This window comes from Chelonoidis abingdonii, chromosome 8, assembly GCF_003597395.2.
Source record: "Chelonoidis abingdonii isolate Lonesome George chromosome 8, CheloAbing_2.0, whole genome shotgun sequence".
NCBI classification, from domain to species: Eukaryota; Metazoa; Chordata; order Testudines; family Testudinidae; genus Chelonoidis; species Chelonoidis abingdonii.
In genome coordinates, this window is record NC_133776.1 from 39,126,148 (window position 1) to 39,414,505 (window position 288,358).

The 288,358-nt window shown below is 41.0% G+C and overlaps 1 protein-coding gene across 1 annotated transcript; it reads left to right on the plus strand.

The window, feature by feature from the left end:
- The first annotated feature begins 89,503 nt into the window (after positions 1-89,503).
- EPHA4 (EPH receptor A4) lies at positions 89,504-220,675 on the plus strand. Its single transcript, XM_032803614.2, has 17 exons — positions 89,504-89,614; positions 92,161-92,228; positions 96,703-97,366; positions 142,183-142,338; positions 157,889-158,227; positions 192,479-192,603; positions 193,701-193,860; positions 195,131-195,242; positions 202,323-202,381; positions 204,349-204,462; positions 204,677-204,862; positions 209,180-209,241; positions 209,750-209,959; positions 212,523-212,672; positions 215,469-215,662; positions 218,119-218,274; positions 218,557-220,675. The coding sequence occupies exons 1-17, from the start codon at positions 89,524-89,526 to the stop codon at positions 218,669-218,671; spliced, it is 2,961 nt and encodes a 986-aa protein (XP_032659505.1). The 5' UTR covers positions 89,504-89,523; the 3' UTR covers positions 218,672-220,675.
- The last annotated feature ends 67,683 nt before the right edge of the window (positions 220,676-288,358 follow it).

Below are 288,358 nucleotides of genomic sequence, written 5' to 3' on the forward strand. Positions count from 1 at the left end.
TGGAATTCACTCCTGGTGGAAATTGCCTCTGCATGAATCTGGCTGTGTTCAGATTACATTATAAGATGCACCTCCTCCTCCAAGCTTCCCATTAAATGTGAATATAGGAATCCTGGATGTTTAGCTCAGGATTCTGTCCTCCAAAGCTACGGGGATGGACGGTCTTTTCTCCTCTTATTTGAGAATGCTAATAGAGATGCATTGAAATCACATGCTCAGGCATCATGATGGGTGTCTCGTAAAAGCGTGAAGAACTAATAGTATAATAAACTGGCATTCCTGGTGATAATTGGAGATAGTGTGGTCACTGCCTAGCACTCAATAGACCTGAGTGCTGTTCCCACTTGTCACTGACCTGCTGTGTGACTGCACTGTGCCTCTGTTCCCCCTCTTACCTTTTGTCTGTCTTGTTAGTTTAGATTTTAAGCTAATTGTGTCAGGGGCTGCCTCTTACTATGTGTTTATGCAGCACATAGCACAATGGGGCCCAAACTCAGCTGGGTCCTTACTCCTGCAATACAACTAGTAAGCTTGAATAAAAATCTTCTCATAGAGTCCTGGCCCCTGATTGCCCTTTATTTATACCAGTTTTGCATCACTGACTTCAATGGAGAGACTCCTGATTTACACTAGTACAGGTGAGATCAGAATTAGGTCACAGAGTTGAATGAGTTTGCAGGCTGAACTATCCTTTTCCTTTAAAAACTGGTGCCTCCAGGGTCAAGGTTGAGGCACATTGTCTTGGTGGGAAGATTGCATTGCCACTGTTTGTGATGTGCTGTCTTTGTGGTTCTGCAGAAGATTTCAGTCTCCAGGGTTGTGAGTCCGACAGATTGCACGAACACTCCATTTGCTAATAAAATAAAAAGATAAGGGGAAAGCCTGTAGCTAGTTAATTTTTGTTCTTCACCCTTTGAATGTTTCCCATTTTTTAAAAAAACCAGTCAATGATTATCAGAGCCAATTTAAAGGGTAATAAGTTGGACTTAACATCCTTTAGATCACTTTGCAATCTCCCACCTCTTGAGAAATGATATTTAAATGCATAATATGCTCCCTGCTCTTCTTCCTCTGGGATTTGAATAGAGATTTGGGGAAAATGCACGACCACCTAATGTTTCAGCAATAACTTCAGATTAGAGGAGGAAGAGAGAAGGGGGGTGGGGAGACCAGGACCTTGTGATTGCTGATTCAGCATTGCAGTCATCCAGAACCAGCTAATACACAATTAGGGCTCCATTCTACCCATATTTAAGCTATGCATATCACAGATTCTCACACAATTAGAATGAAAAAGTAGAGCTCTGGGACTCTCTTCCCTGCATTATGCAGTCATTTTATTCTCCCTTCTGTAATTAAGTGCACAACTTAAATACGTTGCCAAGTACTCAGAACAACTTTTACTTGTAGAGCCAGTACTGCCTGAGAAGATCACACAGACTCTCTGAGGTCAAATTTAGGACATCACAGGAGGTGGCATGGTGGAGTGGCATGTTTGGATGGGCACACAAGTGCTAAGCCTTCTCCAAAGTGGAGCTGTGAGAAACTTGGAGGCAACGGGTTGGTTCCTGTGGATTTTTTTTTTAATAGGAATGAACTGTTGCCAAAACTCTGGAGTCCAGCAGTCCTGAACCTCAGGGAAGTTTGGAGTCAGAACCAGTCTTTGCAATTCAGTTTTAGCTCTAATTTTGAAGAGTAGTAACAGCTACTTTTACTTATATTGTTTGATTTCATATGCTCTGGACAGATCAACCTCTGGTGTAAATCTCCATTGAAGTTGGGCCTTTTTCTGATTATCATTTTGACACTGTGATGGGTGATGGTGGTGTCTCTGTTGCTCGCAGGAAGTAACTGATATATTACTGCCTCCAAAGAGAAGGGGCAGGCTAGCATGCTTTTTCTATCCATGGGAGCTCATGCCTTCCCTGGAACCAGCTAACTCATTCCTGCCAGAAACTGTCCCTGGGATTTATGCTTCTGAAGAACAACTTGTTTGCCTTGAGCCAACCGGCATATATTTTCCAAAGCTTTCCTTGAGAAGGATACACCAATTCACCTACAACATCGTCATCCTTTGTATTTGTTACTCACATAATAAAATACCTAGTGTGTTTCTCAGGAACAAAGTGTAATCATGTTTAGTGAAGTGTAGCTTGATCTGAGTGAGTTTGCCATGTGGGTTAGTTTCTTTAATTGGTTGTCATTTCAAGGCAGTTCTTATTTAACTTGGGGGCAGGGGCGGGGGGACGGGATAGCGGGGGAGAGGGAGAGAATCCAAACGACTAGATTGCTCGGTTTCTTGCCTCCTCCAGGCTGCAAGCACACTTCCTGTTACTCCTAGGAATTATCATAGGCTAGAGCCAAAAGATTTTTGTGGGAGCCCCTTATTGAAACGTTGGCTCATCGCTGCAATTTTTTTGTCTGGGTTTGATATAACAAAGTGAATGAAAATGCAAAGGGCCAGATTATGGCTTTTAAGCCACCACTGTCCTAAGAGGAGCAGACAGATTCAGATGTACTTTGAGAGTGAACATTTAGCTCCATCCATTGGGATAGAACAGAATGCTGCATGGCACAGCACCAGCCATTTGCAGAGGAGAAAGTAGGCCTGGCTGGTGCATGTGAGGCTGCTGGCTTTGTGTACCATTCAGTGCAAGAAGGAAATGCAGTACAGGAATGCTGGGAAATGTGAAGAAGTGGGTGCTGAGGAGGAGAAGGATGTGAGCTGGTGCAGGGGAGAAATGTGGAAAGTATGTTTTTGTGTTATGTAAGGATGTGGGATATAGCTGCAGAGGCCAAAGTTTCCCTCTGTTGTGGAAGGCAGGGCTCTGGACTGCATGGAGCAGCAGACTGCCCTCAGCACCAGCTCTGGTTGTGTTAGTAAATGTTTAAGTAAAATCAATGTAGTTGTTAAATACAAGCTGTTTGTGCCTTAATGGAAAGGGCAACACAGAAGGTGAAAACTGAGAAAGTTGAGTTGTCTGAAGAAAGTTGTGAGAGGAGAAACATCATGGCTCTAGTTGCTGCCAAATGGTTGGATTTTTCTATATGCCTATACTTGCATATGGTCACTGTCTGGACAGAGTGTGACCTATATGCCTTCAGGCAGCCAAAGGCAAAACAAAATTAAAATTCCCACTTCCTTCACTCTCTGCCTGGCTGTTCCCTAAACTCTGTGTGTGTGTGTGTGGTTTGTGTGTCTGTGTAAGGCTTTGAAACTTTCACATCTCTTGGAAACACTTGTAAAGTGAAAAATCCTCACACTGACTGTGACGAAACAGAGACTAAGTATTTGTGACAATGACCAAACTGTCTACCACTCAGAGTGGGGTTTTGCAGACACAGTTGTCTGCTTTTCGCACAGTTGCATCTTTTTGATGCAATTGGTCAAACTTTGGCTGCCAGCAATCCAGCCATCGTCCCTCCTGCTTTGTCTGTCTTAGGCTATGTCTACACAGCGCACCTTATAACCGTAGTTGTGCTGTTGTAAAGTGCATTGTGTGGCCACTCTTTATTGCTGAGAGAGAGCTCTCCCAATGACAAAATAAAACTACCCACAATGAGGGGCAGTAGCTTTGTCGACAGGAGAACAACTCCCACCAACAAAGCACTGTCCACACCGGTGTTTTTCGTCTTTAAAACTTTTGACGTTCAAGGATGTGTTTTTCACACCTCTGAGCAACAAAAGTTTTAACGATGAAAGTGCCAGTGCAGACATGGCCTTAGATGATAAGTCTGAAGTGACCTGTGCAGATGAAGATGAGAGAGAGAGGGAATTTGTAGATGTTATATAGATCGTCGTGGAATAAAGATTATTAGCAAGCCATCCATAGAGTGGTCTGTTGGCTGGGCATTCCTCTTCCTCAGAGCTATCTGAAACTAATCAGATTCCATTAGCCTTCCAAAGTGGATCAATAAAATACGTCCTTTTCCCTGCTGAGAGAGATGTGTTCTCACTTCATTATGCAGGCAGTCGGTCCATAAAATCACCTCTAGCTTTCTCATAAAAATAAGGGGCCAAATCGTCTAAGTTGTCATATTGCCTTTGCAATCAATATCGCTTTTTAAGCCAGAGGTCCAGGGCCAGCGCTTCCATTCAGGCGAACTAGGTGGTCGCCTCGGGCACCAGGATTTGGGAGGGAGGCATTTGCCGCTCTCGGCAGCAATTTGGCAGCTGGGGGTCCTTCCGTGCTCTGGGTCGTCGGTGACAATTCTGCGGCGGGTCCTTCACTCACTCCGGGATCCACCGCCAAAGTGCCCCAAAGACCGGGAGCGCGGAAGGACCCCCCACAGCAGAATTGCCACCAACGACCGGGAGTGCGGAAGGACCCCCGCCTAGGGCGCCAAAAAACCCTGGTGCCGCTCCTGCAGATGACTGTCCCAAGATCTTGTGTGCTCTCCGATATGTGTGCTGCATCAGTAACCTCCTCACAGGCAATGAAATTTCCTCAAAATAACCTAAACGATCCATTTGAGCATGTCAGAGGCTCCACTGTGGTGAAGCATTTAGTGAGCTTAGATATGGATTGTGGGACACCTCCACACAATCCCGTTCTAACCCTATACATTAAATCTCAACACGGGACCCCATTTTGGTGTGCAAGAAATTCTTCTGCAAAAAGGAGTTTATTTCCCTCCATGTTCTCACAGCCTTGCCCATCAATTCCTAACGTTTTCATATTGTTTTCAAGAGTTTTTGTATGTAACCTGTCTATACTCCTATAACTTGCTGTACACTTACTAAATGTTGGGTTGTGCTTTTCATTGGTGGTAATGGTAGTTCTTTTTAAAGTCCTACAATACAGAGTAATCTGAAAGGAAATAAATAAGGCTAAATCCTGCTTTGAGTTACAGTGGTGTAAATCCAGAGTAGCTCCATTGAATGGGGTCAATGCAGGTTTACACTGGCATATCTGAAAGCTGAATCTGGCCCACAAAAGCACAGACCGCACATCTAAAAGGTAAACTGAGTTACTCTTTACTTCTTTACAGCAGCGTAAAGCTAGACAGTCTGAAGATAGTGAGAGTTTAATGCCTGATTTTCTCTATTACCTCCAGGCATGTGCACCAGGTGTGTCAGTGGCTGGGAGCTGAAAAGAAATACCAAGCAATGCTTTCTTTATAAGGGACAGCCACATGTCAGAGCAAACGCAAGGAGATCATCAGCCTGAAAGTGCAATGTTCTTTTTAACTAATGTAGGCAGGTGTAGTGAAGGTGTGAAATTGGAAAAGTCACAAACGTCTTCTACCTTATTCTTTCCAGACAGATTTCTTGTGCTTACTTAAAGGCTGAAAGTCCCAAGTGGAAACGTTAGCACCTTTATTACTTTTTTTCTAATGAGATTTTCAGATGTGTGGTGAAGCCACATTCCATATCACAGATGTGGTACCTGCCCCAGTCAGCATGGCTTGCTGAAGAGGCAGTGACTCTAGCTGTTCTGTATTCAGCCTCTTTTAACGTACTTAAAACTTAGTTTTGAGACAGTCCATTCCCAGAATTCAAGGGGCTAACTTGAGACTGGGCAAAAGTCCATTAAAGTCAATGGAGCTCTCTCTCCATTTGCAGTAGGACTGACTTTTGCTCAAAATCTTATTTTAGAGAAGATTTAAGACCAGACTGTGATACCCTTACACATGTAAGGAAACCCATTAAAGCAGATGGTACTACTCCCATGAGTAAGTGCTTGCCAACATAATGAAGGATGGCATGAGAGAACCTTAGAGGTTTTCAGAGTCTCTGTCAGCTAATCCCCAGGCCTTTCTGGAAAGCACAGCTTTCACTCACAGCTTTGCATATGCTTCCTTTAGTGCCATATGTGAATTTTTTAAACTGGAATTTAATATATAACTGAGTCATGCAACAACAACTAGGGCCCAGTTCTGCAAGGTAAGGGGAAGTAAATGGGAGCTGGGGATGCTCAGTACTTTTCAGGAAGACACTCAGCCCTATGCAGGATCAGGCCTTTAAATTATATGTGAGTCCAAGGAGGACGTGTGTTAGATTAGCAAGTGGACTTCCCCCACAGCTACCTGAGGATACCATATCCAGAAGATCTCCTAGGATATGAAGTCTAACTTGACAGACTGCTGCCTACTAAAAGTGTCTCTCATTCATTATATACAATGGGATTTAATCTGCTTGTCTTGCTCAAAAGCAGATTTTGCACAGTAAAATATCAATGGAGAGAGAGTGCTCTACACTTTGGTTCCTTGTGCCTTGCTAAGCTGTTACCTGGTGTACATCTATCTCAGTCTCTACCCCCGGAAAGACACTGCAATATTTGAAACCATGCAAAGGAGCCTTTTGGTTCTTACTTCATCCTGTTTGTCTGGATCCCCTGTTCCCTAGTCCTACTCTTTCTCTCTTCTGTTGCCTGCTGCCTAAAGCTGAAGAAATCAAATTCTAGGGGGAGCATTTTGGTGCATTCTCTCTACTTCAAAGATCAGAATTCAGACACACACACACACACAGATTTACAACAGAGTTTAAATTTACAACCTCCCCATGCAAAGAGGATACCTTCCTCTCTGTGAGTCAAGTGCTTCCCCACTCAGTATATAAAGCACACCAAGCTCCAAATCTAGCACCCAGAATCATCTGGAGTAGCTAGGCTGGGGCTGGAGAGATTCAAAGCACTATGGCTTCATTAGCCCTTTGCACCCTTCAACTGGAGGATACTGGGAGCAGATTCTCTGTCCCAATCCTCCCAGCTTGCCCCTGCCTGTTCTATCACCCCCCTGAGAACTGCACTCTGTTGCACAAGGGGTATGCTTAACCCTTCATGGCCTTCCTAAATTCTGCTCTTTTTGCTCAGCAGAACCATAACAGTTTCACTAGCGAGGGATGCTATGTGATGGTGGAGCCTCTTTTGTCTCTGAGAGTCAGTGTCTGTTGCCAGTCATTGGTCTTTAACATTAAACTCTGTCTCTGTGCCTTCAAATGGCTTTAAACCTGGGACCATTTCTCTGTGTGTGTTTGTGCAGCACCTAGCACAATGGGATCTGGGTCTATGACTAGAGCTCCTAAGGTTTATAGTAACACAAATAATTATTTAATCACTGTTGCTCACTCACTGACTTCAGTGGGGCTATTTCCACGAATAAAGATTGCTCATGTAAGTAGCGAGTTGCAGGACTGGCTCAGTGATACAGATGTACCTATAAAAAGAGACTTCTGCTGTGCTATACAATCTAGAAATGCTATAGTCCGGTGAACATTAGATTCTTATTTGAATAGTCACCTGACTATGAAGAGTCACCCTAGGCTGGATCAGTAGTATTGGATAGGTTTCAGAGTAGCAGCCGTGTTAGTCTGTATCCGCAAAAAGAACAGGAGTACTTGTGGCACCTTAGACACTAACAAATTTATCTGAGCATAAGCTTTTGTGGGCTACAGACCACTTCACTGGATGCACAGTGTGGAACATACTCTATGCATCTGATGAAGTGGGCTGTAGCCCACGAAAGCTTATACTCAAATTTGTTAGTTTCTAAGATGCCACAAGTACTCCTGTTAGTATTGGATAGGATTTCCTCTCTGAGCTCCAGACCCTTTTTCTTTTTAATGGTAGGCAGACTTAATGAACTGATTAATGTGCCTCTTTACTGGACTAAGTGTCAGAGCAGTGCAGTTTTTCATAGCATTCCTGTAGTGGTTGAGTAAATTGAGCACTGAGTAGAGTCCATCTGGTGGAAATAAATGTTGCAATTTTTTTAACTTGGAAATTTTCAGATTTGTTTTTCCCAACCAAAACCCAACCTTTTTCAGTGTTCAGGTTTTTTCCTTATTCTCTCTTTTCTTTCCATTTTTCAGTAAAAAAATGAACGAAAAGGAAAAGGAGAGAAAGGAAAAACTGCCCCACAAAACAAACAAACAAAAAACACCCTGAAAACCCAAAAATATGAGTTTAATTTTTTTCACTGAAGCTATTTTGGGAAAAATCATTTTGAAAAGTGATCATTTTTCAACAAATACGTTTAGAATAAAACATTTTTGACCAGCTCTAGAGTATGGTGAGTCAGGTAGTGTCAGTTTAATTCCCTGTAGTTCATATATGTGATTAGTTGACAACAACCATGATGTCTGTCTGCAGCAGCCGCCATAGTTTGTCATGTATTGAGCTGGCCTCCAGTATATCATGATCTGTGGAATTGAAATCAGAGGGTCTATGTTCCCTGGAGGCACAGTTATTCAGGAGACAGCAGGGAAATGGAATGCGAGGAAGTTAAGTTGGATTGAAGCAATTCTGCCACATGGACAAGGCAGTGCACAGGATTTAATAAAGTTCTACTTGTTCAGCTTAAACTGCATTCAGCATCACTTTTTGTGAATGAAACATCTCACCACTGGTGGCATATGTTCACACCTCTGAGTGTGCTTCCCAGTACAGGTAGATAGAAACATGCTAACTCGGACCAAGCTAGCATGCTAAAAGTAGTCTGACTGTGACTCGGGCTAACCACCAGAGTACAAACCCACCCAACTCCCTGGTGGGTGGCTGGAGCTGCAGCCCATGCTGCCACAGGACACTGCTAATTTTATTGCTCTAGCTCGAGGACAGTTTGTGAGTTTCTGTTTACCCCTGCTGGGACACGTTCCCAGCTGCATTTAGATATACTCTAAAAGGCAAGCATGTTCTCTATTCCTCCCCCCACTTTAAGAAAACACTCGAGCCTGATCATCTAATCACAGGACACTGTTAGAGCCTTCTACATACATACCACTCCACTGAGCACTACTAGGTTGCATCAGGCTCAACCGCAGAGGGGAATAAACCTCTAATTGGCTACCACTTGTGACAAAGTGGATTTAGCATAGGGGAGAAGACTGCAGAAAGCCCATATAAATGTCATGAACAGGGCAATTTATTATTTAGCAACATAAAACACATAACTGTAGCAAAACACTGTTTGACAACAAGTTCTATCTTTCAAAGGACTGCTTTCTGTCTCAGCATCTCAGTTTTTACCAGGTCCTGACAACCTCCCACCACAGAACGCAACCTAGAGCCACTGTCACCTTAATCTCCTCTGAGAGGAAAAGAAAGGAAAAACTCTCACTTTCATGAGAAAGATAGTTTCTTTTTTTTAGAAAAATAGTCCATGGCTGAAAGAAGTATAGATAATTTCCATTTGTCTCCAGGCTTTTGTGAGCAGATATTGAATAGAAAATGGCTCACATAATTGTATTTTTGGGAACACATTTTCAGTAAAAAAGTATACATTTTTTTGCTTGCAACAACCTGCTTCTTTCTGTTTTAAAATATGGATTATCAGCAAGTGTCACCCTGAAGAATTGGACCTGCTAGAGTAGTTTGTTACATTTTCGCGGGGGTGGGGGGGCGTGAAAGGCTTTTGTACTATTAAGCAGCAGCAGTGAAGCTACCGCTCTCAACCTCATTATTCAAACCTCTCTTTAGTTCAATTATACACCTCTACAGCTAAGGAAGATAGATGAAGGTCATTTGGGAGCTGTAAACCACAGTGCATTGAATGCAGAACTGTGTTCTTAAACTGATTTACACCTTGTTCTACAGCATAGGGCTTCTATTGAAATGCAGGGGCAGTGATTGAAAAGCCTTCTTCCTGTTCTTTAGTCTCAGATCCAGTCCCTATAATTATTACCTTGATTAAATGGTGAGAGACAATGAATGCTTCTTTCATTATCTGGGTGGTGACAAAAACCCAAAACAAAATGTAGGGACTATCAGTACTTGGCCAGGAAGCACACTGGGGATGTACAAAGATGTTTACATCTGCAATAAGATAATTCTTGGTTGTGTGTATTGGTCCAGTGAGGAAGAAAATGTGTAATTGAAAGAAGCAATTTGCCTTTCCAGAAGAGACAAAGAACTGCCATCTTGTAGTGATTTACCTGCCACAATGGAGAATGTAATGTATACGGAAGAAAGTTAATTGAACAATGCAAATGCACATTTTTAAAAAAAGACACCTCACAGGCCATTGACAGATGATTACATATTTTAGTCATATGAAACAGAACTTTTTAAAGATTCATTTCTGCAATGTTAAAATATATAGGACAAGACTCTCCTGTGCAATTAATCGGTGGGTGCAAAAACCCTGCCATTCAGACATCTAAGCACCTGAGTGAACGCCCAAAAGGGAGGTTGAGTTGGGATCCCTTTAAAAATTGGTCCTAGAGTCTCTCAACATTATTCTAATGTTGATAATTTATGCAAGACAACACTGTGCTATATTTATTAGGGCTCAAACCTGCAAAGTACTAAGCACCTCCATTGAAGTCCATGAGAGCAGACTCTGGCTCAATGAAAGTGAAAGGTGCTTAGCACTGTTCAGGAGGTGCTCAGCAACTTTCAGAGTTGCAGTTAGGTTGTATTCCAGCCTTGCCTTGGGAAAGCATTTGTCAGGCTAAGCTAAATAGTAAATTTAACATAAAGGTAATGAAAACAAAGTGCTTTGAATTCTCTTCCGAAATGTGAGTTGTTACAGAAGCCAGTGACTCTATCAACACATTTTTATTTAGAAATAAATTCCAAGGGTAATCATGATTTTCTCCTTTCAAAAAGAAAACGGGAGTTAGTTTGTGCTAGAGAGAACCTCATGTACTTTTGAGAGGGAAAATAGAGTACTTTAGCAGACTATGTTTGAATATGTAAATCAGACCCTGAGTAGTTGGCTTCCCTCCCCTCACTTTTAAATTCATGTTCTCTCAGCAGGAATATCTTTTTGATATATGCTATTTCAGAACTTGTTGAAGTCAAGAGAATTTTTTTTAAACTTCTTACCTATTAAAAACAATAGTAGAGGGTTATTTTTAACATTTATATTCTGTGAAAACATTTTTCCCTTGTAACATTTAAGGTTTGCATAGAGAATTCATGTTTAATAGTTGAATGTTTTATAGTTAACCTTATGAAAACAGCATGGTCCAAATAATGCCCTCAGTTGTATGGATTGGTCTCCCTTTGACTTCAGGGTCCTACTGCCATACAGGATTGTATTTCAATTTTAGATGTACACATAAAGTTCCCATTGACTTCAATATCACGTTACTGGAAAACCCCCAGTTGCATCCATGAATGTGCTTATATGATTTCAATTAACTTCAATTTCCCAGTTCCATTCCCATTCCCAAACTCTATCCTTGGCACTCACATGTGGTTCTTATTGATTTCAACATCTCATTCCCATAAAGGACCAAATTCTCTCCATGGATGTGCCCATCTCATTCCCCTGAACTTCAGCGTCCTATTGCTGAATTCTGCTGCTGAATGCACCTGCTGCTCACATTCACAGCACATGGCTTAAATAGCTACAATTATGAATTAAACAAATCCTGCTCCCACTGAAGTCAAAGGCAGATTTCAGGAGGGGATCAGGTCGTTGAGTTTTAGTCTCTGAAGAAGGACTCCAATACAAACATGAATAAAAATAGATAGTAAAACATACTAAGAAAAGAGTTTCGTGAGTACCAAATTTGGCTATATGTTAAATGATAAAAGAAATTTCACAAAGGTCCAAACCCTGCTTACCTTACTCAAGCAGAGAATCCCACTTATGTCAATAAAGCTGATCATACAAGACAAGTAGGATTTGGCACTGGCTCACCTACTGTTTCACTAGGGTGACCATATTTTCCAGAGGGAAAATGGGACAGTGCGTGAGGCTGACCCAAGTCCTCCTCTCCCCTGGCTGAGGCCACATCTACACTACGGGATAATATCGAATTAGCTAAAATCGGTTTTATAAAACTGATATTATAAATTCGATTTCATGCGGGCCAACTAGCACAGTAATTCGATCGTTTGTGCGTGCTAAAGTCGACCGGCTAACGTCGATTTACTGAAGTGTTCATTTTGTGGGTAGCTCTTCCGTAGCTATCCATAGTTCCACAGTCTCCGCCCCCACCCTTGGAATTCTGGTTGATCAATTATTGTCGCGGGTGGTTCGGGCAAATTCGTCAGTCATCCTCTCCGGGACAAGCTGCAAGCCTTTCGTGCCGTTTTTCCCTGGATTGCTCTGGCAGACGCATAGCACCAACCATAGGAGCCCGCTTCAGCTTTTTTTTTTTCCGGCACGATTGTAAACGGATGCCGCGGACTAAGAGAGGAACACACTCCAGTCTACACAGCAGCTATTCACTTGCTTTTGCATGATACAGAGATGGTACCAGTCATTCTATAACCGTCTACGGCCAGAAGTAAACTGGCAATGAAATGACGGTTCTCTCTCCACTTGTATGTCCGCTGCATCATGAGTGCCCCTGGCTGAAATCGGCCTGGGGCGCACACGCAAAAGCAAAATTCTGGAATTGACTCCCCGAGTCAATCCTCCCTTATGGTTTCTAAAAATAGAGTCAGTCCTGCCTAGAAAAGGGCAAGTGTATTAAGGACCAGTGTAAATTCAAGAGCACAGCTGCTCGTGTCAGTATTCACAAGGGTGCCCCTGCACACCCCGTTGCTTCCCTTCCAACCCCTGGGCCTACCCGTGGCAGTGTTCTGCCCATCTGTTGTGCAGATAATAAAGAAGCAGAGTGTGATTGTGAAATGAGGGGGAGGCAGCCGCCCGGCGCGATGAATAAGTCAGGCAGAGGACATGAAGCGGTGTGGGGGAGAGGAGCACAGCATGCTGCTGCTATACAGTCCCAGCAGTACAAGGATCTTTTCTTTACACAGGAAAAGGGAGGGGCTTGATGAAGCTCAGCCCCAGTTGCTATGAGGAAGCCGGTTACCAGCCGTCTGTACATCTAATGGGAATAACTGGGAGTCAGCCCATTTACCCTGGCGCCCCCGCCAGCCTCACTAAGGCCAGCCAGGAGCAACTCACGGGCTGATGGCGATGATGGATTATCAGTCATTTGTACGTCTACCACCGGGAGGGGATGAGAGCGATACTGCTCTCCCACTGCTGCAGCATCGCGTCTACCAGCAGCAGTCAGTAAGAAAGGGTGACATTGAAAGAAAGTCAGATATGATTTCTTTCCGCCTTTTCTGTCACGTGGTGAGGGGGGAGGGGGAAGAGGGAAGAAACTGAGGAGCTATTCCCTGAACCATCCCAGAGAACGCTGTGTTTGAACCTACAGACATTGGAGCTCAGCCAAATGCAAATACTTTTCAGAGACTGGCTTGTGGACTTGTGGGATAGCTGGAGTCCTCAGTAACCGCCTCACAGTCCATGAGCGTCATTGGAGTCCTGCTCCGGTTACGCTTGTCCAGCAGCACACGCGCTGTGTATCCTGGGGAGATGTTTTTTTCAAAACACTATTGGCATTCGTGTTCTGAACGGAGCTCTGATACAACAAGATTTGTCTCCCATTACAGCGATCACAATCAGTATCCTCCCGTACGGTTCCACGCGGAGCCTCTTTTTGGATTGAAGACTGCATCGCCCACCCGTGCTGACTCAAGAGCCAGCTGGCAAACACGAAATGTAATTCAAAAGTTCGCGGGCTTTTCCTGTTCTAAACCTGCTGACTGCATCCGAGTTAGATTGCGTCCAGAGCGGTCAGTGGTGCACTGTGGGACCGCCGGTAGCCAAATAAACGTCGATTTCCGTCCACACTAACCGTAATCCGATATGTTAATATCGAATTTAGCGCTACTCCTCTCGTCGAGGAGGAGTACAGAAATTGATTTAAAGAGCCCTTTATATCGATATAAAGGGCGTTGTAGTGTGGATAGGTACAGCGTTAAATCGATTTAACGCTCTTTAAATCGATTTAAACGCGTAGTGTAGACCAGGCCTGAGACTGGCTTGAGCCACTTGTCTGAGCAGCCCCCTATGCCATGTTGGGGTTGCTGGAACCGTGCCTGCTGGTCACTGAAACCCTGCCCCCGAGGCTGGGCTGACTGGAACCCTGCCTGCCACCCACATGAGCCCTGCCTCTCCCCACCAGGGGCTGGCATCTGGCATCTGCCCCCTCTGGCATGTTCCTTGGCACTGCACCCCACTTTTTTGACAAAAGTGGGCATTTGTCCCATTTGCTTTTGCCCACTGATCAAGTTGGCAAGAGGAAATGGGACAAATGCCCACTTTTGCCAAAAAAAAGTTGGGACAGCCAGGACAGGGCTTAACAAAGGGATTGTCCCAGCCAAAACGGGGTATATGGTCACCCTACTCTTTTCTATTTAATGATTATTTTGTATTTTATTTGTTGTAATAATGAGGTGTAGCATTACATAAATGATATATTTTAAAAATTCTGTCTTTGGAGGGTTCCCATTGATTTCAATCTTCTGTGGCCATGAAGATCCCAATTCTGTTTTAGATGCACACATAGCTCCTGTTAGTGATTTTTAATAACCTACCATGGGACTCTTAAAGTAAAACTCCTTTAGTATTATTCTGAAGCTTGACATTTAAAAAAAATCAAAAGTGCAGTTTGGATAATGATTCCATCAAACAAAACCAGTGCTTTAATTTCTTGTCACAGCAGCAACTTCCAAACAACTCAGCTGTGCGTCATGGCTGACTCACTTCTTCTCTTGCTGGAGTGGCATGTTGCAATACTGCCCTCTAAGGAGCAGCATAGTTGCTCTGTCTTGGAAGCAGAGCAAGGACCTGAATCGTCCCTGAGGTGAGGTGAGCTAAGGTGTTAGCTCTTTTTTTTCCCTGCAGCCATTGGTTTTCCCCTTGTGTGCTGATTCAACTACCAAGGGAAGTAACCCTCTGGTGACAGTTTTCCACCCCACATACTAACTCATGTACTGCCCACATATGGAATAGTGGATACCTTGCATCTCCTGGACCACTGTGTCATTGCATTTATGTGGCTCATGTCTGAGCCCATTAGGAGGAGTTGTCTCTCGCACAGAAAAACCTACATGAATCCCTGTACACCGCTCCACATATCTCAAGAAGGCTGATGCTATATCCATTCCTTAAATAACAGATGGAAAAGGATAAGTAGTTATTCGCATTTGTACTATTAAAAATACTGGTCATTTTTATTGGCCAGGTAAAATGATGGGAAACCTCCACTCTCAGTGAGTAGAAACTCAAGGTGGGACTTCCATGACTTGGTGGGTATTCAGATCAACCGAGCCTTTTGTGACTCATCACCTGCTTGTGTTTCTCAGCATAAACCCCAACAGTAGTGTCCTCAAAAGAGGTAACTACCAGGCATGCTATTGCAGCATGCTGGGAAGGAAGGTATATAGGGCTAGATAGTAGTTTTGTACCACAACCCGTAGGGGAGAAGTGTGGAGGCACATTCCCTTGGTCGCAGCTCTTAGAGGCACTGTACTTGAGTCAACATAATACTTCTTCCAATCATGCATAGTGCATCTCCTGAGGGGTGCATCTGATGCACTGGCCCAGCCTCACAGAGGCTGAACTTATGCTCCTTCCTTTGCTTTACCCCTTCCTTCTGTTCTGTTAGAATCCCTGGTCTTTATTAAGGAGTGAAATCTCACCTTGTTCCTCCGCTAGGATGCATAGCGGGGAGAATAAGTATTCTGTTCTTCCACTAAGATAGAGCAAGCACTGTCATGCCAAAATAGGGCATAAACTACTGGTTAGCTGATAGCACACAAATAGAGGATATGACAATACTAGCTCATCCTCAGAGACAAATGAAATGCCAGTATCATACAAGTCTAGTGATGCCTGGACAAAATATTAAAGAGTTCCAGCTTAGAGCCCTATGTAATGAGCTCTCTCATCACTGCAAGGGATTCAATGCCATTTGATTACCTTATATTAAAGCATTCTAAAATGCTCCAGGAAGTTCAGCAGAGTAGATCACACCATTAGCTGAGAAGTCCTGATCTATGAATTTGAATGGAAGGCATTAAGCACAGTGTTTATGACCTTTGTAACAAGCATGCAACTGCCACTGATGTGGGATATACTGAATTTAAAAAAATGGAATGGGAAGCAATAATTTTTAAGAAAGGTTACATCTATTTGAAGGTTTTTCATCTGATCTTTGAACATTGGTATAGAACTAATGAACTCCACTTAATGGTCACCTAATGGTCACAGCTGCTCAGAGGGAATTCTATAACGCAAAGATAAGCTTGGACTGAGGCACATATGATTATAACAATATAATCGTTCATCTCTACTCTTTGTAAAGCAATTTACAACTATAAACAACTATAAACAACTATATTTTACATATAGCTCAAAAGCACTGGCCTTTGGGGTGGAGCAAAGAGGTAAATACACACCATTTTCGGAGGAGCAGAAATTATTGGCCCAGAACATTAATGTAAATTTAATTTCTAATCAAAAGTACCATGAGATGTTTAATTTTATGCAAAGCCTAAAGGATTCTTCCTGGTTTCTAGAGGTCTCATCTAAAAGATCCACATTCAATAAACTGCATGATACTCAATTTATTTTCCTTGGAAAGATGAAATGCTGAACTGACCCTGTCAAAACGTGACACCTGCCTAACTAATGCTAACCTGAAGTTTAGTTAATTAAACTCCCCTTCACTTCACATATATGTGTCTCCTTGCACCCTGTCTCCTTCCAGAAAGGACCTATTAGGACAGAAATGCTTGGCTGTTTCCTATCTCAACTACTTTTGCTATACCATGGATTTATACTGTTTCTGATACCTTTTTCTATCTATCGGTTTGCCATTGTCATACTTGGGACAGTTTGTCTGAGGTCTAGTCTGCTGCACTACAGAGTTAGGTCGATACAAGGCAGCTTACATTGACCTATTTAAGTGTCCACATAAAATTTTTACTCCCACCGACATAACTGCCCTTAACTCCACCTCCACGAGAGGCATAGAGTCAATGTTGATGTAGTCAGGTCACCATAGTGTCAGTGTAGACACTATATGACTGGCTTTCAGAAGCCATCCGGCAGCTCCCCACACTGACAGTACAGTTGGTGTAAGCGCTCCTGTTGAGGAGTTGCACCGCTGACACAAGGAGCATAGTGCGGACATGTAAAAACTGTTTCATTCCTGTGGCTGCTCAATACTGATGTAACTTAGGTCGACATAATTTTGTAGCGTAGACATGCCCTAAGAATGAAATGATCCTGCAATAATGTAGTTATTGTCTATGACAAAATGGGCCACTCTACCTTGAATTGTCCCTTGTAATATGTACTAAGTATAATGTATTGTCCTTTATAACTAAAACTGTACAACAACCCCATCATATTATTGCTATGGGAATGTTATTGCTGGTATTGCTATTAGTTAGCTTAAAATTATGTAGTTCTTGTTGTTGTAAAAAATGTACTAAAATTAATACCTTTCATGTCTATGCTAATCAGGCATTGTCATTACATCCAATCAAAACCCCTAAGGTTAAAACATCTGGTGTAGAATCTGAAATCCCTGGCTTAATGCAAATAGAGACTTGAAAAGATCTGTTGTAGTAGAAGTACAAAAGGGGGGAGTGTGGAAGTAGAAAAACTAACTTTTGCTAACAGAGACTGTTATGCATTAAGATCCCCTACAAATCCCTGTCAGTTTTTTTCTACTTCCACAACAGAAAACATGAAACAATGGGTGTTACCATACACACTATAACGAGAGAAATCAGTTCAGGTGAGCTATTACCAGCAGGAGAGGGGGAAAAAAAACTTTTTGTAGTGGTAATCAAAATGGCCCATTTCCAGCAGTTGACAAGAAGGTGTGAGGAACCCTAGAGGGGGGAATAAACATGGGGAAATAGTTTTACTTTGTGTAATGACCCATCCACTCCCAGTCTTTATTCAAGCCTAATTTAATGGTGTCCAATTTGCAAATTAATTCCAATTCAGCAGTCTCTCGTTGCAGTCTGTTTTTGAAGTTTTAGTTGTTGTAATATTGCGACTTTTAGGTCTGTAATCGAGTGACCAGGGACATTGAAGTGTTCTCCAACTAGTTTTTGAATGTTATAATTCTTGACCTCTGATTTGTGTCCGTTTATTCTTTTACGTAGAGACAGTCTGTTTTGGCCAATGTATATGACAGAGGGACATTGCTGGCACATGATGGCATATATAACATTGGTAGATGTGCAGGTGAACGAGACTCTGATAGTGTGTCTGATGTGATTAGGTCCTATGATGGTATCTCCTGAATAGATATGTGGATGGAGTTGGCAACAGGCTTTGTTGTAAAGATAGGTTTCTGGGTTAGTGATTTTGTTGTGTGGTGTGTGGTTGCTGGTGAGTGTTTGCTGCAGGTTTGGGGGCTGTCTGTAAAGAAGGACTGGCCTGTCTCCCAAGATCTATGAGAGTGATGGATCATCCTTCAGGATAGGTTGTATATCCTTGATGATGCACTGGAGAGGTTTTAGTTGGGGACTGAAGGTGACGGCTAGTGGCGTTCTGTTACTTTCTTTGTTGGGGCTGTCCTGTAGTAGGTGACTTCTGGGTACTCTTCTAGCTCTGTCAATCTGTTTCTTCACTTCAGCAGGTGGGTATTGTAGTTGTAAGAATGCTTGATAGAGATCTTGGTGTTTGTCTCTGTCTGAGGGGTTGGAGTTTGAGGATCTAGGCCCTGGTATTTTAGCTCAAGCAGCAGAGGATCATGCTTTTAGATCCAAGGTGCCAGACTCTGTCTTCTCAGATGACCAGACCATAGGTATCATTACACTAATAAAAAAAAAGGGGGGAGCGTGGGAAGGGGGATGAAGTGTTAACATCACTGTCTGATTCACTTTATGTAAGACACAGGGAATAAATCCTCGCTGGACTAGATGTGGATCTCCATGCCACATAAAATTCTCTGACTAGCTTTCTCAGTTTTCACGAGCTGGAACAAGAGGCACCTTTGCAGTACTGTTCTAAAATGAGTTCTGATTCCTATAACATTCCTCTGAGTTATTCACTAATCCCAGAATTACTTTTTTCATCTGCAGCTGTCTGTCACTCTGTGATCTATTCCTCTTTGACAGCCCCATCACCGCCTTCTACTGTCTTGGGGTCTCTTCTTTTGCTGCCATCAAACTCAAGGTAATTCATTTACATGTCTCACAAGAGATCTGTCTGAGCACTGAATAATCTGTATCTTCTGAATTTCATTAGCAAGCATTATTACTTTAGCTAGTGGTTAATATAACCTAAAAGTGTTTTTTTTTTAAAGATGGAAATAAAATGAGTTTGTGTTTTATAGTCCATCTCTGATCAGCCTTTAGCTGTTTTTCAGAGGGGAAAAAATATTACTCATCCCCGTACTGAGATACTGCAGACTCCTTGAACCCAAGATTTACTATTGTTCATATAACATTCAGTTACGCTAAATTTTAGTAGGAAAGGCTTATGAAGTTATAGTTACCTATTACATAAAACTACTGTGGTTGCCAGTGAATCCTGTCATAAACACCTCCTTTGTAACAGGAACTTAATTTTAACAGGACACTGAATGGCAGCTACTGGCAAGGATAGAGCAATAACACTTTCTTTTCTTGCAGTGCTACGTGCTTTCAAGAGCCTTTAAGATCAAATAGAGCTTTTAGGAATGGCATTATTATTTTTTGCTTCTCTCACTGAACAGAACACAGAGAGTTATAGACTTCAAAGTGTCATTGTTCAACCTGGCTCTGCAGTCATCCAGCACTGAACTGCAGTTTTCAAACAGGGAAGAGGGAATTGCATGCTTTCCTGATTACCATTTACTGGGGTAATTAATTAATCAAGTATAAAGGTGTTACAGTGATTGACTCCAAAACAGTCAGAGCAGCCTCATTAAGGAAATGGATTTAAACAACCCGAGAGAGAAATTTTAAAATATTTTTTTCTAAAGGTAGCAGCTCCACAAGGAGGGAAGGATTTTAAACAGTCAAGTCAGTGGCTGAGATTTTCAGAATGAATACATAGTGGGCCTCCAGGTAGTTTGGAATATCTCTGCCCAGACACACAAACTTCAATTCAACATACCACCTAACCACATGCTTAATTTAGAGCAGATGAATGGTCTCATTGAACCCTGGTATAAAACTATACATGTGGTTAGGTGCTTTGCTGAATTAGAGTCAATAACTGGACTAGTGAGGGACAATAGACTTGGTCCTGAGACCTGTTGGGCATCAGCAAGTTCCATGGAGTTGTAAGTGCTCATCATCTCTCAGCATGAAACCCATTGTAAGTAGTTCCCTGGTGTCTCCATGGTTATTGTAGAGGGAAATTCATGCCCTCATCCCTGAGTATTTGAACACCCCTCTCCTTTTTTTGGAGTCTACTGCTTGATTTAGTGCTGCAACTTACTAATAAACCAACAATTTACTATGGACAAACTGTACCTTCCCCATAACTGCGCTTATATGTAACTTCTAACATGCAACATTTTAAGTAGTGATCATTGCACTTCAGTGTTTAAACAAGAAATGTTAAGAAATGTAGACTCAGCTGGGGAGGGATGAGTAAAGGCTTACAAAATCTAAGATTTAGGAATGGATTTAGACTGTGAATTTTGTATCCAGACTTAGAGTTTTCCCAAAGTTTGAGGAAGTTTGGATCTGGGTTAACTGTTTGGATCCATCTCTATGTCTGTTGATAGAAATGATTCCATAAAATAAACAAATAAATAAATATATGAAAATAGTTTGCTGCTGTTTGTATTACCATAGTGCCTAGGAGCCTGTAAGTGTACTCCACTGCACTGTAAACAATACAATAGATATCTAATTGTAGTTACAAGCACACAAAAATAAAAGAACACATAAATGTCTTAGGGAAGAGCATATTAGCAACCAAAAATGTTCAGCCTGACCCAAAGAAATACACTTCATCTGTGTTACACAATCATCTTAACCATCTTTTGCCTCTTATTCTATTCTTCTCTCCCCCTCCCTGGCTGCCCCCCAAAAGCCTCCTGAGTCCCTTATTCTTGATAGTGGCAGTTTGCTATATATTTAACCACCCTTTATGTACAAACAGTCCCACCATCAGGTATATTGCTTTCAGTGCTCTCTCTTCTTTAATGTTTACACATGACTTTTTGTTCATGAAATAGCTATCTCAAAATTGATTTGCAGCAATGCATTTTCCTTTACTAGATTTTTAGATAGCTCTTTGTAATACCTCGATAAACTTGAATCTTTAGCTTGACCTCTGCTGCTCCTTTTCAATCCCTGCAAAATAACCCCTAGTAGACAAGTACAAAGCATATCTCTACAGTTGTTATAATGCATGCTTTTTATAAAGGTATGTGGAAGAGGACGGTTTTAAGCGTGCACAGTTTCCTTCTTGCTCTGAACAGAATATACATATACTGGGTCAGATCCTGAGCTACTGTAAATCAGCACGGATCCATTGAAGTCAATGGAGCTACACTGATCTATGTCAGCTGAGGATCTGGGCTATTATAGTTCTTGAGGTTTGACTTTACTGGTAATTCAAATAATAAGGACCAAACCTAAATACAAGTTTAACTTCTCTCCCCAAGCTTGGCTCTTCCTAAGGTTTTTCCTCAGAACCTTACAGTATTTACACTGTATCTTCACGCGGGGTCAAGCATACCTAGTGTCAGAGTGATTCAAAAGATGATCCTTGCATCCTTATGTAGGGTTCTAGTGTCTGCCACTCTGTGACAGAGGGTTTATTCCATCACTTCCATACTGTGTTTACTTTACTCATGTGAGCCATCTCACTACTACATAGCAGCAGGCATTTATTTGGAGTAGGTAGTTCTCAGGATAGGTGGCTAAGGCCTGGTCTACACTGGGGGAGGAGGGAGGATCGATCTAAGTTATGCAACATCAGCTACATCAATAACGTAGCAGAAGTTAACGTATTAGACCTACTCACCGCGGTGTCTTCACTGCGGTGAATCGACTGCTGCTGCTGTCCCGTCAATTCTGCCTGCGCCTCTCGTGGCAGTGGAGTACAAGAGTCGCTCAGGGGTCGATTTGTCACGTCTAAACTAGACGCGATAAAACAACCCCATTGTATTGATCGCTGCCCCCCAATCTGGCAGGTAGTGTAGAAATACCCTTAGAAGGTTGTGAGATTTTGAGATTTTTTTCTCTTGCAGCAACAAAGATCAAGAAAGGAAATAAGTCAGTCCTTTTCACATGGTATACAGTTTAATTGTAGATTATAGACATTCTTTTTATTATTTCCATAAAATGTAATGCTATAATAACTGCATCCAACATCTTTTTCTCATAGAAAATGTAAACTCAGCTGTTGTCCTTCATCAGCCTTGTATTCAGTATATCAGTCAAGTAAAGTATTAAGGCAGTGATTGCCAAAGGTGCCTAAAGAATTTAATTCCATTGAATTCCAGTAGGATTTGGGTGCCTAGCTCCTTTAGGCCTCTGGAAATCCTAGGCAAAATAAACATATGGGCAATATAATTTCTAACAACTTAAGCAACTTACTCTATATTACTCTATACTGGAGCCCAATGTTCATGGGTAATAGAAAGTATTGTATGTTAAAGCATATTAGAAAACTATATACACTCAGACATTAAAACCTGAGAGAATATAGAGGTCAGAAGTTTGCAGAGAATCAATCCTTATTTCAAGATATTTATATTTCAAAATTAAAATGAAAAAAACATGGAAAGACTAAAGTTAACTTCAGAAAATGTGTAGAGAAAGCCTGATATCATCATTCAGAAGAATATTTCCAGGAAAAAAGGTTTTGATACAGAAAAAATAATTGAATGTGCAGTGGTGGAAAAATCCCATCACTGTTATCCTGCCAGTACCAGGCCATGTAATAAAATGGGAGCCTACAGTGATCTTTCATTCTACAAAGCCCACTATGTTTTTTTTCTTGACATAGCAATTACTATTTAATCTGTTTAGGACAGATGGTAATGGAGCCTAGTTGTAAAATATCCCTTTGAATTTTCTCTTTTATTTTGTTTTGAATTTATTTCCTTGATTTTTATCACATTTATGTGCACATCAGAGTAATTATTCATTGTTAAAACCAATCCACAATCAATGTCTCTTGTTTTTGCATCTTGTTTATCCTGCTCATTGACTTCAATGGGAGCTCGACTTGCCCCTTTTGTCTCTGTCACAAAGAGGTGGATCATCCTTGACCTTTGTATGAGTGCACAGTGGGAAGGGCACATGGAACTGACCCCTGCCTCCCCTGATTTAAAAAAAAAAAAGCTTGGGGGGAGGGGCATTTGTGGTCCCTCCTCCTGGGGAAACCAAGCCAAATAGGGTTGATAGGGGAAGGGAGAAGGTGAATCATTTGGCTAGATGGTTGAGCTGTGGCATCTCGCTGTAAACTGTTTGTGGAGCAGCATGGTTGCACCAAGGACTGCTAACAGGGGAGAGTGAGAAGGGGTTGAGGGTATGTCTACAGTGCTGACTTGGGCTCTCAAGGCTCGAGCTAATGGGCTGTTTGTGGTGTAGAATTTCAGGCTTGGGCTGGACTCTGGGCTCTAGGACCTTGTGAGGCAGGAGAGTGAACGTCTACCCTGCAAGTAAATGGCCCGTTAGCTCGAGGCCATTAGCCTGAATCAGCTGGCATGGCCCAGTAAAGGTGTCTAATTGCAGTGTAGACCTACCTTGAGATACAGGCTACAGCTGAGCTACTGCATTTCTGTCCCTCCCACAGTGCAAGATTGTGCCTACATGACATAATGTAGACTGATTTTTAGTGATGAAAACCATGTCTTTCAGTCAGTGAAGGTTTTGGATGGAAGAGTGAGTGTAAATGAAGTGGGGCATGTTCACTTCTTTGAGGTGCAGCACACAAGGTGCAGCCCAGAAGGAGGGAGCAAAGCCACATTTGTGTCCTGCTGATTATGGACCATTTCAGCTTCTGACATAAATTAGAGCAGCCTCCAGGATTGCCTAAGTTATTGAAGCCTTTCTGCAGCTGCCTGAGGCCTGCAGTGCAAGCAAGAAAGACCAAAGCCGCATGAGCTAAAAGGATATATCTTAAATTGGACTTGCAGAGTGGCCAGCGTAGGTCTACCCATGACTATCCAAATCAGTACCTGCCCTTGGGGAATTCTCCATCTTCTAGAAGGCTGTTTATGGTCTCTGTTCATTACAGAAGAAAGTTACAGAAGCCAGAGCAAGTGTCAGAAACCTCACCTATATCTGCTTTAGTTAACAACCGGTAACAAAATTGGATGTTCTTCTGGAAGACATGCTTTAGCCAAACACAAGTTATTGGGCTCATGCAGGAGTGACTAGATGTGAAATTCTGTGTAATATATTATATAGGAAACCAGATTAGATGATATAATGATCCCTCTGGACTTAAACATCTCTGGCTCTGTGAATCTGTTTGAACACTAGTACTAGTATGGAGGGATTTTCTGCATATCTGGGTGTTTACCTAAATCATTCCCTGCCTCTTCAACTTGCATGGGAAATTTGGGTTCCCCACCCTTTCCTGTAATATTACTACTTGTTACATTTCCCCTTCCCCGAGTTAAGATTTAGGCTTCGCTCCCCTTTGAGCTGCAGTCCTGTTTGGATGAAGAGGAAACTTAACGCAGTATTAAGCAAAGATAGAAAACTCATTTCTCTATCTCTAACTTGACTCAGGCTATAAGTTATCCTGGAATAAACAGGAGATTAATCTGCTATAGTTAACAATAACATTCAGCTTTTCTTATCCATCTCCCTCTGGAAGTTTTGATCACAGGAAGAATCAGTCATAGTTGGCTCTTTCTGATGAACTTGACATTTGGCAAAGTTCTGGGCCAAATTGTGATGGCTCTTGCTTGGCTGCAGAAACGAGAGGAGAGGGTGAGTGCAAGAAACCTCATGCTGTCTACAGCAGAACAAGGGCTGTTGAGAATCGTATTCCCTGTGCTCTGGAGCATGTGGCTGGTGTGATTCTGCTTCCCACCACAGTGGGGTGCAAACTAGATAGAAGGAGGCAATGTGACCCGCATCCAGCACACCCTGGGTACCAATGTGCTCCATCCCAACCACAGCATGCATTTGCACAATATAACTCTGATAACTTTCATCAACAGAAACATGAGAAACAAATATTCCTTTTTCCCATGTAGGCAAATTGCTGTCCAGAAAACCAGGAGCTAAATGTCGTATTTAACTTCTAATCTTCCCCTTGAACCACAGTGGAAGGGGCATGCCATTAAGCTGCTTTCTGGCACTCTGCTCCTTCCATATGGAATGCCCTATTTTTGCTGATCCATAAGGCCACTGCCCTCTCCTCCTCCAAATCCCTCCTCAAGAAACACACAGACTGAGATGCCTACGAAAAATCCATCAACTCACCATGTTTATTCCACAAAAACTCTCCAATGGCTGAGGACCCATGCAGTAGCCTATGCAATTGCCTGTGTTGTTGCTTCCCTCATTCTCCTTTCCCACTCTGATACTCCTGTTTGTTAGGATCGTTTAATTGCAAATTAGATGGTAAGCTGTGTGGGGCAGGGAACATGTCTACCTCTGGGTATGTACAGAGAATAGCACAATGGGGCCCTGATCGTGACTGGAGCTTTTGGATACTGTCGTACCAGTATGGAGGGATTTATTTGTGTTAAATAAACATAAATAAATAAATAATAGCTATAGAAGTAGGAGGGATCATTTTCATCCTAGGTTTGTGGCCAGGAATCTGGTCTGAGCAGGTCAGATGCATCTGCTGTGTACCTTTCCTTACAATTTATGGCGTCTAACAAACTCTATTCGTTTTGTGTGGATAAAGGCAAGTTCCTAACGCGCTGTCATTTCCTCTTCCCTGCCTCTTCTGTAGCAGCTCTGCTATCATGATTCCTCACGCCCATGACTCTCCATAGCATCTAATGGAGACCTGCCAGCCTCTCCACCCCTATGTCTCAAGGAGCCTGAGCCCTTGTAGGGGAGCACATAGCAGAGATGGCGCTTCCCATCCACACAAGGACCCACATACTCAGGATTAACTCATGTTACAAAGCATATTTGTGGGACTATATCTAATTCTCTCAGTTAGTGCATGTAAAGCACCAGGGGCTTCTTCCGACTGAAGGGTGATTTTAAGTCTAAGATGATATTATTTATAATGATTTGATTATGAAGATTGCAGGCTGTGAATCCTAAAAGCTTTATAAGCTCCTTGTAATCTGTCTTCCTTTTTTTTTCATCAATTCTCACCTCAAAATTCAACCCCACCGATATATCATTTTCATTCCGAGTTATAGCCACTCTGCCAAGTTCTACTTTTTCCCAATATTGATTTTATTCTTGTCTAAAACCTCTCTCTGTCATTCTATAATAGAATGAAAATGGGCTAAATCAAGCACTTTACCCAATCAATGATTCTTCATACTTAACCAAGAATATCTATGCCAGAAATAACATTCCACAGTTTGGAAGAGATAAGGATGAAAGGGTCCATTTAATATATTAATCATTGTTCTTTCATTTTTCTTAGGGCAGGATAAGTTCCACTGTTTATTCTCTTGACTTGTTATGGGAACCTTTGAAGCTTTATTATTCTGAGCCCACTTTACAATAGCAATGACCTTACGGAAAACATTCAGGGCCTGATTTTTCCAAATTTCCCTTGCAGAAATGCACACACAGTTGTGGGTCTAATGTGTATATGCCATTACCGTAACTGTATGTGTAATGGATGCCTAATTTCAGCACCCAATGGCTGTTGGATGGCTTTTTTGGTGCTCACACACCGGGTTAGAATGTGCAATAAGATAACTGCATGCTGAAATTAAGCTCACAATTGTGTGAGTACTGATTGGAAAATCCATCTGTAACAGGGTATGTTCCCATCTAGGTCTCGAGACCTCTGGACCGTTAGCTAAACATCTTGAAATTACTTTGCCACTCTTGTTAAGTGTATGGATCTAAAAAAAAAAAAGCGAATGTTCTTGATATTGAATTGGACATTGTGAAATGCAGAGACAGTGACGCCGCTATCATTCATGATTGATTCATCTTATATGTAAGGATAATGCAAAACAGGCTGCCACAAGAGCTTATAGCAAAGATAGATCACATGTGACATCAGTTTCTGCTGAAGCTAGAGGAGGTGAAAAAGAAATAAATAAACAAGAGAATGGGCTTCACATCTGCTGTCACTGGCAGAAGAAGGATCAAGTAGGTGGTTTACTTGTTATCATTTTAGAAAAAAGTATACACAAGTGAAAACTATCACCATAAAGTACTTTGCTCTCTAGATCCTGTCACACATGCTCATACACTTCTATAGCTATTAGATGAATAAACAAATGTAATCTCCATGCTTTTAAATTAGGGATATTCATGGCCAGTTTCTGCCACTGCTACTCATGGGGTGGAGCATCTTACTCCATGAGTAGTTCCATTAGTTTCAGTGAGGTTACTTGCAAAGAAATGGTACTACTTAGGTGTGAGTAAGGTTGGGAGAAATTACTGTGAAAGGAGTAAAATTTATAGTGATAAGTACATATAAGGACATTACACCATCATAAGAAAATCTTACTTGAAGTGATTAATTGTAAATACTCTTATGGTAGGAAAAAACAAAGCAAGAAATTATTTAAAAATAGCATGTGGAATGTGATACAGTAGGGGAAAGAAGTGACACCAAGCCTAAAATAATTTAGCCATTTAAGAATCAACAAAGGCCAAATAATGTACTTCTAAGCCACTTGTGTGAAGGATGAGTGAGCAGCTTGACCAGTGGTAATATATGATGATGCTTACACAATACAGTAATGACTATTATGGCAGGCCAGTGTAGCAGGGTGGTCCCCTGCCCTGATGGGTTAAAAACAGCCCCGGGAGGGGGCTGTGGCTGGAGAAAGCAGCTTTAGGCTGGGCTGATTGGGGGAAGTGGCTGCAGCTGGGGCCATGCCTCAAATAGACTCAGCTGGTCCTCTAAAGAGGCTGGGAGGCAGTAGCTCAGGAGTCTCTCTCTAGCTATAGAGGAAGATGGGCCTGGCTGCAGGGAGCTGGACACAGGGTACCTGAGTGAAGCAGAGCTGGGGAAAGGCAAAGGAGCCGGGGAGCTCCAGCCTGGAAAGCCCCAGGCTGTGGCCTAGCATTGGGCTAACAGGTACTGGGGGTTGTAGAGGGCAGCCCGGGGTAGGCCAAGGCAGCAGGTCCAAACCCAACCTTGCCAGTGATGAGTAGGCTGATACTTCAGTCTGCCCCAGGGCATGGGGCTAGACAATGACTGGCAGTACCCATATACTGGGGCAAGGTGGGGATAGAGGGTGGGGGTTCCCTGGGGAGGGGAGACCCTGAGAGAAAGGGGTTACTGCCAGGGGGCAGCACCCCTGTAAAAGGGCACCAGGCCCAGGGAGGGACACAGGGGCCAGAGAACAGGCAGATCACTGGCCTGCAGAGGGTGCTCCAGAGCTGAATCAAGCTAGTTCCCGGAAGACACCAGTAGGAGGCACTGCAGGGGTGAGTCTGCTCATCTACAGCCAGATTTTCATAAGGACTGAGTCCCCCACAGTCTGGCTCTGAGCTCTTTGGAAAATCTGTCCCTGCATTAAAATACCTAGATTCCTTTACAGACCATAAGGAGCACTTTAGTACATCCCTGGTATGTATGTACAAATATCATCTGCCAGATCTGGTCATGTACCAGCTACACAAATGGTTGGAACAATATTTTACTTATAGAAATATTAATTTGATAAGTATCACCTTGCTGTTAAACACTGGTCAAGGTCTCTTTAAAAGTCATTGAGTCTTACCTAACTTACCTTACCTAATAAGCCCTTGGATGCTTGAAATGGGAATTTAAATCTGTTTCATTAAGTTTGTTGTAAGCTCAGCATGTGTTTGTAGATGATATTCTTTCACGATTGATATAAACATGGATGTCTTTGTTTTTGAAAAATCTATCAGAAGCCTCGCATATAAATACATCCTTTAAATTTTTAACACAGATACGTTAGACTATCAGCAAGCCCAGTCTGGCCCAAGTTCCGCAACAACCTAGGCTGGCTGGGACTGAAAAGATAGATTGGTACTTGGTTTGTTTTGTTCCGAGAGGTCAGAGAGAATAAGGTGGGCATGGTACTCAGGTCTCTGGGGGAATGGGTCAAAAACAGATGGTGGGAACATAGGGCACAGTGTGAGTATAACATGAAGAGTGCACACCTACGGAGATGATGGGTGGGAGGAACTCTTTCCAGGCAAGCATTTCCCTTGTAGAATTGAGAAAGCCCTGCCTTTCCAAGGCACTGCCTCCCATCCCCCAACAGGTTCCATCTATTAGTCAGGCCAGCATGCACCTGTAGGTTACTAAGGGTTAACACAGGCCTGGGTTTTAGTTGTGTGGTGTGAGGGAAGGTTGATTGTACTTAGAAGAGGGTAATAAAAAAAATGCATACACTTAATGCATAGCTAGAGGGCTAAAGATGCCTAGAGAATGTTAATGTTTTATGTGGAGAGATAAAGTGGGTAAATAAAGTCATAACAAGCAGAAAACTCTCAGTTTACTGATAACACTGTGAGTAAATGGTATTGTTTATGGGTCTGTGCTTTACTGTTTTAAGATGACACTGCCATACATTTTCATTTAAGCCATGCCTCCAAAAGATTAAAACCATTTAGGGCAAAGCCAGCAAGCCAGCCTCCCTTACATTTTCATTCAGGAGTAAAACACACTCCTCACTTGGATTCCCAGTAATTTGGGGCTTAACTGAGATTTAGTTTGACAGTAAAAGAGAGAGAACCTATCGTATGGTGTCATGATTCAGTATATAGCCCAGAAGATAAATGACTCGTTTCAAAAGTTGATGAAAATGTATTAGTTTATTTACTGGTATATGATCTGTTATATTTTTCAACCAATCTTACATTATAAATAACATCCATTAGTTTAGAGCAGCTGTCTGTCTGTAGAGTTTAAGAAATTAGGGTATATTCGCACTTCACAAAATGTTTTATATTTTTCTTCTGGTTACTAGTACATTGTTGATTTTATCTTTAAGCATCATTGGATATTAGGGTGGTGAGTCCTGTAGAAACCCCTAAAATGGATACATTGATTAGTTAACAACATGGTACTTACCAAACCTACCCATTCAAATGATTCACCATATGGCAGTTATGGGCCACATCCTAGCCCCACAGTGCAGAAAGCCACCTGAAGCTCTGTGGACTGATCTGGTTTCATGACCAAGGAGCACAGCTGGAATTCAGAAGGTCAGCTCCATAGCAGCTGGATACTGCCTTCCTTCCAGCTGATCTGCCTCTGCCTATTTGGGAATAACATCAGAAAGGCCATACATGCATTGAGAGATTCCTTAGAGTGGGTTTCTGTGACTGACAGATGGTATACAATGCTTCATACCACAGACTACCTTTAGTGGTTGTTTAAGACTTGTCTTTGCCCCTTCTTTTCTCAGTGTGGTAGAGGTCAGGGCTCTGAAGAGGTCACACTTTACCCTAATGAGTTCCTCGGATTCCTCTTTTGTTAAATATCCTTGTAGACAGAGCAGAGGAATGTTTGATGTCATTCTCCTCTCGCTAAATCAACCTATGATACATGCACCTGTTTTCCAGAAGCAGCCCCCACCCTCCATAACACACAAGGTTGCATCTTCTGATCCATTATACTTTAATTTGCTCTTGCTTTCTCCAATCCAAGAACATTTCCAGAAATACAGCCCCAAGTGAACCATCTTAATTCTTCAGTGTTTTTACCAGGCTTAACTTTTCACCTGATTTTCTTTTTTGTACCAACCATTTCAGGCTTTGATTCATTGAGCCCAAAACTTTACAACATACCTTGAAATGGACAACAAAGGATCTTAGTGAATTATCTAGCTTTTCTTGGTTGCAGGTGTCCGCAGGAATTTTACATATTTTTCTAGTGACAGTGGTTCTAGATCAGGGGTGGGGAAACTTTTTGGCCATATCAGGGTTCCAAAACTGTATGGAGGGCTAGGTAGGGAAAGCTGTGCCTTCTCAAACAGAAAATTTAAAAAAATCCTCTTGGCCTTTACAAAGTGTGTGTATGTGTGATTTTTTTCCCCTTAAAATTTGTTGTGAGGTTTATCTAAGTTTTTATTGAGAACAATATCAAACCTGTTCCTGAAAAGGTGTACATGTTTTGATAAATGAAAACCCAGGTTTTGGTAAAGTGATTAAAAATTAGTTTTCAGTAAACAATGATAGATTTTTTTTTTTTTACTGGAAGAATTAAAGTTATCACACACACACACACAGACAAATGGTTCAATGTCAAACCCTGAGAAATCATAGCACTGAAACTTTTCACACATTTTTTTAGTTATTTTTTGTTTTCATTTTTCATCCTGCTTTAGCATTTGCTCTCTAGGATGTATTTTATAGCACTATGTGAACTGTAAATGTGCACATAGCTAATCTATCCAAAAAACACTTTCTAATGTTACTCTGTCCTTCTTTCCCCCCGTCCATTTGTTTTTCTCCCATTTTTGCAATTTTAACTTTAAAAATGGGGCAGGGATGCTCTCTTACTGCATGTCTGTACAATACCTAATGCAATGGGGCCCTGACCTGATCAAAGTCTTCTAAGGCATTACTGAAATATAAATATGTAATAATAAGCAGTTCTCTTTGTGCACTTCACATCCTCTTATCTATGACCCTTATATAAGATTGGTAGGAGGTAGAATAGGAACTATGTAACAAAAAATACATTTATTTAAAAGAAAACATCGGCACATTTCCTCTTATTGTATTGGGTTATATGATGTCACTTACTCTCATATCATGCCTGGTGGGACATAATTGCATTTAATACAATGCACCCCTGGCACTGCACCAAAAAAGCGAACAAAACTTCCTATGTATGGTGTGTCCATTACACAAAGAAAAATGTATTTTCAATGATTGCTGGCTTGCTTACTAATTTAAGGCATATAATAGCCTTGGATTGTATGTTCTGTGTAGACTTTGTGCTTTCTTGAATAACGGCTCAATGCAGAGGGAAGACAGTTCAAGATTAATCTTTCCAACTGCAGCAGCTAATGTCTCTGAGGCTCACTGTAGTGATTTCAGGGTGATTAGTCATTCAGGAACACAATCAAGTACAGGAGAGTTTTTTCAACAAGGTTACAATACCCAAATAAAATCAGCATCGAGAACTGGTATCTCTATGGGCTCTGTGTCAGTCATCCAAATGGGACCTATCTACTTTTTTCATTAAAAGCAGTGATTTACTGTCTTGCGTCTAATAACTACTTTCCTCCCAGCACCATCCTCTTTTCATCTGGTTGAGAACAGAAGAGGCTTGAGCATCTGAAAGTGGTTCTGAGATTCTCTGGCTACTGGGAAGACTATCCTGATTTTGCTCCAGAATATAGAGGATTTAAAACATATTTCCATATCATTGTGCAGTCTTATAATCTGTGTCAAGCTTTTCTGCAAATTTAAAATGTGCCTTTCTGATTAAAGATTCACTCAGATTTTAAAATGTTATTTCTGACTGGACAGCTAGTAAAGTGATCAACTGTTATTTACCTAGAACATAACAATAGGCCTTTTTTTACATTGAGTAGTTTTTGCCTATTTTTAATTAATTGATATATCTGTAAAAGTTGCGGGGGGGGGGGGGAAGAGGAATGAAGGGCAAATATCACTTAAAATCAAAAGCGGATGCAAATGTACCATGGATTTGAATTTGTTCATTAGTTACCTCAGGCCACCTGGTGTAAATTGGCATAGCAACATTGTCTTCAACTGAAGAATGTTGATTTACACCGGCTGAGGGACTGGCCATAATTGTTGAACATCTTCTCCCCCCTCAAAAATCTTATTTCATTTTTAATGGTATTGATTGCAAAGTGATCAGAACTGAAACATAATTAAGCTGGGAGAAATCACCAAGAGGCTAGATTTCAGTGTTGTACATTTAAGAAAATGAAGAAATGCTGACATTCTGACATTTGCAAGGTTAAAAGATAATTTCACAGTAGGCCCCAAAAATGTACTACACTTTTCCTACAGGATGCATCTAAGGTCTGTGTGGTGGGGTCCCCCTGGGGTGCCACCTGGAACTGTGAGCCCTCTGACTCACCAGCCTGGGCTCCCTCTCAGCACTGTGCTGCTGTGACAAGCTACAGACTGCTCCTGGTCCTACACTTCCACTGGCATTCACACAGGCAGGGACACACCCAGCTGCGGTTACATGCAGGCTGACCGGCCCCTACATGAACCAACAATAGACAGGCTACAGCTAAAATAACCCCCAGACCCTCAGCCTAGGACCCCAGATCTGTACAATCCTGCCCTGATCAAAATCCTGACCAGTATGCATTTATTACCCAGTTCACCTCCCCTAAATGTGGAGAGGAATATGCATAATAAGCATGTGTTAAACCAAGCTGAGATTTTCCCCAGACGCTTCAGTCAAAGACACACTGGTTTAGATTAAAACAAGTTTATTAACTACAAAAAGATAGATTATAAATGACAGCAAAAAGATCAAAGCAGATTACCTAGCAAATAAACAAAACCATAAACTAAGATGGAAATCCTAGATTGCTAATTCATATCCAATCTCTCTTACCCTGGCTAATGATACAAGCAGTTCACAAGGTTTCCATAGGCGGGCTAGAAATCCTTTTAGCCTCGGACCAGCACTTCCCGCAGTCCAGTCTTTGTTCCTCAAGTGTTTCTAAGAGTTCTCTTGTATGGAAAGTAAGGCCCTTGGTGATGTCACAATTACACCCCACTTTATATAGCTTTAACAAAAGGTGGGAACCGTTTGTTCCAAAATCAGTTCCCAGCCCAGTTTGTGGAAAAATACAGGTACCCAAAATGGAGATCAGTGTTACGTGGTCTGGTCATATGCCCTTGCATACCCTGCTGAGTCATAGTGACCATTACTTACAAGCTGTCTGGACTGTTCTCAGGAAGGCTCATCAGATTGGGGACAAGCTTCTCATAAGGCCCATTGTTTTTCCTAATGGCCCATTACCTTTTCCTTCACAACCAGCTATCTAGCCTGGAGGCATCTTGCCTAGTGGGTGTCGCCCAGGTGTAACTACATTTGAAATTCAGATACATAGTCAATATTAACTTCAGATACAAAAATGATACATGCATACAAATAGGATAATCACATTCAGCAAATCATTACTTTTCCAATGACACCTTACATGACCCATCCTGTACAAAATGCCTCATAATTATGCCATTATCATATCATAATATTACTAGGATGACTATGGGGTATAGTGTCACAGCCTGATCCTGGTGCTCACCAGCTCAAACTTCGATTAAAATCAATCAGTATTGCAAATGCATAATATCCCTCAAGAGCACATCCTTAAAAGTGACCTGCAATATCCTGGAGGGATGAAACCTGCCCTTCCCCGGCTTCTGTTTATGATGTATAAAGAAGTCTTGAAAGGATGAAGCATGGGGAGCTCATTATTAAGCATTTTTTCTTTTTTTCCCCCCATGCTTGTTCCTTTCCCTTAGAAGTTCAGGAATTGCCTACTCATGTCTCCATTGAGTCTAAATGGATAACTGGAGAACTAGTAACATTACAAAATTGTATCTAACAAGGAATGTAAATCTGAGCAATTGAGAGAGGTGGAGGGTTTTCATTTAATGCTTTTAATTCAAGGGCCTGAAAAACAAAGATCTCATTTGTAACGATTCAAATCACCCACTCTGCACCTTTCAGCTGAAGGCTGAAAAGCACTCGTGGTTCTTTGCACCTTCCAGGAGACCTCCAGCTAAACCAAAGACAAGACAATGTATTCTATGATTAAAAAAACAGGCATACTTAAACCTTTTGGGCCTTCTTTGTACATCGTAAAATAAGCACAATAGAACGCTTTCCTTTTTTAATATTTCCCTTTCTTGATCACATTTAATGGACAAGAAATCAGTAAACAGTAAATCAACCTTGGTGTGTTAGGATTTACTAAACTGAAATTTTGTGGATGTTTTTAGATCATAAAGTTCTGTCCAAGTATTCAGTAAATAAATGCTATAATAAATGTAGTACGTACAGTAATGGCTTGTCAAGAACAGATGAACTGAGCTGTAGACTGTAATAGGCTACTTTTCATAACATCTGAACATAGTTACCAGATATCATTATGAATTTCTTAACAGATTAACATTACAGGAGCAGTGAGATTTGTCACTGTCCTAACTCAAAGCCATCATGTTTTTACCTCAAGGATGGGGAGGGGGGGCATGTTAGCTATATGAATGGCTTTCTAAATTCTCGGGTAGGTTCTGCTGTCATATTTAGTTGCTGCTGTTAATTCCGATCAATGTTTCTGTTGATGTAAAGTAATCTTGCCATTGGAAGAGGTCTAATTTAGATGCAGCATAATTTAATTTGCTCTGTTTGGACATGCTGTGTAATCTGGTGCTGAAAAACAAATCTCAGAACAGCTTTTCTTGTCTAGACTGACAATTGCACACGTTGTTTTGCTTTTTGGGACACAGTGTTTCTATCTATCAGGCAGATTTATGTTCTTTATATTCAGGTGCTATTTCAGATTAGGTTTTATGTGATAATCACTTGGGCAGATAAAGTAGCGTTTTCTTGTTTAGCTAATACTAAATAACTTTCATTGTAAGCAGTCAGGAATATTATAAACTTGTAGCTTCAAGACATATAATTCATAAATAAACACTAATTGCTTTATTCTGGAAATATATACATTACCTCTGAAGATAGTTATACATTTTTAGACTTTGCATTTGCTCTCATATACATTTAATTATTGCATTACCATCATACTCAAAAGCCATAGCTGTCAGCTCCAACTGATAAAGTACACTGACGTGAATAAAACAGAATTGCAGTTCCATATGTTAATATGGTTCCACAGCTATTTAAATAGTCTAAAAATATGCAGAAAATAAAACATGGCTACAGATAAAATACTGAAGTATGAGCTAATTTGTTTTACTTGCAGATGTTTTGTAGGATTATTGGGAATTTAAGATCCGTTCACTCTAAATTATGGAGCTAGAGGTTCACTGGGTGTAAATCAATTACTTCAGTGGAGCTATGTTGCTTTACACCAGCTGAGGATCTGGTCCATTGCCCATAGTTCACAAAATGATCATTTCTGAGTTGGCCTTCTGCCCAGGCTGAATTTCTCCATGGCTGTGTTTGGAGGGGTAGAGGTGGTGGGGTAGAAATAGTCATTCTGCCTTTAAAAGACAAGGTGATATGTAAAAATGAAAAAAAAGACAAAACAAGGAGGTGGTTTTGGTTTCAGATTGAATCCAAACTAGACAAATACCCTGCTGGACACAACCCCGGATTTTCCTTTCATCTGCATGCAAAAAAACTCCCCAAATGCTTACCTTGACATAAGTGTGAGGATAACACTGAAGTGAACAGCAATATATAAAGTGCACAACACCATGAAGCATGCCATACTTCATCATTCTATGACTTCCCATACCTTTTCTGCAGCTTTTTGGACTGAGCCAAATATCACAAGTTGATGTATGATTCAATAAGGGCTGCTGTCACCACTTCTGTGATGTGTATAACAAAATATACAATGATGCCTTAAAGCTTACTATCTGCATTAAATAACTAAGATTTGCATTTAGCTAAGCTCAGCATTGGCTGGATCCAGCACCCATTCAAATCAATGCAAAGTCTTCCACTGACTTCAGTGGGTATTGGATCAGGCCCGCTATGCAATATTTTCTCTCTTTCCTATAGTAAATGCAAGATAACACCACACATACTGAACTAGCCACATCTATTACCTTAAGCAAGTAAGAGAAGTCTACTAAAAGAAACTACAAGAAAAGGAGAGGGGTTTGTTTCACATAAGGCAATATGAGATAAATTAAATGGCACATATCAAGTTACATTAAAAATTGATTAAAAAAACCAAGAATAGTCACCCAATTAAAGAAGAGCTGAAGAGGTAGATCAAGTCCAAGCAGATAAAAAGCCTCATGCATTAAGGACCTGATTCTATAAAACACTTAAGCATGTACTTAACTTTTAAGCATGTGAGCAGTCCCACTGAAATCACTGAAGCCCCTCAAGCTTAGTTGTACATGTCCTTCAGTATCTTGCTGAACTGGTGCCAAAGTTATCAAGTTCATTCAGTACTTGACTAGTAGAAAACATCCCCCCAGTTAATTCACAGAACTTATTATATAGGTTTATCTGTGACAATGCAATAGTTTGATCTGGATCACAGTCTGGTCCAAATATTTTTGACTCTTTCATACTTTATGGTGCCCATATTCAAAATAGTGCATAGGAGATAGGCACGGAACATACACATCCTAGTTTAAGGCTGCTAGCATGAGCCCTAAGCATCACTTAAGTTCTGTTGAACCCTGATTTTGAAGGCATAGGTGGCACAGAGAGACAGATGTGTGTTTGTGTCTGCCCAAGAGAGGTAATGACTGGAGAACCAGAAACCTGAAAGTGGGGGTCCTTGCTGGACCATGGAGAAGGAATACAGGCATAGTTGCCCTGAACTGTGATAGTTATCAGTGCAAACTAGAGCAACCTGCTAACCCACCCTGTGCAATCTTCTCTGTCCTGAGCTCCTTGGCAACAGCTTAGGATGTGGGTCAGACTGAAGAAAGATGTCCCCAGTCATTGAGATCTACAATTTACATTAAGTGACCTTTATAAGAGAACAAAAAGCTTTTACTGAGCGAGCGAGTGAGTGAAATGTCTCATGTATATTAAGAGGATGGTACTAATAGGTGTCCTTATGCACAATATCAACAGTATCAAGCAATGTCAAGTAAATAAACCAGCTCTGGTTATCAAGAAAATCAGAGTTTTAAGAGTTACGTGTACTTGAATTAAATTACGCTAAGAAGTTAGTAACATACTAAAATGATCTTTAAAGGTTTTGGGTTTACTAGCAAGGGCTTAAGTTTCCCCCATTCCTCCTCATCAGTGAGAGTCACTGGGCGATCAATATTGGAATTGAATTAATCAGTTTTTAAAGCCGTGTCAGGTGGTATCCACAACTGAATTATTTATGCTATTGGGTGACAGGTATATGCATCCAATAATAATAATTTAGCACAATATTAGTAATATGAAATATAAAGGGCTTGATTTGGAAAAGTTGTTTCCAAATTAGTGCATAGGATTTTGTGCCCAGAAATAATTGCCGGCACATCTCACAGCACTTAGATCTCTATCTCCCTGCTACTCTGTGGGGTAATTCTTCTCACAAATTGGGTAATATGATGTCTTGGCAATTTTGTGGGCTTCTTTTATAGTTCTCTCACAACTACTTGTGGGTGCAAAAATGAAGGGGCAAAACAGAGACTGCGTTGAGGTGCTTAAAAATAAGGGCCAAAATACAGATAGCCTGCACAAAGATATGGATGACATAATAACCATGGACAAATGGACTAGTTGTCTCTCATGCTCATCTTAGTCACATTGTATGCTTGGAAACTTCAGAGGAAGCATTCATTGGTAAGATATGCAGGATTTTGTGTAATGCCTACATGAGATATATAAAGGGGAAAATATATAAGTTCATAATTATGAAAATATTTCCCCCCCAAAAATAGAATGAGTATGGACAAAGAGAATTCAGTCAGACCTCCCTGAAATTATGCTGATTTACACCAACTGAGGATCTGCCCATAAATCTTTATTTTTGGGGACTATCTCACTGAGGCACCCTTGTTCTTTAGGGTCATATCCATATGCCCATCTCTTCCGAGTAGAAACAGACTTTATTTTGGAGAACAAATATCAAGACGAAGAAAGAAAATCTGTTCTTAAAAGCTTGTTTTCCTGTGATTACATCTTTTTGCTTATTGTTGTACCTTTCCAAAGTTCTGGTTTTCATGCCAGTATAAATCATGCCCAGAGTCATCTGACCCGGTAAATAGGATAATTGATTAACATAATTAGGATGAAACATACCAAAGTCTGTTTGAATTATTAGGGAGTAGAGTGCACGACATCACTCGGTGATACTAGCAACTCATCTATGGAAAGAAATAGTATATCAGATCTCAGGTGAGGTTAGGTGATGTAGTACATCCCAGTTTAAAGTTCAGTGCTTCAGATTGTCTTACTAGAAGCCAATTTATTTAATTTTGTTTAGTTTTACAAAGAAATTACAGTAAGTGGAGATCACCTTGTTGTGACTTGTATTATGATTTTTTTATTATCCTCTTGTAACAAAGAGACACATTTAAGAAATATGTAGTATTCTCCTTAGAAGGCTTACTAATGATTTTGTGCAATCTTTTTACATCTCAATTAAGGAGACGGCATTCAGGAAGTAAAGACAACGAAAGAGCTTTAAATGTAATAAAATATTTTGGTTATTATACAGTTATTATGAAAAATGCAAACATTCATCTAGAAATGTATGAAAATACAACTTGCCGAAATAAAACCTCCATGTTTAGTGGGTGATCTGACATCTTAAATAGCTGCTAAAGTGTACACAAATTTAATACCTGTACGAATATAGAAAGTGAGTACTCCTACCCTTTAATAAAGATCAAAATGTAGGGCTTGATTATATTTTTCAGCCCCCTTTTAGTAAGGGGCAACTCATAGCTGAGCTGCCCCATGAGTAGCCCCGGGAGAGAATTAATATTTATAGAGTAAAATCAGAGGGATTTTTCTCATTGTTGGGTCACAGGGTCATCAATGACAATTAGCAAAGATGGTCAGGGATGCAACCCCATGCTCTGGATGTCCCTAAAGCTCCAACAGCCAGACACTGGAACTAGACAATAAGGGATGGATCTTTTGAAATTGGCCTGTCCTATTCATTCCACTGAAGCATCTGACACTGGCCACTGACAGAAGACAGGATAGTGGGCTAGATGGACCATTGGTCTGACCCAGTATAGCCGTTCTTTTATTCTTATGCCATTGATGTCAATGGAGCCAGGATTTAACCCACAGAATCTCAATTCCTTGCTCTTGCTTTAAGTGGAGAAATATTTTGTTGTTGATGTATACCAGTAGCAGATTAGTTCTCCCTCTGCTTTAATTTAACTCCATTGGTCTTGCAGTCTACTCTGTGTCATAAAGGCAGATCCACAATCTTTCCCTTACTTAAACCTTGTTTATGATGTGAGCACATAGTGCAGCCCTTGGCATATCCACTCCTGATACAATAAATGTACAAAGAAATACGCCTAGGCAAATATGTGCAGATCTCAGTATCTATTACTTGATATGGTCTATAGTACACAGCAAGATGTGCTAGCCTAATACTAACATATCACCCAGATGATTGTTTGGGGTTGAGTGTCATTGAACACCAGGGTGTGCCTCTTCAATGTATGATGAAGGAATTTAGCCATGTGACTGGTTACTGTTAATGGAAGTTGCACAGCAGAAGCCCCACTCACTACCCTGAAGATTTTCTCTCATAAATATTCCCAGGTTATCACAAAAGCAAACAAAGTGAGCATCAATCAGAGCCCTAACTGTGCTGAATAACATCATGCTGCTCCATTATGAGAGCTGGCAGTATGTAATATCACTTAGAATTTATTCATTGCTTATCTGATCTAGTGGTTATGCACTGGACAATGTTACACAACACATGGAGATATTGGCAAGGATCCTGTCTCCCACAGCCCATCCCCTGTACAGTGCTCTGGGAGTGTAATTCCCCCAATGAAGGCACCGTGAAAGGATACTGTAGAGGTCTTGCACAGAATGTGTCTCAACCTTGGTAGAGGGGCATGCTAGGAGATAGAGTTAGGGGTAGAAAGTGCTTGTTGGGGTTGAGTTAGGCAGGCCACAGCACACAGCATTGCTGAGATTCTGGGTAGTGCTGCTGCCCATAGACATTCATGAATGGACAGAGTTGTTCTGGGGCCACACTGGTGCCCATAACAGCCAGTATCAGCAGGACCGGTGCCAGGGTTTCTGGCGCCCTAGGCACCGGGCCATTTCGCCGCCCCGCACGCGGGTCTCATGGCTCCGGTGGAGCTGCTGCAGGCATGCCTGCAGCAGGTCCACCGGAGCCGCGGGACCAGCGCACCGTCCGCAGAAATGCCTGCAGCAGGTCCACCGGAGCCGCGAGACCAGCGGACTATCCGCAGAAATGCCTGCGGCAGGTCCACCGGAGCTGCGGGACCAATAGACCCTCCGCAGGTACGACTGCGGCAGCTCCACCGGAGCCACCTGCCCCCCCCCCCGGCAAAATGCCGCCCCTCTGCCCCATAATGCTGGCGCCCTAGGTGACTGCCTAAGTTGCCTAAATGAAAGCCCCGGCCCTGAGTATCAGAAAGGTGTAAAGATGGCTTAAAGCTACTGTAGCCCCACTTACACCTCCAACAGGTGCAGCATACAATTACTCTTCTTAGCTCAAAACAGAATAAATTTCATGTCCTGCCCTGCCAGCATGAAATCCTTCATGCACCCTTTGTGGTCATCTCTTTGGAATTCCCTGCAGCCACTTTTGAACTTGGGCATTTCAATCCATACCTGGACACCTGAATAAAGGTGGTCTTGTCTTTAGAAATGCTGATCAGCAGCAGCTCCCATTGGCACTGACAGAATTATTAGGGTGCTCTTCTTTCCTGAAACACAGACCACTTTTAGGTGGATGCCCAAATATGAATTTCGTAGCCTAACTTGAGACACCTATGTTTGAATATGTTGGCTAAATCTTTTAGGGCTGCAGATAGGCTATCAGAAATATTGACCTCATATCTGGATGCTATCATGGGATAGTGCAACATTTGACGGTTTGTCCCTGTGGAAACTGCAGGCGGCTCTGTGTGCCCAGCGGGGCAGCCCCCAGCCTGAGTGTCCCCTGCTCAGAGCCTGCCCAACTCAGCCACAAGGTGCAGGTGCTGCTCCCCCGCAGTGTGAACCGCAGCAGCCCCAAGGTGCCAAGGCCGGGTCTAGGCTTTTGCTGCCTGAAGCCCCAAAAAAAAAAAAAAGGCCGGAATGCCTGCCCTGAAAATGTGCCCCCCCAAGCAGGTGTTTGGTTTGCTAGTGCCTAGAGCTGGCTCTGCTTCCTCCCAGAGCTTGAACCCTCTATCCCTCCTTAGCCACAACCTCCTGCCCAATGCTCAGCCTGGAGCCTCCTCCCACACTCCAAACCCCTTGGCCTCAGTCCAGAGCCCGCACGCCCTCCTGAACCCCACTCCCCTGCCCCAATACAGTGAAAGTGAGTGAGAGTGAGGGAGAGCAAGTGATGATTGGGGTGGGGGGGAATGTAGTGAACAGGGCAGGGCCTTGGAGAAGGGGCAAGGTAGATCCTGGGTTGCACTTAAATTCAAAAAGTGATCTTGTGCGTAAAAAGGTTGGAAACCACCGCTATACACAGACTCTCATTATTCAGAGGTGCCAAAGTCATTTGTGCATATTTGCACATCTTAGCAAGCTTTTCAATAGCCTTCAGATATAACCTATGTATTCATTGGATTGCCACTTCTGAGACGTGCACAGTTGCTATTCATTATAAACATTCAAAGTGCTATATTATAAATTATAGTCACAGCTCTTGCAGGACTAAACAAATTTTTGCATCAGTCTGAAGAATTTAATAAACTTAAACCTCTTTAGATTGGCTGATACAGTTGAAATAAAGTAGAATGTGGAATGATCATTAGTACCCACCATTAAGTGAAGACTTCTTCAGACATTTCGGACTTAGGGCTTGTCTTCACTATAGGGGTAAGTCAGTCTAAGTTTCATACTCCAGCTAAGTGAATAACATAGTTGGAGTCAATGTAGCTTACGTTGACTTCCCATGGTGTCTTCACTGCATCAATGGGAGATGCTCTCCAGTTGACTTCCCATACTCTTCTCAGAGAGCTGGATTACCGGGCTCAACCAGAGAGCACTCTGCTGTTAATTTAGTGGGTCTTCACTAGACCTGCTAAATTGATTCCTGCTGCAATCGACTGCAGCAGTGTCAATCTCCCTGTAGTGAAGAGCAGCCCTTAGAGACAAACTGACAGCTGGGATAAGCAGTCTCAACTCCAATGATTGCGATGGAATTGTGCCCGCTTACATCGGAAGTGAATTTGGCCATTATCAAATTTTCTTTTCATTTGGCTCTGTAATGAAGGAAATCATTGTGATCTGGGCATTCCACTCCTGGCACAGAGTTCAATTAGAATCTATACGTATATTTATTTGAACTTGTGGGATCAAGTATTGAATATGGTTAATCTATTATGAGACATACATTCAGTCACATGGTAAAGAGATTATAATGAAATTATATACACCCTCTATTAGAATTCCACTGCTAACTGAACAACACTCATTTTATTATTATACATCCCAAAGTGCTTTTGGCACAGTTCTGACGCACTCAAATAACAGACGTAATCCAAATTTATTGCCAAAGATAGATCCCCCTAGGAATGGCAAACTGTCCACTCAGTTCCTGTACTGTCAGATTCCATATTTTGCCAGCTATCCAAATGACTTTGGGCAGGTTTCCAGGAAAATATATTAGATACATATAATAAAACACTATTTGACCTGTACCTTTGTTTAAAAAAACAGAGAGACACACACACCAAACTTTTAAAGAAGGATTATAGAAGAAAGGCTCTAGAATTTGTGCCTTAAGAATTTGATGGATCATTGAATTGCCTTCACAAAGTAATCACATTTATATACTAGGCATAAACATACAGTAAGATTCTGGAGAAAATAGTTTGGGAGAATGAAATACCAACTCCTACACCTTTTCATTTATTTCCATTCTCCCCCACTCCTGTTTGATTTAATATTGGAAGACAGGTAAATAGATCCTCCATAATGAGAGAATTGGCTGATATGGTTTTTCCATCAATTAAAAAATGTACAGCATCTGGATCAGCCTCCATGCAAGAGACCTAATATAAATTGATTCAGAGAGTCTAATTCATACAAGATATGATTTCAATTCATTATCTGATTTCTGAAATGTAGGGCCTGAAGATTTTTTTCATTATCTAGGCACATGCAGGTCTTGGAAATCAAAAGGTGTACTGTTGCTTGCAAAGGATTTAAAATGTTCTGTGCATGATTCTGCTGGACACCCTGTGCCCCCCACACTCCAGTTCAATGGAAGTTTGATTGGGACCACTGTGTGAAATGTCTCCTTAACTTTTCATAAAGGAGAAGACATCTAATTGCATGGGTTTTCCCTAGGCTAGGTCACTATATTAATCGGGCCTTATTCATACAATTAGTCCCCTTAAGGTCAATAAGACTACTCTGTGAATAAGACAAATGGGATTTAGTTGCGTTAGCTGGATTCAATGCTCATTTAAGTCAGCAGAAAGACTGCCATGGGCTTCAGTGGGCATTGGATCAGACCTTATATCAGTATCCCTTAAGACTATCTATTCTGTTATCCTTACCCCCATTGGCATCTATAAAGATCTTGCCTGAGCAAAGATTGCAAAATTGCACTTTACCACTAGAAGGCATATACTGTTAAACTACTGCTCCTTTGCTTTGTGACAGAGTGATCTATAATATGGTTGAAATTACTGGAGCTGGAAAAGTCAAATGAACTTGACTGAACAAAGTGGTTTCTGGGATTTTTTTGCTTATTCTGAATTCACTAAGGAAATTTGACAGCTAAAGGATTTTAAATCACAGTACTTTTAATGGAAACTCTTTCTAAAAAGAATAATAGAACGGGTACATAACTAATCAAACATATTGGTGCTCACAGGGGAGATTACATTGGTTCATTTGTCTTTTTGTTGGTTCATTTGTCTATATTTTAGATTTTTTTTTTCATTTTCTTTAAACCTTTTCTCTAAGTTTCAATGGGACAAAGTCATTGTGAAATGATTCTGGAATAGATTACATTGTGCTATTTTGATTGTATTTCTGTAAAACCATTAAAGTGAAATATATTTTTAGAGGTTTTAAGTTTATATGGAAAATTAATAAGTATTTAAAAGAAGATAGCAAAAGATTTTTAACAATACTAATGTTCCTGGATTCCATCGTTGCAATAGATCTATGTATTAGTATGTGCCCCTATGCTCCTCATGGAGTTAGCATACTGATGTGACTAAGAAATACTCTTGCAGCTTTCTATAGTTTTCATATTATACTCTATTTACGTAAGATTTTTAAAAAATCAAGTCTTATAAAAGTTAATTAGGTCTTTAAAAATGTGAAGTGTAATCAAAGAGTTTTGCTTCATGTCTAGGTTTCAGTGCTAGACTATTGGCATCATATTGCATGATTAAGAGTCACTCTCATAATTTAGCTATTAGGCAATCATTAGGCTGATTACTACATATTGACTGCTGTACTTAGCTCTCTGATAATGCTACAGGAGGAAAAATTGTACCTGCAGAAATTTACCGACAACAGCTTTGCCTAACAGTTCTCAAAGCTGTTTTGCTTTTTAATATGTTTTGCCTTTCAAAGTAAATTCTCACCTTAGCATTTACAAATGTAAAATCCCTGTCAGGTTGTTACAGCAGATTGCAACATTGTAGCTGGATTTAATGCACAAAAGCCAAATATTCCTTGTGCATCCCCAACCCCCCAAATTCCATTCAGGTCATTTTTTCATATGGGAAGATAATTGGAATGAAATTCAGTTATTATATAAAGGAAAGAGGAAAGATAGTTTTGTGGTTTAAGGCACTATCCTGGGACTTGGGAGACTTGAATTTAATTCCTGTCTCTCCTATGGACTACTTAGGCAAGTCGCTTATCTCTCTGTACCTCAGTTACTTGTCTGTAAAATAGGGAGTCTAATACCGACTTTCTTGTTTACTTAAATCCTACCACAAAGAGCTTATACTCTATCTCTAGCCACAGTTTTGTACACTGCCAAGCACAGTGGGGCCTCAATCTCAGTTGGATCGTTGAGGCACTACTGTCACACAAATGATAGTATGAAGGAGGACCTTCTCAGTGATCCATACTAAATTCTCAAGAAAAACTGGATGATCATGGGCTCCTGAACACTGGGCAGGTCCCTGTTTTGTGGGCTCCCTGTTAGCTTTATAAAACCCCCAGCATTTTGTAAATCCCTCAAGACTTGTCATCTGGCCAGCTGAGACAATGAAACTGAATACAGGCTAGCTGAGTGCATGTGTGTCTGCCTCAAGCATTACCACTCTACATGCCCTGCACCCTCTCCCACAAGGTTTCTCAGTGAGCTACCCCTCTGCTTGGGTCCTCAAGCCAGCCCTCACCTGCATATGAAGTCAAATACACTGGGGGATGGTGAAAGAGACAGAGGGGAGTTTCTTCTTCATCTCTTCCTTATGCCCAAGCCTTCCCCTGAACCCTCTCTAATGACCACAGAAACTTCCCCAGCCTGCCCAATCCCACAATGACCCAGTCCTGGTTTGTCATTGTGAAAATCTGGTCACCCGAGTAAAGTAACAGCTGTGATGTTACACCCCATGTTCTTCATGGAAATATGCTTATGATATAGATATAGCATAACTGAGATATTTTATTCAAGATGGGTCCTGTAAGGTATCATTGGAAAGGTTATAATTTACTGAATGTGATTATCCAATTTGTATGTGTGTATCATTTCTGTATCTAAAGTTAGGAATATTGACTATGTAACAATTACAACTGTTATACTTGGAGATGCCACCAGACAGTAAGCAAACAGCCATTAGGAAAAAGGCAATGAGCCTTCAAAGATGTGGATCCCTCCTTTTCCGGAAGTTCGTTCTTGTGGACATTGCAAATAAATTTGGTTTCATGGTTGCTTTGATACTGCAAGGTCAGGTGATAATGTCACCTGGTAAAAATGCCACCCTGGACACTACTAGTACTTTTCCACTGGAAACAAAGGCTTTCTGCCTTACTTAAATTCTATTTAAGGCTGGGGAGTAAGAAAACCAGGACTCTTCTCCATTGCCTTCCTGTCCAAGAAGAGAGACTGCTGAAAATATCTGAAAAGACAAAGGAAGTGAGCTGTGGGAAAGTCAAGGGCTGAGTCCAGACTGAGACAGAGGAGTCTAGTCTGTAAAGAGAAATACCTGAACTCTAAGCTACAGAAACGCTGCAAATTGCCTAAAGGGTGAGAACATTTAGGGTGAGAAATTACTTCTTGAAACAAGTCTCTTTAAGATCTTAAGCTTAGCATGCATGTTTTGTTTTATGTGCTTAGTAATCTGCCTTGTTATGTTTGCTGTCCCTTATAATCACTTAAAATCTGCCTTTTATAGTTAATAAACTTGTTTTTGTTTGTTATTAAACTCAATTTGTGCAATTTCTAACTGAGGGTGGGGGAAGAAGTGCATATCTTCCTCTGCATTGAGGGAGGGGGTGAATTTATGAGCTTACATTGTATAGATTTCTCTACAGGGCAAGACAATATTATTTTGGGTGTATTTTCCAGAGGAAAGCTGCATTTGAGTGCTGAGCAATTTCCTAGCTGAGTTTTCTCAGAGAGAGCTGTTTGCAGACTGTGATATTCTACAGCTGGTGCATCCCTAGCTGTGTGTGTGCTGCCAGAGGCCAATGAGCCTAATTCACCAAACAGGGAGAGTGAGCCCAGCTTAGTGGAGCAGACAGGCTCATGAAAGGGGGGTCCAACCCATCACAAAGGCAATCAAAGGCATGACTCTATGACCTTTTTGCACCCCAAACTCCCACTGGAGTGAGTTTGGGGTTGTAGCAGGATAAGCACCCACTCTGACTCTGGAGGGGTTGGAAAACCCCTTCAGAGGGCTGGGGCTGGGCAAGATAAAACCCTGGCTAATTGGGGGAAGTAGCCATGCCCCAAACTAAGTAACTGGGCCTTATAAGGAGGCCAGGGAAGTCAGAAATAAGTTTCTCTCTCTGATTAGAGAGAGAAACAGGCCTGGCTGCTGGGGAACTCACCCAGAGGACCTAGAGTGAGACAGAGCTGGGAAAAGGCCTTAGGAGCTGGGAAGCCCCAGGCCAGCAACTGCCCAGGCTGCAGGACCTTGTCCTAGGTATTGGGCTTGCAGAGGGGCAGCCTGAGAGTGGGTAAAGGCAGCTAGTCCAGGCCCCTTTGCCTATGATGAGTGGCTGATACTGCAGTCTTCTCCAGTGAATGAGGGCTAGATGGAGACTGGGCAGTAGCCAAAACTGAGGTGAAGGGATAGTGGGTTGGGGGTTCCCCAGGGAGGGGAGACCCAAATTGGTGGGGTACTGCCAGGGAGCAGCACCCTAGTTAAGGGGACACTGGGGTCCTGGGAGAGACACAGGCCAGAATGAGGTAAGGTGGATCACCAGCCTGCAGAGGGTGCTCTGGAGCTGGAATGAGCTAATTCCTGGAAGTCACCAGCAGGAGATGCTGCAGGGGTGAGTCTGCAGCTCTACAGGGCTGTACTAGGAAGGGAGGATCGGACCTAGATTGCCATTACTGTGAAATATTATACTGAATTGGAAAGGAACTCCTTTGGTTTCATAGCCAGTGAAATTCCTTCTCCCCCATGTAAAGTACTGGAGTAATTAGGCCTCTCGAGGTGAAGTGTTCTGAAGTGTCGGACATGGCCTTTTTCTCCACTTCTGTGAGGTGCTGGAGCTCTTAGATCTTTGTCATTGCTGAGCTATTAGTTCTTCCCCAGTCTGCTCCCAGCACTACCCTCTGTGCAAGCTTGTGTCAGGCCATAGTGAAGCTCATCCCACTGGTAAGCATAGAGTGCATTTGCCCTCCGCTGAATCTCTGCACAACTTAATTTGCTTGACTAGCAGTCTCTGTGTGAATCCATAATTAATAGCCAGATTTAATTTCTCACATATGAAAATGTGGCTGCAATGTGTAATCAGCCATAAATGCTTGGAAACTTAGTCACTTTCTGAAGCATTTAAAATGATATTCATATCTCCTGAAATCTTCTTCTGTGTGTATTTTATATAATACATACAGGTGCCCACAAAAAACACCTTATGTAAAAAAAAGACGTGACTGTTGGTGGGATATAACATCATCTAATGTATTATCCTATCACCAAGTAATATCAAATTATTTTTCGTGTCAAGATAATTGACTGCTCTTGATTGAAGATTCTGTTATCAGTAGAAGAATATGCTTTTGTTTTATAATTTCCCAAACCTGCTATAAATCCAGCTGCTCACCTCTTCTCTCTGTAAAGAACTGACATCTGCCAGCTGTAGCTTCCCACACAAACACAGAACCCTTTGAATAGTTCCTCACAAAAGTCATGTGTATGAAAGACATTCCAGGTCAAAAAAATAATATCATTTAAGTGATACCATTTCAGCCAGCAAGTTAAAATGAAGCATAGGAGAACTGATTTGGATAAAATAACAACCTGCTCAAATCTTCCTGCAAAATACAAACTAATCTTGAACTGCTAAAGTTTGAAAAAGTTCTGTTAACTTTTAGGACATAGCTTTAATTGTTGGAATTCTGAGCGAGTGGTGATCCTTGTTGCTAGCACCGAACACATGTATTTGCACTGAGCTCTTGCTGAGAATAGCCAAGGGATTGCTAGCTGTTCACTCCCAGCACTGTAGTATGTGGGGAGACCTGCTTCAGGACTGATATCAAGGTTAGGGGTGCCAACTATTGGGTACTGTTGAGTCTGAATCCTAGTGTGGCTCATTTTAAAGGTTTTTAACTTGCATATATCTCCTCCTCCATATATCAGCAAACAGGGATGGGCTCCAGAACTGATATCTATCCCCTTCAATACCAGTAAATTCAGAGAAGGGAGAGGGACAGATGCATATGCATGTTTCTACCTCTTTCCTTTGTCTTGTGCAATCTGGATTAGTGGCAGCCCTCATTGTGCTGCTTTCATAGCAGGAGCTGAGTTCACATGGGTGGATTCTCTACTAGCTGCAGGGGGAGCTGCTGGGACAGAATTCCCATGCAAATAGATGCAGCCTAACGTTTTAGAATCAGTTCACTCTTACCTTTGTACTCCCTGCTTTGGACTGGGAGTAGCACTAGAAGTGTGAAAATTATTCCAGAGAATGTTGTTCTTGTGGCAGTGATGTGGCCTGGCAGATCCAGAAAACAGTAGGAGGGGGGGAAAAAGTGTAGGTAGCTTTGGACAAGATTATGAACTGAAGTTTTTGTGGGGCTGAAGTCTTTCCACCAACTTCAATGGGCTTTGAATCAGACTCCTGTCCCAGACATCTGACTCTTCTGATGTTCACTCATCACTGATTAAAATGTATATTTCTTTTAATTTTCAGTTTTCCAGGTGCCAACTGCTCTATAGCAGTGCATAAACAAGTCTCCTTTAGATCAGAAATGCTATGCTTCTTCCAGCCTGTTACTCATAGACTTTAAGGTCAGAAGGAGCTGTTATGATCATCTAGTCTGACCTCCTGCACAACGCAGGCCACAGAATCCTACCCATCCACTTCAATAACAAACCTCTAACCTATGTCTGAGTTGTTGAAGTCCTCAAATTGTGGTCTGAAGACCTCAAGCTGCAGAGAATCCTCCAGCAAGTAACCCGTGCCCCACGCTGCAGAGGAAGGCGAAAAACCTCCAGGGCCTCTGCTAATCTTCCCTGGGGGAAAATTCCTTCCTGACCCCAAATATGGTGATCAGCTAAACCCTGAGCATGTGGGCAAGACTCACCAGCCAGCACCCAGGAAAGAGCTATGGATTTTCTGTGTAGCTGACTCATAAGAGTCTTACAATGATTAAACCCTTTTGTCTTGTCACTTAAGGAGGAGTAAACATCAATTAGGATTTTTTTCCCTGGTAATTAATCACTGAGCGCCTTCCATTCCCTACTCCCTATATTTGCTTTACTTTGTCTGCCCTATTTCTTACTAATGGTACCAGGCAGCTGTACTATGTGGACTTCGCTGCTTTAGTAACAGAACTCTACGCTTGAATCAATCATAGCTTTACAAATTAGAACAATCCACACTGCACACGTTTGAAATATGAAAGAGAAGGATCCTAATTTTTTATAATGCAGCTTTGCATGCGTTATACAGCGTGCATAATGTCCTTTAAATTAAGAAATTAGTTACATTTCCTTGATGGCTCACTTTCTTATTAGGTCACATTTGGCATAAGTCTTCTAGGCTATTTTTGATTAATCATATAATATCTTGAAAATGGGCCATCCTCATTTATCACTAATTTCTCAACCCTGTCTTTTCTTTCTTTAATGGCATATGCCAAGCTACTGATATAAAAGAGAGTGTGTGTGTGAGGGGGGTACAAACAGAACTCTGCTGTACAACTGAAACGGGTAATTAAGCTCTGCTAAGCACATTGATACAGCCCAGCTGGCACAATTAAAGAAATAGCTGATCAGTTCCAGTTATTGATTCTGCTAACATGTTTGTTCACAGTTGCTTCTTGTCTAATTAGTTTTCCTGCTTACTTAGTCTGAAAGCATACCTTTCCAGTCACATTTGTTTTCAGGCATCAGATAGCAGTGCTCCAGTTAGGCTGCTAGCTTCTTCATTTATTTGAATGCAATAGTGCTTATCCTCATATGTTCTTTAACCAAAAAATGGGACTGATATCTCTGGGCCTTTACTGAATTTTTCATAGATATTTGAGAATTCTACATTTATGCTCATTTCTTTATATTGTGGAAATTTACCAGTCTGAAAGGGTCAGAATTAGTGGTTGATTTGGAGACACCTGTGTACCTCTTAAATGTGGATATAGCTGCTGACTATATAAGAATGACTATTTAGGACACTGAACCTGTGTTGTGATCTGTCCAGGGGGGACTGCTGTGTCAGGAATTTTATCACAAAACATGTTTTCACTGATTCATCAAAACTGAAACTTTTTGCAGAAATGTATTGGTTTTGATTAACTTCCTGTTGGGAAGGTTTCTAGGTCCAGGATGGAATATTTGGCCAGAGAGACAGACCCCCAGAACAGCCAATAGCCTGGTTCAGATTCAGGGCCAGATCCAGAACAGAGACTTGCACTTGGGTCTCTGACATCCAGGTGAATGGCTGTCTTGGAGTAGGTCTCTCTTGTGTTTTTTTTTTTTTACACTCTCTCTCGTATATTAATTTTCATTCAAATGGGGAATGAAAACAAATGCTGAAACCTCCAAATTTTACATAAGCAGAATTCTTATTTTCTGACCAGCCCTACAGCTCTGTTCTGCTTATTCTAGTCATGCTGTGTGCTGTTAAACAGCTACCACATTTCACTCCAGGAGTGAATGCATTTCCATGGTGCGTAGGTAATGATTGTGTATGGAGATATGTAACAACAAACAGATCATTGCAATCTGCATTATTTTTATTTTAGGTTATTTAAAAACAACAAACAAGAAAATATACTAACGTCTCCATGACAGAATTCACAATGGATTATGTAGTGGAGATACTGAATATTGGTGAGATAGATACTTACAATGTATGTGTCTGCACTCATGAATGATAACATTAAACACAGAAAAGCTAAAGGATTTCATACATACTAGTACTCTTACAGATGTGTGGTTTAGAAAATAAACCCTGAACTGTTCTATCAATTAAAATACTGTAGGAAGAATGATTTTGTTACTAAAGAGCATTCTTCATGCACCAAAAGTGTTTTGAGAAATGCATTATGTGAACTGATAGAATAAAAAATATTATGTTAAAATCATACTGTGCTTTGGAATCCCTTGCAATAAAAGCTGCTACATAAATACAGGTTGCTATTAACTATATGCAGTACAGTAAGTGGATACGTGTAATGAGCATTACAATACCCTCTATCTCCGTTAATATCTCTTTGGTTCTTGATTTCCCTACCTCTACTGTGTGTGTATGGGGGGGAGGAAATAACCAAAAATTGAACTGTTAGCTGATGAAAGCAATTGTCTGTGCTTCAGTCATCCAAAATACCTGCCACTGCAGCACCATGCAGCCAAGTAGCACCTCTTACTGCCACACTTTTTGAAAGTGAGAAAACCTGTGATAGTGCCAAGCACCGTCACTTGCCTGCTGTCCATACAACCTGCTTTTCTGCCCCTGAATATCTGTGAAGAAACAAGCTTGTTTCATAATTATATCCACAGAAGTTAGAATGAAAGAACTTGCAGCAGGTGTGCTGGGCAGAAGTACTGAGCATTTCACTCCTGCCCATTCCCATATCACTAAAGCAACCTCCTGCCCAGTTGGAGAGAAGGGTGTTAGGCACCATTAGCACAAAGGATAGATAAATAAAACAGAAAATATCATGCCACTATATAAATCCATGGTGTGCCCAGAACTTGAATACTATGTGCAGTTCTGGTCATCCCATCTCACAAAAAATATATTAGAATTGTAAAGGGTACAGAGAAGGGCAACAAAAATTAGGGGTATTGACAATTTCCATGCAAGGAAAGATGAAAAAGACTGCAACTGTTCAGCTTAGAAAAGAGATGAGTGGGGGCAGGGGTATGATAAAGGTCTATAACATCATGAATGGTATAGAGAAAGCAAATAGGGAAGTGTTGTTCACCCCTTCACATAATACAAGAACTACAGGCCATCCAATGAAATTAAGAGGCAGCAGGTTTAAAACAAACAAAAGGAAGTCACACATCACACAGTCAACCTGTGAGACTTGTCACCAGAGGATGTTAGGAAGGCCAAAATTTATAACAGGGTTCAAAAACGAATTAGATAAGTTCATGGACAACAGGTCCATCAGTGAGCCAAGTTGTTCAGAGATGTAACCCCATGCTCTAGGTGTCCCTAAATCTCCAGTAGAAGCTGGGACTGGATGAGATGAATCACTAAAAATTGCCCTGTTCTGTTCATTCCCTCTAAAGCATCTGGCACTGACCACTGTCAGAAGACAGAATACTGGGCTAGATGGACTGTAGATCTGACCGACTGTAGGCCATTCTTATGTTCTTAGGTTAAAGGTGAAGAATCTGTTAGGGATTCAAAGTCAGAGGGCACAAATAGGAGCAGTGGCTGTGGTTCAGGCTCAGAGCATGGTGTGAAAAAAGATTAGGGCATATGTACTTTATGAAAGAGGATTAGTGGATCTCTCCCTATGTGCAAAAATTGTGCATCCGCATGCCCTGTCCCTCCCATCTGGAGTCTTCTGGCTAGATGGCAACTATTACTTGTGTACAACATATGTACAGAGCCAATAATCCAACTGGAGAATGTGACCTTGGGGAGGTCAACTAGGTTATATGGGAATAGCCAAGAGCATAATTTATCTCTAAAATGTACATAAGAATTAAAAGTCATGTATATTGTTTTCTCCTCACTGCATTCCTTATGTCTTCTCATGCTTATGCCTTTACTCTCTTCATTACACAGTAATGATGCTGAACGTTGGTGAGATAGCTTGCCCCAATTTTATGCACTCATTTTTGAATAATTAATGTGGATTCTGATTACAGAGACTACTTTCTTCAGGTACAAGATGAGTTAGCCAATTGAAGGGGGGGATGATCTCAAGGTTAAGACACTAGACTGGTACTCAAGAGACATGGGTTCAGTTCCTGGCTTTGCCTCAAACTGCCTGTGTCCCCTTCAGTAAGTAACTTAGGCCATGTCTACACTAGCAGTTAGGTCAGCAAAACTTATGTCACTCAGGAGTGAAAAAACACTCCTGAGTGACATAAGTTTTGCTGGCATAAGCGCTTGTATGCACAGCATTATGTTGGCGGGAGATGCTCTCTCGCTGACATAGCTACTGCCAATTGTTGAGCTGGTTTTATTACATCACCGGGAAAGCTCTCTCCCGTCGGCATAATGCAGCTCTATGAGTGCTCTTACAGCAGCACAACTCAATCGGTACAGCTGGGTGACTGTAAGCCTGTATGTGTAGACATGGCCTTTATCTCACTGCACCTCAGTTCCCCAGCTGTGAAGTGGTGATAGCGGCACTTCGCCATACGAGCGGGGAGTTGAGAGGATAAGTGCATTAAAGATTGGGAGGGGCTCAGCTATTAAAATGAGGTTGGCTGTAGTAGTGCCTAGTTTGATCAAGATGGGTGTTTGGAGCCCCCTGACCTATCTTTTGTTGAGAACTCACCTTATTGTGGCGAAGCTTTCTCATTTTCCTACCGTAAAATGATGTAAATTGGTAGAATCCAGCATTTATATAAAGCTGCTTGCATTTGTCTTTAAAACACTGAAGTCACACCACTCCCTATTCAAAAACCACGGGCTCCATTGTCACATCACTAGACCAGAAAAAGACAATTATACTTGGTAAAAATGTATCTTCCCTCCTCATTTCCTGGAAACAAAAGCTTCAAGTCATGGTGGTGAAAAAGCTTCCCAGTGGTGCTAATAAGGAAGAAGAAATGACACATGGTACCAAATCATCATCTTTGTCAAAGTGGGAAGGACTAAAGCTCCAAAATATGGCAGCAGATGCTTCTGTGAAATAGAAAGTGTGTCTTTGTGGCCCCACAAAACAGTTTACCAATAAAGCTCTCTTCGGTTGTTAGAGTTGGATTCAATAGCAATGACAGCTGTCAAGGAGCTTGGGGAGTCTCTGCAATGCCTTCAACATTTTAATCACTCCAGCAAAGGCCCAGAATAAATGTTTGTGTTTTGAACACAGCTATTGCCATCCAATATTGAAAAGGAATGGGTTATTGTAGTTTAGCTACGAATTAAAAATGAGAAGGAGCCTTTGATCGTTGTGATACGGTTCTCGTTTCTGTAAGTAGAAAGGACAAGTCCACTTGCTTTTTAATTTGGAATGGTTAATTGGTGATTTGCATAGTCCCTACTCCCATAAAGCTCTCAAACCACAGATGATGAACCATTCCGCCCCCACCACCCGAAGATCAACTGCCAGATTTTAATATTCCATTAACTTTCCAGATTTACTGTAACATTGCATCTTGAGACACTTTGATTCAAACCGCAGGAAATTAATTTTCACTTTTATTACACTACCAATAACTTTCTTAAAAATAAAACTTTTAAAACTATTGATGACATAAGTATAAAACTGTAAAAATGACATGAAGAATTATGAATTTTATTTCCTCAGGAGAAGGAAGAGAGGGGGTAATTATAGCTTTCGCACCATTGTGTTCAACCTGGAATTAAAATGCTTTTCTAAGACATGAAACTCTCATAGCACAAGAAATTATCATGATGTAATTCTTTGCAGTTGAAAGGTATTAACTTTTAACCCCTTTCTTTGCAGCTGGAATGTTTTGAGTGAATATTTCTGTGAAGGGCTCTGTGAGAGGGCAAACCACATGTAAATCCAACATCACAAAGACCAAATCTCTCTGTCGTCTAAAATTAACAGAAATCTTTGGGGGGGGGGGTGGCTTGTTAGTCAGTTAATTTTTGTATCACATTTTAGCTAATTCAGTTTTGTGGTGGTCTGATATTGTGATAACAGCTTGAAGTTATATAGTTGTTTGCACTGTTTTTGTAGCCATGTTGGTCCAAGGATGTGAGAGAGACAAGGTAGTATCATTTATTGACCAACTCCTGTTGGTGGAAGGGAACAAGCTTTTGAGCTTCAAACTGCTCTTCTTCAGGTCCTATGAAGAATTATGAATTTTATTGCCACAGGAGAAAGAAGAGGCGTAGTTAGTTATATAGGAATTCTTCCAACCTATGAAGGCATGTTTTTAACCTATGTTTTTCCTTGTGAAAATTAAAGATTTAAATTAACAAATTTATTTGAGCATAAGCTTTCGTGGGCTACAGCCCACTTCTTCAGATGCATGGCAAGTAGTGGGCTGTAGCCCACGAAAGCTTATGCTCAAATAAATTTGTTAGTCTCTAAGGTGCCACAAGTACTCCTGTTCTTTTTGTGGGTACTGTGGCAAATTGCCGGTACTGTTCTGCTGGGTCTCGCGCTTTCTCTTCTCTGGGGTAGGTTCAGGGCGCTATTGCTTGCCTCTGAACCAGTTCTTAATCACTCCCCTAGTGTCCTTGGAGGAGGGGAGTGGAGAGAGAGGGACCTGGGCCCGCCCTCTACTCCAGGTCCCAACCCAGGGGCCCTGGGGTTGTGGTGAACCACTTGACTAGCGGTTTCTTCCCCTGGGTTACTTCCCTCTCATACCCGTCAGCTTGTGAAGGGCTTCTCGCCTCTCTTCTATACAAGCCTGGTGCCCCTTACCTAGGGTTTCTGTTGGGCTTCCCAATCCACCGCAGCACTCCTCCAAACCTTCTATTTCTCTCTGGACAAACTCTTCTCTTCTGCAATCTGCACTCTGCTCCAATCCAACCTTTCTCCTTCAACTACCACCCCCTGTCTGACTGAAGCAGGGGTTTATATCCCATGACTGGAGTCAGGTGCTCTAACTGGAGTCAGGTGCTCTAATTGGAGTCAGGTGCTCTAATTGGCCACAGCTGTTCTAGTTAATCTAAAGCAAACCTTCCTCCCTTGGAAGGGAATAAGGCCCCCTGTTAACACTCTTATGCTGCCCTCTGGCCATGCTGTATCACAATACAGACTAACACGGCTGCTACTCTGAAACCTGTCAAGATTTAAATTGTTTGCTCATGCTCTCTCTTCCCCCTAGTGCACAGACACATAAAATGAGACAGTGTTAAGTAAAGGTAAACTCAAATTATATACAAGATGTTCCTAAAAACAACATTATTAAAGTATTTTAGTAACAAATTCCTGTAAATACTATAAAGTCTGGAAAGTTAGTTATGTTTCCCAGCCATCACCATTCTGCTGCTAATATTCTCAGCCACCTACTTAGGTACAAGAGACCCCCACTATTCACAACACCTTTCAACTTTAAGGATTACATCATCATTTCTTCCTCAGCTGGAGCCCAGGGAAGGCTTCAATGGTATGAAAATTCTAATGCTAGAAATACAATTCTTCACTTTTACCCAACTGAGTTCAGGAATTGCTATGGCATATTTTGTTATATGATTGTATCATCCACACCCAGTCTCCTAACCAGTACTGGGTACTGATGCTACATAATAACACTCGGTGGAGGCAGATTAACGGAGGTTCTGTAGGCTGTAGGCCCCATACTGGAAGAGATCCCTGGATCTGGCAGCAGACACCTGATCACAGCTGGCCAGCCACCTGCTTCCAGTGCAACATGTAGGATTCAGGCAGAGAGGAGAGAGGAGAAGGAAATGTACTGGATGCATCTTAGCCCTTCCGGTTGGCATTTAGATACTATATTGACAGGCATCTTACAAATATCTAAGATAGTCAGCTCACGTCAGTTGACTTGGCACCTGCCTGGAAGGAAAGACAGAAGGCAGGCAGCAGATGGCGCTCATGTACTGCCTGGGGCATAGGGAGACTGCCTAGTCTGTACAGTTCTGGTAAGTGTCCCCCAGGAATATGGAGTTCAGGGCTGGGTATCTCTATACTACAAACAGATTGATGAATTGGAGGCAGTTCAGAGAAATGCAAAGAAAATTATCAGGGACTGGAAATGTTTTATCTTGTGAGAAGCTAAAAGTAGGCATACGTGGTGATTAAATGGAGGGGGATAAAATCCACAACTAATAGCAGGATACTAATATGAAGGCAGGAGAGCGTATAGGATGGAATAGAGGGGAGGAACTAGAGTTACAGGGATGAAAAACAAAAATGGAGGCTTAGTATCAGGGAATGCTTTTTGACCCTGAGATCAATGAGACTGTAGTGGGCAGCAGTCTCCAAAGGGACGTGGTAGGAGTCAGGCTCTTTGGACCATTGAAAACTAGACAGGCAAAAGCACTCTAAAACATACTGTAGGGAATAATTCTGCATGGGCAGGGGGCTAAACTAGATGACCTAACAGATGTTTTGCGTCTTTGATTCTGTGCTATGCATATGTAGATTTTCCCACACCCATCATCTGGATAGGGGAAGAAGGACCTTCTTATGGGTACTTTGGCATCTGTTGCAAAAGCAGGTGAGGTATCTAACTCCTATTAAGCAGATGAATGATACAATTACAAGGGGATTTCGAGCTCACTGGATTGAAGTGAATGTGGTATCCCAATCACAGTAGGAAGTTGGATGGAAAATAGATGTGGGTTGTGAAAGGGTCAGATCTCTGTCCAGCATGTGGAAAGTAGGATGGAGGATGTTAGTGTTTTGGGCACTTCTGAGGAGGGATGGGTTGGTCTCTGTGAAGGGGAAAAAAGGGGAGGCCTCTCTGGCCTTTTGTTGGAGGACGGACAAGTATATAAAACTAAAATAAAGGCTGGTAATTAACTGAATCTCCTGACATTTCTATGGGATTTAAAAAACTAAAACATTCTATTAATGGTTAATTGCTATTTGTCTTAACTTTATCTTAAAGTTTTTGCCTGGAAATTTCTTAACTTTTTCATATAGCAACATGTGGGGGGGTTTTGTGTGTGTTTGTTTCATGCATGCATCATTCAAATATCACTGAGCAGATTCTTCTTGTAAATTTTTGTGGCACCTGTATTGGATCAGAGATGCTCCTGAGAGTTACAAGCTCTGCCAGCTGTGTGGGCAGAGCTTTCAACAACTGAATCTTGTCCCTCTCTACGCAAGAAAGGTTTAGTCCCACACACAGGGACCCACAACAAAGTGAGAAATGGGTCATTATCTCTCCCCCTAACCCACCCCTGAAAAATAAGTCTGTGTTCACACTGGATACAAACTCCACTCTTATAACTAGATGAGGCCATCCATACCTGAAACCTCAAAGAAATCATAAGCTCCACATGCCTAGGCAGCAGAGCTTGTAAATCTTGAGAGGCTTGTGTGTTAGCAGAGTCTACAACTTCAGTGAAGCTTCAAATGTACTTTTAAGGGCAGATGAATATGGATTTACAAGATGCACTGCCAAAGTATATAGCATAAGTACAGCATGTGATGCCTCTCCAAAGTTATAAGCTTCCCTCTGGCATTGCTTGTTGAACTTACCAGTACTGTAAGGCTCACACACACCTCATGGAAGATGAACATAGTTGAGTGAGCTTGTAACCTTTGTAAGCCTCACAATTTCTGTCAATGATGACCAAGTAATCACAGTGAGAGCCGCATTTCAGGTCTCTCATAACACACATGGTTTCTGGTGATTACGTCTTCACTTGCATGGGGTTCATGGTATTAGCAGAAGGCTATAAGCACATTAGAGTTGTCATTTTAGGTGGTATCAGTTTAAATCCCACCTGTAAACCAGTTAGCTATTAAGTGCCTCTACAGTAAGAGAATGGCTGCATTGGAAATGCTGTAAATGGACAGATCAACAGATAAAGGACTGTAGAAGTAGGTCTATGCTTTATCATACGCAGAGCAACATGTTATTTTAAATCATCTGCTAGAAGTTCAAGTCCGCACCAGGGGACCTGACATGGTTTTCGATATGAAGGAGTTTATCTTGAATAATTACATTTGGAAAGTAAACTCAAAAATGACTTTGCCAATGAACATCAAATTTCCTCCACCCCACCATAAATACACACATTTCCTGTAGAATGAGAAAATTCGACCCCTGCCCAAAAAGTGGTTTCTGAAGTGATAAGGATTTAATATGGAAGCTAGAATGGAAACTGTCATTCATCCTCACATGATTCCATAACAATGGCATTTTATGTGTGAGGGAGATGAGGAGTAGCAGATCATGCTCGCCTACTGTTCTTTTTCTTATGTACTCTCTGGCTGTCCTTTATATGCTTTACATCAATCCTCTTAACGCAACCAATGAAAATGCTTTACATGGTTTTATTTTATGACAAAGAAACCTCTCCTGGATTTTAAATGAATTTTAGCCTCTTTTCTATTGCATATGCTACTTAACTGCTCCTGCCCTTTCTCTAATAACTAAAGAAGCACGTTGTCTTTCAACTGACTCCCCTTGAAATATGGTAATAAAATTTAGGCCACATCACAGCATCGGTCCCTTAACTCATGTAAATTTGGCTTCTCTGCTCTGATTAAAGGCTTAGGCACATACTTCTGGTTAAGTCTCATTGACTTCAGATGTTAACAATAAGCATGGGCTTAAGGACTTTGCTGACTCACTATCTTAAAGTCCATTATACAATACTGTATTCTTAAGAAAATGTAGCCCCCTCAGCTCCAAAAATAGGCTTGTAGGGAGATCTGTGATATTAGATTATTAATATAATATATAACACTGATATAATGCAAGAGGTCAGGTGTTCTCCACAAATCTGAAACTCTCCTTTTCCTTCATGTGAAGGTGTCAGTCCCTGCTGCAATTCTCTTGTCAGGGCGCTTTTGATGCAGAAATTTCCAAAGTCATTTACATAGTTCAGAGAATATATTACATAACAAGGCAGTCAAGCTAAATTACAGACAACTCTTTCCAGTCAGGCTGCTGGAGTTCTGTGTTGATCTGCACAGCTCTTGCTGCCCCCTCCCCACACACTCAGATGTTGTCATGGAAACCATTTTTTGTCATGCACACTAGAGGGTCCCACATGTCTCCTTTTTTTCCAGTGTAATCTGCTGTCACTGCAGTAATAGCAGTAGCTGGTGGGGTTTTTTCAAATATACTCCTCTCAGTACCACATATCACTTTCAGCTACCTAGGTGAATGCTTGACATTACCAGCATGGTGTGCTACTATTCATTTAAACAAGGAGACAAAAAACAGATGCACCGTGCTCAAAAAAATTGCTCAAATTACTTTATGCTCTGCAGGGTTGCATGGTATACATCCACCAACATTTCACCTTTTCTCTTTTAAGAGATGTAGGATGAACATCTTTCAAATGAAAAGGCAGCCTATTGGGGTGGTGAGGAGATGACAAGAAATAAGATCAAAGACATAAATAGAACAAAATATGCATAAGAGATCTCATCTGAGATCAAAGATGTGAGTGTAATTACCATGAATAAGAAGTGCAGTGCTCACCCAGAACAGAATGTTTTGTGCATGGAGAATTCTACAAAAATGAAAACTGTTCTGTGAGAAATTGAGCACTCTACAATGTGAGAAAGAGACATTTATTCTGTGGCGAGTGGAAAAAATCATGTTGAGTCCACTATAAATGTGGTATTGCTAATAACACGCGGACCCAACGCAAGGCAAAAGTCATCAGAGCAGCTCAAAAAAAAATAAAAAATCAGAAATTTTTGTTAAAAGACCTGATCTGGGGAAAAACGTAATCTTGAGAAATGCTTAGTTCACACAGTCTCTCTTTTTAGGGGTATATGCAGTACTCAAAATAAGGGGGCAGTAGAAAGAATTGCATTGATTACAATGACATAATGTAATGCATATAAGAATTATGTAGAAAATGAGAGGGTTCTTTTTATTTAATCTATTCACTTAGGAGTTGACTCTATTTGTGATTTTTTTTTAAGGTCATTATGTCCTATGCCCGTTGCCTTTATGAGACTTTTTAAAATGAACTGAAAGAAGTTGCTTAGAGGATCTGACCAGCAAATGATACAACAGTAACTGACCTGAAAATTCAGAAGTGCTGAGTCTCCCCATACAAAGAGGGTGAAGAAAGATTTTGGTCAGTTATACCAGAGTATTTCTGGACATAAGTAAAGATATTTCAATTTCCATTTGCTACTGAATACAGAATTTACTCTCTGAAACAAAGTATTCTTTCTCCCAGATAAAGATGGGCCTGCAACTGAATACCTCAGACTTGGGGAAAATTGGAATCTGAACCCAGCTACAGAACTAGTTTTGCTGGCACCTATCTCTGTCAGTGATCTGAATCAAAACCTCATATATAAAGGTCCTTGGGCTTTTGGGAGTTTGAAGTCTGATTCTAGACTGAAATTTTATGTCTCAAGCCCAGAAAAAGCCACGTAGGAATATATGAAAAGCCTTCTGTCGGTGCTTACTCTGCATGCACGCACTTTCTAAAGATGCCACTGTATTCAGAACTGTATTTAGCATGTCAATGAATGTTCTTTCAAACAGTAGCTTACAGTATCTTTGCAGAGACATTTGCTTTTGCACCTATAACACACGTGCAGTCCAGAAAAGGTATCTCCACTCATTTTATTCCTGTAGTTCATTAGTTTTCTGGCAGGTGTGGGGGAGCTTGTTTTTCGAGCCAAGGAACATGAATGTATTTGTTGTGTTAGAGCCTCAAATCTATCTAACTCAGCGGTTCTCAACTTATTTATCACTGTGGCCGCATATGCAGCTTTCTGTGTGTTATGTGGGCTGCATCCACACAATATATACTACCTCTATGGCCCTGAGGATGTCACGTAGGCTGCAGCTATGTGCTGATTGGGCCACAGGTTGAGAACCACTGGTCTAGCTATAACCTGTAAAACTAATGTGTGTGTGTGTGTGTGCATGTGGCTAGGGTGGATGCTAATTGTTTCCATGCATGAAAATATTTTATCTGAAAATATGTTGTCTCCATAACCTTTTATGGAGCTGCTCAAAATCACGTGACCACACCTATGTGCAATTCTGTGTCTAGAATAGCATGGAGTTTCATTCTGCAGCTGCTGCATGTAAGCAGATTTGATTGACTTCCTTGGTGATTACATTGACTGCAGATGTTTGTATGTAGCAGCAGAATGAGGGCCAGAGGGTTGGGTTTTTTTATGGCATGGAATTTAAGAATTCAATGGTTCATGAGAGTGCACGAAATTAGACTGGCCCAGTTTCATATGACACAAGAGTCAACATTTTTGTTATTTTTCACTGTTAAACAGAGTGGACCAGATTCTATCCTCAGTCATATCCAGGCAACCTCACTAGTATCAATGGAATTGCATGAATGCAACTGAAAGAATAAATTGTCCCATTTTATTAGTGATGTTATTTAGTTCATAATACTTGAAAAAAGGCTTTGTCAAATCCTTTAGGACAAAAATGGCCTATCTCATTAATACAATCATGTGGTGCTGTTCTGGTCAGGACTGAAGCACATTGACAGAGAGGAATAGGAAAATGGGTCCTGCTATTTCCAATACAGCCCCTTGTTCTGTTGAGAATTCTTACTAGACTTCATACTACAGATCTGTCAATGAGAAATAATCTCACTTAAAAATCAATGACAGCTTTTTAGCCTGAGGGACTTGGCAGTGTCCATGTAAATACACATTTGAAACGTTTCCAATATATTTATTTTAGTGGCAAACCATATAACTCTCTATCCCTTTTTATTCTATAAAATGGGTTCCATTTGGACTTGGTCATGAATATTTTTCATGCGTGTGCATTATATTTAGTCATTTTCATTACAGATAGTGTTACGGACCACAGTTCAGGAAACACAAGCCTTATTTTAGGAATGTGAGTATTCCCAGTGAAATCAGGGGGGCTGATTCTGCTGAATCAGAACCATACCCATGACTTCCATTAACAACATGCTCCTGTTTTGGTGAGTATGAGATATTGGACATAATCCCTGATCTCTATGAACAGAGCACCACGAGAGATGCCACCTTTGCACTCAACTGACTCTGAGCCAGTTGAGAAACAGTCAAGCTCCCTCATATAAATTAAAGCAGGTTGAGAGTTGCTTTAATTTATGCCAGCTACCAACAGCCCAAGAGGAGAATGTGGCAGTTGGGAGTCACTGGGGAAAAAAGAATCCACAAGCTATATACCCTCTTCCTAGGCTATGTCTCCTGTTTGTGGGCCAGCCCTCAACATGGGCAGCCACGAAGTGGTAGTGTAGGAGCATTTATACCAGCTCAAGGTCAGAAGAATGGTCCTCCCCAGTGCAGGTTAATCTGGTTTTAGGGCCATTTTATAAGGACAGAGGTGTGCAAAACAGCCACAGCACAGTCGAAGAACTGGGCCACTAAATGTACTTCACTGGCAAAGGGGCTATAAACTCTGACGCTATTGAAAATAGCAATGTGGATAGTCCCATCCTCTTCCTCTCTGGACCAAGGGACCACCTTTCTGTGCTTGCTCACAACAGCCATCACCATAATTCAAACGAGAGAATCCCAGGAGGGCCAGGTCTGCTACTATAGAAAATGGGATTTATGCCTTCAGTGGAGGGAGTCCTGGACCTGTAAAATGGACTTCGCTGATTAAAATGGGAAGACAAATAAAATTCTCCCTCTACAGCTATCTGGGCCTGCTTCCCATTTACACAAAAGCCCCTTATCTCCCTTTGGCAATGTAAAGTGGATACAAATGTAAAGGGGCCTTTGTGCAAATGAGAATCAGGCCCAGGGGTGTGCATCCCAAGGAACATTTGGATGACATGAGGGGCAATGCACATCTTCTAAAGAGGTTGAGAGCATACTAAAAATAAAATGCTGCTTGTAAAAAAAAGGCTTATGTTTTTCTTCCCTCTGTAAAAGGAAATATGGGGAAAAAACCAAACCCATGTGTATTTGAAAGCTGCCTAAGGACAGCTTTCATTTTATTTTGACCCACTTATATGAAATGCTTCTACTGGAATTCCTCAGTTCTTTCAAAGACTGATCAATCCTGCTAATCTTCACTCAGTGGACAGATCTAGTCCCAGAGCCATTGATATACATCTCACATCCCCAGTCACTCTGTTATGAGAACGAAACAAAGAAATAGATGAGCAGCACTAGAAATGAATGCTTACATGGAATTTCCTTCTAAACAGTGTTTTCTAAAACAGTTTTTAAGGGGAAAAAAAAAGAAAAAACTGTGAGCCAGGTCCTCTACTGCTGTAAATTTGCCTATAGCTCTACTTGACGCATGAGAAAATAAGACGCAAACACAAAGAAATGGCTTTAAACTGCAAACTTTATTAATAAAGAGTTGACAGGGAAATGGGAGGTGAAATGAGCTTTTTCCACTTCTGTCACAACAGACTACCAGGCAATTCACTGGCTCCAGTGTGAGACAGATTGAGTTAAACAGCTTCAGTGATATAGGCAAACCTCATCCTAACCCCACGTGTCCTCAGCCAGACGTTCAGTTCAGTCCACATTTCATTCTAAGCACTCTCCTCTCACATGGGAGCTAAGTGTGTTGACAAGGTGTCTGCCTGAGACTTAAGCCACCCTCTGCTTTGAAACCACCAGAGGTTGACATTACTAACCTTTTGGATCCCATGCTCAGGTTTACCTCAGGAGGTGACTCCCATACTTGGCCCACTCACACTGGTCACGGCTCATAAATTGTGACAAAGTTTAAACCTATCTCATATCCTACCTAATCATCGGACCACCACTAGTGGTATTGCCAAGCATTCAAAAACCATGAGTCAGCCCCCCAACACACACACACCGAAATCCTGATTTTGCTTTAAAAATCATGATTATTTTTTCTAAAAAAGTGTGTTCTTTGTATTTGCCTTCTGAGCCTTTATAATGCTCTTGTTTACAAGCTTTTCTTCACAACTATGAGGGTTATAAACGTCTTTTTTTTAAAAGCTCTGATTCTCCTGTAATCCTATAACTCGAGGAGCTGGAGCTTTAAGGAAAACAGTAATTATAGGGCTTGCAATAGAAACATGAGACTTGAAAGCATTGCACCAGACACTCTGCTAGTCTAGACTAGGGGGGGAATTCCTTCTACTCCCAAAAAGATAATCTGGCCAGGTGTAATGCATACACCTTCTGGGTGTGGTGTTCTGTCCCATCTAGTGGCACTGAGACCACTTAGGAAGAGAGATAAAGTGAGTCTGTTCTACAGCCTTTATAAACAGCTAGTTGGCTTTTAGCTCATGCAGTAGAGGCTTATGCATTTAGCTCAAGAGGGCCTAGGTTTGATCCTGCCTGCTGATGACTGGGGTCTGTCAGTGTTACACAGCACACCTGGGGACCTGCTAAAGCAACTGCAGTTCACGTGGGTGGGTAGGCAGGAGCAGAGTGCCACACTGCAGAAGTTCTTTATGCCCCCTGAGTTGGGGAAGGAAAGGGAAGCCAATCATGAACCCTGCCTCACCTAAATCAGCCATTCAGGGACAGATGGTATAGCGTAACCCCTACCAAAATCCTCACATAGGACTAGAAGGGACCCTATGGGTCAATGACTCTAGTTTCCTGCTATCGCAGGCAACCCTGTCATATAATCCTGTTCATAACAGAAAGCAGGAGGGAACAGAATGAAGGGGGAACATCGGCTCCTTCGCCACTTCCCAAGACCTAAGCTTGGCTATTCACCATCAGTCCAGTCAAGCTTCCAGTCTGGGCTGACAGCAGTGAGGCATTGATTTGAATAGGGCTGTGCCTATTTACACCAGATGAGGCTCTGTCCCAATGTTTTCAGCATTACGGGGCCTGTAAACACATGAGACCTGTCCTTTGCACCCTGTGCTGGCTTTCCACAAAGTAGCAAATGAAGTTTAAGATTTCAGACCTTACCGGCCCGGTGCTCAATATCTAAAAGATCACGTAAAGCCATGGCATGAAGACCATGGCTGACTGGAACCAAAACCAGCATTTGCCAGTTTTTGAAAACTGATTTGTTTTGTTGTTCTTTTGTTGAAACAACAATTTTTCCATGAATTGTTTTGAAAAGAAATGCATTTCTTTCCAAACATTTTGCTGAAAATTTTCATCACTTTCCAAAGAGCTGTGATATACCTATGTACAGCTATGTCTGTACACACACACATCTCTTTAGAGAGAGAGGTGCAGTTTGCAATCCTCTGAATTCTTTATTATTATAGGTGATGGCGTTTTGGCTTTTATTGTTGATTTACTAATATGAACTTTAATTTGAGTAACTTTTGTTGCTCAGGAAAGGTACCAGATAGCCCTGGAAACTGAAATCCTCTTTGTATTCATAATACTGGCACAGCACGGGCAGTGAAGGTGTCAGTTTCAGCATGCCAGAAACCTCCTCTCAAAGGACTACCTTTATGGATGTAAGGGTGGTTCAAGCTTTGTGCCCGTTCAATCCTCTGGGCTGTGAATGCCAAGAAGAGTGTAAATTATGATGCTTTTTCTGGTGGCCAGTAAGAACTGGGCTGAGACCAACAACTGAATTTAAATGGCCAGCTGAGCATCTGACAGATGGTATAATGCTCTCAGTCATTAATAATCTGCCTATATTACTGGTGACCTAAAGGTGAAAGCCTGTGGATCCCATTATCACTCCCCTTGGCTAAATTCTCTTCATATAAGAAAGATATTTAAACTGTGGATAATAGGGGCAAAAGGTATTTTTGGCACAAAATCCCCCAATCCATGTGTCATCTTTGGTGGCCATGTTGTCAGAGGAACATACCAGAAAATATCTGAGCAAATGAGGAGCCCAAGAAAGGCATTTTCCACCTTGATTTTACCCACTCCTAAGACCCATGTGGAAGCCAATCTGCAGGCCAACATGTGTCTGCAGGTGGTGTGGTCTGGGGTGGGACTGGGCCCAAGCAGGATTGATCCACATATTTTCATATATACATTTTGTAACCTGACAAAAGCAACTATCTTTCCAAAATGTAGGTTCTATGTGCTGTTGATAAATGTGTCCAGGTTGGAGATGGGGTCTCTGGCTAAATGCAATATGGTGAAATACAATATGAATAGGCAGTGAACTTGCTTTAGCAGCAAAAATTTGGGAATCATTTAAGCAGAATGTAGTCCAATGAGCCCAGGGCCGGTATAAGGATATTTTGTGCCATAGGCGAAACTTCCACCTTGTGCCCCTCCTCTCCATCCCCTCCCCCGGAGCATCGCTTATTAAAAACTTTCAAAAATGAATACTGCATAATGTGACATTGATCATTAGAATTAATACAAGGGGGTCAGAGGAGATGATCACAACTGTCCCTTCTGGCCCAGGGAAACCTAGGAGTAAGGAGGAGGCTGAGAATGCCCCCCGTTCACAGGGTCTCTAAATGTTCCCAGGTTCTGAGTACTTCGCCCTGCGGGGGAGTGGGGGGAACCCAGGGGCAAGGAGGGCAGAGCCAGGCTCTCCAAGGGAGCAGGTGAGGATCTCCCTGGGGATCAGGGCCGGCTCCCTGCATTGCACAGTGCCACCAGGGGAGTGGGGTCAGTGTTTGAAACAGCATCTGCGCCAGCCCTTTCCCCTCCGTCGCACTGCAGGGTTTAGTTTCACTTTCCCTCGCCCCAGGAGGCAGCTGCCCCTGACCCCAGGCGCAGCACGTTGGAGGGTGAAGCTCACCTGAGCTCAGGACCTCATCCTCGCTCTCCCAACAGCTCCATCCCTTGGCCACGCTGGTCGCTGCACCCGGCCGACTGTCTGCTCCTTGCTCCGCCTCAGGGTCCCGCTGACCGTCCTGTGCAGTCCCCCTCATTGCAGGGGCAGGTTTGTTATGAAGGTCTCACTCCCCACCCTGCCCCGCTCAGCTGACTCCTGTGACGCTGGACACTGCTTTTTGGAGCCCCAAAGTCTTGGTGCCCTAGGCGGCCACCTAGTTCGCCTAGTGGTTACACCTGCCCTAAATGAGCCTGATTCACCACTTTAGTGTATCTTGTGCAGTCTTTGACATTTGTGCGAAGAAGACAGGATAGAATAGCACTGAAACAAAATGGGAGCATTTTCACTCATTTTACACAAACGTAAGTAGTGACACAAGGTTTTACCCCAGAAGTGATCTCAGTGAGGTCAGTGAGATCACTTGTGGCGCAAAGCATGAGAAATCTTGGCCAAGATGTTTGTCATTAAGATGTTACTGATAGAAAGATGCGTTCTTTTGTCCTGGATCCTATATATTATTTTATACCTTTCTTCTTCTGTACTATTCGTGTTACTGCCATGTGTAGGAGCTCCAGTTATGGACCAAGATCCCATTGTGCTATCCACTGTACAAACGCAGAACAAAAAGATGGTCCCTGCCCCAAAGAGCTTGAACTCTTTCTTCTTCTTCTTCTCTCAAGAGAAGGCTACACCCCCTTCCTTTTGAATCCTCTTGGTCTCCAGCTTTTATCTAAGGGCCCTTATTAATGATGTGGCTGCATCTTACTCAGTCCTCTCTGGCTTCCTTGATTTACTAATAAAAATATGTAAAAGGTACCATTGCCTATAGAAACATTTAAACAAACCTTAACAACACACATAGTGTAGAATTATTCACCAAAGTGGGGATGTGAAATTGCCCCAACTCACCCAGCGCCATTACACTACAATGTAACGTGAGTGGAAAGTAGTGAGGTTGTGATGCATGTGAAAGCAAAGGAGACAGCAAGCAGGGTGAATTGATTTAGATACTTAAGTCATTTGTGTCTCAGTCTTGTTTCCCCTTAGGTGAAACTATGTCAAAAATGTTGAGGGTGGCCAAGGATTGAGAATGCATGAGCCCTGTAGCTGGTTTGAGGTGGACATAAACAGGAAAGCAAAATGTTCAAGGGGGGAACATATTTCCCTCAGTCCCTCTCAGAGCAGTTGTGCCCATCCACTTACTCGCTCTGTCTCTAAATCTATCTCAAGTGAAGGCTTTTCTCCTGTTGTTTTTTTTTTTTAAATATTGTTCTGAAATGATGTTGCTGATGTCATCTGATGAAAGTTCAACCAGGGAATTTGTCTGGGATGCTCCATGTATTCATTTGCACTTTTTACAACTTTCATGAAGGAGAAAAAAAATGCACATGCCATTAATAATAATAAAATAATATCAGATTTGCTCTTTGTATATCTTTCACTCATATGTAGAATCAAGTCTAAGGCCCTGATCCTCAACGATATTTAAGTGCCCAACTCCTATTGAAATCAGTGGAAGCTGGGAACCCAAAAACCTTTGAGGAGCTGGACCAAGGATAAAATACAACCTTTAGGAGTTGTGTGTGTTGTGATTGGAAGAAGTGAATCCTCTTAACCATATTTAAAATGTCCAGTCATTTCCACTTCTTTACCAAGCCCACCCATAGATCTGTGTGACTGTGATACATCTAACATGCTAAATATTGTGAATGCTAAGCTGGCACAGACTCATGCGAAAGATCCATCAGAACAAGAAGAATGTGTACACTTCAGTTTAAAAAAGAAAAAGAGCAGGCTAGGTTCTTGAGTCTGTGTTGTCCGCAATAGATGCATGTTGAGTCACAGATATTTCAGGTCACACAGAATGGCTGAGTTATAAAATGAACTGATAATTTTCATGGACATTTGGAGGCTCTTTGTTTTTTCCTAGCTGGGAAGGCTTAGCCTATTGCCTTTGTGCCGAGTCTGCTGGGACCTTGCATGCCAGAGATGATAATTTATTTTTGTTAAGGAAGGAACTTTATGGAAGTGTGACAGATGCAGCAACAGCAACCACTGTGAGAATTTTCCCATAACCTAAAAAATGTATTTCCTCAAGGAAAAAAATTTAGTTCATAAATTAGGTGGGCAAAATCTAAGTCACTGAGCTGATAGAATAGCGAAGTTTCAACTTTATTTTAACAACTACAAGTAACCTTTCGAAGGTATGAATTATGACAAGGGCAAGTTGGATCCTGAAGTTGAGATCTCATTCCACATATGCACACAAATACCTTAGCATATATAATGGAGCCAACTTATTTTGTTATATATAAAGCAGCTAAACTAACTAGCATTATTGAAATGGATATATACATGACTTCTTTTAAAGCTGCTCACACAATGGAATTGAATGCTGTGACTTTCTTTTTGGATTACATTTTTAGGCCTTACTGAACCATATTTGTTGCACCTAATGAAATTCCTAAGGGAGCAGAGGAACAAAGAGGTTAAAGTGCCCAAAGCCATACTTTCAGGCCTTAATTGGACACTAGCAGTTCAACCATAAGCACCCGTCCAAAAGAATGGTGGAGCTCTCTGTGGGCTCCAAACAATGGGGATGTGTGGGTTGACACCATCTGCAGCCTAGGGTTGGTGGAACAAAAAGATGTTTGAAGAGAAGAGAATTTCTCAGAGATATGATAGAATGGGAATGATCTGAAATAATCAATCATTATGGTGACATAAATCACAACACACAACAGCCCTCAGCCAGGAGATGTCAAACACCGCCCGCAGCGTGTCAATCTCTCTGGCATCAGCACTTTTGTGCCTTCTGCCACTGCTCTTTTGTGGGCCATCAATTTTGTTGGGCGATGAGACCCAAGAATGTCACTGTCTCCCTTGCTCACTAATGCAAGCTTTATGATTGCGCACCCTAACATGCACTTGAGGTGCATTCATCTTTTGACACAGATGAACAATCGATTTTGAGCCGGGTGCCGAATCTGCCAGATGTTGCTTGATCTCATAATTATGTTAGCGCTATTGCGCCAGAGTAACTGCATCCAAACAATACAGCCTGATCAGTAGCACAAAAGAGACCATGAAACTCTCATGTGGTCATCTGCTCCAAGCCTGACATTTTTGCCTAAAGCTTTTAGATCTGAAACTTAATTTCCTCTCCTTGATTCCAAGCAAAATGCTCTTTGCACAAAATTAAAATAATAATAATCATTTGGGAAACAGTAAAATAAATGGTTTAAACACATACAAATGTTAATGAGAGGCAGACAAGGTTTAGCAGTAGTATTTTGTTCCTTGAGCTGTTGTACATTTGTAGTAAATAATAATAATTAATTATACTTGTTAGGGTAGGTTAGAATGACATTCCAGTTTAGACACTAAAAAGATTGCTCTGAAATTCACTCAGATCCTCCTTCTGTTACAAGACACAGCTTTTTTAAATGGAACAAGTCTAATTCTCCTCTCATGTGCACTGTTTTTACACTGGTATATCTCTCTTGCCTTCAATGGAGTTGCTCCATCTTTATCCACTAGAGTATGTGGTAGGAGACTCAGGCCATGACACTGAGCAAATTCTACCAAGAAAGAGTTCAGAGAAGTAAAATGGCTGTGGCAGTCATCTAATGGGGCACACTCATCTGAGTTAGAAAGATGTCTTATCATTATAGATTGTCTATAGACAGTCTGACTGACAGGGCTCCCATTCCTAGTATTAAAATAACTCTATGCAAATTACTGCAGCTAAATTATTCTTTATCTTGTCAAACTGAGCTGTAATTTACTAAGCTAAAGCTGAAATAGAGCAAGGACATTTTAGTTCCATTTCTTCTGTCCTCGCACACCCAAAACTGCCATTGGCCTATCCTATTTTTGTTTTCACCGCCTTTACAGTTCAATATAGCTTCATTAGCTTTGGTGGATTTGCTCCTGATTTACCCTGGTGTAAATTAAAGCAGGGTCAGACCACTGCATTCAATGAAGTCACTATTATATGCTCCTGAAGTTGCTACTGGTTTCAGTGTAAGTTGGGGTTCACAAGGACATTTTGTTTTCCAGAGCATCCAGATTTTCACCTCCTTTTTAGCTGGAGGTTATAAGCAATAGTGAAATTACAGGATTTTCCTTTCCTCCTGATTTTGAAGTATAATATGTCTAGAAATAGACCCATGGAAAATTGTAGCACAGTAAGAGAGCTATAAAGCTAAAAGGGAAAAAAAATAATCCCTACACAATAGAACTCTCAAACTGTATGTCCTTGTGATATTCTCTGTTCTTGTATTTTCTATTTAAATATGAACATAGACAACAATATCTAATTTAGAATAAACTTGATTTCCCCAGTACAATTTTTTTGTGCTATAATCCTTGCAGAACAGTGGGCAATTATTATTTTCTAAAGTTTCAGCTAATCACTGTTTGCATAATTGGCTTCTGAGCCTCAATAAATGTCATTTTACAAACTATAATTAGACTGCAATGGAACAAAACTTTGAGAAGAATCTTAAACCTTTTAGCAGACTTAAACTATTTTCAAAGTACACTAAGGACTAGATTCCAATCACAGCAGCAATGGAAGGAAAAAAAGTAACTCCACTGAAGTCAAAGGTGTTACATCAGTGTAAAGCCAGGACAAATGAAATCAGAATCAGGTCCTTTCTTCCTTTCTTCCAGTCAGCTTTGGCATACAGAATTTTCCATTTAGTGAGTCAAAAAGGACTATGAAGGGAGCTTTCAGAAACAATAGAATAAAGTTTTATTATTTAATTTATGAGAAACTGATAGGTATTTTTACATAACCCTGAATATGCAGCAAGTTCTTAAAGGTACATTGAAACAAAATGGGACAAATTCATCTCTGGTGTCAGAGTAGCAACCGTGTTAGTCTGTATCTGCAAAAAGAACAGGAGTACACGTGGCACCTTAGAGACTAACAACACATTTATTTGAGCATAAGCTTTCGTGGGCTACAGCCCACTTCATCGGATGCATGCAGAGGAAACACTCATTGTTTCATGTTCTCTGTGTGTGTGTGTGTGTGTGTGTATATATATATCTTCCTACTGTATTTTTCACTGCATGCATCCGATGAAGTGGGCTGTAGCCCATGAAAGCTTATGCTCAAATAAATGTGTTAGTCTCTAAGGTGCCACAAGTTCTCCTGTTTTTTCATCTCTGGTGTTGTGCTACTAAAGCCAAAGAAGTAACAAGGATTCGTTTGGTCCATTTTTTACCACTTGCTTTTCCCCCCGTAGTGTCAGATTTTCTTTGGGGTACGTGGGTAGTGTTTTGTTTTAATAGTAAAAAAGAAACTTTTTTTTCTTTTGGCCAGAATTTTGAAAAATAAAAGCCTACATTTAGTAAAGCTCCTAAATCCTTATTTAGTTGCCTAAATAACAACTTAAAAGCCAAATATTAATCACCCAATTCTTTTAAAATCTTGGTCTTTGTGCATGGAGTAGCTACACAATCAGGGCCAATATATGTAAACAACTCATTGCGCTTAGGGCCTGAGCTAGGAAAAAGCATTCTCCTGGACATGGAAACTCCATGAGCTTGCTTAGTACTGCTGAAATAGTTCATAGGTGGAACTTCAGGATTACCAGCCACAACATCTTCATTCCAATTATTACACTATCCTGTTGCTTGTCCCCTTCCTTGCAAAAGGAGATTGTGAACTTGGTAATCAAGAGAATCCTCAGCACATCCCCCAATGTCCTAGTGAAGGGGCTGATTTAGTCTGCAGGGGAGGAATTCTGAAGGCAGCTCAGGGCCTAAACTGTTACATCCTCCAACTGCTAGGCCTATTTCAAAGTCCAGTTAAGAAGAATGACAGGTTGGTCCATTAAGCCAAAGGTGTTTTCTGAGCTCCCCTAACAAAAAAGGCTAGAAAGGTCTCATTGTGGAGGTTAAGCTACTCTTCCATTTATCAGGTAATATATTATTTTAGATGACACTATAATAAGCAGTTTGGGACCTGCCTGTCTCTTCTAGGTATAAATGAATCCTTAGAACTGTAGCCATTTTTGTGGCCTCATTGAGGTTAGTGAGAGGACAGATCCAGAATAGGGACCTGCAGAGGATATACATGACTTCTCCTCACCTATCTGCGCTAAGATGCTCTGCAACTCCATATTATACTGTTTTTCTAGAGCAGCTGGGCCTCCAGATAAGGACACCCATCTCCTCAATAAGTCGGTCTATTCTGTAGTCAGTGTCCATGACATTCTGCAGCCAGCAAAGCTCAGAAGGCTGTGGGAAGTTTGATATGGTAAGACCTATGCGGTCTGATCTGGAAACATCAACAGGAATGCACTTGCTCAACACCCCTCAAGATCAGGCCCAAAAGGATACAGAACAGCTACAGTATTTGAGAGTTTGGTACGTGGCTTGCTTTAACCCTATGACTTAATTAGCCCTCCTTGTCCCCAGTCAACTCCAGTATGGAGGCTGAGAATCAGGGGATCTACTCAGAAGTTCTTTAACCCCAGCCCTTTCCAAGCACTCCTGCTGTTTCCATACCTGTTTTCTGTGTACTCCCACAGAAGGGTTCTGCACCTCACAGGAGATGGACTCTGCAAAAATATAGCTCCCTAACTGTGTATAGTGGAACTACGCTGGCTCAGACCTTGTCTACACATTTAGCTAAATCAGCACAAGCGCTTGTGCGGATGTTCTTATTTCAGATTAAAATAGTAGCTTCTTTCAGTTTAATTTAAACCTACTGTTAATCAATTTAATATAATCCAAAATAAACCTGGTTTAAACTGGAATAAGCATCACAACACAGCCTTTTGCACTGGTTTAACTAAATAGTTGAAAATTAATATAGAAACTAAATGCAACTCTGCATGTAGACTACTCTTCTGTGCCAAAAGTACCTCTGTGGCCGTGGGTTACAGCTAGATTTGCCCTGATCAAGGAAATTTAGAGAGACCCTAAACGTATATTTTAAAGGGATCTCTCTTTACATTTTATTCTGGAATGCAGTTTTTATTACTGATACTAGATTTCGTTCCTAGTCCCAAACCAAAAACATTTTTGAAATTTCACACATTACTTGTTTTCACAAAGAGTTTCTTTCCATGGATTATTTTTAAGCAGCACAATATATTTGTTCCTAGGAGCATATCCTTCTATGCTTCATCACAAGAGGATGGCGGATATGTAGACTAAAAGCTGTCACAGCGGCAACATAATGAATTAGTTTGGACCATACAGTCTTCCTCAAATCAGAATACTTTGTATGAGTAGCCACATATGACATTAAAAAAGTATTGCTGATAGCATATTCTTGCAAGACCCCTACAATATTTCACTTTTAACATTCCTTAATATAAAAATATTGCATTAATTTCCCTTTATCACGCAGCCAGGGATCTGAGCTGATGTACAACATACTGGGCCTTCATGATTTTGCAATAACTCGATTACTTTTCCATATCTTTAAATGAAACAAGAGTTTTCAAACCAAAAGGCAACAGCCGATTAACTAATTAAAAATGTATCCATCTGCTGGTTTGGTGCCTGATTTGTTATTCAAAACATGCAGATCTAAGTAGGTTGTTTTATTTATGAAGACCTTATGACACTGAGAGATTTGCAGTTGTAAACATGTAAAAATAAAAGTAGGTGCAGATGGATAGATACACATAGATCTTTCTGGGGTTCTAAATAACTGGTAGGAAAAATTTAGAAAATGGGCTCCACAGAGGAGGACCTCTCTATTTATGTTAGTTTCCAATCATTTAATATTCATAGTCAAAATAACAAAGCAGCCAGCTAATATGTTGCAGGGTGACGTTAGCCTAAAAACCAATAGAGTTTGTTTAAAAGATGCAACAATTATGTATAGTAGTTCCATGTTGATGATGGACATTTAAGAAGATTCTGCATAGCTGGTTTTTAAAACAATATTTACCTGGAAAGTGTCTTTCAAATTAACGACAATCAAAAGAGAACATAATCAACACTTAAAATATCGTAGAATTGTAACACACATTGGAAACATGAGTAACTTTTGTTTACAGTAAATATTTTGAACTTCATCAATGTTTTGTGCTGATCCACCTGATTAAATTTAGCACTAGTTTGCCCAAGGACATGTAAACACTACTGAGCACTAGTGCATTCATTAATTGTGCCGAAAATATGTTTGCATTATTAATGTAAAGTGAAGTTCACCCATCATTATATGGACTGAGGAAAAGTCCCCAGTGCACAGAAACCAGCATAGTCCCTCTGCGTGAGACAGGCAGCTGCACAGCCAGAGCATGGTCTTCTCACACTGGTTTTACTCTGGTGTAACTCCAGTGATTTGAATTATTTAGCAATATATGTGAGGTAATAATCAGGTCCTGCACACACTGGGGGAATTCCACAAATACTGCTCATGGCAGAAGTTGACTTTTCACCAGTTCTTTAGACCAGCCCAGAAGTGTGTGTTCAGGAATTGGAGAAAGACATGGTCAGTAGCAGCTGTGGAGGGTTTTAGGGTTGCTTGCACTTTGCCTGTAAGTGAGGGGGTGACCTCTATCCCCCAACCTACATACAAGTTTCCTACCTAAAGCATGTTTATTCAAACTGTGTGTGTTTCTGTGTGTGTGTATACCTAAAGCAGATAATTTCATCCACAATTTATTTTTAAAAAATCCATTGTAAAATATCCTGATTACAGTGGGACTCTTATATTGAAGCCGTGTCTACCACCAAATGATATTTACGCAGCATGGAAAATCACTTTAAAAGCATTGAAATGATTTTTTTCTACTTCACCATATATATGAATTCACTAAATCCATGTTCATTTTAAGCATGTTGCTTCGTACAGTGGCTCTCAATCTTTCCAAACTATTGTACCCCTTTCAGGAGTCTGATTTGTCTTGTGTACCCCCAAGTTTCACCTCACTTAAAAACTACTTGCAAACTCAGAGATAAAAATACAAAAGTGTCACAGCACACTATTACTGAAAAATTACTTTCTCATTGTTGCCATATAATTATAAAATAAATCAATTGGATATAAATATTGTACTTACATTTCAATATAAACAAGTCATTGTCTGTATGAAGTTTTAGTTTGTACTGACTTTACTAATGCTTTTTATGTAGCTTGTAAAACTAGGCAAATATCTAGATTAGTTGTTTTACCCCCTGGAAGATCTCTGCGTACCCCCAAGGGTACATGTACCCCTGGCTGAGAACCACTGCCTTCCTATACATGAGATTTGCATTGCTGCAGATCTCTTTCCATGGCAGAACAAGCATGTTGGATGCATGGTATCAATAAAATACATAAACACACTTTTTTTTATGTGTAATTTAGCTGATGAAAAGGATTGGTCTGAGCTGATTTTTGGTGTTATGCTATCCCAGCAAATTCCCTGGTGACCACAGAGAAACTTCCATTATGTTTGCGGAGAAAACTTTCTACATGTGACTTGAAATGCTGTCTTCCTGAGTCTGCAAATAGCCTGAAAAATATCTCTGAGGCATGAGTTGTTATCTCTGAACCCTAATGGTAACAAATGTTACCTGCTGTTTTACTGCAGATCATTTTTGCAAAAGCATCTAGGTATTTTAGGATTAAGGATGGATTTTAAATTGGGCCGCCCTATTCCCCTCCGCCCCCTAATTTGTTCTGTAGATGTATTTGGAAGCAAGTATCATAATAATTTGGGAAAGAAAAACATGCAAGTCTTTATATGCTTGCACTTTCCATGATATTTGCCAAGAGGAAACATTCACTGATGGTTACAGAGTAACCACTTTCATTAGTAAAATGGCTAATAAAATTACCACTTCACCCTTAATCCATGATGATATTCCCTAAATTTTGCAAACTGTTGCTTCCAATTCTCTTACTATTGGTGCCTCTGCAAACTTTTGGAATGGTAGACAGCTGATCTTGACAGGTCATGGCAAATATAATCATTCACAGTGTCCTTTCTTCAAAATGGACCTATTGGTGGACAACATGTTTCACAAGAAGTCTACAATGGAAACATTTGCTGGTTTAGTAACGTTGGTTAAGGGTATGGTTTTTGGTGACATTTTCATGCCAGCAAAACCTCTAGTGTATATGCAGTTGTTTTTGAAAAAAGTGCTTTTGCCGGTATAGCTTATTTCACTGGACAAACCATTGTACCATTTTTTGCCAGTAGAAGCTGCGATTACATAATCAGTTTGCCAGTATTGCTATACTGAATAAAGCCATACCAGCAAACCTTTGCTAGTGTAACCCTGGACTTAAAGTAGAGTCCTCCAGGAAAGGTGCTGAATGAGTTGTTGCTCTTTTTATCCTTACATAGTCCTGTACAATTTTAAAGAGAACAGTGTTTTGTTATATGACTCCCATTAAAATGAGGAGAGAGAATTGCTGTTAAAGGGAAACTCAAACCTGACAGAGGAATAGGATTTTTCATGCAATGGCCACAAATAAAGACAAAATATTTGATGCAATAAATAGATGAAATGAGAGAAGCCAGTTTGTACCTCATAAATTAGAGGAATTGTTCAAAAGCAGTTTTTGCACATGGAATGCTGTCAAGATCACTGAGAGTGAGGGGGTGAGCTGATAAAGTACTGGCCCGAGGATATCTTTAACTTATGCACAGAACAGTTCTAAGATTGATTTAAAACACAGAGGAAAAAATGAATGCAACTTATTTGCAATAAAAGGCCAGTTTCTTCAATTGTCCTTCCTGGAGATCCGCAGGTGGAAGGTCTACACACAGTTCTCACACTTAGTTACCAGGTCTGCCCTAAGTAAGGTTTCCTCAGTATTTGCAGTATGCTTTGCTATAGAGAACATTCCAAATATTAAGGTAAAATACGCGTGTACACACACACACTCTCTCTCCCTCCATCCAGTGGTCACACTTAAAAACATGCCAATTTCCTTTTTGATAACTAACTTGGTATCTGCAATATTTCCTACAACAAGGATAGGGAAATAAAGAGACTATTGCAGATTCTGAGGTAAGTTTATCTAAGGCAAAATTAGTATGTTTTTAAGAGCAACCACTATATATAGCAACTTCCAATATAAGATCTCAAAGTGCTTTACAAATGTTGCTGAATTAAGCCTTACTTCTATGAAGAAAGTATCCCTTGTTTAGAGATGAGGGGAAACTGAGGCATGTTTAGTTTAAGGCCAAAAGTTTTACATGGGTGAGTAAAGTTAAACCCCTTAATTCATACAGAGGGATCTAAATGGGTGGGCTGATTTTCAAAGGTGTTGAGCTCCCTGCTGTCTTGAAGATTAGCACCTCTGAAAATCAGGCTATTTACTTACAGATTTTGGTAACAAACTCAACTGCCAAGTTTCAAAGTTTTAGCCTTAGGCCAAACTTTCAAAAGTGATTAGTGATTTTTGATGTCTCAATTCTCAGATGCTTAACTTGTGACATTGTTAGAGGTCTGATTTTCAGAAGGCATGCGTTCTAGTATTTCTGAAAATCAGGACCATTTAAGGCATCTAAAGTTGGATGTCAGAACAATGAGAGACCCAAAATCACTAGTCACTTTTGAAGATCGCAATGTAAGTGACTTGTCTAAGGTACCACAGGAAGTTTTTGGCAGATCCTTAGCTTCCAAAATGCAGTTCCAGGCTCTAACTACTAAAGCATCTTTGCCTTGCCCTCTGAATACAAATCCCTCTTACATATCTGGAAAATTTTCAGGGATCCTTTCTCCTTTCTAGGAGGCAAATACTAATGTTATATACTTAGCCTAAAGGGAAGGTTAGGACCATTTTTTCCACAGTTATACAAAAATCCACATCATATATAAGTAAGGAGTATTTAATCTTTTATTCTAACTACACTACAGAAATATTTGGTTTTCATCCACGTTTGCAAATATTTCATTCATGCTTGTGGGATAGTCTGTCTCAGATAGAATGGTTTAATCTGCATTCATTAGGATTTACACTCCTTTAGGAATGACAGAAATCTTCAGTGCTCTGTAGGGAGCCTGTCTGGGGTGTGGTTTGATTTTTTCTGTCATTGCATAAATGATCTCCATGAAGATTTCTATCTCAAAATACACGGACTAAACACAAATTAGAGCTCTGCAGCTCACAAATTTGTCACTCTTTTCCTTATGTTTTACCAAAAAGATGACTCATAGAAAGGCTATTTCACTGCATTGTCTATCAGTAGAGGTTTATATGGAATATCTGCTGGTTTAGTAATAATAGTGCTTTATTAATAATAATGCAAGGAAAAAATTAAATCTCAATCTGAAAACAAATCTGAAAACTGGATATCTCAGTAATATTAATTGCAAATGTACTTTTTTCCAGATGGATGATCCAATTCTGCCCCTCCCCACCCCCCATTTGGGTTTAATAAATAATCAAATTGCTCTTGGAGTAAGATGTAGCTTTGCCTGAGGAAGAGGGGCAGGGTCTGACCCAAAGTTCTTAAAAGATTTACATAATCTTATTCTTGAAAGGGGAAGATGAACAGTCAGACTAAACCCTGTATTTCTTATGGCACAATGTGAGCTTCTGATTTTCAAAAGAAAAATCGTTCACATGCAGTTTGCAACTCTGTTGTTTTTACCCTTCAGTCTGAATTTAATTGACAAGTCTAAATGTGCTGGAAACAGACTTTGTATGATTTTGCACAGACTATTTCACTTACATTTGTTTTTTGTTAATTGTGTGCACTCTTTTCCAAACACTCCAAGGAATTCTCATTCAGAGCTTGATTGTGTAATCGTTACCCATCTAGGTGAGCCCTTACTCACATGAGCATTTTATTTATGCCAATAGGACTGCTCACGTGAATAAGAGCTTGCCAAAGTGAGTAAGTGCTGCACAACTGAGTCAGAATAACTCTGTTTCATGAAGGCTGCTTATACTCCCAAATGATAATAAATTAGAAAGATGCAATGTCAATGAAAGAAATGGCTATAGATTGACACTATGAAGCCAATGACATTCCAAAAGCATTTTGTAATAATTGAGGTCTCATTAACTTCAACTTTAAATAACCTTTAAATCAAATGTCTCTACAAACATTTCTCATTGGGTTGCCAAGCATCTGTGCCAGCACCATGAACAACCTCCAGGGTTATAAAGATATTTGCACAGGTTTATTGGTCACACTTCTACATCAAAAAGCTGCAGATTGCCTTTTGCCTGTCCGTATTAACAAGGCTGATTACAATAATGGACTGTGCTTACAGACATCTAGCAGAAATGGGCTCTTATATTTATTATTTTTGATGGTTATTATATGAAAAGCTATAATACCAGACTTGACATTCTGGTATATAATTCTTTTCTCTGAGAGATCTGTATCTCTTTTCACTTTTCCCCTAACCCTTTTCTCTTATCAGAATCTATCAGTGTGTGTTTCTATATATATAAATATAAATTTATAAATATATATAAAAAGATAAAAAGAATAAAGTGCATCATAAATATTGCTGTCTTCATAAATATTTTTAAGTGACCCAATTTTCTTTCTAGGACCTGACAGTGGTATATTATAAATGTCACTCTAACACTGAGATTAGAAGAGTATTGTAAATAGCAGGGTAGCAACTAGTGCTTCTATTGTTATTGTTAAAATCTTGTTACATTTCATTTATGGTTCTTATCTATTTACGCACTGATCTAGAGACTAGTGCTGATCAGAAAAGAAAGCAAAACTATTATCTATCCTCAGTTTGTCACATGTGCCTAGTTATAACAAGCATAATATCAGATTTTCTGCAAGCTGTATGAAGGCTATCGCTAATAAAAATAATAAAAGCAACTTGAAATGCCTAAGTCTGACTCCATGCTATGATTTTTAGCTGTGTGGATTCTAAAATGAGCTAATGGCCTGATCCTGTTCCCATAGAGGTTAATGGCAAAACTCCTGTTCACCTCAGTAAGGTTCAGTCCCCTAGCTTGCCTTTTGCAGAACTAAACTATTATCCACATGTAGATGTTCACTTCGTACAACTTTATATAATGAGAAGTAAAATCTTACTCATAACAAATAAAGAAGGCAACAGTTATTCTCACATTACTAGTAATAAATTTCCTCAAGTAATTTATCAGCATATATATGAATACTCACAAGTCAGTTAAGAATCTGTAAATCCAAGGGAAAGCTTAGGCACATCTGAAGACTTGTACTGGGAAGGAAACTATAGCAATTCTCTGGTGACTAGCCTGGTAAAGGTCCATCTTTTGTGCATTATTCCTTTTGACAACTAGACTATGAGTGCTAAACTTCCTAGTGTGATTTTACACTCCATTCCAAATAGCTGTGTAGGGCTTAAGGTGTGTGGGAGTTCAGTAAATGGGCTTGCATTTTTGTGGGAAAGGACTTTTCAGGTGATTTTTTCCTCCAGATTGTGGAACTGCATACTAAAGGAAGAGCTTGTGTTTCCTTTTTTCCTTTTTCCATCTAAACGTTGTGCTGGGCCTCAAGAGGTCCCTGAACACACAAACCACCTACTGAGGCTGTCACTTGACTGACAGCAAAAAGCTTCTTGGGAGATGGACGGACATGAGTAGGTGGACATGGAAAAATAAAGGACTGAAAAGATTAAATAAAAAAGACCAGAATGCTAGTACTAAATCACAGTTCTTTTCTGGTCTCTACTGCATTCATGGTTATTGTAATTGTTAGATACATTTGTGTCATGTAAAATAACTCAACAAATATGAATTAGTTTTAGTGTCAAGTTAATGTCAAATGTTTAACAAGAAATACACTAACTGCAAAAATATATTTAAGACCAACCTTATATGGAAATGCCCAAATATCTTAATAATATAGATTATATATAATATTTTGGACTATTGTAATAAGTTAGAAAAAAGTAATATAAAAGTATAAATAAAAAAGTATTCAATAAAAAGGGTAATATAAAAGTAATGGGTAAAATATATTTAACTGAGTCTTTCAAAAACCTAAATCATCCTGAAATGTGTTCTTTGTGTATGTGTGTGTACATCACTGTTTGTTGATTTTTAGACTTATAAACTGTTCTAAATAATTCAGTCCTGGTCAACCTCTATGAAATAGACATGACCAAACATTTAACACAACACCCTAATTATTACAACATGTCCTTCAAGTAAAAGTGGTTTCAAAAGTTTTGAATATAGAGCAAACCTGGCTATGCTTTGCTGAGCTGCATTAAATTGCCTATCTAAATTATGTAAACTTGATTATGGTGCAAACATGATTAGTCCCCATCAAAGTTGAATCACTTCTGATAGTGGGTCACAATAATATTACTAGGCAGGTTGACAACAGAGCAGATTGCTCTGTTAATAGGCAGTTTAAAAAAAAAAGTAACAGATCCCAATTTCTGTAACAAAAAGTTAAGGGCTAAATTCTGAGATTTTCCTTGTAATCTGGAGTTAATTTGGTTTAATATAACTAAGAGCAGAATTTGGTCTAAATCTCAATTACACATGTTAGAACTAAGATGAATGTAGAGTTGTTATAAAAGATACAAAGCAAGGAAATTGTGATTATCTTGGCAGAGATTTTTAAGAAAGTTTATTTAGGACCAAAATATTAGATGGTAGTGGGAAGTATGGTGGAGTTTTGGTAAAATTGTGCATTTTTAGTGCATTCCATTTACTGTCCCTTTTTGCATTATCTGTGGTGATTTTATGTTGAAACGCTTTATTCTAATAAATGTAAATGATCCTAATACAATAAAATAATTTTTAGAATGATTTAAAAATATTGTGTAGCTCAGATTGATTTCTCTGACATTACTACAAAAGTCTGTGTTTTGTTACTAAAAAGGGAGGCGTTTTTCCTGACTGTTTCATTGCTCCCATAAAGTTTCCATTGACCTAGAGTGGATCTGTTGGATGTCTCTGAGGTATGAAAATAGAAATAGTCAGACTGCTTTAATTAATCATTGGCTTAATTTTTGTATAAATAGCCAAAAAAGAGATAAGCTCCGCCTTTCCCCCCACATTAGGCCAAGAAACCTTGTAGATAATTAAGCTCTGGAAGTACAACATTTTAAAAGCTGCATTTGCTTTGCAAGGACTATTTTCAAAGTTCCATTATCTGAACAGCCACTTAAAGGATTTATTTTCTACTGCAAGAATGAAGTATACTAGCTATACGAGTTATCTTTAGGATACTGTTAGTGGTGCATGTCAAAGAAATGTTTGGTGGGAAACCCTCCCCCTCATATCCTGACCCTAGCAACCTCATTACAAAAACAACATTAACACACTTAAATATATATATATTTAATAGGCCAGATTCTTCATTTCACATGCAGCAAAACTTTCATTAACCCCCAATATCAGCAATACCTTGATGCATATATATATATATATATTAGCCATTTAAAAATGTTGACAAAAGTTATGGTAACTGGATCCTAAGAAACAAAAACAAAACATAACAACAACTTAGTCTCTGTCTTTGGATGCATAAAGTTATATTACAATATTGCTTACAATGTTATTTTTTGAGAAAATTAGCTCTGTTTAATCATAAAACAGTTGATTCTTATTATATTTCTGTCTTGTGTTTACAAAATAATCATAGTCACACTTCAAAATTGACAGCTGTAGTTTTGTGAAGAATTTTGTATCTATAGGCCTCTTTTGAATAAACTAGAGTTAATACTCACAGCAATAGTTCATTTTACATCACTCAAAAAATCTTTTAAAAGGTCTGGATTTGAGCTATCAAGCCAAGGCATCTGACTGAAGATATTAAGGCCCTGATCCTGCATGCTTATTCCAACAAATCTCTTGCCGAGGAAATCAAATTCTGAGCCAATTTTGAATTTTATCTGTGCCCAAAATTCCTATTAAATTAAAAAGAAGTTTTGAAGATCAAAGTGATCAGGACTAGAGCTGAAATCCTCGTTACTCAGAAGTCAGTGGGAATTTTGCCATTTCTTGTCTTTGGTTCTGCCCATTAGACTTAAATATTACAGCTTATGTGGGGCCCAATCCTGCCAAGATGTAATGCTATGCACAGTGATGATTGTGCTAAGTAGTCTCACTGAAAACTTGAGATGTAGGATCATCTATTGCTGCTATGCTGTATTAGCAGAGAGGACTATAATAGGCCAGGTTCTTCATTCCACATGCAGCAAAACTCTCATTAACCCCCAATATCAGTAATATCTTGATGCATAGGGTGAGTTAAGAATGGACTTCCAATCCTTATCAAACCTAAACTAAACCTTAAAAGTTTAATTGTTTCTTTAGGGTGCAATTCTGCAAAGAAACTGAGTATTCCAAAACCATTTGCTTTCCACACAACGAAAGGGTGGTTGGTATCCAGCAGCTGCAGGGCCTTAATTAGCCAGTGTTTGCAATGCATTTTAAAGAAGAAAAGCAATATATATACACCAATCATTATTATTTATCATTATTATATTTATTATTTATCATACAATCAGTTATTAAATACAGGTTTATACATATAAGAATTTAGTAACATTTTGCAAGCTATCACGTTGGAATAAGTTAGTCTGAGGTTTTTCTTACATTCTCTTTTAAAAGGAAGGAAATATTCCCTCTGTAAAGCAGAAGTTCAGACTGTTTTAAAATATATATACTTTTAAAGAGCATTGTTTACCATAGTGACACTAGCTAATAAACCAAATGCTGAGGGATCTTTAAAAGCATGGGCTCAATGTAAATGTGCATTTAGAGATTTTAAAAAAAACTCTCCTGGATGAGAGTTTTCAAAGCAGTGCAGGGATTCAGCCACAGATCTCTCATTAAAATTAAAATCCCCTGCACTGCTTTGAAAATGTCAACACATTCTATTTTTACTCATTGACAGAGGCTCTGAATCTCTGCTTTAAAAAATAAATAAATAAAAGTGGGTATATATGTGTGTGTATCTGTGAATCTCTTTAACCAAATGGTCCATAATGTTCAGAGAATGAACAAAAACTTGATTTTTTCCCTACAGACCATAATACCTTCAAAAGAGCAATTACATTTGCCCTTCCAGTGAGTGTTTACAGATTCCTAGTTCAGCAGAGTATTTGTCTGAGGCAGGGGCTATTTTTTCTTTTTAAACTCACTGCATGTAACTGAGAAGGACACACTGATTTGAGGCAGCTGCAATGGGAAAGGTTTTAATATTCAGAGTGCATATTCCAAAGGAGTGGGAAAAAGTCATATTACTACAGTTTCATTGCCCTTTTTTTTTTTTTAAAAGTCCCACAGGCTGCTGTCCATGTGCATTAAAAAATGATTGGGTTTACATCTTTTCAGAAAACTGAGGGCCTCCTCCTCAGGGAACATTCCTATTGGTGTGCAGAATCGAGCCTTGCCTTCATAAATGACACATGGTAATTGCTTTACATTTGTTTATTACATGTGTTTCACCGGAATCATTTGAAGGGGGAGAATAGCAGGTGGTGATGGCATAGCGTTGGTTGGAAAATACCTGCCATTTGGTGCAATCTAGCACATTCTGACGTGTGTGGGGGATGCTAGAGGGGGGAGAGAAGCTTCAGACATACCTTTGCTGAGCAAAGGAATAAAATTAATCTGTGGCAGGGTCCAGGGATGATTTAACAGCGCCCAGAGATCGGAATGAATTTCCCCAGCAGCAGAGAAAAGCACCATCCACCCCTCATCCCCTTTCAGTTAGAACACTGTGTGTTTGTTCATACGGATGCAGACTCCGGTACACGTTTGGACTGGCGCCCTTTTAAAATTCCAGTGAAGGCAACCCCCTTTGTTATTTATTTTTAATTGCAAGAGGAGAAAACATCATCTGAAAACTGTATATTTCAGCTACATTTCTTTGTAAATGTTAAATGCTAAGATTTTATCCCCCCCCCCAACTTTTTGTTACCATCCTCTTCTCCACCTAGGAAAAAATGAGCCGAAATAGTCCAACCCCACTTTTCCAGCTTGCAGAGGCTGCAACTGGCGAGTTGTTAGCTTCTGGCAATAATGAAGGATAAGGAAATAATAAGGGCTAATCATAATTAATAACCCCGACAGTCTCGTCACCAGATCAGCAGTAGCAGACACTAAAGCCTCTCTCGCGTTCAGAGCTATCCCACATTTTGTTATTACAACACTTGGGGGTGGGGGTGAAATCAGCTAATTTTATATATTGTGGGTTTTTCAACATACTTATATACAGAAGTGATGGTTCTTTTCCCTCGATAAAATCACCCCTTCCACATTAAATCTTTTCCAGCATTAAAAATGTGCAGGGAACGAGTGAATGTGCTGCAAGTATTACGCAACCGTTCATTTCTAAGCACCAGACAATTATTTAGATACAAACACCTTTAAAAAGAATCCTCATCCTTTGACTTGTCACGTTGACGTCTTTGTCTGGGTTCCCCAGCTATCCCTCAATCCACGAGGTGGTGCTGTTGGTTTATGATGACCAACTCCGCCGGTGAATGAGACCAGCGCTTTTCTGTGAAGCCAGCCCTAAGCTTGCAGGCTGAGGTGAGGAAATCCTGACCCCAGTCCATGCACTAAGAGGAAAGGGCAAGAAACTGCAAACTTTTTCCTCGTCTTGATTAGGCAAGGATGCTCCAGGATAATATACATTAAAGGGCATGTCCTCTCCTGCCAACTATCAGCTTAAAATGAATGTGTGTGTGTATGACACTATTTACAAATATCAGAGGAAAAAGCATACCCTGCCCTGGCTTCTGAGGCATGACACTATTTTTTTGCAATGTGCATTATCAATATGGTTGGAGCTCACTGATCATCCTCCCCCAAGCAAAAGAAATCGGTTTGGGTGTTGCAGATACTGAAGACTATGCGAGAAGAATCGCGGCGGGTGGATAGCATACGCTGCACCAGTCTCTTCGATTTTTCTATTTGAGTATCCTCCAAGGAAATCGCTGGAAACAAGATAAGTAGCGCGACTTTGAGGAGTTGTTAGCTTCAGGGACTTCTCATTTCTCAATGCTCTACTGTTAATGACAACCTACACACTTCCTCCCCCATTTCTCATATGTATTTCGTCACACTTTGAATCCCTTTTCTTTTCGCTGGCTTTGAGTCAGAACGTGCAAACCAAATCTGTGTGTGCTGACATTTTTGCTGGATTAATGGGGACAGATCAAATATGTTACCTGTCACCAGATGCTCAAGAAAGTAGTGGGGTTTTTATTTTTGTTCGTTTGTTTTGCTTCCCGTCTTGGGAGCAAATTACTTGTGTGCGTACTGAGAGTTGGGGACTGGGGGAAATCGCATGAAATTAACAGCTAACCTCTACAAAAAAAAATTCGATATATTCCCTTTGCACATCACTTCCCCTACCAAACATTTATTAAACACCATGAAGTCCAGAATAATACAGATCGGTCAGAAACAAGTTCAGCTCCTTTCGCGCTCAGGAGTTTTGCTCTTGGGTTGAAAGAGTTTTTTCCTTTTAAAAAACAACCACAAAAAACAAACTACCAAAAACTCAGCCCATTAATTTTAGGGTAAATTTACTAATCGCAGCCTTCCTAACTCTTGTCCGGCCATCGCTTGTTAGCTCTTAAGCTCAAGAGAGGCAGGGGCTTAGCAGCATCGCAGCCACCTCCCCATTTGCCAAACCGCAGACAAGAGCCTTCAACCACATTATGAGAAGGATAGTGCTGCCTGGAGGGTGGCACACACCCCGCGCCAGCCGATTGCCCCGTGCGGCGTAGCCCAACCAGGGAAGCAACTGGGGGCGGGGCTAAGAGGGAGGTGGGGCGGGTTTGGGCAGCAGGGTGGGGTTTGAGCTGCCATGAGCTACTCCGAATGGCGAATGGGGTTGATGGACGGGCAGACGTCAGCCGCCCGCCCCCGCCCCCTTGGCAATGTCTACAGCTTGCTGCCCTCCCCATTGAAGCATTTATTCCACTGGGATAGAGGCGGCTGGAGCGGCACTGGCACGGGCGAGCCATGGCTGGGATTGTCTATTTCACCCTCTTCTCGCTCCTCTGGGGGATCTGCGGCGCTGTCACCGGCTCTCGGGTGTATCCGGCCAATGAAGGTAGGTGGACAGGGGGGCAGCCGGGCTCTTGGCTGGGGCTCGGGGCTCATGTGTGCCTGGGGCAAGTTGCGGCTTTGAGCAGAGTTCATCAGCAGGGAAGAGGGGGGGCGAGGCGCTGGCACCCGGGGGCATTGCGGGCTGGGCACCCGCCCGCGGGGGGAGAGCTAGTAGGTGCAGAGTCCCTGATGCAGCGGGAGCTGCTGGGGTTGTGAGCTGGCTGCAGACGGGATTTGGTTCCCAGCAGGCTCGCTCGGCGCCTCCTCCGGAGACTTTTGTCCCAGCACTGGGCCAGTAAAGTTTTAGCCTGAAGCGGGCTGCTGCGGCGCGGGGCCTCCTGCGGCCAGATTGCCGCAGACTTGACATCTGCGCAGCCCCTTGCGTGTGGACTGGCTCCGCATACACGCGCGTGTGAGCCTGACCTGGGTTCCCAGGGCAGTGTGCCTTGCACTGCTCCCCTCACCGTGCGCGCACGCACCCCGGGCCAGGGACCAGCCCCCAGTAGTTGGAACCCGCTGGATCCGAGCGACTGAGGTTGCAGATCAATTAGTGACAGTAAAATGCGCCGCGGAGCAGTTTCCCTACTCTTCACGCGCCCCCTTTCTGGGGCGGTGGGATCGCTGCGAGAACTGGGGTAATTTCTTATTGATGAGCTGGTGGAGTGGGCGAGTGCTGATCAGAGAGAGGGAGCCATGGGGTATTCCCTGCCCTGGAGATGGAGGGGGTGCCGGTAGGAGGCGAAGCTGCAAAGAGTGTTGCATAATCGCATGGACCCACACATGCGCTCCCTGCAATAGACCTGGGCACATCTGGCTGCAGAGAGGTGCTGCTTCTCTGAGACTTCTCTCCCAGCCGGTGCCCGCTGGAATCTCAGCTCTGCTGCCACTGGCCCCCAGAGCAGAGGACTGAGGAACGAAGTCTTGTGTTAGTTAGCTGGGGATTTCATTGTCCTGCCTGCATTCCCCCTAACGCACCCTGCCTTTTTGAAAATTAAAGACCTGAAAGGAGGCTCTGTATGTGACACAAACTGGGCTCCCAGAGTTTAAACTTGAGAATGGAAGGAGTTGCAGATGAAAAGCTGCTGCTTGGAGCTGCTGTGGGTTGCTCTGGCCTCTTCCCCTCTCCCTTTCATTTCGTGTCTCTTTTTGATTCTCCTCACGTTTCCTTTTCTCCCCCCCCCTTTTTTTTTGGGTAAATTGGGTTGCATTGTTCCCTTTGTCTCCCTAATCCACCTTACATTAATCCAAATGGATGTAGGGGGTTTTTCTCCAGGGACAAAAAGAAGAATGAAGGGGAGTTTTGAGAAGGAGATAGCGACATTTTAAAATAGTTACAGGACTAAATGTCATCTTAAATCTACAACATCTGTCTGGAATGAAAGATGGACGGGTGCAAGAGGATGATTTTTAATTAAAGCTATTTAAAAAATACTCAGAGATTCCACATTTGTCCTTGTTGGCCATAAACAGGCCGGTCAATAATCGAGCTCTTCCTTTCAAACGGGGTTTGCCACTTGATTGTTACAGTTGGAGCCTTAATTTATAGTGGTCTTCAGAATCTGTGGTTTTGCAGAATCGCTGTGGTGAAAAGACCAATTTCACTGGGTCTGGTTTGAAGTCTGTAGTTAACTCCATATTAGGTGAATGATCTTGTATTCTTTGCATATAACAAAATCACACTACCTTTGATGGGAGTCTGGGGTAGTGCAAGGAATTGCAAGATTGGGCTACAGCACACTTAAAATCACCTGGTGTTCTGTTCTTTTTTACTCTTAGAACTGAAGTGTGTATGTATGTGTTCATTTATCTACAAATACAGATTGGTGAACTCAAAACATTTTTTTTTAAAGGGCAAACCCATTTTTCTGCAAATGCAGAAGAAACATCCAGAATGTGAGAACAATGTTATGGGACACTTGTGATGTCACAAATATGCTGAATGTCTAAGCAGTTTATTGAAGCCTCCTCCTAAAAAATATTCACCTATCTGTAAGTGATGTGAATATCAAACTGAAACAGCAAACAGAACAAATAAGGTGTTTATTTTGGTCTGAAAGGAGTCCCATACAAAGTCACTTGTGGCTTTGCCATATTCAAGAGTCAGGAATTATGTGATCATCCTAAATCTTAACAAACAGTACTTTCCCATTCTTTTTGTGTAGCCTAATGTAAAATACAGGGGTTACATAAATGAGTATTTGGGAGCTCATCATTTGCGGTATATCTTCTATCATTTCTGGTTGCCTTTGTTTTTTAATTGAGAATTATTCTATCTAACAGATGGGTTTGAGTACTAACAATGTTAGATCATCATCCTTGGAACAAATTTTAACAGTTAAGGGGGTTAAACTCGCTTTCAAAAATGCTCCAAGTTTAAAAGTGAGAGAAGATCGAGTTAATGTAGATATTCACCTAACTGAAAAAATTTTGGTTTAGATCTAAGTTGGATATGGTCATGTCTGCATGTATAGAAATGCTTGGGTAAATACTGTCTGTCATTTTGACCTTTGGCAACTGGAAATGAATCCATTTTTTTCTGTCTTTCTGCAGTTACCCTATTGGATTCCAGATCAGTTCAGGGGGAACTTGGGTGGATAGCAAGTCCTTTGGAAGGAGGGGTAAGTTCTGAATTACTATCTGATCAAAAGGGTAAAAGAGATTGATTAGTAAGTTTCTGCAGAGTCCTAATGTCTCGATTATTGTTGATTGTGGAGGTCAGATTTTTTCCATGCCTATAAAGTGAATTACACTTTGTTGGAGAAACCCTATACTCCCTTCGGATAGTTCTATCATTGAAGAACTAGAAACCAAAAGGGCAGAAAAAGGGTTTCAAAATTAGGAGATTGGTCAAACCATGGACTTAAATGCCTATTTAAAACTGAAATACCAACAAGAAATGTGATCTGGCGACCAAACTGAAATCCATCCCTGTAATTGTTATATCCATGGACAGTCTCCTTTCAGAGCAATTGCTGTTCTATTTCTAAATTGAGTGTGTGGTGTGGGGGAGAAGGAATCAATAGACAAGATACAAGACAGACCTTTCTTATGATGTGAAGGGACAGTAGTTTAAATAGATTTATTTCAAAGTGTAAACAACATTACATGGTTTGATCCCTGTACAGATAAACCCCCATCTCAGATTTTATTAGGGTTTTCTTTTGTACAGTGGGCAAATCATATGAATTTCTTTTGAGTACCCTATAAAAAGAGTAGTAAGCAACAGTATGTTATGTTTCAGATCATGAAAGGAAGGGTCACACGTTTTGGGGTTGGATTTAGGGAGATTTCAGCATAGTCCCTTGTATGCAAAACCTTAGCTGCTAATTTAAGTAAGTATTTGAAGGCACAAGGTGGCTGCTACCTGCAGTGTTCCCAATCAGGCAAGCTGCAGAGCACATCTTGTGGGAAGCTGCTGAGAACCCTCAAATCCCTCAATCAAGGACTATATAGGAGCTGAGAGCACTTTACACCTTGAAAGATTGGACCATTTAAGACTGAAAAAAATGTATCAGAACCTTTTTCTCTGCAGGAAATTGTAAAAGTGAACAATTTAAGAAAAAATGTTGGCAATGTACAACCTGCTCCCATCAAATTAAAATACACTCAGATCCTTTTTAAAAAACAAATAAGCCTTCTTAAATACAAATACACACTATTACTAAGTCAAAATGAGTGAAAATAAAGGGGCTGAAAGATAAGTAGTTATATAAGTGGATTCTTCCAGTGCCTTAATGAAACACACTGTAGACTAACATTCCACCCTGTGCCCCCACCCCCGCCACCCCTACTAAGAAGGAAAGGAAACAGTAGCAAATGGAAGGAATTTGAGGCTATTTATTTTAGTGATGCATTATGCATAAGCTTTGAATTAACCATAACATGGGAAAATGGAGGATTGTTTTGCCCCCCATTGTTGTTCTGCCTGAACTTGACTGCAGAACACTGCGCAGTCTCTGAGACTATTTTTTAAAGAGAGGGGGAATGATTGGCAGGCCTCTGGCGGTGTAGACAGCACACATTCATTGCTGATTGCAGGCAATTGCCCTCATCTTTTGACGGTGGGGAAAGGTACAGCTTTATCTCAGTGAGAGTCAGGCTTCCTTGTTAATTCTATACCCTGGAAAGGTCAATGATTCAGACAGAGCTTTTCTTATGCTTCACTAAGGGGTACCTACAGTGTAGGTTAAAATATATTAGAGTCTTTTAATAAGTCAGTAGCAGACTTGATGACCAAAGGAGCTCTGTATGTTTTTAATACTTACTTGATTCCCCCTCCCTCCCCTTAGTCATCTTTGAAGACTCCTCTCAAATTTGAGAAGGAAATGGGTACTGTTTTATTGTGGACGTGACTAAACTGACCTGTGTGTGTTCTATTTTTAAGCTGGTAGTGAAAAATTTAAGAGCACATGATATATCTGTGCAATAGAGTGCTTGGAAAGCATTTATTATAACTTCATAGGCTGCAAATTTATTTCAAAATAGCAGAAAAGAACACCCTTTTCTCTTTCTTTTTTTCTTTGTTCAGAAATAACCCCGGAAGTTCTATCCTTCCAGGCCAGTTTGTTTTCTTTTTAACTGTGTGTAGCTTATTGTATGTACTTAAAAAATCCTGTTTGATAGATCTACAACAGACCTTTAGATGTTAAGCATTTTATTGGTTTATATGAGGTGTTGAAGGTAAAAATAGGGTATTGACTAGAACTAACCATTATCAAATATATGTAGTAACTATGGAGGAAATAAAGTATTGCATTATAAATTTAATTAATGAATTACTCTTAAGTTTCACAGTTGAAAGAGAGGTTCTCTTTCCGGAATGCTTTCTGTGCACCATTAAACCATGGGATGAGTTGTATTATAAAAGTTCATTTTAAAGGGAAAGCAAAAAGACATTTCTTTGACCATACATTTAGAGTTGCATATAATCTCAAGTGATTGGAAATTTAGGACTCTAATTGTTTTCAGCTGCTGACAGATTTTAAAAAAATTAAATAAGAAACAGATTTTTTTTTAAAAAGGTCATGCATGTATTTTGCACTGAGGGCCTGATCCAACACCCACTGAATTCGACTTTAGTCTTTTCATTGACTTCAGTTGGCTTCAGATCAAATCCTATAACTACATCGTCTATTGTATGAATGTGCTAAAGGAAATTCCCATCCCCTCACACACTCAGAAGGTAGTGCAGGCCATCGGAAGATAAAGAGAATGGAAAGTAATGGATCATAAAAACAGCACTGTAACACAAAACTAGTTTCACGGCAGCTGTGAATTAAAGAACTCTATCTGGTTACTAATTCCGTGTTACGTTTTACATTGATAGATGACTTTCCAGTTTTTCCCTTTTCTGCAACATGTAGTGTGACATGATGTGTATCGATTTCCCACCTACTTCGCTCCTTTTTAATTCACAAGTATCTCTAGGTAGAAACTAAAATATTACCCTGTTTACTACTTTTAAGTCATGGTGCCACTGCTAACTGCCATAGATCCATAAGCAGATTCAACTGCTCTGGAGGCTTTTAAATTAAAGAGCACTTGCAAAAGAGCAACTCTGATAAAAATAATGCAGGATATTATATGCTGAGGTCCACGGTGTTAAGAATGTTGCCGTTTATCAAAGCAGCACCTTTAGTAGTTTTCAAAAGCATTTCTAGGAAGCTCCTGGAAAGTTGCATTATAACAATTTTCTGAGCATTACTTTCACGTGTTTCATTTTACAGCCTGGAATCTGAGCCAGACTGTAGCTTTTATCAAATACAAATGTTTAAAAAAAGGATTCCCCCCCCCCCCAATTCAGCAGAACCACGATTCTTTTTCTGAAAAGGAGACAAAAGAAGGCCACTGTGGTGGCTTTCTTTTCTTCATTATGTGATTATCATAATCTGTAACATTTTTTTCAAAGCTGTTATTCACCATTTCCTTTCTTTTATGGTATGTTCATCACACTTTTGCTGAAACATTGGTTCACACACATGGGAGCCAAATTCATCCTTCACAGAACTTCTCTGACACGAATGTAGTTAGTTACTTCAGGGATTGAATTTGCTCCAACGCGATAGCTGTGTTGCTTTTTATTCCCCCTACTTTCTGTTCCCTTCAGGAGAGGGAAATCCCTACATCAATGCAAGTTTAAAGCCTGCCTACAGCATTATAACATATTAGGGTTTATTAGACTGTAAATTTAACTGCCTGAGATTTCTGACTCCAGGATGGTATGAAAACAAAAGGTGGTAAATAAGAGTTTTTATTTTTGGTGTCAGGAAGCAAAGTTCTGTCAGTGAGTCTAATTAACGGACAATATCACATTCCTCTCTCCTTGTCTTTAACAATCCAAGGGTGAAATCCTGCCTCCATTGAAGGCAATGGCAAAAGTCTTATTGACTTCACTGGGGCCAGAATTTCCCCCTTGGTCTCCAGTAAAGCAATGCTCACAATAATAACTATCCATTTGTAACTAAATTTGTACTGTTGCCACTCCAATTTGAGGATGGTTTCGTGGGGGAATTTGATTGTAACTGGTTTTTGAAAGCGTAGAGAAATGACTACAAAAACATCCTTCCTTATGAAGACACTGGACAGGGACTCTGGAAATCTGGATTCAGTTCCAGCTCTGCCACAGACCTTCTGTGTGACTTTAGGCAATTCACTTACTCTTACCATGCCTCAGTTTCACATCTGTAAAATGAGGATAATTAATACTTTGCCTATCTTTTGATATTGTACTCTTTCCAGTGCAAGGGCTATCTTGAAGTATGTGTTTTTGCAGTGATTAGCAAATATGGGCCAGATATGGGTGGGGGCCTTTAGGGATTGTTGGCCTAGCTCAGTGTGATGTTTTTTTTGTTTGTTCTTAAATATATGTTCATTGGGGTATTTTACCAACCTATTTTTGAACGTGCTTTCCCTGTAACAGACTGCTTTTTAGGTACTTGCTTTAACACATATGACTTGGTTTAACGACTTTTCTGTAAATGAAAACAAATGAAAGCTGTGTGCTACCAGTGGAAGCAAAAGGATTAATTCTGTAGTGAAGAGTTGATGTACCTTTGTTAACACTGATGTACTTTTTGCTTTGATTCATCACAGTGGGAGGAAGTAAGCATTATGGATGAGAAAAACACTCCGATCCGCACCTATCAAGTCTGCAATGTGATGGAGCCAAGTCAGAACAACTGGTTACGAACTGACTGGATTCCCCGCGAGGGGGCTCAGAGAGTGTATATTGAAATTAAATTCACATTGAGAGACTGCAATAGTCTGCCAGGTGTCATGGGAACTTGCAAAGAAACTTTTAACCTTTACTACTATGAATCAAACAATGATAAGGAGCGTTATATCCGGGAGAGCCAGTTTGCCAAGATCGACACCATTGCTGCTGATGAGAGCTTCACTCAGGTGGACATCGGTGACAGGATCATGAAGCTGAACACAGAGATACGTGATGTGGGCCCGTTGAGCAAGAAGGGGTTTTACCTGGCTTTTCAAGATGTAGGTGCCTGTATCGCCTTGGTGTCTGTCCGTGTTTTCTACAAGAAGTGCCCATTGACAGTACGCAACCTGGCTCAGTTTCCAGACACAATTACTGGGGCTGATACGTCCTCTCTAGTGGAAGTTCGTGGCTCCTGTGTGAACAACTCAGAAGAGAAGGATGTGCCAAAAATGTACTGTGGGGCAGATGGCGAATGGCTGGTACCCATTGGCAACTGTCTCTGCAATGCTGGCTATGATGAGCACAATGGAGAATGCCAAGGTAGGACCAGTCATATTGTACTTTTCATAAGGGCTCAGTGTGGGTAATTGAATGAGAGATTAAAGTAAATGGAGTAACGCCAGTAATTAGCAGCCCCTGTGGGATGCAATGGGACAGCAGTGTCTAATGAGAGAGTGCAGTAGCTCCAGGTGGCTAGGCTAAGAAGTGTATAATACTGACAAAACAAATGATGCTACCGCAGTCAGCAGGAGGCAAAACGCATTTGCTAACAAGCACTTAGATTTGAATTACTTTGGTGTAGCCACCGAAACTGGATGCAAAAGTAATGCACTGGAGCCACCATCATTTAAAGAGAAAAGATCTCTTTTTCACAAGCAAAGTCTGTTAAGCTGAGAAAACTCTAAGAAGGAAAATTATTCCTTTTCTCCTTCAGGATGCAGTAGAGAACTTTGGTATTAAAATGGGAGAAGAATCAGTCAGAGAAACTTCAGTTTTATTTTGATGATTTTAGCTCTCCTGGAAGTGTAAATCTTTGGTGTTTCACTTGTTGCAAACTTTTGTATTAAATAACCATTTGATATTTGATACTGCTGCCTTTGTTAAATATTTTCATTTCTCAGAGGGTCTCTATTGTTGTCATTACAATGGAGGTGCTAGGATACTCTTAGAAATGCTACAGGCCTCCACCTCCCATACTAGGCTCTGCAGAATTAGGGATTAAAGTTCGTATAAAAGGCAGATTATCTCCAAAAGATTTACATTTCCCCCCTAAGATGTTACTATTATTTTATAAGTAAACTATTAGAAATCTTGGGCCTGATCTTCTAAACCCTTACTTGTGAGCATAAATAAAGATCAGCCTTTAATGGCTTCTTGAACAGATGAATGAGCTCAATCCTACAAGGTGCTGAATTGAGGATGCTTAGCATCTTGCATGATTGGGCCTTGTATTGTTCTTTAAGATGTTTGGAACGGTAGTTTTCTTCATAATGGACACTCTTCTGTTTTTCTACTTGTGCTTCTTTCCTAGGATAAGTTTAATATCTTGTGACTAAGAAATTGAGAGTGAGGTAATAACACAAACAACTGACAGCTTTTCTGCTAGACCAGTATAAGAAAAGAGCTATTTTTTCTTAAATGCCCTACTGAAATTCTTTTAGATGATAATTTACAGTCAATGTGAAGTTCATTGTTATGCGTTGAAATTAACGGTTGGCAGGAAAGCAATGCTAAGCACAAGCCTCTGCCTTCGTTCTAGCGTTTTCATTTGGAGAAAAACATAAGCATATCTTATCGGCCACAAAATTACAATGGGCTGCAGTGAGAGTTGAAAAATTAACAGCACAATGGCAGGACACTCTATTTACAGTAAATTACTCTGTCTTATGGAATGTTGTGAAATAGAAGCTTGGAACTCTTTGCATGTCAGTAAACATACAAATGTGGCTGATGTGGTGACTGGGGGCTATAGGAGAGCATCAGTGGCTGGAGCGATTTTATTATTATTTTGAAATGGCCCAATAACTTGTAGGCAAGGCTCCTTGACATTTTTACAATCCAATTTGTGGGAGGAGGAGGTGAATGAAAAGGGGATCTTAGTTTATTGCATGGAGATTATCCTGAGTTCTCTTCAAGGGCTATTGGGTCAGTAGTGGGTCACACTGACTGAGGCAGATCTAACACTTTTTTTTTTTTTAGCTGTTGGCTCAGAAGCGATGAGCTAATTGCATGACAAATGCTGTGTTGTTCCAGGGAACTCATTCTAGAGGTTTTAATGGTGGGCAGTACAGATGATTGGGCAGTTTTGGAATAGGTATCGGGAATTAATGTCTACAGACACATTCCCTATAAACTCTCTACTTGACCCATGAAAGCTGGAACCACAAAACCTGATTCTCCATTTCCTCAGCTAAAGAGAAATCTGATGGGGATCATGTATAAAAAGAGAAAGAAACTCTTGTGTAAAGCTAGCCTGTTGAAGTTATTTTCAGAGGATGCAAGCCATCAAGTAATTTTAAATAGTTAAAACCATTTCATCACTGATTATTTGTGGTTTCCCTCTTGGCATTGCCAATCCCAAAGTCAGAGTAGTTTACCAGGAAACTCCTCTGATTCATGAAGTTTACAATAAAGTTCACAATTCACTCTCTGTTGGTTTCTACTGAGGTTAAGGCCAACTAGGCTTTTGACATTGCTGGAGAAGTTTTCCCATTTTACCATTTCCATAGTCTAGTTAATTTTACAGTTCAGCAATTTTGCTTCTTTCACAGGTTTTTCTGGGGGGAGGCTTGAAAGGGGGAATTGCTTCCCAGGGATTTTGAGGGGATGGTGAGGGGGGGACGAAAGATCTTAAGTCTGCAAAAGCCTATAAAAAGACACCAGCGTATGATTGGAAACTTGCAAGCAGGTTCCACCCCAATTGTTTTTCAATGGGTCGACTGTGGCAGGACAAATACAAGAGTAGGTCAGAGGTCACCCATTTCCTCATCCATCTTCTTCCTGTGATCCCGAGGTCAGAGTTGATTGATTAAGATCTTAAAAGTTTGAAAAAGGCTTGGTGGGCAAGAATAGTTAGGGTGGATGGAGAGCGCACCCCTGTTGTTGTGAGATCTAACGCTGGTCATCTGCTGGAGACTTCAGAAGCCTTTGGGACAGAACTACACTTCCTCTTGCCATTCTCATCTCTAGCAGTGTATGCTAATGAAGGCCAAGAATGAGGAGACATGTCAGAGTTTATAAGGTGACGGCTGGATTGCCCCAAAAGCAAGTCCATTCCAGCTCCTGATTTTGAATAATATTTTGTGAGCTGATTTTTTTCAGTCTTTGGTGGGAGACAACCACATAGTGTTAAGCAACTCATCTTTCAAGGGTAATATATGTCTGTAGTTAACAGCAGTTTGAACCTGTTGAATAGTTGATGCTGAGAATTAGAACAGGTCAAAAAAACAGGATTTTTTTTTTTTGTGACAAGTATTGCAAAATATTCGCCCCTCTTTTGTCGGAAAATTTCTGACAAGCTCTCCTGGAGGATAATTGTTCTGCTGAGACCTTGTCATCTGTCAAAAATCAATGAAGGGGAAAAAATAACATCTTAAACTTTATGAAGCTCAGGAAGTTTCTCAGATATGATACAGTGGAACACTGGAATATTTGACACTGATGCACACAAACAAAGTTGGTTAGCTGAGCAGTCATTCTCCTATCATGATAGAGGTTTCAGCTTTAACACCCAGTAGAAAGAAGGTAAATTTAACATTGATTTTTGTCCTCTTCTCATCACCCACCAAGGTTTTAGGAAAGAAAAAAAGTCATGGGGAATACTGTTAATGAAACATTAAATTACCTTATCTTATGACCTATCTCAAGGCTAAGGTAATTACCCATCAAGGAAAGTCAACTCGTAATGTGGTTTAGATTTAGTTAAGCAATTTTCTTATCACAATAAAATGGCTGTCTATATTTTGGGAGGGGAGTAAAAGGAAAAAAATAGACCAATTATAAATATAATAGATTCTAACCATCTGGGATGATTCTGATGCTGTGAAATTACAAGTCTCAGTTTAGATCTGCCATTTAGTATAATATGTGAGACAATCAAGAGGTTTTTTTTGCTATGATTTGTATAAAGGTTATGAGAGCTAAGTGCTTTGTCTTCATACACACTTGCTGTTGTGAGTTCTGAACAGGCCTGTTGGCAGAAAATCCAACATCGTTTAAAATGTGGCTTGGAGCATTGCCTTTTCATATCCTTGCCATTTTTGGAATTTTCCTCCTACCTTTGATAATGGCAACCTTAAGAAGCAATCCCTTGAGTAATGTGATTGGTTTTATCTCTGTGGCTTTGAATAATGGCTGTGATCATTGAGAGAAGCAATTCATTTTATATCAGAAGATCAGAGTTTAATTATTGTTCCTTTTCTGTAACACATTGATTTGGATGCGGCCAAATTTTTGCCAAAATAACTTCACTGCTCTTTCCATCTGCACAAAGGGCAATCGTGGAGGTTACCCAGAGAGGGGAGAGTTGAGTTTGCCATTTAAGGTGTGCAAACTGATTTATTTTTTTGGCCGCAGAAAAAATAAAAAGTGGAAGAGAGAAGCTGCTGGGTGGGGGAAAGGGGAGTCTGTCTGAGCCAAATTAATTTAAAGACTTATCTCTATAAAATAAGTGATTTGAAAATATCTCCTTTAGCAGAGCCCACCACATCTTATTAAGATAGCTCCCGATATGATTTTGTACCACAGTGTGGTGCAAGATGTCCACTTAAATATTTGGCACACTTAAAATTCCCCCCTTAGATGTAAATCTGAAAAGTTCCTTTTAAAATCTTCCTTGGCACATATTTGTGGGTGTGCTTCCATTCGGAATCAGTAACAAAACTGTTATTCATTTATGTGAGAGCAGGATCTGGTCATTACATAGGGTGTTATTAATAAGAAGGAAGATCAACAAATTATGTTAAAACCAAATAAAGAAAGATCCTTTATTACTTTATTAGAAGACTGGATAGCAGCCCTTGGTTGTTTTTGTAAGATAAATTCTATTGATAAAAAATCTCCAGAACCTGGCTTGTGTTACATGTGGTGAGACCTAGATATATAGTCTTGCCTGTCGAGGGGTTATTTTATCGGTGTCTAATAACATGGTCCAGTGGTCTTAGATTTTATTGTGCTTTTGAGGAGGAATGATTAAGGAAAAGCTCAGCTGTACACTTGTCTCTTTTGAGACTCTGCTCCTCCCTCCCAACTTGTGATCTAAATATCTTCTCTCATTTCATCCCATAATGTTGCATCTTTTTATATGTTTTTGGGCAGCAGGCGAGATCATAAAGTTTCATGAATCCGAGACTATTAACATTCCCATGACTAAATGGACATTTTGTGAATATTCAGAGCCTGTTTTACCTCCCTGGGAAGCAAACATTTTGGTTTCTTCTCTTTACTCCTGTTGGAGACTAGGAAAGTTTTCTGTGTGAATGGGGATTGTCAACTGTCTGGCCAGTTTGCCTTTTGCATGCAGCAGATTCCTCGTTTGCATATTTTGTATACACTCTCATGCAAAGTAGCACACCCGTTTCACAAGGAGATAAGAGCTTCCTTTGGAGACACTGGCCAAAATCTCCTTCTGTTTAGGCAGACCTTGAAGATTTGGATTTCATGCAAATTAATTCTGTTTTGATTTAAGCTCTTTCTTTAAGAGATACAGAGTGCAATATTTGCACAGTGTTCATATTGTACCCCGGCTCTTCTCCTTCTGAATATGGCTGATTGTCACTCTCTACTAAATGCTGGAGCCCAGTTGCTCAATTCAAGTTGACATATGGGAAAGTGCTACACTCTAGTAAAACTCTCAGCTTGTTTGTAAACTGATCACTCATTTCAGGTGTCCTTTCTAGTGCTTTTTATTGAGGGAAGGAGGGCAGTGCATGTTGCTGGGTGTGATTTTACTCACAATATTTATGGGTGACCTTCTGTAGCTACATCTTCTCCAAGGGAACCAACTTCAGGAACTGGACCCAAAAATAAAAGCATAAAGTTGTGTGTCTCAGGAAGAATCTGATGGCCAGTTCAAATGGGGTGTAATTCTTTTGACTTGCCACAGAAATGAATTTGGCCCAGAATTATTAGTTTGGGGGATGGAGAGAAGTCAGCTTGTAGTGCTCGGATAAACTTAAATGAAACTGCTACATTTCTTTATCAAAAGAAAATAATCTCTGAAAAAAGAATTATTGCCTTCGGTAGGCTTCCTAATTAAAAATGCACCTATATATTGTGGTTTAAATAGCTTTCCCTTTTTAATTTTTTCCTTTTAACTTTACTTAAAATTTGCCTTTGGCCTGCAGGAAAGCTGAGGCTCATTAAATGCTCCCCAAACCCAGGCTTGTTTGGGACGGATTTGTTGAAAGTCTTATTGATTTAAATCAGAACACATGCTGCATGCATGTACTGTATTTGTTTAAAAAGCACCGTTTTTCATTTTGTGTTTTATAAATCAACAATATGAAGTTAGGACTGTGATCAGATTAGGGGCTGCATTCTATAAACTGAAAAAGGCAGGGTTTTTCATTGCAAATATAAACATACAATTTTAGATGTCCAATTAGCGTTTAACTTAAAGATAATTTCACAGGACCGTAAACTGCACAGTGTGAGACCATGTGGCACAAATAAGTAGAGGCAGGGCTGTTTAAAACAACAAAGGAACGTGCAGAAACTTTGGTTTTGTCCTGTGCAATACCTCAGGAAGTGAGATGGTGCTGTTCAAAGTGCAATTGGAATGGACTATTAGGGTTAAATAATACCAAGAGGCACTGTGTGTTTGGTATGTGCTTCATGAGTTAGTCATTAGAGCCAAGAGAAAATTCAGAGAGAAAATTCTTGCTCTTAGAATAGGTTTAAAGTAGTATTTTCATTATGGTAGCACTTGGAGGCTTCAACTGAGATCAGGGCCTTGTTTTGCTGTGTCTAGCACAAGACGGCCCCCTATACCAACACCCTTACAATCTAAGTAGACATGACAGGCAAAGTATGGGGAAGGAGAAGGGAGTAATGCTGTCCCCATTTTAATGGATGGGGACCTGAAGCACAGAGAGATTAGGTAACATGCTCAAGGTCATGTGGGGAAGTCTGTGGCTGATCTTGGAATTGAATGCAGATCTCCCGAGTCCTAGTCTAGTGTCTTAGCCATCAGGCCGTCTTCCTCCCTCAGACAGATCCACGCTTCTCAAAGGTGATCCTAGGAACAGTGCCCTAATATGTTACAGATTTCCATCTGTTTGAAATCTTAAATTACCATTTGAACCAAGTTAGTTGATAGTAATCTTTTCTCTTATATATGCGAATACACAGCCCCAATACAAGGCTGTGGTACAGTGTCTCAATTATCCAGATAATCCTGTTTGCTTGTGTTTTTAAACTATGAAGCGCTGGGTAATTATTCAATTCTTAATAGAAGGCAAATGGCAATGTAAACAATAATTAGGATGTTAGACTAATGCGTTTCAAAGCAAATTGGATTTTTTTTTTCATACTGTTCAGCATGAAGTCCTATAAAGCTAACAATTTAGTGGCAAGGAAACAAGTTACATTTTGTTCATATTTTATGGTGTTATCTCTTCATGCCTTGTTTCTGTGAATAACAGTTTGCCCCAATGAAGCTGCCTAGTCCAGAGCCAAATGTCGCTTTAACAATTGGCTTCCTGCCGTTTGCTGTTTGGCTACGCTCTCCCATGACTCCAGATTGGCTCTGTCTCCTTCAGTTCCAGGGGCTCAGAGGTTAACAGAATACTGACTTCCACCCACAATACTGACGAAAGGTAAATATGGACAGACTTGGTGCTTAGTTAAGATACAGTCTTGGCTGGAGAACTTATCTGCAGGACTTTGTTGCAGATAAATGGGCTAGATTTTCCCAGCTACTGTTCTTCTGAATTATAGATTTCTTAAAGGGATCTGATCTTCCCTTGTTGTATTTCCGTAATGAGAAACATAGCCTTATAAGTGCCTGATCTAGAATTCCATATCTAATCCCTCTTCACTTTGGAAAAGTTAAGATCTGGATCTAAACTCTTAGTTTCATCCAGTCTTTGTAATGGGCCAGAACAGGAACCACAGCTCCAAAAGCCCTGAACTTGGAGAAACCCCTCTTAACTTCACAGCTCAGGCTCAGTTTCATTTCTACCAGAAGCCCACGTGTGACCTGAAAACAGATGCAAAACACTCACTGCTTTCATTTAATAAACGTTATGTATAAGTAGCATAGTTCAGACTTTCCAAAGTCCATTAATTAAATCTTGTCAACATATCCATTCCTTGCATTGTATTTATCCACTGATTGAGCACAGTGCATGTTGGTAACAAAAGCATCAGTCAAGGAGGTTGCATCTTTCCTAAATATTTTAACAATGCCTCTGTCACACACAGGTGCTTTCTGCCTAACATTTGCCATGCATTCTCATCAGCGTCTGAATGAATGGGTTCAACAGTCAGCTCCGTTTCTCCATTATCAACATTTTAAGAAAGGTTCAAACATTCATCAGTATTGATGCTGTTAATGAATTACAGCAGTTTAATTGCTACTAGATTAATTTTTATCCTGAGAAGAGCAGGAAGCTTGGTTTAAAAATAAATAATAAAAAACAATGAAACTCTTCAACAGGTTACAAATTATAATTATTATTTATTTTTTTTAAAAAAGAAATCTGTATTAGTTTCAAAGTGTCTTACTTAAAGGGTGTGGAACAGTCCTTTTTTTTTAAATCCCAGAAGCTTCCTGCCAGGCCAGATTGTGAAAGCATTAATTAACAAGTCTGTCTTTCCAGACATAAAGCATATCTGGCTGGAGAGATGAAAAAAGTGTTGAGGAGGGCTTCTGTGAACTTGGTGCTTGAATTCATTGGTTTTCAGTTTTAAGTGTTTTCTGTAGTTGAAAAAGACATCCCCACTTTGAAAACAGTTTCCTTTTGAAGTGTCCAGTCTGGCAATGATTGAAATAGCCTCTAGGCAAATTAGCATGTTAAAAGAATTGGATCAATACTTTCCCCTTTCCCTCCTTCTCCCTCTCTCCCTCTCTCTCTCTCTCTCTCTCTCTTCAGAGCAGAGAATTTGAGCAGCACTAGAAGCCTCGTGACAGCTGTGCCAGTATGATTCAGGAGAACTGTCGATAATAGTATGGGCAACATGGATATACTGTGATCAAGCTGAGACAGCTTGATCCAGTGCCCAGACTCTTTCAAGGATGGCCATTTGAAAATGGAGTCAAGAGAAATTGACAGCTCTGGAAGGCTCAAGCAGCTCATATAATTATGGAGAGGATTAGAAGGAAAGTGTAGGGAGAAATAGGAGATCAATAAAGGGCACAAGTTGACTGAACTCCTCCTTAGATGTTGCAGTTCTCCATTTGTAATGCTTAGCCTGAGCATGTAGAAGATTTCTTGAACTGTTTTCAAGGGGCAAGTAAACAAAAATTTAAAAAGGGCTGGGGTCAAAGACAGCAAACTTCTAGGTAGTACACTGAAAAGTACTAGTTTACAGACTGCAGAACCCACTTCTGGTTTCTCTGTGAACATTATTTTATTTTAAGAAATGTAACCCAGTTTTCTGGTTGTTTGTAAGTTGCCTGCTTCTGTCGTTGAGAGCCAGGGACGCTTGAATTCTGATGCTGTCTACTTCTGCAGCCTTTGGGCTGTCCCTGCTTCAAATACTGCATCTGTCTTATGGGACTAACAGTTCACCTCCTTCCCTCCCTCCAGAAGTGCTTTGAAGATGTGAAGTGCTAAACATTATACAGTACCTCCTTACCAACAGGGGCATCATTACCTGAAAACCACTTCCCTGACAGCGCTGTGGTAATCTAATTAGTAAATGGTGCTTGTTGAAAATCATTGCTTTGCTTGTCCTTTCCCCAGCATAAAAAACCTCTTATTGATCCAAATTACATCCTAGTCTTCCTAAAATGTAGGAACCATAGTGGCTTCTCAGCACAGTCATTCCAACTCTCACAACCTTTGGATGATATTTACATCTGGTTGTAAATGCTGCAGGGTGGCTGATTGATGATAGCAGGAAAGCAAATCAGTCTCGTTTTTTTCTACCTGAAATTGTTTTGAATGACCTGTATATTTGCCATCCTACCCTCCAGCTGTGAACCTTCTGTTCATCCCATTGCCTTCACATACAAATGAGCTGGTGCGTTTTGCCCACTCAGAATTACATTACTGAATTTCCTCATTCGTTTTTTGTAGATTGTAAGTGTCCAAGTTAGAGCTAATAAGATCATTAAAATCAGGAGCTGGTCCCTAGATATAATCCAGTCACTCATTAATCAAGGGCTCTGCAGTTAATGACAATATGATTGAGATAATATTTAATGTTAGCAGTATTGCATCCAATGGTTGCAGATTGCATCCGACGAAGTAGGTATTCACCCATGAAAGCTCATGCTCCAAAATGTCTGTTAGTCTATAAGGTGCCACAGGACTCTTGGCTGCTTTTACAGATCCAGACTAACACGGCTACACCTCTAATGTTTGCATTGTTGTTGTAGCTGTGTTGGGTCAAGGATATTAAAGAGACAAGGTGGGTTGGGTCAATAAAAGATAGTATCTCTCCCATGATATTTAATATCAGATTGTCACAGTGCCACCTACCCAGTCTGACCTTAGGTTAGTTATTGCCTCAGTTTCCCACTCTTGGGCTCTCCAGTAAATTCAGCAGAGGTTTTCATGTGTCACGTAACACCTCCAGGGTCTAGGTTTGTTAACAAAGTTCACAAGGAAATGCAAGAACTCCCAGCCAGCTTTCCTGGCTGCCTCACAACACTTGGTACAGCACTGAAAGGTTTTTTGCATGAAATGTGTGCTACTGAGGGCATTCTCAAACCCTGACAGATACCCTCTGTTGAGTCACAGATGCACACAATGCAATGTTTGGCATGCATTCCCTTCTCGGTCTTGACTAGAGCTTTGTAATAACCAAAGAAGAGACTGCTCCAGAAAATCCATGCAGGGTTGTACATTGGACCCACTTCCTGCAGAGATGGGATTTTGGGTGTCGTGAATATCGAGTGCTGTAAATGGGCCACTCTTTTAGAAATAGTCTGGAGAGGCTAAAAGTGATGAATTTATGAGAGAACACATAACACCAGTCCTGTTTATCTACAACCACTTACAATATCGGAGGCAAAAGAGCTTTTGAACATGTCAGTAACATAGGGAGCAAGAGTAATTGTACCTGACTGAAACAGATGCAAGAGAAAGCCATACAGAGAGAGCTTTCTTGCATTTTCCTAAGATCCTGGTGCTGACTATGGTCAGAGACAGAATACTGAACAAGATGGACCTTAGATCAGATCCAGATTGGCAGTACCTGAGAGCAGAACTGAGGCACCTTCTTCTTTTCATGGTGGAACACACCAGGTTGTCATGGGAGTTGTGCATAGACCAGAAGCAGCCTGTGGCTTTATTAAGGGATTATTTCTTCCTCTTCCTGTTAGGGATATACTGTGTCAGTACTCTGGGTCAGCTCTTTGAGCGGGGCACAGGACCTCAAGGGACTGAAGAAAAAAGATGACTGTATACCATTTTTTTTGCTCCCTCCTTCCCTGGGGCTGCCAGAAGCTTGTTTGCTCCACAAGTTAGAACAGCCCTTGTGCTGGTGGCTGCAAGGTGTCATTTTGCCAGCCAGGTATTGCTGAAGTTCAGGAGTACTCCAGCCATGTGTCATCCCCTTGCCTTGCCATGTGTCAGGGGCCAGGATTTAGCCTGCGGTGTTTCTCAGCTTCTTTAAAGTTCATTTTAACTTCCATTTTTATAATGTGCTGTTGGCTAAACTTCTAGAGAGTTCATGATAATTTGACCTCTGAGTACACCTGTATTGAAACCTGGTTTTAAGAATACTCTTGTAACAGACTAATGAATGGGCATTTTTATGCAGGTTTGCTCAGCACTCCTTACTGGCTAAGTTGACTCTTGTGTAAACATTACCTCTTTATTTGGTTTGAAATTTGCCCTTTGAAATCCAAACGCATTCTGTCAACCACTACTCTCTCTTCCTAAATTCTGGATGACTGCAAAGAGAGAGATGGTTATGCAATTATTTTGAAAAAGGCCCTTGTTTTAAGGAGCATGGAGTAATTACTATTTTGTTGCCTCTATCTCGAATGAATGACAGTAGGGTGTCCTTCAACATTGCTAAATAACAAGGAAAATATGTGCTTGAAAAACCTTGAAAATTTGCAACATGTAACAGTTATCACATCACAGTAACCTTATGGTCGGGTAAACAAACATGTAGCCTTTCTTCCTCACAGCTTAAGTCCTCAAAGAGAATCCTCTCCAGACTTCTGGTCAAATTCTGCTGTAAATTACACCTGTGTCACTTTAATTGAAGTCAATTGGATTGCACAGGTGTCACAGAGGACAGAATTTGGTCATCAGAGGACAACCTGAATTAAATGGGAGGGTGGAAAGATAACTAAAAAGGTCACATCTAGGGTGTCTGGTTTTGTGTTGAAAGAAATATTTCTTTTTAAAAACCTGCCGTAAAGAACAACTAGATTTACCAGCAAATACTGGCATACACTCAAGTGGACTCTTAACATTTCTCATGTTTCCTGTGATGCCTGCAGACTTGAGCATTGGCATTAGGGTTCTCTAATCAATTTCTAACTGAGAAGTTGGCAGCCAGGTCTCTGTGGATTGGGAATGACTCATACCAAAGAAACACTGTGAAAATTAGTCTCCATAGCTCTGTATTCGCTGGAAAATAGCCTCCTCTTTTTCCAGATTTTTCAGCAAATATCATGTTGAAAAACTAGAAACCTAATGTAGAATTAATTTCATTCTTGCATGGCTAACTGGAGATGACTATCTGCTTTACAAAAACACTTAAAAAGACACCACCAATGTGGTTTGACCTGCCTTTTCTCTTTATGTAAGTTTGCAATGCCTTCATCATTCCCTTTTCAATCTATATCTGATTTCGCAAAATAAATTCTTTAATACCCTGTGCTCTTAGTCATAAATCTCACAAGTAACCCTACAAATAAGTACACTGAAATGATACAAGGAAATACAGTCTCTCTAAAGGAGCTATCATTAGGGGTCAAAATCTGATATTCCTACTCCCACTGAGTAGTACTTTACTCCACAGGCAATTCCTTTGGCTTCAGTGGGTCTGCTCAGATAAAGTACTATTCAGTGCTACTTGAGATATCAGAATCTGTGCACAACGCTGTGGAAAATATTTGAGAATAATGAAATACCTAGATGGTGTTCTTTTAACTAATCCCGGTCCAAATCCTGCCTCATGGTTACAATGGAATAATGGGGACATTAGCCCCCTGACTCCTACATTCCCCTGCCCCCTCCCCGATTGCCTTGGGAAGAATCTTTGTGCCGCTGGCTCCATTGTGTCTGCTGGCTGGCATTTCTGCTTTGGTGCAGTTAGGCCAGCAGCTACTTCCTAAGGTTCAGCCTGTGGGTTCATTCTTGGAGACTCTTGCAGGTTTCATGTGTCCGATCCACGTTACTGTGTTGATGGCTTTAACTGTGTGACCTGTTTTGGCTTAATATCACATTTCCACCCCTCTGTCCCCCACAGTTTTGTTAGCTTATATCATATCACATTGAAAAATAGCCTAATTTACATTAGCAGAAACATTTCATTTGCACCCAGATTGGTTTTAATGCGCAGCATGTGTATCCACTTACTAATCTAAGTAGATAATTAATAAGTAGATATCTACTAAGGAGATGTGGGCTGTACAGGTACAGTACCTATATCTGTTGGGAGGTGGAGAAGGGATATTAAAATTGTTTACGAGTTAGGGCTGTATCGGGCCTTGCACCATTTTTGAGTTATGATATCATTACCTGAGCTGTGGAAGCCAAGAAATAAAACCCTTAACCATGATATATGAGGAGTGTTTATGTCTTTGAAATATAGAGAGGAAGGAAAAATACACCCACAGCGTAATATATTTTTGCCCTGTTCCTGTGTATGTGTTTTCCATTAACACATATAGAATAGACACATCATTCATTAATGTGTACATCAGAGCATGCCTTCTTTTAATGATGCATTCCATTCCGCCAATAAAGTGTTTGTTTCTTAAATCAATGATTCAAGCTCATTGAAACAAACATGGGATTCGTTATCTACCTGGTAAGCATTGGTACAGGCCCCGTAATTTTTATTCTTTGCCTCACAATTTCCCATCACTTTCTTTGAGAACCCTTTTCTTGCCACTTTGGAGGAGGGTATTATTGTATTTGTAGCCAAATGAAGATTTGTGTTGGAAACACCAAACTGATTACTGAAGCAATATTGAGCAAACTGATTATTCTCAAATAGACCATTGGCAGCACTTATCTATTTCCGTGTTGGGAAGCTGTAACAGGGTGGTTTGCCCTTGGGCTGGAGAGTCTGGGACCCAGCCAGTCCTGATTACAGAATGAGTCCCCTATGAAGTCCAGGAGGTGGCTGCAACAGACCAGGGAAATTGCTCCAGTTAGGAAGGGATGGGAGGAGTCTGCTAAGGTAGGAAGGATTCTGACCAGACCAGGGAAGCTTCAGCTGTACCCATCGGAAGGCTGGAGAAAGACTTTTGAGTTTAATTTTGAACATTAAGTTAATAAATCAGATCCTAATCCAGACTGCTGTGATTGGACTGGGAAAACCATGTGTGGAGTTTATTTGGGCATCCAGGAAAGGAAACTGAGGTCCATGCAGGGCTGCCTTGAGACCACCAGAGGGCACAGTGAAGTGAGCACTCATCTACAGAAGCACATAGAAGACTTTCCAAGGATCACAAACAGCTGGTATCTTATGCACTCTACTAGATACTCTGTCATGCAAACTGAACACACTTTTCAGAATTAAATAATATTATTACAAAGTATCAGCAATGGGAGAAAGAAATTAAGTGTTTATAGACAAGGGAGAAAAGCATGTTTGCAGTAAAGCGTGGAGTAGAGATGGAGAGACATAAGAGGTATGTTGCAGTTTTCATGAGTTTTAGACTCTGACACTAGTGGTCATGAGATCATCTGGATAAGCCAGTACTATCAGAATTAACAGTCATTTTATCTGCTACTGTGTAGACAACAAACAGCACGAGGTGCTTGATTTAAAATCCACTGAAGCAAATGGAAAGACTCCTACTGGCTTCACTGTTCTTTGGATCAGGCCCCAAGTGCATATTGCTTTACCAGATACTTTGAAGTCTTAACTTTCATGGAGTCCCTTTATGCTGCTGGTAATTTGCGCCATTTGTACTTTGCATGAGATGTTCTGATGCAAATGAAATTAAAATAATAGTAACAGCCATGGCTTGTGCGTATGCACAACACAGGAAATTTTCATTTTGATGAACTGAATGGAAAAAGAAATTTGCTTTACTTGACATTTTCATGTTAGAGTGGACTGATAATGTTAAATAGAGCTGCAATCAGATGTATTGACAAGTGTGTATAAAGGGCTATATAAAAAGTGCCAAAATATGTTTTAATAAATGTGTAGAAGACCAATTGATTTTTGCAGCTTGTGCGTGTTAATGTACATTTTCTGTATGAAACACATTTGTCACCAGGTTTTTACAGTTCGGTAGATGTCATAAATTTAATCACTGTAATTGAACCTGAATTCACTACAGGCTTATTTACCAGATCAAAGAGTGACGTACATACAACACTTGCTCTGTTTGCCAGCATAAACTCATGGGTTTAGTGAAGTGCCAAGGAAGGACTGATAATCTGAATTATGTTAGTTCTAGCAAATGACAGGTTTTGTTGTTGTGACATGTTCTACAGATTATAATATTAACAGGTGCAAACCTCATATAAAGGATATCATAGGGCATGCAGTATGGTCTAGCTATGTAATAGTGTGTTATTTAGTAGTTCTGGATAAACGGATCAAGCCTAGAATGTACCGGTATCTCCATTCATATGATGGTTATACACAATGCACTTGACTTTTATTCATGAAGAAAGTTTTGTCAGCCAACTGTACCCGGATGCATTCACAAAGTATGAAAAACATCCCTTTCACAGAAAAATGCATAATAGGTAGTGTAATACAAGAATGATTTATAAATGTTTTTACATACAACGGGAGATTTTTTTTTATTTATGACTTTTTGAAATGTAAAGGGTTAGTGACTTATTTTTTTTCTCTTGCACCCCTGGCTGTTCCTTGACTCTCTTGCTTGGAATTACATTACTGTAAGTGGGGAGTAGCAGGAAATAAGGATAGGGGTTCATGATGCTATTCTAAAAGGGTGTGTCATTGGAGCAGGGATCGGCAACCTTTTGGGATGTGACTGGGCCATTTGTTTACCTGCCGCGTCCACAGGTTCCACCGATCACGGCTCCCACTGGCTGTGGTTCGCCACTCCAGGCCAACGGGGGAGGCGAGAAGCGGCGGCCAAAACACCCCTCGGCCCATGCTGCTTCCTGACGCCCCCATTGCCCTGGGATGGTGAGCCGTGGCCAATGGGAGCCGCGATCGGCCGAACCTGCCGACGTGGTAGGTAAACAAACTGGCTTACCCTGGTGAGCCACATGCCAAATGTTGCCGATCCCTGCATTAGAGCATAATTTGTAATTTGGAGGTAGTGATCTTTTTCCTGATTCTTATGCTAATCCTCTCGTCCTCCAAGAACTAGAAAGAATGAAGAGCTAAGATGAATTAATGTTTATGGAATTGTTGGTTTTGATTAGTAAAAGTGTTCACGATTTTTGTAAGCGAGAAAGCAAATCCACTGAACAATGAAAATTGGAAGCTTTTTTTGTTTTTGTTTTATATTGCCGCTCCTCTTGTAAAAACTACAAGTCAACACAAATATTTTTTACAGTCAACAAAAGTATTTTTGGGGAACAGATACTGGGTTGTTTCTCCGGCCTCACCCCAAAGCCATCCTAGGAAGCTGTAATTTAAGTATTTTTGAAAAGCATGGGATAGCAACTGCAGTATGAGCCTGATGCTGCATACCTTATATATGTGATTGGTGTGACTGACTGTAGTGGGCAGGAGAACTTGTGTGAATCAGTGCTACTTGAGCAAGTAAGGATGGCAACAATGTTTGTCTCTACCTGACACAGGCCATTGAAATTAATGGAAAGAGTTGGGTTATGGATCAGAGTTGGGTTGTGGGTCAGGTGCATTGCAGAACTGAGTTTGCATTGTGATAAATTGGTACATTTTACACATCTCTGGTGGGTTAAAAGTGCCATAAAAGACAGTATATTCTCCCACCAGGAAATACCCCTTTCCTGTGGTTTCTCTGAATGGCATCTAGGCCAGCTGTGTTGACTTTACAATGCTCTGCCCCCCTTGTCGTCCATAGACTAAGGAGCATGCCAGGGTATGGCTTTAGGACATAGCTGGCACACCAGTGCAATCCTCTATTCTCAGTGGATGCAGTGGTCTAGAGGGGTCATTGTAGCTGAGCATAAATCAGAGTAGCTTTGAAATTGCTCTAACTCAACCCAGGAACCAAGCAATTAGTTCCCTGCCATCCCCAGAATATGGAGAGCTACAAAGGTGGCAGAAATTCTGTTTTATCCAGGTTCATACAGTGCATCCATCATCATGATATCTGAGCCACTTCTGTCTTCTCCCCTCCATCCGTGTATTCAGTATGGCTCTTATGGGATGGAGACTCAGGAGCAGCAGAATGTGTGAGTATTTGTATCTTTTTAACAAAAGTCTGCGCAGATGGTTCAGAGCACAGGTGCAGTTGGAGTTTGAAGACTGAAATGATGTTAATTTCAAGTAGTGGGTCACAACACAATTGTAAGTAGTCTAAATGGATAGAGCAAGTGGTTTTCTTCAGACCACTTTACATGTTTGCTTTTTAGTCATTCATACCAAGGGCAAAAGCTTGCAAACATCCTCAGCGTTTCTTGAAGTCAGTGGGAGTGGATGGTGCTCAGCACCTTGCAGGATGACTCCTAGCTGGATTAATGCAAATTGTTGGCTACTTTGGACTACTTTGTTTAAATCCAAACTATAGCTTGGTCATGCTAGATGTGTTGCAGTGGCTGTACGTGCTATACATTAGTCTGTACTGTTTTATTATAAAGCAATCCGTGTCTCAAATAAGTATGCAGTATTGATGCCAAAGTATCATGAATATAGGGTTGTCATTGGTATAAAAGCTTCATAAGAAGGACAAATAACTGCTTCATTCCTGGAAGAGGAAATAGACACTGGCGGTGATTGATATTGACAAAGTATCTAGTTAATTTTTGAACCATTTGCTTGCATAGAAAGTTAAAAGCTGATCTCAGACTGTCCATGACATCTGGAGGATAAGCTAGATTATTAAATTTCAATCTATCAGTTTGTTTCATCTTTCAAGAGGACCATTCAAATCATACAGTGACAACCCTGGTGTTTGAAATTCACCTTGTGAGTCCTTCAGTGATGCCTTCCCCTTTTAAAGAACACACGTTATCTGTCTGAATTAGCAGTCCAACTGAGAACCTTAGTCGTCCCAAATTTGCATTCCAAAATAAATTCAAGCTCTTTCAGAATTAGTGCACTTTGATAGTGCAGAGTATATTATCAGCTGCTTTGTGCAGACCTTAGACAGTTTTCTCGAAACACCACCACACACTGATACCTTTTTAAAAGCATGCATTGTTTTTTAATTATTTTTTAAAATATTTTTTACAGTTTTGTTGTCCTGGGTTATTTCACTATTTTAAGCTCGTGACAGCTCTTCAGACTGGGACAATTTTTTCATTCAAATAGAATTGTAGAAGCAGAATTATCTTTTAAGACTCAAAAATAGCACTGTAGTAGAAACCAGAACAGTATTGGAAACTCCAAATCTTAAAAACATTTAAATTAAAAAAAAAAAAGTGTTTTTGTCTCTTTATCACTCATGTCATGTTTTCAAGCTTTGCTCCACAATCAGCAAGGCTTCAGTTCAGTTCTTTCTTTAAAAAAAAAAAAAAAGTTGAGGTTCTCACATAATCCAGTTGTCTCCCAGATCTGAGGCTTAAAAAAACATCCATGAGAGGTGGCAATAGTGATTTCCCTTGCCCATAATACAACACATGGTAGCCAGTTTCCATGTATCATTTGAATCTGATTTCCTTATCAGTCTTCTCAGGGCGCAGTACAAAGGCCCGATTCTCTGTTCATTTACATCTGTGTAACTCCGTTGATTTTAAGTCTGTTGATTTCTTACTCCTAATGTACATTGGTGTAAGTGTGAGAAGAATCTGACTTCCTATTTTTAGAATGGTCCCATTAGAGTAGTAAGCAGATTATTAAGATATAAAATTACTTTTGATTTTTTATGGATATATGGAGGTAATTATTTTTGTTTGTTTAGATTTCCTATCTCTAACTAATTATATTATCTCTTCCATAGGAAATTGCTGCTAGTTCTTCCATTACTGAACTGTGTAGTGCCAAAATTCCTGGAAATATTCAGATAGGATTTAAGACCCGGATGTATATTGTTTTATTGTAGCTTCAAAAATACATGAGCTTTTGGGTTGATTTATTTTCTTTCTTTTTGGAAGTAGAAACAGGCTTAATGCTATGCAGAATGTGCACGGTGATCAGAACTTTATAGGCATATGTAGTAATTCAACTAATGTGGAAACTAAACCTATGCGTGCCAGAGATTTAAAAGTGGGTTCTGATGTTAAAACCAAGCCAGCAAGTCATATTCTGTATTTGTTTTAACATTTTGTGGAATTATTTGTTGGTTGTTTAAAGTTCCCATAGCTATTAAATCCTGGGAGTGCACTGACATGACACAGTATGTGAGCTGTTATTTGTGGGGTGTTTCATAGACAGCTATTCTTTGACCTTGCCCGATATGAGGATTTTAGACTTCCTTATCTGGATTACTGACTGCCCTCTTTCTGTATCTCACTTTCACCTTAGCTTTCTAAAAATGCAGTGGCAAATCAGATTGCATTAATGGAAAATGCCATGCCCCAGAAAACAGCTTTAACTGCTGACAGAATGGACTGATGGAATCAAGGCTGGTAGGATACGCTATTTTTGACTGTGAAAAGGGCGTATTTTAATGGCTTGCTGAAGGTCCATGATGTGATTTCGTGTTCTTTCTTGTTAATCATTTTTGGCTGTTATTGACTATAATGGATGTTGTTAACATTTAAACATTTTATCAGACAGAAGTGTCTTCTTTTGTTCTAAATCTAAAACAGGTAGACGTTTGTCTGATCCTTGTAGTTTTCTAAAATAATAAATAACAGCTGATAGGGAGGAATTTGCCAAGATCTGTAGAAGTATGAAGCCAAAATTCGTTATTACACAAAAAGTATTTGGGCTTTGCACCAGCTTAAAAAGATACTTGTGCTAATCATCAGTTTGTGCAACGGTACTGCTTGTTCCAGCCTTGGTGTATGTCTCTAATAACATCTGATTCAGACTGATTCCCACAAGCTTTATGATTTATTACCCGCAGAGGCTGGAATGTGTGGATGTGATGTATATTTTTTACTTTATTAACACCTGATACTTTGTTTCTTCAAGGCAGTGCCTTTTCCTCCCCCCTTTCCCTCCACCTCCTGCTTCCAACCCACGCAGGTGAAATTTCATAAGCATTTAATCATTGCTCATATCTCAAGCATCTGGACACACCTTTCTAATTGTCATTTATATCCGACTGTCATTGCCTGTGGCAGTTACAGAGCTCACATTTCCACATAATTTGCTGCGAAACAGTTTAGTAAGTTACTAATACACATCAGCAAAGAAGCCCCAAGAATCTGAAGTTATGATTGTGCTCATTCTTGTATTGTTTTCAGGAGGGGGATGCTAAAAATCAGTCTCATAGCATTGCTGCTGCATATTTTGCACATAGGGAAGGATTTCGGAGCTAGAAAACTTTGACCTTGAATGCTATAGTTCTTTGAATTGCAAATACTTTGTTTTATTGGCTCTGTATGTGCAAGTGAAGGTGGATAAGTTCTGAAGCAGTGTGTTTAAACTCCCTGTTGCAGAATTTTGTGCACAACTGACTTATAAGTCAGCATTAATGATGCTAACATGCAGGTAGCTATTAAAGTATTTAGATGCTGAGGCTGCTGCTTAACAACAGGTCTGGGAAATCTTTTACTGTGACAGGGCAGCTGTTTTGTCTTGTGTACTCAGCCTCTTGTAACACTTACTTTCTGCATGATGCTGTGTGCTTACATGAGTGGAGGAATTCTCTTGGATCTCTGCTATTCTTGTTCTTTCAGCAGAGCAAACTGCAGATCAGAATTCTGATGGAGAGCCCAACATTTTCAATGAAGAACCTCAGTTCTCTTGCACAGCATTGAGATGCACTGAATCAGGACAGCATCACAAGCCTGGTTTTGAGGAGTTTTGTGCTGTAAACAAGTTGAACAGAGCGGTTGCTGCGCATGAATGACCCCCTTTGTTCTCCTTTCTCTATTAGTTTAAAGCAATTGGGAACTAGAATCCATTCTCACTTTGATTTGCACCTAGGTATCGCACTCCAGTGAAGCCCTGAAGCAAACATCCAGGTGATGGTGTATTTTTCAGTATGCAGCACATCAACTAGAATTGTCATTAAATATTTGTATGGTCAGACCTGGCTTTATGTTGATAAAGGTGATTTATGCCGGTGTTCCAACAGATTGATGTACCTTCTCCACTGAATTAGATGCAATTTAAAAAATAGCCCTTTTTAAGTGGCATGTTAACAAAATGTAGGCAGAAACATACAAATAATATAGGAAAATATCCATGGTTTCTCCCCATTTAGTGATTGATCTCAAATACCCAGTTAGTTTTGCACTGGCACAGTATAAATTTAGTGAACCATTATTGGCTGCTATTTGGCTTCACCTTTACGTGGAGAAAAAAACTGCATAGCGAATAAAGTTTGACACATCAGACATGCCATAACTAATTCATTGCAGTCACCGCTTTCCCTCTCTACTCCTCGCACTCCTAAACTGTGTTAGTTTTTTTCTGTTACTTTTTAATAGAAAACACTGTGTTTGTGTCCTCAGATGCATTTTTTAACAAATGAGCAGAAGCAAGGAAAACTCTTGTCTATTAACTAATTGTCCCTAAAAAATCAGGGAAATCAATGCTTATGTTGCAGTACTATGCACCAATTTTATTTGAGTGAATTTAGCAGGTAAATGAATGTTTCAAATAATATAGGGTTACCATGTTACAAATTTAAGTAAATATTACAGAGTTTATAATTAAACAGAAAGCCAGTGCTCTCTTTGCAGTATCCAGAGGGATAGTAGTGGAAATAACATTTTGGTAAATACATCGTATGAAAAATTATTTTCGGGGTTTGTGGACAGCATATGTAGAGATATATTTCAGATATGTAAACTTTGAAGATGTTGATTACCCATTAAGGGAAAATGCTACTAGTAAAGGAAATTACTGTGGGCATGATCTTGCAAACACATCCTGCTGGTCACAGTAAGTACTACAGTGAGTGGTCCCTCATTCTCCTTCCTCTACAGCAGTGGTCCCCAACGTTTTTGTGGCCAATAGCACATTCATGTTTTCAGAAGAGTGTGGCGGGTGCCAACAATTTTTCAAGGCTTATTTTGTATTTGTACATTAAATAATACAAAAACATCATATTTAGTATTACATAATATATGAAGCCATAAGATTAAAAAGGGTAATTTTACATGTAAAAGATATTAATTAAAGTATTCGGCAATTACTCTTTTCACCTTACAGTGTGAATTTTCACTTTTTTATCTACCTGTAAGAAAAATTAAGGAGTTTTTACAAAATAAATATCATAAACAGTTTTCATTGTACTTATTTTAAAAAAGTAAAACATTGTTGAACTGCTGGTCCAAATATATTTATTATTCTTATTTTAACATAGATAGCCAGTTATGGTTAATGAAAAATATTCTTTGTATTTTTACTTATATCTGGATTTCAATAAACAAACAAATATGAAAAAAATTAATCATACGCACTCATCAGCGCTTAATGGAAAATAGGTATCATTAATTCACGTGGTTTTTCTAATAAAGTCAGTGTGATTTTTGGCACTGCATTTCTTCAGCCAATTTTTCGTAGTTGGGAGAGTAGGATGATATTCCCATTCATAAAGCAATCACCAAGATGAGCATCTGTAAGTCAAGATCTGTATTTTGATTTTATGATGTTCGTTGTAGAAAACAGAACTTCGCATAGATAAGTGGAACTGAAATAAGGTTTTATTTTGTATGCTACATTTTTTAAGGCAGGAAACTTTTTTCAGTCAACCAGATTCCAAAAGTTTTCATCTGTTGCTTAGGATTTTAGAACAATATAAATTTGAAGGTCCAAAATATCCAGTTCTGCGTCTTCTGTTCTTACTTGAATGAGACTCGCAATTGATGTAGCCATTTCTGTTACCTCTATTTGGCAAGTAAAACGATTCACAAGAAAGGCAAATACAGGATCAATGATGGTTAACTGTTGAAATCTCTTTTCAGATTGTTCCAGAAGTGTTTGAATGTGGATAACAAATGGTGATGGGTTGAAATCACTGTCACATAGTATTTTCTTCATACTTGGGGAAATGTACGAGAAACTTTGTCTTCATTTGTGACATCCACAAGATCAGTTTTGCTTTGAATGATTTTACAGAACCTATCATTTGAGTCACATGTTTTGTCTTTTCCCTGGAGCTCAAGATTTAAAATGTTCAATTTGTCAGTGATGTCAGCAAGAAAAGCCAAGTCCATTAACCAGCTGGAGTCTTCTAGTTGCTCGAAGTTCTGATTTGTGGACTACAGAAGTTGTTTGATCTCTTCAATTAGGTTTAAAAACGTGCAAGAACTTTACCTTTGCTCAGCCATCGTACTTCTGTGTGCAAGATAAGATCAGATTATCATCAACATCTTCCAATAGGGCCTTAAAAAGTCAGTGTTGCAAAGGTTTCGCTTGAATATAGTTAATTATTTTAATAACAACATTCATGACGTGTTGAAAAGAAAGAACTTTGACGCACAAAGCTTCTTGGTGGATAAGACATAAAGCTTCTTGCAGTGATAAGACATAAAGTTCAGAAAGGATTCATTCTTCTTACAGAGTGCAATGAATCCATTGGCGCTGCCCCTCATTGCTGGTGCCCCATCAGTGGTGATTGCAGACAGCTTGTGTAGTGGCATATTAATTGATGCTGTGTATGATTTGAATAAATTATAGATGTCCTCACCCTTTGTTCACCCTTTCATAGGCAATACTTTTAGTAACTCTTCTTTTACGGTGAAGTCACTAAATACCATCCTCACCATAACTGCCAACTGCACTGTATCCGATATATCTGTCGACTCATCAAATAGCAGTGAAAACCAGTCACATATTTCCAAGTCATCCTTTAGCTGAGTTTGCATGTCGCTTGAAATTGCATGTATCCTCCTTGTAAATGTGTTGTCTGGTAACTGCAAGTCTTGTATTGACGACAAAATCTCATGCTTGTTAGGAAATCCTTGAAACAGGCAATCAGCACCAGTCAAAAATGCTTCCTTCAACAATTCACCATCTTGAAAGAGTTTTTTCTTCTTTGCGAGCAGACGAGCAATTTTAAAGGAAGCAATAGTAGCACTTTTAGACTTTACCACTTGTCTAGTGAAAACAGATTGCTGGGCTGATAGGTTTGATTTGAGCTGATTAATTTTCTTCTTTCTCAACTCAGATTTAAGTGGACGGCTAATGTCAAAAGAGCCATGATTAGTTTGGAAATGGCGTTCGACATTGTGTTATTTTGGCACAGCAACAGCACCCCCGCACAATAAGCAAACACATTTCTCTTTATTTTCAATAAAACAATCGGATTCTTCCCACTCTCTGCCTTGAAATAATACGTAAGTTGTCTTTTATTTGAACCACTCATCTTGGGGCAAAATGTTAAAAAAATAATAAATCACAAAGCACAAGAAAACAGCAGTATCAGTGCAGCGGAAGAATACTCACATACAAGTCTGGCTCCAGGAACCAGTTGAGCAAGCACGTGATTGGGACAGTACATGCTACGGGGCGGCATTCCCTGCATTCTGCAGAGTCGGAGCATTTTTTTTTTTGCCAGCAGTTCTGGGTAGTTCAGAGAGAAGCCGCAAGGACAGAGAATACTGGCGCCCGCAGTGTGGAGCCCTGGAGTATTCTGTCCCCAACAGGCGCAGGGCCCTGGCTTCTCTCCCCTGCTAGGCACTAGGCGGGCCCTGCGACTGCCGGGGACAGAGAACACCAGCGCCTGCAGCCCACAGCCTGCAGCCCCAGAGTTCTCTGTCCCCAGCAGACGTGGGGCCCTGGCTTCTCCCTGGCTTGAGCTGCGGCCGTGCGCCTGCTGGGGACTGAGAACACCGACGCCCGCAGTCTGCAGACCCGGAGTTCTCTGTCCCTGTCAGGGGCGAGGCCACGGCTTCTCTCCGTCTTCAAAGCCAGAGAGAAGCTGCAGCCCTGCGCCTACCGGGGACCGAGAACACCAGTGCCCGCAGTCTGCAGCCCCGGTGTTCTCTGTCCCCAGCAGGGGAGGGGCCGTGGCTTCTCTCCAGCTTCAAAGCCAGAGGGAAGCTGCAGCCCCGCACCTGCCAGGGACAGAGAACGCCGTCACCAGCGCCTGCAGCCTGCGGCCCCTAGAGTTCTGTGTCCCTGGCAGACGCGGGGCCATGGCTTATATCCCCTGTTGGGCACTAGGTGGGCACACAGAAATGCCCCGGCGGGCGCCATGGCACCCGCAGGCTCCATGTTGGGGACCACTGCTCTACAGGCTCAGCCATACCAATATAACGTGTTTTTATATCACTAAAACTGTCTCTACAAGGCGAGGGAGGTGGGATAGCCTGTACTGTTTTAACTATCCAGTACAGCCACAGAAACTATACCAGTATAATTAAAGCAGTACAGCTATTTTGTGTGTGTGTGTGAGAGAGAGAGAGAGAAAGAGATCTCACTTTGATATGGATCAGAGAGAAAGAATGCTAAAGAAAATCAGTAGCAGTCTGTCCTGTGGTAAGCAGTTCAGCTGGTAGTACATGTTTGCAGTTTGGGGTACCCAGGACAATGCAATGCTTTGTACTAATGCAAACCTGCCGTTGATGGCAATGGGACTTTTCACCTGAAAAGAGCAGCAGCATCAGGTCCCAGTTAATGAAATGGGAAGCGAGCTGTTTTTTTGGTAATCATTTTCTTTTTCACAGAACAATAAAATTTTCTAGCTACTGATCTAAAAAACTAAATATCAAAATCTCTGCTTACAATGAGACTGATAACATGAAGCATTTGCTCTTTCTAAGGTCACTGTGCTTCTGTGAAAACAGTGTTTTGTGTAGTGTTACTTTGCATCTTCACAAACTTCACTGAGTCCTAGAGTTTAAGACCAGAAGGGACCACCAGATCATCTGACCTCTTGTATATCACAGGTCACCAGCAGCACCCAGCACTCACACACTATACCCAACCATGGAAATCAGACCAAAGGCCTTGGCTACACTTGCGAGTTACAGCTCAATAAAGCAGCCCTGGGCACCCTCACTCCCTGTCCACATTGGCAAGGCATGTAGAGCGCTCTGACTCCGCAGCTACAGCGCTGCTGGTACTCCACCTCGGTTAGTGGAATAACGTTTGCTGTGCCCCCACTGGAGCACCGCGGCGCAAGTGTGAACGAGGTGTTGTGCTGTGATCAGCCTCTGGAAACATCCCATAATCGCCTTAAGTCAAGTGTCCACTCTTGTCATTGTTGTGAAATCGGGGCTTCAGGAATGTGGAAATGCCCTTTCAAAGCTCCATACTGCTGCTTATCAGCTCCGAGAAAAGCAAACATTTACTGTTTGCTTTGAGTGAGTGAGAGAGAGGTGGGGGGCGGGGAGAGAACGGGGGTCTGAACTTACAAGACAGCCTGCTAAGACACTCTCAGCACCCCAAAACCCCACTCTCTCTCCCCCCACATACACACAAAACACTCCCTGTCACACTCCAAACCTCGCCCCCCCCATTTGAAAAGCACGTTGCAGTCACTTGCATGCTGGGATAACTGTCCACAATGTACCTCTCCCAATGCCACTGCAAGTGCCGCAAATGGGGCCATGCCAGTGAGCTTGAAGCTGTCAGTGTGGACAGACCGCAGTGCTTTACCTACTGCGCTCTACAAAGTCAGGTTTAACTCACAGCATTCTACATCTGCAAGTGTAGCCATGCCCAAAGTATTACAACTCTCAGGAGACTGGATGTGTACCACAGGCAGAGAATAGGAGGGACTGAAGTGCACCAATGTCTAAGGCCTCTGCAGTGACAGGAAAGTAGTTAACTGTGATATGCCCAGATAATCCTGTCAAGTGACCTGCACTCCATGCTGTAAAGGAAGGTGAAAAAACCCCAAGGTCACTGCCAATCTGCCCCGGGGGAAATTCCATCCCGACTCCACATCTGGTGATCGGTTAGACCTTAAGCATGTGAGCAAGAACCAGCCAGGCAAGCACCTGAGAGAAAGCAAGCTCAGTGCCATTCAGAGACCTGGCTCTCTCAACCAGTGTCTTCATCTCCAGCCATCCTGAGAGCTTCAGAGGAAAGAGATTATCTTAAAAAAAGAAAGAAAACTGGAATACATTAAGTGGAGGGAAATCTCCTCCTGACCCTTGCAGGTGGCCCAACTGGAACCCTGAAGAACATAAGACATAAACCAAACGTGAGCCCCAGGACTGCTGAGCCCTGCCCGCTGCTCTCACAAATAACCCTCCCATACAATCATACTTATAGATTTGTCCAGCTCTCTCTCAAAGCCAATTAGTTTGTTTGGCCCCACAACGCCTATTGGGAGGCTGTTCCAGACCCTCACCCTTCTGATGGTTAGAAACCTTCTTATAATTTTCCGCCTGAATTTGTTCATGGCCAGCTTTGTTCTTGGGCCAGCATTATCCTTTAGCTTAAATAGCTCTTCACCCTCCCTGCTATTTACCCTCCTTAAGCATTTATAGAGAGTAATCATGTCTGAGAACAGCACATCTGAGGTTGTGTACACTAGTCTTTTAAACTGTCTAGATGTCTTTGCACACATCTCATTGCAGTAGTGGTACTGTATTTGAAGTTGGGTTCATTTGAGTTTGGTCACAAAGTTACATAGAATGGAGAAATATTTTGTATAAAATTTCACATGGATTTGATAACAATCCTTCAGCAGGTAGATATATAAAGCGAGACATCTTGAAAAACATCTGCGGTCTCTTGGCAGAAATCTGGTAGCAGATATTTTTCCATGTGAATTTGGCATCAGTAAGAAATTGAAATATGTGTTTCGCAAGTGACACTCTTGTGCACACAAAAGCTAATTTATTTGTTTTGTTGAGTGTAAGGTTACCCTGTTAGTGATACACTAAAGCCTCATTGTGTAAAGCGGTCTTATGCACAGTTGGGATGTTACTGATAGCATTCTGTTAATCACTGCAGCAAAATTAAGTCTTAATATGGGTTATTGTAACTAGATAAAAGTAATGTCATAAGAACTGTAAACTGATAGCTTTAATCACCTCAGAAAGACACCAGGCCAAATTCATAGGTGATGTGAGTTATATATCAGTAAGTAGGTATATAGAGAGTCTGAGAGTATCACAGGGCCAGATTCTCAGCAAGTGTAAATTGTCACGGCATCATTGAAATCAATGGAGCTTGGACCAACTGAGAATCTGGCTCTTAATGCAGTTCTGCTCTGGAAATGACTCTGCAAATGGTTTTCTGGGCTTCCATGTTTATTATCTTTTACTAATTTCCATATCAATGTATGTCTGAACAAGTTGCTAACACACATCAGTGATGAAGCCCCCAAGAACCTAAAGTGATTACTGTACTCATTCTTTTTTACCGTTTTCAGTAGCTGAGTGCATTCCTTGGCTTACAAGTAAAATCATGTTTTTTTCTGTCAGCCCAGCAACATCAATCATGAGTGTGAAAGTCCACCTGGATTCTTTCCTTTGGTAACACAATAAATTATCATCACCATCATCAGTAATAAAAACTCTGTAGATCAAACTACATCCTGACTTACACCTGTGCAGCCTCATTGTCTTCGGACTATGCCATCAGTGACACCTGTGCCGTCCCAGTGTACCATCTTTGGGTTTGCACAGGTGTCACTGACTCGAATGTGATAAACAACTATATTTGATGCACAAGAAGGGAGAGCATCTTTTTCACTTGCTCATGCCAGCAATCCATTAACATTAACCAGCACCTTGAGAACTCTGACATTGCATTTTAATTACTTAAATTGTGAGGTCATTCTTTGTGTGTGTAGCACCCAGCACAACGGGGCCTCCATCCCTGACTGGAGCCTAGGCGCTACTGCAGTGTAAATGTTAAATATTGACTTTGGTCAGGGAACAGGCACAAAAGCTGGTATCTTGGATGTCTCCATCCAACCTTCCATTCACAGTTCACATTTCCATTAACTGATTGTTCTGTTTGCATTAGGAATCTTATTAGAATGGCTTGTTGAAGACCAAGCCAGTGAGGAAGAGAATGGTGCCTCATCTTGTGAGATTCGGGCCTCATGCACATTAGCAGCTGTTTTTCTGAAGGTTCCCACTTAACCCTATATATTTATTCACATTTGTTGTAATGAAAGCGCCCATCCAGTGCTCTAGGGGGAAGCTCAGTTCAACCATTTTCAAATCTTACCAAAGAACTGGGCACAATTCTGCAGGCTTCGAATTGCCAGAATTGTATTGTCAGCCGGCTTATAAATCAGTACTTAATCTGGACACTTAAAACTAACTGTCAAAAATATGGCATCCTTTGCTGAGGCAAAAAAGGGGCTCAGTGTGAAATTCAGGGTCGTAGACTAGTCAGAGATTAAATCAGGCCCATATTCTAACTCCATGTCTCATGAATTTCCTACAGTAAAGACTGATTTGGTCAGAGTCTAGCTGGAGAACTTGTTCTTTTTTCCTAGCGCTTGTTGCCTGGGCAGGTAGCACTGAGTGAAGAGCTCCACAAATCCAATTCCAGCACCTTTATTTCCCTTCCTTATCCTCTGCAGGAGGCATGTGTGGGAGGGGAGAGCGTTTTCACTTTGACGGGGAGAGGTGCAGTCCTTACACAGAGAATGCTAGAAGACAGAACAACAATTAAGAAAATCATTTTGAATGTGCATAAAACATGAACAGAGACAGTACTAATGTTTTATATTATGCTGGTTACAATACTTTGTTGCTTTCCTGCTTTTTCCAGTATTCTGAGTGTGCCAACTTTGGTGCCTCCTTCCATATATCACAGTGCTCAGTTTAAAAGGGGGTTAATAGTACCAGAGTTTCCATTCATGACATAACAGATTGTCTCAGGGTTACAAGTAATATATTTCTCCCCAAATAACTTCCTGCCTCGCTTTTTGCTTATTTGTAGCAAAGGACTGTCGCAGGGAAATGAGCATATTCTCACATTACTTGATAATTTGCCAGGCATCGCTGAAGGTGATTTATAATTTATACATGGAAGGGATTCGCCGATCTCATTAATTATCAGCCAAACAGCTAGATAAACACACTTTCAACTCATCATTCTAAATCAGATGTACTTGAAAGGGCCAAGGAATTCACCTGCAAGGGCTTTTGGCAGCCTGTGCTTTCCCAGACAACCAAAGTATGACAAAAGAATGCAAAAGCTGCCAGAATGCATTCCACCTTATAGCTACTCAGAGGTGGGAGGTTTCATCTGCCCTTGCTATATTGCTCTTCCTGGCTGAAATAATCTTCAACGGGATCTGATTCCTATTCCTTTTGATTCTAGTGGGAGTGAATTTCAGAGATGGGAATGTGAAGCCCTTACAGGATTTCCCCTCTCTGCCCTCCCCCACCGAGCATTCTGCTGAAGCTCTGTGATATAAAAAGCTGGTGAACTGAGACTCTACAAGCTTCACCATCATAGTCATAAGAGAAGACACAGATATGTGTATCACTTCCCTTATATGTCCCTTTTTATCTGAGGATCTCCACGTGCTTTACAAACATTAATTAGTTAACTAAGCCTCCCAGCATGCCTATGACATAGTTATTATGCACAGTATGGCCAATTTTCAGATACATAAACTGAGGTAGAGATTAAGAGCCAGAATATGGCTTGCACAGGGGAGAGAGGGTTTAGTTAATCCACCTCCCTTTCCACTGTGATCAGCCTGCGTTAGGAAAAGGAGCCACAACTATAGCTCCTGTGCTCAGGAAGTGACCTGAAACTGGTCAAGGAGAAGGCTGGGCCATGCTTCTATCATACACCAGTTAGACTGGGCAGACTGTGCAGTGAAAGCTGTACTGTCCTTTCAGGATGTAACAGTTTGCTCACCCTCCATCCACATCAGGAAAGGATTATGCAGGGCTGTGCTTTAAAGGTATAATCTAATCCGTAATGACAAAGCCAAAAATAGAACCCAGGAGTCCTGACTCCTAGTTTCCTGCTCTAACCATCAGATCATACCCCATTTCAGGAAAACCTGGCTAAGAGAGAGTGTCAAAGCTGAAAAGCTCACATCATGAAATTGCAATATTTGCAAGATGGACAAATTGTGGAGCAGGTTTTCAGTCTCCTTTCACTGATCTGACATGTATAGGACAGAATGGGAGAAGTCACATGTGGAGAAAGCCTATTAAACTGTTTGAGTCCATCCCTTGCAGCTGCAGGATGTAGTCCTTTGGTAAAGAACATACTGGGTATTAAACTGATAGTGAACTTGATCTAAGCCAGCAGGCTGAGAATGAGAAGTTTGTTGCTACAGATGAAAATTGCACAGAAATGTAGAAAAATAATGTGTCTGCATGAGTCTTAGGAAAAAGGGAATGAAACAAAAAGCAGCTGTTTTCTTACTCGTTTAGATTAAACTGTGTGATGTTTGTTAATCTTTGCATCTGTAATGAGCTAGTACTGATCATGCACCCCAAATATCAAAAGGTGAGGAAAACAGAAGCACCTCATCAAATGTATGATCCTCTCTGAAATGTCATAGGTAATCAAGTGTGGATAGTTAATGGATTGTGATTTGCATGCCACCATTTTTACTGATGGTACATTAGATAAGAACTGATAGTTTTTACAGGGATGCTTATGTGTGTCTTTTAGAAGTATGTCCATCTATTTGCTGTAATGTTGAAGAGGTTTGTTGCTTAACATTGTGGTTAATCACGATTAATTTTTTAAATCCTGATTAATTTTTTAAAATTAAGTGCGTGAGTTAACTGCGATTAATCGACAGCGCTAATATATGTTAATGCCAAAGGTAAAAAAAATAAATAAACGAATGAACATGACAGTAGCATCTAGAGGTTCCCATTTGAAATCGTGACCCCATTGTGCTGAGCACTGTACACACATCTAGTAAGGGACAGTCCCTGCCACAGAGAGCTTACATTCTAAGGCCCTGGTCCTGAAAACACTTATGCATGTGCTTTGCTTTATGAACTGTTTGTAGTCTCATCACTGTTAGCAGCGTGTAAAATTAAGTACGTGCATACATTTTTGCAGAATCAGTGCCTAAATAGACAAGACAGACAAAGGTTGAAAGAGGAAATGGGAACATGTAGGAAAAGTGACTTGACCAAGGTGTCATAACAGATCGATGACAAAGCCAGGCACAGACTATAGTAGCGGTTCTCAACCTTTTTCTTTCTGAGGCCCTCGTCAACATGCCAGAAAAACTCCGGGGCCCAGCGGGGGTGAGTGAGTGGTGGGTGGCTCCGGGCCAGGGGTGGGACTTCTGTTTCGGGGAGGTGGGGTGCAAGGGCTGGTAGGGCTTGGGCCAGCTCTGCACAGCGTGGTCCAAAGAGGGAGTGCCATCTCCACCCCCTGACTCACCTCAGCAGGCCACCCACCTTTCTGGGGCTATGTGCTGGTGGCTACTCCTCGAAGGCTCTGCTGGGGCCCGAGCTGCCTTTGGCTGTGTGAGCAGGCTGAGGAAGAGGAGGAGATGGGGGGCGGGTGAAGTTGTCCTCAGCATTACCCCACTCTGGGTAAGGTACTGCAGTTTGCAGAGCAACACCCTTGTGCCCCCTTAGCTCTGGCCATGGGCTCAAGCACCACCACTCCTGGCTTCACGTGGACAGGGCAGAGCTCGGGGTTTCGGCTTGTCACTGCTCCTGGCTGCAGAGCAGGGCTCAAGGCTTCAGTCCCACGCCACTCCTGGCTTCAGCCCCATGGCGGGAGGGAGTGCCAGAGCTCAGGGTTTCAGCCTCATGCCACTCCCTGCTTCAGCCTCCGCAGGCAGGGCGCTGGGGCTCAGGGCTTCAGGCCCGCACGTCTTCTGGCTTCCACGGGTCCAGCTGAGAGCCACTGGGCTATAGGAGTCCTGCTTTCCAGTCCAGTGCTCGATCCACTGCATCATGCTACCTCTGTTGACCGATAGTTTAAAATCCTAAATTAGTACAAGTAAACAGTGTCCTTTTTTTAAACAGTCGGTTTGCCTCTTTCCTTCCGAGGCAGCTTTGCAGTGCACTGTGAGACTCTGACTTTGGCCTGGGATCTGCTAGTCTTTGTAGAGAGGACTGTAATTTTCTCTGTTTGTACAGCACCTGTCACGGATGGTTCCCAATCTAAACCTAGTGGGCCTCCAGGCACTATTGCCATATGAGTGTTAAATTATAATAATGGTGCAGACCCTTGAACTTATGTGGAGTTCTGCTGTAGTCAGTGAGATTCTGCCTCGGGATAGAGGTCTGTGCTAGAGGATCCGGGCCATGGGTCAAGGCCATAATTATTAAAAAGAATAGTCAATTAAATTTTAAGAGTCATATGATTTCAAACAATTTCAGATTTCTTACTACTTCATATGAATTATTGGTGCACTTAAAAATAATTATTCATACTAATATGTATTGGACAGTCTTCTGCTATTTTATATACTGTATTAGCAAACTCCCTTTTTTTAAAAAAAAAATTTTTTTTAGACATCTTGTTCATGACAGCTAATGCTTGTGTGCTTGTGTCAGTAGCAAGTGGACCTTTTAAATAATACTGTCAGGGCTAAGTGTTAGGGCTTCCCGTTTCAAACTGCTCAAACTGCTACTGTGCTTTATCACAGACTTCATCTAACTTTGGAAATTTAATTGCCTTTTTACAGAGCTGTTAAGATTTAAGAAATGAGAGATAATGCCAGGCTGACTGGCCAGTGCTTGGAGATATAGATCTCCATTCCCATCAGTGCTTTTCACTGATTGGGGAGGGAAGCTTGTAAGCAGGTCTCCTGACAAAAGGATTAGAGCTTGTTAAAGTGAACATTCAGCCAATTAATCAGCTTTCACCAGAGTATATTGTAAAAATTTAGCTAGTGGTTTGTCCTGTAAATGTTCGCATCTTCCGCTCGTAAAATAAAAATGGCATTAATTTATGTTTAAAAACAAAATAAAAAAGGGTGTTGTGTACAGCCTTAGCTGCTTCTTTTTCCACTCCTGCTCAAAGGAAACTGTCAACTTTTTTTTTTTAATTGACTAATTATTTGAAACTGACCTTGGAATCTCAACAGCTCCTGAATCGTAGAAAAAGGCTACTAAACTTCCAAAGTCAGATGAAGTCTGTGACAGAGCACAGAAACAGCTTGAACAGTTCGAAATTAGAAGGTTTAATACTTAGCCCTGACTGTAATGGTTTAAAGGCCTTGTTGCTACTGACACAAACATCAGCTGGTATTTAATTCAGGTCTGCCTTAAAAAATGACTAAACCACTCATTTCAAACAGTTCAGTTTTCTGACAGGGCACCCTTTAGGTGTGGCCTGCATTTATTATTTAAATCTTTTTTAACAAAAAATAGTTTCTGAGAGCTTTTCTTCTCTTTTAGCCCCCAATTCAGCAATCCAACCCTATTCAGCAAATGCTTCCCCACATACCTGAAGTTAAACACGTTTAAATGCTTTGCTGAATTGGGGCCCTACTGATATTTATAAGGGAGGGAGCAGCCATACGACACACGCTGAGGTACACAAGTCCTTTTCCTTCTCCTTCCTGTGTGTTCAGTGCCTGCCCTCTTTCTCTTCAGTTCACCTTTGCGGTTGCTCATAGTGTAGATCTAGCTTTGTAGTGCTGGGCTAAGAGAATGAAGCTGGTTTGAATTTTTTTTTCCACCATGGAAAATTTTGACATTTGATCAAATAATCAAAAATTTTCTGAGGAAAAAAATGTTGAGGAAAGCAGGAACTTTCCAGGAGAAAATTTGTTTCGTTAAAAGCCCAGTTTTTTCATTGAAAATACAGTTGTGCTGGAAAATTTTCTATCAGTGCTAATAGAGAGTGCCTAGAAGCAGCTCCTGAAAGTGTCGTTGATCATGACAGTGTCTGAGACAGGAAGTACAAATGATCACCAACAAAACAGTGGAACTACCTATATATAAATTTATAGTATTTCTAATTGTTTTGAGGATATTTAAATTATTTCAGGAAGTATATCTGCTCTGTATTTGAAAGGAGGAGGTTCTGTATGTGCCTTGCAGTACTATAACTTAAATACAAAACTTTCTGAGGCTGTGCTGTCAAGATGCACAAAATAAATAATGGAGAAAGAGAGTCTTTCCCCAAAACTTCTCCCTTTTTTAGTAATATTAGGTGTTACTCTTGACTGCAGTACGTACAACATTTTCATAGAGAAGTGAGATTTCGAGATGATGGCAACCCTTGCAGTCCTTTCCTAGTTGTGTTCAGCAGTTGTGATACACTCTCTGGTGAACTGTAAGCTTCAGAATACCTCTTTGCATGCTTTTTAGCAGTAGCATTTTCCATTTAGGGCCTGATCCTAGACCTGTTGAATCATTTCAAAGGGACTATGATGCAGTCAGTGTCAGTTTCTCAGGGATGTCTTCTCTGGTAGCAGATACCGGGTAAGTCCAGATATATCAGTTTTGACTCAAAACAAGCATAGGGATCTACTGGGGAAAAAAAACAAATACTCAAGAAATGCTGGAAAGGGGGATGCAGTTTTAAAAATGAACTGTTGGCTGAGTTATCAGACTAGTTTTGGTTTTATATTTTTTTTTAAAGGTTAAAAATCCATTAATAATCAGAACAGGTTACTTTAGTGCATTCAACATGTGAGGACAGTTTCTTCCTTTGATTAGTATTCTGCAAATGAGACTGGGGGAGAAGGATTGCTTAGTGTGAGTGATGGTGGCTGACTGAAGTCCTAATGGAAGGAGTGGCCTCTTTTGAAATGTGATGATGCCATAGAATCACACTGTGCTAGAGATGCCATGATCCTGAATTTACGGAACACAGTTTCCAAGCTTGGGCACCTAAATTGTCCCAGATCCCCCAAATTGGGCACTGAATATGGTCTGAAATCAGTATGTCTTGAAAATTGGATCTGAAGATGATAAAAGGGCAAATAAGTCCTTCATGTGTGGGATTAACATACCATTCTAATTTTAGCATCGTCTGTCTAACTGCTTTGGTTTGTGTCTGCGGTGTTTTTTTTTCAGATTTCCATATCCCCTCTCCTGTTATGCTTATGCATGGGATTGGGCTAACAGTGGCACAATATTTTCCACAATTTTTTAAAGTTGCTGTTTTTGTATGTTAAAGATAATGCAACAGAAAAGGAAGATGAACAATGCAAGGTGGTATAACTAATACACAGCAGGTAACCCTAGTGCCTAGGATAATCTCCTCCCAGAAAGCAAATGGCAGACCACAGTAGCAGCAGCATTGGTGCCCCATCTTAATCCAAGGAAACACTTTGGATTGTCAGGGTTACTTATTTCCACCCACTGATTAGCATTTTTGCCACATCGCTTACCCCTTGTGTCTGCCAGCCAAAGCCAATTGGGGATTTTGGACCTATAGGATTGTAAAGAGATCTTGCCACCTGTGAAATCGTCAGTTCTGGGAGGGTGGTGTGGGGTGTACCAGTGATGAGTTGAACACCAATCCTTGGTAGCATGTCAGGTATGCCACCAAGACTCTAGCAGCTGGTGGGTCCCAGATACCACTCCAGCAATCTGCAGCCACATAGCTTCTCCTAAGGTAACCCCAGACATCCTGTGCCTGTGAACTGCTTGTCACCAGCCCTCCTTCTGTCTGCCACTGACTTTTCCCTGGCTAGCAGAAAGAGCAGCAGCAGATTCACCCACAGAGTCATCTTTTATTGACAGCTGATTCATTGTATTACAACAACCCAAGTACATTAGGTAGGTGGAGCTGGCGCACACAGCAGATGACTGCTTCCCGGATTCTTCATTATTAAATTTCCTTTCTAAACTTTTTTAAACTTGTGGTTAATCTAGCAAAACTTAAAAAAGTGCCATGAAAATTGGCAGTCCCGAGGCTTGTCTACACAGGGAGGTTAGTGCATAGTGAGCTAAAATGTGAATGTAAAGTGTACTAGCTACTCTGCACTTTCTCCCTGTGTAAATGCTCTTTACTGCACACTGAGCACCCTTAGGTGTACAGCTCAGTGTACTGCTAATGTGCACAGAGGCACGCTTAGTGTTTAGCTAAAGGGTCCACTTGGGGAGTGTGTGAACTTAGAATAGCTAGCTGCAGCATCCACCAGCTACTGTGGGCTTTTTTCCCATGCAGACAAGTTGCTGGAAAAATCTAGCTGAGTAAGGTTTGATGCATGTGGTGGGCTAGCAAATTTTGCCTTGCACAGATTTGGTTTAGGCAAGAGCTAGCAACTGACTACCCCTTGATGGTTTGCTTCTGTACAACTTACACCTACAGGAGGAATTCTCATAACCTTCCTCCCAGTGACTCCCTCACACCAACCACTGCCAGGCCTTTCCTTCCCCTTGCTGACCCACTGGCCTAACCACTTCATCTGCTGTTCCTAGAGATTGAGTGAGGCCTTCCATCAGGTCCCTTCCTCCAAATCCAAATGTCCTGGTGAGGGGCGGGGGAGAGATGGAAAAAGGTCTGGGAGCTGCCAAACCAGCCCCCAATACATACAGGGAAGAGGAAGAAGGAACAACTCTCCTCTGTGGCCAGAAAAAAACCCTGATCTGAGAGCATAGGTAAATAGCTTCTCCCCTAAATCCCTAGTGTTATAGTTACAGAAATCTCAGGATTTCCTTAGCAACCACTCAAGTACCAGATTTATGGGGCTTCACTTTGCTAGCCTCCAGCTGCACTGGGATATTTTGCTTCGCAACTGTGAGTTTAACTGGAGGAGAGCAACGCTGTGCTCCTTCTACTGCTCTGTGACAGGATCTGGCCACTTTCTGGGACCCTTCTCCTATCCATCTCCCAATAGAAAAATCTATATTTGGAGAAGGAGAGTGGCGTTAGCTGGTGACCCCCAGAGGTACAAGATGAAGGGAACAACAACTGGCAACCCTGAACTTCCTGGGGGAAATGGGCAACTGAAGAGCAAAGTTGGGGAAGTGCTCAAGCTACTGTACGGCAGGCCCCTCAGCCTTGAAGGCAAGAATGATAAGGGTGGGGAAGCCAGGGAAGACCAGACAGAGACCTAGTGGGATGTACAAATAGTGTCAATCCACATCAGCTGAACTTCTTGGACTCAGTTTGATGATCATAGTTCCATGTGCACCCTTAGTTCCCCTGAGTTTTACTTCCAGGTTATCTTCAAGCCCTTCTTAGATACCTAGCCAGTTAAAAACAAGAGTACCAAAACCAGCTAATAAATCTAAACCACCCTTCCAATGTGCTCTTGTTGGTGCTTGTATTTCTTTATCCATATTTAAATTCGTTCAGTTAAAAATTATCCTTGGTGACTACAAGTGATCTGTTTTTTTTCCCTCATCAGTGATGTGAGTTAAAAATATGGAACTGATTGTAATTTGTAGAAAATATGAAGTCATTAGCAATAGGAGACAGATCTGACAGCGCTAACATCAAAGGAAACTGGCTTTATTTGGAAGCAGCACTGGATTCATCACATTGAATTCTACAACTTGACTTTTAAGACGGGCTTGAGAGAAGGTTAATAATTTTTTTTTGTTCTTCTGGCTTTTGAGGATCTTTATCAGCCTCAGGGGCATTACAGTGAGTAACTAGTTTGGACCAGAAGAACGACTTAATTTTACAAGAAGCTCATTAACTCATTCTATTTAAAATCTTCTCATTTCACCCAAAACCCAATTATGCTTGGACTGGCAGTGTTTGGGACAGGGGGAGGGGGCATAGGGAGTCCTATGGTATTCATGTTGGAGAGACAAGGGTAACTCCCTTTCTTTGACTTTTAGGTCAAAAGACCTGGTCCCTGGGACAGCTTGACAATAAGAAAATCCTGATGAGCATTTAGAACTAAAACTGCTGTACAATCACGGAGGGGTTCATGGCGCGGGGCAGAAAGCTCATCAAAAGAGACTATTCAAACAATTGAGTTCTATAATTAACACACAAAAATCTGTTCAGAAATGGTAATAACAGTAAAAGAGAGCTAAGAAGAAGCTGCCTACTCATGTGGCAGATGTGGTTTTGTTAAAATTTGAGAAAGAAAACCATCCATGTAAAGAGAGAAAAGAACATTAGAGGGAAAAATGAAAACTCTTTATTCTCCGGTGTGCAGTTGGAATACAAACTGGAAATATTTCCAAAGTAGCAGGCGTGGCTGAAAAGGGAACCAGTCATCAATAACCTGAAATAGATTTTAAGAGGCTGGTATCATTTTTTTTAAATCATTTTAAAAACAATTCCTTTTCCCATTCTTAATTAGAACTAATTTACTGGAAGCTTGAAGCTGAGATCTGCTTCCTTCAAGAATATACTTTTTCCTTTGTTGCACACATTGGTGTGTTACTGTAGGATTGTTCATGATAGCTGGGGTGCTGCTGCTGCTTTAAGAATAGTGGTTGCTTTGGGATTTCTTTTAATTACATTGTGGTGTTTAGATGTTGCTTGTAATTACTAGAACTGGGAACACTGGCTGCTGGGAGTCTCAAAGGACAGGAAACAGGAAGGAGCGGGTAGAAGTTGAGGAGGCAGAGTGAGAGTTACAGAGGGTGCAGCAGCAGCTTAGTAAAGAGGTTTCCACTTTAAAAATAAAGTCCTGTTGAAGTTTGTTAGTGCCTTGCCTGGTTGATACAACATACATCCAGAGCATTTTGTGGACTTTAGAAACTAAGGTCTACACGTGTGGCAGCACATAGAGTACAGACACTGCATGCTCAGGTAGCATGGGTATAAATAAGAGTGTAGACTAGGAGGCACTGCTTACAGCAGTAGTTCTCAAAGCCGGTCTGCCGCTTGTTCAGGGAAAGCCCCTGGCGGGCTGGGTCAGTTTGTTTACCTCCCGCGTCCACAGGTTTGGGCAATCGCGGCTCCCACTTGCCGCGGTTTGCCGCTCTAGGCCAATGGGGGCTGCAGGAAGCAGTGTGGGCCAAGGGATGTGCTGGCCGCCCTTCTAGTGGGAGCTGCGATTGACCAAACCTGTGGATGCGGCAGGTAAACAAACCAGCCCAGCCCGCCAGGGGCTTACCCTGAACAAGCGGCGGCCCTAGTTTGAGAACCACTGGCTTAGAGGACAACAGAGTAGAGTAGTGTGGCCTGCACTCCTGAACCGAAGAATATATACTCTATGTGGCTCTCTACATGCTCAAACAATGCCTTCCATGTCTACATTACTATTTTTAGCAGTGTAGCATCAGCCTGTCCCTTCAGTAAAAGACTCTGGTAGCACAGAGAGGCTCTGACAGGGAGACAGTGGGGAAAGGCTCCAACAGCTACCCACTGCTAGAACCTTTCCCCTCTGTGTACCTTTGCTGGACCTTTTCACTGCTGCATGTATCTACATGTACCCTACATCTGCTGCAAGTGTAGGGAAGTGTAAACAAGTTCTAAGTTTATTTGCACAGCTGATCTGTTTTTCTATTAAGCAGATCAATTGTGCTCTGCCTATAAAAATGCCATCAAATACATGAATGCAACATTATTGTTTTCTGTTTAACTGGAGACGCTAGAAGACACAAATCTTAAGATTATTGCACCAGCACTCACTTAGTCACATTAATGAAGGTTTAAGTGGTGCATTGACCCTGTGCTAGCCCTCTGCAAAGGGATAAATTTCCTACTAAGGTCCTGATTCTGCAGTGAGTTCCATGCAGGCTCCGGGAGCCATACTAGTACTTACAGGATTAGAGTTTCAAATGCAGGCTAACTATGCTTTATAGAGTCACAGGTCAACATTCTAGGGTTTACATGCCCATAAAGTCCTCATTACAAGCCTCTATACCATTAACTTTCTTTACTGCTGCTGTACATTGAACTAAGAATTTAAAATTTATGTGCCAGACCTTCTCATTGACTAAGTGGAGTTGTGCCAGCAAAGAATTTGGCCCTTCATCTATCCATCTACCTTCTCCTCTTTATTAGCTTCAAAACCAGAAGCTGTGATTTGTCCTATTTTGCCCCATTAAAAATATGCTTCTGCAGTTGGTGTGAGTTAGCTGGTAGCTCCTTAAGTCTTTTTCTCTAGCTTCTGTATTGCCCCCTAAATAATCTGGCTGCTAGGGCAGCTCCCATATCAAGAGGGTCATAGAGAGGGCTATGGGCTTAAGCAGCAGTCCGCCAACCCAAATAACTCTCATTTTTGTGACTTTAATGCCACTGAAATCTGCCACAAAGAAGTCTAGCCCCATGGAGACTCCCTTATCCACACCCAAAGTAGTAGTTAGCCTTCTGGTGAATGCAGACTCAGGGAGGGAGGGTCACCAGGGTAAAGGGAAGTAAATAAACCAAGAAAGAGCCAAAAGGAATATAAATAGAGTTGTCTTAAATTTCCCAGATTTAAATAGTTTTGTAGTTATTTTGAATTTCAGTGAAAAAACTGGGATGAATTTTTTCAGGAAGTTTTTTGCCAAAAATTAAGCTCATTTTCTACCATCTGTAGAGCTGTTCAAATTTTTAAAAATGTTGATGAAATATTAAATTCAAATTTCAACAAGGAAAAAAAAGGAGTTCATTTTGGGTGAAAATGTTTACATTTGTTCCCAGCTTGAAATAAAACTAATATATAAATAAATTGATGTTTAATATTTTAGTTTTTAATTATTTTTCTTCCAAACCTATCAAAAGTGTCGCTCTGTATTTTGTATTTACATGCAATAACATCAACGTATTTAGTTGTAGCATTGCCCTCTCCCTGCCCCCCCGCCCCAAAATAAAAAGTGTGGGGAGAATCAGCTGGGAGAACTATTTTGTTTATTTTTCAACCTCACTTAATTTTGGAAAGGTTGAATGAAAACAAGCAACGCAACCTCCAGTCTACACATAAATTGTTTCAGGAAGTAATGAGCTTCTGAAAACAGCTTTATAATGAGAGGCTGGGATTTTTAAAACAGCCTAAGGAAGTTATACACCCAAATCCCTTTGATATTCAGTGAGACCTGGACTCCTGCTTTTCTTAAACTCCTGTTTTTGCAATTGTAACTGTGCTTTAGTGGATATCCCTAGTGAAAGCTATAAGAATGGCAGGCTAAATTTTTTGCTTGCTGAGGTTGACGGTGTTCTGCTGAGTATCATGAAAAGATAAATAAAATAGATGTGCTTAAAAGTAGGATTTGTGCAGCTGTGAGTCCAAGGTTTTGTTTTAGGCTCATCTTCACTTAAAATTATTTTTTTTACCCCAGAAAAAATAGAGGTATCACTATTTTGTTTTTTCACACTGAAAATATTTCTGTTTAAGAGTTTCCTTGGAAATCTTAAGGATAATTCTGTTTTAAAAATAACTTTATGTTGGTGGGTCATCTGAACGGAAGAAAAGATTTCTCTCTCTTTCTCTCTCTCACTTTTTTTTAAACTAATAGGAAGAACTAATTAAGGGAAAGCTAAAGGAATTGAATTCAGGGTTTGTATTGCACATGTAAACTAATCTTTTTACAATGACATCTTTCGAAAGCTGTATAAGAATACCATTCATGCCCTGTCCTATCTAGCAAATCCTCCCCAGAAAAGAAGCAAAATGAAGGATTGTCATGAGCAAGCAATAAAGACTTTCAAGGAATGGGTTCTATTCACACTTGTTGTTTGTCTACTAATTCATTAACATTTAAAAATACTGTATAATATCCTAGTTTTAAACAAATGGCCAGTACCAGTCATAGTAGGTGTGTCAGCTGTACTTCAGAGAAAGAATACCCTTGACAGGGTTAGGATCAGGTTTTTAAGTGAAAATACAATAGAACTTAGAGGTGCAAAGAACTGTTGAATAAATGCAGTGTATTCTCAAGTATTCTTATGTGCCAAGTGCTGAAATGTAGTGCATCTGTGAACACGCTGAAGTGAAGAAAACCTTTGGTTCAGTAGTCGGTGATTTTGTATAGCCGAAGCAAAATGGCTCTGTGCTTCAGAAGCTGCCACTGCATTTAGAGAGAGCTTTTTGCAGGTCCTGAAATATTAATGACCAAGGTTTAACGTAGTAGAAAACAAAAGATTATGTTGTGTTAAGAAAAAGGGGAAAATTCCTGTGAATTGTAGAATTTCAAACCCCACTCCCATGCCTACAGCATCCCCTCAATCCCTTCCTAGCTGCAGCGTCTGAAAAGAGGGTATAATGTGGGAATTTCCCCCCAGAATGTGTAACTGCTGTATCTTCCTGTTTTTGTGATAAAATGTTAAAACCACAGCAGAATTTTCGTCCCCTCTGTGGGGCTGGTTATTCTGTTTTTTAATCTCCCTTTCTTTTTTACGTTGCAAAAAAGTGCTCTCTGTCTGCATCTATGTATTTGTCATTTTTAGGAGTAGGGCATGATTGTGATCTGACTTATGCTAATACAAACCAGGTGCACCACCATTTTCAACAGAGTTACTACTAATTTACACCAGTGTAACTCAACTCAGAGTCTGTCACATGTCAGTGGTTTTAAACCAAATGCATCAAGGCTGCTAGCAGTATTTGAGCACATTCATCAAACACTGCAACTCCGATGTAAAAAAATATTAAGGTAGTTTTTTTCCTTTTTTTGGCAGCCTGCACTACAAGCAGAATAATCCATTTTGCACAAGTTGCCTTTGTTTACTGTGACTGACTGAGTGACAGCCTATGCCCAGTGAGTTTCTATTTGTGTTCGGGGACTAATTGTATTTGATGTGGAGAGGTTGGGCTTGACCCTAGAGCTTCTTCCTGCCAAAGCAGCAGTTTCTGATTTTAATCGAAACCCCAAGGCCATTTGACGTTTAGCCAAAAAGCACCTTGCAAGCTGAACCTTATCTAATTATGTGATGTGTATAAACTCTGGAAGCATAAATCTTAGTCATTGGAGCAACATGTTATTATAAGATTCACTGGTCCAGTGACAGCCAAGGTGAGCGAGGCCGAGATTGATCTCGCAGTGCTTTTACTGACAGCGCTCCACACATCATGAAGTTTAGACTCGTTAAGGAAATTCCGTCAGTGGCTTTGGTTAGGAAGAGCGAAGTAACATGCTCCTTTACGAATATGTCTCTAAAATCCCTGTCTAGAGTGTGTATCATAAAAATTAAAGAATAAATGAAAAACAACAATAACTGGATGGATGCAGAGAAGAAGAACTCTAAAGATAGTCTAGGTGCCAAATGAAGAGCCTTGAGAGTGAGTCATGCTGTAAATATGGGGAATAACCCTCCCTCTTACACTCTCTGTTGTTATAAAAAAAAAAAAAAGCCTGGATGTTTGCTCTGGCCTCTGAAGGGTTGAAAGCCAGTGGTGTTGGCTGCCTTCTCTCTTTTGCCAAGGCACAGATTTCTAGGATGACATACCTGGGGGCCCCTACTAAAACTTGCTATTCATGACAGTAATGACTTTTTTCCAAGTGATATAAAAGTAGCCATCCATGTAAGCGTTGCCCTCATGAAGATGATGTCACTGAAAGGGGATTCGGTGCCAGCAGTGCAGCTATTGGATACCCTAGCTTCGAGGAGGGAAGAACATGCTTATTTCCTCCCTTGAGGAGAAGGAGCCAAATTAATCCTGCCTTGCCAGAGGGAGACATGCCATTTCCGGGCATGTTAGACTCAGAGCCTCCCTGCCAATCAGAGTGGGTGCCTGTTCCACTCCATGTCCAAAATTGGCACTGTCAGACTATCAGCTGCCATTCCTTAAGTGGCCGTAGAATTAAACTGTTGTGCTCTGTTACTGTGTTGTATGAGTGTGTGCACGCAGGTGGGAATGGGGAGTGACATGCAAGACCACATATAACACAAAGATGAAGCAGGTTTTCCAGCAAAGTTGGTAGCGAAATGTGTTTATAGGTGCTGTTGTAAAAGCACCAGACCAGCTTCTTAAAGGGCCCTTGTTTGAATTAGCAATTGTATCCCTAAGTATAGGGCTAGCGACTAAGAGCTTGTTGGTTTGTTAACTTCTCATCTGGGCATGGTTTGTTATTCTTCGAAAATGTCTCCATCCTAGATTTTGAGTAAAGGAAACAGATTTTATTATCACATACTGGGCAAATAACACTCTCCATTCCCCTTTCTCCTTTTAGCTTGCAAAATTGGATACTACAAGGCTCTCTCCACAGATGTTTCCTGTGCCAAATGCCCATCCCACAGCTACTCCATCTGGGAAGGCTCTACCTCCTGCACTTGTGATCGGGGCTTTTTCCGAGCTGAAAATGATGCTGCCTCCATGCCCTGCACTCGTAAGTCAGACTCTCTTATTTATTTATTCTTTCTGCCTCAATAATTTGAAAAACGTTCCCTTGAGATGCACATCGCGCTTGGAGAAGTGTGCGGCAGCAGCATTCGGTAACATTCCTCTTCAGCCAAGTAAACACAATGTATCACAAGCAGGTCTCTTCCCGACACAAAACATAACATGAAATTATAATTAAATGAGAGATGAAATCATTGCTGTAAAAATAAATAGCTCAGTAATAATCAGATATTTGACCTCATGCTCCATTATCAGTGGCAGACACAGGAATATAGCCTGTATTTCCTGAGTCCCAGTCCAGTGCACTATCCTCTGAACTACACAGCCTTTTCTATTTTAAAACCTTAATGTATGTAGAAATTGTGATACATTTGTTCACAGTTACAAGGATGAATGTAAATATTTGGATATTTAATGACTGTCAGTGTTGAGTTGACTAGCTTAAAATTTACAGCATAACTCCTTAATGATGGCAGTAGCAGTCTTAAATACCAAGATGGTTAGTTTGTTGTGCCCCTAATACATACATGGTTTATAAGTGCATATGTCCAAATCTATATCAGTCAAATCTGTGCAATATCTGTAAATCCTCCAGTCGCTCCAACTTGTGGGGAAACAGGAGATTACATTTAATTCCACAAGGATGTTTTCATCAGCGAGAGCATGCCTACAGGGGTAGGTACAACCAGCATATCAATCTGGGTATGTGTTAGGGGTCATGCTGTTTAAGAAGTGAGACTTAAACCTTCCCTCAGCCTAATATTTTGATCACTGAGTTTTTTTCTACATGAATATGATATTCTGAGTTAATAAACATAAAGGCTATATTTTGCTGGAGTATATTCATGTACGGCTCCCATTGAAGTCTATAGGGACTGCTTTTGGATCCAGAATCAGGATGTGGTGGTGTCTGTGTGTGAGAAGGAGCAAGCGAGAGATATTCTTTGTTTTGTTTTGTTTTTATTGTAATCCAAATTTCTTATGAGGAGATGGGTCTCATTTTATAGTGTCAAGTATCAGGGGGTAGCCGTGTAGTCTGTATCCACAAAAACAAAAAGGAGTTCAGTGGCACCTTAAAGACTAACAGATTTATTTGGGCATAAGCTTTCGTGTGTAGAAAACCCACTTCTTCAGATGATGCATCTGAAGGGTTTTCGTTGTTTTTTTACCCACGAAAGCTTATGCCCAAATAAATCTGTTAATCTTTAAGGTGTCACTGGACATTTTATAGTGTCTCTTTTAATCTTCGTTTCTCCCCTTCATTTTTTGTCCATCACTGTTACAGCATCCTTCCTAAATTCTAGCCCTTCCCTTCCAACAATCGCACCCCTAAGCACCATTATTACAGCAGCTAAAGATTCCAATGAAAACCTGGCCTTAGTGAGAGAAGTCCTAACCAAAAATGAAACTATCAAACGAAGGTTTGAGGTGAGGAGACACAGCATGTGCAAGTGACCAAAGTGCAAAGAGAGGGTTCTAATGGATAGTGAGTCATATCCAGGAATATTTTTTTTGTGGAAGGATAACAAGTATATTTACAAGTACAATTCTTTCTTGTGAAGCATGTTCCTGCAGATGATCAGCTTGAGATAGGGTCCATGTTTGCTAAGTTTAATCACTGTGGGTGAGGTTCTGACCAGCTTGTGTGTGTAATGGGGTTGAGGCTGGCGTGATACTCGGTCACAGCTGCAGTCACTGTTCTCAGGATTACTCCCGGGGTTATAGCTTAACCCAGAAAGTTGGCGACGAAGAGATGGGGACACAGCCCTGCCTCCACTCCTCACATCTGCAAATGAGAATACTAGGCACACAGAAACAACAGTACCAAATGCATTGGAGCATTAGAGGAAGAATGATGGTCCAGGTCTGAGCTCTGCCTGGAACAGTGTAGATTTACACTGCACCCAGTGTAGCCCAGTGCCATGATTTGAGCCTGTATATATTACAGAAAAGAGTGCGCATGCGTGTGCTTGCATGTAGTCTGTAAGAAATGTGAAATGGATTTGTTTTGTTGGAGTGCTAAAAAAAGGTTAAAGGGTTTATTTCTATGTGACCCAACGTGAAGGAGAACAACCAAGTTATTTCTGTGTTCGTTTATGATTGAGTCACATACGGCATGCCGCACACTCTCCAGCACACCCCTCCTCTGACGTTTTTGGCTTAACTATGTTCTAATGTTGTTTATGACTGTGTATGCTTATGACATTACAACAGACAAGGCTCTGATCATGAAGTGTATTCCTGTGTGAGCATGTTAAGGCATCGTCTCACAGCAAGGTGGGTTTTGCAAGAGGACACCTGTCCCACCTCTCCTTCTGAAACCAACTCCAGATAGCCATTGGCCAACTCCTCCTGGGCAAGTGATGGAAGCCATTTAGGGAGCCTATATGTAAGTAACCCCTCCAAAGAACCCTCGAGTTAGTCTGCCTTTCCTGACAAGATGTGGAGATGGAGAAGAACATAAACATCAGAAGTTCTTTTTCAAACTGATTTCAGATGCTAATCAGTTCTTACCAGTTGGTTAAACCAGGTGACAAAGCCAATTCCCTTGTGCGGACAGCCATAATAATCAGGCACCTTCTTTGTTCATTATGCTCTCTTTAACCCTGGTATTCTCATTCAGCCCTGCATTTAGTAATCGCTCAGTGTGACGGCACACTAATGAAGAAATAAAACACAGTATCTGAGATCCATTCTTGTAGCAGAAAGATAGACAATGCTCCAGTGGCTTGTAAAATCAGGTTTCTGTTCACTTGGAGAACTATTAGACCAAGTGAACAAAAGTAGTGTTGGGTAATTTGGAGGGAAACACCTGGAATGGACTATGGGTTGATCATTTTTTTAAACTATATATTATCATTTCTAAATCTTTTTTTAAGATGAAGAACTTCAGTCTTCTCAGGACTCTTTTCTGTAGATCCTTGACCCTTTGGTATCGATTTCTTTTAGTAATATATCAGCTCTCTCTTGTCATTTGTATCTTACCCTTTGCAGGCTTGGGGAGGAAGACTCTCTTACAGCTTTCCATTAACCTGATTGTTCTTATGGATGAGAGGGAATTAGAGATCTTCCTCCCTTCCCTTTTACACAGTTCTCATGTCAATGAAAATTGCACCTACTCTCTGATGTGCTGGGCCGATCATGATCCCCGGAGCTTGGAATATTCTGACACTATCCCTCTGCATCAAAGATTTGATGAGGAATATTTTACATGTTCTTTGTCCTGTGTTAAATTATACAAACCACTTTTTTAACTCTTGCTCATGCATCCTTTAAGTAAATGACCCAAATTTGACTGTAGGTACACTGGTAGAAATCCAGTATAGCTCCACTGATATCAGTAGTTACTCCTGACTTACACCTACAAAATTGAGAGCAGAATATGGCCAGGTAGGGTTGCATGGGTATGAATGGCAGCAGAGTTTGATTGTAGCTGGGACATGTGAATAGAGCAGACATAGATGCACAAAGACACACATTTACTTATGGGACAGAAGGGAACTTTCACTTCAGTCTTGTCTCCAAGGGATAATCACTGATGATGTGTCATTGCAGAGGAAAAGAATCACCTCCTCCTTTCTCAGACAAAATTCTCCTTCTTACTTTGGATCAGGAATTCAAGCTTGCAATTCTAAAGCTGACAGGGCTTTTCAGCTGTGTGCTAGGGCAGGGAAATGGTATGGTTGACCAGAAACTGTGGAAAACAGTTATTTTCCCCCTCTAGAAGCATGGCAAAAGTTATATTAATGCAACTATTCAGACCTTCATTATACTTCAGTACTTGTTGAGAAGAAGATGAGTCTGCATAAAGTCAGCTCTTAAATGGGGTATTAATGGTCTCCACAATAAACAAAGCTATGAGAGGTAAAAAGCCACCAATTTAACAGTTCCCTTTCTAATCTGTGAGGATGCTGATTTTAGACTTTTTATTCCCCCTTGCTAAATTCCATTCTGGCATAGGCAGGTGTAATTCCTACTCAAGTCATTGAGAGTTGCTCTTGCTTACCTATGTGTCTCTTTCACTGTTTTTTAATAAACCGTGCACACATTATAAGCCGACATGGAACACTTTTGTGTTGTTTATATTGCCTGTTTGATCAAGATTATTAATGGTTTGTGATTGGGAGCATTTTACAAAAGAGATGATTAGCATAGACTGTCCACCTTGAGATCTGTCTAAGTAAATGACCCTGAATAATTTAGTCCGTTGTGCCACCCAAACAAGGACTGATTGATTGATAGTTTGGCCTGGCCTAAAATATTCCTTAAACAGCTGCTTTTTAAGACAGTTTATACCAAAAGAGCTTAGAGTTAATGAGGACAAATTTAGCAAGATACGTGATGATAGTGCCTGCTTTAAAAAGACTTTCTCCAGTTTAGGTCATCAAGAAATCAAAAGAACCTTAACTTCAAACAGCAAACGTCACTTAGTTTGTCTTTACATTCACCTCTTCTAACTGAATTTAGTGCACTTCTGTATTTCCTCCAGAAAGTATATTGTTTTTAAATTACCATTTCAGTCCTATTACTCAAGCCCCCTGCTTCTAATGCTTTCTGACAGTTATCAACATAATGAACTATAATGAAATAATGAACAATCTACAGTGGAAACTCAATGTGGATTCCACTAGTGCTGTGTGACTGTGTTGTTAAAATCTGAATGTAAATTAAAATTACACTGTCCATACTTGTTTCCAAGGTCAAGGTTTAAAAAAAGGTCTCTAAGGTCTAAACACTTCAATCTTGCAAATGTTACATTCTTACATATGTCCTTGATTCCATCCTCTGTTACACTTAAAATATCGCAAAGATAAACATTGGCCTACAGTTTCAAAAATGTGGATGCAGTTACATACCTATTTGCAAATACATTCACAATAACTCTGCATTCGAATGACTAATTGCACATAGAGCTGGTCATCTGAGCATGTATTTAGTATATTTACTACAGTTGCTTACATTTTTGCACAAAGAACACACACATACATTTTTTCTTAAACTTAGACCTTCACTGCACATCCAGGCAAATTCTGATTGTCACCTCTTCTAATTGTTTATAATTTGAGGTCAACTGCTGGTGCAGAAGAACCAGATAGTAGGGGAAAACATGTGGCCATGGAAGCAGTAGTGTGTTGCAGACAGCTTTAGCATGGACTTTTCCATATTTTCTTCCCAGGGTTTCCCCCAGAGTTTTTCTAGAAATACAGTCTGAGGCCTTCAATGGGAAGTTGTACCATATGCTATGAGAGAGCAAATGAGGACCAGTGTAAATGACATTGAAACCTATACAAGAGACTACCCTTATTTGACACCCTCCTGTCATAAGAGGCAGTGTTTCCCAATGTAATAATTCTGCCTCACCTTATTAGAAAATGATAATTAAACAACAGATTTTATTATTCCTTTAAGACAGATTTAATTATATGAAATGCTGCCTCATCTTTAAGGAACAATAACCCATGACTGTATTGTGTAGAACTTCCTTCATCCTAACCGTTATCTTGAAAAACTTTTTAGGGTAAAATATTACAGATGCAAACTTATACAAAAATAACAGAGGCAGGAGAAAGAATTGTATTTTGCAGAGCCAATAGGGAAGAGTGGTTTGGGGGATTTTTTTTGGGTTTGTATTTAGATGAGATTTAGAGAGATGTCATCAGTTAGCTGCAGCTATATTGGAAGGGATTTGAGATGAGAGGAATTTCACAGGAGAAGGCTCTTTCTCCACAAATAGTTTGATTGGATGAAAGGACTGAGAAGAGGCTAAGTGAGTAAGGAGGGTATAGGAGAAAGAGAGGGGTTGACTTGCTGGAACAATTCTGTAGAACATTTTAAAAACAAAGAGGGCATTTTTTTGGACCAGATCTTGATGTGAATAGGGAGCCAGCGGAGTTGTACAAGGCTGTGTCTTTATTATAATTAAGGTTCAAATCAACAGTTCATTAAAGGCAATATCCCCTTGAGATATTAGCCAGCTTCTGCCTCTCTTTCTCTATATCTTTAAATTAGTACAGACATTTACTGGATTAATTTGGGACTCTGATTTGGCCCAGTCCTGAAGTCCATACTCGGGCAAAATTCCCATTGAAGTAAATTAAGTTTTGCTGAAGTAAAGAATTCGGCAGTTTGTTGCAGTGACAGGACCTATTTCTCCAGGTTGGACTTTTTCCTATTCAGTGTCCAAAGAACTTTTTGCTGTTCATAATGGGTTTCATTGCTTTTAATCTAAAAAGCAATTGGATGGATATTTGCTCTTAAGCTGCAGTTAAGCTAGTTAGTGAAGATGTGGTTGTGCTTCTTTAGGCTGTGTGAGAGCATGAGCTGCCACAAATGCTGGTTTAGGAAGGTCAGTAGTTGTTACTAGAGTAGCTATTGGTGCGGGAATTCAAAGAGCCCACACAGTGGTGACGTGTGTGTCTCAAACCTGCAACGGCACATTAATAATTAGAGCTCTGCGGTAACTAGCTTAGCTTCAGAGAAGTGGAAATATCAATTGCATTGTTCTTTAAATCAAAGAAACCAAGTCTTACATATCAAGTAACCCAAAGGGAAGAGGTCTTTTGGCCTGCCAATAGGAAATAATACATGCCAGGAAAATGGACCAAAGGTCCTAGTTAGGCAAAACTCCCACTGAAATCAAAGGGAGTCTTACCTGAGTAAAAACTTTGGAATCCGGCCCTTGTGTCCCAATCAGATGCCCTGGTTAATCTATTAAAAACCTGAATTTATATTAATCTGTGCCCAAAAAGAAAGAAAAGTAGCTGATGATTGATCTCTCAATTGGTTGTTACATTTAGTGGACTGTTGACTTTAGCCCTCACAGTTGTAAAAACACATAGCCTATAATGATAAATGACCAGAATATCCATGCAGCTAAGAAGCAACTGTTGCCCTAAATGGCAATGCTTATGTAAACTAGCCTGCAGCAGCCAGAGAGCTGTCCACAACTGCTGAAAGAAAGCAATTAGTGGCAGCAACATATACAACTGTCAGGGAAAAGCATGGGCTTTATTTCAGAGTCAAAACTTACACATCCCAAGTGTTTACTCTGCTTTATAACCTGTCTTTCAGATGGAGAGATTAACAACAAAGGCTTATCTGAAGGGCTTCACAGCTCAGACACTGAAGCATTATTGACAGCTCCAAAGTTGTACATGATTAACAAAGCTTTATAAAATAGAAAGAGGAGAACCAAGGTGCTTCTTCTTGAACTCTTGTCCTTCACCAGTTTCCCCAGCATTTCAGTGAGGTAGCAACAGGAGTTTAAAGGAATTTATCTTATTATTTATTTGAGGGGTTTTTTTCTGTGCACCCAATTGGAAACACTGCAATCTGCATTCGCGCTTGAACTTTGTCTCTTGAGAGTTCAGTTTTAGACTTGTGATTGATAAAAATAATAGTAATACTATGGTTAAAAGACTCTGGGTTCTGAGAGCTGTTTTAGATATGAATCTCTTTCCTCCTTGCATCTCTTTATATAGTCCTTTGTATTTTTTCTATATCATACACAGTGTCTGGCTTCCAAACCTCATACAATAGAAGATGTATTTAATTTTTTTATGACTTATTGTACAGTGAATAATATGTGTCGAGCTAGGTTTTCTTTCCATTAGAGGAGCTGACATCTGGACATTTACTCCCAAATGCCTAGAGTGCAAAGTTGTTCCTGTATCTTATCAAAAACTTCAGGGCTTTCCTATAGTTTACTCCGGGGTGGCCAACCTGAGCCTGAGAATTTACCAACGTACATTGCCGAAGAGCCACAGTAATATGTCAGCAGCCCCACATCAGCTCCCCCTCCCCCGCACTCCCAGCTCCTCCGACCCACCGGCAGCCCCACCGATCAGTGCCTTCCTCATCCCTCCCCGCACCTCCTGATCGACTGTTTTGTGATGTGCAAAAGGCTCTGAGGGGGAGGGGAAGGGGGAGGAGTGAGGGCATGGCAGGTTCAGAGGAGGGGGCAGGAAGGAGTGGAGTGGGGGCAGGGATGGAGTCAGGGTTGAGCAGCGAGCACCCTCGGCACGTTGGAAAGTTGGTTCCTGTAGCTTCAGCCCCAGCATCGGTGCCTATACAAGGAGCCGCATATTAACTTCTGAAGATCCACATTTGGCTCCGGAGCCACAGGTTGGCCACCCCTGGTTTACTCAAAGCCAAGGTGCTGATTCGAATCAGTCCTATTCATACCAGGTCCCTTTTAGATTGCAGTGAGTCTTGGCTGGTCTTTTCTGTTATATGACCCTGTTACGCAGCGGACTAGGCTCTCCTTCATGTAGGGCCTACTCCTGAGGCATTGGAGTTAAGAGCGGTCAGCATCTCACTGGATCAGGCCCATAAGAAAATCATTCTGTAGAACCTGACCCAAAGCCCACAGAAGCCAATCAGTCTTTCCATTGCCTTCATAAGCTGTGGATCAGGTCCATAGTTTACATTTTGCTGAATTTAAGTGTTCAATAAGACTTCCTTGGTTTAAAGATGAAGATTAGGCTTGCTTTAAACCACAGCGGAGCATCTTGACATTTTATTTTGTGCTTGGATCACAACAATCCTTATCAAGCTAGGGTCTGTCGAGCTAGGTACCAGGGTGGGTGGATGATTTCCTCCCTACCCCACCCCAAATATAGCACAGGGATAGTTAAAGAAGGTAAAAGTCCTTTTTGCATGTATGAGGCTTCCTAATGTTTGGTGGGAATTGCCAGTGAGTTACAGCTTCCTTTGGGCTTCATAATACAAAGCAGAAGTAGACTGAATGCTGGGTGAGAACCCATTCAAAAGTAATAATTATCCATTGCACATTCTGTGCTGGTATCATGATGGAGAAATGTTCTTTTATACACACATATACACAGCAAATGAATGGATTTGAATTCCAGTGAGTGAAGGCCTGGTACTCAGATACTTAATAGGTACTTAGGCCCAGATTTTTAAAGGTATTGAAGCATTACAACACTGAGCACTGCAACACCCAAGTCTCACTTTCAGAAGGACTTAGAAGCCGAGTCCCATTGAAAATGCGATACAGGCTCCGCAAGCAGTTAAATGCTACAATGAGCAGAGCAGCAGCTAAATACCTTTAAAAATCTGAGCCTGAGTGCTCTCTATGCCTGCTGACCTCCCAGAAGGCTCTCTGCGTAGAAGGCACTCAGCACCTTTCAGGAACAGCGTTTTGATGTTTTAGGCTCTGCGCAACAATAGCTGGTTTTCATTTCACACTGTATCATGTGATAAGAGTCAAACTGGAAGGACAAGCTTCTGTTAGGGCCTGATCCACAATCCACTGAAGTCAATGGAAAATCTCTTGAGTAATTTAGTAGTCCAGTTAGGAATCCCCACCCCTTTTTACAGTGACTAACAGAAAGAGTGCCTTGTTTTAAAGACACTAATGTCAGTGACTGGGCAGATGTTTAAGATAAATCCTGGTCTTGTTGTATCGTGTATATTTGGAAAACCTCCATTAACAGGTCTGTGGAGAGCGTGGGTTTCTGTTTGCTTTTTTAATAGAACTGCACCCACACACACGCACTCCTTCAAGATAGTAAACAAAATCTTAGCCCAGGTTAGTAGTAAACAGAAATGGTTACCATCTGATTGCTGATGGTATCAGTGTAGTCCCTGATGTGCAAGTATCACAACCATAAAACCCACCAACACAGGTACCCTTATAGACACCCTCAGCAGAGAGGCCAAGGGTTGAATTGGTACAGAGAAAGGTGCGCCCTCCAGCTGATCCTTTTAGTAACAGGGCTGAGTCACTTTGGCAGGGCAGTTGAAGGAACTTCCACAGCTACTCTTCTGTGGCTAAATAGACATTAGTTGTCAGTGCTATCAATCTAGCACCTCTCACAAGCACTAAATTCACTTTAAAAGCATAAGAGGTGTATTTCCCCCTGGATGTTAAACCCATGCTGGATCCTAGAATTGATTTTTTTTTTTTTTTTTTTTAATCTAATAGAAAAAGCATTACTAAGATATCCTATAGTGACTATTCAGGTTCATTAAAAAGAAAACACTTTATCTTAAATGCTTTGTCCATGTAAATCCAAAGAAAAAGGGGAAAAAATAAACCCTCTCCATAGCTTTTGTGTAAGAGAAAATCTTTCAGGAGTCTTGGTAAGAAGAGGGGTATGTCATCACTGGATAAAACACCCCCGCATGTACCATCCACATTAAAAGACCATCCAGAATTTCAGAATGTTGGTTTTTTCAAGATGGAATGCTGACATCCTGTCAGGCTGAAGCAGTTTTGATGGCTTAAGACCCATGCTATAAATTCCTTGTTTTGCGACGTCTCACTATGCAGAACAACAAAGTGGTTCAGGAGCTGCTTTGCGGGAATCCTTTCTTTCTTTTCTTCTTTCACTGTCCTTTAATCCAAACCTTCTAACCACATATTGTTGCTGGACTAAATTAGCTGGTCTAGTGAAAACAGTATTTCCTATGCCAAACAAGTCTGTCTGGGTACAGTCGTGGAAAGGTGTAATTTAATTTACTGTCTGCACACACCCAGGGAGGCTTTCAGAGGAACACCTTATTGGGCAGATCACTAATAAAAATGCAATATGTAAAATCACTGGTGTTAAAACCTTACTCATAGCAAGAGCTCACATGCAATCACCTAAAACAATGTATTCAAATTTGTAACCCGAATGCACCCGGGCTGATTATTTCTCAAGGCTTTTAAGGGCCATGTAGGTCAGGGAGGATTTACAGCAGCAGGGAGACAGGGTAGGTTGGGACTCTGAAGGTACGTCTCTGTGAAGTGCCAGATTGTGCCTATATGTCACAGGCCATGGTAATGGGTAATACTAAGAGGCACTGCCCTGGTGGGAACACCTCAGGTCAGCATAGTGTTTCCAAGATTGCAGTCACAGCACCACCCTTCGACAAAGTGTAGTATTTACTTTCCTACATGCACACAGGAACTGTTCTGCTGTCCTGTAATGGGGTCGTGGCCCCGTTCTTTACTCCCTTTGGGGAGTCCTGTGCCAGCAGTAGTGCTAGATTTGCACAGTCCTGGTACATTTGGGTGCCAGGACTGTGATTGTGCCAGGTCCCTGAGCCAAAGGGGGCATGATGCCTTTCCTTTCCCTTGTGCATGCATGAAGGGCTGGGCATAATCAATCCCTATGTGAGGAAGCCATGGCAGGAGCATTGATCCAATTGCATGAAATGTTCTTTCCACCACTTGCCTTTTGCAATGGTTTAGCACACTCACAGAGCAACATTTTTTTCTGACAGAACCATTTTGTCACATGCACACAATGACATCTCTTCTTGTTATTAGGTGGTTCAAGGTTAGGGACAACATTAGTCATCTGACAAGGATCATTTCTGTATTAAACAAAAACTCTTCCTAAACAGAGAGCTTTGTAATGCTTTTTTGGGAAATTGATAGATACAATGCAGTGCGATGAAATGTACTTCTCCTGCTACGCTCAAGGTCCCCTGTTCGCTTCAAGTTACCTCATGGGTTAGACTGATGTAGAGTGACTGTTGTCAAGTGGAATTTATGGGTTCCAAGAAGTAATAACATTCAAAACTTCCCTTCCCTCTTTGTCTGTGTAACATGCATTATTATGATTCCTGCACCTACGGCTTTTAGAAAAGCACCATAAATGACGAGACTTATGATAAAATCTCAAGAACTGGCAACACGGTGCAGAGCCATCACCCCAACCCCTCCTGTCACATATCCAAACCTTCCTCCATGAGGGCCCAGAAGGGAAACCCCCATGAATGCAGCTCTCTGGCCTGCAGAAGGTGGCGTTTCCCTGTGTGATCCCAGTGGTGTGTTTGCTCCCTCCACTTGCTTTGCAGTGGAAAAACACTGGCTTCACTCTATTTAGGGCCCTCTGTATCCATGAAATGATTTTTCCCTGTGTCATTGTACGGGTATTTTCTTCTGACCTGGCACAGGAAGCTCTAGGCATGTCCGAAACAAAGGATGTGCCGATCGCAGATGAGATAGGAAAAATGCCTTGTGTTTTATAAAACAGACTGAAACTGCTCTTATCAATCTGAAAACTCTGCCCACTCCTAATTCTTATAGCTCCATTAGCAAATATGCTTCAGGAGGAAAGGAAATTGCCTTTCCCCTCGCCTTAATGTCAGACCATCATTTGGTAACTCCCCCACATCTTCCTTTTCATGCTGGAGGTGGTGTGCTCATCTCTGCGACCTGCAAGCATTTGCTTCTCTAGTTTTCCACTTCGTTGCTTCTCTGTTTAGACACTGCCATGCCCTGTCCCACATACTAATTACTGACTTTTTGCTTCTGAGGAGCTTGATTCTTTGTGGCACATTTTCCCACGTGAAACTGGACATAGAGCTTTGGAAAAGCGTCTTAATGCCTTAATGAACTTCAGAGTAACTCTAGGTTTAACCCAAAAGTTGCTGCAGTGTCTGAGCCGGATGCAGCTGTTTAGGATATTTGAAGTATATTATAGGCCAGACTGTACAAACCCTGCTCATATTCAGTATCTTACTTCATGAATGCCCCCCACTGAAGTCAATGAGACTTTTTGAAGAGTACGGTACTACTTGTTGAGAATAAGTGTTTTATAAGCTGGTCCTGTTTTAAGCAGCAAAGTACTAATCAGACTCGCCGCGGCTCTCCAGACATGCAAACAAGACTGGGCAGATGCTATTGAAGGTGGTGGCGTTATAGTAAGTGTCGTGGCAAATCTGTAGAAAATGTCTCACTTTAAAACACTTCAGCATTTCCACGAAGCAAGGAGCTGTGTTTGTCCAGGACTTAGTCCTGCGAGGTACTGAGCATTTCTGGGGATGCGTTGATCTTCATGGGTGTTCAACTTCCTTAGCAGGCGAGAGTGGGGTCTGATTGCCCTCAATTTATTGGAATGTACTTCTGCTGTTTGTTTCTGGATGCTTTTTTATTTACTTTCCAAAACACATTTTAACTTTTGAACTCTCTTGTTGTGATGAAACTGCTGGAAGGTGGAATGGCAAAATTTCCCACAAGACAGAAATACTGAGGGACAAATGCTGTCACCCTTGAGCAAATGGGCTTTGTGTAAAGGAGTTTTTTTATTCTGGAGGGTGAATGGGAATCCTCCCTTTGCCCATAGCTCAGTGCTCAACAAGTAGTTCTGTGTCTGTTACTGCAGCACATGGCTACAATGGTGTCCTGGACCACTGCCATCACCCTTAATACGTCCAGGGGCTATTCTGACCAGTGGATCTGAATACTTATACACCCACTGGATATGCTTTTTCCTTGCTTGATTCTGAAACACCCCCCTTCATGGAGTTTTACATCAGTGTTTACATAGAGGAAGGATGGCTTTGTGGTTAAGGCATTGGACTGGGACCCAGGACATCTGGGATCAATCTGTCTCTGACTCTGCAGCACACTTCCTCTGTGACCTAGGGCTCCTCACTTGATTGGCTATGCCTCAGTTTCCCCAATGTAAAACGGAGATAATACTTATTCCTTTTTTCTACCCTTTGTCATGACAGAGGCTGTCACTTACTGTGTATGTATACAGTCCAGATCTTAAAGTGCTGAGGCCCTGATTTCAGCTGGGACCTCTAGGTGCTACCATAGTACAAATAATAAATTATAAATAAAAACCTGCATGGAGCACTGTTCTGTAGTGAATAAAGAGTGCAGACTACTTCCTGCAGAGGCTTCCTGTGGCCTTACCACCTTTTTCATTGGACCTCACCAGTTCCACTGCCTTTCAGGCCCAGAAGTAGAAGTTTAGCTCTGAGAGAGAAGCAATGTTTCACAAGCTGGGGTGGGTCTGAGGGATTGCTCTCTAATTATTACTGTGTGAGGCGCTCAGATACTAGGGGGATGGAGTACCTCGGTACCATAGATAGATAAATAGATTGATCTAGTTTCTGGATATATGATCTTTTTTCTTCACCCACCTGCCTCACACGCTAAAGACCTAAAATTGGGTGGCCCCTTTCTGTATGTAAAACTCATTCTGGCTTCATGAGATGTTTCAAGTGTGTACTGAGGATATGACATGGCCCTAACAATCCTTAACGGAGGATACTGCCTGTACAGTCTGCTCCAAAGCTGAGGCCTTCTTATCCCTATTGAATTGGGCAAGCAGATCAAACCTGTCCCTTTACCATCCTGTAAACTGCATAATCCCTTCTGCTACGATTGAGTTGCCCTGCAGTGTCAATAATATAAATCCTACTTCAGCTCTGTTCATTTAGTTTGTAGCCATTGCCTGATGGGTGTTTCTACCTCTTTGCCACTTGTCATATTGTGATTAATTTATTTTTTACACATCACAAAATTGGCTGAAATTTTTCAGTTTTTTTCAAAAACACTTGTTTTTCTAAAACAATTGATGGATTTTTAAAAACCATGAAAAATGTGAATGGAATTTTCGTGTTGTTTCCCTGTAGAGATGGTTGAAATTTTTTGAATTTCTAAATGTTGATGAACTAACATAGTTTGAGAGAGAGAATTTTCAGGAAAACTTGCCAACTTTTTTCCCCATTTTTTGACTAACTCTAAAGTCCAGTTTTAGATTGTGACCTTCTAGAAAAGTGTTGCTCCCCAATATCTTTTGGGGTCATAAAATGTAAATCTGAGACTGTTAAGCACATGTGAACATGTCCTTCAGAGAAGGGCCTTCAATATCCTAGTTACCAACTCTCTCTTTCTTTATTTCTGCCTACCTTATTCCCCCTACAGTTACATTTGCATCAGAGACAGTATTCTTCCTCATTTCCTGTTCTCAGTTGTTGTAATGTCGATGTGCATTGCTAAGTAGCTACTGTGTTCCATCCCCCAGAAGTGGCTGCATTTCACTGGTTAGTAAAGTGTTCCTTAGGTATAAAATCCTTTACCTACCACATAAGGGTGTTCTGAGTTCTTGCCAAATCTAAGTTTTCCAAAATCATGAGTCTGACCTCAAAAAATTATGAAGTCAGCTTTAAAGTCATGTGATTTAAAACTTAATTTTTGGATGTTCCTGTTACTTTTGAGCCTGTGGAGGAAGACACCTGCCTGAAATACATAAATAAAAATGCAGGCCTGTCCATTGGCTGCTAGCCAGGGGTCTCAGACTGGCTTCAGTGTAATTGGTAACAGTGGGATCTTTCCATGAGTGAAAGATATAAGGAGATGGTGGCCATCTTGACTGAGGACTGCATTAGGCATTATTCCCATTATATGTAATGGGGAATTCCGGTGATGCTGAATAAGCACAAAAGTTTGTGAGTTTGATGCTACCAACAGGAGATCACAAGAGACTTAAAAAAATTAATATAAAATCTGCGTCAAAACCTATGATAAAACATCAAGAGTTAATTTTGGTTAAAGTCTGAAAAATGTATTGTGTTCCTCACAGGGTATGGTTATTATTTAGTAACGAGTTAATTTTTCACGTTCATTAAGGGACCAATACAGTGAGATATGCTGCACAATCTCTACTATCATTGACTGCAGTGGGAGCTCGGGCACTCAGCCCCTCCTGGAGACAGAGTTTTGAGATGCCCTGAAGGAATATTTTCACATATTATTAAGATAAGGCATTTTTGTTTTCTAGGTCCTCCATCCGCTCCTCTGAACCTGATTTCCAATGTCAATGAGACATCCGTGAACTTGGAGTGGAGCGCCCCTCAGAACAGTGGCGGGCGTGATGACATCTCCTACAACGTGGTGTGCAAGAGATGTGGGGCTGGCGACCTCAACCGCTGTCGGTCATGTGGCAGCGGCGTGCACTTCAGCCCCCAGCAGAATGGCTTGAAAACCACCAAGGTCTCTATTACTGATCTTCTGGCCCACGCTAACTACACCTTTGAAATCTGGGCAGTGAACGGAGTTTCCAAGCAAAACCCCAGCCAGGAGCAGGCTGTCTCAGTCACTGTGACGACTAACCAAGCAGGTAGGCCCCTAAACACACTCTCCTCCTCTTCCTCCTCCGTCTGCTTTTTGCAAATGTCCTGACTTCAGTTCATGTCTTCATAATCAAATTAATGAAGAGAACCCAAAATATATAGCACTGATCCGTATCCATATTTTCAGGATCATTTATATGGAGTAATGTTAATGTTCAAAGGTAAGCTGTGGGCAGAAAAACAGAGGGTTTGATTAGGACTTTTAGGTACAGCCTTGCGCTAGGCGCAGTGCAGATCTGCACCACACTGGGAGGCATTCCCAATGCAGCGCTTTATTGGTGCATGATAGTGGTCTGTCTCCAGTCTCACATTATTGAGTTGTGCTAAGGGGATGGATCTATGACCCTGCCTTCTCTCTGCATCCTGTGGGAGAGACCCTAAAAGTGGAAGTGATTAGGATGGGAGTTATAAGGGGAGCAATATGATTTCCCTAAGCTTTGCCCGGCACTTACAGGGACTATTCAAGGATCGGGGTAGTAACTCTTTGCATGCTTCTCCTACACTATGCACCCTTACAAATGGCAAGCAGAATCTGGCCCATTGTTAAATATCTTTATAACCAAGTTGCTAACAACATTTCCATTTATCAAAGCTGAAATAGTTTTTTAATATCAAATGAACCTTTCACCGTTTATGCTATTTTGTTTGCTTTTTTTGCGTCATCCTGCCAAGACAGTGAAACTTGATTTGTAAGCTTCATCTCTGTTTAGACTATACTCCATTCCACTTTTTGGTTTTGGTTCTCTTTGTTTGACTTTGCAGTACTGCAGGAGAACTACAGTATTCAGTTCAGATTCTGTTTTTAAATTTTAATTTAATGAAAACCGTTTTTTTCAGACACAGACAAAGTTTCAAATACAGCCTCCACAGTGGAAGTATGTGTGCAAAATTATTTATGTATGCACTTGCATTTGTACAACTCAGGTCTCTAGACATCCTGCTACCAGACCCTCGGATTATGACCTGATTCAGGAAGGTGCCAAATGGCATCAACTCTAATTAAAGTGAAAGGGACCCAACACTTCTAGGAATGGGTCCATAGCTACCATTTATGTACAGAATCATGGTTTTGTGTACGCACTGTTGTATAAGTATCTAACCCGTTAGAAATACACTTAATTATGCAGGCAAAATTACAAATACAATATTAGAGTCGTGGTTCCTTTGAAAATTTGGTCCTGTAGTTTTTTCGTAGAACCTTTTAACTGATTGTGATTTCAAAATGAAAACTATTAATTTGGCTGGCACTAACAGAAAAAAGGACTAACAGAAAACACAGAGAGAATCTTAGGAGGGAGCTTCGGGAGAGCATTCCATACAGAATATGAAACACCAAGGTTGAGGACTGCAGCAGGATTTGTGTTTTGTGCTATGAATGCCTAGCAGAGAAACCGCTTTTGATTTTTTTGGCATGTGTGGGGGTTAGTGGATACATGTATGCATGAATAATTAAGTGGGATCCATCTACTGTGTGAAAAATTCTGCCATCTTATGATTTAATATGCAAACTGGAATCTGATTGAATATGCAAACCAGAATTGATTTTGTTGTTATCCACGGGTAACAGTTCTTCACATCAGGAGGTATGTATTGTTGCCAGTATTCCTTGCCATTAGTCTATCAAATGCTTCGGGAGGCCAGGGAAAACTATGCTAGTGTGAATGAAAAGGAACTCAAAGGTGCCAGACTGCGCCCCCTGCACTTCACATCACATTGGGCATATAACATCTGTGACGGACCCAGACCAGTGGGGTGCAGCAGTCTGGTAGAAGGCAGATATACTGGCCAGTGGATGAACAATTTTCTGTTCCCTGAGTGACCACAGCAGGGGCTGCCCTAGAGCAATCAGGAACCTGCTAGAACCAGTTAAGACAGGCAAGCTAATCAAGACACCTGGAGCCAATTAAGAACTTTCTGGAATCAATTATGGCAGGCAGGCTAATCAGGACATCTGGTTTAAAAAGGACCTCCCATCAGTTAGTAGGGGTGTGTGCAAGGAGCAGGGAGTGAGAAGGTGCTGCTGGAGCAGTGAAGAGTTCAAGCGTGATCAGACTTCAGGAGGAAGATCCTGCACTGATGAGAAAGAAGGTGCTGGGGAAGGCCATGGGGAAGTAGCCCGGGGAGTTTGTAGCTGTCACGCAGCTGATACAGAGAACATTGTAGACAGCTGCTATCCACAGGGCCCTGGGCTGGAACCCGGTGTAGAGGGTGGTCCCGGTTTCCCCCCATCCCCCCAACTCCCGATCGGACACAGGAGGAGTTGACCTGGTCTGTGAGAAACACCAGAAGGGAAGGTCTAAATTGGAAAGGGATCTGGCCTGTCCCTGACCCACTAGGTGGGACACAGAGACTGTGGGGATTTTTCTCCATTTCCCCCATGCTGGCCAGTGATGAGGTTAGCTGAGTGGATGACAGGGTTGAGCCACTAGCAAAAGTGGCCAAACTGAGTGCTGCCATGAACCTCTGAGGCAAGCAAATCTGCCTATAAGCGCAGGACTCACTGAGGCAGAGGAGGAACTTTGTCACACATCCTAGGATAGCCATGTGAAAAGTAAGAACTTGTGGCCCAAATCTGCAAACCTTTCCTCCCAGGAGTTAATCCTTATGTATGCAAACAGTCCCTTGACTTCATTGGGACTGCTTGGTTGAGTAAAGGTTTGCAAGGTTGGGCTCTTGGGTTTTACAAGTAGTTATTCATGTAATCATTGTAAATGGGAGTCTGGAGTGCACTAAAATTCCTATGGCAGCAATTTTCTGTTGTAATATTTCATTATAAAGAGACACTGCTGTGGTTAAATATATAACTATATATATATCCATCCACAGGGCATGTTTTTGCTCTCACACCATTTTATACCAGTGTAACCGCCTTGATTTCACTGGAGTTACTCCTGATTTACACTAGTATAAATTAGATACTAGAATTAGATATTAGAAATAAAAATGAGTCATATAAAAATGGAAACTAGGTCAGATTACAAAGGATGAATATAGGCAAATAACACGGGAATGCAGGGGCAAGATTAGAAAGGCAAAGGCACAAAATGGGCTCAGACTAGCTATGGGAATAAAGGGAAACAAGAAGACTTTTTATCAATACATTAGAAGCAAGAGGAAGACCAAGGACAGGGTAGGCCCACTGCTCAGTGAGGAGGGAGAAACAGTAGCAGGAAACTTGGAAATGGCAGAGATGCTTAATGACTTCTTTGTTTCGTCTTACTGAGAAAGTCCTGAAGTAATGTCTAACATAGTGAATGCTTGATGGAGGGGGTAGGTTTAGAAGATAAATAAAAAAGAGCAAGGTTTAAAATTCACTTAGAAAAGTTAGCATGCCTGCAAGTCACCAGGGCCTGATGAATGCATCCTAGATACTCAAGGATGTTAATAGAGGAGTATCTGAGCTCTTAGCTATTATCTTTGGAAAGTCATGGGAGACGGGGAGATTCCAGAGACTGGAAAGGGCAATTTAGTCCATCTATAAAAAGAGAATAAAACACCCAGGAAACTACAGACCAATTAGTTCAACTTCTGTGCCAGGAAGATAATGGAGCAAGTAATTAAGGAAAATCATCTGCAAAACCTTGAAGGTGGTAGTGATAGGGAATAGCCAGCATGGTATTGTAAGAACAAAATTCGTGTCAAACCAATCTGATAGCTTTCTTTTGATAGGATAACGAGCATTGTGGAATAGGGGAAGCAGTGGATTGGCTATACCTTAGACTTTAGTAGGCATTTGATATGGTCTCGCATGAATATCCTTATCGATATATACTAGGCAAAAACATTTTAGATTGGGGCTACTATAAGGTGAGTGCATACTGGCTGGATAACCGTACTCAGAGAGTGGTTATTAATGGCTCCCATCCTGCTGGAAGGGTATAACAGTGGGGTTCCGCTAAGGGGGTCTGTTTGGGACCAGCTCTGTTCAATATCTTCATCAAACGACTTAGGTTGTTGGCCATAGAAAAGTACACTTATTAAGTTGCGGACGATACCAAACTGGGAGGGATTGCACTGCTTGGAGGACGAGGGTCAAATTTCAAAATTATCTGGACAAATTGGAGAAATGGTCTGAAGTAAATCGGATGAAGTTCAATAAAGAACAATTGCAAAGTATTCCACTTGAAAGGAAATCAGTTTCACACATACAGACTGGGAAGAGACTGTCTAGGGAAGGTGTATGGCAGAAAGAGATCTAGGGGTCATAGTGGACCACACAGCTAATATGAGTTCAACAGTGTGATACTGTTGCAAAAAAGCAAATGTGAGGTCTGGGATGCAATTAAACAAGATATTGTTGTAAACCAAAATATGAGAAGTCATTCTTACCGCTCTACTCATGCACTGTTAGGCTCAACTGGAGTATTTGCCCAGTTCTGGGCACCGCATTTCAATAAAGATGTGGAGAATTGTGAGAGGTTTCCAGGAAGAGCAACAGATGATTAAAGGTCTTGAGAACATGACTATTGAAGGAGGCTTTGAAAGATGGGTTTGTTTAGTTTGGAAAATGAGAGACTGAGAGGGGACATGATAGCAGTTTTCAGGATCTAAAAAGGGTGTCTAGGAGAGGGAGAAACTTGTTCAACCCTTAGGCCTCTAATGATAGAAACAAGAAGCATATGGGCTTAAACTGCCAGCATAGGGAGATTTGGTTGACATTAGGATAGGGTAGTTTAAACACTGGAATAAATTTTGCTTAGGGGAGTTGTGGAATCTCCATCTCTGGAGATATTTAAGAGTAGGTTAGATAAATGTCTATCAGGGATGGTCTAGACAGTATTTGGTCCTGCTGTGAGGGCAGGGGACTGGACTCAATGACCTCTCGAGGCCCCTTCCAGTCCTAGAGTCTATGAGTCTATGAGATTAGACTCAATAAAAAAAGCTGTTTTGTTAACTTGAGCTATTAAAACTGAAAGAATTTAAAACACCTTACACATTTTTTGCTATGTATCCTAAGACATTCCAACACTTGACAGAAGAAAAAATAGATGCACTCCATGAACATGATTATTTACTCACGTGAGCAGCCCTCTTGGGTCAAATCCTGAGGTCCTCACTCAAGCAAACACTCTGTGACTGCATATGGCCCTGAGTCTATTAAATGAGTGAGCAGAATCCAAGGAGTGGGACAGGGCAGGGTGGGGGGCTGCATGTTAAATGTGCTAATATCTGCTAAGGGGATTCGGATATGCCATTCTCAGAAAATGTTTCATTGCTAACCACAAAATGCACAATTTCCTGAAATCTCAGAATACATTTTTTAATGTTGATATAAAAATGATCTGTATGTGTGAGACTCTTTAGGAGGAAGCATATGAGGGCAGATGGAAGGCACTGGGAAATCAGTATATTTATTACTGTACATGATATGAGCTGGAAGATAGGTACTGCAGCTACAGAAGAGGTACAGTTGAGGAACACAGGTGCTTTTTGTTTGCTTTTGCCATTTTACTCAACTCAGCTGAGACATTGAACTAGGCTATTCACTTTTGTCTATAGATTTTTTTTTTTTCAGTTAGCAGCCCTTCTCAGTTTCCAGTGCTGCAGGAAAATGTTTATATGAAAATAAACACAACTTTTGTCATCGATTTATTTTTTGTGGGGGGAGGGAAGGAGAGAAATATATTGAAAAATGTACTAGTCCTGGATCCTGCTTCCTTAAAAGTCCCTGTTTCCTTTTAAGACTACATTTCTGGTCTCAAACCAATTGAAAATCTCTCTTTAATGTTCAAAATAAAATTTCAACGTGGTGACATTTAAGAATTTTGGCAGCAGAATTTAGCTCAGCTTTCTGCACATTAGTTATACTTTTTTTAGTACCTGGGAGACTGACACACAGGACACTTCCCCTCATTTAAACTTGGAAATATAGATATATTTTAAAGAAGCAAAACATTAAATAGGATGTTGTTGAAACCTATTGGCGGTATCGTTATTGCAACGAGCACAACAAATGTCTGTTATCAATGGTTTCTAACATCCGTGGCGAATTCGGCCTGCTGTCTATGTTCATGACCAAATAAAATCACAATTAGTCCATCACCTAAAAGTGAAGTGAAAGCACTTGTGGAAGAGCTGCAGGGACACCATTCTCGTACCGTGCCAAAAGAGGCTCTCTTTGACTGGGAAACTCTACCAGGAGGTTGACTGAATGACACACAAATCTCAGAGCCTTATTTTTTCCCAGAGGATAATGCTGCAAAGCTGTTCAAAATTAAAAGCAAATCTCTCAATAAAGAGACTTTTCATGGCAAGCAGGAAGCCTTTGTTTCATGGATGGGGGCACAGTATGGTTTATGTTTTTATTAGAATACAGCCTAAGCTGTTTAGATCTCAAACCTGACAGCCCAGTTCACTGGGAATATTCCTTGATCTGTGTGTACGGCCGCATAGCACGGTGAGGCAGTGTTCTGCATTGATGCTGAAGCAGTTCATGTGGAATGAAGGTCAACAGGAACAAACAAACTTCAGATGAGATTCAAACTAGAAGATCATTATGCTGCTTTCCTTCCTCCTTCTTTTTTCAGTTTCATTTTATAGGGGACAAGGCTCTCTTTTCGGTCCTTTTCTTGAAGAAATTACATGGTTGATGTTTATGAAGAGACATAAACAGGCCGCTTGGTGATTTGTTACCTTTGGCTCAGTTTCTCCTTACGTGGACCATGGCAGTTAGATGGATACAGGATGTGCCAGGGTTTCTCAAACAGGGGTCGCTGCTTGTGTAGGGAAAGCCCCTGGCGGGCCGGGTCGGTTTGTTTACTTGCCCCATCCACAGGTCCAGCTGATCGCGGCTCCCATTGGCTGCGGATCGTTGCTGTGGGCCCCTCCCATCCGCAGGTCCAGCTGATCGCGGTTCCCACTGGCCACGGATCGCTGCTCCAGGCCAAGAGCATTCCAGAGCAGCAATCCGTGGCCAGTGGGAGCTGCAATCAGCCAGACCTATGGGTGGGGCAGGTAAACAAACTGGCCCGGCCTGGCAGGGGCTTTCCCTACACAAGCGGTGACCCCTGTCTGAGAAACCCTGGGATATGCCAATTAGGACAGAAATACTGTATAAATAAGCAGACCTGGTCTTTTCCCTCATCGCACCAGACTGTGGATGTTTTAAAAAGTGCTGGTGATCAGAATCAAGAAAGGATCTTATGAATATCTCAGACTTTCTGTCCGTCTCTGCCTTCCCTCCCCCCAGTCTGTCTAGCTGTCTATTTGCCTGTCTCAAAGATGCTTCATCTCAGAGGCAGAGAACTGTGGCAGATCATGCTCTAGTCTTTCTACCTTCACCCTTCCCCCCCATATGCTTCCCTGATCCCTCAGGACCATACAGAACCCTGCCATTATTTGCCTTCCATTTTATGCAGTAACTATCTAGGTCATAGAGTCATCAGTGCTTGGGCTGGACATCTTTCACTGCAGCATGGACCCAAATGAGTTGAGTATTCCTTGGGGCCTCATTTCAGTGGTAATAATTTTATCAAACTGTGGTATCCATGTCCATTCTAGATATTCAAGCTCAATGTGGGGAAGGAAGAGGCTGACACTCTAATTTTTTGTTTGTTTGTTTTTTGTTTTTCCCCCCTCCATTTCCTTATTGAGGCACAATTACTAAAACAAAGAAAAATCTAAATGATCCCTTGGAAGGAGCCTTATTTAAACAACTAGAATTTTTGGAAAATCGAAGAGGTCAGGGTGGTTTGTTTGCTTCCAAATGACTCAGCATCTCTACAGGATTTTATGATAGAGGAACAAATTCTTATTCCATCTTTTGAAGTAACTTCTTTCAAGCCGGTCTTTCCTTTCAGATGTTGATTAGCATTCCACACACATTGAACCACACAGCACAGAAAATGCATATATGGTCCTATGGTCTGCCAGTCTGATTTAGCCTGTGCAAAAGCAAATAAGGATCCATGGATATACTGTGCCCTCAGACAGTGTACACTGCATGCATTGCCAACAATAGAAGTTGCATGCAGAGATGAAGAGCGTGATATGGCCTTTAGTTTGATTCCTATACTTGGAGCAAAACCTGCCAATGCCACTTAAGGTAAGGGCTTGTTAGTGTTTTCCGTCTGAATACCAATGCCACTAAAACTAAGGGTCTGTCAGTGTTTCCATTTGAATCCCCCCCCCCCCCAGGTATTCATAACTCAACCATAAAGAATTGCTCCACACCGAAATGTAGAGCTATATAAAGAGGTTGTTAATTTGCAGGAATTAAAAGAAGCATCAGCAACCACATGGATACACTTAGGGCTTTCCTACAAAAACATATAGTTTCCAGCAAGCCTGGGTGTGAATCTACCCTGCACTATCCTGCCATGCACTAACTGTCCATGTGGACCCTGCCAATGAGCATTGACATACCTTAGGGCACTTTAATCTGCTCCTGTTACAAAACAAACAGTACACGGCAGCAGAGTCCCCATGGACAGTTAGTGTACGGCTGGATAGTGCAGGGTAGATTCACACCACTGCTTGCCACAAACTGTATCTGTCATATAATGTTCATGTCCATATGAAAATAAAATCAGCTGATTCTTCAGGTCTGTCTGTCTAACTAATCTATCTGTCTCTGTCACTGCAGGACTTGAGCACAGCCTAACTGTTTTAAAATTGAAACCACAATAACTATCCCTTAGAGAAAGAATAAACAGCCCAGTTAGTTTACAGAGTTTTTTGTTTGCATGCCTGTTTATGTGGGAGAGTGAGTGGTGGCAGGCATGTGGGCACGAGTGTGTTGAAAATATTATTGAAAGGAAATTGAGTCACAGAAAGGAGTTTTACATTTCATTCTGAAAGTTGTGAAGGCCAAGGTTGCAGGAGTGAGCTCCAACTCCTGTGAAAGTTCTCACAAGCCTCCACCTGTTGGCTGACAGTTCATCGTTCTAGTGGAATGTGGTTTTTCTGGAAGGTCATGGTCCCTTGAGGGAGCAGTGGTTGCACAGGTAGGCAGGGAAGGAGAGCTTTGACTGTCGGGACAGGGAACTGAGTAGAACTCCTCAGTGTGTGGAATGATGTATTCGTGGGATATGGTGTGGATGACCACAACTCCTCTAAGAACTAAGAACAGTAGCAGGGGCTGATTAGGCAGGTTGTAGCATCTCCAGAGAAGTAACCACTACCTGAAGATGCTAGCATGTACTAGTTCAAACTGGATTTTCCAGAGACCAACAGACAAAGGCCTGGTCTACACTGGGGTGAGGGGGGGCGGAATTGATCTAAGTTACGCAACTTCAGCTATGTGAATAACATAGCTGAAGTTGACGTACTTAGATCTACTCACCGCAGTGTCTTCACTGTGGTGAGTTGACTGCTAGCGCTCCTCCGATGACACTGACTGCGCCTCTTGGGGGAGTCAATTTATCATGTCTAGACTAGATGCGATAAATCGACCCCCGCTGGATCGATCACTGCCTGCCGATCCGGGGGTTAGTATAGACATACCCAAAGAAAGGAGTTTTAGATAAATAACCTGAGTTTAAACTGACTTGGGGTCTTCTTTCTGATCCTGCAGATGGACAGGTCTTTCTGTCCAAGAGGCGAGGGAGAGGGAGAATCCCTGCAGAGGGGTTGGAAGGAGTTGACTTGCACAGTCCCCATAAGACTTGATGGGTGATCTCTGGTAAACATCTAGCATGCGTGCAGGCTCTTGTATTGTTTTTAATATGTTTTCTCTGTAATGATTTCATCTTAAGCATTAATGTGCTTGCTTATAAAGAGCTGTGAGGTAAGTTCTAATAACAGGCAATTTGCAAATGTTCATAGCCTCTGAGGAGAGAGCAAAACAAACACAAGTCTGTTAAGATAGAGTGACTTGCTGGGGAACTCACATTGAAGGCAGGGAACTGTGCAGCCTGGAAAATCCCTGGACAGGAGGGAGAGACAGGTGGGGTCACTACACTAGAAATGATCTATGAGGAGCTGGGAGCCTTGAGTGAGTTCCCTTGGTGGACCACGGCATGGGAATGCAGGTACAGTTGCCCTGAACTGTGACAGTGTACTGACAAGTTGACAAACTACTGCATATTGTACCAGGTTTTTCCAAGATATGACTGATAATCAAGCCTGGAGGCAATGAATGAGTGGATTGCCATGGCTGGACCTGTGTCTGATGTACAGTATTCTGGCCAATAGCAGATATAAGTCGGTGGGGTAATTTTTTGTTTCTGTAGCTGAAGATCCAAGTAGCAATGAGGTATCCGAAGAACACCCAGGACAGACCAGTTTACTAGTCACAGTCAGATGCCCTGAATTTTGGGAGAAGTTAGAGAAAAGATATAAATTCCATTTTACCAGCATGGCCCCACCTCCTACCATCTTCCTACTACCACGACCTCACCTTTCTCTACCACCCCTTTTCAGTTAGCTGCTCCCAATGGGCCAAAGGGATCAGGATCAGACAATCTGCTGTAGGAGACTAGGTTGACTGTCGTGGGTGTGGGTGTGTTACTTTCCTGCTTAGTGCTTCCTGCTCCTTGTTCCTGTTCGATTCCTGGTTCCTGCTTGCTGAACTCAGTGTTCCAGTTTCTCTTCCTGTGTGTGTGCATAGCATTGGGTGTGTGCAGTTACTCAGAGCCTGCAGCTCCAGACCTGCCACTTGGACTGTTGTTATGTTTTGTTCAGGCTATTGCTGACTCAAGTGGCTCATGGTTATTACACGTTTTTATTGACCACCTATCTGTGTGTCTCACTTCACTTCCTTGTGTTTTGGAACTGCAGTTCTGGGGCACATCAGAATGTAATGTTATGTGTCAAGGATTAGACCAGCAACAGAGACCTTTGCATGACCACAAAATGGAGAGGGAGCATCTTACATAGACTCTGTTTTGCATTGAGACAATATAGTTTATTTAGAATGGCTCTGGTCCCCAAAAGACTGGGTTAAAGTGAGAACATCTGGGTCATGCCAGAGGCCCAGTGCATGGAACATGTGCTTCCCCCTGGCTGTTGTGCTGTGGAGTTGTGGCAGAGCTGGAAAAGTTCTGTTCCAGAATCGTGAAAAGAGGGGATTGGAAATGGGAGGCGTTTTGTTTTTTGTTAAAGGAGGTGGAGCAGCACTCCCAGTCTCCTCAGCAGAGTATTATTCCTGAACTCAATTGGAAAGGAGATTCCAAGCTAGTGAAGGGGAGATTTAGAGAAGGGGTGACATGGTGAGAGTGGCAAATATTGAATGCTTTGCAGCAGGATTTGGTAGAGATTCAAGTACATTGTATGTATTTTTTTTTTTAAATCTAAACTTTTGTGAATTTTTAACACCTGGAATTCATCTACTAGGTATAAGCAACAACCTCTTTTTTTAAAATTGAATATGTCAAGGTAGACCCTCAGCGGGTGTAAATTGTCCTAGCTTTATTGAAATCAATGGAGCTATAATTGTCACCGAGAGTCTGCCCCATTTTGCCCCCCCATATTGTCTCTCTGAGAAAGTTTTGCTTTTGCTTTTGGATGTTTGAAGGCTTATAACACATTGCATTACCACAAAGAGCTTTAAAGCAATACAAATAATGGATTTGAGGAAATCACAGAACTTTCAAATGACTGGTGTAGGAGACGGCCACAAAAAAATAATCCCAACACATAAAAGAAGAAATTACGTGGAAGATAAAAATAAGTGGTTAGGTAAGGAATACTTTGCATTTGGCTGTCTTAAATGCTTACATGTGAGATCTGTCAGTACATCAGAGATATAGAGAGATGGCCAGTTGAAAATTCATTCCCAGGCACATTTAATTATGTGTGTAAAAGAGTGTGTAGAAATCAGGAACTGCTGTTTTATCATTAACAACTCACTGTGTTCATACACAGATTGCTGCTTCTACTGATGATGTATAAGAAAGGTGTAATTATAAGTCTAAGCTTATGTGCTACCATCTTAAAAGCGAAACCAGGAAAACTATTGTTGGGAGGGATTAAATTATTATTTTAAGGTAATTGCAGTTTTACACAAAGAAATAAAAATAACAACTGCCTACTTTCTGGCAAAGCCATCTGCACCACCCATTTCCATGAATTTGTATTCAAGGTGGGGAATATAAGTCCCGGTCAGGGGGGAAAGAAAAGCTTTCTAAAGAATCTTAGTAAATAACCAGCTCCAGGGTTCAGCGAACAGCTTAGACAAGTTGCATGTCAGATAGTGCCAAAAAGTAATTACAGCATTTAAATAAAAGTTGGTCACATTTTTTAAAAGATCTGATGGTTCACTATGGGAAATGGAAGATTTTTACATGCCTTCAGCAGAAAAGATTGTTTCATCTTCAAGCAACCAGCCTTTATTTTTATTTACCTTTATTAACATTAAGCTAGATATATACCTCGGAACCCATTCTGATCTGTGTCATGCCAGAGCAAATTCAGAATAACTAAACTTAGATCAGACCCTATGGGTCTTTATTTACTATGAATAAGTTAGCTGCATATTTCCCCTTCTTGGCATTGCTTGTTCTCTCTACAAGTCTCTCCATTTGTAGTCTAATCTGAGTGATTCCCCAAAAGCACTGCATGGAAGAGTTTTCAGTTCTTTATAAAAAGACAGTTTGTGGCTACCAAATGTTCAGATGGGCTTCTTATTTTTCTAGATGTCTTCCCAACTGACTTAATTAATTACTATCTACAGAGAGCAGCCAGAAAGACACCAGAATCCAGTCTGTAGTTGAGCAACAATAAAAGGATTCAGAGAACTTTTATCAAAGCTTCCATTAACCCCCTGCTGATCCTAAAACAGGATTTTTTTTAGAATGGAAACACAAAAGCTAGTCTGCACAACTGCCCCTGTGTGTCCATTCAGAGGTTTTAAATCCACACAGTTACTAATTAAAATGCCATGCAGCGTAGCACAAATAAACATAGCCTGTCTCTGAATCCCACAGTTTCTGCAGTGACTCCTGATTTGAGGAACAGGTTAGTAAATTGACCTGGCTGTGGTCAGGATAGTCCTGTTCCATTCATATATTTAATGGTTAGTTTGTAGCTGCTGTTGAAAAAAGTGTCTCAGATCTATCCATATGCATGAAGAACACTCCCAAGGATTTCATTCTTTGGTGTCTTCTGTTTTTCTTTTCTTTTCTTTTTTTTTTGCAGAGAGATTTATTGAGCCATGAGGGCCAAAAAGAGCTGTGGCATATCTACTGGACTCTATAATCAAAGTGGTAATGTTTTGCTGGACATCATAATGCTGAGCTTTCCAGTGAAATTTCTTTCACTCAGATTTGTCACTTCTGATTTGGCCCCTCATGTGAACTGGCATGAAGAGAGTCTCTATTATTATGGCAGGACTCCAGTGGGTTCCTCCTCCCCAAACAAATCATGTAAATGCGTGTCCGCTCTCTGCATACACTTGAAAGATTTCATGGCATCTCTTTAGATTACTGTAATCTGTCTTTATTACTAAATTCAAGAGCTGGTATCTCAAAACTCTGATTTAGTAACCTACTTGGCTGTTGGAGTGCTTTGATTCAGAGTCTCTGAGAGTAATATTTTGTAATCTCTAGGTAACAAAAACATACAGTGTTTTTTAGACATTTCTCTTTTAATAATTCTAGAGAGGAGAAAAGGAATCCAAAGCATATCTCTCTATTTTTTGTTTCAAAGATTCTCATATGGAAAAGTGTATAGAACTTAACAGAAAAAAATTATAAATGTTCTGTAAGCTTTTTGAACTATCCTATAGAATTTAATCAAAAATTATATTCCTGCTTTTGAATACTATAGGCTGGTTTACACAGAGAGAGAGAGAGAGCGAGAGAGAAAAGACTATCATTTTCTATTGAAGTCTGTAGGTTTTAGAGTACCGTAATTTCTATTAAACCATGTTTAATTTTGATAGAACCCTTTGGTTTAATCAGTATTAAATTCTGTAAGATGTTTCCATGAAGAATTATTGCAGACTGCAAAAGTGCTAGAGTTAAATGGTAATATGTAGTGGACATAAATATCCTTTCAAAGATTCCTGAATATTAGTGGTAAAACACTGAACATTTTAAATTAACTTTTTTTTATTATTTTTAATCTATCCTATCCTGTTATAGGAGCACATTAATAAATAACAGAATAAAGCAGATTTGGCTGGATAGCGTGCAAAAGAGAGCGGTTGTACATAACTGTTGTCTAGTATGTGAAGTAAGTTTTGTATAACATCCATTCATTTTAGCAAACAAATAAAGGCAAGATCTGAAGACAACCCAGAACAATGACTCCCTGGGAAGACTGTGTTTGTCTAGATAACATACCACATTCTTTAAATCTGTCCTCTGAATCAGCCTCCATTTATCTTTCTTAGCATAACAGTGAATGCAGACTGACGGGCCGCATCTTTCCTTCTAGTTATCAAGACTTGATGCACGCACATAAATAAGACTGTAGGTGAACTGAATATGCAAGTAGCTTCAGGCTTAACAAATATTCTTTCTGTTCCAAGGATAATTGGGGCCATGGTGATTGGTGGGATTTTGTAGGGTGCTGCAGGATTTTGTGGGTTTTCTATAGAATGTTGTAGATGATGTGCCGGGCCCTGCAGTGCATTTCCATGAATATGTCACACTCTGTTGCTGTTGCTGCTGCATGTGCAGAAAGTTGAAAAGGCTGCAATTACGCTAGCGCTGGGAAGAAAGCAGCAAGAGAAGTGATTTGAAGAGAGTGGATCAGGCGCAAAGGAAGACAGCTTTAGAGCTGGTGGCAAATGTGCGATTTCTCTTCAGCTGGACATCATTTTTAGAAACTGAAGAATAGCAAATGTCGCAAACAGTGCAGGCTCGGCAGGGTAGGCATTATCTTGAGTCAAATACAGAATGATCTTTCTGACTGTGGTAAATTGTTCATTTTGTGTATTCACTTTCAGATGTCACCAGTTTCGTCTGGGCATAAATAAGGATCATATTTGTAGAAATGTCTGTCAGAAAACTGAGCTGGAAAACGGGGTGGAGGGGATATAAGAGAAGATGAGACTTAAAAAATGAGAAGTGGTTCACAATTTGTTAGAAAAAGAAACAATGTTGGAATTTTAGTATTTTACAGGAGGGAGACTTTCCCCTCACCCTTCTCATTTTTCCCTAATTCTGCCAAATGAGCCTCAAAATAAAACTTCGGGCCTTCACTCTCAGAAGAAGAATGATCAGTCCTCTTCTGATCAACAGCTAGATGAGATCATTCAGAGGTCTCTTCCCTCAGCCGAGGAGCATGCTGGGCCAAAAAATAAAAGGCTAGGATCAGAATACAAACTGGTCTGTGGTTGGCAGCCCACGAGACTGGGCCAAACTGAGGATCGTTATTATCATTGAATTTTGTTTGCGCAACCATTTGGACTCTGCAGTCTTCAGTTTTGTCTCTAGCCAGTTTAAAAAGTAATTTTTAAAAAGTTCCTGTTTCCTGTTTTAATCCCCCGTGCCTCATGACTTCATGGGATGATAGTTTAGCATTGAAATCATTTAGACTTTGAAATAGCACTAACAGTAAGTAAATATTCCTAGCAATTATCTCACCTTCCTGACCAGTTCTGTTAAGGCAGCCATCTTGATTTTTTTAAGCGCTTGCTCCATCTGGGGAGTTTGTAATTGACACAATGGTGGTTTATTAAAATGAATAATTCAGTTGTTTTCAGCACTACACATAAAACCAAAATCAAAACAGCTAAAAGCTTACATGAATTGAAATTATATGGCAGGTGCCACATAATCTGTTACTGACACCCTAAAGCAAGATTTTAATTCTAAGGCTGTATGTTTCAAGGCTTGAAGACTCTTCACATTTCTATCCCTCATTCTGTTTTTAACTGAATTGACTGAAGATTGCTCTTATTTTTACAAAACTATGCAGTGTGCAGAATGAGGGTTTCTTCCTCATCTAGTCTTTGTGTGTTTTATAATTTGCTAACTGCAGATTTCAGATGAAGAAAAGTGGACTTAGTTCAATTCCAGAGAAATATAGGGGAATAAAAAAGAGGTGTGTGACAGAGTCCAAGAGAATTGGGCATACCAGAGTCTAACTAGTGGCACTGCTTTCTCTGAAGGCACAGACTCCCCTTTCATCCCTTGAGGTGATCCTTCAGGAAGAGAGATGAGGCACATTGGCAGGGCAGTGTGGCAAAGCTTGCACTGCTGGTATCTGTGCTGTAACTATTCACAGAAGAACCAAGGGATCCATCTTCTAGTGTTGTCATACTGGCACCTTGCACAAAGCACTATGTTACCTTTTTAAAAGCTGTGAGTATGAAAAACCATCAAGCTTAGACTCATGGACTCATAGACTCGTAGGTCAGAAGGGACCAATGTGATCATCTAGTCTGACCTCCTGCACAAAGCAGGCCACAGAACCCTACCCATCCACTTTTATAACAACCCCTAACCCATGACTGAGTTATTGAAGTCCTCAAAATTGTGGTTTGAAGACCTCAAGCTGCAGAGAATCCACCAGGCAAGTGACCCATGCCCCACGCTGCAGGGAAGTGTGAAAACCTCCAGGGCCCTGCCATCCGCCCTGGAGGATCCTTCCTGACCCCAAATATTGGCGATCAGCCTAAACCGCTGAGCCATGTGGGGCAGAGACTCACCAGCGAGCATCCCAGGAAAGAATTCTCTGCAGTAACTCAGATCCCCATCCCATCAACTCTACAGGACCATTGTTGAGCAAGCTTATTGCTGATAATCCAGATCAATTTGCCGATTAAACTATCTTATCATATCATCCCCTCCATTTTACTTATCAGCTTGTCTTAAAGCCAGATAAGTCTTTTGCCCCCATACTTCCCTTGGAAGGCTGTTCAGACTCACTCCCTAATGGTTAGAAACCTTCATCTAATTTCAGTCTAAATTCCTAATATCACAGTTATTGTACCCATTTGTCCTCTGTTGCTTACATTAGTGGCCTAAGCTTAATACTTCCTCTCCCTCCCTAACGTTAATCCCCTGATATATTTATATTAGAGCAAGCATATCCCCCGCAGCCTTCTTTTGGCCAGGCTAAACAAGCCAGCTCTTTGAGTCTCCTTTCATAAGGCAGGTTTTCCATCCTCGGATTCATCCTAGTTTAGCCCGTCTCTTGAACTGTATTCACAGTTTGAATTCATCCTTCTTAAACATGGGACCCAGAACTGCACACATATTTCAGGTGGGGTCTCACCAGCGCCTTATTAATGGTACGTAACACTCCTTTCATGCTAGAAATACTTGCCTTGATGGTACCCTAAAACCCGCATTTGCTTTTTTTAACGGCCATATCGCATGGCGGCTCATAGAAATCCTGCTATAACCAATACCCCAAGGTTCCTTCTCTCCTCTGTTGCTTCCAACTGGATGTGTCAATGTATATCTAAATTCTATTTATTATCCTAAGTGCATGCCTTGCACTTTTCACTATTATATTTCATCCTATTACTATTACTCCAGTTTACAAGGTCATCCAGATCTTCCTGTATAGTATCCCGGTCCTTCTCTGTGTTAGCAATACCCCCCAGCTTTGTGTCATCCGCAAACTTTATTAGCACATTCCCGCTCTTTGTGCGAAGGTCAGTAAGCTTGATTCAGTGTGGAGCGTTTCTCAACTGTTCGCAAAAGCCTGCAGTGGAGATCATGCCATGTGCCAAAAGATCATCTAACCTTTGCGCGCAGGACAGTGGCCTCACTTAGGCAGGAGAGCTAATAAAATTTAAATCTTTGGATTGTTCAGTTTAAATGTAAATACTTAAATGTGAACTTGCTTGAGGAACTTTGATGGCTTTTAAAAACTCCTTTCTACCCTCAGGCAGTAAAGCAGGAGCTGAAGCTTTTTATTGCTTTTTAATATTTCCAGGCACTTTATGCTCAAAAGTGCACATTTGAAATCAAGCCTTCAGTTGCTGTTGAAGCCTGTGACCTGCCTGTATCTCTGTTAGGGTAAAAATGTTTATCATTTTATTATCTTCCTTCCTCCGAGATTCTTGGCATTTTTGATGATGTATGATTGATTCAAGAAGCACAACTGGTGCAGCCTAACTCTTCTGAGGTAGCCATAGCACATTCAAAGCTAGAATGACACTACCTGACCAAATCTATTTACTCAAGTAAGAAAAGCTGCTTTAGAAGAATCAACATCTTATATTTTTGTCTATAAGTTACTTCTGTGTGGGAGACCTGCAAAAGCTGACAAGTAAACAGTGCAAAAGGCTTGTATTTATCTGGATTTCTTGGCAGGCTCTTAAACAGTTCTGTCTATAAAATCTAATATTCTTAATGCTGAGAGTAAATGGCAAAGAAAATTATTCACCAGGTATAGATCATCTGGACAGCTGCGTTCCAAGTAAATAAAAGACAACTGTATGGGAAATGCAGAAAATGTCTCATTAAGGAATATTACCATGAAGTATGGTGCCCTGGATTCATTCGTTTGTGCCATAGTGGATTAAACTTTCATGATTACTGCTGAAATAACTAAGTGCTCAGATGTCATGGTGGTAAAGGCAGAATAAGGACTGAGGAAAGGAGGAAAATTCCATATTGACACACACAAGATCTGAGATATTAGGTATGGAGCCAGAGCTATCCCTTCTAATAAGGGACAAGTGGTCACTCTGGTATTTAAAGACTATTGTTAGCACATCTTACATAGTTTTACTGATCCCTGACACTATATCTGTCAGAAGTGGTTTAAAAGCTGCATACAAGAAGCTGTATGCGGAGCACAATAACAGGAAGTTTTATTGGTCCTACAAAACCCAGAAACAATGCTTCACATTCTTGAGGGCCATCTACTGAAACCTTGCCTGGTAACTATTTACATATACATGCAACTATACCATAGAGCACTCTTGAGACTTTGAGTGGAAGGAGAAAAAAAGGGAGAGTTGAGGGGTTGGCAAGTGACATGATGTGAGAAGGGGAGTAGCTGGAAATGGGAGCTGAAGTTTAGGCAGTGACAGTACCGCCTTTGCCTTGAGAGTGAAGACAAGATGGTTGAACATGTGTGAAAAGGAGAGGTGCTGGTGGCGGAATTTGTTTTTAAAAATTGCAGAGTAGATTTTGATTGGTCCTGCACATAGATATAAAGGTAAAAGAGAGGATGCAAGGAGATTTCACCTCATACCCTGGTGCTTTGGGACTAGCTGCACTCAGTCTGGAGAGTATAGGCACAGCCCCTGCATAGCTCTGGTGGTGGTACTGGCTTTCCCAAAAGAGAAGTGACTGAATGAGGTTGGTATGCCCTCTACATCAACAAGTAGAATGGGTTGCTTGTGGAGAACAGGGTCTGGTGCATGTTCTAATATGACAGAGTAATATGTGCTCTCCATGTGCTCTAACCAGAATTCAGCACATGGGAAGCTACTTCAGTATGGTCGTTTCATGCTCTCCCTCAGAATAGGTTTTAAACCTGGAATCAATATTAAAGAATGTCCCAGCTATCTCCCATTATCATGGCTGCCCATCCCACATTCTGCTATTCTCTTTATCCACTGTAATTTATTAAAGGAGCATTGTTGCTTTGTTTAGGTTGCAGAATTTGTTTCTGTTTTATGTTGGGGCAAATTCTAATCTTGGTTACAGGTAGAAGTAACTCCACTGAGGCCAGTGGCTCAATACCTGCCTAGTTTAGGGAGCTGGCAGCTAATTCCAAATCTAACAAATTGCTTATGGCTGTAGAATTTCTTTAAAGCAATTTGCAGTGCTAAATACATCCACCCCTTTTGTGTTAATAGGCATTTAGGAATGTTTCTTTGCCTATTCCCCTCCCCCAGCAATTGTAATGTTCAGACAGATTTTTATAAATTGCCTTCGAACTGAAAGACTTGTTTTCCTGTTTATTTTAAACTGGCATTCATACATACAGGAAAAATACACACAGTATCCTGCCATGTTTCTGTTGGAAAGTATTAAGTTATCCTTGTCAGAACATGCCAACAGGATTTCTCTTAGCAAGCTAGCAGAAAGAAAACAGTCGGTGCTCAGACTAAACAGACCCCATGCTTGGGTGTAATGCAGGATTCTTCTTAAACACTGCTCCCCTAAATGATGCTCAGCAGATTCTGTGGGCACGTCTAGACTACACGCCCTATCGGCGCATTAAAATCGATTGCTCGGGGATCGAAATATCGCATCTGGTCTGGACGCAATATCTCGATCCCAGAGCGTGCTTAGATCGATTCCGGAACTCCAGCTAGACGACCCGACCTCCGGATTCGACACGGCGAGCCGCGCGGATTGATCCCGCGTGGTGAAGACGGGTGAGTAAATCGATTTTAGATATTCGATTTCAGCTACGCTATTCTCGTAGCTGAAATTGCGTATCTAAAATCTATTTAATCTCGTAGTGTAGACCTGGCCTGAGTCTGTTTGGTTTATAGCTCTTCTGTGGGAATGTGGAGTACTGATTACAGATTCAAGTCTTTGGAGTTACTCCAGATATACACTATTGTAACTGAGATCAGAATTTGGCCCTCGGAGATTAATAGCCAGGTTCTTCAATTTTTGTTGTCTCCAGTGGATGCAAAGCCCATATAGCTGCCTCCTGCACCACCTGTCTCTGCCACCGAAGCTTCTGATATAAGCTACAGGAGGGCGCTAGTAGATATGTCTACATAGCAAATAAATAAATAAAATAAAAAATGAATGTGTCAGGGAGTCTCTGGGCTTGGGCCAACTAACTCGGGCTTGTTCTTTGGGACTAAAAATATCAGAGTAGACATTCCTACTTGTGCTGGAGCCCAGACTCCAAGACCCTCTTCCCTCACCGGGTTTCAGAGCCTGGGCTCCAGTCCAGGGGCAGCGAATTATATGGGCCCATGGTGCCAGTACTCCAGGAATATTCAGGGCCCAGGGGCCCAGCTTCACCAATATTCAAGGCTGGGTCTCGCCCCGGCCACTGGTGCCACCACCGGTAGTGCAGGGGGGCTAAGGCAGCTTCCTTCCTGCCCTCACTCCGTGCCACTCCTGGAAGCGGCCGGCGCGTCCCTGCAACTCCAGGTTGTAGGGGTTGTGTGTCTCCGCACGCTTCCCTGGTCCTGAGCGCCAACTCTGTAGCTGCACGGGCTGGGGAAGGGGGATCAGGAGAGAGGAAGGGGATTGAGAGACGATCCCCAGGGCTGTCGGAAGATGGGCCCGGGCTGGGACCTGCTCACAGGAAGAAGCCAGGCACCTTTCTTCTCCTCTCCCCGCATGTTCACTTCGCCCTGGCCCTTCTGCCTAGGAGCCGCTGCCAGAGAGGTGTGTGGTTCGCTTTTGGGGGCCGCCCGAAGTAAGAGCTGCCCCTCTCAACCTCTCCTGCACATCTGCCCCAGCTCAGAGCCCGCACCCAAACTCCCTCCTAGAGCCCGCCCCCACACCATCTCCTGCACCCCAACCCCTTGCCCCAGTCTAGAGCCAACATCCCTCCTGCAGCCAAACTCCCTCCCAGATCCCGCCCCCCCCACACCCTGTCCTGCACCCCAACCCCTGACCCCAGCCCAGAGCCCACACCCCTCCACATCCAAACTCCCTCCCAGTGCCTTAAGCAAGTGTGTGTGGGGGGAGGTGCAGAATTGGACCGTTCTGGGCACCACCAAAAATTATACAAACCTGCCGCCCAGCTCCAGCCCAAATGTATACCTGGCTCTTTTTTAGTCCTGTAGTTGACCTGGGCTCTGAGACTTGCTGCTGCAGGTCTCTTTTTTTTTTAAATTCTCAGCGTGGATGTACCCAGTGTGTTCTGACAATCACCAGACAACCCCTGAGGCTCCATAACCAGCTTCATGTCATTTAGAGCAGCCTCAGTGCTGCTCTAATCTATGCCAAGACTGGACTCAGTCTCACTCAGGGAACCACGACAGGCTCTTTGTGGTTCTTTTCTCAGCAGATATGGTGTACCTCTGAGAATATAGGCCAGGACAGAGGCAATACGTGTGTGTGTGTGGGTGCACAGAGTTGCATGCCTCTCCCCCTCAGAACCCTACTGCATATCACCAGAACCTTTAAATTGTGCCCCTCTCCCCACTGTCAACAGTCTCTGCCAGGACAGGATGGTAAGAGGCACTGCACTCCAGTGATGGAAATTAGAGCAGCCTTAGGGCCAGACTGACCATCAGCATTGACTGTGGGCAGAGGAGTCAGGAAGCTGCTGAAAAGTCACGTCAGCCGCCCCCTCAGGTAAGCTCAGCAGAGCTCTGTCACACCTAAGTATCAGCTTGTGGATTTTAAAGCTTGTGAGATATATTTGAAAACTGAAAAATCCCTGGTTAGTGTGGCAGAGGTTATATAATGGCTTCAGGAATCAACCGTCATATATGGCTTTTGCAAATTTCAAACTGAGATTCCTTTCAAAAGTGACATTTTTGTTAATGACCCAAGTTTTTCTGTAAACTTTTAACTTGATGGGAGTGAGAGCCAGCTTTTGAGGTTCTGCAACACTCCCAAAGCAGGCAAGTGCTCTTACTTGGAATCGGCAAGAAAATTGAAAGGAAAATTTCAGCCTTTTTGTTTAAGATACATATCTGTCCCTTTTCCTTCTGAAGGAAAATATAACTGATGTAAACCAATCACTTGACCCGAGAGCTTGTCACTCCTTTACCCTGAAGATCACAAGTTATTCACAGTGATTGGCTTTTGGAGTCTGGTAAAAACATAACCATACGTCCCTTGATTTTGGGGATGACCTCATGTATAGGTGGCAGTACCACCCAGGCTATTGCTAATGGCACTAGAGCCACCATAACCTGCTACTAGTCAGCTAACTCTCTGAGTCAGTTCTGCTGAACAGCTGGTATATCCTCTGGCCACAAGGAGGTTCGGGAAGCTGTATAGCATGAGAACCACTGGTCTAGGCAAAGGATTGAGAACAAGAGACTAATCCCAGCTTTGGGTCACATAAACCAAAATTTTCAAACTTGGGTTCCTAATGTTAGGCAGATATGTGGATTTAGATGCTTTGCTTTAATCATCGTGTTTGAAAATGCTGATCTTAAGCACTCCGTGCCTCAGTTTCCAAATGGAGGAGAGTAGCAGACCAATCATCTTTCCCGCCAGGAGACAACAACAGCTAGCAGGAGACTGCAGAGGAAGGAAGACTGTGTGAAGACAGAGGATTATGGAGTGTTTTGTGAGGCCTTCTGTGGCTCAGATAAGCAACCAAACTTCTTTCACTAGTTCACAGGTTTTGTTACAGTAACACAGGAAGTGGGTTCATATGGGAAGGGTACTGTTTTCTGATAATTAAGATGCACGTTAAAAATAACCTAAAATTTACCGGGCTGCATGCACTGTCCCCAGATCCCCAGCATGGAAAATGGCCCTGGGAAAAATTGTTAACAGTCATTGGAATGGAAGGGTATGCAATGTAGTTGTGTGTTTGGTCCCAGAATATTAGAGAAACAAAGTGGGTGAGGTAACATCTGTTATTGGGCCAACTTCTGTTCATGAGAGACACAAGCCACACACAGAGTAGGGGTATGTCTACACTACAGGATTATTCCGATTTTACATAAACTGGTTTTGTAAAATAGATTGTATAAAGTCGAGTGCACACAGCCACACTAAGCACATTAATTCGGCGGTGTGCGTCCATGTACTGAGGCTAGCGTCGATTTCCGGAGCGTTGCACTGTGGGTAGCTATCCCATAGTTCCCACAGTCTCCCCCGCCCCTTGGAATTCTGGGTTGAGATCCCAGTGCCTGATGGGGCAAAAAACATTGTCGCGGGTGGTTCTGGGTATTGTTCGCGGTGGTTCTGGACAGCCTACCCCTCCCTCTGTGAAGCAGCAGACAACCGTTTCACGCCTTTTTCCTGGAGCTGAACTGTGCAAACGCCATAGACAGCAAGCATGGACCTGCTCGATCAGACCGCAATCATGGATTGTAAACACTCATGCATTCTCATGCAGTCTATGCTGAACCCAGGACCTGCAGGCGAGGAGGAGCGGGCTACGGCAGAGCGGCGACGAGAGTGATGAGGACATGGACACAGAATTCTCTCAAACCGCGGGCCCTGCACTTTGGAAGACCTGCTCGTAATGGAAGCAGGTTCTAGCACTGAAACACGATTTTTGGGCCCGGGAAACAAGCACAGACTAGTGGACCGCATAGTTTTGCAGGTTGGACGATTCGCAGTTGGCTGCGAAACTTTCGCATGATAAGGGCACTTTCATGGACTTTGTGACTTGCTTTGCCTGGCCCTGAACGCCATAATACCACAGATGAGAGCAGCCCTCACAGTTGAGAAGCCGAGTGGCAATAAGCCCTTGGAAGCTTGCAATGCCAGACAACTACCTGGTCAGATTTCGGGAATCATTTGGAGTGGGAAAATCTAACTTGGGACTGCTTCTGATGTGCACAGTAATGCCACAAAGCATATATAATGCTGTACTGCTACGAAAGGTCTTGAGTCTCTGGAAGTGAGGTCATGTGCGATGGCTTGTGAATGGAGGTATCCCTAACTGTGAGAGGGAGGTGAGATAGTGGAACCACTATCCCTATCTTTTGCACTGGAAGCACCGAGGTGCACCGAGTACGTAAACCGACAGTGGTATCAAATTTAACAATGGCTGTTGTCAACCACTTGTGATAGGCCATCATTCACAGAGACGCGTTTACAAAGATCTACACTGTCTGGTTTTCACACGGCCAGAAGGGCATTACTCGCTCTCCATTCTTACTTTTTCGGACTCGCAGCGGATTTCCAACCAAAATAAGTTTGGGGATGTTGAAATCCTGTATTATCCTGGGGGAGGACCCAGCACTCCCTTAGCCGTGGCTCATAAGCCAGATTAGCCATAACAGGCAGCCTGGACAGACCGATCAAACGAGCTGTTCAACCTATACAGGCTAGAGCCAATAGTGCAAATTGGTGCGTAGAATGTGATCATATGGCCAGTTTAAAGGCATGTCTGGGCCACTTCACTGACTCGACTCAGGACCGTCAGCCAACAATGGTCCACCATTGGTTTTTGCTGCTAGCTGTGTGGTCGCGACAGTCATCTGTCAGAGTTAAGGGGGGAAGACTTATGCGCACGGGGAAGTGCGAGGCATATTCAGATACACCTGGGAGTCGCTGATTACAGCACGCCAGCACACACAGGGGCGATTCAAGGACACCACCAGGAAAGAGCAGGCTGCGCATCATCAGAAAGCTTGAAAATTGAGTTGGCAATCAATAGGGCCCGCCGTACGGAATTGTGACTGTTGATTCTTTGTTTCCCTTAATGAACCCCCCACCTTGATTGAGACTCGTTCCCTGTGAGCAACTCACACCTCCCCTTCAATTACAGCTGACTGAAGGAAATAAGTCACTATCGTATTTAAAAATCATGTTTTCTTTCTTTAAAAAGTCATTAATAAAAAGAGGGAGAGAACTGAACAAAGTATTCCTTGGTGTGGTTTGGAGGAGGATAGGAGGGGAAGAAAAAGGCCCCCCATCCAATTTCTCTGGGCTGATGATGCGCCTTTAACCGCCCCCCACCAATGTGGCTTGGTATCATGGAGATCACTGCTAATCACCCACCCCCCCCCACCGCGTGGCAGTGGTGGAGGAGATCCCTGGCTAGCCAAAAGCGGAAAAGCTCAGCACCATTCCCCTCCTCCATCACCCCCCTTGGCTACCTGCAAGGAAGGATTTTTAAGCGAAACAGCAAACAACAGACCCCAGTAGGAAATGGCCATCTCTGTCCCCTTAATTAATCTTCCTGAATTTCAACCAGGTCCTACCGATGAACGATATCACTCTCCTGAGGATTAACACAGCGAGATGAAGAGCGGATAGTGCTCTGAAATGGCCAGCATATCAGGAGAACATATCGCAGCTAGGCCTTGTCACCGCAGTGACGAACCAAGAATATACTTGCATACATGCATGGCAATATGGTCATAGTGTCCTAGGCACAATAGTGGAAATGGAATAATTATTTGCTTGCTTCAATTGCCAGAAAACAGCCCTTCTTTGCCAAAAGAGCTTTTGTGTCAGACATCCCGATCCAGGAAGCTGTCCATAGGAAGACTGTACCCTGAAGGATTTTTCCACTCCTATGGCCCAGAACAATTTTAAATACAACCTTTCTCCAATAACATGTACTGGCACCCACGAATGCATCCCAATAACTCTCAAGGGTCATAATCTAATCTATTTGTAAACAACACTTGCTTTTAATTAACCCAGTTTATCAATCTTACAAAAGTACACTCACCAGGTAGTCTTTCCATGGCTTCGTTGTCTGGGCTGATGGCTTGGGAGGGGTGAGGGTAATCTTTCTCTGGTGTGAGAAAAAGCTTCCTGGCTTTGGGAGAACGAGTGTACTGTGTGTCTCTGCAAGCTCGCCCTCCTCTTCCTCCTCCTATCTTACCCCTTCTCCGGCGCAGAACTCTTCAGCCATGGCATGAGAATTAACCAACCCCACCTCAGAATCACGGACGGGGTGGGGTAGTGGAGGCGAGAACCCCCTAAATGATGCAAGCCACGTAGAAGCAGCAATGTTGTTGGCCCTGACCCGGACTTTCCGTTTGCTTCTTTGGTTTTTCTGGTAAGGCTTGTCTGAGATCCTTAACTTTCATTCTCATGCACTGTAGTCCCTGGTATGGCTTTTCTCCTCAAGCCTTTGGAATTTTTTCAATGTTTTCTCATTTTTGCTTTGGAACGGAGTTCTGTTTAGCACAGAATCCTCTCCCAATTAGCGATTACAAGACCAGTACCATCCCAGCGGTCATGCTGGAACTCTTTTTCGTTGTTCAGGAGCACTGCAATTTTTACACTGTACTGATGGCTCTGCGTGGTCACCTGTGCTGGATGAGCTCTCCAACGCTGGCCAAACAGGAAATGAAGATTTACAAAAGTTCACACGGGCTTTTCCATGGTCTTACCTCGGCCAGTGCATCCTAAGTTCAGATTATCTGAGTCCATGAGCGAAGGTCAGCAGCGTGGCCGGGCCCTGTGGGTAACCTTTACCGCCCCGAGAGGCCAATAACCGTTCGATTTCATGCTATAACACCTAATTCCTGATATGGTCCAAGTACCTGATTCAGTCTTACTCCTCTCGTCGGGGAGGAGTACAGAAACCAGTTTAAAGAGCTCTTTATATCGATATAAAGGGCCTCATTGTGTGGACGAGTGCAGCATTAAATCGGTTTAACTCTGCTAAAATCGGTATAAACACGTAGTGTAGACCAGGCCTAGGCGTGCTTATTCCAGGTTCTAGCCCAATTTTTCAAAAGTGCACACATCTAGCTTGTAATTAGGATTCACATGTGCGTAACTTTGCTCATGTGCATTGAGTGTTTCACACTGGCATGTTGTCATGCATATATTCGAAAACTTGACCTCATATAGTTCCCATTGATAGTTCTCCGTGGTGGTTACCTGAGAAGAGAATTTGGTCCTACAGGCGAAAAATGTGAACTCCTCCTTTAGAAGGTGGTTGCTCAGAGCCCAAAGCACTCACAGTCGGGTATCAGTGCCTGTCATTCAGTAATAAGGCTCACTCAGTAAAGCTCAATCAAGAGTTTGGAAGCACTTGCCCAAGCACTCTGGTAAAGAGACTGGAGTGGGTAAGAGGCTTTATAGATTGGTATGCAGCAGAACAGAGCACCTTAGTTTAAGAGAGGACAGAGCAGATGCCTTTTTAATTCAGTCTCGTTTGTGTAAAAATACAGGGCCAAATTCTGACTCCTTTCACGTCAGCGGGATGTCTCGCAAATGAAGGTGCTATCCAACATGAGTAAGTTACAAGAATCTGGAGCATATCATTTTTGCTTTCAGAAACCTTTTAAAAACATGCATGAATCCTTTCTCTTCAACCATCCTGTTCATGCTGTGAGGTTACTTAATATAGTTTTGAAAATCAGATTTAAAAGTATTACAACGGGTAGATTCAAAAATCCTTGTGTATATCAGGTTTCTTGCATTAGCTTTTCATTTCAATAAATAGAAGATCTTATTTTATGTCTCTTTTGCTTTCTGAAGATTTTTTTTCTTTAATCCCTCATATATATAATACATTAAACTCATTTATAATGAAGTAGACTTTTAGCATCTATCCTGGAAGGTAAAACCCTTAATCACAATAACATCATTAGTGCATTCAAGCACTTAATTTTGATGCTTGATAGCATTTTAAAGCACGTAGCCATTGATAAGAACAAATAAGTGTTGTTATGTTTAATTGAGGAGGAAGCATGAAAAACCCTAAACTTGAAGTAATTAAATTTAAATATGTCATTTGAATTTAGCTGAGGTAATGTATAAACTGTGGGTATAATTCAGATTCTGGGGAGTGGAAAGTAAACGCTGCTGCAGTTAAGAAGGTAACTTGACTAAAACACTGAGCATTGTGTGCCTTTGACATCCAAGTGCTCAGGTTTCAAGTACTTTCATAAAGGGCTGTTTTCACTCATGGTTGCTTACAGGCCAGAGACCTCTCATTGCAACTGTTTATTTCCTGTTGTTGTCCTCCTCCCAATACTAATATGAACCGGTAATGAAACACTGTCACGCTGTCTCTGCCCTCCTTTCAATTGCCCCAAAACTGTTATAATTCAGGGCTTGTTGGCCCTAGGAAATGGCTTTATGGCGCGTGGGTGAAATTTTTGTAGTGCATCTGCTCTCTCTCTGTTTGTCGTCCACAAGCACAGAACTGCAGTAATAAAACTACCAGTAGGTGTTTAATGGCAGGTTATTGAGGAAGTGGATAAAAGAAAATTGCTGCATTCGCATCAGTGGGGGGGGTGAAGTTTTTAAGGGAGCTGAACTGCTGAGCTTTGAACTGAAGAAAGTTGTACTTAGCCATTTTGTCAAAGGGAATCTTCTATTTCACACCAAAGTATTTCCAGTCAGTCTTCACTGTGAAATGTACTGGTTTGGTAGAATTTCTACACAGTATGTAACCTTCTGATATGTATGTGTCTGCCTACAGACATGTATATTGGGTGTGGGGAGTTTAACTTGGTATTATTATGGCAACAATAACTTTACAAAGAGTGTTAAATTTGTTTCACTTTTATGCTACTTGATGTATTTCTCTCTGTTGAGCACCTCCAATAATACAGATTTAATGAGGCATTCTTCTTTAGAAACTGAGGTCCACAATAGCTGTGCTACTTGGTTGTCTTGGGGAGAGTAACATTTCCAGTTACATAGTTTGTGATCAACCAATTGCTTCTCCCAGATATTGAATTAAAAAATAAAAACTACTTTTCATTAGAGGGACAAGGTGGGTGAGGTAATATAGTTTATTGAAACAACTTCTGTTGGTGTGAGAGAGAGAAGCTTTCGAGCTTACATAGAGCTATTCTTCAGATCTGGGAAATGTACCCAGAGTGTCTCCGCTAAATACAAGGTGGAATAGATTGTTTAGCATAAGTAGTTAACTCATATTTCAAGGGACCTTTTAAGGTGAAGTAGACTATGAACATCTCTCCAGTATTTGGGGGGTCGGGGCAGAGGGGAAGAGAAGTACAGAAAAGGAGTTGGTTATAGATCCACTGTGTCTGTTCAGTCCATGATTTTTAGTGTCTAACAAAGTTATGAATTTCATCTCCCAGGCTCGTCTTTTCAAGGTGTTGTGCAGGTTTTCTTTGAGGATGCAGACTGAGAGGTCAGATATAGAGTGATTACTTTGTCCCCAGGTGATCTAGTGTTTTTGTCTTTTATAATTTTTCTGCATGAGTTCATTTGACAGTGCACTGATTGGTTTCACCTACATAGTTGTTTATTGGGGCATTTAGTGTGCTAGATGCTGTGCACTGTGTGTTGTCATGGGCATATGCAGGACCCAGGGATCTTGAAAGGTGTATTGTGGGGGTTGTTGATTATCAGGTTTTACATCTTTTGTTCTGGCAGAGTCTGGCGCTGCTTTGAATTGGTGTGTCCTGGTCTGTGGGGAGCTTGCTTCTGATAGTAAGCTTGGAGAGGGGGGTGGTAGGGAGGGTTAAGAAGGCTAGAAGAGGGGGTTCAGGAAAGATTTCTTTCAGGATGGGGTCCCCGTCTTGTATGGGTTGTAACTGTGTGACGATACCTCGCATGGGTATTTCATTAACAGACAAGAGAGTAGCCCCAGCAAAGATGTTTAAATGAGTTCAGGTCCTCAATTTTCCAGTACACTAGAACGGTTATCTGAAAACTTAAATTTGAATAATGGAGGTTATGTCTCCAATATATATCACTTATATGAATCCTCAATTATCTGAATGAAATCCATGTATGCCATTCCATTTGAATAAATGGGGTTCTGCTGTACAGCATTAGTAACGTAAATAAGAGGGGAGAGTAGCATGACATTTAAAAAACATAAAGGGGGGTGGGTGGAGAGAAGCAGCACTGGAATTCCATTCCACTGCGCAGAGAGTTACCTCATTTATATTATTGCTCTTTGTATCTTGTTTATAAATCAGTGGGAATAAATCGCCAATATGCATCTAAATTAAGAAGAGAGAGTGGAAGGGTTATCCAGAATAGAGGTAAAGAAGGCGGAAAGCAGGGAAAGAATTGCCAAAACCTCTTATGACTCCTTCATATCCCACACACACATCTGTGAAACTATATCAAATGACCCAAACATCTCTGTTATCCTGTTTGGTCAAGTTATTCTTTTTAGGCCTGGAGGCATTGTGTACTTTACAACGTTTTAGCCTGTTCAAACATGCTGGTGAAGAGTCCATCTCTCTAAGATACTTCTAGTGCCCCCTATCACTATAGCATCTGAGCACCTCACAAACTTAATTTATTATCATCACACAGCTGTGAGCTATCCCCATTTTATAGATGAGGAGCTGAGGCACATTGAGTTGTCCACAGTTCCACAGGACGTCAGTGGCAGAGCAGAGAAAGGAACCCAGGTCTCCCAAATCCTAAGATAGTTCCAAAACCATTGGACTGTCCTACATCTCTATAGGCTCCTTTGTCAAAGTTCACTACAATTAGCTGACAGAATGTATTCTTAGTTCCTTGGGTTCTATTCATGATTAGCTGATGTGCTGCTGAACACAGTTTGTCCTGGCCTGCACTAATTGTTTGGTCATTGCCAGCATTGTGTCTGACTTGGTAATGTGGATGACAAGCCTTGGGATGACCCAAACTCCAACTTTCTCAAAAAAGGCACCCTTATAGCCATAACTCTCTGTGCGCCAAAAGGTGGGCCCAGCACAAAGCCTAAGAAAATGGCTGTGTTTGGTAGAGTTGAGTGGGGTTCAGTGTGGGAAGGAACATTTCCAGCTTCCCCAAGTGCTGGGCTATAGTAGTCCCTGTGACTGTTGAACCCACTACTTACAGAGGAGCAAGGGTGATCAGCCAGTGGATCCACACAACAACAGATCCGCCAGATCCTCCCGAAGGACACTGCCCTTTACTTATTCACAGCTGTACAACACACAAAGGGGTGTGGAACCTCTGCAAGGGGTCCCTGCATTCTGGCATACCGTGCAGCTGCAGTACTACACGTGCTCAGGGCTTTCCACGCAGAGTGTGGAAGAGCAGGATATGCCCCCAAAGGGAGATTCTGGAGAGGCCCTGGAAAAGCAAAGCTCCACCCTCATAAAGGAGACTGCAGTGACCAACACTTGAATCTGGGCTGTTAGATTTTCTGTGGACTGATAGGATTGGAAAGATTTCATTTTATAGTATTAACACAATGAAGGCTGGATGAAGGGTTAAGTAGAATTAAGCTGTATTACGATCAACTTATGACCAGTAAGGAACAAGAGGGTGAAAGTAGAGTGCATCTTTTAGCTTAATTCATAGAAATTAGAGATAGAAATGAACTATTAGGGTATCTTGCCCATCCATCCCTGTTTTAGCGCCAGGTTGTTCTCTTCAGTATGTTGAAGTGCATGAAAGTAAGTGAACAATTTTTGAGATATAATGTGGACAGGTGGAAAAACATTTGCTAACCCATAGGGACTGACTGCTCTAAGTAAGGAGGAGATCAGTGTGTATTCATGTGCTGTGAATAGCCATTTTACGGCAGAGCTAAACCACATTGTCTTGTATTTCTGTAGCTCACCATTGCATGGAAAGAGCTCTTTATATTCCAATATCTAGGCCTGGAGAAATGAAATAGAAGAGTGGGGCTGTTAGAACGCTAATGAGGAAGGGAAACCATAAAGCGAACAAATTTTCTATCTGTGATTGCTGGGGTCAGATCGAAGTAAGTGACGGATTCCCTGCAAAAGAATGGTGTCTCTGCCTTCTGCGTGGCACTGGTTAACTAAGCAGGTTTCTCTCTCATTGGGTTATTGCTAATCTGCTGTGTTTGTGTGCGTGCGCAGAAAAAGAACCTGATTCCCATTTTATTAGCTAAGCAGCGATGCTACTGCAGAGCAAAGGAGGGAAAATGTGCCCTTGGTTTAGAAGCCACTGGGCTATCAAGCAGGAGAGTTGCATTACCAATCCCGTCATGTCAAAACTATAACTTGATGGCTCACACCTGAATCCTCCCTGTTTGGTTTATGTTTATAGTCTCCTCTGTCATCTAGTATCTGTCTGTGCACATGAGACGCGGAGACAGACAGACAGAGAGAAAGGGTCTAGAGGCATTTCTAACAGAGATGCCAAGCTGTCAAATAATAAATCAGGAGGAGGCTCCCTGATGGCTTCACTTCAGCAGGAAGACTCCCTTTTGTGACTATGTGTGTGGGGCCTACTGGTTATTTTCACTCCCATCAGAGCTGTCTGATACGGTCAAGTAGGTTTGAAGCTTTCACGTTCAATTTTCCCTTCATTTATTGTGATTGTTTTATTTCTCTGTCTTTCTCTGTAGTTTTCAGGGCTACATGTTGCATCCTCCTTTCTCTTTTGACTACTTACATGGATCTTCATCCCAGAGTTAAAAAAATGAAAATAAAAATCTGTACTTTTCTAGAGTTTCAGGGACAAAAGAGGAAATACATTCAATTTAGGGAGACCTCTAATCTCTGGTTATACAGAACGGCTTTGTTAGATAAGATCAAAAATTTCCTAAATGTCCCTCTTCATCCCCGGAGACCCCACCATTTGTATCAGCTATTGTCAGTAGTGGCAGGGCTTGATAACAGCTGGCTAGAGACGTGACCACACAGCAACACGACAAGAACCAAGCAGCCTGGTTCATAAACCTTCAGCAAACCCATTCCCCCAGCACAGCTGTGAATCTGTTACTGTCATAGTCCCCGGGAAAATGCTTTGTCCTCCAACAAGTCAAAAACTGAACTTCAGCACTATCAAGGGCCCAACTGAAGTGCACATTGAGAAATATTCCATTGTCTTTTTAATTGTAGCCCTTATTATTGAACAAGGATGTAAATTTGAGTTGAATTTTGTTGGATACATGGCTAATTTTCCAAAATCATGTTTCCTTTCTGCCCTGTCAGTGGAATTGGAAGTATATGGTACTGTAATCCAACTGTAACTAGCTATCATTTTTATATAGAGACAGTTACCATTGGAGTCTTATTCACAATACACCAGATTCTGATGTCTTCTTCATGGTGGGTAGCACCTGGCTCCCCAAGTAGTCCCATTAAAGTCAGAATCTGACCATCTGAGGTAAGCCCATTGACTTCAGTTGGACTACTCACAAATGATGGTACTTCACAGCATGAGTTAGGCTGGCAGAAACCTGGCCTATATACTTGAGATCCAAGTATCCCAGTGCTCATGGGAGAAGCTGAATTTGTACACAGTGGGCCCAATTCTGCTCTCACTGAAGCAAAAGTCCCTCAACTTTAGAGGGACCAGGACTGATCCAAAGGTTCAATATCTCATTTCTTGTAATGTTAATAGCTAGTGAAATGACACCAGTTAATATTGGAAGGTGAATAGGTGGAATTGCTATGAAGCAATTCCAAGGCCTCATGCAGCACGTTTAGTAAAGTTCAGAAATGAGCCAACATAGATTATTATGATTGGAAGGGACCTCAAGAGATCATCTAGTCCAACCCCTTGCTCAAAGCAGGACCAATCTCCAAATGGCTTCCTCAAGGATTGAACTCACAACCCTATTTTCTAGTATGTTAGCCTTTTACAGGGCTTTGGCTCTAGGCATGGTATAACGTGACAATACTTGGACCACCATGTTGTTACTTTGGAGACTCCTGCTCTAGTATGGACCAGAATCCAAGAATACGCTTGTTAAAGAATCTTTCTGTAAGAATAAAAGCTCACTGTGCTGCAGGTAATAACAGCAAAAAAAGCAGCCGTATGCTCAAACACAAGTCTTTTCTTCAAGAGACGTTTTAATTCCCGGCAGTGCTATAGATTCACAAAGCCCATTGAGTAGGAAAGCTACAATTAAAAATACATGATCCTCATTTAAAAATAAAATATTGCTAATATACAGTTTTTCTTTTTTCTTGTCAGCTCCGTCTCCAATTGCTTTGATCCAGGCTAAAGAAATAACAAGACACAGCGTTGCTTTGGCCTGGCTGGAACCTAACAGGCCGAATGGAGTCATCTTGGAATATGAAGTCAAATATTATGAGAAGGTATTATTCAAAATGATCAGATGAGGTTTGTTTCCATTACAGCCATTCCCAGATAGGATCTCATTATCGGGACCAAATAGATTTGGTTTCATAATCATAACCAATTAGGGATTTCATACACTTGAACAGTTACACTGAATAATGAGACTAATATACTGCACTCTGCTCTAACAGTGTATTTGGGTTTTTCTTTTTTTCTCCCTTAGAACCAGGTTTTTACAGTGAGCATATTTATAATGAGAATCAATATAGCCGAGAAGTAGTGATACATTAGCCTTACGTCAGAGATAGAAGTGTAATAATGAAGTATGTAACACAGCAATAATGATAAGATCTGTTTAAGTCGATGGCTTCTGCTTAGAGTGATGGTGTGGGTTTGATGGTTTTTAATAGAAAATAAGGAAAGAAAATTACATTCTTCAGCCTTTCCAAGTTATAGGGAGACATTATTTCTACAAAATAATTTGTCTCTCCCCAAGTACAGAACTATGAAAAGAGCTATTTGCTTTCAAGATTGCCTGGAAAATGAACAATTGCCTTTTCTTTCTCTCTCTCTCTTTTTTTCCTTTTTTAAAGGTAATCACTTATTTGCCTCCCTAATAAAACCAGAAAAGGGGAGCTGATTTTCAGTGAAAATAGATTACATTTTCTGACATATTTTCCAGCCTGAAATAGACGTTAAGACATGAGCTTTCTGGCAAACATTTCCCAAGGGTTTCTTGGATATGTAGCTCCTGACTGGAAGAGGGGAAAAAGAAAGAGTGAGCAAGAATAAAATTATATTTGTTAATCAGAAGGATCGTGATTGAAGACCTGGTTACTTTCCAGAGAATTTTCTCGTTCGATTTCTGAAACAGTCATTGATACCTGAACATTAGACCTACCATTCCCATCATCCTTTCTGGCCATCCCCAAAACCCCCTTTTAAAACCCAGTACTAGTAAGGGTAACAACAAAAACCTTTTTAGGGATCTTTTGAAAAGTCAAATGCTATTAGTCATAGCCTCAGACAGATTTGGCAGTGAACTGGGGGTCCAGGGTTCACTGTGCAGGGAGACATTTTTGTGTGCCTCACCCCTGTGCTCTGTTGCTCCTAGGACCAAAATGAGCGCAGCTATCGTATTGTGAAGACAGCTGCCAGGAACACAGATATCAAAGGCCTGAACCCTTTGACTTCATACGTGTTTCATGTGCGAGCCAGGACAGCAGCGGGATATGGAGACTTCAGTGGGCCATTTGAGTTCACAACTAACACAGGTAACAACATGTGCATCATTGGCGGAGGGCTGACAGTAGATGCATTCCTTCCCCCATTTCTTTTGCTTTTTTTCTTTCTTTCTTTCTTTCTTTCTTTTCTTTCTTGACTCTGCTCAGATTATACTGAATTTGACTGAGTTGCTCATTGGGAGTTAGACTTTCATTTATTCACTTGAATGTGGCATCCATATTGTGCCATACTCCTGTGTGGCACTTTGATTTGTAAAAATGGCTGTTGACTGCCATTTCCACTGCTGTTTCTCTGATCCGGCCTTAGTAAATGTGACATTGCACAGTTATTTGGATGTGCTGCATACTGGATGCAAGATGCTTACAAATCTTAATGAAGAAATCTGAATGTGGTATGGTAGAAGTACACACTATAAATGCTCTGAAGTTTTTTCTTTCATTGATTCATGGAGATTTATATTCTCAACTTCTTTTAATGCTGATATGCATTATTTGCATACATTTCCAGTGTGTCTCATATAAAGAACGATAAACCCCAATTACTCCCCTTTTTTAATGTACTCTCCTTTTTTTATATGAATCAGTGAGGTATATTGTGTGTGTCTCCTTGCTTTGTGTTTTCTCTTAGACAGTTTTGCAAAAGGAGGCATTTGTAGATTGTGCTATCTCTGAGTAGGTTCTCACTTGTTTTAAGTCAAGGTAACATGTAATAGTCCACAAAAATGTGAATGGAGTGTTTGCTTCCTAAGACAGCGGAAGGAAGAGGATATGACCGAACGTGTTTCTTTAATTTCCATTATTCAGGTCTGTTTAAATCACTTCAGGTCACGTCACTCTGTTAACTTCCCTCAGGCATGGCATGAGAAAACTTAAAATAGTCAATCCACCAGGCAGAGGGAAGACATTTTAAAAACAACTTGCTCTGTTTGTGTCAGTGAGGAATGAGCATCTGGTCCATTAAAAAAAAATAAAGTAAACTGGGAAGCAATTCAGTGGGCAATAAAACAGGCATTATACCCTCTGACTGAGAACGGAGGGGCGAAGGAGAGGAAGTCCTTGTTCTCAGCAAGTTGAAGTTCCCCAAACCATTATCAAACGTAATGTCTTTAACTAATTAGGGCCCTCCTGGAAAATTATGTTGAATGAATACATAATGAAGGCCTGAGACTGGCTTTGAGTAATACTCTGAACTGCCTCTGCAAACCAGAACACAGCACTAAGTGTTGCTTTTGACAATTTTGTACTACAGGTAGCTGTGCCCTGGGTGTGTGACACTAACTGATGTCTTCTCTGTCTCTAGTTCCTTCCCCCATCATTGGTGATGGTACCAATCCCACAGTGCTTCTTGTCTCAGTGGCTGGCAGTGTTGTTCTCGTGGTCATTCTCATTGCTGCTTTTGTCATCAGCAGGAGGTAAGAACTTAAGCCTCTCTCTCTCTCCCGCTCTCTTTCATAAGGGAGCTTTTTGTCTCATCCAAACAAAGCTGAATTCTTTGATTAGCATCATAAACAGTGCATTTGCATTACAAGCTCTCTCCCATGTAGCTTTGATCTTCTCAGCATTAGTACCACAGCAGTATGTAATGTAATGGTAATAGTTCCAGCGCTATTTGCCCTTCACATGCAAAGCTGATTTCTGTAACTGGGATTGAGAAACAAGCCAACTGGAGAGCTGCAGATATTGTAATTTGATGTTGAGTTTAATGAGTCTGAGTGCAGAGGATCTTCTTGGGTTAGCTTGTTATATGTAGGGGAAGGAAAGCAGTACTGCAGTGAAGTAACGCGCATGGAGAACCTCAAAGAGTCTTGCTTGGATGTTTTTGATTTTTGGTTTTAATACTCCCAGTTGTCTGTACATGTCTGCATCAGCCATTGGGGTAGTTCTTCCATTGTGGGGAAGAAAGACACTAAAGAGAAGCCATAGGCACTCAGTACTTCGTATACAGTAACACACCAGACTGGGTCCTTTGCTTACATTGTCAGGCAGAACTATAATCTATCAAGCACCTGCTTCTGCCCCCGAAACAAGGTTTACCCCTCAGAAAAATCACTACAGCATCTCATATCAGAGAGGAGAGAATACAAGTTGGCCCACTCTCCATAGTAGGGTCTGATCTTATTAGCTATAAATGGGCACAACTTCCTTTTGATTTACTCTTTCATTTCAAATCATCTTAAAAAGAGCAGTTAAATCAGTGTGATTATAATATCTGGTAAGTAGTCATGCATTGTAATGGCTTTCTGTGGGTGTTCAGCTCAAAGCATCCATGCTGGCAGGAAAAAAAGAGGAAAAGAACATATGAAAATGTAATGCAGAGAGACAGGTTTATTAAAAGCCATTGCAACAGAAAATAGCATCACCAGCATTGATGACTTAATCTCCTCTCTGCTTTTATTGATCACTTTATTATTTAAAGCCAGATTGATAGCGGGATACATTGGATTTCTAATTATGAGTCGCCACCTTGGAGAATTGAGCCTGTCGAGTTGTTCTGAGATGATTCCTTCCCCACCTCCCCCAATAAAAAAAAAAATGCCACTTCTCAAGGCTGATAAACATGGGTTGGTGATTGGCCCTCAATGGATCACTTTTTAGAAAATGAAATGTCAACCCCGTGCCCTAGTATTGATTCTCTTTAGTATCGGCCATAAAGCTGTCAAAGGAAAGGCTGCCTGGAGCCTGGTAGCTGACAGACTCGCTGATGCGTACTCAGCCAATTCTTCTCCCCACTCAGGCTGTCTGTTTAGTTATCTCTGCCTAGAAGTGTTTAAATTGGACAAAACACGGATAAAGAGTAGCCTGGTAGCCAGGACCAAAGGCTGCCCTAAGTGCTGGTGGGAATGCAGATAAGTTAGTCAAGTGGCAGTGGGTTCAAAGATGCCCCACACCTCTGCCTCATTAGGTTTTAGAGAGGCTGCGGAAGAGAAGAGACGTAACAAAGTAAATGAAATGCTAAAGCAGCAAAAACCATGAGGCCCCTTCATGGGATATTCTGTGAATACATACACTTAGCTCCAGTAGTTGGGAGTAGCTATTGATAAACAGAGCCCAGTTTTCAAAAGCGGGTACCTTGATGGGGCACCCAAGGCGAATCCGCACTAGAAACGTTTGCCAGTATGGCCATATTGGTAGGAGAGATGAATTTTTGTGACATTTCTATACCAACAGAAGCTCAAGAGTGGACATTGTTATACCAGCATAAAAGGACTTTTGCCAGCATAGCTTATTTTGCTCGCCAAACCGCTTGCACCAGGAGGCTTTGCCAGTGTAGCTATACCAGCAAACCTTTTCTAATGTACACCTGGCCTAAATCTCATAGTTGTGCCATCAAATCTGCACATAGGTATACAAACCTCCATTCTGTGCAGTTGTACTCATATCAGTATCCTAATGTGGGATAGGGATTTTCATTTAGAGTGCCCACGTTTGAAACTGGACTAATATTGTCATTTAGCATTAAATCAAATCAGTGCTCAAAAAACCAAAATTCATCTTCATGGCAGAAACTTTCCTAAGAACCCTGCTGTCTCCTACCTCCAGCAGCCCGAGAATATGTTGTTCTCTTCTGTCCCTGGGAGAGTTTGTTAACATTAGGATTAATCCACTTAAGTGTTAGTTTAAACTTGCGTTGATTAAGTCATGTAAATTCATACAGCAAAGGACAGATGGCAGCTTGAGCATTTCTACAAAGCTTTCCTACAAGCACGCCGCTAAATTCAGACTATTTCAAATGTAGCTTTTGGGGAACATTTGGAGCAAGAGGATGAGGCTTTATTTTCAGAAGAGAGTTGAGTGGAGAAAGATGGCTTTTATGAATCGTTTTTTGATTATGTAATCAATTTTTTTTTTTTTTTAAACAAATGTGTCATGTAAAAAGGTCTCTTGGCTAGTAGATTGGTTTACCTTCCACTCTCCAGATTTGTTGCAGACACAGCAGCAAAATGAAAACAGACTCAGGCATGGAATTATGTGGCAGGCAGCAGCTTTTATTAAACTTTGGCACAGACAAGAAGTACTACCCTCCCATCGCCCATACTCTCCTCTACCAGGCATTTAATTGGTTCCAGTGAAGGGGTTACAGGGCTCCTTACCATATAACCTGTAACTTGGCGTAGGCTCTCCTTAGCCTACACCTTCCCCTCCCAGATGCTGCTCTCTCTCTGAGTCCCCTAGCACCACAACTCCTACAAGGGGGGTGGAGGGTGCAGAAGGGTGGGGACCATGAGGGCCACATGGACTCACCCTGTCCCTTGAGCCCAAAGCCCATCTCCAAATTTCAGGTCTTTTACTGTGGGAACTGTTGATTTAAGTCTTTCATCTGCAGTGGAAAGTGGCTGGAGGTTGTGACGAGTTAACAATCCAACCTTAAGCGCTTTCGTACTTAACCCACTGTGGCTTGACGGTACAGCTAGGACAGCAAAAAACTCCCTGGTCCTCTACTACTTGGCCTATGGGAGAAAAGATTCCTTCCTGACCCTTCAAATGGGCGATTAGCCAGATCAGCAGCATCTGTCAGGCCAGGTTAAATCCTGGGCAGCTGGGGAATGCTGCCCTGCCCCCAGCTGGCCAGTGGGTGCCAGAGACTCCCGGGGGGAGGAGCTACCTGGTATCCCTCAGCAACTGCCCCCATAAAGTTCCCCTACTCACTGAGGCAGATGGTGGGCATTTAGAATGAGTTGTCCACCTTTTGCTAATGAGCCTTGGAACACCAGGCTACCTCAGTCATAGCCTTGTGATCTCCTGGCAGGCAGTATTTTAATCAGAGCAGCTCTAACCCTCAGCTCCCCTTTTGTTTGTAAATGGTAAAGGTGCCAGCAGCCATGCAGAGGCTGAGAGAGCAGCCCAGAGTGCATGCTGCTTCACCACAATGCATGCTAATCCCCCCCTTTGTTGTTTGTCGGGTAGGCCTATAGGGAAAAAAGCCCCACCCCTTCTTTATCTCCAAGTCCCACCTGTAGGCTTGCCTGCATTTCTGACCCCTGCAGTTTGTGAAAGCTTCTGTATTCTCTTCCTGAATACCGCCCCTATTTAATCACCACCCCAAAATCCCTATAATTATGGAATTCAAACCTGGGACAAAGGTTTCCTTCTGTCATTCAGGTGAGCTCTCTGTGGATGTCAGTTCATGTCCAGATTTCCTCCCTATGGCTCAATGACTGAATAATGAGCTTCCAGGTTTTTTTTCCCCCCAGGGACAATTGTAGGCAGCAGTGTCCCGCCCCAAGCCAAGGAGAAAAGGTCAACAGGTGACAAAGATAGAAGTGGAAGCCAGGTAGTTAGTTTGGAAGGTATTATTAAAAGCTAATAAGCTACAATTATATTGCTTGAACAGTAATTCCTGTGTTTCCCTTTACCTGTTATGCATCCTAGGGTGTTTTGTGCTAGTTTTTGTGTAGGGCTTAGAGGGAAGTTTTTAAACAAGACAAAAGGGGTATTTTAATACTTAAGTCACTTTCATGTAACACACATTTGCATTGCATTTCTCACTTCTTCATTTCAGTATTAATTGAATTAGATTGGAGGGGTCATACGTAAAATTCAGAATAACTTTTTTCCTAAGTTAGGCTGCATGGTGATCATTTACTTAACTGAAAGCATTCTATTCATGCACAACAATAGCACTGCTCACATGTTCCTCTGTTAAAGGTCCATTCCTATTATACACTTATAGACATTGGGTCACATTTTGTGCTGACTTTCAGAGCAGCATTTGGTCCCTTGATTCACTGCAACAGTCAGTCCCCAGGCAATGAAAACGGCTTTACTCGGCATTTGGATTTAGAGGGTTTTTTTAATGGTTTCCTTGTATTCGAAAGTATTGGTTTCCAATTGACATAGCAAAGAAAGAAGTTCACAGGCATTTGTGGTATGTGCGGTCCTTGGTGTATGAATATGATTCCCAGGACATTATAGGGAGCTGTGAGACCTGAATCAAGAGCAGTGTGGGACTGTTTGGTGTTTTTTCCTCTCCATGTTGTTGGTAAATTATTTGGCATATTGCACACGATAAGCTGTGTTAGAAAAACCTTATGCTTGCAAAAGCAAGCACTCAGAAGTTAGGAAATGCAATGTTAGCTACTGGAGAAACAGATAAGCACACGTAGGTTCTCATCTTCTGTATGGAGAAACACCGAAAGGAGATGAGACGTACTTTATCACAGGTATGTGCTGACAGCCTTCAGGAATTGTGAGTTCATTCCAGGCTCTGGAGGGGAGAGTGTTGTGGTAGTCACAGATCTTTCTTTCTGTTCTCCCCAACGTGACCCCTAATACTCTATCTCCTCTAACCTGCCCCTGTCCTGTCTTTTTGCCACCCCATCTCCTCAACCCAGTCCCATTCTCCTCTCCAACCTAGTCCTAGTCCTCATTGCCAGTGCTTCTCATTCCAATCCCAGTCTCTTTGCCCAGACAATCCTAGTTTCTCCCTCCAGGGTCCAGATCCAAGTTTTGATCTCACTTCACCCCCCAATTCCGTATCATTCTAGTTGTCTAGCTGCTCCAGTCTTCTTTCCCAGGCTCCTCGTGTGGTTCATTTCACTCATTTCCTTACTCCCCCCTGCCCCTGGCTACTAGTCCCAATCTCCTTACTTAGCCAATCCCAGTCTCCCCACATATGTTTCTTTTCTGAGTTTAGTCCCCCTGGCTTCCAGTCCCAATCTCCTTGCCCAGCCAGACCCAGTCTGGACTGTTGGAAGTTTCACCATTGATGTCAGTACTTGATCCCTTCAATACTATATAACAATACCTAGCTCTGATGTGTAGCACTCAAGGAAGAGATCTGGAGTCATTGTGGATAGTTCTCTGAAAACATCCACTCAATGTGCAGCGGCAGTCAAAAAAGCGAACGGAATGTTGTGAATCATCAAGAAAGGGATAGATAATAAGACAGAAAATATATTGCCTCTATGGTACGCTCACATCTTGAATACTGCGTGCAGATGTGGTTGCCCCATGTCAAACAAGATATATTGGAATTGGAAAAGGTTCAGAAAAGGGCAACAAAAATGAACGGCTTCCATGTGAGGGGAGATTAGTAAGACTGGGACTTTTCAGCTTGGAAAAGAGTTGACTAAGGGGGGATATGATAGAGGTCTATAAAATCATGACTGGTGTAGAGAAAGTAAATAAGGAAGTGCTGTTTACTCCTTCTCATAACACAAGAACTAGGGGGTCACCAAATGAAATTAATAGTCAGCAAGTTTAAAAAAAAAAAAAGGAAGTCTTTTTTCACACAATGCACTGTCAACCTATGGAGCTCCTTGCGAGAGGATGATGTGAAGGCCAAAACTATAACGGGGTTCAAAAAAGAACTAGATAAATTTATGGAGAATAGGTCCATCAATGACAGTTAGCCAGGATGGGCAGGGATGATGTCCCTAGCCTCTTTTTGCCAGAAGTTGAGAATGGGCGACAGGGAATGGATCACTTGATGATTTCCCATTCTGTTCATTTCCTCTGGGGCACCTGGCACTGGCCACTGTCAAAAGACAGGATACTGGGCTAGATGGACCTTTGGTCTGACCCAGTGTGACTGTTCTTATGTTCAGATGTAGGAGGTCTCAAGAATGCTTTACAAAGGAGGTCAGTATCATGAGATTAGAGATTAGGAGGCCCATACAGGAGCAAGCAAGTGAAGTAGATGGGCAGTAACAACCCCCAGCTTTGGGTTCCTTTGACTTTTGATCTGGCTCTGTACTTTTCAACTGTCCTCTGCTCTTTATAGTGGGTCAAACCAAACCTTAGATTCAAACTCGGCAGCTTTCGGTATAAAAGTCCTCACTACAGAGATATTTCTGGTATTAACTTCTCTCAAATCCACACAAACTTTGATGCTTAAAGCTAAACTCAAATGCTTTTTTAAAATTAAAGACATAAATAGTATAAATAGTTGTGTGTTTACGTGTAGAAATAATAATGTATAAACTTAATATGCTGTACCACCTATCATATTAATATTCACAGCTGTGTAGACTGAACAGACTTGCTTTTTAAATTCCACCTCTAATTTTGTGCAATTAGAGTGGGTACAAAGGCTAGTATTTAGATGTCTGCCTGATTGTGCTTGCAAATCAATCAGTTAGACATCTAAATGTTAGCATTTGCATCCACATTTAATTACGCTAAAAAAACCCAAAGGCCTAATTGGGTCCGCTTTCAAAATTTGGCTTCAGAATTACAAAGATCTGTGTTTTAAAGAAAAGTAGCTGCAAAACAAACCTCCTTCTTTTTCTTGAATGGAAAGATGTAAATTTGAGGTTTTTTGTTTCCCTTGGTAAGTTTGTTGACGACAGTAACACCTAGAGCTGTGTAGGGAATGCAGCTTCTTGCAAGGCTGTTGGTTATAAATTAAGTTATCAACTGTTGTAGGACAAACCCAGAACATAAGTCTTGTCAGGTATAGCAATTCAAGTCGCAGGTCAAGAAGATTCTGAGTTCGTCTCCTAAATTAAGAGATTTATTTTGAATTGTAATGCTCTTTTTCATCCTGACAGACGCAGTAAGTACAGTAAGGCCAAGCAAGAGGCAGATGAGGAGAAACATTTGAATCAAGGTAAAAGGCAGTGGTGCTCGGTTTTTTTGATCTGGTTCACAAAGCATGTCTGTGTTCTTATGCTTAGAAGATAAAGAATGACATTCCTCTTGAGATGAAATTTCCTTGTTTGCAACCCTCTGCTGCCAGAACGAAGCACCTAGTAGCAGGGAAACTTTGAATGGCAGGCTTTATTCAAAAAACCTTTGGGATTTTTGGGGAGATTTTTTTTCTTCCCTCCTACTCAAAGGTTTTGGCAACCTCTACTTCTGGCTGAAGATGATAGGCATGCTTTTCTGCCCAGTATATATCAAGGATGCTTCAGGATAGGCCAGAGGAGGTGCTTAAGGGGAAATATGAGGCATACATTCCTTCCTCAAACCTTGTGTACACTACAGGTTACTTCAGTATAACTTACATCACTTGGGTGTGAATAATCAAAACTCCTGAGCAACATAAATTATACCACCCTAAGCGCCTGTTTAGACAGCGCTATGTTGGCAGGAGAGCTTCTCCGCCGACATAGCTACTGTCTCTCGCAGAGGCAAGAGCTGTTAACCCCCCGGGAGAGCTCCCTCCCGTTGGTTTAGAGCAGGGGGTAGGCAACCTGTGGCACGTGTGGCAAAGGCAGCACACGAGCTGATTGTCAGTGGCACTCACACTGCCCAGGGCCTAGCCACCGGTCCGGGGGGCTCTGTATTTTAATTTAATTTTAAATTAAGCTTCTTAAACATTTTAAAAACCTTATTTACTTTACATACAACAATAGTTTAGTTATATATTATAGACATAGAAAGAGACCTTCTAAAAACATTAAAATGTATTACTGGTGTGCAAAACCTTAAATTAGAGTGAATAAATGAAGATTCAGCACACCACTTCTGAAAGGTTGCCGATCCCTGGCTTAGAGCATCTCCACCACAAGCAGTACCGCACTGTAGTGTAGATATAGTCTCAGTGATTGAACGTGCTGTTGTTTCTAGTTCTATTGAGTGAAGGATCAAGCTTAGGTTCTGAACTCAGAACTCCCCTGGCCCAAAAAATGGAAGTTATGCATACTTTATTCTCTGAGGGCATGTTCACACTACAGATTTAAGTTTGACCTATGTTAGGTCAGCTTACAGCCACCACAGTAATTACTGCAGTGGCTGATGTCCACACTACCCTCCCTCTGTCGGTGGTGTACATCCTTACTAGGAGCGCTTCCACCGGCTGAAGAAGGGCAGAGTTGGGGATTGAGAGACAGGGATCTCAGTTCCACATAGCTCCCCATCGGGAGCCCAGCTGCCCACCAGGCAGCAGCCCGGGCTTCTTGGCTCCCCATTCTCTACCAGGAGTGTGTTGGGGGGGGAGTGTCAGCCACACGGGCTTCTCGGCTCCCTGAGTGGGGAGCCGGGCAGGCACAACCCAGCTGGGAGCCGAGGGCAGCTGGTCTCTAGCTGGAGCATGGAGCCATGAAATTGACAAGATAGCCAACAGCCAATATAAGGAACAGTATCTAAACAGACACTGCACCCCCCTAAGTACGCTGACAGAAGCCCCACCTCTCTCATGAAGGTGGAGTTATGTCGGCGTAGTGGGGCATTTACATTGGCGGGACAAGGCTGTAGTGTGTACATTGACATAATTAGGTTGACATAAGCTGCCTTGCATTGATCTAACTGTGTAGTGTAGACCAGGCCTAAGTCACAGGGCTGCAGCCAGCTAGTTAGCCTGCTACCGATATCAGTGATATATGGAGTTCATTCACAGTCAAAAGCCTGATGCTATGTTTCAATAGATGCGAAATTAAATGTTTGCCTTTAAAAATAAAAGCACACTGGAATCTCCTTAAGTCCTTTCTTCTTTATTCAGTCCGTGCCGACATGGTGAATCTTTATTGGACACTTTCTTTGCTCTTGTATACCATTAAGAATTCGCTCCTTGTATGTTCTGTGCTCAGCAGTATGTAGATCAGTGACATCAAATAAAGCATTTTTGTCTTTCAGGTGTGAGAACATATGTGGATCCTTTTACATATGAGGATCCAAACCAAGCTGTGCGGGAATTTGCCAAAGAAATCGATGCCTCCTGTATAAAGATTGAAAAAGTCATAGGTGTGGGTAAGTTTCAGGACATGTGTGTTTGTGCAGTAAATCTGTTTTTGTAATGCATAGCTTTCATTGGTGTTTAGGTACCTTGAGCTCTAACTGTCGTTTGTGTAACAACTCTAAAACAAACAGGAACTTTCAAAAGTGCATTGATAATTACGTTTTGACTACAGAGAGTCACATGCGGTTCAGGTTCATGGCTGACTGTTTGGTCTTTTTCCTGCAGGTGAATTTGGTGAAGTGTGCAGTGGACGTCTCAAAGTACCAGGCAAGAGAGAGATCTATGTTGCTATCAAGACTCTGAAAGCTGGGTACACCGACAAACAGAGGAGGGACTTTTTAAGTGAAGCCAGCATCATGGGACAATTTGACCATCCCAATATCATCCATTTGGAAGGCGTAGTTACCAAATGTAAGTAGGTCATTTCTGTGACAAGGCCAATTTGGAAGTCATTGAGAAATTAAATCTGCATATTTTTTTCCCTGTTAAGTGACAGATGGAGCAGATCCACTGATAGCTAATGGGAGGAAATCAGTGGAGGACAAGTCATTAATCTTGTTGTCAGCTGTAAATGGGTTTATAGTTTCAGCTGATACCCTATCTGCAGGCAGCTTGTGCAAGATTTTTTAGGGGGAATTAATACTGCAGTTTTTTTGGTATGCTACGCAGGCATCTTTCAAACCTTTGCTAGACTGAGCTGCTTGTTACAAGATAGGTGAAGGCAGATGGTAAGCAAAGTATTTTAAATACTTAAAAAAAAATCAAAACACAACTACAGTGTTGGTGTGCTTTGAAGTACAAGGCGTATCTGTGAGGAGCAGGTCTTTGAAATAAAGTAGTCTTTATTTTAGTATGATTTGCATATATGCTGTCTCTGATTTATGACTCTGCTAGCTTTGCCTCCATTTACAGTAACACCTGGTCAATCATTTTGTTTGAAGCCTGTTAACATTCACTTAGTATTTGAATTCTGTCTCAATAAGAATACGACAAAGCTCAACAGATGCCGTTTCCAAGCCAGAACTGAAATACACCTGCGAGACCCATGTGGGTCTGACTTCATAAAGCACCACTGAGACTGTGTAGTGGAGACAGTTACTGTTTAAGATGGCTGTGCTCCAAATACAATACATAGAATAGCTGCAGAACAATCTGCAGAGTGGTAAAAGTAGAGGATTCTTTAGATTTAGGGGTTCATTTTCAGTGTAGTGTAGTAGCAGAATGAACCCTCTGCATCCATTGTTGTGAGTGGATGGGGTTTGTGCATTCAACCCTTCACATAGCAATGAGAATGCATGGCATTTAATTAAAAAGATCTCTGGATATTGAAATAAAGTGGCTGATTAAAGTGAGAGTGGAGAGCCCATAATTTTTAATGAATTAACTTTAGAAATGAGCTAAAGGGTGGGAAAAAATCAGTGACAATAAGAATATTTCATTTAGGGAAGATCTCAGACACCCATCCCCTCTGGAATGTCAAATGGGAGTTGGATTCCTAACTCTCCCATTCGTGCCTTTGAAAGTCTCTCCCTTTTATACCCTTGAATTCCCCCTTCTAAGGTGCAGGATATTTGCTGCGGCTGGAAATATAATTAGTATAGAATATCATTGTTTTCTTTTAAATACAAAGTTCCACAAGGAAAAAAAAGACATTCAGACTGCTATTGCCTATGGCTTATGAGGCCTTGCTAAGTGTGTGAGTACTTTAATTAAAAGATAATATTATAATTAAATACCTTTGCAGGTCTGTTCCCTTTAAAAAGGGGTGGGGGGCATTTCTGAGTAGGTAGTGATATGTTTGCTGCAGACTGATTTTCATAGCACTTCTGGAAAAGAGAGAAGCAACAGGAGAATCTTTGTATTGAAATCCCACCAAGGCTCTAAAACCCCTTAGCTAGTACAGCTGTAACTGTTATAAATGACTGGAGGTATTTGCATAATGCAGTTCTCACCGAATTAAAATGATTTAACATTTTCACTGAGAAGGTGGTAGGCTGACCCCAGTGTGTCCTGTCATCTGGCTCCCAGGAAGCAGCTCTTCTGCTACCAGCCAGCTCGGGCACCTCAAAGCTGTTGCTGTTTGGTAAACAGGGCTACTTAAGAAGACATTCATCTCAATTCCTCTTGTAGGTTTTCTGAACATTGTGATAAATGAATGCATTTAATAAACTGAAAACTAAAATGCAAGATGAATTGTGGAGGTGGAGTGCTGAAAGAGAGGAAGCAGGAAAGTACGAATGCATTATTGGCTGTTAGTCAAGTACTTTTATAATTGACTAGATGATAGTAACTTGCTCCTTCCCCAGCCTCTCTCACCCCCTCCCACTTCCCCACTACTCAAGCAGCGCCTGAGTAATGGAATTATGTGTTAATGCACTGAAAGAGAGTCTCCCTTTCTTTTAAATTGACAAAGTGTATTTTGATTGAGGGAGGTTAATTAAAACTCATTTAGACGTATTTGTTCTGTCAAATGACCGGTCACAGTTGCAAAGGGTAAATGAAATAGGGAAATATGCAGATTGGATTAGAATGGTTTCCATTCTTACTGATGAATGCTCAGATAGGTGAATTTTCCTGTATGGAGAAGGAGGGGGAGTGATATCTTATCCCAGCCTTTTCCTGTAAGAATGCATATATTCAGCCAAGGCTTTTAAGATCACACACACATAATTGTTTTGCTCAAAGCTTACCTTTGTTCATGCAAATCAGATGAGTAGGTATCCAGCTGCCTGATTACAATTTCAAATGCATGTTGGTCTACATGAGCAAAGGTGGCATGTGATTATGATAATGAGAGTTTTGGGCATTGGCTAAAATGATAGGAGAATCAGGAATCTGAGACTGCATCTATGTTAACAGGGACTTTAGTGGCATAATTATGGCGCTGAAGTTTTGCAGTGCAGACGCATCAAAGGAAGGGGGTTTCTCCATGCTGTAGAAACACCATTAGCCAGATTGATGAAAGCATTCTTGCATCACCTAGCACCCTTTACATGGGGGGAGGGGGGGAGGTCAGCCTAGCTACAGCGCTCATACTTTTGCCAGAATTACAAGGGGGAAGCGTTCTCTTGAGTGAAAAATGCACTGATGTAGAAATAATTATGGGAGCTTTTCAGTGCTAAAATATTTCACAGATGGCCAGTTTTAATAGTGAATTGTTCTGAGCAGATACTGCTGGTGAATGGAGCAAGGAAAAGTTGTGCATTTTTGCCAACTCAGCTCTATCTTTATATTGAAGGCATCTGCAGTTTAGGTCACAGGTTGGTTGAACCCTCTCTCCCCTATAAAATTCCCTTTTTCGAAGCAGTTCCTATCAGTCTGAAAACAAAAGTGAATGATCTCAGAGACAGGAATTTCTTTCTTTCTTTTTTTTTTTTTTGAAGGAAGAAGCAGTGTTGTCTACCGATTAGAGAAGAGAAGCAGGAATCTAGGTTTCTGTTTCTGACTGCCACCCTCCAAGGAGCTGAACAATACGAAGTCTCTGACTTCGGTTGGGGTTGAGGAAGCTGATCTCCTTGTAGAATTCACACAGCCTCTCATGGAACTGCGCTTGGCAATCACTTAATCTCTTTATGCCTCCAGGGCCAGCTCCAAGTTTTTTGCCCCAAGCAAAAAAAAAAAAAAAAAGGGGGGGGGGGAGTGCCACTGCTGAAACAAAAAAAAAACCCCAAAATGGAGTACCGCCCCTTGAAAAGTGCCACCCCAAGCACATGCTTGGAACGCTGATGCCTGGAGCCGGCCCTGTATGCCTCTCATTGGTCATTTTTAAAACAGGAGTAATTAGATTGGCCTCAATCCTTCAAACACAGTGTCTGAACATGATGCCTGCTTAATCCATTGAAGTCATTGAGGTTTCTCACCTGCAGGATCAGAGCCATATAACTTTGTATGTCAAGCATTCTTTCTGTATGTGCATATTTATTCATTATTATTATTATTTATTATTATGCGATAGGCCATTTTTTTAGTTACCATTCTGTGTCAGTAACCCAATATTTCTTTTTACATTTCTTAAAGTTAGCTTTTCCCTATTGCAGTATGGAAAGATGAGTGCTGCTACTGCATTTGACTCCATATTTGACACAATTCATTGAATCGTTTATTTTATGTGGGAAATGGAGAAGGCTCATTTAGAAATAGTGAGACATACAGGATACAGGTTCCGGACTGAGAAAGTCAGGGATGGGGGGTGAGGTGGGAGAAAGGAGTTTATATTTTGCATGCTCAAATCTCAAGCTGCAGCTGAATATCTTTTAGCTGCTGACCGCTTTCCACTCCCCTAAAGCTTTGATTTTTCAAAAAAAGAAAAAGAATCCAAGTGCTCACTGAGACTGCCTCTAAAAGAAAATGCATATTCTAGCAAAGAATTGAATTATCCCAACAATTTTTCAAGTTTGAACAACTCTATCTGGTTCCCCCTCCCTTCTACTTCTTTAGCAAGCAATTATCCAGTCATAGGTTCCCTTAAGACCCAAGGCCTCTTTAGTTAAAGACCTTGTCAACAAGTCACCCAAAGGGTTAACCTTCCAGATGGAACCCTTAAATGTTTTTGTCCCATAATATTTATTTTCCAGATCCCTACAGCTGAGGCATAAGCTTGGCGCTTTTTAAATTAAATTAGATTGTGCAAGACAGGTGTCTTGGCAGTAAAATCATGTGCAACTCATTTTTATCTCATTAACATCGGTGTTCATCAAGGAATTGTGTTTTTCTTTCTGCAAACTCTAGGTAAACCGGTAATGATCATAACTGAGTACATGGAGAATGGTTCCTTGGATGCCTTCCTCAGGGTAGGTGATTGCTTTATAATAAACCCAAAGAGGTTTTACACAGGGAAACACACTTTGATTCCTTTTTCTTGTTCTAGTTGGTGGAGGGATATAAGGAATATAAACGTAAGAATGTTTGTACTTGGGAAATGCTTTTTAATATCTTTATCTAGCTGGCGAAGAGATACAGAGTAGATGTAAGATTTGAAATGTAGGCTCTTAAATAATCCATGTTTAATAGGGAGCAGTTTTGATTTATTCCATTTTTTGAAAGCCTTGCAATGCTGCAGATTCATTAAAACTGGATATATTCTATACATCACAGGAAGCAATGACAAAACCTCTGGGTTTGTACTTTACTGGTGAATTATAGACACTAGTCAGGAAGGTGAGGAAATAACATTGCGTTTCATTTCAAACAAGATGAAGATCTAGAGGTGTGCTCTTTGCCAGCTTCAGCTGTGGCAGTAATGTAGCTTTTAACTTAATGCTATGTGATTTTTTTCCTACCTCCCTTCCTCATCTACAGAAAAATGATGGCAGATTTACAGTAATCCAGTTGGTGGGAATGCTTCGTGGCATTGGCTCTGGAATGAAGTATCTGTCTGACATGAGCTATGTGCATCGGGATCTAGCTGCCCGAAATATATTAGTCAACAGCAACTTGGTCTGCAAGGTGTCTGACTTTGGCATGTCCCGTGTCCTGGAAGATGATCCTGAAGCAGCCTATACCACTAGGGTAAGGCAGGAAAGTGGTTTTGTTCTTCCCTACAAAGTGGTTTTGTTTTTTTTTCTTTTTTTGTTTTGTTTTTAAATAATCTCAGGCACATGTGAAAACCTGTTTCATTACATAACAGTGTACATTGGGCCAGAATCTCAGCCAGTGTAAATCATTGTAGATCCATTAATTTCAATGCAGCTACATCAATATACCTCTGTTAGGTTCCAGCTCATTTTCTTGCCTTCAGTGTACTAGGAGATGGTGACAGGAGCGTGAGACTAGGAATTAGGGTTTTGGGTCCTACTCCTGCAAATGTTTATGCAAGTGCTTAATTTTGTGCATGTGGATAGTCCCATTGAATTTAGTGGAACTACTCATGTGTGCATATATAGGTGTGCGCTTAAGTGTTTGCAGAATCTGGGCCTAGATGATGTGGACGGTCTCTTCCTGCCCCTAAAATGGATTCTGTTCTAATTGTGATTAAAGAACTTCTCAAGATGTCCAACCCCTAAGCAGTTCATGCTATAGATGCCTGATAAATTACAAAGACCATTTACACGATGAAGATTTTCTGTTCATTATTAATAATATGCAAATTAATATTTAAATATGAAAAAGTGGGGGTAGATATGTAATACCATTCGAATTTTAGCAGCATAATGCTACTAATTTTGCTATCCTAGTTTTAGTATTCTTCATGTAACGATACCAACACTGCTGCTCACCAGCAATATTCTGCCATTACCAATACCTTTGAAATTAAGATTCACCCGGCAAAAGTTAGAGATTTTATAAAGTCTTTTTTTAATTGCTTGTTGTTTCATTTTTAAATATCTGCCATTCTCCATCTGTTCTCCTGAGTGCAGAGATTGTCTACAGTATTCAATTATTGTGGTTTAATCCCTATACTCATCCTTTAATGAATTCACAGTTCATTATGAGGAAAAATAGACTTATGTAGTATTATAGTATTAAATGCTGGCCAACCCTGGTATTTCCCACTAATAAGGGTGCTGAGAGAGGGGGGCTGAAACAGATATCTGGAATGCTGTATTCAACCAAATAAAAGTATAGACAAATATACCAGGGCAAGACAGAAACTACTGAAAAGCCTCCCTTTGAATTTAGAGAGTACAAATATAGTACTCTGTTTTCTCTGAGCAAACTGCAGTGAGCCAATGTAATTTGCATTACAGTACATTGTCTTCTTTTAGTATCAGTAATGAAGTGCCAGGAACATTTGGATGAGCTCCACTGTACTCGATCAGCTTAAAAAAATGTTGAGCTTACTGACAATTTTTAAAATAACAAGCGCATATAAGCCGTGTCCATACATCTGTGTTTGACAGAAGAAGGGAGTTTGCTTCACGGTCATAGATAATACAGTGAAGTGCTTTTTTTTTTTTTTTGTAAAGCACTTGTCCTATCTTAACATAATTGTCCGTTCTATTCCCCATCAGGATTCTAACTCATTGAAGTGAAAGCATCCTAAAGCTGTAGTCACAGACAAAAAAGACATACTAATGCATATATGCATTCACACAGGGCCTTATCTGAAGCCCTTTGAAGTCAGTGGAAAGACTCCCATTGCTTTCCATGGGGTCTGGAAGAGCTCCATACTAAACACTGACAGACACACAATGGACAATAAACTATCAGCCAGGTAAACAGAGACGAAGGACAAGCAGTTAGGAACAAAAGGTGTCTCTATAAAATGCAAAGAAAAAGAAACTCAACAACATAAATTATAACAAAGAAGAAAAAACATCTTTGTTCAACTTTCAGTAGTGTTCCCAGATGGGACTGCAGGAAACCTAAAGCTCAATTAAAAACACCTTGTGCATTAGCATAAACAAAAGGAGAAATCTCTGGCATAGCATCACTTGAGGCAAAATCAGATAAACGGCATGGAGTTCTTTTTAAAACATTAACTAACCCCAATGGCCTAATTCAGGTGCCCGAGCCTTTTTATTTGTGCGTGTCAAAAAAATGCCATAAAAAAAGCTCTCCCCAAAGTTAGTTGGTATCAGAAATGGTCCTGTTACATGATACTATACTTAACTGTTCCTATACTAACTGTAGCAGCCTGAAAGCTGATTTACTCTACTTCTGAGTTATGTACGGGATATCATCCAGAGGGAAAAGCACAGTATTTCATACAGCTTCCCCGATGATCTTCTTTTTATTTTGCTGTTCGGGGGGGCGGGGGGGAGTCTATAACCACACTTTGTTGGAGTTGAGACAAGTAGGTCAGACAGGCAAGCAAGAAAATAGTCAAGCCCTTGCACTAACAGTGTGTACTTATTTGTTTTGTTACTAATCCTCTAATATATGCCTTTATAAACTCCTGGCTTTTTCCCATGCTCACTGTAGCCCTAAGCAGAAATCTGGCAGTGGGCTGATAAAAATACATTTAACAATTTACTTATTTGCATCCCTGTGACTAAAGAAAACAGATGGATGGCATCTGTCTTCAGGGCTCTGTCTTGCAGTTTTGAAGCCAGTGACATAGCACAGTGACATCCACATGAAGTGTCAGTCTAGTAGTTTACCAGCCTCTGTCTTCTTCTGTTTTTAACAGGGTGGCAAAATTCCTATCAGGTGGACTGCACCAGAAGCAATTGCCTATCGTAAATTTACATCAGCTAGTGATGTGTGGAGCTATGGCATTGTAATGTGGGAAGTGATGTCATATGGAGAGAGACCTTACTGGGATATGTCCAATCAAGATGTGAGTTCCTTTATGATGGTGTTTTATTTTATTTTTTTCTTCCTCTTCGTTTCATTTTTTTCTTCTTTCCTCGCAATCTCAGTGTGGTGGTGGTGTGTTAGGCCTAAATTTTGCAAAAGGAGTAGCATGGATGGACTCCCTTGCCCATATGTTTCCCTTTGCAAGATCAGACCCTTAAATACAATTTTTCATTTTGGATCAGACCTTGCTTCATCATGGCTGGTATCCTGCACGCACAAGTGACCTGTAATTGATCTATTTGTGCATCTATTGCAAGTGTTGTATGAAGTTGAGCTTGTAGACTTAGATGAGGCACTCTTCTGAACCCATTGATTAGGTGAATTCCAGAAAACACAGTGACTGTGATCCAAAAAAAAGGATCCCTATGCATAAAAGCACTTAAGAATGTTTTTAAGTTCCATTAAAAGTCAATAGGACTTAGCCGCATGTTTAACGTGAAGTGTGTGCTTAAATGTTTTCTTGAATCAGAGTCTACATGTTGTGTATTGCCCTACTTCTGTACTTTCTGCAATGTGTTATGATTTCTAGAAAAAAATTATGAACAGTTTTAAAGGAAATAGAAGAGTGAGGAATGGAGCTGAAATGTTCATAAATTCTCATTTAAAATATTTCAGAAATAATTATGTTAAAAAGAGAAGGACAATGTGAATATTAATATTAAATTTCACTGAGGGTTATTGGGGAAAAAACACATGAATTTATGGGGCTTCCCATTAAGAGTTAATTTCCCAAACCCTAGTATACTTGAAATTATTAGTATTTGTTGTTCATATAATTTTATTTCTTTTACAATATTCAGAACAATGCATGCAAGGTATAACTGTGATTATCACTCAAAGCATCCCTTGACAATGGAATAGTTGCCCCAAGAGGACATTAAAAAACAGCTTCACTAAATGACTGTTCTTAAATTATGCAAGTCCCTTTTAACAGTACCATCTGGACTACTTCATCCTATTCCAAAGGGGAGTACACACAATGACTGTTATTTCAGCAGAGTTTTTAATAATAATACTAATAAGGGTCTGCACTAATAGAATTTTTACTCAATAAAACAAATATTTCCTGTGAAAATAAGACATGGGCTGACTAGAATCCCTTTCCCAAAGGTTTTATAAGCAAATAAATGAGTGGAGAAAAAGTTAACCAGAATATATGCTCATGGAGTCAAAAGTGGGAAGTTAAATAACATTTTACAAGTCATCCACTTTTTTATATGGAGCTGAACATTTTCAAAGAGCATTTACGTGTGGATGGCATTTAATCTAAAAACGGGAATTTAATTACATTTCCTTCTGATGTGGATATCTCCTCTGGCACCCTGCCTTGCCCTCCTGTATCAACAGGAAGTCATCAAGGCTTTACAAGAAAACAAAGCACCAGATGCACCTTGGAAACACAGTGTATTTTCATTAGCAATGATAGGTAATTCAGAGCAATACAGAAGTGGGTTTGCAGATGCCTTCCCTTTCTGATGGGTCAAGATAGATCCAAAAACTGGTGAGGTAGCTATGGTATTGTCTGTGGCTCCTAAAGGAAAAAGTGTTGTGCAGCTCACTTCATACATAGAGAATTACATAGGCAAAGAAAGACAATGCAGTGGTGATGAATGGTTTGTGAAAAGTACTAGATTGACTGCCCAGGCAAGACTAGTTCTCCTTATTCTCTAAATGGTCAGAGGCAGTGCAAGCATCTCCAGACTGTCAGGCATTGTGTCTTAGCCACTGTTCTGGAGACCAGCTCTAGGGGTAACAGCATAATTCAGTCTACTGGAGTATTGATTCATTGACTATTGATCTTTGTTCTCTGCTAAGTCTGCCAACAAGGGTGTCCATTAGTTCCAGCTGTGATGGGGGAAAGGGTTGTGATGTGGGTACCATCTATTGAGAACACATAGATTGGAATGACCGCATAGATTGCCAAACTACCCTTGGATAGTAATGAGCTATATGTACAGAGGGTATGAGGTAGATGCATAGTGTCAGGCTTTGGATCAGGTTGCATGCTGTTAATAGTTACAGGTAAGCTGCACACGTTAACTGACACAATAGGCCAGATTGTGACTGTCCAGGTGAGAATGTGCAAGGGGAGGAAGAGGATGGAAGGAGACTTCCCCTCCTCTTTGAATATCAACCAGTCACAACCGGGGAGAGAGCACAGGCCCTGTGCTAGACTGCACTGCTAGTGAAGCTGAGCTAGCTCAAGAGGAGGGAGAGCACAGGCTGCACCCTGAGACAGAGTGGAGGGAGCTCTGGCGCTGAGGTGCAGTCCTCAGAACTGGCTGAAATTCCTGCAGGATTCTTGCTGTGGCATTGTGCCTCCTCACCCCTATCCAAGATGACCAGCAGTTTAACATCGGACCCACTGTTTTCCTGAAATACAGTGATCCTCATCTGTTATTTTTGTGTGTGGCTCGTCAGTGGGCAGCATCTTTGAAGACGTGTGCTTCAGAAGCCATACCTAATGCAACAAATGTTTGTGATATTTATCCCCACTCATGAGCTTGAAATGCATGTGATTGTCTTCCCTGCACCAAAGATGTTCCCTAAATGTGCTCATCTCCTCTGGTTTTAAACCTTAATTAATTTCTGAATTTGCAAAAGGAAATGGTGAGAGTAGGTAGGCCTCCACAGCGGCTTGAGTTTGAATTTTATTTTCCACATTGTTTCATTTTGTTGTGGGTTTGTTTCCATGCTTAGGGCCAACCTAGAATGGTTTATACACAGCTACAGTCTGTGAAGTTCTTTAACTGTTCTTTAATGGTGCTGTGGGTAGGTTATTAAAGCCATTGAGGAAGGGTATCGCCTGCCACCCCCAATGGACTGCCCCATCGCTCTCCATCAGCTGATGCTGGACTGCTGGCAGAAGGAACGCAGCGACAGGCCTAAATTCGGACAGATTGTCAACATGCTGGACAAACTCATCCGCAACCCGAACAGCTTGAAGAGGACAGGCACCGAGAACTCCAGGTCAGCTGTGCTCTTTTAATGGTGATCTATGAGGGAATATATTAGAGGTGACAGGCAAGCTGTAACTCACCTAAACTTCTGTGCTTACATGAAGGTATGCCTCACAGTGCTTGCTAGACTGCACAGCCTTTTTTATCCAGCGGAAGATTGTTTCCAATTGGGCTTATTCTGACATTCCATCCGACCACACTGTGGGGCCCAGATGCTCCTGGCTCTGTGAAAGCAGAAACTGAATAAGGAAAGCAATTGCTTTATCCTACCAGCTCCGAATATTTTTATAACATAGATTTAAGGGTGGCTTTGAAAAGATCTGATGCAATTAAGTGATGTTTTCTTGATAAAACAAGACATGCTGAGTCTCTCTTTTTTTCAATAAAAGATCCTGAAGGGGTCTGCTTCAGTGCAATGTAACTAGCAGGAGTGATCTGGTTTGCTAAAGAGAAAAGTACATCATCAACTTTTATAAACCCTAGGTAGGATTTGCAAATGAGCGTTACAGCATTACAGCCAAAGCCTTGTGGGCACAGCGAAGGTGTGGATTAATCGTTATGTGAATTTGAATTTGATTTTGTGGCAAGACAAAGTTTCATGTCTGTACTGATCCTGTGTCACGTTGCAAAGAAAATTTCAAAGCTGTTAAAGAGATCTTTATTTTGGGCCAGATATTCAGGTGGTGCAAATCAGTGGAACTCTTGAAATCAATGGAATTTCACCAATTAACACCAGCTGAGGATCTGGACCTTTATTTGGGAGTGTTTTTGTCTGGTTTTAAAGCAAAATTAAGTCTGCTTGAAATGAATAAGTGGAAGGGTCTGGAGGGAGAAGAAAATTAGCAGAGAAGGAGGGTGGAGGAAAAAAATCCTAAACATGATCCGATCCCTGAACAGAAAGGAAATAAGATATATTTTCTCTATGCTGCCTGGAATGAGTCTCCCGGAATCAGTGGAGCAATAACAGAGGCCAGACAGTTCCTGATTCAGCCGCTGGCAGGCCAGCATAATGGAAAAAGCTGTTTTTCACTTTTAAACTAGCGGATCCCTCGGTGACTATTGCTTACCATTTACATTACCAAAGACAGGTTATTAGCCCTCTGAGGCCACTATCACCACACTTCCTCCAGATTGCCCTAATTGCAGCTGTAGCCTGGCATGTGTATCCACCTCTGTGGTTTAAATAATTTAAGAAGGAGAAAGTCATAATACCAACTGTTTAATCTCCTCCAACTTGATTTGATTCCAGCTCACAGATAACATATCTTTGACTACATTTAGTTATTACAATAGTTTACAGCCTGTTGTGTGTCCCTTTTTCCCTGTGTCCAAATCCCATTTGTAGACTTCTTTTCCTTAGAGCATGAAATTCAAACAAATATATGTGTATGCCTTTATATAGTGACCCTGATAATAGACTGCAAATTGTTGTGTATGCATTATATGTAATATGAAAAGGGGCACTGAACAGACTGCAAGAAAATGTGGTAAATGTTGTGTTAAGTACTACCAATGTGAACCCAATCCGTCTAGACAATATATAACAGCATTGCAGAACACCTAGTCTTTGATGCTATGCATTTTAAAATAAATGATCAAGATGGCATTTGCTTTTTTTAGATCTATGGTAGTAATTTACAGTGGCTTAATGAAAAACATTGCAATTTTCAAAACATATAAAATTATAAATGAGCTATTAAATAGGCACTGAATTTGTTAAAATAATTATTCCAGAATCTCTACAGTGGAAAATAAGAAGCACATTCCACAGAGCAAACAAAGATCAAAGTTACCATTATTCCCACCAATCCCTGCACACGTGCTGATCAGGAATGGATTGATTAAAGAGGGGATTAACTCCCGGCTGTCCTGAGTTTGTTTGAACACACGGAACCTGCTTGCAGACCTGGCTAGAAACCTGCCTGAGCTGAACTCTCCCTGAGGTTTGAGCTCCAATCCAGTCTGGCAGGTTCTGAGCTCACAGTTCCTCTGCTCATACTTCAGTAGTGTTTCTACAGTTGCTGAACTGAGGTGTGACATAAGCAAATTTGGCAAGTGCTTGAATTGCTGTATGCAGGATACAGACACAGTAGCCTGAACATGTTGCAGCATTCAGGACCTCATCCTTTGCTGAGCACAAAGTGTTTTCCATGAACTTTGTTGCATCTGGGGCTTAAACTATAAAAGGCAAAATGATCTGATTGACAACTGAAAGTAACAGTAGACACCTGGAATCAAATTCATTCTTGGGGCAAGTTGGCCTGTTCTTATATGGTTGCTGAATTTGTCATTGGTTACATTTTATAGTGCATGAGCCCCAATTTTTCCTAGTTACAGGCAACATGCTTCTCTTGTTTGAACTAATCGTCTGTTTTGCCTAGTCACGGCGTAATCATTGCAGAGCTTAAACTTTGTTCTGTTAACCAGCTAATACCTGTTATCTGTCCATGTATTTTCTGCTCCTAGACCAAACACTGCCCTGTTGGATCCGAGTTCTCCGGAATTCTCAGCCGTCGTTTCTGTTGGGGATTGGCTTCAGGCCATTAAAATGGATCGATATAAGGATAACTTCACAGCTGCTGGCTATACAACCCTAGAGGCTGTGGTACATATGAACCAGGAGTAAGTACTCAGCGTATAACAAAAACTGGTAAATCTGGATTTAATCGGCTTCTTTTGCTTTGTGCAGCATATCATTACACTCATTAAAGGAATGGAATGCCTTTCATTTGGATGGAGTAGAACTTTAAAATGCCTCCACAGTGCCTTCAGTTATTTAATTAAACATTTCTATACATCTGCCTTGCTTTTGCAGTATTACATGTGGTTGACTCTCATATGTTGCTTTGCGTCAGCATTTAACACACGTTCTCAGCCCTCTGCTTCTTTTCTTGTTTTAATCAGTGATCTGACGAGAATTGGGATTACCATCGTTGCGCACCAGAACAAGATTTTGAGCAGCGTCCAGGCAATGCGGACCCAAATGCAACAGATGCACGGCAGAATGGTTCCCGTCTGACCCAGTACTGAATAAACTCAAACTCTTGAAATTAGTTTACCTCATCCATGCACTTTAATTGAAGAAATGCACTTTTTTTACTTCGTCTCCTTGCCCTTTGAAATAAAGACCTGCAGCATTGCTTGCTGTACAGATTGCTGAAACCGTGGGGAGAGGGTCCTACCAAAATGACAAGCCGTCATTTTAAACCAGACCTGGAACAAATTGTTTCTTGGAATATACTTCTGTTGATCAAGGATATGTAAAATACATGTATCTATATAAATATAACATCACATTCAAGTTTTGATGCTGTGTTTGCTGCCAGATACTGTGCTTAAAAAATCATTATTCTTCCTTCCCCCAATGACCTGGGGGTTACAACCACAGTATTTTATTTGTGGGATAAATCATGCTTGTGCATCTTTCACTGGAATGAAGAATCTACCCCAGGATATTTTCTGCAGACTCAGCATGTCACTGATACCATGCAGAAACCTCAGTGAGAATATTGTTCGGCTGATCAGTGCCCCTCAGTTAGTGATTTACCCATTTACAGGGTGAGATCGGGAATAACCCACCTTGAGGATTACTGGACAAAACTGGACTTCTGGGGGGGTTTATTGGCTGTTATTGTGCCATACTGAGTTGTAAATCTGTAAACTTTTTGCAAACATCTGACAGTCAGCTGTGACAATCTTGACTGTGAAACTTCCAGACTCACATCCTTTTCCCCTTTGAAGGAGCAATCACTCTTGCAACACTGAAAAAGGTCAGTGAAAGTATAGCCTCCATTCTATTCCTGGTGTTTTTATTTTTTCAGACTATACTGTTACCTGTAAATACTGCGTGGAAGAAAATGCATGTAGGATTGTGGTTCCCAACTGTTTTGGATAAACCTTTACTAGTTTGCCAGACTAAGCTCAACTGTTCCTACTGCGTCACATTCAGTTGCATGCACTCTTTAGTGACAATGGAAATTGGGCTGTTCCAAACCTTAGTCTCACTTGGAAGCTCAACTGTGGGTTGGAATGTGTACAGATGATGGGAAGTAGATGGTGTTGGTGCACAGGTCATCATGAAGAGCCTGCCCCTGTTCCTGTTGATTTCTCACTGGTGGGTGAAGGATTGGACTCTGCAGTAGTGGTGGGAAAACAGACAAACAGGCACTAATGCCTAAAAGCACCTGTATTGGTAAATGTGCCATTAGAGGGGGACCACAGATATAAGATTTCCCTTGGTCTTTGGAAATATGATATATCCCACTTAGGTAGAACAATCAAAGCAAACCCTCTGACCTTCTTTTAGGCTGAAGTTCAGTCTCTGCTGTCACATCTGTGGTGTTATGTGACCAAGAATGGAGTAAAATGGAATTATACATGCATTTTTTTCTTCCTTTTGCACATGTGAGCTAGTGTGTAGTGATGGCTACACATCAAACAAAAATGTTACTCTAGTCTAGGAGATCCCTGCATTTTTATTTGATCACATGGGGATTCAGTTTGGTGAGATCAAGAGAGCTCCAGACACATTTGGGCTGGAATTTTATTTGTATTAAGATCCATTAACACTGTTCTGTTGGTGTAAAGAGGCCTTAAATTGGGCATAAATTACACATACAGTCCCTTTAAGGCCACTTTACACTACCAGAGCAGTAGTACCTTGCCAGACCTTAGTGTACCTGAGTAGCAGACCCATTTGTGCTTTGATGTGGAGGTACAGAGAAGAGGACTTTCATGCCCCTGAGCATTGATTTTTGCAAAGTTTTGTGAATAACAGACAGAGTCTTAGTAGGGTGAACTTCACATTTCAAAAATGATGAGATCATCTCTCAGGTCACAGTTGCTTTTGGTCCACCTCTACACCGGACAGCAGCTTCAAAAAATGACTGAGTTTAATATGTTGAAATTTAAAGTTACTATTTATTCTGAATCCAAAACAGTTGACTTGATTGAACAAGTCAAACTTGCCATATCAACAAAGTCATTCTCATCAGTTTTTGTCACTTGTAACAATAACTTGCTGATTTGAACCACTAGCTTTCTCCCCAATCCCCAGGTCCCAGCTTATTCTGAAAACAAGTTGTTCAGAATGTGGAATCCTAAATTTGGGACCTGTAAAATCATCACAACTTAGTAAAAACCTTTTTGCAACATTACTCATAAGAGCTTTTCTATTTGGGAGGAATTTGAGATTCATTTCAAAAACTACTTAGACCACCATGTTTTAACATTATTTTGCTGGAGGATGTAAGACCTGGAGATTCATCTGAATGATCTGACATTTGTACTTTGCCAGCAAATATCCTTTGTTCAGTTCGGAGACATTTATCTTCCCCTTGCTGCACACCTGCTATAAAAAGTCAAGGCTATCTTTTAAATACAAAAAAAAAATGTACCCAATTCTCTGGAGAATTTGGAGAATTATGTAGTAGGCATCTAGTAACAATAAGGTCAGAGTATTTCAATATTTTCTTTCTAATATGAAAATTGTGAAGGCAGTTCAGAAACTAAATTTTCAGTGCTGCCACTCACACTAACTTCACTGTGATCAAATGAGAGTGGTTAATGGGCAAGAACATGAACATGTTTTTAACTGGAGGAAAGCTGTGTGTGTGTGTGTGTGTGTGTGTGTGTGTGTGTGTGTGTGTAAACTGAAGGGGTAGTAGAAAGAGAACTTAAATGGAAAATTGAGTTTTTTCTTCACTAAAAAAATGTCAGTTATCTTTATCCTGCTGATCTGCTGCAAAGCAATAAGAACAATGGCAGTGCTACATAGCTTACTGCTCTAGCCATTTATCCTTCTTTTTTTTAATGAATGATTATTCCACTCAGGACTTTGCATTAGGAAACTGCAGGGTGTCAATTATGCTGCAAGGGAAATGAAAGCTTCTTAGCAAAAAGGGGTACAAAAGAAGTTCACTTCACTAAATTCACCTGATAAACCCACGAGCTTTTTTATTTTTAAACATTTGTGTGTTTTTGTAGTAGAAAATTGCATACACAAAAGCACAGGCTGATCTTTGTACTGGTCATTGGCAGGCTAAACTGTCATTAACTTAGCCAACAAGATGCTCCTGAATTCCAGTGGGAATTCTTCATATATACATGTGAATTGTACTTTCCATCCACTCTGAAAGAAAACCCTCTTTGTCTCATTTGGAAGTCATTTTCCCCACCTGCAGGTAGTGTTTTTAAATCTGTTGGACCTACCCACGTTACCCAGTTACGTTGCCTGCAAATAAGTCCAGGATTCATCATTTCTTCATAATAAGCGCCTGAACACACCTTTGCTTGCCATTGTGGAATTGGCATAGTGGGTCAGGGCTACGAGGAAATGCAGTGTTGATCCTTGCTGCTGACACACACACGCATATACACAATTGGCTTTGGTGTGGTTCTCTGTTCCCCTGCTAATATAAACCATTTACAACACCTCTCTCTCTGGGAATTGTTCCTTCCATTGCATTTGGAGATCCTCTGTTGTTTATACCTCGCCGTGATTTGTGGAATTAACTCTACTGCTCCTGGAAGACACAATGACATGCTTTTGGGTAACAGAAGTCACTGTTAGTGGTTGGACTTCCATTAGTACTACCATTTCTGAGCAGTGCAGAGAGAACACAGTCAACTGGAAATCCTGCACCTTTTCTTCCTTCATTATTTCTTTAAACTATTCAGTTAGCCGGAATGTTGCCTTCACACTTAAATACAGATAATAACCATACAAGTGTTATTTAAAAGGAAAAAAAATAACAGTTGTGGGCTTGTGCAAACTGGCCAATTCCCACACCTGCCTATTTGGGCAGGGAACCTCATTACCTAGGGGTAAATGCAGTGGCAACTTTGTTAGGAAATCCAAATGGCTGCTGTCCAGGTGCTGCTGTAGCTGCGTTTGTCCAGGAATTTGTATTTGGTCTAATGTGTTCCTGTTTCCTTTTTACAGGGAAAATAGATTCTTCTTCCTTGGCCTCACAGCCTTTCCTATTGATCATATTGACCACGGGAGAACAAAAGACCAGACATGAAGCCTTCCAGATTCCACAAGCCCTGCTTCACCAGCACTGATTCTGGGGAACACAGACACTCAATAAGTGGAATCAGTCCCTGAAGAGTGGGGACTTTTAATTTCCCTCTTTGCATTGAAACAAAACAAAAAGACTGTAAGGTTCAATATCTGTTCTCCAGTTGTCATTTGAAGAATGTACTGTATCAAAGCCCTTCAGACTTTTGGGATTTCCCCCCACCCTCTTCTTCCTTCTGATGGTTTTATTTATATATTTTGATTCTCCCCCCATCCCCCTGCACCGTACTCTCTGCATGTCACTGCTGCATCTTGTTTGAGTGCAAGTGACAGAGCACTACAGGTATTACCATGGACGCCAAGTCAGATGCCACGACACAGAACCCAGTTCACGTGAACCACCTATATACATTGCTGAAGTGGCATTTTACACAAAATCTGCCATTGCAGTGATATAAATATATATATATATTTTTTCTTAAAATGGGTAACACACTTCTTATCTCTTCCAAATGTGCGTGTGTGTTTGCGTGCATCTGCATCGCTGCATGTGTAGAACTGCCTGTGAATGTGCCGAAAGAATCTCTGGAAGCTCTGGATTCCATCCATTGCTAGTCAGAATTACATGGAAAGCAGCCCAGCAGATGATGTCTGCAAAAGTAGCAAGAAAACACACACAAAAAGTTTAAATTTCTGTATCTGTAAATGTATTTTATAGCTGCCACACTAACCTTAACGACTGGTTCTGCAGACTAGAACAGGGGCACTTTCACTTAAGTTGTGGAGTGATGAATAATAAGATCCATAACGGTGATAAAGCTTTCCATCAATATCACTTATTCTTATCAAGATCTGTTCATGATCAAAAACAGTTTCTTGATGAAAAGTTGGCAGGCAACGATGCATGTATCCATCCACTGGTAACTCTGAACTGAACTCTTACGTAGCCTTTTTTATCTGAAAAAATAAGATTTTAAAGACTTGTTGAATGCAAACAAATATATGCAATTCTCATCCATTCACAGAAGCACATTGCTCAGTGTGCCAGCTGTGAGAACCATGTGTCCTGTAGCTGACAGTCGAATACTTCATTTTCTCCCAGCAACAGTTAAGGAAATTAAATTGCAAGAGACATTTACGATTACGGCTGTTAACAAAAGGGTTGCAAAAGTTTGTCATGTTCCTAGTCTCCATAGCCAAAGGATAGGTGAATTAATGTACAAGGTAATTTCTGTGGCCCAAAGACCAGTGCTAACAATACCATTACTACCTAGAAAAGTTTACTGAGTGTGGAGCGTTCATTGTTTATTTACTGTAAATTATCCTTAGAATGTAGCTGTATGCTAGAGTCTGGCAAATGTGCTGCCATTCCACATTTTGAATTCAGCAACAGATACGCTCAACCTTCTTTCTGGTTGCAGAGGACTGATGTCTACTGAGGTAGCACAGTACAGCACAGCAAGCTATAACGGGACAAGCAATCAGTCAAACATGCATTGGAAAAACCAAGACAAAATATGAATGTTGCCACGTTAAAAGAGCATGCCGCACTGAATGGAGCCATAAAGAAATGTCTCAAAGTTACTTCTATTTCCTCCTTCTCTCCTGGCCACTTTATTTTCATTATTAAAATAATGTTACATGCTCTCATGAACCATACATTAAAGATCAATATAGCTGAGATGTGGGGAAAGCTCATGTAGTTGTGCTGAAGGCAGAAACCATACAACACTATCAAGGAGTCAGGGAGTGGAAGTGTGCATTGCAAACCCAGCACATTCAAACTGCAGTTCTAAACAGAGCTTGGGTTAAAAAGTAAACAAGTTACTACAGACTTTGCTTCCATCTTTTCCTCCTTACAGAAGACGTCATCAACAGGTCTGTCTAGCATGACAAGCCTTTGTTAGAAATTGTTCTGCTCACCACACCACCGGTTGATGTTCATCCAGGTTTCTTGCTGTACTAACTTTGTGATGGATCTTTGTATTTAAAAATGTATTAAAAAAAAAAAAAGCTGGTACTTAACCGGTAAACAGGACTTAAAAAGCAGTATTTTTCTTTTATGTGACATTTTCATAACCAGAAAAAAAAATCCTGAATACTAATCAAAGAAATAAAGAGAGAGTGCATTTATTTTTTTGTATCACTGCAAGTATGTTGGAATATGCAAGGACTGTGGTTAAAAGTAGAATGTATGAGGCATATTATAATTTAGTTCATACTGAGAAAGATTCTAACAACATTTTTTGGTTCATGAATTTGAAAAGTCTCTGGGTTAGACATAGATTTTCTATTTTAATTTGTAATTCCCCCCCACGCCCTCTCCACGAATTTTAGGTACACATAACTTATGTCATTTATTTATGGTCTTTTATACCTAGTTTGTAAAATTGTAAAATAGCAAACAATGCAAAAGTTTGCATTTGAAAACAATAAAGTAGTTGCTGTACAAACCTCAGATGTGGCTATTGCTAATTATTGCTACTGTGTATGATTGATCATTTGCTGACAATGCGCTTGGCATAGCACAAAACTTCCCTCTCCCCCAAACTGGTTATTTCTCTGCAGTATTTGTGACAGAAGTGCACTCTGATCATATTAACACCGTAATATTTAGACGTTTACTAAAGTACACCATTCTCCCCTCCTTACATAGATACCAATGTATTGCAGGTGATGTTTATGTGGGGGGAGGTGTGCCAGTCATTAAAGATTTTATTCTGGGGTCTTATTAAGGTTGATTAAGACTTCAGTTTCCTGAACAATGAGAACAGCCCCCTTTTCAACTGTTCCCTTGACTGCTTCTTGCTATATTGCCATGCTGCCTTTTATAGGCTCATGAGGTGAAATTGCTAGCTTGATTGAAGTCAATGGGAGTTTTTCAATTTACTCCAGTTGGGCCAGGATTTCACACATGATGAGGGAACACTGACCATGCATCTCTCAATCTTTTAGTCCACCATCAGGTGATGGACACTGCTGCTTTGCTCTTGTGTTACGTTTGCAGGATAAGGCGTGGATCCAATGGTATGTGCTTGGAGACACATGGCAGAAGAGAGAAAGAGGAGATAGAGAGTTAGGGGCTGTGGAATAGGGGATTGAACAGAGACACAGTGAGAGTGGTGAGACAGCAAAAAGTGGAAGGAGTGAAGAATAGGACAGGAAAACAAGTAAAAAAAAGGGGAACAGGAATGGTGGATACAGAATGTATTGGCGAAGCAAAGTGGTAGTGATGGAAATTAGAATGTCTCTAACCATGAGGCGGGTAAGGTTCTGGAAAAGCCTCCTAATAGGAACTGTGGGAAGAAAACAATCTGTTTTAAGAGAGAGCTGGAGAAAGCTATGAGTGCAGTTGTCTGAGGAGTTTGCTTGTGATGGCAGGGAGCAGTGATCAAAAGCCCTGGGGCTCACTTCTGTTTTTTGTCTTATGTTCCTAAAAGCTCATGCTTCGGGGTTTCAGCTAACTACCTGCAAGAGTCAGGAAGGGAAGTCCCCCCCGCCCCCAACACACATGTATTCTTAAGGTTTTTCTTAATCTCCTTCGTCTAAAGCACTAGGGATGGCCACAAGTGGAGATGGGACACTGGATGGGAAGGGTTCAGGGCTCTGAGGTGACACTTACAATATTTTCTCTCAGGTGCTTGGCTGGCTGGTTCTTGCTCACATGCTCAGGTTCTAACTGATTGCCATATGTGGAGTCAGGAAGGAATTTTCCCTGTTGGTCAGATTGGCAGTGACCAATTGTGGGGTGGGAGGTTGTTTGCCTTCTTCTGCAGCATGTGGATGGGGGTCAACTTGCCAGGATTACCTAGGTAGGGCTCCCCTACCATTTGCCAAACCTAGCTTCTCATATGCAGAGGGTACTTCTGGCAAACTGCGCATTGGGTGGATGAGAGATGTGGAGAAACATACTAGGAACTTCTTTGAAATGACCAAACTCCTTTATTACCTCCTGTTTGAGAAGATTTTTGACTAGTCAAAGACTAGTGCCACTAAATCAGCTATGAGCTCCTATCACTAATGAAGGAAACACTGAAGTAGCTCAAAGTATAATTCACAGAGTTTTAACTGTATTTAAAAAGAAGTAAGGCATGTGTAATAATGAAGGCTTCTGCTACAAAAGGTCTCCAATGCACATAAATTGTATAAGGAGAATCTTGTAGGGCTACAATGCATTCATTCAGGTGTGCTAAGACTACTGTTGCAGTCTTCTGGAAATAGATTTGAGTGGTATTGTCTCATTTTTCCATTATTTAAGAATGAGTATAGACTGAAAAAGGCCATTTGTTTAACTCTTTGGAATTCTATTAACTATGTGAGAAAAAAGTCTCCCACGTTCAGCAAATGCAACCAAACATTGCTGAAGGGTACAGCTGTGTAGTCCAAGTATCAAGTTTGGAATACACAGACTTTCTGGAACCACACGTTACAATCGCATCAGTGTTCACTTAATCATCCTGGACAAGGAAGTTAAATACTAGATCCAATTTGTAGGCACCACAAAAAGGGAGGCCACCCTTCTGAAAATTTACTCTTCAAGATTTATTTAGCTTCTGATTCGTGACTGAAACTCTGTTGCTGTCAGTGCAATTGAACCATGGATGAATTAGGACCAATACATTATGCTTTATGTGCAGTAAACTGTTGAAATTTGTATCATTTGTACTTGGGAAGAAATATCAAGCAACGGGATGCTCCTGCCATTTATACAGAGAGAACATGCACACTGGCCGGAAGATGACAATTCCTTATTTGGAAAACTTCAGAGGTTTTGTGTTTGTATTTATTCTATATTGAAATGAAAACAAAAGCTTTTGAAGGTTTTTGTGAACCGGAATTGTGTCAAAACATCCATTTTTTTCCATCTAAAGGGTTAGGCTTTCACTTTCTCCAGACAGTCCACCCTGCACCTAAGAAACTGGGCCACCAAAACCCACGTTTTCAAAAAATGTTTCCATTTCATTTTTTTGACAAAAAAAATAATCAAAACATTTCAGACCCTCTCTCTGTCCCGCCTAAAAATATTATAACAGGAGGACAATAAGAGAGATAAAAGAGATTGAGCTACTAGTATATCTAAAGCATGTTTTTGTGTCCCTTACTTGCAAAGAATGCAGCTTGCTTCATAAGGACTCTTTTGAGTAGCGTAATGTGAGAAAAGGCATGATTTATTTTCAGATGCTGGGACCATTCTAGTCATGTCAAAATCCATTTTGCCTTTTTTTTTTTTGTTACAGTTGCAAAAAATGCTCGTGATACTCTTAAATCAACAATAGGATTAAAACTATATGCATTTGAGGCCTTGAGCTTAGTTATTTTACCCATTCCCTTTTAAGGAAGTACCCTTGGGCCATTAACTGATTCTCCATTGAATGGGTAATAGACCTCTGACGTATCTGATTTCTGGCAGTGGCCCTGAACATAATTCTTTGTTTACAGCAGCCTCACAGAAAGTTTTATGAATATGTACAAGTTTGCCTAAAAAATAAAATCTAAAGCATTCCATTCCAATCAACTTACTAAAGCGTATATTTTACATACACAGATGGAGAAAGTAGCCACGGGACTACTCACTAACTTGTTTTAATATATATAAATAAAGCAAGTATTATATACATAACAGATAAGGGCCAATTATATCCCAGTAATCTGCTGTGGTTTACTAGCTTGAAACCAGACCAACAAAGTAATGAGATCCATGTTTTTCATAGTGTTTAGTTATTTAGGATTCTGTTCCATGAAATGCACCATAAAACTGTTCAAACTGCAGCAGACACTCCAAAGCCAAAGTTCTGCCTTCAACTTGTGAAGATTGTTTTTTTTTTTTTGGTCAAAAGTTGACTGGCAAAACAAAAACAACATTGGGAATCTGATTCTCACCTCACTTCCACCAGCCTAACTCAACTCCATTGAAGTCAATGTCTAGTCAGGCACTGTTAATAGAGAATCAATGGAAGTTAGGCTGCTAGATACGTTTGAAATACCCCTCGGCACCTATCTGCATTTCTAGGTACATAAATACATTTAAAAATCTGATCCTCAAAGAACAGATCAGTGATGAAGCTATTCATTGGCATAGAAAATGATTGTTCTTCAGTGATGGAGAAGCACTGAGGTATTAAAAAATTAAGTGACAATTACAAGGCTATACATCTAGTTCAGTCTTTCCATGTCATAAACTACTCAAGATTTTGCCCATTAGATTGTTGCATCTTTGAAACCACTTCATGAGCTAATTGCCTTTATCATGTGCCAAAGGATTCTGCTGCATTATTCACGCTATGTTACAAGGACACATCACCACCTGAAAGTTTGTTCCACTACCATTTTCATTTTTCAGGATGTCTTGAAGTCAATTGGGTTGCAAGGATTTAGTTAATAGTAGAATTTAGACTACTAAGAAGGTATCAAGCTGTTTTAGCAAAACTGAAGTATTTCATGGAATGGTTTGATTTTGACAACAGTTCTCATGGGGCAGTTTTTGAGGTCCAAGATTGACTTTCAAGAGAGAAATTGTTTGTTTAGAAAATGTTACTTAATTGATATTTCACTCCCTCCCCCCCCCTCAAAAAAAAGCACATTTGAAACAAACATGTCAAAACAGTTCATTTTGACATTTTCAGAACAAACTATTTTGCTATTTCCAAAAATGTTTTCAATTTTTTTGTTTGTTTTTTGGTTGAATCGATTTACTGAATTTGATCTAAATTCACAAATAGTTTGGGTACTGAAAAAAGTATTTTCCAGAACATTTATTTTAAAAAAAAAAATCACGGCAGTTCAGCTTCTCCCTTTGTAAACTCACACTGGGAATTCACTGCAAAAGTTATTTCCTGTCTGCCTAGAATGTTGTGTAGCGTTGCAATGAACAACAAGTATTAAACAACTACCCCCTTTTCAACTTTGGTGCGGCTACACTTCAATGATGCACCAGGTTAAAAGGTGACTATTAAAATTGATTCATTTTATTGGTTTTTTTTCTTAAATTAAAAAAGGCTGTTTTTTTAAAAAAATATAACATCAAATAAATGGACACATCCAACAAGTGAAACTGACACTACTAGGATATACCAGTAAAATAAATGAAAAATTGTACTTAGTGGAAGCTGACTTAAATGTAACTACATTAATTTACATCAGCTGGAGATCTTGCCCATTAACTATAAAACATAGAACCTTATCATAGACTTTAATTATCATTTTCCCTATTGAAACCATTAAAAGTGGGGGAGAGGGAAGTTACACAAGTAGAGAGAGGCTTTTGAGAAATAATACAAATACCCTCATTGTTCAGATCAGATTTGTTTTCAGGTTCATATTGTGACCGCAGATGGATTTTCTTTGGCTAACTGGGCCAGGACTGTGTATTTGATCCTTAGAGACCTGAGTGTCATTTCTGCACATTTCTGCTGTGGTTATTAAAGAGACAGGGCACCTATGTTTCATTCGTCAACTTTTGATCTCCAGTATACTGGAGATTGGGGAGGGGGAAGTCACCCTCTTTCCATTAACTGAGTTTCAGGCACGGGCACAACACCAGGTGTACGTGAACAAGAAGTGCTCCCAATTATCCAACAATCCAAACATGCAGCAGACTGTTCAGTTATGCCTGAAGAGGCACAGTGAATGGTAGAGCCAGAATACGGAGTCTTTTGTTGAGCCATAGATCATATCCACAGAGGAGTAAGCAACTTAATAAGCCAACTATTATTTTTCAGAAGTATCAGTGGCAATTTTTAAAATGATTTACCCATAATGACACTGTTTCACTCCTCATACATTGTGTGCTCTTATTATAGCATTCCTTCTGCGCTGGTTTCATGTTGGTAGGTGAGACTATTTGGTAGCAATTACTAGATACCTGAAGTCAGCATCTCCACTCTCCCTGCACCTGGGTATATCACTTTATCCTCAAACAGCCATGACCTGCTGAAATATTGATTTAAAGCATTTCTTCTTCTTCTTCTTTTTTAATGTAGTTGTTGCTTTGTTTTTTATTTGCTTTTGCTCTTCAGATTGGTACCCATAACTCGTTAGGTTTTATGAGTCCCCTTGAAGAGTTTCCCCTGGCCCTAAGTTTTAGAGTTGATTAGTTTTGGATCCCACTTATCATTCTGAGCTGATGGAAAATCTCAGTATCTTTTTTTTTTAAATTGGTTTGGAAAGTAGGTGGAGTTGAAGTAACAAAAAAATCAATGGCCAACTGCTAAATCAAATCAGCACTGGTTGACTGAATACCTTTAGCTGAATTAGTTGATTGACTTTAGGAAGTTTATGGAGAAGCTATTTTTGTATTAAGGAAGCCCACACTGCTGTTTTAATTTTGGGAATCACTTGTAAGTGACACAGTAAACCGGCGTTTGAATTACACTGTAAATATTGTGTTGAATTAGAGTTTGAGCTGGTATAGAGGTGGTGAGCGCCTCAATTGTACCAGTTTGGAAACAGGTGTTTTTTCTTTTTGTTCAATGTGAGCTGAGTGACAGAACTACTTCTGTGGATCCTTTGAGAAGGATTTTTAGAATACTGCCTCAATAAGGGTAATTGTTTCCTTGTATATTGCTTGTTAGCATCCATCCAATAGAGCTCTAACAGAGAGCCGGGCTACTTCTCTCTCCAGTAAGGTACTTTGTTTGGTTTAATATAGGTGGATGGTGGGTCGGTGGACTCCTGGTATTTCTAGACTTATAGGTCAAAGCTGGTGCTAGTAAATAAGGGCTTTCTCAGAGACAATGAGTAAGGAAAACAAATCTAAAATTAAGCCAAAGGGTCAGGTTCTGATCTCATTGACACCCGTGTAAGTCTGGAGTAAGTCAGTTCACTGCTGTTACTTTTGATTTGCACTAGTGTAAATGAGATCAGACTCAACCCACAAGACTGAAAATGCTAAGAAGGGAACATTTTCACAGTTTGCATAGTCTGAGACTTATCTTTAATTTTATGATGAAACTAAAATTTGCATTACTTTTGTTCTTAGCTTGGATTAGTATTTTCCCATTTTAGACAATTTTTTCACAGCTGGGAATGAATGTGAATTCCATGTTGACCATTGATTTCTGGTTACATTCCAGATCCCATTCAAAGCCTATGTCCTCATTTTCATAGTTGTTTATGTGCTGGAACCCACTCTTCTTATTCTGCATCCCACCGTGCATGATGAAAGGCATCAGAATGAAACTCTCTGGGGGACTAGTGCAGAGCATTTTCAACAGAGGGCCCATGACTGTGGATTTCCTTGCCAGCAGAGACCACTTATAGGGTACGACACAAAACCCTTCTTTTTGCCCAAGCTCTCCTCAGTGGTGATGGCAAGAGATCAGAAGAATGGTCTAAAACCACTTTCATAAAATAGCCACTTACTCCCACTAAGTAATGTAAGTAACAGCAACCTGAACTTTTCGGGGGTCTGGGTGCGGCTGAAGTATCCATTGTTGTGGACGATGTATGTGGTACGCAGATATCATGAAAGGAAAAGAGACCGAAAGCACTGCAGAACCCATGCATGGGAGTCTTTTGCGGAATCAGAATTGTGATAGTAGAATTTGTATTAATAATGAGCACAAGAAGGGAAGAGCCCAACTTGAATCTCAGAGCCATGACAAAGGTGGGGAGGAAATTGTTTTACCTGCAAATTGAACACATTTGATCTCTACTCCCTGAGAAACAATAAACACACAACCCCACAATCCAGGTTTACTGAGTATATCTATATAACTACTTACCTGAAATATGCCCAGTGTTTGTTGATAGGCACAAGAAACCTCTTGGTTTCTTGGTGTGGATATGGTGTGTTTGTCTCCATTTTTCTTCACCTTCCTGTTTCTGGTTGTCAGCAATCGTCTTTCCACTTTCCATTCCTCAAGAAGAGTTGTCGATTTATTCTCTGTTGCAGTCACAATTGAGGGAGGTACTCATCAGAGATGTATCAGATATGTGGGTGAGCCATAAAGAAATATTTTTTTCTCATTCACCTTTTGTGGTATGTGACAGCTGAATTACCAGCTCTGGGGGTTTGCCCATTTGACTGCTCTTTGGTCCCTCCTATCGGTGTCCAAAGAAACCTAATGAAAAGGCTTTCTCCAGGGTGGTTATGAAGGACACTAGTGGCTGGGAGGCAGGAGATGGACACATGGTGCTACTCTTTTTTTTTGTATGTTGGTGGGTGCTGCTGATGATGTTTTGTGTAACTCCAACACATGGCTCAGTGGAGTGAGAGGGCAGGGGCACAATTAAGAATTTCTTTGTTCCCATCCATTTTTCAAGTACTGACTGGTTAGGAGCTCTAGACCTGCTACTACTCTTGAAGGTGCTGGTGTCAGTCACTCTAGGGAGATGAAAAAGTAGGGGGTATTGAGGGAGCAGCTAGAAAAAAGAGATTGAAAAAGGAAGAAGTATGAGCATTTGGTGCTGTGTGCTGGCCCGTGTAACTCACTGGGTGCAATGTCAGGTCATATGGCTGTGTAGCAGGGTGCTGGTGAAAAGACACCTAATTAGCCCCTGCTCAGCCAGCCCCAGTCAGGGGAAATAGATTGGGGCTGGGGAGAAGTCTGGTGCCTGGCCTTTAGAACTGGCTTCACCTGTGGGCCTGAGGGTTCAAGGGCTATAAAGGCTGGCTGGCAGCCAGAAGAAGGGAGGATGGTCAGGGGAAGGTCAGTCTCCAGGTTGAGGGCAGACTGTGTGTGGAAGAGGAGATTGTAAGGTCTACAAGCTGTATATAGTATATCACTAGTGGTGGGAGAACTTGGTGTAGATAAAGCCATGGGGGCTGAAAAACTAGAGGCCTATCTGAGTTTTATTGGGGCAGCCAGTGGGCCCCAGGCAGAAGACCGTGTTACAGGCTGCTGTACTGCATGTTGTATTTTAGGCACACACACAGTGGCTGCTTTGCTTCAGCCTGGGGCAATGGGATTTGAGAGATGTTTAAAATTTCAGTTGCCATGGAGTTACATTGCAGTTACCCCATTGTACAGGGGAGTAGAATTTGGCCCCAGACTTCTTTCAGTGAAAAACACTCAGCAAAATTTCCTTAGAATCTAACTTAAAAAAAGGGCAGGCACATGTGTCTAGGGTTTGTGGCTAGATTTATGCAAATATGAGCCCATTTGCAACCTTCAGGTTAGAGGATGTTGACAGGAATAAGCATTGAAGCAGTTTAAGCCTTATCTGCCTTTAGGTGAATGAATGAATGAATGGTTAGAAATTTGGCTTAGGGAACAGATACTTTACAAAAGCCTGTACAATTCTGAGATCAGGACTCAGCAAGGGAATTACACTCATTCATTAATAATCAGATGGAATTTGTGAGGCCTCCATTGGATCTCCTTAATCAGCAGTAGTTACTTACCATGACAGACCTCTACGGGAGAAAAACTGGTTTGGGTGATGGATTAGATGAAGTTTTGCTGTTTAAGCAAAAGCCACCTTACCCAAAGAGTTAGTTGACTGACTGCTAGACCTGTTTTTGGAGTCAGATGCTGGTGGAGTGGGCAAGAGAATCTTGTGTAAATTTTCTGCCATTTTACATGTAAGGAATGGTCTGTAGTGGTAATGCTGTTGCCTCCATGGCTTGAATGGTTAGTCGAAGTTCAGGGTCTTGCAGGGAAGTTTCCATTAGGATAAGAAATCGCTGATGAGAGTTGGGTATAAAAGGTTTATTTGCAACAAAAATGTACAACATGGTCCTATTTCCTTGAACACAAAGAAACAAACAACAGCAGGTAAATTTTCCTTACTTTTCCAAACTTCACTAAGCTCTGTGCCCAAGAAGCGCTCCGTCTCTTTGCTTCCTCTCAGGGTCACCCTCACTACTCCTTCTCTAGGCTTTTTCTGCCTCCAACACACACCGGTTGCAAACCAATATTCTGGCCACTGTGTTTGCAATCAGGGAAACACTTCAGTCCACATGGTTTATCTCTGATCTGTCATGCAGTCTAGTTCTTGGGTGGTAGCTCCCCTTGTTTGCAGCTGTCTCTGCTACATAAATGGGCTAGGTTGTGCCTTCTGTTTAGCCTGAAGGAGGGTACTTGACACAAGTATTTGCTGTAATGAGGTCTGTGATTGTGTTTGAAACCAAGACTCTGCTGATGGCAGCCATTAACACCTTGAAGCTAAGCAATATTATAGTAGATGCCCTTCTCCTAAATACCCTTAGACACTCTTACAGTCATGGTGACTTCACTGTATTAGTTATATATAGTGGGAGTGTGTTAGGAGAAGCCAAGGTAATCGTACTGCAAGCCAGCAATTTTCCTTGGGGCATAACAATTTTCAGGTGTACTTGCTGGAAAAAATCCTCTAACCCTGCTCTACAGTATAAGATTTTCAGCTTCCAGTTTCATAGAAGGTGAAATTGACCCTTGTGCAATGGGCCCAGAAGAAGGCCTATAGCCTGTGCCATATGAGAGGGCAAACTAGATGATCACAGTGGACCCATCTGGCTTCATAAGCTATGAATTTCTTGAGTCTCACCTAAGGCCTCAAAAATAGACTTACAGTGGTCCATAAGTCTTTCGCTGGCTATCTACATGGGTTGGATTTCTTGTTGCAGTTTAGGGGTTGTTCTGGTTGTTTTTAATTTTCCTTTCCCTTTTTAAAACAGTGTTGCATGAAACCAGGTTCTTTGCCAGTCTCACATGCAGCAACATATCAAACCAGGATTCCTGGCAAGCCTCAAAATATATCACCTGAATGTGGCCCATTTTCTTCAGAGCCCTGTGAGTTTCTCTTCACAAAGTGCACTTGCCATATGCACTAATGATCAGAATGTGTTAAGCCCCCTGCCTGTGTGGAAGAGCCCATGGAACACCCCCTGTTTGGTCATCCTCTTACAGGTGCAAGCCATAGCCACCCCAAAAAGGCAGGAAGCTGGGTGGAGAAGGTGGGGCCTAGCATGCCTGCTGCATGAGAAATACTAGCAAAATTCCACTGCTTTTTAAATATAAATAACTAGGTGTGTTTTAATTTAAAGTGAGGAAATATTTCTGGGTTGCAGTTTCGCAGTTTATGAAAAGATGATTTGGGCTCCGTTACCCTCTTTTCCTAAATATCTTTTTGTTACTGAACATCAAGACAACTGGAACAATCTCTGGCCCTTCACAATGGAGGAAGGAAATCCTAATAGGAACCGATTTGTATTCCTGAAATACATAAAGCCATTGTGGGGATTTTGTGTTGATGCGTATTATACTGATGGTAGTGCCCAAGACAGAGTGGAGTCATTTGTCTGCTAGTGAGGTCCTTGCTTGGGCTGTCAATGAAATAAAGAGAAAATTATTTGAGATTTTGCAAGGAATTGGTATCACTTAACTTTTTTTTTTATTTTTTGCTAAAGATCCCCCACGTTTAACTGAGAGCAATATACCTATGGTTAATTAGCCCACATAGTAAGCTTCATCATCAGTACAAATGATGATTTCCCTTGCCTACGATTGGGGTTGGAGCTACTGCAGCCATCAGTTGCTGAAACTGAGGCAAATTCCTGATGTAGAGAAGGCTCCATTTACTCAGATCAGGGCTTGACTGATAAAGGACTGTTTTATTGTTTTTTTCACTGCTTCTTCCCTATGCTTAACCCAAAGTAATTCATGGTTCCTACTCTCCAGCCCCCATTTATGTCAGTTTCTTCCTAGTGCATCATTAAATTCCTCTCCTCCTTCACCCTAAAATTGCCACAGGGCTAGGATTTTCCATTTGCACAAATTCTGAATGTGAAATGATTTACTTACCAATCCTGAACTGGTTATAGGTCTAGAGTGGCTTGTGCCTGTCTTTGACACACACAGAGGGTAACAATTGCATGCAATGCAGATACAAATGTATTTAAAAATAAATGAAAAACAGTGCACTGTTTAAATTACAAGACTATATAAAAGAAAGATGAAACAAAGATAATGCTCTGGTGGGTCCCAGAATGCTTCCCCAAGCTATAGAAAAAGAAAGCAGTTGTTGAACATAACATGATTGTGCACAGTACCATGTCTGTGCTCCCTGCTGTGTGTCAATCTTATGTGCAGGGGAGAGTGTATATGTGCTCCTAATAATATATGATATAGATGTCATGATACCTGGTAAAGAGATCTTGGATCCTGGTTCTGGAGGATGCCGAAAATGGATACCAGTTTGCGATGGAGAATACAGGTGCTACACTGGCAAGGAGGGGGTTAATGAGGGCCAGGGGGTCCCAACTGGCCCTGCCCATCTATACCTGTAGCAGATGTCAGGAGTGGAGAGGGATGAGTAGATAGATTGGGATGTTAAGTATCCACAGCCAATGGCTTCTCCATCTTACATTGCTAATGTCAGAGTTAAAATAGCTAATGCTATCAACATTTTTTATGAGGATATGAAGCCTTCAGGGTTTAAACTAATCTCAAACTATTAAGGTTTAGCATGAAACCATCATGGGGCTCAGACAATTCCACAGCAGCCTACTGTGGAGTTTCTTGGATGTCCCTCTGAAGAATCTGGTGATAGGATACTGGACTAGATGTTAGGCTATGGGTTTGAGCCTCAAGCACTCATCACCACATTCTGGGTATCAGTGCAAGTACAAATTGCTTGTCTCTAGAAGGATATCTATATCCGTTCTTTAAATTCCTGTTATTTCCTGATGCAGTAACTACATCATCTTCAGGACAGTACTGCAAGCATATACTTAGTGTGCACTGATTGCAGAGAAGTTACAGCAGGAATGAATTTGGCCCACAGTATGGGACCTAGAAAAAGTCTGTATGCAAGAGTGTTAAGGGATATGTGTATCTTCTGAGACCCGAGGTAAAACTTCTCTGCTGTAGAGCATTCAGGACAGTGCATGCCACCTGGGCTGCTTCTGAGCACATGGTGTCTTATCAAATTATGAGCAGAGTTTGTGTGATATTGAACCTCGCTTTCTGGACGAAAGATCAATATTCTAACTAATCTACCTTTTACTGAATTTATTCAAGTTTTTTTGTGCTGATACCCAAATTTATGTTAAAGTGAATAATTAAACTTTTTCTGCTTCTATTAAAAAGGGGATTCCATGGATTTATAGGCTTACATTTTGAATCATAGCTAGAGGGTATTTATCTCATAATGTATCGTAATCTCATTACATACAGCAAAAGTAAGGTATGGAAATATGCATCTGAGAAACTGGCAGTCCTATTCATGAATGATTTGTGTCCACCATCACATTCAATTTCATGCACATTTTATGGAAAGATTGTGCAATATGTCTGTTCCATATATAACCCTATATAAATCTTAGTTTAGTTACTAAGAATTGGTTGTAGGCATGTATTTGGGAAAAATCTGGTATATTCATTAATCTGGGAGGTAATGTGTCCAATCCTTTGTGATTGGTAGAACTTTTTTACATGATGAAATAAGATTTCCATTAATCTTCATCATATCTGTTGGGTAACTAGGTGGAGGCCTGAGGCTGGGTTACTTTAAAGGAAATGTGTTTTGGACTTCTGAGTAACCAGTGAGGTATAACAGAAGCTGTTTAGTGCTGGCTTGGTAAATCTAAGTATTGGAATATCCACCAGCTTTGGGGATTGTCTGCCCCATTCTTTGCAGTTCACTCTAATAATCAGCTGGCTCCCCTCAGGACTCTGGTCACACAGGGTAAGGCTCACAATCGGACGTTTGCCTAGTGTACAGCTGGACTGGTGGGGGCTACAGTTGCAGTTGTGCAAAATTCACTGGCTTCAATTTGCTGGGGTTTCTGCAAAGGTTTCCTTCATTTTCAGCCCAGGTGTGTCTGCATCCCTGAATTGTGCTTCTAGATTTGGGTTCAAGTGAAACTCTCTGAAATAGCTGAGTTGCTTGTATGTTTTCAAATAATATTCATTGCAAATGTAGCCCCTTTTCCTGTTTACGTATAATTTGGAAACCAATCCAGATTACTACAGAGGTATTCCTTATTAGCAACCATTTGCTCAATAGGCTGGATGAACAATTTTCAGTCTGTTCACAAACAGTTCACTTTAATTATTTGCGGTTTGCTATTGACTGTGTGTGACTGGTCAGCTGAATCACAGGTATTTCTCTGCTGCCTGACTGGATGACTGAAACTTTTTCAACAAACGATTATAGTAAAAACAAATCTAGTTCTTACTCTGAATGATTTTTCTTCCCAAAAATGTCTGCCTCATGCTAGCCTGGTGGTGCAAAGCAACTTTAGAGCTAGCCTAAGAAGTCAGCTTGAGATTTCCTTGGCATAGGGTTCTAAATAGCAACTTCCACACCATTTTATTATACCTTCTGACCTAGGGAACATATGGGGAGGGGCACTGCAAGTGGATATAAGTTAGAGCAGCCGTGAGGTATTATAAAGCTACCTTTGCTCTCCCCTTCCTCTATGCTTTTAGCCCTGGGCTGTACAAAGTTTGGCTGGACCTAAAGATCAGTGCAAATAGAACTAACCAAAGTTTTAGAAGCAACAGGAAGATTATGGAAGAGGGGAAACAGATCAGAGATGTAATGCAAAGTGATTATTAAACACCAAAATATGGGAAATAGTAAGTTCCAAAGGTTTTGAGAGAGGAGTTTTTACTTAACCTTGTAGTCATAACAAAAGACTGCAGTCAAATGAATAGTGTTCAATCCTTATCCTAGCTGCTCAATGAAAAACACACCACATATTATCTATATGAACTACGTATCATTTAAAAAATATATAAGAATGGAAAATCTGTTTCTGATTAGAGAGTCCACCATGTGAACAATTTATATGATACAGTCTTTAGATTTGAACAAAGATGAAGTACGGATGTTAGTAATATATTACATGCTTCCTCCCATCCACATCTGATTTTGCATCGGCAATCTGTAGTATTGTTTCTTTTGATTTGTATAACCGCCCCTCCCACCCCAATCCTTCCTTAGAGAAGATGAGGAGATTATTTTTTAAAAAAAAATATACATAAATTAAACATGTTCCTCACAAAACTACAAATGTTTGGATTTTATGACATTATTTTTCAATGACCATAAGAACGGCCATACTGGGTCTGACCAAAGGTCCATCTAGCCCAGTATCTGTCTACCAACAGTGGCCAATGCCAGGTGCCCCAGAGGGAGTGAACCCAACAGGCAGTGATCAAGTGATCTCTCTCCTGCCATCCATCTCCATCCTCTGACAAACAGAGGCTAGAGACATCATTCTTTACCCATCCTGGCTAATAGCCATTTATGGACTTAACCACCATGAATTCATCCAGTTCACTTTTAAGCACTGTTTACAACCTCCTCAGGTAAGGAGTTCCACAAGTTGACTGTGCGCTGCATGAAGAAGAACTTCCTTTTATTTGTTTTAAACCTGCTACCTATTAATTTCATTTGGTGACCCCTAGTTCTTGTATTATGGGAATAAGTAAATAACTTTTCCTTTATCCACTTTCTCCACATCACGTCATGATTTTATATATCTCTATCATATCCCCCCTTAGTCTCCTCTTTCCAAGCTGAAGAGGCCTAGCCTCTTTAATCTCTCCCATATGGGACCCTCTCCAACCCCTTTCATTTTAGTTGCCCTTTTCTAAACCTTTCTAGTGCCAGTATATCTTTTTTTAAGGTGAGGAGACCACAATCTGTACACAGTATTTTGAGATGTGGTGTACTATGGATTTATATAAGGCAATATATATTCTCTATCCCCTTCTATAATTCCTAACATTCCTGTTTGCTTTTTTGACCGCCTCTGCACACTGCGGTGGGACCTCTTCAGAGAACTGTCCACAATGACTCCAAGTCTTTTTCCTGACCTCGTTGTAGCTAAATTGCCCCCTTTATTGTATGTTATAGTTGAGGCAATTTTTTCCAATGTGCATTACTTACATTTATTCACATTAATTTCATTTTGCCATTTTGTTGCCAATCACATAGTTTGTGAGATCTTTCTGACGTTTCACAATCTGCTTTGGTCTTAGATCAATCTGAAACTTGGCCACCTCACTGTTTACCCCTTTTCCAGATCATTTTTGAATAAATTGAATAGGATTGGTCCTAGGACTGACCCTTGGGGAACACCACTGGTTACCCCTCTCCATTCTGAGAATTTACCATTAATTCCTACCCTTTGTTCCCTGTCCTTTAACCAGTTCTTAATCCATGAAAGGACCTTCCCCAAATAGGTTTAAGGCTTCAATCAGATCTATAGTTAACCCAAGGCTATACCTGGGAGCACAGAAATGGTTGGGCATGGTGGAGGTGGGGAGGAAAGATTGGGGAAAGGCAAAAAATATATAGAATCCTTAGTGAGCGGAAACCAGTCTTAGATATTGCTTTTAATGGGCCAGATCTTCAGCTGGTGTAAATCGACATAGCTCTGGTGGACTCAGTAGAGCTATGCTGATTTACATGAGGCGAAATCCTGGCCCACTGAAGTCAATGAGAGTTTTGTCTTTGTACACAAAGAGGGCAGGATTCTACACTCAGCCTGTAGTTCTTGTGACACAAATAGGAGGACCCAGTCAATAAGTGATCCTTTATTTTAAAAGAATGCAGCACAGCTACTGCCACTTTCGACTGGCTTCAGGTTTCTTTGTGAACTGGAAATGTGGAACAGCTTTACTGGAAAAACTCACAGAACTTTTAAGCAAACCCAAACTAACTTCCAGCAATGTATTGTCCTTTATTGAATTAATGCAAAATGTTTAGGTTTGCATGTTTTCAAATCAAAACCAGGTGAAATGATGAGGTTTTGGTGGTTTCACCATGAGAGTTTGAGTTAAGGTCAAACCTCTGAGGACAGAAAATGAAATAATATTGGCAAGATCCTTGCATTTATTCCCTATCTCTTGCTGGGTGCATCCTGGAACTGTGTTATTGCATCAGGAGGCATTATGGAGAGCCGTACATGTGGAGGAATCTCAAGAGAGCGCTGTGTGCACTTCCCTCTGCAGCCAGCCATCTCCATTAGGTCTTGAAGCAGGGAAAGTAGGTGGGTCCATGACCTCCCCTCTTTTGAGGTGGATTGTACCCCATGAGTTGCTAGCAGATAGAAATTTCTGTGCTGGAGATAGCACAAGGGCTGCAACCCCTGTTGGCCTCTTGTGGGGAAGGAAGTGCCAGAGAGAGAGAGGCCGTGTACCATCTCCCTTCCTCCTGTTCACCCTCCCTGCCGCCCCACACACTTGTGCACAAGGATTAGCCACATTCTGACTCTATGTACATGTGTTATCATAACTCAGGGTTACTTTGTTGTGATCTCTTATAAAATAGAGATCCTGGGGATTGTAAACACAGCTAATCTTAGATATTTTAATAGAAGGCAACTGACAGAAACACATAGTTTAAGCTGCCAAGATGCTTGTGAAGAGTGGAGTCCATTCAGTGCCCAATTGCCATAGACTTTAATAAGAACTAGCAAATAGCTGGAGTCAATAAGCTGTTATGAAGGGCAGCTGGGCATGTTTATATTTCTCATGGTTCTCCTACTTATCTGGTTCCAAGAAATGGCTCACCAAATGCTGCAAGGATTGTTGCTGCTATCAGTGCCAGTGAACAGCTGAAGAAGAGCTCTGTCTAAGGTGGGAAGCTTGTCTCTCTCACCAACAGAAGTTGATCCAAGTAAAGTTATTAGCTCACCCACCTTGTCTCTCTAATAACCAAGGACTGACACGGCTAAAACAACACTGCATCCAGTAAATAACTGAAGTCAATTTAACTCTCACCAGATTAAGAGAGTTCAAGAATTCCATCCCATTACACCACAGCTTCCTCCTCACTTCACATATACAGCAGCTTCATAGATCCATACAGTTCTCTCTCTTATCTAAACTGCAATGCAGTTATTAAACAAATTGTAAGTCTATTTCATATCCTTTTTAATACTTTGAAAATGGCACAATATAAAGCTTAATAAAAGCTGAATGCTCCAAAACTGCTCTTAGAACTGAAAATATGACTACATCAAAAGTCTTTACAAGGGCAGGATTTTAATGGCTGAATAATATCCTGGAACGGAGCAGTAATTTCTTCTCGAATGTTGGAATGAATTATTTATGCTTTGACAACATTATGTGTCTCTAAAGCAGCTTTTAGTTATTCGCCTATTCGAGACTACAGCTGATCCTGCTGCCCACTCTTGTAATTACATTAACCTCCTGACACGACATGACAAGCTTTTCCTGTGAACTGCGATCAATAGCGCATAACTGTTACCTATTTAATAGGGCCACTGTTACACTTCAGTTCAGATATAATTAGCTCCCCCCCACACACCTTTCCTTCAGAATGGAGCATGGAAAAAGCACTCTATTAATTTTTTTGAAAAACAAAATAAATGTGGTTAAGGAAAAGACAAAACACATTCAGACCACAGAACAAGTGAGTAATATGTTCCCTAGTTTTCTGTTCAAAATGCACAGCCCTGCCACATCTGCATTTAAATGGAACTGAATACCATGGCATATGTGAGCTTGTAGGAATCAATTACAGGAGCACTGGCACAGGTGGGCAAGGCTGTGAACTGATACAGCTGGAGTACACACATATAATGGACTAAGCTAGGTTCATTTCCTCTCTGTGTTAACAGAATTATAATACAAGCACAGCATTTGTATCATAGCATTGGAGTTACCTGTTTGAGGGACAGCTATATTCAGTTCAAACAAGTAATGGTGTAGACACTGAGTGCTAATAACTGAGTTTACACTTTCAACTGAATAACTATCTAGTATATCCACCAATTTTTTTTATTTGTTGGCCAGTATTCAGTGTTATGTAAAGATCGTTAACACTATGGCTGTCAGGTAAAATCTTAACTCTGATCTAATGGAAATTACCTTTCAAGTGGCATATGAAACAACCCTCAGCTCCTAGCTGACCAGGAGGCTTTCCCATCCAGCTGCTCATTCAGTATACTCAAATGGTATTCTGGAATCAACCATTTCATAGATTCCCAGGCCAGAAGGGACCATTGTGATCAACTAGTCCGATCTCCTGTATAACACAGTCCATAGTGCTTCCCCAAAACAATTCCTAGAGTAGATCTTTTAAAAAAAACAGCCAATCTTGATTTAAAAAATGGTTAGTGATGGAGAATCCACCAAGACCCTTCATAAATTGTTCCAGTGGTTATTATTCTCACTGTTCAAACTTTACACCTAATTTCCAGCCTGAATTTATCTAGCTGAATCTTCCAGCCATTGAATCATGTTATACATTTCTCTGCTAGATTGAAGAGTCCATTATTAAGTATTTGTTCCCTATGTAGATCCTTACAGATTGTATTTGTCATCCCAGTTATCTTTGTATAAGCTAAATAGGTTGGGCTCTCTGATCTATCATTATAAGGTTTGTCTTCTAATTCTTTCATCATTTTTTGTGGCTCTTCTCTGAACCCTCTCCAACTTATCAACATCCTTCTTCAATTGTGGACCCCACAATTCAGTACTGTACTAGACACAGTATTCCAGCAGAAATTGCACCAGTGCCAACTATAGACGTAAAATAACCTCTCTACACTTACTTGAAATTTCTCTGTTTATGTATCCCAGGATTGCATTAGCTCTTTTGGCCACAGCATCACACTGGGAGCTCATGTTCAGCTGATTATCCACCACCACTCAGAAGTCTTTCCCAGAGTCATTGCTTCCCAAGATAGAGTCCCCCATTCTGTAAGTATGGCCTATATTCTTTGTTCCTAGCTGTATACATTTACATTCAGCTGTATTAAAATGTATATTGCTTGCTTGTGCCCAGTTTACCAAGCAATCTAGTGACCTATCTTTTTCATTATTTACCACTTCCCCAATTTTTTGTGTCATCTGCAAACTTTGTCAGTGATGATTTTATGGTTTTTTTTAGGTCATTGATAAAAATGTTAAACAGTGTAGTTTACATTCTTTCTTCATAACGTCTCCTTTATGAACTTTCATGTACTACTTTTCCGAATGACTCTTTGAAAGCTCTATGCTGCTGCTTGTTTTAATAGGAAAGGCTGAGTGCTGGTAACGTATTTTTATAACATTGCAGAAGGCTTATTGGTCATCGGTGGAAAAGGAAAGTATAGCAATGAGTCTGATTGGGAAGGATCACAAACCTCTAGGTACTTATCCCATTTCTTATAGATAGTGATTACAATTTGGAATTTAGCTACATGGCTTTATTGGCCTTCTTAATGAGGGACCATTATTATTTATATCCCATACAGCACTGAACACATAGATATTTATCCACTTGCCATCAAAATCCATGAGATTCTTTCTATTATCAACAATAGATTGTGGATCAGCTTATGTTAATAATGATTGGTGCTATTACAAGCATTATTAACAATAAATGTAGTGGAAGGATCATCCCAATTGTTTAATTGTGTATATGTTCTTTCTCCCATTGAACTCAATGGGGAAACTTCCGCTGACTTCAAGGGCAGAAGATCAGGCCCTTTGTGAATATACCATTAATTGGCTTTCTAATGCAATACAAAGACAAAATTGTTTTGTGAAGAAGAAATATCCATTTCATTAAAGTTAATAGTGTCATGCTTCCGATGAAGTGGGTATTCACCCACGAAAGCTCATGCTCCACTACATCTGTTAGTCTATAAGGTGCCACAGGACTCTTTGCTGCTTTTATAGATCCAGACTAACACGGCTACCCCTCTGATATCTGTTTTCTTAGTACTCTGTGTTTTTTAATTGTTTCCCTGAAAGATGCTATAGACATTTCCAAATTGGAGCATGAATATGACTCAGAGATATGAAACCATATTAGTTCCTTTCTGTGCTGAAACTGCATTTTAAATGTGGAGAATGACAACCAAGTTGTAATGAGCACACCCGACATCGATTTTCTACCTAATGTATTCCTGTGAAAAGACTACATAGGTGTTGTTCGGTAAAATATTTTCTTGAACCTTTCAAGACTACAGGAATACCGTAGATTCATCCTACTATCAGAAATAAGCCAGAATGGAGTAAGACAGAAGAGAACATAATAATAAACATGGAAAAAGTATCTGCTGCTAAACCTCCACCATTATTTACCTTTCTATTCTATTGCCCCCAAAATGATGGGACACGTAGACAATGTTTAATTTAATTCTAAATTACAAGAATATTGTTTTGGCCACTGAGGGAGACTTGATGGCCCAAAGATAGAGAAAAAGAAATCAGATATAATGCATATGTTCCAAAGGAGCTGAGAAATGTCGTGTATTTCTCTGGAAAGATATGAGAGACAATGTAAAATGAGCTATGAGGATGTGGGAAGCTTATGATTCATTGCTACCTATTATAAGAACCAGTTTGCAAGTTCTTGAATTATGGCAAGCCCATTTTCCTGTAACCAGAACACTGGGCTGTGGCAGCCACTAGTAGCATAACTGCAAGGTGTTATACTGCCTGTTAATAAAGCTTACTTCTTAGGGAAATCTTTCCCTTAGGATGTCAGTTTAGTCAGTAAAAGGTCTGTTTGTTTTTTTTAAAAGGACTACTCAAAGCGATATTCAAGGATACCTCAATTAAATTAATCATTTAGCAGCTTGCTAGCTTGCCATTGCTGAAATGAATGAAAGGGAAGAACAATAATTGGCTTTTGTTTTATCAGTGTTATTTTATTTATTAAGTGTATTATGGTAGTGCCAAAAGAGCTCAGCCAATTTTCAGGCTCCCTTGTGTTGGGCACTGTTTAAACTCCTAGTAAGATACAGCTCTTGCCCCAGAGATCTTACAGGCTAAATAGACAAAGGAAGGATCTTGATCCACATTTTACAAACCAGGAACTGCGGCACAGACAGGCTAAGTGATTTATTCTCAGTCACACAGCAGACCTGTGGCAAAGCTAGAAATTGAATCCAGATCTTCTGGGTAATAACCCAGTGCCCTAACCACAAGTCCATCTTTCCTGCCTTATTTTTGCTGTTTAAACTGGGCTGAAAATCTCTCCTAAATGTGGATTTGTTTAACACCCTTGCAACATTAATAATAGTCATCTGGCCAGATTTTCACTAACAATCATATCATTCTATATTTATTTATTGAGATAAAATTTCCTTTTCCCGCCAGCAAATATTTTATTTTAAAGATACTGAGCTGACTATACTTACAACTTACATTAGTGATAGGGAATCTGAAGTTAAACAGCCGTCTGCTATATTTATAACTGACAGCAAAACCTGATTGCAGTTCATAATTAAAAATAAAAATCAACAGCTTGTCAGCATTAAAGTGAAGGAAATCTACACTGGGAAATGCATAATGTAGCCTGAGAATTTGTACACCGACTTATTCTCTTACAGTGTCTCAAGATTGTTCCACGTGCTATCAGCTAGGTTTCCGAGCATGGGGTTCCTTAGTTGTTCCTAGTGTTGAACAAATGCAAGTCCTGAAGGATACCTTAGAATCTCCTCACTTTTCTAGTCATCTTATTGCTACTGTAACTCCCTTTCCTTCCAGACTGTTATGGATGTGGTGCTTCATCTCCTGCCAGAATGCCTCTAAAGTCAGTGCCAGTTCTTTCTTGTAATGGGGTATACTGGCCCCTTAGGGCTGCAAAGGGAAAATGTGAGTTGTGTATAGTGTGGAGGAATTAGGTAGTGTCCCTTTAAGTCATATGGGAGCCCTGACTGGGAAATGAGGGACTGTTAATGGAAATCAACCCTGGGGTCTCCTGCATAGTGGTGCAGAGCTCTCTCACTAGATCAGCAAGCCAGGCAAAAATGGTGGGCTAGATCCTCAGCTGGTATTCATGGGCATAACTCTACTGAAGTCAATAGTATACCAGTTGACAATCTGGCTCAGCCTTTTTCAAAAGAGATAGCTGTATTATACTACTCAGTCTGCTGGCATAAGGCACTCAAACAGCATTTTCTGAGAACATCTGGCTAGTGTCTCAGCTCTTTTGAGAACTTTACTGAGGTAAAGTTTAAAACCATCAACAACTGTTTGTCCTGTTCTGTACAACTGCTCATATGACTATAAATCATTTAGAAATGATCATTCAAGAGTGGCATGAAAGTAATATCCTAGGTACTATTGAGATGATATTGTGTTAGTATTCTATTACAGTATGTACCCATACTGGACAGATCGATGCATGCTCCGTATCAATGCTCATTTTAAGCAGGGGAGCACTAAATGTGTGTTACTGTATACACACAGACCCAGGGTACAGTTAGTCAAACTCTATTGAAAAGAAAAGACTACCAAACAATTTCTTTCCTAATTTATTTTCCTGCTCTGTTACCTCAAATTCACTTTGCTGTCAGAGGGAGGTACTTTCAGAAAAATGATCTATATAGATTGCTAAATACCACAGGACAGTTGTCAATAAATCATAAACTTATTGGCTTGTGGAACTAGCCAAGTCATGAGGATTGCAATGAACATGTATTGAACTTGTACGTCTTCAGTCATGAGACATACTCATCTCCACGAGAAATGGCTTGGAAATCTGGGCCCCGATTCTGGGCATTCTGTAGGACCTTTGTGTCACTCCTCTGGTGCATAGCAGCCCTAAATCAGCACATCTACCCTCCAGACGACCACCACTGTTGTCATGCATCAGTGTCACTTTCTCCTCCAGTGAGGAGGTGTGGTCAAGGAAGAGGAGTATGATTTGGAAGGTAGCTGTTACAAAGGGCTTTGGGGCTGCAGGCAGCTTGTGCAGGTTAGAACAGCCATTGCAGAGTGTACCCCAGGATTTGGGTTGTGCAAAGAGCACCATTGCACCCCTCTGCCTAGTGGCACTGAGCCTTCCTTGTGCAGATGAGAATCCGTCCCTGGGTTTAGACACGCCTCATGTTTGGGTGCTTATCTGAACCTCTTGAGGGTTTTTTTGTCCTGCCTCTCGTCTTCCAGTCCAACTTGATTATTCTCCCCCCATATCTCATCCTTTCCTCTCTCTTTCTCAACTCTCCTCACTTGATCACTGATCCCAGTCTCTCAGTACATAGCCCTAACTGATGCAGGTCACTTATAGAATAGAACAAGTAACTTGCCCAGAACAAATTCTCTTTTTTTCTGTTTTCACGGACCTGTGAGCAGATCAGGATCTGTCTCCTGTTTCATTCATTCATTTAAAATTATTTGCTTAAATGTTTCATGAATTTTGTTGGACCCTTTATTTTGCTATTCAGTATTCAACAATGTCAAAGTGTGTTTGTTTCCCCTAGATTTTGATCCTGCAGCTAGATGTATTGACTTGAAGGCTCTTCATAAGTTTGATGCTCAGATCTTGTTGCTGCATTGGCACCACATGTTGCATGGTATTATTTCTACTTTCTGACTGGATGAACATAATCCTCAGGTTTCTGAGGTGAATGCTCACACAAAGCATATTTAAGATTTGGGTTCCACCAGCATTCACAGTAAATCTTATATAACTCAATTGCAAGAATAGTTGCAGAAAGTGAACACAGCAGGAATGCTAACAACAGCAGCACCTAAGTAATTAAATTTGAATGGGTGTTCACAGGAGATCTTTTACATTATTCACCCATCTCTTATGCTTTTCACTCTCTCTGATTCAACCAATGAACGTTATTAATTAACTAAATAGAAGCATAGATAGAAAATAAAACCAGACAAATCTTTGAAAAACAAGTTAATATAGGAAGAAAAAATATTCAGAGCACAGATACTCAATGGGAGGGAGAAATCTCAAAAGGAGTGAAGCTGAAAAAACCTTAGGATTGATGGTGTGCAGGAAATTAGCCATGTGATTGCAATGTGATCTAATAGCAAGAAAGGGAAACATAGGTTTGGGTAGCATGCACAGAGGAAGTAGTTTCTGGGCTTAATTCAAACATACTGACACAGGGGATCTATTGCTACCCATTTGTGCCTGTGTTGGGTTGTTGGTACCTTACACCGTCACAACCACTCTTTCTGGTACTGTGCTCTCTTTGCCCCTGGATACTCCTGGGACACTGCATTTTTATCCAAGTTCCACACTACTAGAAAGAAATTGACAAATTGGAAGGTATTAATAAAAGATAAATAAAGATGATTGGGGGCTAAAGAAACTGACGCACAGGAATAGATGTAAAGGGTTCTGGGAAATACAGAGCTTGGCTAAATAATAACTAAGGGGGATATTTAAAGGATGTAAAATAACAAGGAGTGAGACAAATTATAGAAGATACAATACAACTAGGAGTAATAGGATGAAATCAAGAAAGGGAAAATGTCAGTGGAATAGCTAGGAAATCTTTCTGACTGATCTCTTAGGTTGTAGAATAATCTGCCAAGGGAAGCTGTGCCAGACCCATCTGGGAGGACACTTAAAACTTGAGCCTGTGGGATTAATAAATCAGATTTACAATAGAGAACAATCTTACCCAGGCCAGAGGGATTGCCTGTCTGTCCTTTTTCATCTCTACCCTCTATGATTTACACATGGAAAGGGATGCAAAGGAAAATCAACTAGAATTCTAGTTAACTTCCCTCTGCAGCTGGCAGCTTTGCCATCTGTAAAGCATTACTGCTGCCAGTCCTTCAGAGACCAAATGGGAAAAGGAGAAGAGAAAAGGAATTGAGGGGGTGGGAGGGAGGAGCCAAAGGGGATTTTTAGTAGGGTACATCAATGAGGGAATGTACAAATTTGAAAAGAGACATTACATGAAGAGAGCAGTGAGAGAAAAGGGAGGAAGGAGAAAGAAGAGAACTTTGGCTGACAACTGAAAATTTCTGTTGGGTGAAATTCCTCCCTATTGCCTCATGGAATTATATTTTGAATGTCTTAGTCATACTCTGTTGTATCAACCAGGCAAGATACTAACAAACTTCAACGGACTTTATTTTTAAAGTAGAAACCTCTTTCCCAAGCTGCTGCTGCACCCTCTGTAACTCTCACTCTGCCTCCTCAACTTCTACCCGCTCCTTCCTGTTTCCTGTCCTTTCAGATTCCCAACAGCCAGTGCTCTCAGTTCTAATAATCACAAGCAACATCTAAACACCACATAATCCCATATTTTTACATCAGTCAGCCTTCCTGACCATACTACATCTCCCATTTTGCACCGTTATCTCCTTTCCTCCTGAGTTGTCATGGTGCTTCATGAAAGTCCCTGACCATGGTGTATCCTGGGTGTTATTGTCTAGCTGTAGAACCCAGCCCATATGGGAGGGTGGCACCTGAACTACTGCCATGAGGTATTGTGGTGGCATTTCCAAATCAATGTTTTTTTCTGTTTTTGGCCAAAATCTTTTCCATTTTGAGAGTTTAGTTTTGTGATGAAAAGTAAAAAAAATTCTGCCAAAAGTGGACACTCAGTGAACATTTTGTATTTAGTCAAAAACCCAATTTTCTTCTGCAAACCGTCTGGGTGAAATTTCTTAAACTAGCCCTACCTGCAACTAGCTGATAGATGCAAAACAGCAAGGAAAAAGGGGAAGGGTTGCGCTTTGATCTTGCTTATACAAAACACCTTTTTCAGACAGAGTACATGGCATCAGAAACATCAGTGGAAACTGTAGACACCGTTTTTCCATAAACAATGGGTATTTGGCATCTTGCACCAATGCCACAGAAAGTGGACTGATTCTTTGAAAGAGCACCCTAATTATTTAATGGTGTTATACAACACACAAAAGACTAATCTAGCTCAGTAAAACACTTAAGCACTCAGTCCCAGTGAAGTTAATGGGACCTAAGCATACACTTAACATCTTTGCTGAAACAGGGGATAAACATCTAGGGCCAAATCCTTAGAGGTATTTAGATGACTAACTCCTACCTGTGAGAACCAGGGACCTAGTTCCTACTGGTTCTTCTCTTTTATAAGAATGGTATTTCCCAGCATGCCTTTCTGCAACTGGCCATTTATATTTTGCAGAGCCAAGGGAGAAACACCTTCATGGTGCTGCATGTTCCTTTAGTCAAGCTGGTAAGTATTAACTCTTGTTATGTTTCTCACTAGCCTGAATAAAGGACAGCACTCAAAGTATGTACCTCACAGCATTGTTTTATAAATTAGAAAATGGTAAATAGTCCTTGCACGTGAGCCCAGTTCATGTCTCAATTACAAAGGCAGCTCCATGGGTTGAGTCAGAATTGGAGGTGATTGTGGAGTTTATAGCATTAAATTCAACATACGTTTCCCCAAATTTTATGTTGGGGAAAATCAGCATTTAAAGTGGTCAGTAATGAATCCCAGCTGCTGGTTAACATGCACTTCAGATTTCAGTGGTCACAGTTGCTTACTTCATAGTCCTATGTTCTTGCTTAGCCAATTCCATTGGAAAGGTGTATGTGTATATGAAACTAGAAACTGTATGCAGTAGCTAACAGTTATTGTTAACTGTAAATCTCCATTTGTGGATCACATGCTCATTTATAGATTGCAGGGCGCTGAGAATAGTCCTCAGTGTCTATTGTTGGAGATGCAGGAAATCTTTTGCTGTTGGGACATAGAGATATGTTGAGAAACATTGGGTTTGATTCTGATCTCAGATATATCAAGAGAACTCCACTGACTTAAGAAATGGGCTCATTGCTTGTTTACTGAAATTTGCTTAAATGGAAAGTAGGGAAGCATCACCCTCAGTGTTGCAATCAAGAAAAGCCTGGCTTCACCTGTGAAATGACTGCTCAGTGTATTTCCAGAGTGGCACTTTTTGTAATTATGTGATTGAGTGTAATGATTAAACAGTATATAATTTAATTTAGAATTTAACATGCTAATCCATGAGTGTGTGTATATAAAATACATATACTTATAGATGTGCTGATTTACAGGTGTAATAGTATGGTAACTGCTTTTATTTGTTCCACTCTCTATGGTCTGTTTCTATTGCAGTTAACTTTCAGTGTTGTGCAGTCAAAGCAGTTTTATTTTTTGGCTTTGGTAGCTGATACACAGCTGAGTGAATGATGTAAAAATATTTCCACTAATGTTAAATTAATGTGCTTGGCCACATTCATGCACCTTTGTTTGTGTTTGCTTTTTTCCAGTGGTTGAGTTTTACTGGCACTAATCTATGTCAAGATTGTGTTTGTAAAGATTTTTGAGGGGTGGAAGGAAACTTCCTGGCCTTGATCCTGCCAACACTTATTCACATACTGAACTTTTAAGCATATCAGTAGTTCCATTGACTACAAGTATTGGCACTGGAAGTGCTTGGGAGCTCAGCCAATGAGGGAACAGCAATAGTACAGTGTGCTTTTTTTTCTGACCTAATTAATACAGTGTGTATAGTAAGCATTGACTGCTCTCAGCAATGGATAGGAATCAATCCACAGACTTAGATTATTCATCAAAGAATTATGAAAACTTACTAAACTAGTCTCTTTTTCTGCTTGTAAGATAGCTGTGCAGATTGTGATTTCCACTAAATTCATTGAATAAATGACTTTGAGTTATTCACCATGCATCCATAAAAGCTGCTATAGTTTTGCTTTTCTGGTTTCCCCTAGTAGCACAGGGCTTTGTTTCCTACCTGGTGGCCATGTTCCTTCAGAGGATATTTATTATTAAGTTGTGGCCTTTGTTGTTTCCTTTGCTATCTGGGCTTACTCTGAACACTGTGGCAGACATGCAATAAAGCCCAGTAGCAGAGGAAATAACAGTGCAGTTAACCACTTTAACACTGATAATAAATTAGAACTAATAAGCTACAGTACCAGGACAGCAATTGCCCTGACATAATAAAATGCACTAGTTTTAAACAAGTGGCAGCTGCTTTCATTGTGCTTTCCAGTAAGGAATCGGCATTATATCTTCTGGGTAATGTTATTGGGAGGGTTTTCTTAGGAGCTCAGCTTCCATTTAGGTACCTAAATGAAGTGGGCAGAGTTTCAAAAGCCCTCAAGATCTGGGAGCTAGCATTGTTCCTATATGTGACTAACTGGGAGCTAAGCACTTAAAAATGTTTTATATAGATAGCTGAAGTTGTGGGTGGTGCATGCTTTTGAACATCTGGCCTGATATCTCCTTTGTTTCTGTTAAAGCTAAAACTGGCTCAACTGAGAATTATGCTTACCATGTTCAAACTCAGGAGTCACAGTAGCAACTGTATCTCTGTTACCAATTTATGTCCCTGTGGATCAAATAGTTCTCCATCTCATTCCACTGACAACTCCATAGTGAATACACACTCTGGTACTAGAGGAGAGGCCTGCTTCATAGTAAAACCATTCTTCAAGGTAGCTAAGTGGTGTGTTTTGAAGGAAAGGCTGAGGTGCCTCTTTCCCTGAGACAAAACCCCCACAAGGAAACAATTACATATATAAAGGGCAGAAGGTCCTGCATTTTGCTCTCTTTCACAGCTTAAAACACATGGTGTGTTTTAATTTAATTCCACACCAATTGAATGAATATAGTAATGATCATTAATATTTTTATGTATAAACCACTACTGGTTATTAATTAGATAATTCTAGCCCTTAAAAGCCACACAAGGATATGGTTTGTGATTCATGACAGAGTCTGAGCAATTGTGCTAATTTATTATGGTTTTGGAAACTGAAATGTAAATTTACAAGCCTTGTGCCTCATTATTACCATTATTTTTTATTCCAAAGTCCCATGACACATATTATTGTGCTACTTCTGGCGTGCTACTGGAAACTAAGATAATAATACAAAAAAAAATGGCTTGTCTTGTATCTATTTAACATTGCTGGCAAATTGAGACAGCATGGTAGCAAAGTCGTGCAGCAGGTTTCCCTCAGACGTGCCCCCTTGTGTGGTTTGTGGAACTTTTCAGGTTTTCTTCATCGCTTGATTGCAGAAACATCTGTTTCAGTTTCTGAGAAATATTTGTAGCAGTTTTACATCGGGATTTAATTACTGCCACTGAAACATTCCCGGGTGTCATACTGTACTAATGGATTTTAATCTACACTCCCTTATATCTATGAAGTGCAAATGACAAATAGGAGCACTGTTTCACCATGACTTTAATAACAGCAGCTATTTAATGAATAACTATGTGCTGACTGAATTCAAGGGAGGGCAAACCTCAAAAGAATTGGGATTTGGTGTCTAACTCACAAACTGATATCGCAATTGGATATTTTTTCCATTCCGCATGCAGAAAGCAGACCTCTAAATTCTAAAATGACCTTAACCACAAAAGAATCTTTAATCTGAATCTTGAATGACTGCGAGCCATTAGAAAACCTTAAAACACCGACTATTACTGTTGTTTGTGCATTTCTAAAGCACCAATCACTGTGATCTCTGGGTCTAGGAGTTGAGTTCATGTTTGAGCTATAAGGATTGTTTCCTTTTAAGAGATGATCTGCTGTGGATTGTTATGTACACTTGTTAACCATCCAAATTAACATGAGGAACCAATCTCATTTTAGTATTGTCCAGAAAGTAGGCTTCACCTAGGCTGTGAAGTTTTAGACACCTCAGTGCCATATTTGGAAACTATAGAAACACACAATAGCAGAGGCAGCACTAGGCAGGGGCTAAAATGAGGCATAAGGTCTCCCCCTCCCCCCCGCCCACCATAAATACTTTACTCACCACTTATGGATCTGATTGTCTGGAGGTCTGATTCCTTCTTGGTGCTATAGTAGGAGAGAGAAGGGGAGTGTTTTCCCAAAGCAGGTCACTCTCTTCATTAGCTCTGTTATTGACTCTAGCCTCCTTAGCCCTGTAGCAGTAACACAGTTAAGAGACCAAAGGGAGCTAGATTGTATTTCACCTTGTGTATCAATGGCTGAGTAGTTTTGTACTGGAAAAGCATTTAATAACCTGTTCAAACCCACAGAAGGCATAATTTGTCACTAAGGGCATAATTTGAAAACAGTGGGTTTTGCAGCTGTATTTGGGGCCTAATTTGGCCCAGAGAGCCTTTCTTATTGTGGCTTCTGCTCTGTTCAGAGTCTCATCACACCTGACTCAGCAGTATGCAGATGAGATGGAAAGAACCCAGCTTGACTGTCAGATGCAGGGTTGAGTTTGCAGGGCTAAAACTTGGAAAAAAAATACTGAGTACACAATATGGAAATCATTGACATTATTGTTATGATTTATTATTGGTATTATGGTGGCACCAGCTGCTCTGATCTACATTTTATTTTGGTACAGTAAGCTTCTATTCTCACTTAGTCACCTCAGTTTGAAAACTTTGGACTAAGTGTCTATGCGGAGTATGCAAAATATGCATGAGTGGTGCAACCAGAAGTGTTGGAGGCAAAATGTGCAGTTGTGCAAACTGAATTTAGAAACAGTTTAAAATACACAATTTAGAAAATACTTTTTCAAAAATTTGGCCCATTAAGCTTACTTCATGCAATGGTCTGGCAATGACAAATATTAATATTCTGATACCTGCAACTTGTGTTAAATGCCTTCAAACTAAGGCCTCGTCTAAACTAGAAAATGTTTGCTGATATAATTATGCGAGCAAATTCTCCTGGTGCAGATGCAGTTATGACAGCATAAAAGTGTGTTTTGCCAGTATAAATCATACCCAATTAAGTGAGCAAAATAAGCTATACCAGCAAAAACACTTCTATATTGTTATAACTGCATCTGTACAAAAGCTTTTCCTGACAGAAAGGTTGCAAAAAAATCCTGCCCCAGTGCTATAATGGCAAAAGTGTCTAGTGCAGACTTGGCCAAAAGTGCATTTTCCTTTTCCTAAAAACTATTAGAATTCACAAATCACCACTCTGCCCTGGGTTTTTAATGCTTTGCAGAAGGCTTAGTGATGGATTGGTTTGTCTAGGTGTTTGCTAGGCTCTGACATTCAATAGCACATGAGGACAATGAGTTGCAGAGAGCCCAAAGAATCCTCCTCCAGCTTTCTCCTGAGCCCAGGAACTCATTTCACATCTCATTCATTAGACAAACTAGCTGATCTGAAAACGAGCATGCAAAATACTCCAGATTACTCTGATTCCGAGTTTAGTAACCTAGCTCCCCAAGGGAGCGCAAATAACTCAACCTCCGAACCTCAAAGAAAACATTTGATTTTTGAGGGGGCAATTTATGATGGCTTCAGAATGAATGTAAGGTAGTGTTTGTTGAGATATGTAGGTTGAACAAAACAGTATTTTGTTAGTGTAAAATGGCAAACCTGTCCCTTAGCCTGTAATCTCTGAGGATTACCGGCTCCTACTACACTCACAAACTCACAATGTGCTGTTCATAACCTATTTGCCTTGGGCAAATTCATAACAATTCAGAGTTTTGTTCAGAGGATGGAACTTCATCACTTTGACATTTTGTTTCTGATAGAAATTGTACATTTCACAATATCGCAAATGAGTGACAACTCATCTATTATCTGTCTATACCTGTTTCACTCATCACCATCATCACAGTACTTAAGTGTAAAATCAGTTTGCAGTTCCATTCACACATATCCATTTCAACTTCATAGTTCTTGTCACAGCACTGATGTGGGTTAGCAATGAATGGACCACACAGCGTTCAGCACTCAGATAAACACCCAAAAGTTTAGATATTTGTCCAAACCTGCCAGCACCTCTTGGGTTTACAACACTGGGCTGGAAATCTCAGGAGGACAAACTTTCCTGCATGATTTCCGGTGCTTCTGCTCCCAGATCCAACTAGTGCTTAGAAAATAGTAGATTTTAAACCAGAAGGGAAAATGCCGGTAACCTAATCTGAATATTTGCATTAGCACAGGCCATAGAACCGTGCTCAATAATTTCTGCCTGAATTCTGTAACTACTGTTTGAAGTATACCACATCTTTTAGAAAGACCCAGGCTTGATTTAAAGTCCTCAAATGGTGGAGGATCTACCACATCACTAGATAAATTGTTCCTCTTATGGTTAATTACTCTCACTATAAAAATGTATACCTTAATTCTAGGCTGAATTTGTCTAGGTTCAACTTCCAACCCTTGTATCTCATTATGCCTTTTTCTGCTATATTAAAGAGCCATCTACTACCAAAAATCTCTTCCTACAAGTGTAGGTACTTGTAGACCATGATCAAATCACCTCTTAACTTCCTCTTGGGGTAACCTAAATAAATGGAGCTTCTTAAGTCTCTCCCTATAAGGCATGAATGAATAAAGAACTATTAATTTTAAATAAGGTCAGTTGACTTCTTTTCCTATAATTTATGTATTTGTTTAAAAATGATGCGTGGGGCCCCAAGCTCAGTTGGAGGCCTCTGTTTTTCTAGGCACTATAAAAAACAAAGACAAAGTTCCTCCTCTGAAGAGCTTATATTCTAAATAAGCCAGACTGACAAAAGGTGGGAAGGGCAGAGAGGTGAAATGACTTGATATGCTGTCAGTGGAACAGCCAGGAACAAAACCAGTCTGCTGCGTCTGTATGCCCCATCCACTAAACCACACTATGTCTACCTTTTTGGTTTGTTTTGGGAGACGATAAGATTAACTTTGTGCCAACTATTGCTTAGTGAAGATTGTGGGAATGGGTCACGATTTAGTTTTTCTAATCTCTAGTCTCATTAAAAGTGGATAGAAGATGCTACCTATATGTGAAATAAAATAAAATATCCAAATAATAACTCCTAGTGACCTCTGTGGTGACAATGATTTTAGGGAAAAGGTTTTAAGTATGACAGGAGAAGGTGGTTATGGGCTCTAAGGTAAAGATATAACCCAAATTCCTTATGCTGCCCACATTTTTGCTACTAATTCAAATCTTTCCTCTCCCCTTCTCTTGGGTGACCATGGAACTGGAGGCTGGTTTTGCATACAGTTCTGTAAGGCTCAGACTATGATTTGGAGCTTGCTGAATAAGCATTTGCTACACAAATTCCTAAATCCACTAAACCAATTTCCTTTCCTAATTCAAAAACCCAACCAACAATTACATGTCTTCTCAGTCTTACCAAAGGCTTTTTTTTCTGCCAGGCTCAAACAGCAAGATGGGAATGTGGGGTAGCCACATTTTATCCCCTTCGTCCCTTGCATTTGTTTAAAGCCCCATAATAAGATTCTTTTTTCCTCAGACCAGTGCTAAATTTAAAACCCTTGGCCAACAAGAAAGAGAGCCCTAAAATGAGCAGCGTTTAATGCACCCCTAATCTAATAGCCTGATTCTGCACTCACCAGAAGGAAGGGGAGAACTCCTACTGATTTCAATGGTGCAGTATTGGTGTCTGAAACACTTAATCGTATGTAGACACACACAACTGTATCTGGTGGATTTGCCCTAAAACTCATTTGCTAGAAAAAGTACATTGGGTTAAATATTTCCATTTCAAATATATGCAGTCTTCTATCTTCATTGGACTATATGATTAGATTAAAAAATAAGACCAAATACTGCGTTCTGTCCTCTTATTCTGGATTTATTGGCATAACTCCATTGACAGCAGTGGAACTACTCGAGCTTTACTGCAGGGTAACTGACAGCAGAATTTGGCCCACCAATACATGTGGTGCTAAGATTTTTATAGTTGAATGTTTGTTTATTACATAAAACATTTTTGTGTGAAGAATGATGGCTCATTTTCTAACAGTTCCCATCACATAAGTCAGATTTAAAGGTATGCCAATCAAATTTCACACTATTGTTTTGCCTGAGCCCAGGTTTAACATAGATACTTAGGTGTGTGGCCTGTATGTGAACTTGGAGGACTGAGAGAGAGAGATGGCTAAGAAAGGAGATGCTACTGTAAATGGATTAACCTTGTTTGATGATCACAAGAGAAAAAAAACAAACTCTCTAGAGGCCATGAGTATAGCCATGTCTAGCAAGGTCCAATAAAGGGGAAGATTGGTCTGCCTATAATGTCACCATAGCTGTAATTCTCAGGAAACAATAAAACTCTAGTATGTTATTAATTCAGCTGTTCTGGTTACTGCAGAGATGCTATTTGAGTACTGCCATTAATTCATCATTTTACCTGCTAATATATTATTTTCTATGGGGATTCATTGTTTTAACCCTCAAAGTGAATTAGCCTGGGGCATATTTCAAAGATTTCTGCTCAATTAAATCAATCCAAGGACATTCACACTGCATCAGAGCCACTTGCCACTTGCATTAACAAAAATTTAATAAAACCAGTCAAGAGGGTAAGATATCTTTAATAGGACTTTATCATTGAGACTTTAAGTTAGTAAAGCTGGTTGATCTATCTATAGAGAAGAAAATATACTTGGTTAGTCCCACAGGAATCACATACTCACGAAATAGCCTAACATAGCCACAATCACTAATGGTGGCATTTGTCACACTCATTGCTCACACTCATCAGTTTGGGACAGAGAATTCTTTCCCAGTAATCACTGATCATCTACAGAGAACACACACAGCAAAATACCAATATACGAATCCATATTGTTGGAATTTCAGTTATACAGTTGTAAGAAGACATATTTTGCTAGGAAGAATGTGTGTGTATGTGTAACACATCTACATACAGCCAGAGAAACAGGGAAGCATGGACTCATGATTAGTGTGGTATGAAAACTTAAACCAAAAACTGGATAGATAGAGTTTTGACTAAAAAGAACGAGGAGTACTTGTGGCACCTTAGAGACTAACAAATTTATTTGGGCATAAGCTTTCATGGGCTAAAACCAACTTCATCAGATGCAGAGAGTGGAAAATACAGTGGGAAGATATATCTATATCTATATCTAGAGAGAGAACATGAAAAGATGAGGGTTGCCATTGCACAGTGTGTGTGCAATTGCATTCCCTATTTGTGCATACAGTTAACGCAATTACACAGGCAAATGAGGTAATCCCTTGGGCTAGTAGCTAGCTAGGCACATTTACCCGCACTGTAATTGTAAGCACCAGTTAGGTGTGCATTTTGCATCCCTAATTTGTTTGAAAACCTAACCCACAATTCTTAGCAGGATCTCAAAAGTAGTAGGAGAAAGAGTACCTCAGTCACTCCATAGTTCAAATAGCAACTCCAATAGTGGCTCATGTAGAACAAAGCCTCCTCTTACAGGTACAGTTAGTCCCACAAATTAAGGAGGGACATTACCATTAAATTATTTTATTTGTGCTCTCCTTTTGTGACAGTAGTGCACACTCCCTACAAACAGGAAATAGTACTCCTAGGACCAAAAACTATCTCATATGTGTAACTCTTGCATTCTCATTGGTATCAGTGATGTCAACAGAAGAAGCACAAGACAGATTTTTACTGGATATTATCCCACATCAGGGGGACACTTAATACACAAATAATCAACTTGTAGCACACGTTCTATTATCTTTTTACAGGGTATTATTCCATTCCAGGGAGGCTAGCAGTGTGAAAAGAGAGAGAAATAACACAGGATGTAAAGGGAAGACAGATCTTTATAGGGAATTATCCTACACCGGGAGGCTAGCATTGTAAACAGAGGAAGAAAAACAAGGCAAAATGTAAAGATGAGAGTCTTACTTGGTATTACGCTGCATCAGTGTGATCTAACACACACACTGTTCGAACAGGGTAAAGAATTCACACTGGAAAAACTCATCCTAAGATTTTATCCCATTTTCCTGTTTGCTAATTGTCATGATCAAACTGTGATTTTACTAATTTATTTGCTAACAATAGTTACTCCATGGTTGTTATGTGCAAACAAATGTTAACATCTCTAGAATGGCTGTGGAGCTGCTTCACTTTTCACAGGGGACAATTGTCTGTAGATACTTAGGGCCCAGAATACAGTGTCTACTTCACACTTCTCCCCGCCACTAAACCCTGTTAGTTTTAGGGATGTACAGGGAACCCCCATAGAGCTACACTCATCAGTTTGCAATGCTTGCGGACGCCTTATACAAGCTCCAGAAATCCTTCCTCTTCTGCTCAGCATGGCCCCTCACAGCCATGCAAGGGGGGCAAAACTTGCCCCAATATATGGACATCAAGTGATTGGGGGAAAAGGGCAAGGACCTCTTCCTAGAAGGAATCCATCTCTCAAGTTAAAACAATTCACCCCTATGTAAAAACAAACCAGATTCAGAGGACACCCTGGGAATCCATATGCCCCTACCCTTCCAGCATGTGTCTATGCAGTAGAGAGGACATCTAGTTACACAGCCTTATGGCGAGAGAGAGAGAGAACGAAGAGCCTCCCAAGTTATACCACTGATCACTAAAGAGTGTGGGTGAATGCCACTTCATCACCTTTCTGTCCGACAGCAAGTTATAAAGTAGTCTGCTTGTTTTGGGGCTTCTGTGTCAGGCCCTGTATATGCTATGGCGTTGCGGCTATACCGCTGTAGTGCCTTAGCACAGATGCTTCCTACAGCACAGAATGGATTTTCCCATCACTGTAGGTAGTCCAGGTCTCCAAGCAGAGTCAATGGAAGAATTCTTCCGTTGACCTAGCCACATTTATGCCAGAGGTTAGGTCAGCACAGCTACAGTGCTCAGAGAGTGTGAATTTTATACCCTCTGCACCCGAATGCCATATCTCTGTCGGTTAGGCCACAGCATAAAATTCCTTCTGAGTACTGTATATCACCCTGTAGCTGAGACAGAATGTGACCTTCTGAGGGTGTGATAGCTCAGGAATCAACGAATATAGATCTAAAAATCACAAGGTGGATGAAAAATCAACTTTTTGTGCTATCCATAGTAATTTGAAGCTCAGTCCAGGGATGGGTTGTTGGGGGCTTGAGTGAATGTGATGCCTACTTTGTTGGACTGGACTCCAAATAGGGAATGCTTCATTTTTATCCTGAAGAAGACAATCCTGTTTTGTAAAATAATAATGATAAAAAGGGAAACAAAAGGGAAACCTGAAGCACATTAACCACGTGTGTGATTTGACGGAGTACTAGTTAGATAGTACTGAATGCACAAAGTTTCCACTCACAATAGCACCATTGTTCAAAATGTGCTGCTGAAAGTGAGGGGAGTGGGAATTACTCTTTTCAGGCAGCTCATCCCACTCTCTGGGTACAGCAAAGCTGTTCCTGACAATATTTATTCTTGGCTTATAACAATTCTTCTGGGGTCCTTTGTTTTCTTTCTGCAATACAGCAAATTGCAAAGCCCCCAAACCAAGAAGCCTGTTTGTCTTTCCTCTTACACTGGCAAAAATAAGGAGTAACTCCAGTGAAGTCAATGGTATAGTGTTGGTGTATAACTGAGGCCAGAATTCAGGCTTGTATTTCCCATTCCTTTCCTACCAAATTACTCAGTTTGAACAAGGTAGGTCAACAAGAAAAGAGGGAAACAGAAATTATAACAAAGCCCAAAAGCACAATTCTACACTCCTTACATATGTAAATGTCACATTCAATTTTAATGCAAATTCTTGTCTGATTAACAATGACTTATGAAAATATCCTATGGAATTTTGTAGGAAGCACAGCCTAGTGGGTAGGGCACTGGACTGGCAATTGAGAGTTCAATTGCTGGCTTAGCCACAGAATTCCTATGTGACCACAGGCTAGCCACTTAATCTATCGTGTGCTCAAGTTTCCATCTGTAAAATAGGGATAATATTTGCCTACCTCTGAGACGTGTTGAGGATGAAATCCATTAATGATTGCTGGGCACTCTGATACCTCTGAGGGACATTTAAGTATCTAGATAAAATTTAATAGAAAATGCTAATTTTTCCATGGGTGTCAATATTAGAATATAGTAGAAAACTATATAGTCCTGCTACTATTTTTTTTTTTTTTTTAAAGGAAAAAAATAGATTAGAGATTAGCATTTTCTATTAAATTCCATTGCCTCCCAAATTCTGTAGAATTTAACATGAACAATAAGATTCTATGGGTGCTTTCTGTAATAGAGGACAGCAAAAATTGGCCTAGAAAATAAAATGAATGGAAGGTAGGAAAGACAACATTGCAATACAAAAGATCAAAATAAAAGCGGGATCCAGTGCATAATCTGTTTAAAGGAAAAACAAGATCAGGTCCTATGTGGTTAATTAGAGTAGACCAATCTGGGGAAAAAAATATTTAAGAGGGGGTGGAAATTAGCATGAAACTCAGAAAATGGAAAAATCCAGTGGGTGGAAAAGAAATGGTTGCTGATGTGATTTATATGCTTCTACTCCCTCGTCTGGCACAAACTTCCTGGGTTACATATGTTAGCTGGTTTCTAGGGCTTCTTTTCTTCTATAAAATATTTGCATGTCTCGGGGATGGAAAAAAAGCCACTTCCTGCTCTCTTGCAGTGATCCTCTTGAACAGTCTAATAATGAGTTAATTTAGCAATAATTACAGCATATACTACATGTATGTATAAATACACTGGGATTTAGTTCCCATCAACATGGTATCTATCTACCTAGGTTCTTATATGGTGCCATTAAGTTGTCTGAGCACCTTAGTTAGCCTCATGATTCAATGAGTGCACTATATTAAACTTCTGAGGAGGTACTGACCACCCACAATGGCACCATTTGCCCTAACACTGCAACCCTAATCCCGGCCTGGTGAGGAAGGAAGTCCCCAGAGGAGTGAAGAATGAGCTTTCCTTGCACTCACCCCACTGAGACAGCTCCTGTCCTGAAGGGTTGGGCATGGCTCCCTGCAATGCCACTCATTCAAATTTGGACACCCCTCCATCATGACAGAGGGGCAACCAAGTGAAACATGAATAGTGCTGCAACTTCAACGGCTCCCAAAATTAGAAAGTTTTCTTTTAGTCAGCAGGTCCTTGTTTGTTTTTTGTTTGGTGTTTGCTTGTTTTACTGTGGTGTTAATGTGGTCACGCTGTCTGGGCTCCATTTCTATGAGTTATGAAATGCAATGAGGAATCATGTTTTGTGTCTCTTTGCACCAGCGAATACAGCTTCTTAAAGACAAGTCAAGGGGGAATAAACACCCCAGAGATTTTACTGGAGGAATTTAACTAACATAGTTAGAGGAAAGTTTGAACAGAGAGATGTATCTTGCATCACACCTGGTAAGATGTAGGCTCTGACAGATTTCTAGAGAGGTCAAAGCCCAGTGCCCAGGAACTGCTGCTGTCAAAGATAATTCTTCCCAACCCACATACTACACTCCTCAAGTCCTGGGTACTAACAATTAAAGCATTCCCAACTGACTGTAGAGTCCAGGCTGGGACATAAGGCTGAAGTGGTGTCTGAGCTAGGTGTGTCGTAGAGTGTTATTACCTTAGTTTGGACTTGGGAGTTGCAGTTGGATGAGGATGGGTAGGGGATGACAACTGTAAATAGGTTTTGTTATGGATGACCCAAATTTTGTTTCCGCACTGAACACTTACATACCACTAGTTATCCCTACTCTGAATAGGAATAATCTGCACAGGGCTGGATGTGCAATACCTGCTCTCAGGTCAAGGAGCATTTTTCTGTTTTTCTTATCAAATAGATAAAATAGCCTTTCCGGGTCTTTCAGCCTCACAAAACAGATGCCATTTTGATTTAGGCCAAGGAGATGCACTTACTTTACAATTTACCTGGTACTCACATTCCCTTATGAGCAATTGGAATGATCCAAAAATAATTTCTACAGCATAGCCAGACAAGCGCTCATTCCTGGGCATACATTTTACAAACCGGTTTGCTCACTTTTTGCTTACAATCAGGCCTGTGTTAAAGTATCACCAGAGAATGAATGAGCAGTGAGAAATAATCCACCCTCTGGGGGGAAAAAAGAGGAGGATCTCTAGCTACAGGTACACATTCCAGAGCACAAGGCAGAGAGAGTGCCAGTTTCTGTGCAAATCCTCAATTCTCAATACATGTGCTCAAATTAAAGGTCTGTGAACTTAAACCAGACCATCTAACATTTCTTTTCATTCCAGATTTGCTGTACTTCTAAATATCAATTACCAGGTTTGTGTAAATTATAGGGATGCTGAACTTGGAATGGCTACAGTGTGTTTAATTTGTCTGTACAGGAATAATGAGATTGTGAAAATCTGAGCTAGGAAATCTCAGACACATTTATAGATAATTAATGCAGTGTTGAAATCAGCACTGTGTGTATGTGTATTTTTTAACTAGTAATTTAAAAGAGCATTATAGAAACACATTAACAGTTAGTTATTAGCCAAGGAAATGCTATGATTTTTTTAAGACTCATCTCCCGCCTCCCGCCCAACGAGTTAGTGTCGTAGTTCTATATAACATGGGCCTAACATAGGAAATCTACTGTGCTAGAGAGTTTACAAATTGATTCCTTGCAATTTTTTGTCACATCAGGCATTACAGCTAGGTTAAATTATTGAATCTTTATGTGGCAGGACAAGAGAAATATATTTTTTGGATAGAGATGTGCAACTGGTATTTTAACAAGGAGCTCCCACAGAAATGTTCCCCATTAGCTTGTGATAAGTCTATGTATGGTTGTGCATGTCCTCCCAGAAAGAAGGCGGAAAGATCTATTTATTTGTTTACCCACTTAAGCATAAGCTTACTTCCTTCATTATTAGTCTCACATGGTGGAAGTGTTTAGAATGTCTCCCTGGGTCTGATTCTCCTCTCCATTTAAGAGTGTAAATCAGGAGTGTTTCCACAGAAGTCAATAGAGTTACACTGGTGTAAATGTGCTGTAGATGAGTTCAGTGTTTCACCCACTGAGTATAATGCACGGATAGCACAGATGTCAGTTTGGAATCTAAAGGGGGTGGAGGGGGGGAGAGACTTTTTTTTTTTTAAATATCCTGCCCCTCTACATGTAAATAAACAACTTGGCTTCAACCTATTTTTATGTATCAATCGATCTGCCTGTTAATCTGTGTGCTAATTTTCCATAGCATGTATTGTCCCCCCAGATTCCAAGTGATAGCTGCCATTTCTGAAAGAGACACTTCCCCAAGGGACTTTGTGATGCTCTGAAAACCCCATCCAGCACTTCACTGACACGGGAGGAGAGAGCTCTGAGTAATCTTTTATTCTTCATACAATATATGAACATATCGTCTCTTTCAGTTCCTACTCCACTCTTTCCTAGGAGTTGTGAAACTTACAAGAAATTTCTCTTCATTTTTTGGCTTATTGTGTAGTATTAAAGGCAGTATATAGACACTCTCTCTAGGATTGACTTTCAAATTGGACTCTAGTATATATGCTAGAATGGCATGAAGTCTTTAGCAGCTTTCACCGGAGTGAAGATCCTTCATAACACACTATTAAGATATGGCTTTGAATCACAATTTTATCTCAAATTTCTCTCTCCCTCTTAACCTGATCAGACCCAAAATTTCATACGGCAATTCAGTCAAATCCTGCAGGTTTCACCTGAAATCATGAGGACATGAACTTTGTATGGATTCAGCACTAAACCATAATTTGACCTATGACTGTTCCAGAATCCTATGTCTGTTCTAGAATCACTTGAAAATGTGTGAATCACTTGAAAATTTTTCAACAAACCAGCTCTGAATTTCACATGTGCAACAAAACCTGAAACCAGGCCAACGACGCTTGGTTTTTTGTTTCACTGCAGACATTTCAGAGAGCTGCGATACATATCTGGGTATAGGATGTCTACAGGAGGCATCAACTTGGGCTCATTACAGCTTGCCATCTGTAGTGGTGACAAAGGGAGCTACATGAGAGCCTCAAAACTCTGTAATTCTTCTCATTTTCCTCTGCATCTTCCGCAAAGCACTTAGGCAATTAGAACTATAAGGAATTTTTGTTTCACTGCATATATGATTCTGCTCCCCTTACCCCTCCTGTATTTCAAGACCCTATGTTATTTAGTATTTGCTGCCAGGTGAATTTAAGGAAGAGTATTTATTCCTGTCTAATTGTGCTTTTTCCAGGGGTGCCAGATTCTATGCCCAGCTGATATTCATTTCTAAGTGATGTTGATTAGGCTCCTAGCTTGTAAGGTGTACAGTATAACTTTGGGTCAGTATAACTCATAACAGCAAATAGAATGGAAGTCCCCCTTCTCAGACACAAAACATTAAATTTTCGCAGTGAGGAAAAAGACATTAAAAAAAGCTGAGACTCCAAAAAGAGCTAAACTGGTATTAACAGGTAACCTGATTATTGAAGATTAGTGTTCTATCAGGTAGCAGAGCATTTCTTTTGGGACACTAATACCTGTGGATTAGGTGGAGAGTAACAGTCTCCAGGAATGTGTGGTTACAGTGATAAAATTCTAGTTTGAGGAGAGTGATCTCATACAATGAGTCAACTGAAATTTTCTAAACTCTTCCAAGTTCACTGGGGTTACAAGACCGAGCAAGTTTAATTATAGAAGATAATTAAAAAAACAAAACACTCTGGTGTTAGGGTTCCTTTCTCTCTTACTTCCAGAACTTGTCTTTCCAGTATGACATTTGTCTAGGCACTGCTCAAAAACAACAGAGAAGAAAGGGGAAAAAAAAAAAAAAAAAAAAAGAACCAGCCCAAGCCGCTCCCAGTCCTGCCTCAACTCCCACTCCTAAAAGTAAAACACTAAACTTCTTTTTCAGCTCTGGATTGATTCAGACAACTGTTTTTCATCCAAATGTGCTCCCAGTCCTTCTCGCACACTTCCCCTCCCACTGCTGTTCCTTCCTTGCTAGTTTTCTAGAATAAGCCCCATGAAATTCCTGGTAGCACCACTCCTGGGCCCTGTTCATTGCAAATATATTTGTGCTTTAGTGCTTCCCCATTCCTTTCATGTCGTACTGGACAAAGCTATTTCTGATCACAAGCTCTAAAGTAGGAAATACCACATGATCAACAGAATAAAAGGTCTGCTGCTCTTCCACTTGTTTGTTTTGGTTTTTTAACTCTTGAATTATTTCTCCAGATTGTTTCTCTGCGTAAAAATGGATTATTGTGGCTATTGACTGGAAGTTTTAAACTCAAATGTTACTAATTTAAGCGGTGCAGCTATGGGGCTATGGCTAAGGTTTTCAGATGCAACTAAGAGCAGACTTCTGCCCCATATACTTATGTCTTCACTGCAGAAAATGAACTACTAGTAACTGAATGAGCAGCAGGAATAGCAGATTTAGCATGGATAAGATATGACAGGGAATTTAGACAGAGGGCAGCAGAGGAGTCAGAATTACCATGGGATAAAAAAGACCAGGACCTTTGCCTGGACTGTAGGACCTCTCATCATCCTGCCCAGCAGCTTTCACAGAGAGTGGGTTGCCAGTGGCAAAACCATGAGCTCCATCTGTGGATATAGAGTCCAATGTTTGTTTGCATTGAATGATGAAAAGTGTTTTCATTTCCGCTGCAAGTACAAACGCCGCTTTAGGAAGCCTGGGGAATCTGCATAGTGCCCTCACTTGCTATGAGGGGCAGAGGAGGAGCCAAAAAGGTGGTAAGAAAGTCAACAAGGCTCAATACTTCAGCAGAGCCAGAAGGGGGAGGTAGCGTTTATGGAAAAGGTCCCTTCCCCAATTAAATTACAAGTGTTATGCACGTTGCTAGTGGACTATCCTAAAAGGACAGACACAGTTGATTTAGGGCTGATTTCCAAATTCCATATGAAGGCACCAGATGCCATGTTTGGGCTGAGAATTTGAAGTCCATTAAAAGATTCAAGCATATGATGCAGGACAAAATTCTGGCAGAAGTGGCAGTGAAGAGAGTAGTGGGACTAATCTTGAGCCTTCCAATGCCAGACTTAGCTTTCCATGATACCACACCCAAGTGAGATATAACATGGAAAATACAGGATTATTCATCACTTATCTTACCTCAAGGGCTCCTCTGTAATTGACTATATCAATCTGCAGTTAAGTTCAGTTCGATATTCCTCATTTGATGCCTCAATAGCCATGGATAGACAGTGTGGCCCTGGTGCTATGTTAGCAACACGCAATATCACGTCTGCATTCAGGTTACTTCCCATGCACCCCAGAGATTTTAACTTGCTGTGTTTTCAGTTTGTGGTCCATTATTATCTTGATAAGGACATGCCCATGTGGTGCTTGGTCTCTTGAGTAACTTTTAACACTTTCAGTTTCATGTTGGAGTGGGTAATGGTGAGAGAGACAGACCTGAATAATCAAGACCATGCACTTAAAAACTTCCTATTTTGGGGAAAATTTGGACTGAGCAATTGTGTCTACTTACTGAGGGCATTCCATGATTTGGCTGAGCATCTTGGAGTCCCCTGACCATTAAAATGAAAACAGAAGGCCCTGTAAAAAGGCTAACCTACTTAGGAAGTTAACTGGACACAGTTCAGGATGTCTCTTGGCCACTCACAGATAAGTTATATATTCTTATGGCTCTGACAAGGGCAATCAAAAGTACAAAAAAGGTTATTTTGGAAGAACTCCAAGAGATCATGGGACTCTTAAATTGTGTGCTGGGTAGCTGGTCATGATATGGCATTTTGAGCTCATCTATTAGAAGTCACATCTGGAATGAAGGAACCTCACCATTTTGTCAGTGACTAGGGAAAAGAAAGAAGATTTAGAGAGCTGGAAGAAATTTCTCGAGCAGTTTAGTGTTGTCTCAATTTGGTGTTTGGAGTCGATTCTGCAGACAGTTTCGGGTGCAATTTGCTGCCACAGGGAATGGGGTCTCAGGTGTACTATGAAGGGGAAAGGTATACTCAGTGGTGGCCACAGGCTGCGGTAGCCCAGAGTATTATGATCAACATTGTCTCTATTGAATTTTGTCCAATATTGGTGGCAGTTGTGTTCAGGGACAGACATTCAGGAATGCAAAGGTTTGTTTCAGGTACAGCAACCAGGCTATTTTTCATATAGCAAATAGGCAGTCAGCTCAGTCTGCATGGGTAATAAGGCTAGTGAGGACTTTGGTACTGCATTACCTCTTGTTTAACATTGTTTTCTATGCATTGCAGGTTCCAGGAGCAGGCAATGGCATTGCTGATGTTCAGTCTCAGTTTCAGGTTAGCAGATTTCAGGAGCTTGCCCTACCTGCCAGGACAGATCCTCTGGTGACACCTCACCACCTGTGGAAGCTTAGCTTCTGGCAGCCATGGGATTAGTTAAGAATGCAGTTTCCCCAAGAATGGGCCTACCTTACTGAGTTCATGCAATTTTGAGCTCAGAAAGGGCTCTAGTGTCTGTGGACCCATTCCTAGGCATCAGGCAATGAAATATGTGGTATCACTGGTGCACCACAGGTTAGCTTCCTCTGGTATCAGGTCAGCTATTTGACCTGTCCTTCTGGTGCAGGATAGCATGTTTCCCAGACTCACATAGAGATTTCATAGTGCAGAAACAGTTAAAGGGGTGGTGCAGAGGTGATGGGTAGAGGAGACATCTCTTAGCCATTTCTACAGGATTATTAAATGCTCTGTGCAGGATATGCAGTTCTGGGATGGAGGTAATTTTATTTAAGGCAGCATTTGTCGTGGCTTTCTTTGGCACTTTTAAGGTAAGTGAGCTGGTGCCTCAGGTAGCCACAAACCCATTGTCACTTGGAGCAGTGTTGTTACAGTCAAGGTACTCTGACACAAACCAGAATGGGAAAGGGGCCTTTGTGGTGTTATGGCTATGTATGGATGAATGTAAACTTTTCTAGCCATGTGGAACAAGGACCTGGGCCTGCTGGTTATTCATGGGGATGGGAGTTTTCTGACAAGACATGAGTTTGCTCCAATAATGAAAAAGCTGGGTGGAGAAAGCAAAGCATAACTTTGGTATGCGTTCTTTCAGATTGGGGCAACAACATTGACAGTATCAACGGGGTTAGGGCACTGGAAATCTAATTGCAACAGGACTTATGTCTGCTCCATTTCCAATAACCTTTCCCCTGGCAATAAGTGTAACTAACCAATAGTATTTGTGGAGAATGCATTTTGGGATCCGTGCTGGTCTTTTAGAGCACCGAGTATAGCAGTTAGGTCACAAGTCCTTTCCGGCTTTTGGTTTTGACTAGACATAACCTTATCTGTTTTGGATTCATGGGGATATCCAAAGCATAGCTGATGCTCAGATTTGCGGGTACTCTATAGAGCTTTGGGCTTTCAAAGAAGGCAGCCAGGTGGATCACAGGTGGTCTTCAAGGCCAAAGCTATACACATTCAGTGTTTGGCAGGAGAGGCATACTGCGGGATCTGCCAATGCTTCTCCTGAACTCAATGAGTAGCGTACACCCACCTAAAGTCCTGGTTATTCATCTTGGCGAGTGTGATCTTAGGCCTGCATGGAAAGTTAAAGGAAAGTTCTGCGAAGTAAAAAACATTGGATTTTGTGGATGGGCTTTGTGCTCATGGTATAAGGGAAGCTCACGTGGCCTTCACCAGCCAGGTCCCCCCCGCCCCCGACTTTAGTACCCTCTTTCCCTCTCATGAGGCATGCTCTGTTTAGGATCCCTTAGGAAGAAAGGTGACTGAGAACAGTGAGACCCCGCTGCACTCCCACAGCATGGGCTGGAGTTTGTAATCCAAATTTTGGTCTTTCCAGTGCAGCTTGCCTTTGTCCGTGATCACTCCCTTCCCTCCTTACCATTATTTTCTATTGCTGTTAATATAGAGCTAGTTGTCTGGTTTAAAAAAACAAAACAAAAACTTTAGGCAAACCAAAAAGATACTATTATAGTATTAAAATATGTAAATGACCTGTATTTATGATATACTCTGTCTCCAAAAACATCATTTAGTAGTATGTATCTGTTTATCTATAAATAGGTTTATGAGGCTGGATCCCTTTGATTTACAAGTCAAAATAGCCTGGCTGGAGAGAGGACTTAGGGAATAATAATAATAATAATAGTGACTTGATGTATACTCTGATGTTAGGAGATGTTCAAAACTTGAACTGGGATTGATTTCTATATCTCGAAAAAATACCCTAGATTTTATAATAGAGTCTGGATCAGAACATCTCTGAAGTTAGAATGCTTTGAAACACTGTTAACTTGTCCCATTTTTTTTTTCAAAATGTGATATGTAATAAATGCAAGGAGCCATATTTATCTAGCTAGTCTCTCTTTCAGTTTGCAGAAGACATGAGTAAGGAATCCATTTTGCTGTAAACCTCCTGACTTGGAACCTTACAGACTGGTTCTCAAAAACAAATTCCTGGCTATTCCAAAGTGTTCACAGCTCTGATGCAACTATTACCACTAACTGGTAAAAAGTTAGTAATGAAGTAGATCATTAGTCAACACTAACTCTCTCTCTATTAAATGGGGAATGTTTTTCAAGTAAGAGGAAGGACCTAACAGTATCTAATTGTAGTGAGCAGTTGGTAACTATGACACTTTTATTTTAATGGCACAATCAATTTTATAAATGAAAGTTTGAATTAAAACTTAAGGAAACTGTAGTTCTAGGCAGACAGCCAAAGCTTGAATTACTATACTTAGTAACTTGAGAAAAAATGATTTATAGGACCTTATGCATGTCTGTATTTCTTAAAGGCACTCTTGCTTTTGTTTTATGTCTTTTTTAATTTTTTTTAAAGAGTACAAATCAAACGTGGAATTAAAAAAAACAGCAACAAAGAGCCCTAAGATTCCTGATGCTTGAATGTGTCTGTGTCTGTGTCTGTCTGTCTGTCTCTGCAACAGAGTTATCATGACATTTTCTTCATGACCTCAGAATTGGGTCATGGTATCTTGATTCCATAGCTGAACCAGTTCAGAAATACCTATTTGCAGGAAAAGTTCCAATTTTTGTTTCATCTATTCTGGAGACTGTCATTTCCCCTTTATGAAATGTTAGATTAGCTGGAACAAGCTTTGAACATCTATCTGACCTCTCATGGAAGTGGTAACACACAGAAAACCTTTAACTAACTCCATGGCTTCAAAAATTCAACCCTTGTAACTTATAATTCTGCACTCGGTGTCTTTTTTTGCTCTGGCTCTCTGTGAGGATCAGTGTATAAACCATGTCTGAAGTTTTTACACCAACTAGTTTTTGAGTTATGAGCGGAAAAAAAATGTTAGAACAAATTTCCAAAGGTGAAAAACCACCACTTTTTCAAAGTCTCATAACTCAGAAATGGCTTGTCCCGATTAATGTCTAACTTTAATACCTCCTCTGAGCAGAAACTACATGTCAGGAAATTGTATGCTGCAAGGATTCCCCCCTCGACCCCAGAAAGTTAGAGGTAGTGACAAAATTGGACTTAATAGGGGTTGGTCTTGACAGTTTCTATTATATGGTGGTTGAGGGGAGTAGAGAAGCAAGCTGCATTAAGATTACAGGGATTTTGCACCAGCATGCAGAGTCTGTGCGGTTGCAGCTTCCCACCACAAGCAAGTGGCAAAGAGCAGGTAGGGACTGAGTGGAGCCGAGTCGCTACACCCTATTATGCACTGGCTGGCAGAGCTTGCTTGGTGTGGGGGGTAAAAGGAGAATAAACTCATTACGCCCATTTTCAAGACTTTAGTACATTTCTTTCCTCCCAGTGCAAAGTAACTTCAGAGGGTCCCAATTCTACCCAGTGCTCCTGATGGAATGATACACCTACACAGTGCCACTTACTCTGGGCTGTGCTTAAATGCTACTATCTGGCTCCCAAAGGTGACCCCTTAATACACAAGTCCTGTAATTATTGTCCCTAAAGGGTTAATAAGCCTTCAAATCTGTTACTCCATCCCTATCAGTAATATTATTTTAGGATTACCAATAGCTCATTCTTAAACATGTTCCAAGCTTGTAAGCTGTGTGCATTCCAGGCTTTCTGGTAACAGCTGGAAATCCCTAATTATAGTTCATAGGTTACGCATTCATCTGGCAAAAACTGTAAACAAACCCTGCAAAGTAAATATTCACTTGTATAGTTAATTTCTGAATGCTACAAGCCCAATTACCAGAGGGACAGGAGAATGCATCTCCTAGATTTCTTTTCAATATATCAGGGGATGAAAACATCCACCAGGTTAAGAAGGGATTATGATATCAGTGTTTTATGAAATATTCAGTGGCTTGATGTTTGCTTGTAACACTGGCCTTGACAATTGTTCTAAGATAAATTGTCCCTAACTGTGTGCTGATTTTGTGTCATGGGCAAATAATTGGGGAAACTAATTGGAATCATTATCTAATAGCAGATTTCACTTTAAACCAGTCCATTTTTATAAGTTAAGTATTTTTTGTACTCATTTCTAGGGAGTGAAATCTCTTGCTCACCTAAAGAAGAGGTATAATTGCAGTACATGATTCTTCATAGCCAAAGTGTGTCAGCATTAATGGTTAAGGGACCACCTTTAAAAGCAAGACACAGTTCTTCACTCTCCAGGTTGAGCCCTTGGGATCTGTTTCTGAGAAGCCCCCTCCTTAGCAGTATTCTTAGCAGGTGCAGCCTAGCTACACAGAGGATAACAGTGGCTGTGTGCCAATTTGTGCCTCCCAAGATCTGGGTAGGTTCAAGGTCAGATGTGGCCCTGGTCTAAGTCAGAGCAGCTGCAACCGCTGCTCTGGACTTGCAGCTCCTGACCAGGGCTGGCGCAAGGAAGTTTCACGCCCTAGGTGAAACTTCCACCTTGCAGCCCCCACCCACCACCCAACTAACCCCCCCCGCAGCAGCTAACTCAGCCCACCCGGGAACCCCTCTCGACAGCAGCTCCCCCCCGCCACTGCGACGCTAACCCCTCTCCCCCCTGATCCCCCCATGGCAGCTAACTTCTGCCGGGGGACCTCGCCCACCCCACCCCCCACGGCAGCTAAACCCTGCATAGGTAGCCCACCCCAGCTCACCTCGGCTCCGCTTCCTCCATGGAGCACACCGGCACCGTTCTAATTCTCCTCCCCACCCAGGCTTGCAGCGCTGATTGGAGGAGACTTAGAGTAGGGGCTGTGTGCTCAGTGGAGGAGGCAGAGTGGAGGTGATTTGGGGCGGGGAGCTGTTCCCCTGTGCGCACCACCCTCCTTTACTGTGGGGAGCCTTCCCCGCGCGCCCCTCCATCCAGCTCACCTCCACTCCACCTCCTCGCCTGAGGGGACTTTTAGGTGCCCCCAACCACTAGGCGCCCTAGGTGGCCGCCTAGTTTGCCTAAATGGTTGCACTGGCCCTGCTCCTGACCCATAGCTCCCTCTGGAGTTCATCCCACAGCCTAGAATAGCCAGAAAGCAGAGTGCTCAGGGCACACTCCTTCCCCACTGACCCTCCATCACCAGCCTCAAGTTGGGTGCTGTGTGGGAGGTGACGTCGGGCTGCCTAGACTGCCCCTGGACCAGGGGAATTTCTACAAGGGATCTATCTGGGTTCTGGTCACTGCCCACCATTGGAGCAACATAAAGGAACCAGGTCATGGTCCAAAATCAGGGCTTTATTTTCTCTGCTGAGATTCCAGTTATTGCAAGTTCTGATATGGACCCCGATGTGCTGTGTTGCAAAGAAGGCCTGCAAGATTACTGGCAGGAGTCATGAAATGGAGACAACTTTGCAATGATTGACCGGGGCTAGATTTAAACCTGTAGTCTATTGCCAATCTCTTGAGCTATCTGTTCTCCAAAACCACAATTAAAACAATGATAACGATTATAACTTTAAGGATTAGGGATGATTTCCTAAAGCAATTATGCTTATTCTCAGCGTTTTCAATATACAATAGTACTCAGTTTATCAGGGTTTGCTCAGACTTCTTAATATCTGAGCTACTGAGAAATGCTGACTAACATGGAACTGTCAGAGTTACACTGCATAAAACCATAATTGTGTCAGTTATAATGGTCCAACATGTGAGGTTATATGCAGGTACAGCTACCAGATACAGTCAAGAGAGTAAATAAAAGACAATTTTTTCTTCATTTAAGAGTATTGTTATGTTCATTTGGCTAGAATGTGTTAAAGCTATTTATTTATATACTTAACACAATTTAAATAAAATCAATTTTATATAATATATATAATTTGCCCATATTTGTCACACATCAGACCTACTGGCATTCGCTACTCTGTATGTCTTGGGGCACCAGCAGATGTAATGACTGGTAAAAGTTGTTTCACTGATTTCCCATTCCAGAAAATGCAGATCTATTACTATGTAACACACATCATTTAGCTGGATATAAAATTAATGTGCAGATGTTAACATTTGCAAAGGCATATTTTAAACTCCATCAATTTCTTCCTTTTTCACTTGCATCTTTGGGAAAGATTGTTATCTTCTGCCCTTGGAATTCAGCCTCTTGGCTGAGATGCCTGAAAAATCTTGTCATTGGGCCAGTTTCTATCTCAGTTATGCCAGTGTCAACGCAGAGTAACTCCACTGATTGCAGAGTGCGCTGAAAATAAAGCCACAAATAACCATCTAAAATAGAGTGCCCAATAACTAAGACTTCTAAAATTAGGAGCTGCTTTTGGGACTGTAGGTCTAAATCCCTTTCAGCTAAAATTCATTCCAGTGCAGGATGATGGTACTGAAGTCCCATATAAGCTCTCGAACTAGGTGAATGGGGTGAATTAATATCCCACTGGATTTTTTTAAATCAATTCTTACAACTTTTTGTTTAGTCTCCTTTAATTAATGGGGTCTGATCTTTCAAAGGTGGACTCCCAAGATTTGTGCATCAGCGCATGCATAAAGTGATGTGCCCTTTCTTGTGCACTAAAACCCGTGTACAAATGACAGTCTGTACCCATTTGGCTAAGGAGATGTGGTCAGCAACAAAGGAAAGCCTATCTCTTCTGGTTGCTTACAGCACATGCTATATTCATGAGCACGTGATAATTGAAGTCAGAGAACAGGGAGACAAGAAGTTCCTGGTCAGAGGAGTGGTACTGTGTGTCCCACTTGGCATTCACCTACCCAATCCTATGGAATTCATTCTGAATTGGCAGAATTCATAAAGAAAAGCTTACAGTGAGCAGTGTCACTACTCATCCTCACTGCACTAGTCAGGGCAGGATTTGACCCTTATTTCTTGCTTGAAAATAATTAAATTGATCTGATTATCTGGCTGAGAGATGCTCAGAGTGGGACTAGTTGGGCCAGTGAAGGTAGCTTTATCTCACAGGTGTGACTACCCAATCCAGCAGTCATGGATCATAGTATAACAGAGTTGTAACCATATTTCCTTCCCCTTACCCCACCACAGCCTCTACTCTAGCTGTACACCATATGAGGATTAGAAGAAATTCCTTGGAGCTGATTTGTCTGGCTTTTTGCGCGGTTTCTGCAGCCTGAGCAGGGCAAAATTGCCAGATCATAGTGGAGAATTGGAGACTATTGTTTTAAAAACCAAAACACACTTATTTTGTCACTCGCTTTTCATGAACTTGACACTTATTTGTATGTGAACACATGCTGCTGTTTTAGCCTAATATAAATTTGCAAAGGCAAATATTTTAAATTGATATAGGTTTTCATCTGTTAGTTTTCTTATGCCATGCCCTAATTACCAGGACCAGTGCTACCATTAAGGCAAACTAGGCGGTTGCCTAAGGCGCCAAGATTTGGGGGCGCCAAAAAGAGGTGCCCCCAATTTTTTTTTTTACAGTGGTTCCTCCCCAAGCGAGGTTGCTACTCCACTTCTCCCGCCTCCCAGGCTTGCGGCACCAATCAGCTGTTTGGCACCGCAAGCATGGGAGGAGAATTAGAGTGGGGGTGGCATGCTCCGGGAGGACGTGGAGCAGAGGTGAGCTGGGGTGGGGAGGTGCTACACAGCTTCCTGATGAGGGGTGTGGGGAGCTGCCACAGGGCTGGGGGGAGAGGGGGAGATGCAAGGTGGAAGTTTCGCCTAGGGAGCAAAACTTCCTTGGACTGGCCCTGCTAATTACAGATCATTTTTAATAACCATTCCAAGCAATGTATCGAAATCCTACATTCCCTCTTTGGTAGCCACTATTTCAAATAATTTTCTTTTAAAAAATGTTTCCTCATATGCTAAATGTTATAGTATAGTAGTTATGCATAGTCAGTCAGACAGTTTTTTGCAGAAGAAACTTAGCTGTATGTACTACTTTTCATAGATATTTATAAATATATTGGTACATTAAGGGAGTTCTGCAAAATATATTTGCTGGATCAGATTTTTTCAGCATATTGAAATGCATCTTGCAGTATACTACTCATTTACTGCATATGTTTTTATTGCCACAGGGGATTACATAATGATCAAAAGAGGAATGAAAGAAACATGATATTTAATTATTCTATCACGAAGGAATGCTTTATCACAGAACAAGTGTATGTTTCCCATAATGAGAACAGGTGTATGATGTGAAGGTCCACAGTGAAATTTTGAGGAGGAGGGTTTTTTTGAATGGAATTTATTAGCATCTGCACAAACCCCTTAAATTTATGGCTGCTAAACCAGTTTACAACTTAAGGCATTTGATTTATGGTTTAGTGCACTCCACCGTATGTTTTTATGTATGAGCCAAACACTTCTACACACACACAGCCCCACAGACAGACAGATCAAAGCAACCTGGTTTGTTAGCACATGCCATGGTAAGTACATTTGCTGTGGAAGCTTTTGCTAGCTGGCAGTTGATAAGAGTGAGTTCTGTGAAACAGGCATATTCTCTTAATTATTGATGGAGTTACAGGAAGGCATAATGGATTGGGAAATGGTATTTGCTACAGGAAAACAGCCCACCTGTCTCTCATAGGTAATAACCCCCATGCTGCTTTTATGTTGCTTACGCATGTGCGAGTTCGAAGCCATTAAAATGGAGAGATGCACAGAATACCAAACCTAAAAAGGAAAATTTTACTTCTTTTAAAAACAGGAGGCTGCTTCAGTTAAAAACAGAAGGCTGCCTTCAAAGCTATTTGCTTTCCATTGTTTTTATCCTGTATTTCGGCAATAGCAACCTGTGATGATGATAATGGAACAAATCAGAACAAGATCAGGAGACAAGGGCAGTCTCTGAGCAAATACTTGTATATATGACTCCCTGTATTGGGAACAATGGGACAAATTTCCCTCTCTTAAACTAGTGGGAAAATAAATTGACTTCAGTGGAATGACTCTGCATTTGCATTTGTGCATCTGAGAGCAGATTTTGGCCCAGCCCATTTTATTCTACCTCAGCACCCCTCTCCAAAAGTATGAAAAGTTGTAAAGCATCAAGATCTCCGGATATGGCTCTATATTTTCTGTCATTTCAAATAATTGGAATACCTGATTCTTGCTAGGCACTTGTTCAACTGAACTGCCAGTGTAAAGAACTGTTCTGCTCTAGTTATCAATTTCTGCCCCATCCAGTAGTGCAAAATGGCTAAGTGAAGCAGGGAGGGAATGGGGGATATAGATCCACTTAATTTTTGTTCCTATCCTGTTAAGAAATCCTGACTTCTCTTCAATGGCTTGATCTAAATGGAGTTTACATTGGGGGCGGGGAGGAAAGGGCAATGAGATCTAAACCTAGGCACTCACATATTCATGGCTTTGTAATTTACTCTCAAGAACAGAGGTCTGCACGAATCCTGTCTTTATTCTTTTCCACTTTTGTCTGGAATATCCTTATTGATATTCAGCTAGCAAATCACCATCTTTTGAGAGCTGCAGATGCACCTTGCCAGTTAATATAATTGTTACGGGGGGAAGGAAAATGGGTATATCACTGTCTATCTGCCAGTATAATAAAAAATAGGTTACACATACCCACAAATATGCACGTGCACAAACATGTTGCAGCATTACCAGGGCCGGCTTTAGGAAGTGCGGGGCCCAATTCGAACATTTTCGGCAGGGCCGTGGCAGGGATGACTTCAAAAAAAAAAGTGGAAGAAAAAGTCTTTCATTTCTTTCATGTATTATTTACTTTCCATAACTATATGAATAATAAAATTATATATTATATACATTGCATCATATATGCTGTTGATTGGCTATTAATGGCCACCGTTTCACATGTGTGGGTCCCCACCACTCCCTGGGGGTGTGCACAGTGTTGGTCCCAGCTGCCCGCTGCGGCTCCCTCTATTGAAGCAGGTGGTGCAGGTTACTTGCCCTGGAAAAATCGCAAGCAGCAGTGCGATCATGGGGCTGCTGGAGGACAGGGCAGGGCGTGCTGGACGGAGGAGGGTCCTTGCTGCAGGCAGGCAAGAGCTGTGGGACTCGTTGGAGACAGGGGTGTGGGGTGGACTGGCTTCAGGCAGGGCCGCAGGGGGGTGCAGCAGGGGTTGCAGGGCTAGAGACAGAGGAGTGCGAGATGGCTGGCTTCAGGCAGTGGGTGCAGCAGGGGTTGACTGGAGACAGGCAGGGGATGCGGGCTGGGCGAGGTGTGCAGGCTGGTGTGGGCAGCAGTGTGTGTGGGGGCTGGCTCCTTTGGGAGGGCTGCATGGGTGTGGCAGGGGTTGGCTGGAGACAGGACAGGGGGTTGCGGGCAGGCGGTGGGCACGGGTGCAGAGCTGGCTGCAGGCAGCAGGGCCGGACTTGTGTGGGCAGGTCAGGAGTGCAGCAGAGGCAGCTGGGAACCCAGCCCTTTAAGTAGCCCCCACCCTTCTACCCCGCCCCGACCTTTTAAATAGCCGCGGAGTGCTGGGGAATGCATGGGGAGGCGGGGCTCCGCGGCTATTTAAAGGACCAGGTGGCAGAGCAGCTGGAGCCCGGGCTTTAATATAGCTCTGAGCCCCTCATTGCCCAGGGCTCTGGGGGCTATTTAAAGGCCCAGCTCCAGCCAGGGTCGCGGGGCTTGCCGCGCTCGGGCCGGAGCTCCAGAGGGGAGAGAGGGCTTGCCGCACTCCAGCCGGAGCCCTGGGCTTGCTGCACCTGGCTGGAGCGCGGCAAGCCCGCAACCCTGCTCTCCGGCTGGAGCATGGCAAGCCCTGCGGCTCGTTCTCCGTGGCCGGAGAGCGCAAGCCCTGCGTCCCGCTCCTCTCTCGCTGGAGCGCCGGCCGGAGAGCGGCAAGCCCCACGCCCGCTGGAGCTCTAGCTGGGCAATGGGCCGTGCCATGCTCCCGCCGGCGCTTCGCTCAAAGAGCGGACCATGGAAGACCCCGAGCAGACTGCAGCCAGGACTGGGTAAGTGGGAAAAAAAAAAAAATTAAAAGGTGCTAAGGCGCAGGGCCGATTCCCAGAATCGCCGAATCGGCTTAAAGCGGCCCTGAGCATTACAAATAGCATATTTCTGAGTTGAAAAGGAATTCCTTTAAGTGCTTGAGGTATATAAACAGTCACCTGAAAAGAAAAGAGGAAGAAATGAGAATTTCAGTGCGTGTTTAACTCCCAAGTTAATTTTATATACGAAAATGATTTTACTGAGGTCTACTTCAGTGCCCAAGAACTTCCAGTGTGTGCATTGAAAAAGTGGATCCCTTTCCTTTGTTGTTATGTTTCACCGTTTAAACTTTAATGCTAAAACTTAGCAGTTTTTCTTACAGGGATTTCTGTGAGAGAGTTCTTCTTTTCATCTATGTAGGTTTGCACCTTGAGTTTTCTTGAGTTTCAGGTTAAACAAAAACTTTAAAAGCATAGAACACACTTAAACTGGATGCTGGTTTTTGCATGGTTTGACCACAACTCTGAGCAAGGTCCACTCCTTTTGTGATGTGTGTGTGTCATAGAATCATTGAATCATAGACCTTAAGATCAGAAAGGACCTTAGATCATCTAGTCTGACCTCCTGCACAACGCAGGCACAAATTCACCTACCCACTCCTGTATCAAACCTTGTCTGACCACTGAAGTCCTCAAATCATGGTTTAAAGATTTCAAGGTGCAGAGAACCTTCCAGCAAGTGATCCATGCCCCATGCTGCAGAGGAAGTCGAAAAAACCCCTAGGGCTTCTGCCAATCTGCCCTGGAGGAAAATTCCTTCCTGACCCCAAATATGGTGATCAGCTAAATCCTGAGCATGTGGGATCCAGTCTTTCATGAAATACCCCTGCTTGACAAGTTGTCTCCTCAGTGAATGGATGCAGAAAGTCTTGCTCCACTCCATTATGCTGAATCATTCTTGTCTTCATTCATGGACAAAGTGATCCCTTCTCTGTTATAATGTTCCTTTTTGCCTTCAAGTGGTTTCGACTATATGCAGTAATCTTAATGGTTTTCCATTGACTGCTCTGGGATGGGGCAAGGGTAGACAAGTAAACCTTGCATTACATCACTGGCTAACCAGGGGGTGGGTGACAACTCTCTCCCATTTCAATGGCTTTCACGGAGACATCTGATTTTTCTGGTGACTAACTTTTTCTCCAAGACTGTAAGGCAGAGTTTTCAATATAGTTCCATTCTTTCTTTAAATATTACCTGACAATGATTATGTCTATTGATAAGTTACAAGCTTTCTGTAGAGACCTCAAATGCTACTCTTCATGGAGAAATACCATGAAAGTGGTGTATTAGACATAGGGAGTTTGTCAGGTCTGAGACAGGAGTTGCTTGTAAAACACACACCAAAAAGCAAACCCTTTGTCAGTTGCACCAAAGAGCTTCTGTATCTCAAGCAACTTTGTGATATTGATCTACCTTGCTGGGACACTTGTAACGAAGATAAAGATGTCATGTCTGTTTAGGTTGTAAGTGCTTAGAGACAGACGTTGTGTCTATACAGCACCTAGCACAGTGGAGACTTGATCTCAGTTGGGAGACAAGTACAATACAAATAATTCTTACACCAGCATAACTAAAGTAAGAGCAGTGGATTTACTCTTGATTTACAGCAGTTTAAGTGAATTCAGAATCAGACATGTGGCTACTGTTCTGAGACTAACAAAAAGATACTAATTATGGTGGTAGATTTTGTCATGTGAACACCTGCCTGCACAGGAAACTGTTAGGAAACCCATTCATTTCATGTAGGCCACCAAACAGCTTTCAAATGGTAATGACTTTTAGCCACTATGGTTCTGCTACGTGTCAGGAATGGTCTAAGTTTACTTGGTCCTGCCTCAGTGTAACCCCACAACTTCTGGGTGTGGTGTTCTGTTCCATCTAATGTGGGGGGAGAGAGAGAGGGAGATATGAATGAGTCTGCTGTTGGCTTTTAGCTCATACGGTAGAGGCTCATGCACTAAGCTCCAGCAGTCCCAGGTTCAATCCTGCCTGTTGATGACCAGGGTCTGTCAGCATTATAAGTGGGGGGCTCCTCTAGATTTCAACTGGGAAGTCTCTGAAGCTTGGGATGTGCTTTCTCAGTTAGGGGAAGTATGTAACCCCCACACCTCCTGAGTGTGGTATTCTGTCCCATCTAGTGGCACCAAGACCATTTGAAGAGAGAGAATTAAGTGATTCTGCTAACAGCCAGTTGACTTTTAGTTCATGCAGTAGAGGCTCATGCACTAAGATTCAGAGGTCCTAGGTTCGATCCTGCCCACTAAGGACCAGGGTCTGTCGGCATTACATCAGCACAGGGAGCTGGACTTGATGACTTCTCAAGGTCCCTTCAAGCTCTACATTGCTATGATTTGATATGGCTATCTGGCATGTGTTAGATTTAAACTGGTAACTTGAAGACCTATATCCCATTTCTAAAATACTTGAACTATGCAAAAGCTGGTTTTATTGACGTAAATCTTTTTCCAAAGCTTTGCAGTGAAGTGTCCACCCATCACAAATGATGTATCCTGACAGACATAAAGTGAACTACATGTACTTTTTAAAATAAAATCATCTATGTCATGAAAAAGAAAAACAAAACAGCTGGAACTGTGTCCTTGTTCATGGATCAGAAGATTTTCAGACTCTTCTAATGCAATATAATAAAGGTGTGTGTGAGGGGGGGAACCCTACAATATTCAAAATATAATAAAGTGAAAAAAGCGATTCTCTAATCATGTTGGAATATAGTATTAATAACTGCAAAATACAGTACACATGAAATGACATTATAGCTCAAATGAATTAGAAACATTGATTTATGAATGATTGAACTAAAATGCATTTTAATTGTAGTGTCACTGCCTGTTTGACAAAGTGGCTTTATATTGGCACAACTGGTACTAAAAGGAAGATTATATTGCTTTAGTGAGTAGACTTGTGGTTAAAAGAAAGGAAATGTCACAATAATACTTTGAATGGTCCACTAGCCCCATGTCCAAAACTGCTCAGTGCTTTAGAAACCACTGCAAGTGCACAATTCTTCACGTGCTATTTCTCCCAAATGCCATGAAAAATGAGCCAATTTGGTGTCGTAATTTTGTTAGTGCTGCTTGGAGCCTCAAGAAAGTAAACAGATTTACATTTGGAATATGCAACATTTAGATCAGCTGGAAAGCCCAATCAAGTCATGGATTGGAAGAGCTGCACCACATGCAGTGGTGTTGACTGCCACCTGGATATGAAGAAGGAAGGCAAGGAGCAGAATGTATTGACTTTAGGGGACAGATTAAACAAGATAAGGTTATAGTCTTGGCATGATTTGTTGCAGACCAGTGTAAAGTTTCAGGTAGTTTACACAGTGAGATGATTATATCTGAGATAGGGCCTAGTCACACTAAATCAATGTCCTACACGAAATATCTATGTAGATGACCTTATTCCATTACTTGTCAGTCTAGTGAATGCATACAATATATGTGAGAAAAATATGGTGCTCCTCTTGGAGGGGAGTAACAAAATTAATATGTATAGTGAATTAGTTCTTTTGAACTCATGCCATAGCTTACAAAGTCACTGGGCTAAGTTTCATGATATCATTTATATACAGCTGTTTTTGTGCTCTTTCTATAAATACAAATAATAATAAGCTCTCTACTAACGGGCAATTTAATTGTGTGTGATTAAACACAGTAACAGAGTCAGGATCCAGGAAGAGATGGGCTCAGGTGCCAAATGTCCTTGGGGACCTTCCTTACTGGAAGTGGGAACTTTGCCAGAAATTGCAGCATAGCTTTATTTAAAAAAAAAAAAAAAGAGAGATAAATGGACTCTTAGTGTAGTATTGTGCCAGACTTTAATTTTCAGGAAATTGTTTATTTTTTTAACCCGCTAAAGTCAACTCAATTCTGAATAGTTGAAAAGGAAGGCAGAAACTATAATGGGAAGAAAAAAAGGGGGGGGCTGACATTTTAAGCTAGAGAAGCCTGCCACAGAAAACAGATTTCTCTGGCAATCAAGATAACTTACAACCATAAACATTGTCAGAGGGAAAAATTACATTTGCTGTTACACAGATCATATACAGATGACTGATTTCTCTTTCAAGTTCAAGCACAAAAGACTGTTTGTATATTTCAGCATCTGACCTAGGCTGGCATAAAAACAACAATCTTGAAGACTGAGCAAAGATGCTAAGAGCTCTTCAAAACTTCTTGGCAAGGAAATACAGATAACAATCGTTTAAGTATAAATAGCTCAGAATGTTGATAACGAAAATGAAGTTGTTTGCTTCAATAATTGCAATCTTGCCTGCTTACATAAGATGCAATGCAGAAGTTTTTGTTACAAGCAGTATTAGCAGGAATGCAAACTGGCTTATGCATATACATGTCAGTTTCCCTACTTGAATACTATACATCTGTGGAGGTAACATGTACATATATGACGGACTAATTGCAGTACCAGACTCATGCAGTGTCCGTATACTGCAGGCCTATATCCTCCCAGTTATTTAGTTGGAAGATTTGCTGCATACAGGCTGTCATGACTGGATCCCAAAGGAGCAAAAACTTTGAAAGAAAAGCTACAGAGGGAAATCTATACAGGGCCCTTTCATGCTACGACAAAGATTTCTTCGCCAGCTGTGGCTTTTCTGGGTGAGACACAGGCAGTAAATGAAGCCTCATTTCCACAGGAATACTAGAAGGCCTTTTCTTGTTATTTATTTCCAAGGTACACTTCACAGGTCTATTGAAGGTTGATGTGTGTCATTGGGCCCTTCAATAGAACATTACCCACTCCAAGGCATCGTTCTCTGCTTGCAGATTTGGAGGTTTTAGTGGAGAAGCCAATCGACGGAGCATTCAGCCGGCTCATCCTCCATGCGACCGGCTTGGCAGGAGGGCTCCTCCGTGAATCGGAACCCGATGTCAGGTGGACGGGTGGACTGAGTAAACTCCACTTGTGTGTCTTGAGTACTTTAGTCTGGCTGATGTATGCATGTTTGTTTCATTTCTTTCTTTTTCTTGTTTTTTAATCCGACCAAAAGGAGATGAAATTAAAATTTAGCCATAATATTCTGGACATTTAGCATACCATCATTGATCTGTAAGTCTGAGTGACTGACTGTAATAAGTGTGTGATTTTGCTGAGATCATTCACAATATGTATAAATAAATCTATTAGGCATTTTAACTCTGTCATGTTTGTTTTTTTTACCTCCCTTGAACTGGTTACTCTTGACCTTTTAAGTCTTTTTTTTAAGGTTCAGAACCCTATCTTTTTGTTCTAATGAGCTCTTCAGGATTGAACCATCCAGTGCCCATTCTGGGTCTTCTTCAGTCTTTTAGTTTTCTATGATTATAAGCTTCCATACTCACCTGGTAGACAATTTCCAAAGTCTCAGTTATACAATCTTTAGCCATATGATACCTCCTATTTTTCAAGGAGTCCTTTTATTTCACTGAGTTTAAAACATGTGATATGAATATAACCCATAGAATTTGAAATGTGAAGAGCCTGTTACGGTGACTGCAAGTCAGGAATGTATCCTTTGATATTGTCAGTATGGTGTTAGATGAGTGAGCTGGGGAATTGAAAGAATTATGTATTACAATAGAAAACCACGAAAGCAAGATCTTTCGACGAGAGAAAAGGGTGATTTCTTTGAGCATCTAAAAATCTAGCGTAGTAGAGCCTGACAATTTTTTAATGGAATTTTCCTGAAAATGCATTTTGGGGCTTAAATAATTGCAAGTTTGGGTTGAAATTGACGAATAGTTTCTGCTGGAAAAAAACACTGATTTGTGTTGAAATGGCTGAAAATTTCGATTTAACTTTTTGTTTTGAAATGGCATTTTGTTTTCTCAGATTTGGTCAATCTGAGCATGCGTGTGCACATACACACACTGAAAGAACAAACTAAAGTTTTTTGTCCCCAAAATGTTTTGTTTGACTTCAAAACACATTTTTTTGAGTTTTTGATTTGTCAAACTTTTTGGGGGAAAAAAGGGGAGGGGAGTTCAGTTGGAATCAAACCTTTTATGTTTCTCTGTTTTTTTTTTTTTGGTTCATCCTGTTGTACCAAAAGAATCCATTATTCACTTAGCTCTAATTGTGTTATTTCATACCTGAGCCAGAAACAAAGTTTAATAACAGCTAGCATTTTGTCAGCATTTAAACATCATTGCACTAATTAAGCCATTCTAGACTCTCACTCAGATTCCACTTGTATCCAGTAAGCCACATCACACAATTTGCATTGAAAATATTGAATCAACTATGAAAATATTGTAGGGAGTGTTAAAAAAACAGCATATTACATGGCTGTGTCAAGGACAGTGATTTCTTTTTTTAATTATTCCATATATCAGATACAATTTAGCATAAAGAACTTATGACTATATCACACTGAGTCATGATAAATGAAAACACACACACCCCAGCACGAACTGCAGTATATGTTTTTTTTAAAAATACAAATATGCCTGTCAAGTGGTTTTCACCAACATCCTGACTTGCTGCATACCAATTTTTAATTACTTGCATGCTGCCTGAAAAACATAAACAATAAAAATAAAGAAAATTTAAAGATAGGTATGAATTAACTGACAATGTAATACAATATTTCAGATGAGACATAAAACTGAGGTCCTGAGCACTTATGGTGGTTAATATCCCATGGAACTTTTTTGAAAGAGTAAGGGGTTAACCCCACTGTCCTGGCCTGATTCCAAATCCACATTCTTTCTCCTTCAAATCTCCCTGTAGTATCAATTGGACACATTATTCTCTTCTCCGTTTCCTGTCATAAACTAGTGTGTGGTGGTTTTTCTGTGATTCTTTGGGATGAAAGATGTCATATAAATATAAGATATGGCTGTTGCTCTTATAAAGCAATTAATATTCAGTCAGAAAGGGATGAGGCCAACTCAACCCTTCCCAAGCGACATAGTTCTCATATCTGCATAATCACTTCAGAGCTCACACCAAATCTTCTCTGTAATGTAGGGGAATTTGATCTGTTCTGAGTGGCATGCACATATTTAGTCC

Coding starts and splice junctions, on each gene's coding strand:
- EPHA4 (XM_032803614.2), top strand. CDS start 89,524: ATGGCTGGGATTGTCTATTTCACCCTCTTCTCGCTCCTCTGGGGGATC. Junction 89,615..92,160: donor GGTGTATCCGGCCAATGAAG/GTAGGTGGACAG, acceptor GTCTTTCTGCAG/TTACCCTATTGGATTCCAGA. Junction 209,960..212,522: donor AAGCAGCCTATACCACTAGG/GTAAGGCAGGAA, acceptor TGTTTTTAACAG/GGTGGCAAAATTCCTATCAG.